The sequence below is a fragment of the Pogoniulus pusillus genome, chromosome 12 (genome assembly GCF_015220805.1).
Source record: "Pogoniulus pusillus isolate bPogPus1 chromosome 12, bPogPus1.pri, whole genome shotgun sequence".
In the NCBI taxonomy this organism is placed as follows: domain Eukaryota; kingdom Metazoa; phylum Chordata; class Aves; order Piciformes; family Lybiidae; genus Pogoniulus; species Pogoniulus pusillus.
Genome location: NC_087275.1, coordinates 15113962 through 15369091, shown reverse-complemented (window position 1 = coordinate 15369091; position 255130 = coordinate 15113962). Strand labels below are relative to the sequence as shown.

The 255130-nt window shown below is 40.8% G+C and overlaps 1 protein-coding gene across 4 annotated transcripts; it reads left to right on the top strand.

Moving 5' to 3' along the window:
• The first annotated feature begins 68161 nt into the window (after positions 1-68161).
• On the top strand, positions 68162-230834 carry GRIK1 (glutamate ionotropic receptor kainate type subunit 1). 4 transcript variants are annotated; one of them, XM_064152391.1, is made up of 18 exons: positions 68162-68350; positions 153275-153442; positions 155793-156050; positions 165098-165279; positions 177028-177081; positions 178784-178957; positions 182131-182274; positions 194679-194786; positions 195522-195566; positions 198538-198651; positions 199814-200017; positions 200626-200849; positions 205958-206076; positions 210153-210370; positions 215554-215779; positions 220803-221053; positions 223083-223248; positions 230335-230423. In XM_064152391.1, the coding sequence occupies exons 1-17, from the start codon at positions 68209-68211 to the stop codon at positions 223230-223232; spliced, it is 2781 nt and encodes a 926-aa protein (XP_064008461.1). In that variant the 5' UTR covers positions 68162-68208; the 3' UTR covers positions 223233-223248; positions 230335-230423. The 4 variants fall into 4 exon arrangements, with proteins under 4 accessions (XP_064008461.1, XP_064008464.1, XP_064008460.1 ...); XM_064152394.1 differs by lacking the exon at positions 195522-195566 and having other exon boundaries at positions 68163-68350; XM_064152390.1 differs by lacking the exon at positions 223083-223248 and having other exon boundaries at positions 68166-68350; positions 230335-230834.
• Positions 230835-255130: the final 24296 nt, after the last annotated feature.

Sequence of the window (255130 nt, the reverse complement as noted above, 5' to 3'; positions counted from 1 at the left end):
TGATATGCAGAGACAAAGCTCTCTGTCAGGGACATTAAGATTAAATGAATTCACGTTAAAAATGTTACAATTCTCCTGAAAATCAGCATGAGGACTCACAAAGTCAGAAGTGGGAGTTTGACTGTGTCCTTCTGATTGGCTGTAAGCATCCTTTTGGATAAGGCACAAGAGGCCTCTTCAGGGAAGTCCTCTGTCATCTTTGAAATCTGGGACTGAGCTGACCCACCAAATAAACAATTCCTTTCTTTTGTATCTGATATAGAAATACCCTCTGACTTACACACTTTGCTTTCTTGATTTAAGTCTGGGTAAGACTACCTTGACACTTTATAACTACTTTAAGAAGCAAAGATCAAAAGAAAACAAGAAATACCCTGATAAGGTTAGGATGTTTTCAACTGAAAAGGTCTCTGTCAGTGTTTCTTGCATTCAGTTGACACTTGCAGAAAATCTTCCAGCTGTCAACGAGGATGAACAAAAAATATGCAAAAGCACAAAGACTTCATTTTTAGAAACATCAAGGAACAGAGCTGGTTAGGGAAAGGGTTGTGACAGCAGCATTAACAAGCCATGTATACCTGCAGAGTCAGCATCAGAAAGTTTGTTCAGTCCCAGAGACCAGAATGGATTGAAGCTGGTGTGTCCTCAGTGACAGTATAACCAGTTGCATATTTTTTTAAAACAATTAAATGAATAAAGAGAAAATACTATATTGAACTCATCTGTTTGTACTAGGAAAAAGCAGAAGACAAAAGACTACCTGAGATTCTCATCCCTGCACTTCCCTCCCTTTACAAATGAAAGACTAAGCTAATTTTACCATTAGGCTTTTTATTCTCTTGTGTAGTCATTTCTGAGGCCCCTCAAAAATACTTCTCACTTCCTCACTTCTTGCCTGAACCCTGTGAAATCTTGAGGCGTTATAGAAAAGTAAACTGTGCTGTGCTTTCACTTTATGTTAGCAGCCTGTGCAAGCAGCAAGGCTACCAGCATACAAGTGCTGAAAGCAGAGACTCTATCAAAGCCATACTGCTCTTTAAAGTGCCTCATTCATATGGGCCCTGCAGACTAGAACAAATCCTGCTCTAAGATGCATTTTAAGAAGCGTCATTTTAATCAAGGATTTTGGATATGTCTTTTATCTGTGAGTGCTCACTGCTTGAGCTATAATGGTTGCTGCAGTGACAAGAGGAGCAAAGCCAGAGCATCTGGATGCAGCACTCTGCTCTGAGGAGGAAACCGATAGTATTGCCCCAAGATGTCTGAACCAGTTATCATTCATCTTAACACACCTATGCTTCCCTTGCCCCAGTACTTTCCAAGCAAACACTGCCTGTGTATCAATCACTAGAGATGACTTTCTTGGGTGTTCCTTTTGGTTTTCTCTTTAAACATTGCTATTAATTTTAAAAAAAGAGCTCACAGCAATGTAACTGGCAAATCCAACACTTTTGTGCAAAAGATGCTTCAGAAATAGAAACCACAAACCAATCAAGTCCTGTTCCCTGCATCAGCATCAATCAAAATGAATAATATATTATGCTTGCCAAATCTCTGTTGCCTACTTCTGCTATGGACCTTAATCTGTGGTCTTTGTCTCAGTTACTGTGAAGTTGTCCCTGATTTCTAAATGACAAAGATGATGAGTGCATTAGTGTTTCATCTTCTGTCCAGTGGATGAGTGACTGACAGAATGATAAGCAATGTTTATTCATTCAGAGTTTCCACTGTAATGCCAGATGGTGCTGGGAGATAGAAAATAATCTCTAGACCTCAACAAACACTGCCTCTCACACTGCCACATTCATTGTGAATTCAGCAAAAATTTGCAACATAAACTCCATGTGTTGAAGAGGAGTATACTGTTAAGTAAGTATTTCTTGTGAGGTCGAGTTTCACGTGTTAGTCTGTGTCCTGGTGTCTCACTGGCACATACAAAATGCTGACTCCCGGTTCTTACACCAACCTGGTGGCTGCCTCAGCCACACAAGGACGTGCTAGAGCTCCTGCCTGAAGTCCCAGGACAGAGGACAAACAACGGCAGACAGATATTGCAGGGGTCTGAAGGAAGGCATGCTACTTCCCTCATCTGAATGTGCCCTTGTGGTGGGTTGACCTTGAATGGCTGCCTCATGACTACCCAAATGCTCCTTTTCCTCACACTTTTCCCTTGCTCCAGTGTGGTCTCTCCAAGGGCTGCAGAGATCCCTACCAGGACACCTGAAGCACCTTCTCCCCCTTGTGCCCCTCTCACCTTGGAGTTCACAGAGGGGTTAATCACTCTTCCTGTCCCACCCAACTGGCAGCATTTTGTCCTTCCTTACACCCTGAGGCATCATCACCAAGGCTGTGGAGCTCAGCTGTGCCCTGCAGTGGGTCATCTGGAATGTGGGTCTGGCTGTCTAAAACAGGACAGCCCCAGCTCTGCAATCTCCCTTCACCAGCATTTGTCACCTGTAGTCAGTACAGCTCCACTGAATGTTTCCTCCTAGGATGCAGCAGTAGGGGGTGGCAGAGGGACCATCAGGGCAGTACAGTGCCCTCCATCTCCATGAGACCTCATCTCCCAGACCCCGGCAAGATAAGCTGGTCCAGGACAGTGGTGATGACTAGGCCTGGACACAGCCCAGTCATCACCATGTGCCACTGTGAGCCCCAGCCCTGCCTGGGACAGCAGCAAGGGAAGCATTGAAGGGTGGAAGGCTCCATCTAGGTTGTATACCAGGATTATGTCAGAGCTGGCATTGGGCACTGGCAGCCAGATCCTGGGGGGAAATGGAAGAGGTTGCAGAGCCTCTTAGTGGACTGTCCTGATGTTTCCCATCTGTGGTTATCTAATCCAGGTGCTCATGTTTGGGTCTCCAGGGAAGATCTCCTGGGGTCCTTCTGCTCTCTGGATCAGCCACAGCTGGCCAGGATGAGAGCAGTAAATGCAGTCAGGAGGAGTGCTGCTCCACACAATGCCAAGTGCAAGCTCTGATGAGATCACCAGGCTCACTCCATGGATGCACACAGCTGCCTCATGCAGTCTATCCCCTCTGTCTGCAACAGAGAGACTGAACTGATTTCCAAGTGTTCATGCTGCTGCACTGGGATGTGCCTCCTCTCCTACAGTGTTTGCCCCACTTACCAAGTCTACTTTTATGTGTGTTTCTTCATCAGGAAAAGGCTGTGATTATCAAAGTAATTATCAAGAAATTAACTTTGTGGAGTAAGCAACTCAGTTTGCCTGGGGATGTGTACAAGGAGATGAAGTGTTGACTAACACAGGCAACAAAAAGCGCTGACCTGTCTCTGAGCAGAGCAGCAGTAACTTCCTTTCCCTGGGCTCACTGCACCCATTCTCTCGTTTAGGTGTCACCTGAAAAGCTGTTTGACACCCTGTAGTTTGGAAGCACTCCATTGTTAAGAGGCAATTAGATGCTAATCTTTCTTTGAGTGGTGCCTGTGACAAATTACCTTTCAAGAGAGACTGAGCATTGCTATGTGATGCACCGCTCACAAACCCGTGGTTCGCCTGGCTTTGTGGCATCAGCGTGTCATTTCAGACCAATCCCATCTCACACGGAAAGCCAAAACTCCTTTAAACCTTTGTGGTGGTTTGAGTCAGGATTGGTTAGGAAGACCATAGAGACAAAGTCCTGCAGAAAAAGAGAGAGTCCCAAGGGACCGACTTGGCCATCCCAGGATATTGTAACAGTGTTACTCTATTCTGCTTCCCAGTTTCGCAGTTCATAAAGCAGTGCCCAGCTGATACCTCCCTGCTTCTCCCCTCCCCGAGAAGAGCACACGTCTCTGCTTACCTCATGGCTTGTGCCAGCTTCTAGCTGGCAGGGAACGACACATAGATGTGTCATGGGGCCTGAGGTGAGGAGGGCAGTGTTGGCCTGCTCTCAGGCCTGCTGAGGTTGGAGGGGTAGAGGATTCTAGAACATTTTGACCTGGTAAGCTTGGCCGTAGTGTGTGAATGCATTCATTCTACCTGAATGCCTTCTGTACACAGGTACTTGTAAATAGAACCTCCCTTTAAGCTTCCAATCAGTGTGCCGCGTTCTTATTTTTACTCCCCAGAAGGTGTTGGTATCATTTCTGCTCTCTGGTCATGGGTGGCTCACGGCCCTAAACCAGCACAGCCTTCCAGGGTGAAAGAAAGGTATAGGAATGCAAGACTTTGGAAGGAGATGCTCAATTTTTAAGTATACTTATTAGTTAGGAGTGAGGGTAAAGTTCAAAGTTAACTGAAGCCAATGGACAGGTTCTTGTCGCAATAAACATATCATTTAAGCATCAGATATGTCAGCATCAGTTCTAGTTACTCAGGATCAGCTGGAGTTGCCCAGAGTTTCATATAACTTATAGTCAGTGTAACTGATGGCTGAAATTCAGTGTTGAGTGTTTTTTCTCCATTGATATTTATGAAGCAGCATTTCTGGAACAACTCTCCCAGTTCCTAGTATCACAGTATCACAGTATCACCAAGGTTGGAAGAGACCTCACAGATCATCAAGTCCAACACTTTACCACAGAGCTCAAGGCCAGACCATGGCACCAAGTGCCACGTCCAACCTTGCCTTGAACAGCTCCAGGGACGGCGACTCCACCACCTCCCCGGGCAGCCCATTCCAGTGTCCAATGACTCTCTCAGTGAAGAACTTTCTCCTCACCTCCAGCCTAAATTTCCCCTGGCATAGCTTGAGGCTGTGTCCTCTCGTTCTGGTGCTGGCCACCTGAGAGAAGAGAGCAACCTCCTCCTGGCCACAACCACCCCTCAGGTAGTTGTAGACAGCAATAAGGTCACCCCTGAGCCTCCTCTTCTCCAGGCTAACTAATCCCAGCTCCCTCAGTCTCTCCTCGTAGGGCTGTGCTCAAGGCCTCTCACCAGCCTCATCGCCCTTCTCTGGACACGCTCAAGCATCTCAATGTCCCTTCTAAACTGGGGGGCCCAGAACTGAACACAGTACTGAAGGTGAGGTCTAACCAGTGCAGAGTGCAGGGGCAGAATGACCTCCCTGCTCCTGCTGACCACACCATTCCTGATGCAGGCCAGGATGCCACTGGCTCTCTTGGCCACCTGGGCACACTGCTGGCTCATGTATTGACATGTGACACATTGACACATGAGCTCTCACACACAGGGTGACAGAGATATGATGGCCATGTACACTGAAGTTATTTTCTGTAATTCAAAAGGCATTTCCAGATTCCACAACCTGCTATGTCATTGGTAAACTAAATGTTGCTAAACATGGAGATTTCCCAAAGATTAGAAAGACACAGTCACATATAGCTTACTCACTGTGTCTTTACTTCCCTAATTAGCAGCTGAAAAAACACACCACTCCCACCCCCTTTTAGGTACATTTTTGGGATTTTTAAAAGACTGTGTTGTTTTGTCAGCATGGGAGTTAGTCAATACAGGTTTCATACAAGTTGGCTTACTATTCCTCTTGGGGCAGCTTATGCTGTAGGGCAGCTGGGCACAAGTAGAGCAAACTAGAATAGGAGATAGGGATATAGGATTGGGCCCAGCAGCCCCCCCCCCCCCATGCCCCTATTCTCCCCCAAGATATATTGCCCAGGCCACTTGTCTATCCCTACACACACACACACATATATATATATGTGTGTGTGTGATGGTTTGGGTGTTCCCCCCCCCACTTTAGAAATACCCAGACTAGACTCAGCCAGCTCTGGGAATATAAATGAAGCTATTTATTTACAGCTAGCACAATATACAAGCAGATATTTACAGTATATACAGTTATAGACAGAAATATACAAGGTAAAAGGTAATACAGAAGCACAACTCCCCTCCCAGAAACCTGAGTCCCCAGGAGGGGCTCTCAACCACCCCTGCACCTTCCCCCTGCCCCTCTCAACCTTACCCCAGTCCCAAGGAAGAATAAAGGTTCAGCCAAGAGGTTAAGAAGCAAAGGTGAGTGGAAGGTGAGGTTAGGGAGCTGCAGCTCAGAGCCCAAGGCAGAGAGTGGGACAAAATGGTGAGAGTGTTATCTAATGTTTTCCTTTCTTCTTCAGCAAGACTCTGAGGGGAGTAGACATCACCACTGTTTTCCTTTCACAGCCTATGATCTAGTTCTTCTCACCAAAACATTCTACTCTGCTTCAAACTAGCACAGTATATATATAAAATGCTGTCTTTAAACATTTCCCCTGAAATCTGTAGCATTTAATTTATCTTTGAGGCTTTGATTCTTGTGTCAAATAGAATTGAAACTGGCTGACAGGTTACTGGGGGAGTTGGATAGACAGACAGAATAACTAGTTTTCATGAGAAGAGAGCTGAAAATGTATTTTTAAAGAGTTTTGACACTAACATGTTTTCCTATGATATTTAGGTGGTAGAAACAAAGAAGATTTCACCTCAACATGAGGAGAAACTTCTTTACGGTGAGGGTGACAGAACACTGGAACAGGTTGCCCAGAGAGGTGGTGGAGTCTCCTTCTCTGGAGACTTAAAAAACCTGCCTGGAGGCATCCTGTGTGGACTACCCTTGGTGATCCTGCTTTGGCAGGGGCATTGGACTCGATGATCTCTGGAGGTCCCTTCCAACCTCTAATATTCTGTGATTCTGTATTAGGTAGTTCCTAGCACTTCTGTGAGAATAGTCTCATTCAGTTAACTTCAGCCATCTAACCATCAGACAAAACAAAACAACCTTTTTCACAGGACCTAGATTAGTAATGGTTATTGGTGTGGTCTTCTCCATTTTAAATGATTTAACAAGAACAGATTATTTTTCAGTGCCAAAGTGTTGTAGAAATCTTTCCAATACCATGACTTGAAACTCTCATAGCTAGAATTTTCTTTTTATCTTTCCATCATGTTTAAAACAGCATGTCAGTGTGTTTATTATTGAACTGCCAATTTATATTATACACCTTTGAGTGTCTGCATTTGGTTGAGTAAAAATTTATCAGTTGGCATCAACAGAGTAAAACAGTGGCATTGAAATGCTGGAATAATATGATGCAGCTGTCACTGTGCTTTATTAGCAGAGCATTGCTGCTCAGAAAACCAGTGCAATAACACTTTAAAATGTATTACTAAAATTCTGCATTAAAAGAAGGAAGTACAGAAATAGAAATGACCAAGGTGGTTTTTTTTTTTTAAACTGAGCATGAACTCTTCAAAGTGACGAAAAAAATCATGCTTTGATGAAAGCCATGAAGCAAATGATTTAAGTAGGACTCGAACTAATAGTACCATCAAAGAAGAAAGAAAATTGAAATATCAAATTATTAGCTGGATTAATAAATAAAACTTCAGTAGGACTAAAGATTAATTAGAAAAATTATTCTAGAGCAGCTGAAATACTGAGTTTGTACTGCTCTGAATTGTTTACTTTTTTTCCCCCAACTCTGTACAAAATTATTAACTGACCTTTAATTAAGTGAAAAAGAAGGAAGGATGGCCCAGGAGAAGGGCAGGAAAGCCAATCTCCTTTAAATATTCATAGCATTCTACATAATAGTCAGATTATGAAAAGCTCTTACCCTTTATAGCAGATAACTATGAGATTTTACTAGGACATAGTTGCTTTATTTTTCAAACTAATGACAAGAACAGGGACTGTGTGTGTAGTTGAATGAATTCAAATTGCTATTTATTTTTCTGGAAGCATGTTTAGGAGTAGCAATAATGCAATTGCTAGCCACATGAAGGGCATTGAGGTCTAAATTAATCAATCAATCTTACTAATGATTGAAAGCAAAATTCAGCTTTCAATATAGTGGAGTTATTATTTTGAAAATTATTAATTTCCTGTCATTTTTATATCTAAAAAGGTACTGATAGATAGTAGGCTGAAGATGAGCCAGCAGTGTGCCCAGGTGGCTGAGAGAGCCAATGGCATCCTGGCCTGCACCAGGAACAGTGTGGCCAGTAGGACAAGGGAGGTTATTCTTCCCATGTACTCAGCACTGGTCAGGCCACACCTTGAGTCCTGTGTCCAGTTCTGGGCCCCTCAATTCAAGAGAAATGTTGAGGTGCTGGAATGTGTCCAGAGAAGGGCAACAAAGCTGGTGAGAGGCCTGGAACATAAACCCTATGAGGAGAGGCTGAGGGAGCTGGGGGTGTGCAGCCTGGAGAAGAGGAGGCTCAGGGGTGACCTCATTGCTGTCTACAACTACCTGAAGGGAGGCTGTAGCCAGGTGGGGGTTGGTCTCTTCTCCCAGGCAACCAGCAACAGAACAAGGGGACACAGTCTCAAGTTGTGCTGGGGGAAGTATAGACTGGATGTTAGGAGGAAGTTCTTGCCAGAGAGAGTGATTTGCCATTGGAATGGGCTGCCCAGGGAGGTGGTGGAGGCACCGTCCCTGGAGGTGTTCAAGAGGAGACTGGATGAGGCACTCAGTGCCATGGTCTAGTTGACTGGCTAGGGCTGGGTGCTAGGTTGGACTGGATGCTCTTGGAGGTCTCTTCCAACCTGGTTGATTCTATGATTCTATTTATACAGTGGAATATTTATTTTTATATTTATTATTAGCATTAAAGTTTAATACATTTTTGTCTGTTGTAAAATCATAAATCTTTGGTCCCTTAAATTCCCAGTGCAACTGTTTATTCAGAAAATCAATAATTCCTTGAGTACTCTGCACATTTATTTGGTGATAGACTAATGATCAGATTAGTTGCACGGAACAGTTGCTTCTAACAGAAGTATTAGAGGGTGCTTTAGGCTTTACTGATATATGTACATCAAAATAAAAGAAGTTTGAAGGTAGGAAATGTGATACAGAAGCAATAACTATGAGTGACTAAGGGCAGAGACAAAAACCTAATTTGAAAAGATAATGGCTATGCAGAAGGAAACTGGAAAGTTTTTAGACTGCAGAAAAACAACACTAGTTGCATTAGGAACACTGTAAGAAGAATGACAGCACTTGCAGTAGAAATGTCAGCATATACATGGTATTTTCTAGCAAACAACAGCAAGACATCAAAAACATTGCAAGAGTCTAAATGAGAAGTCTAAATGAGAAGGCTGGAGCTCCTCTCCTATGAGGACAGGCTGAGAGAGTTGGGGTTGTTCAGTTTGGAGAAGAGAAGGCTCCAAGGAGACCTGATTGTGACCTTCCAGTATCTGAATGGAGCCTACAAGAAAACTGGTGAGGGACTTTTTAGGGTGCCCAGTAGTGATGGGTAGTGGGGGAATGGGTCCAAGCTAGAGGAGGGCAGATTTAGATTGGACATTAGGAAGAAATTCTTCACCATAAGGGTGGTGAGACACTGGCAGAGGTTTCTCAGGGAGGTGGTGGAAACCCCATCACTGGATGTTTTTAAGGGCAGGCTGGATATGACTCTGGGTAACCTGAGCTGGTCAAAGGTGTCCCTGTCCATGGCAGGGGAGCTGAAACTAAATGATCCTTGAGGTCACTTCCAACCCTGACAATTCTGTGATTCCGCAAAAAGAGTCAGTGATGGAAAACATAACCAGCCAGATCATACCAGAAGTACAGGGTGAGACTACTAGCAAATAGTGCTTAGTCACTGATTTGTGTCTTTAAATCTGTCTGTGTATTACAGTTCGAGGTTCACGACTTAGGCAGACACCTGATTGGTATCGCAGCTCAGAAACGACTGAGACACATGCCCTCCTCCTAAACCTAGCAGTTAGGAAGTGTTACAGCTGCACCAGATCACACTGGGATCTGCTTCTTGCACCATATGCAGCATATTCTGATCCATAGCTCAGAGAAGATTTCTTAGCTGCTGCTGTTTATAAACACTAACAAAAAGCAACCACAAAAACAAAGGCTCAGAGTTGGAAACAGTTCTCAGCAGTGCAGCAAAATCCCTTTCTTTTATTCCATAGAGAGGTGCTGCAGTGACCTCAGGGGTTTTTAAGTCAAAAGCTGCTTGTTAGAATCATAGAATCAGTCAGGGTCAGAAGGGACCACAAGGACCTAGTTCCAGAGACACTTCACACTAGCCCGAGCCAAAATTAGAACTGTAGGAAAAAAGACAAACCACAAAACATATTACTGCCTTAACTGTCCTACATTGTAACTAGCAGCACCAAGTCCAAATTGCTCAAGTCCAAATAAATTCAGAGCCTTGGCACTGTTTATCCTTGAAGATTTTAACCCTGGACACAAAGGAGTTCTGCTCTCAGTCATGGGATTACAATAAAAGTGACTCAAATGACTAAACAAGGTAACACAAATGCCTTTTACTGACCAATCTCTCTACATGTTCCTATGATGCTCCACTAACTCCCTCCTTCAGAGTGGGTAACAGTCTCCAACAGACATTGCACCAGAAGCTACCTTGAAGATCTGTAACAATCTGAGTGAAGGGCTGTAAAACAAATTCACCTCCTTCAGAAAGCATCTCATCAGTTACACAGAGGAGTCAGAGCCTGCTTCCATTCACATCTTTCTTTATCAGGTTCTACCGTGGATTCAGAAAACTTAAAGTTCACTTAGTCACAGGTTAAGTTGACTCTGCTGTTGGTATTCAACCCCATGCTGCTGGCTGAAGCAAAGTATTCCAGGGCTTGAAGTTGAGACTGAACCACGAGAGACCTCCTGTGCCAAGTGCTGCTTTGGGTTTCTGGGTTTGGGGTCAGGAGGGGATGGGTGGGAGGTGGCTGACTTCTGCTTTCTGCAAACAGAAACAGGCTAAGGTAATTGTGCACTGCATGATCTCATTTTGTATTTAACTCTTGATCTCAACCCAGAGGGTTTTTTCTTGGGTGTGTTACTTTTGCCTCACTTCTGTGTTGGAGGGAAACAGGAGGTTAACCCATTACAGCACTGCAAGTTGTTCAGGCACTGGGAAAACAATTCAACAGGCCACTGTGTTCCAGGAGGTTTATCAAGTAGCCTGCCAACATTTTCAGGTGCTAAAGAACTAATGAACATTTCATTTAGGAAACAGCTCCCTCATCTCATATCAAGCAAATATTCCCAACTGTCACTAATCATATTAGCTGATAAAAGACTTCATTGAATGGTTTAGGTTGGAAGGGACCTCAAGGATCATCCAGTCCCAACCCTCTGCTATAGGCAGGGATACCTCCCACTACAACAGGCTGCTCAAGGCCTCATCCAACCTCAATTCATATTCATTTACACCAAAGTTGAGAAAATAGTAAGGTCTGGGGGAGTTGTTTGGCTTTGGCATCAAACCAATGCACAACAGGTAGAATGTGACTTCTTGGGGAAACTAAACTGTCTTTAGCTATGAGGCTGAGAAAGACTTTTCCCATCTCTTCAGCCTTAATTTCACGTGACTCTGTGTTCAGCTGGGCTGTGTTAGGAGCAGTTCACCACATGCAGCAAGGCCAAGGGGCACTACCTTGATCTCGCTGGCAATGACCAATTCAAAACTCTCCAAACAGTGTTACAGAATTGTTACCTGCAAAGTTCTTTCAGTGGCACTTGCTCTTTGTTTATCTATTAAAGACAACCAAGAGAACATCCATGGGTTGGGGTTTTTCCCCCTCTGTTAATTTCTGAGAGGCCTGGAGTTACAGGCAAGCCCAAACCACCATAACCCAAACCAAAAGGTCCTCTCTCGTGATGACAATGACCAACAAATGACTCCCGTCAATAAATAAGTGATTTGGGAAATTCTAGAGAGTACTTTTGCTAAAAAAGTTAGTCTCTTTTCTTTTCCATCAGGTCTTTCTGTTGAAGCTCAGCATCTGAAAGTTCTGTACCTCTTCCCTGCCGCCCTGCCACTGCCCTCCACCTTTCCCCGGGCAGCCCCTGCCGTCCTGCCCCCACTCTCTGCCTTCCCCTGGGCAGTCTCTGCTGCTTTCCTCCTCCTCTCCACTCTACGTTACCAGCTCCTGCTCCATTACCAGCTCCAGTTCGTGTTCCTGCTCCATCTTTGCCTCCATCGCAGAACACAGAGCAAAACCTTCAAGGATCCAACCTCCTAGAGAAACCTCAGCCTCAATAACAACACAGACTTAGCACCCGTGAGCTAAGGTGGATGTTGCAGTGGGTCAGTAGCCTAGCCCTAGCTAGCCGGGGGGCCAGCCAGGCCCCCCGGCCTTTGAAACCCTCCACCACGCACCCGGTGCTCACCCGTGCGCACTCACCTGGGACGCCGGCGGAGGATCCCCTGGCCCACAATGGGCCCAGCTTAGGGCTGGGCTCCTCCTGCACTGCTTATAAAGGGCAGTGAGGGCAAAGTGGCTACAGCTGGGGTGGGAGGAGACTTCAATTGACCTCCCCTTTTTAAGCTGCCCCAGAAGAGACAGAAGCTTCTGGCTGATCTCCTTTGCGGTGGTAGGTTGGCTGTGTCCTTTGTGGGGTGGTGTTTTGGCTGTGTCCTTTGTGGGGTGGTGTTTTGGCTGTGTCCTTTGTGGGGTGGTGTTTTGGCTGTGTCCTTTGTGGGGTGGTTTTGCTTTTCTCTAAGCCACTCTTCCTCTTTCCTCTGCTTGGGATTTCTCTTCCTTCTTGGTATCACAGTATCATCAGGGTTGGAAGAGACCTCACAGATCATCAAGTCCAACCCTTTACCACAGAGCTCAAGGCTAGACCATGGCACCAAGTGCCACGTCCAACCTTGCCTTGAACTGCCCCAGGGACGGCGACTCCACCACCTCCCCAGGCAGCCCATTCCAGTGTCCAATGACTCTCTCAGTGAAGAACTTTCTCCTCACCTCGAGCCTAAATTTCCCCTGGCGCAGCCTGAGGCTGTGTCCTCTCGTTCTGGCACTGGCCACCTGAGAGAAGAGAGCAACCTCCTCTTGGCCACAACCACCCCTCAGGTAGTTGTAGACAGCAATAAGGTCTCCCCTGAGCCTCCTCTTCTCCAGGCTAAACAATCCCAGCTCCCTCAGCCTCTCCTCGTAGGGCTGTGCTCAAGGCCTCTCACCAGCCTCGTCGCCCTTCTCTGGACACGCTCAAGCATCTCAATGTCCTTCCTAAACTGGGGGGCCCAGAACTGAACACAGTACTGAAGGTGAGGTCTAACCAGTGCAGAGTACAGGGGCAGAATGACCTCCCTGCTCCTGCTGACCACACCATTCCTGATGCAGGCCAGGATGCCACTGGCTCTCTTGGCCACCTGGGCACACTGCTGGCTCATGTTCAGGCGGGTATCAATCAGCACCCCCAGATCCCTCTTTGTCTGGCTGCTCTCCAGCCACTCTGACCCCAGCCTGTATCTCTGCATGGGGTTGTTGTGGCCAAAGTGCAGCACCTTGCACTTGGAGCTATTGAACCCCATCCCATTGGCCTCTGCCCATCTGTCCAGGCGGTCAAGGTCCTGCTGCAGAGCCCTTCTGCCCTCCAACTCAGTCACATCTGCCCCCAGCTTGGTGTCATCTGCAAACTTGCTGATGACTGACTCCATGCCCTCATCCAGATCATCTATGAAGATGTTAAAGAGGATGGGGCCCAGCACTGATCCCTGAGGGACACCACTAGTGACTGGCCGCCAGCTGGATGTGCCACCATTCACCACCACTCTCTGGGTCCGGCCCTCCAGCCAGTTCCTAACCCAGCACAGAGTGTTGCCATCCAAGCCATGGGCTGACAGCTTAGCCAGCAGTTTGCTGTGGGGGACAGTGTCAAAGGCCTTGCTGAAGTCCAGATAGACCACATCCACAGGCCTCCCCACATCCACCAAGCGGGTCACCTGATCATAGATGGAGATCAGGTTAGAAAGGCAGGATCTGCCCTTCCTAAACCCATGCTGGCTGGACCTGAGCCCTTTGCCATCCCTCAGGTGCGCTCTTATCACCCCCAAGATAACCTGCTCCATCAGTTTCCCTGGCACTGAGGTCAGGCTGACAGATGTCACTGAATACCTATCTCACCTCCATGAGTAAAGCCTGCTGTTCCCTTAATTCTCTGCTCAGCCTGATTTATGGTGGGGGTAAAGCTGTGTTTATAGCTTAGCCTTTTCCATTTCCTGACTTCCTAAATCTCTAAATTTGTCCATAACATCCTTTGAAGAATTCCTGATTGAATTAGAATCTGTAAATAAGCCTAAACTAGTTTTGTATATAGTTTGGGGGCAGGGTTTTCAGGAACACAAACTAATTCTATTTCTATAATCCCTGACTCAGCCACATTAGTTCCCTGCCTCCACGACAATTTCTGATCATAGAATGGTTTAAGTTGGAAAGGACCTCAAAGATTATCTAGTGCAAATCCCCTGCCTATGGCAGGGACACCTCCTACTAGAACAGATCACTCAAGGCCTCATCCAACCTGGCCTTGAACACCTCCAGGGAGGGAGCATCCACCACCTCCCTGGGCAACCTTTTACAGTGTCTCACCACCGTCACTGTAAAGAACCCGTTCCTAATGCCAACTGGCTTGCAATTTTCTGGATAAAGGAGCACCAACTAATCTCCAGTCTTTGAGACTAGTATCTTGTTTTTGCAGTAGATTAAGTACTTCCCTTATTATTTCTACTCCATTCTTATTTTGCTGCAGAGCACTCATGAAGAATGTGGCCCTGGTGACTTGTTGCAGTGTAGATGATTACTTCTGCTTCATGTGTTTTCCAAGAGACCTTTGTCTCTGGCAGTGCTTTATCCAGACAACAGTAGCTCTGAGGCAAATATCCTACCTATTTGTTCTTCAATAAATCATCCAACTTTTGGAGATCTCTGGTTCTCCTTGTACTGTGCTGCTCATTTGCTGATACTGAGCACTTTTACAGATTTTGACCTTCAGAGGTGGATAAAGAACTCAAAATCATAGATTTAGTGGCCTTCTGCATATCAGTTTTATCTTTTCTATCTGCCCTGGTACAGTGTCTCAAATGGACAACACATACTTAAATGTCTACCCAGTCTCTCTTTCTTTAATGCCCTGCAACAGACACGGACCAATTCATTCTTCCTGTAGTATTCTGTACCCTGAAACTTGACTGCCAATAATATTATTTCCAAATATTCAGAACTTGCTTTGCATATTCCAAAGGATCCTTTCTCTTGCTGTAATTAATTCTCTGCATTTGGCCAAAGATTGCATTTGTTATCTTCTTGAGCATAAAAGGTCTATTAATATGTAAATTAGCAGGTTTTCGTTTTCCTGGAGAACTTTTTAACATTTTAATGATAAATCTACAATAGTGGTCCCTTTCTATGCTTCAAAAGTATAAGTTTTGCTTATATTTCACTACAGAATGCCAAAGTAAAAATCAGATTTTGTTACAGCAGAGAAGATTAACACTGGACAGCCTAGTTCTCTTCCAGTGGTTGTGGAGAGTTGTCAGCAGAAGCAGACATTAATGCGCTAGGGATTAATGAATTTAGGGAGTTAAATCCTGCAATCTGTTAAAAAAAAGAAAGGCAGCATGAGCAGTAGGTCAGCAGGATTCAAGAAGACAGAGCCACCTTTGGTGACAGAACTTTTTACATTCACAGTTTTATCTGTTGCGGTTACCTCGTGCACACCACACACGCATCACCTCCTGCCCCAAACTGCTGGCAGTATGGGTACAACTAACAGACTGAAACAGAAAAACACAGGCTCTATCCATGCTGGCCGTGTAGAGGATGTCTGTTGTTACCAGGAACACAAGTCAGTGCAACTTTATGGAAGTTAGTGGAACTGAGCACATACCAGCCAAATATCTGGTCCTTGGAGAGAACATTTTCATGAGCTGTGAAATGATGCTTTATGGATGAAAAAAGATCCTTTCCTTTGACTGCTCTCAATATAATGGGAACATTCAGACTGATTATATATGGGGGGAAAAAAAAAGTTGAAAATTCAAACAGATAGAAATGCTGAGCCTTGGAAAGCTTAATGGTTTCTAAAAGGATGTATTTGACTCTGCTGCATGGGCATCTAAAAAATGTGTCTGTATCTGGTGTGTCTGAGCTGGAGTTAATTCTCTACAGAGCATCTTTTTAATACTGTGTTTTGCAGTGCTATAGCTGGGTGTTGATAACACAGCAGTGTTTTGGGTGCTGCTGAGCACCTAGGCTGTGCTTTTTCAGCATTTTCCCTGCAACAGTATGGTGAGGAATGGGCAAGATCTTAGGAGGGGACACAGTGAGGCTAGCTGATCCCAACTGACCAAAGGGGTATTCCATGCTATGTGACATCAGCTCAGATACTAACACTAAGTCAAAGAAAGAAGTGAGGGGACATTTTTTGATGGCATCTGTCCTCTGGAGGTACTGCTACTTGTACTGAAGCCCTGCTTCCTGGGAGGTGACCAAACATCATCTGCTGATGGGAAGTAGAGAATAACATCTTTGTTCTTGCTCCTGCTTGCAGCCTTTGTTTTGCTTTGCATCCCATTAAATTGATTCTATATTGACCCACAGGCCTTTTGTTATGTTTTCCCTCTTCCCTGTCCATCTAAGAAAGCGAGTGACAGAACGATTTTGGTGGGCATCTGATGCCAGCCCAGGTCAAACCAACAGTTTTTCAGCCCTTCCTCAGATTTTGTTTTCCCATGTTTGGAACTGGTGTGTCCCCCTACGACACTACCAGAGAAAGCCTGCTTTCTGAGAGGGGAGGAATCCTAAAATATCTTCAACAGGATTCACTCTGCTATGTCTTGAGTGCTGGGCAGTCTATGATGGAAAGCTGTAGAAATTAAGTTTTTGCCTGTTTCCTAGGATGAAAAAGGTTTGTGTGGGTTTTTTTTTTTTAATCCAGTTGTCTTAAAAGAAATCATAACTCAAGCAGGGTAGAGTGAGTGTAATAAAACCATACAAATAAATAAATACATTTAAAAATTATTTATGATATGCACTAGATAACAGTTTACTATGTGCTTGAGGTGTGTTGTGATAACAGATAGTTGCGCAGCATTGTGCCTTCAAAAGCTCTTGCCTGGCTTCTGGAGCCATTTTGGGAAGGGCATTGATCTGAATTAATCCAGCAAATAAAAGAAGTTTTGGATTTCAGCCAGATCAGCTGTCTGAAATGGCTCACCCTGTGGTTAAATTGACATGAATGTTGGCATAAAAGAAGGGGGGAGGGTTGGGAGAGACTGAGCAACCCAGGCTTCATCATCCTAAACCACTGAGAACTGCACCTGCAATGCTCATGTCACTGCAAAACACCTCCATCATTTATACAAGTTTGTTCAGGTCGTGTAGCTAAATAAACATCAAAGTGGAGTAAAAATATGTAGCTTATCACTGCCTTTTCACTGGGATAGGACATAGAAGTCATCTGCTCAACTTGCCAACATCAAAATCTGGAGAATGATTTGCCGTTCCCATGATATTTTTCAAACTGGCTTAAAATTATATTTTAAAACAAAACAACTGACTAAAGTATTTTGTGCCTTCTGGATTTCAAAGTCCTTAGGTTCTTCTGCATGAGCTCTCCATTGAAATCATAAAAGCTGTTCTAAGTTAGGGTGAACTTCAAAAGTTGGAATTCTTTCATAATCAACTGACTCTAGGGATTTCAAGAACATCAAACAGGCTAGACTTTTAACTAAATCCTAATAGCTGGCATATTAAATTCTTATACATATATGCATATGTATTTGCATATAGGCACATAACTATAATAAAAAGACCTATTTCTTTCCTTGAAGGAATTTACAGTTCTTAGGAGTTTTAATTCCTGTAGGCCATGAATGTAATCTCTGGCATAAACAGTCCATGAATATTTGAAACAAGGTCCTTTGATTAGTTCTTGATCGTTTTGTTATTTCCCCCGGGGTTTATTTATGGTTTTCTTTGTTGTTGTTTTGTCTGGCATTACTCCTGTCAAACAAGAAAACAGCAACTTTACTGTTAGTTAGTTGTGAAATGGCTTTGGAGCTGAACAAGACTTCATGGAAGAGTAGATCTACAGCTGCTCTGGTGCTTGGAGAGTGAGACAGGAAAAGTTATTTCCCATGTGGTTGCTCTTTGGATCTGCTTGGGTATGACAGGAAAAGTTTCCCCTGCTGTTAATTCAGATGAAATGCCATAAGTCCTGAACCACCTCAGGAAGGCAGGCAAGAAACAGCTGTCTGGTGCATGTGCAGGTTGTGCAGCCATGTCAGTCATTGCTGAGTTTTAGGACTGGAAATTCTTAGTCAGAGACCTATTTAAAACTTATTTCAGTGGGAACTTAAAATTTTCAAGTTCTCCTATTGAAAAGTGAAATACTTGAAAAGCATTTAGAAGGCAGAAGGACATGTACCTCAGGAGAAGTGATAGCTGCACTTGCTGATTTTTCATGTTCCAGTACTTGATAATAACATGACTTATCCAGATGATAATTCCTGTTAATAACACTATTTTTACAGCTGAGAAGACATCCCTGTTCTAAAGTTCTCATATTTCCTCAGCTTGCAAGTATTTTCCTGTATTCTGCATGTGTACAGCAGAACAGTCAGTTGCTGGTTTCTAGCTGAGTTTAATGCTCCATGAAAGTGCTGCCTAAAACTTGTGGCTAGGGACATGTTAACAATGCAATGAAAAGAAAAACCAGTTTTGTCATTCAAAGTGACCTCCAAAACCCACTTGGTTCCTGCAAAATAGAAGGCTCTGCTTTCTCTATGTGCTCCTTCACATGCACAAAGGACGTGAATGGTGGTATGAAACAAATCTTCAGTCAAATCAGATCAGATTACTTAAGCTCATTTGGAAAGTGGAATGTCATCTGCAGTTTGGCACTGCTTACTTCATTAAAAGCTTGCTTTCCTTTTTAGTACATTAACATAAAAATACCTCAGCAGTATGAAATCTTGAGGAAAGTTTTCAGTCATGCCAAAGTGATGCGCAGAGCTAAACAGAGTAAGAAAAAGTATTTAGTAAATATTTTTCCGAGTTAGAAAAGACACTCAGGAGCTACTTCTCAAACAGATGAGACCTAGGTTTGCCCAGGTCCTCTGCTACAAGGCCATTCCTTTGGGTCCAAGTCTGCAGATGGCAATGTGCATGTCTGTCTGATACCTTAACTGATCTGGCACCTTTGCTGAAAACACCGGAACTGGATTGATTAGGCCACTGAGGATCTGCTGTGCTTTGGAGTGATAATCTGCAAGAGAAGAGTGAAGTAACCAGTTGGAAGGAGATGACATTGCACACTGCCGTGGAGTCTGCTGAGGTAGTAATGGGAGTCAGAGGCAGCTTCTCTCTTAAAGTAAGTAAATGGGAATTTCTTTTTAAGTAAGAATCTAAGAGTTTGAACCATCACTGATCCCTGGCTCTGTGATGATGTCAGACTGAGCTAAGCATCTGGTGGACAAGTGATGGCAGGGTAGAAGTGATGTTAAACTACAGCTAAGACTGATTCCTAGACCAAGATTGTGGCTCTGTGGGACTCTGCATACATTTTCTCCAGGAAAGATGAACTGAGGTGTTGCTTTGGTGCCTCTGCTTTGCTTGAGTCCATCTGCCACCCTGCCTTGGCACCTAAACATTTCAGCACTGATACAATTAAGCAACAGGATATCACCAACTGAATAATTGCTTCCCATTGTCTTTTAATAATTTCTGCAAGTAAATATAAGGGCTGAATACAGATAGAATGACAGTCACACACAAGAAAATAAAGCAAAATCGTTGTCTTAATTAGCAGTTCTGCAACCAAATACAGCCACTGGGAATGAAGAGAGAAAGCGACTGCTAAGCTAAAGTTTCATTTTGAGGCTGTCAAGAGAGGGTCATTTGATACATCCTGTCAACCTAATAGCAATTTGTCAGACATGTTACAACCTGTACTACTGTCTTTTTTTGAGATGAGATGTCCTACTTTCTTGATTAAAAAGAACTCCTGATTTGCAATTCTGAACCAAGATAATTGCTTTAGCAGCATTCCAAACTGGGCTACAATTATGGAGTGGGCATGCATTAACAGTGGTAATTTAATTTGTGTGTCTATTTGTTACACGAGTAAAGAGTCTTTGGAGCGTTACTTTTAGTGATGTTTTTGCTTCTAATACATATTGGAGGCCACATTCACAAGATATACTTTCATGAATAAAACATCAGTAAACCAATTCCTCTGTCTACTGAAACAAAACAAACGTTGCCTTTGGGAAACTGCATACAGAGAAGCATTCAGGCTTGCACAGAACCGGCTTACCTAAGAAGGACAGCAGAGCTGCCTGAGACAAGTATTTCACGTCACTAGAATTGCCAGAATTCTGATAGAAAGTGGTCTTGAACGTCATCTGATGGAAGTACGTGCTAACCAGCTCACAAGAGTAGCTTATAATTAGCATCATAATGAAACTTGCACACTAGCCTTTTCACTTCCTCTCTCCCTCTGCCTCCTGTGCTCAAAGGAAAAAGCAAATGCCTCCAGTAGTCAATGACATCTTTTTTTTTCTTTAAACAGATAGGGATTTTCAAAGGTACTTCTACAAAAAATTACAGTGATGGATGGAAATATGTCTTCTAGGAACAAAGGTAATGCCTGTCTCCTACAGACTACAACTTAAAACTCTTGCTCAGTTTCTTCAGACTACTCCAGTTTAAGTTGACTGGACTTTTTATGGCTCCTTAGTTATATGTCTTTTTTTTTTTCTTTGCCCCAAGACATATTCTGACATAGCGTTATGTGAAGTGTTCCACAGATTTTAAATTACTTGTTCAGTGGTCTCATTTGATGCTTTCTAGCCAGCTAATGGTATCCCAAACAGGCTGTGAGTTCAGCACATTGATGTTAATCTGTTATAATTCCCTTAAGTGTTAATTATCTATTTTGCTAAACACCTAATCCAGTATCTTCTGAATTCAGTGGTAGTTTTGCATAAGTAAAGGTCTTTAACTGGATCTTCTACCTTCACATGAGTCTGATGAAGGTAACCAATTTGGAGTCCAGGTTTTGGATGGAAACTTCCTCTCAGAGGCAATAAAATAGCCAATGTGTTAATGACTGACTAAGTTACCCACTCAAGGGCCTGAAGCAATGAGTCATTAATCCAACCATGTAATTAACTTGGACAAGGGACACATTGCATTTAAACTGATTATGGGGAAAAAACCCAACCAACATATGCCAAGTAATAAAAAACTTTCAAGGATCTAGGCAAGGACATAATATGAAATAAAGCTGAATGCAGTACATTTTACCCTGAAGGATATCTAAGTGCTTTGCAAGTAATATACAGGCAATACTGATGAAATAAATTCACCTTGAGGTGAGATGCAGTATTCACCTAGCAAAGCCCATGCTCTACAATATGGAGAAAAGACAGAAATAGTTATTTGAACTGTAGGATGCAGGGGAAAATCTGCCTTCTAAAAGGACCCTTGGATCTTCAGACTAGATGGGATCTCTGTTTTTATATGTCTTTCAGAACAGCCCAATTAGAACAAAGTATATAATATCCCATACTAAGGGATAGGACTAGTGTTATTACAGACAATAGGGTCAATGAATGTGCCTATGCAGCAATACCAGAGAGGAAATTAGTTGCTGCTAACAGGAAGAGCACCAGATGCCTTTCATTGCTTCTTTTTGTTTCCAGCTCCACAACTATAATTAGGGAAACTTATAATGCAATGAAGTATTTCCTAGAGTGGAATGCATTTACCTTTGTCAGATCATATTTCCACGGAAAGTACAGAGGGATAATGTCTTCCCTCAGATGAGAGGCTTAGTTATGCATTTGCAATGAGAGTAAGACAACATGTCAGCCCCTCATTACCTACCTGACTGTCATAAAGAAACTGCCTTTCGTATTCTGATTGGCCTTTGTGGACATGCAGACTGACCTGAATTTATCATTTCCTACTTTTCCAACATTTCTCTCACACCACAGAACTGCACGATCTTCAGAGGACCTCTGCCCAAGTCTGTCATGGATGAGAAGCAGCTGGGACTGTAGCATGTCTCAGTCCAGAGTCTTGCAAGCAGCAGACTAGTTTAACAAAACCGAGCACATACTACCCATCAGGCACAAAAATGCCTTTAATCAAGTCATGTGAGCTCATAGGTTGAGCAGACACCTCTAATAGCTCCTGGAGCTCCATGGTCTAGTATGCTACATATGTGTCTGGTGGCAGCTCACACTCTCATGGTGCTGAGCTCCATGTCCAGAGGCCAGGTCCTTCCCTGTCTCCTTTGAGCACCCAGGAAAGGGATGCTTCTTCCCACCTGATTATTATGCAAGTCTTTGGGTGAGCTGTGTAAGAGGAGACAGTGGATTCTGATGTAACTGTGTTGAACATCTCCTTCCAGACTAGGGAATATGAACAATTTGGTCAAGATTCCACTGCACTAAGCTTCTGGTAAAGTGAGGGGTGCAGCCATCATTTCATTTTTCCTGACTATAATGCATGATTTTTTTTGACTGCTGGGAAGATAACATGTCTCAATGAAGTGCAATTTCTCTGTTCCTGTTTCTAAAACTTACTGTACTATAGCTTTTCCCAGTGGTGGATATAACTGGCTCCATTTCCCTTGTTGGGATATGCTATAAGCAGATCTTTGAAAGTGAGTTACGGTAAGTATTAGCACTTCAGAGAAGTACTAAAAATAGCAGTGGTCTTTATCAAAATGAACCCATTGGTTAACTGGAACACTCTTTCCAGTGCTTTCAAAATTAACCAAAATAAACAAAAAGAGGCTCAGTGGAATCCTGAGTCTTCTTCAAGAGTGAATTTGTCATTATTCCAATGAATATATAAAGCAGATTATGGAAAACTTGGAAAAAGCAACTTTTAGGTAACTACCAAAACATGAAGCAAGGTAAGAGTGAGGTTTGTGGACAAGAGTATACAATTTATTAAGGTGTTTATGTATATGTGTGCACGTGCTGCATACAAGAGGAACTGGATATAACAACTACAGATTAAAAACTATACACATGGCTTGGAAATGCAGTCTGTTTTTAAAAGGAAGTCAGACTATTTTCTCTGTACTTGTGTTAGGTGGCCACTTGAAAATCCACCTTAAGCACGGTGCTTTCAGTTTGATGCTAGATATATACCACTGTATTCTAGAATTTGTGTTCTGAACAAGCTTGGGCAAGAGGGAAAGGGGACGGGGCAAAGCCTCCACTAAAAGCAAATTTCTGCCATAGGAATTGTATTTATTTGCATTGTATCCATTTAAAACTGGTCACTCATTTCTACATTTCTCCTTGGAAATAGGTGAGAAGGCAAAATGGTTTCTTTCAGAAGTACTGTCTCCAAATACCTACATACTACTCACCTTTCTTCACTGATGCATAACTGCTAGCACTTATCTTTTTAGCCAAGGTTGGAAAAAAGAAACCCCAAACCTGTAATCTGTCTGTCAGCATCCAAGGCTTTAGACTAAGTACACACAGCTAAAATTACATCATACAAGATGTGCCATTAACTTCTGCTGTTTGGAGCTATGGAGCAGGGCTGGGGTAAAAAAGTAAAGTAGAAGTTATTGAGTGTTATTATATATATATATATACACACACATATATAATTCTCTCTATATAGAATTACATATATAGAATATGTATGTGTATATATAATTACTGTTACTCAGTTTTTTTATAGTCATATTATGAACAAAACAAATGAATGAGAAATGAAGAAGAGTTGAGTCTGGTACTCAGATAACTGTTGCATATATGAAATAACAGACTGTGGCCAAAAAGATGTTTTTATTTGCAATAGATAGACAACAATTCTTACAGAAGGGTACTATATACCACAGCCCTGTGCTTAGGTCATCAAAGCAACAGTTTTCTAAACCCTAAGAACTAACAAATGTTGCAGAAAATGATGTCTTTACTGTTGCTTACTGTTGTGTAAGTTATATTTGCCTTATTAGCACAGGAGAAACCAAAGAGTGTTGTGTATGGCTATGGACAAACTCTGATTGGGGCATGTCAATACACCAGAAACACACAGGTCATGAAGACCAGGAGAAACTTTATGGCAGATGAGATGGACTGGTCTCGCTCTACCTGAAGGAATTTCCAAAGGAAGAGAGGTTGACTATCTTTAAGCAATGCTGTGCACTTCTTATTTTCTCTTGTAAATATAACAAACCAAGAACCTTCTGTTCTACCAAGAGAACTACCACCAAACTAAATCAAACACTCTCCAGAAACAAAGAACAATGATCAATTATTTGTCTATATGAGAATGAAAATAGAAAACAATTAGCTCTCTCAATTTACCCCAAAGCGAGCTTTTACCCCGGAACCAAGAAGACCTGGAGACTCGGGCTCATAAATTTATTAATAACTGAATCATTACTCTTGATTTCACATAGGAGGTTCTTGAATTCAATGGTATTTGGTTTAAAAATGACACAAATGATGAAGGAAATGCTGTCACAGGAAGTATGTCTGATAAAAATCTTCCCCAGCTACAGACATCTCAAATAAAACAAAAACAAAAACAAAAAAAAAAAAGAAGAAAGTAAAACTTCTGGGATGAGAAGGCAATGATCACATTGACAGATTTATATTTCAGAATGAACTTGACTCACTGCCATTTCCCTGTCAGAAGAAAAATCCAAATTACTATTCCAAAAGCACACAGTTATTGAGAGCTCAAAAAAAGTCGTTCTTGCAAGCAATAAAAGACATGCTACAAGTACTCTAAGAAGTGCAACATTTCTGAAAGCTTAGGATGTGTAGTCAGCATTTATTGGCTTCGGTGAGTGTGCAGTAACCAGAATACATTAGCAGTGAAAACTGGATGAATGTACACTAAGCCAAACATTGTAACTTCTAAAAACAAATGTTTGATACTCATTTTCTAAAGGCTCATGTTAATCTGCTCTGCAGGGACATATAAGAGAATTGAGGCTAACAGTCCTAATAGTCATCAAAATCAGTGTATTTTCACTGGTCCCTGTAAGAGATGCAGTTCAGAGGCTGGTATAAGATGTGGAATTCTGCACTGACTGAAATGGTAGCCAGTGTTATGTGAATTACCTGCCGAAGTCTTAATTCTAGCCAAGGAGTGGTAACCAGGATTTGTGTGCTGAGTTTGTACAACATTGGAACAAATCCTGTTCTGACACAGGAGACCTTCCATTATGAACATTTAACTCCTAATTCTCCCAGACTACACTTTCCTGTCTTTCTAGAGGCATATGAAAAGATGATGGTAAATTAAAGGTTTCTGTTGTCTTTCTCTAAAAAGAAAATACTCTCTTGGTTTTTGTTTAAAAATAAAAGGGAGATGGCAATATTTGCTGATGGTATTAGCCATGTATGCTACTAATACAAATAATTGCTAAATCACATTGGACATCCTTCAGTGTCCCAGAAAACAGAAGCCAAACGAAGGCTTCTTAGGTACAGTACTTGATCTTTTCTCCAAGGCACAGCACATTCTTATTCAGAGAATAGGGATCATATAATAGGAGCTATAGAAGAATAATAAGTAGAGACCTAATGCTTCAGGGTTTAGAGAAGAAGAAATACTGATTTTCAGTATGTGAGAATATTTGAAATTCTAACATATTGAGGAGATAGCTTTCAAATAATAGAATTTTATGAAGCAAAGGTTAGAAGAATCCACCAGAGGTCATCTAATCTGGATTCCTGCTCAACACTAGATCAGGTCAGATGGCTCTCTCTCACAATACCTAGAAAGAAGGCTGTTTTAAAACGTCTCTTTTTCAGTGCTGTGCCACTTCTGTTGAAGAAAAAACAAAAAAGAAAAAAAGGAAAGATGCCTGTATCAGGTTACTTCTACCCACATTTGGATTCTGTTCCTTGAAGCATCTCATATTAAAGCATTTATTTGCAATGCGGAAGGCTAGAACCAGAATTCTTCTTCACAAAAAAGGTGCAGCCATCCCTGCAGAGAGGTGACTTCAAAAGCTGAGCCTTTGAGAAACACACTTGTGGCTACAAGACTTGTGAAAAATTGGAAGACTTTGCAACCCCACTTTTATCAAATATTGGGCTTATTTGTTTTTATCTGAACCTACACAAGCCTGGCAGGAACCTCTGCTGTTCTGCTAGAGTCTGAACTAGAATTTCAGCTGTACAACCTAAGCCAGATAATTAATGACTTACAGATACTTCATATCACAAATAACACAGTGTTGGCATTGTATTATAATATGAATTTTAAAAAGCCTTTCCTAAGCATCAGGACAGTGGTTTTCAGCTAAAAATACATCAATATCAATACAAATTAAATATTTGAATGACAAGGGTGACTTTAATTTAAATCACATTCATGAAAACAGTCATTGAGGAATGAGATGTCTTACAGCAATTGACTCTTACAGGTGAATGTAATTGGAAGGGAATGTCTAGGGCATCACTCACTGCAGTGATTTTATACTGCCATAGAAAAGCTGTTTGTAAGATTCTTTTAGTAAACAGCAAATTAGCTAAGCCAAAACTGAAAAATAATACATTTATGTTTGCTAAAAATAGTAATAATTTTTGAATATATATATATATATATATATATATATATATATATATATATATGGTCCAGATGTATTTTTTTCACATCAGATAAAAAACCTTCAATTGCAATGGAAGTCAACATGTTCCTAGGAATATTCTGAGATGTTGAGGAACTTGGCTGGATGAAACTGATGAATATTCACAAGTTCCCTTTTCTTCAGTCACACACCCCAAGTAAAAAGAATTTAAACACTCTACATGTCCTAACTGGCTCTTTCAGTGTTACTGCATTTATAGGTGACATGGTAATGTCTTGATGGGTGCACATAATATTTCCTTCTTAGAACTAATCAAGGTTTGTCAGACCTATTTGTGAATGTGGGCAGTGACAATGATCCTAGATCACATTCAGGGGCTGACCTACACTTCACCATAATTGTGTTTTATAGCTACCAAATACCCTCCAGCGAGATAATATACATTTGCCTTTACATGTGGGGGTAAAGACTTGCTTTTTAAAGCTCATTTTCTTTAGCATAATCCGCCACCAACATCTGCAAAACCTCTGCAGTGAATGTGCATGGAATCGAGTAATGCAGAGCTGGTGTTGTTAAAATCATTACACACACAGTTGTAGAATGCATTAAAGGTCTGAAAGGCCATGCTCAAGCTCAGTGTGTCTTGAGAATAAATTTAATGACTATCTTTTCTCAATCAGTAATGAAAAGAATGCTATTTACCCTTTCCTCCTAGCTAACAAACTGCTGAATACTCCCTGGGAGAAGCAGGCTGTAGGAACCTGGAACATGTACCATCACAACACAGCAGTGGTTTCTGTTCATCTTCCTTTGTCTGCTGTGGCCACAGCATTATCTTCCCATCTCTGGCCTCCCGCAGCCTGATAGTCTAAAGTCTTCAGCTAGGCATAATAGCTCAGAAAGAGCTAGCCATTCAGAAAGACTGCATTTCTTCTCAGTAAAAGCCATCACTTAAAGAGCAGTACAAATTCATATGCCAATTATGCAGCATTTCTGACCCATGTTACCATAGAATATCATAGAATCAACCAGGTTGGAAGAGAACTCCAAGATCATCCAGACCAACCTATCACCCAGCCCTATCCAGTCAACTAGATCATGGCACTAAGTGCCTCATCCAGGCTTTTCTTGAACACCACATGTCCAGAGAAGGGCGACCAAGCTGGTGAGAGGCCTGGAACACAAACCCTGTGAGGAGAGGCTGAGGGAGCTGGGAGTGTTTAGTCTGGAGAAGAGGAGGCTCAGAGGAGACTTCATTGCTGTCTACAACTACCTGAAGGGAGGCTGTAGCCAGGTGGGGGTTGGTCTCTTCTCCCAGGCAACCAGCAACAGAACAAGGGGGCACAGTCTCAAGTTGTGCCAGGGGAGGTATAGGCTGGATGTTAGGAGGAAGTTCCTGCCAGAGAGAGTGATTTGCTAGTGGAATGGGCTGCCCAGAGAGGCGATGGAGTCTGGATTTGCTGACCCAGATGCCCACTTATTTTAGTGACATCCAATGATTTTGCAATTTTTCCCTCTTTCCTGCTATCTATTTATATTTGTGTGTGTGTGTGTTAGATGGAAGCAATTACTAGACTCAAGCTAATATGTGATGCAAGAAATAAAAACATTTCTGTTGCTTGATTAGTCTTATTTTCTCCTTGCATGTGCATAGGTGTGCTACAATTCTTCAATCTTGTTTATGTAGGAAAGTAAATTGCTGTTTATTAATGGAAAAATGTTGCTAATTTCAGAATTACCTTAGTAATAAACTACCTCAAACTAATAACAAGAAAGACTTTTCAGACCCAAGTGTTTCGTTCATGGTTGGCAATTCTCCCTTGCACTGGATTCGTGCAGCTCAACACTGACATCCGGTGGCTGCTCCTAAAGCCCCCAACTGCTGCCGCTTCCTAGAGGAACGGTGACATGAGGCTTCCAAATCACTGAACTGCACTCAAATGTGAGCACACTCGACTCTTTTTTTTTCTGTATGGAGTACTATGGAGTAACTTTTATGTTCTGGTTGCTGTTTCAAAAGGCCAGACTTGCTGCGGGGTCCATGGTTGCCTTAGGCTAGAGAGTTATGACACTATACACTTCACCCACACTTGAAGCAAGCAGGCTCTGACTGAGATCAAGACGACATTCTCCTTTCTACATTTCCACTTTGGTTCTGCCCAGAGGTCAACTGACAATCAGTTTCTGTCAGCATGGCCCAGATCTCTTGGGTGAGAGATCTGAAACATTGGTTCAGGGATGTAAGGCCTGCAGAATGGGTACATTTGTGAATACTTTGACAGTCGTCATGTGGATAATTTCATGAAGGTAATGCTTTTAAATGCCACATGTAGGAACGTAAGCAACACAGACTATATCCTGTACATCAGAGTGGGCTAACCCAAGCCTGATCAGCTTAGTGCAGCTTTGAGAAAAAGTAATATCCTATTATGTTGGGGTCCCTTCTAACCCTGACAATTCTATGATTCTGTGTTCCTCATGTCTGATTATGGCACATTAAAGGGTAAATTTAATTGAAATGGAGTGAGGCATTGTTCATATTTTGCTTCTTTTTTAATGCAATCAATTGCTCCCTCATTTGCCTAAGGAGTACCATAAAGGCAGAGAAAAATGGTAAGTAGGCAATTTAAAAAAGAACACAGATGCAGCTGTGAAAAAAATAATTAAAACATTTCATAGACTACCTCAGAGTTTTAGGGAAAATAAAAAGCCTGCCTTTCTTTTTTGATAAATTATTTTTTACTAGTATGTAACATTTGGAAAAGAATTAGGAAAGCAAAAGGATCTAACAATAGTCTGGAGATCCTAATCAGCTATTAAGACAGACTAACTCAATTTCCTGTGCTGTTAAATGTCTACAATTTCCTGTGCTAGGACAAAATATTAACCTAAGAATTAAGGATGTCCTCTAAAGCAGACTCAATAAAATGGGGATGTCAGTCCCAAAAGAATACATTCATATCCTAAAGAGACATTCAGACATGGGATCATCTTCAGCTGACTTCAGGAATTAAATCTACAACATTTACTCTAATTTACTGAGGTAATATTTAAGCAGATTTAACACAAGTACTACTAAGAATTGCTGGGCAGTGAAGCCCCTGGGTCTTCAGTTTTGATGCATATTGATATCTGCAGAATTTCAAGCAACACGGCAAATGCACATTTGGGGGATTCCGGTGAGAAGAGTGTCCTGGGTTAACACAGCCTGCAATCACAAACTCCCTTCTCTACACACAGACAAGAGGGAAAGTAACAAAAAAACCCCAAACAAACTCTGGCTTGAGATAAAAAGAGTTCAATGAGACAATAAGATGCACAATTACCTTAGCCTATTTGCAGAAAAGTGCATCAAAATGCAGCAGCAGCTGCCGAAGCCAGCAGCCTCCCTCACCCCTGCAATCCACAGCCCACCCAGCAGAACGACCAACACCTCAAGCCCAGAACAGTTGAGCCTCTCATGTTATGATCTGAACTTCAAGCCTTGTAATGCTTTGCTCCAGCCAGCACTGCCATTTTGAAGCTGCCATGCCAGTAGCATGGTGTTGAATACCAGCAGCAGATTCAACTCAACCCATGATAATGTGATAACCAGATATTATTTGATATCCACTAATGGAACAGCTACAGTAGACCTAGATCTCTCTCCGAATTGTACTCTGGTAATTTTCTTATCCAGGCCAGACTGCAAGTAACATTTTCTGCTTACAAGTCTTGAGCTGCAGTCACAAATATACTGTCTGGAAAATCAGTTCTTTTCTGTTATTTTAGAAAAGAAGTCATATTATCCCAACAGAGCAAGCAGCTCTTTTCACCATACAGAGATTACTTATATATCATATCTTGGAATGAATAAGTACAGCAGGTCCTGCTGCTGACAATTTTAGTGAGGAGATATTACAACTAGTGGGACAAACACAAAAATGTATGTTTCCCTCTTCTCTGTACCTTTTCAGATATGAAAATCCAAGTATTCTGGTAATTTTTCCCAAAGCTCCAATTAATTCTGTGGATTTTTGTAATCTCTGAGAGGCATCTACTGTCAGGAAACTGGAAACATAAACCTGAGGTACCCTTTTCAGAGGCTGTGTTGGATTATACAGGCCCTAATAGGCTTCTGATTTCAGTACTTTCCATATCATATTTCTTTTATGGATTGATGGGAGACTTGTCATTAGAAATTTTTAGCTGAACAGAGTCAACAAGATATGGACACTCACTCCTCTCCTCCTTCATGAATTACCAATTAAAAAAATAATCTACTTTATATCTGTTAGCACTGATATAGCAGAGAGGGTTGAGGAAAACAGACATGCATCACCCAAAATACAGTCTGGAACCCTACTGTTTTTTTTTCTGATAACAGCTCAAATAAAGGCTCTAAACGCATCCATAAAACAAACAAACAAACAAACAAAAAACCCCAACCAAACCTAACCACAAAAACCAAGACAGGAGGCAATGATATTTTTGCTTTACCTAAGAGAAAAACGATGGGAAAATCTAGAGGAGTTTGGCTATACCCTGAGTAAGAAATGCTTGAAAAAGAAATCTGAGCTGCCTAAATGACTTTCAAAGCTGCCAATAAAGAATTCATTGTCTTAGCCACTTTGAAGAAATAAATTGATTCCTTTGCAGTTTTGCTTTGGACTGGGCAGGAACATGCAAGGTCACCTCCTGCAGTGAGCTCTTCCCATTAGACATGCTCTTGTAAGGGGAATAGTACTGAAATTACTGATCTGAAGTTGTCTCACACCTATTTCCAGAGCTTCAACCTTTGCTAATGTTGCCTTTTGATAAGAGACTCTGTCTATCATACATCTCCTGGGCATGAATGTGGAAAATTGCAATGGTTTACTTCTAAGAGGCATCAAAACTTTCAGGATCAGGCTGCTCCTGTCCTTCAAAGAATCACAGGATTACAGAATGTTAGGGATTGGAAGGGATCTCTGAAGGTCAACTAGTACCAGCCCTTTGCTAAAGCAGGATCACCTAGAGCAGGTTGCATAGAAATGAATCCAGGTGAGTTATGATAGAACTTCCTGTGTTCCAGTTTCCTGTTGCCCCTTGTTCTGCTGCTGGGCACTGATGAAAAGAGCCTGGCTCTTTCTTTGCAAGCCCACTCCAGGTGTTCATATGCACTGAAGAGATCCTCCAAAGTCTCCTCTTCTACAAAACAAACAGCCTCATGTCTCTCAGCTTTTCCATGCCTGAGAGATGCTTCAGTCCCCTTATCATCTTTATAGCCCTCTATTGGACCCATTCCAGTACCTCCTTGTCTCTCTTGAACTGGGAACACCAGGGCTGGACACAATACTCCAGATGTGGCAGGAACAGAAGAGAGCAGAGGAAGAGGAGTCCCTCCCTCAACCTGCTGACCACACTGTTCTTAACCATCTCAAGATACCATTGGCCTTTTTGGCCACGAGGGCACCCTACTAGCTCATAGTTAACTTGTTCACCAGGACTCCCAGGGCCTCCTCTACAGAATTGCTTTCCAGCAGTACAATATCTACCCTCTACTGGTGCATGGACTATTGATGCACTGATTCATTGTTAGCTTGAATAAGACTCTTGAACTGTATTACTGAGCACAAGACCAGTGAAATGAATCTTCTGGAGTGTTTTTCATTTTGTTGTTTTAAGGTTGTATATTTTTTTAAAATGTGCTTAGCACTTTGTGCTTCATGCCACAGAAGATTATCTATTCTGCCTGAGTAAAAAGCAATTGAGAGAGTTTAAAACCCAACTTTAAATCAAAATAAACACATAAAAATGCTGGGGTAATTAAGAAATTGTTTGCTTAAACACATTGAATTTTGCAGCACATTAGGATCGAGAGTTGTTGTAGTCACCACGGAAAAAACAAGCTCCATTTGTCGACCTTTATATTTATGTACAAATATATTGGAAAGGGACCAAAACATTCTCTGCCTGTAATTCAGGGTTTTTTTTCTTATTTAGAACAATATAATATTTTGGCACCTTTTGTACTTACTGTGGTAAAGAGCTCTGCACATTTATTATGCAGTCATAAATGTAGGATGCAAAAGCCAAAGGTAAATGGGTTTCAGACAACTAGTGCTTAGGCTCCTCAGATACAAAACACACTAATATCTGTGCACAAGTGAACATGCTTATGCTGAGGTCATATATACTGATATCATTACCCTGCTTTGGGGGCTTCTGTTCAATAAAGACACTTTCTGGTTTTGGTGGATCTTTGTAACAGACTTATCTGACAAAAGATATGCTCCAGCAACCATAAAAACATTTGCTCCCTCAGAAACATGGGAGGTTTGGCAACATGGGAGGTTTGGCAAGCTCATCATGCACACACAGAAGGACAACCTCATTTTGTACTGCATAATATCTTTACTAGCACAACTGCCACAAGGAAACTTGGGCTGGTATCACACTTTAAATCATTCCATCATCCTGACCAGGGATTTTTAAATTTACATTTTTTTCCCTCCACCCTTCTCCCTGTTCTTTTAATTTTTTTCTGTATTGGTACATGTATGACTCATATCAAAGCTACTATGGAGCAGTTCCTAAGGCAGGGCCTGAGGCTATTCCTTTACAATCTGAAAAATGTTGTCTGCATATACACATCAGTCTACTTACAGGTACAGACTGCATATTTCATAACTTTATCCATCATAGCCCTAAAATAAGTGGACAATCCTCTAGGGAAACAGAAAGACAGTACTCGGTGGGGTTTTCTTCTGTGTTTTTTTAGCGTGGTTCGGTTTTAAAAGATCTTTTTGCACAGCTGGTGATGGCACTGTGATGTAGGGTAGGTGCAGATACAGCTGCATAGGTAGGTGAAGATACAGAGCTGAGAATTATTACAATAACCTCTTCCTTGGCACAGGGTCTGTCCTTACCTATATGTGGGTATCTAGCAACTAACACAAAAGAGCTTTCTTTTTATAAATGCTATTGTGTATTGTTTGATTTCCTAAATCTGCAGCTGAATGGTGAACTAGAGATCTGAGAGATGAATGAAGTTATGTGCAGCCGCTGAGATCTTGTTTGTAATTCTTTCTGTCTCTATTCAGCATCTGTTATGTCTGAATTTTTCCTCCTGAAACTAGCAAACAAACAACCCCCCCAAAACCTCAAATTCAAATCTCCAGACATCCAAGTACAGAATCACTGGAAAAGAACACTGAAAGAGTTGGGCTGAAGCTTTCAGGAGGCTCAAAGAAGTAAAATCAACCAGTCAATCACTAGCTATAAGTGAAACAATCACAGCAAAAGCAGACAACTTCTTCCAGGTGTGTCACTGAAAAGCAACTAACAGTCTTTCACCAATGGTTAACATAAATTCAAAGTGTTGAACACACTGATTTTTTTGCTTTTCCCACAATTGCCACTATAAAAATGATTAAAAGCCACCATGAGGTTGTTTAGGTTGACACCAAAAAGGCACATAGTTGTTCCTGACACAAGTTACAAGACGGTGCTTTGGGAGAACCTCCCATTCAGAACTCTGCAACAAAAACCATTAGCACTGTTTGTAGCACTAATTGCAAACAAAGAGCTGTATCTGGCAGAAATAGTGAGGTTATTAATAAGACAGTTGTGCTAGTTTGAAGCAAGCTAGAATGTTTTGGTAAAAGAACTAGATAACAGGCAGTGAAATGAAAACAATTGATGTCAACTTCTCTCACAGTCTCGCTGAGAGCTCTGGGAAGAAGAAGTAAACATTCTCCATTTTGTCTTTTTCTTCTGCCTTTGCCTTCAGACCTAGTCACATCTCATTAACCTTGCTCCTACTAACCTTGCTCCCTAACCTCTTGGCCGCACCTCTCTTCTTCCTGAGAACTGGGGTAAGGTTGAGAGGGCCGGGGGAGGTGTTGGGGTGGTTTGAGAGCCCCTCCTGGGGACTCAGGTTTCTGGGAGGGGAGTTGTGCTTTTGTATTGTTTATCCTTTGTATATTTCTGTATATAATTGTATATAACTGTATATATTGTAAATAGCTGCTTGTAAATTCTGCTAGCTGTAAATAAATTGCTTCATCTATATTCCCAGGGTCCGTCTGAGTTAGCTGGGGCAAATTCAAAAGTGTGGGGGGGCAGGTAAGAGCCCAAACCATCACAACAGTTTAAATCTCTTTCAGAATACATGCTTTGCTACCTGCTAGCCTTAAAGAATTTGGACATTGTGCAGGAGAATACTTGAGTCAATGTTTTTTTATTAATTTTTGTATGAGCATTTAGCACATTAAAATAATTACCCTTGGTGAAGCAGCATTTAGCATACCTTTCACTACGTTTCTGTGCTAGAAAAAGTCATCTAGTTCACTGACAGCAGGTAGTCAGATCTCTTCATAGCACTATTTCCCTAAAAGCATGCAGAATAGTGGATGAAAGTATTTTTAGAAGAGTAATTAGAGAAGGAAACTATACCCACCTTTCGTGCTTTGAGGCCCACTTCAGCAAACATTTAACCAGAGTCTTAACTTCAAGTACATGCTTAGTTTCATTATTGAGCAGGCACAGATTGCTTTTCCAGTGTGAAATGGAGCAGCCAGGCTCTCAGTTGGTCTACATCAGTGCACTGCCACTGTATGCAGTCAAGCTAAGAGCTCACCACAAGGTAGCTCTCAGCACAGAACACTGTCAGTAAACTCTGCCTGTAGCCATTTAACAGTATGATTCTCACTCACTTCAACAGAGCAAGAATTTTACCAGAGGAGCTAAACTCCTGAAAGCACCTTTTTGGTCTTGGGGAAAGCTCCTACTAAAAAATAACAACCAACCCAAATACCAACCAAGGAAGCAAACAAACAAACAAACAAACAAAAAAAAAAACCCACCAAAACACAAACAAAAATGTTTTGTCTGAGTCAAGTCTCATGGTTGTGACATAGTCATGCCAATAAATATCTCATTAAACTACACGTGTGGGACACAGATCTAACTGCACAGATGAGAAAAAGGAATAATTAAGTTTGCTGTGAGGCATTAAACCAAGTCAAAGGCGGCACCAAATGACATCTGAATGGAAAAAAAACCCCAAAACCACAAAATAAGTGTTCACAGAAGGCTGCCAAGAAATTTGTCAGCTGCTTGATCAGCTGGGAATTTCAAATCTTAATTTTAAACTCCAGACTAGGAAGAAATAAGCTTTAGGGGGTTCATATTTAATGAAGGCAGTTTCGTTCACCAACAAACAAACAAACAAACAAACAAAAAGTCAGCATAAACAAAACTCTGCATATTGACATCTGGGATTACACACACAGATTGTTTTTCTTCCCAGGGTTATTATTTTCAGGTTGCCTTTTTTTTTTCCTTTGCTGAACTAAGAACTAACATTGCAATTAATTTGAGCTTCATTGCTAGTGAGCGATGCAGAGCCCTAGTGGCTTTCCTGCTTTACTGCCAAGAAACAAATTGTGCTGGCAGCTGCAGTGCAGACTTTGGCCTGTAAATGGACAACTTGCCCCTTAGAGACCACTATCTGGGCAGGGGAGAGGGAGTTGATACACACTGCCTCTCTAAACTTAAGGTCCTGTCTTATTTGCAGTTCTTCACTACTCATACTATGCTGGTTATATTAACTAACATCTTTTTCAGTGGTAACTGATTTGAGGCAATGAAATCCCCTCAGGCAAAGCAAGCCCTAAGAATATTCTTGGTGATGTAACTACTCATTGGAGACGTAGCATGAAGGCCACAGGTGTAATACTAAAGTGCTTCTAAGGTTTCTCCAAAGTACGTTTATAAGCAGGTCTATCTAACTGTGTGTAGATCCCAATGGGCATCACTACTCTAGAATTTTATGACTATTTTAATAGGTTGTCTTAGCCTTATGTCACTGATTCCAAACATCCTAGGTGAGGTTTATGCCTCTCCGGCTGCACAGAGGCATTGTCTGCTCTGCTTGTGTAGCTCTTTCATTTGTAACAGTTGCTCATTTAAGTTCACAGTTGGCTTCAGTGGTATCTGTCCAGGAAAAATTAACAGCTGCATTTGGGATCTAGTATAATGGAAAAGCAGGTCCATTAATCCTTTACAACCCAATTTCCTTACTGTGATGCAGGTAACAGAAAAAAGATAGATAGATAGATAGATAGATAGATACATATACACACATACATACATTATGCACAAAATATATAGATGGATTATTTTACAACTATAAAGGACCTAATAGTGGAGATGAATGACAACCAGAAGAGCAGCATTAGTAACAACATGCTTACTGTAGCTGTGAATCCAAGCAACTGGCAAGCTCCTTTCAGCTCACAGGTGGCAAAAATGTTTTACTAATTAGATTTACTAGAAAAGCTAAGAAGACTACAACTTTGTTAGCACCTCAGAGGCCAGTGTTAGGGAGGTGTTTGTATAAACTCACCTAAACGAGTTACTGAGGCAGTTTTGAGTATCCATAGAAAGTTAAAGTCAGCAACACAGTTGAAGTCTCAGATGTGTTGAATTCAAATGGAGTGTTGACTCCTATCAATGGAAGGTACTGCTCAGGGTATTCTTTTTAGAACCATAGAATGGTCTATGTTGGAAGGGACCTTCAAAGGTCATCTAGTCCAACGCTCTCTGCAGTAAGCAGGGGCATCCTCCACTAGATCACCTTGCCCACCACCCTGTGCAACCTGTTCCAGTGTTCTACCACTCTCATGATTAAGAACTTGTTCCTAACATTAAATCTAAATCTCGTCTTTAGTTTGAAATCATTGGCCCTCATCCTACCTATACAGGCCTTTGTAAGCAGTTTCTCTCCATCCTTCTTGTAGGCCCCTTTCAGGTACTGAGAGGCTGCTATTAGGTCTACCTGGAGCCTTCTCTTCTCCAAGCTGAACAACTCCAGCTCCCTCAACCTGTCTTCATAGCAGAGACGTGAACCCACTGATCATTTTTGTGGCTCTCCTCTGGACCTGCTCCATCAGGTCCATGTCCTTCTTACACTGAGAGCTTCAGACTTGGATGCAGCACTGCAGGTGATGTCTCACCAGAGTAAAGTGGCAGAATCACTTCTCTCTATTTACTGGTCCCATTTCTTTTGATGCAGCCCAGGATGCAATTGGGCTACAAGGCTGCAAGCGCACACTGTCTGATCATGTCCAGCTGCTCGTCTTTCTAGCTTGAGTACAGCTGTGATTTCTCAAAGAATCTGATTTCAGAGAAGAGCCAAATTAAGATCTTTTAAAAAAAAAATTCTTTTCCCCCTTTCAAAAGAATCATGTTCACATTTCTTCATCCTCTCACATTTCTCTAAAGACAGCTGTAAAGCTAGTCTTAATTTTTAAACTACCATGGCTTTTTGGGTTTTGTTTCTTTTTTTTTTTCCAATGAATCAGTTTCCTTAGGGTGTATCATGTTGATTCTATTTCACTAACTTCTAACTAAGTGCAGATAAGTAGAAAAAAACACATTTTGAATATATGACAGGATAGGTCTTCACCTCTGAAATATTCAGGTGTGCTTGTTTTCTAAATGACAGAACTTCAGAATTATTCTCTGAGGCATGCACAACAGGTGCTAAGATATGCTGCTCTAACAGAGAAGTAAATAGCATCTAATATTGGTTGATAGCATTTGCCTCTAACAGAGAAGTAAATAGCATCTAATATTGGTTGATAGCATTTGCATTGATGGGGAGATGTCCGTCTCCAAAGAGCAACTCCACAGTAGTAATGACTGGAAATTGTCACTCTCACATTATGCCCAAGGATAGGAGCATTCATTCATTCAATTAATGTCCACAGACTCTGCCATCATGTATAATCATGTAATATTCCAACCCAGAAGCCATAGCTGATATGAGCAACTGTTAGCATGATCAAAGCCTCCAAAATAATAAATAAAGTTGTGATTTTGGACTTTGTAAGCCAAACACAAAGAGAGATGGAAAGTGAAATAATGCCAGCAAGTGAATGGCCACAGAGACCAAAGTACTCTCTTACTCGTAGGCGTAATTGCAGTGGCAGTTGCTAAAAGGGGATATAGTGACACCTCCTAAAGGACCTTTCATATGGACACTACTTCCTGCTCTATGAGTATTCTCAACTCTTTTTTTACTGTTTACATTACATTTTTGTGTTAATTTCTTAGCTAACAGCAATTTCATTATATGATCCTTTGCCCTGAAAGTCTCAAGAAGTGTCCTTATGTCTCTTCTTTTCTGTTCACAGACGATGGTTTTGTTCTTAATTCCAGACTTTATGATGCCATGTGATATTTCTATGCTGCCCTTCCAATCTAAGATCAGACATCATTCTAGTGCACTTCAACCTTATTCTGCTTCAGCCTTGAGGACACAAAGAATCACAGACTGCATGATGTTGGAAGACACCTCTGGAGGTTATCTTGTCCAACTCCTCTGCTCAGCAGGGTCACCTAGAGCTGGTTGCTCTGGACTGTGAGGATTCTAGGGTAAGAGACTCCACAGCTTCTCTGGGCAGCCTGAGCTTGCTCACCCAAGCCAGTGCTTGATCACCCTCACAGTAAAAAAAGTAGTTCTTGATGCTCAGATGGAGCCTCTATGTTTCAGTTTGTTCCATTGTCTTGTTCCTGTTACTGGACACCACTGAAAAGAGTCTGGCTGCATCCTCTTTGCACATTTATACATTGATGAGATCCTCCTGAGCATTCTCTTTTGCAGCATAAACAGCCTCATCTCTCTCAGCCTTTCCTCACAGGACAAATATTGGAGCCACTTCAATTATCTTCCTAGCCTTTTGCTGGACTCTCTCGAGTATGTCTATATCTCTCTTGAACTGGGGGAGCTCAGAATTGTATTCAGAATTCCAAGTGTGGCCTCACCAGTGCTGAACAAAGTGGGAGCAACACCTCTCCACCTGCTCACAGCACTTAGTCTAATGCAGCCCAGGGTACCATAAGCCTTCTTTCACACAAAGGCACATCACTGATTCATGTTTGGTTTTGTGGTCACTAGGACCCCTGGGGCCTTCTCTGCAAAGCTAAAATGTTCCTGAGCTGTTGAACTTCAGTATTCCCTTCCTATTACTGTCAAACTAGAATGTAACATAATTCCTCCTTGTTAAATCTAGGGATCCCTTCTTGCACTACTCTTGCAATAGACAGTATTCTGTAACACATTTTCAGTGTGCACTGTAACTGATGCTTAGCATACAGCTTCTCAGAATTCTCCCCACACCTGCATGTATAATAAATACATATCTATTATTTGTGTAGCTGCAACAAGTTATTAATCACTAGTATATAAAACTCAGTTTCAGGTCAGTGCTGAAGGATTTCAGGAACACACTTTTGCTTTAGTTATTGCAAACAAGTTCACAAAATACTACACAGCCTTTCAAGTCTCATATTATGCCTTTTTTTGGTAATTTATGGCTAGATGCAGCTAGAACACATCATATTCCTCTTTGTTTCAACTGCATGTCTGACAAATACATTTGGTAGCTGACTGAAAGCATGGCATAATCTTAAATCATTTGGTTCAATCATGTCTATAGCAGTGGCATCTACAAGGGAAATATTTACACGCAGGGCATTTCTTCTACCTAGAATATTAAACTGCATTTCCAGAGAGAAAATATTTTTGTCATAAAAGCTATAATCCATACGAACAATTTGAAGCTCGTTTATTAGTTGTATTTTCACAGAATAATACTGTAGCATACAGAAATCAGTAAAAGGAAAACAATAAAACCCTAGCAAGCGCATTTGGCCATCAGCATAATAGAAATATGTCAAGATCTGAATTCTCATTTCCAATGTTCATTATTCTGAATAGGTACAGTTTTAAAGGATCTGAAAAGACTATTTATTTTGCATCAGGTCAGAAATCACCCTGCCCCTTCTGTTTCTGATTAAACCAGAAGTGTATACTCAAGGAAAGAATATCATAACAGGTGTAGAGTACTGTATCCTGCAGTTTGTTCTCCCCATGTTCAGTAATTCGCATTTTAAGGATTTCTTTAGCTAGAGCTTGCAATAAGAGCTTTCTATTTGCTTCCCAGAGAGGAGCTGCTGCTTTCTCTTGGAATTTGCCTAGTCACAACCTGTGAATGAGCTCCACCGTTTAGGTGCTTTGTGAAAAAATGCTTCTTTGTGCTAGTTCTATCATGCCGCCTGATTATTTCCTTTGGTGAATGTTAGTTTCTTTGTTTACCGAAGTAAGGAACGTTTATCCCTTATTTACCTTCTTCCTGTTAATCATTATTTCTGATCCCTTTGCTACTAAATTGTCCTTCTCCATTCAATCTCTTTCTTGGAAAGTCCTTCTCTGCTCCACCTTATTTCCTTACATCTAAGCTGGTCTAGTCCTGCAACATACTCCCGAGGTGGCAAGGTTGACAGGAATGACACACAATATTCAAGGCATCAGGTGAGATACTCTTTTTTGCAGTCATCTGTTTTCTTCACCTATTTAAACAGTTCCTAAAGACCACAGCTGAACAGTAAATTCCCTTTTTTCCAGTACATTTCATGCAGAGATTCCAAGAAAATTTTCCAAAGTGACAACTCTGTGCACTTGTGTGTGCAGCCATACAGGCACACAGGAGAACACATGGAAAGAGGTGTGTCTGTTAAAGCTGCTCTCATTCTGCATTTCCCTTGTTGCTACTGTCATACAGCTTTTCAGCACTTGGTCAATAACATAAAGGGTTGCAATTATCTGAGATCTAAATAACTAGCTTTATGATCACTATAATGGCTCTCAGATGAAGAGATGACCTGCTCTGGTCTGTCAAGTATGAGAGTGACAGATCTCATGAAACACATAAATTATCTCTTAAAAAATGATGAGGATAAATGTCAACAACAATAAGATAAATGTCAACAATGCTGTGACATGTTGTGGAAATGAAATCAATGCACAGACTAGAAGAGAGGCTCAGACTTACCAGACCTATCCATGGCAGCAGGTGGAGAAGCTGGGGCTCAGTGCCTCACTGAAAACACAGCGCAGGGAAGGATAGGTGAGATTTATTACTACCTGTGGAAAAGAAAAAAAAAATAAGGGTGAATTTTTGAGCTAAGACTGGGAGAAAGTCAAAGTACACATAAAAGCACAGCCCACAGGATGGTGCATTGAGTAGGGATAAAGTGAAAAAATGCTCTATCCTCAAATAAATGGTAAAGTGGAACCAAAGAATGCAGCAAAGCAAATCATAGAATCATAGAATCAACCAGGTTGGAAGAGACCTCCAAGATCATCCAGTCCAACCTATCTCCCAGCCCTATCCAATCAACTAGACCATGGCACTGAGTGCCTCATCCAGTCTCCTCTTGAACACCTCCAGGGATGGTGCCTCCACCACCTCCCTGGGCAGCCCATTCCAATGGGAAATCACTCTCTCTGTGAAGAACTTCTTCCTAATATCCAGCCTATACCTACCCTGGCACAACTTGAGACTGTGTCCCCTTGTTCTGTTGCTGGTTGCCTGGGAGAAGAGACCAACCCCCACCTGGCTACAACCTCCCTTCAGGTAGTTGTAGACAGTAATAAGATCACCCCTGAGCCTCCTCTTCTCCAGGCTAAACAGGCCCAGCTCCCTCAACCTCTCCTCATAGGATTTGTGCTCCAGGCCCCTCACCAGCTTTGTTGCCCTTCTCTGGACATGTTCCAGCACCTCAACATCTTTCTTGAATTGAGGGGCCCAGAACTGGACACAGCACTCAAGGTGTGGCCTGACCAGTGCTGAGTACAGGGGAAGAATAACCTCCCTTGTCCTACTGGCCACACTGCTCCTGATGCAGGCCAGGATGCCATTGGCTCTCTTGGCCACCTGGGCACACTCCTGGCTCATCTTCAGCTTACTATCTATCAGTACCCCCAGGTCCCTTTCCTCCTGGCTGCTCTCCAGCCACTCAGTCCCCAGCCTATAGCACTGCTTTGGGTTGTTGTGGCCGAAGTGCAGAACCCTGCACTTGGCCTTGTTAAATCTCATCCCATTGGCCTCTGCCCACCCATCCAGCCTGGCCTGGGGGGACGCAGCTTGGCCTGCTCTTGGGCCTGTTGAGGTCGAGTGTGCAGGGGAGAAGGTAGAGCTCTGGAAGGTTTTTGGCCTGGTGGGCCCAGGTGGAGAGCTGGGCCTCATTTGTGTATGTATTCCTTTCACTTGACTACCACGTGTCTATAGCTGTAAACAGAATCTCCACTTAAACTTCCAATCCAGTGTGGAGCACTTTTATTTTATCCCTTTGGGAGGATAAAATTCATTTTCTGTCCTTTTCACCCAGGGCAGCTCATGGCTCAAAACAGGACATGGATCCACACAATTTCCGTGGAGGCAAGAAATGCCTTGTGAAGGTTTCCCATTCATTTCACATTAGCAACAAGACTAACATCCAATAATAAAAGACAGATTAGTTTCTTTCAGGTTTGGAGTTTGGTTGTTCCTTTGTTTGGTTGTTTTTCCGAGTGTGGCTGTCAGAGAAGTTGAATATCTGTATTTTTCCCGATTTAATTTGGAACCATCTCTAAAACAGCTCAGCATTTTCAAACTGCCTGAGAGTACATCGAGTTGGCAACAAAACCCTGGCACATCAGAAGCAAACATATGTGTTCTCTGAAAACCTGTGCCTAGGTACAGCCTCCATCTCCTGAAATGCAGCACTGGAGTCGTGTTGATGCCTTTTGGGAAACAGAAACAATAAATAAACATACTCCAGTGCTTTTACTTGTTGAACACTTTTTAGTGGTAAACTTAGGCTTCATCACCAATTTCAATCTCTTTTTTTTCACCCACTACACTATCTAATTGTTTATTTTATCCTGTATACTTTTTTTTCCTCTTAATGTGTGTCTTCTGGGCTTTGCTTAGACCAGGACATTGGAAAATTTCCATCACTGATGAACTTTCCTGAAGCATTTTTTTTTTTTCATTTTCTCAAGACCATGTCACTGTTTATTTTAATTTCAAGTTCTTGTAGTTCCAGAGCAAACCTAACTTGACTATTTCACCGGAGAAAAACAAGAACATTACTCAAAAAGTGGAAAAAAAAATGGTCAAAGCAACAAGTTGTTTCATAAGGGGCTTTGAATGCTTATTCCAATGTATGCTGATTGTGCCTGAGTAGGAAAAAGTAAATTAAATTAGTGCTTAAGGTTATCATCAGGAAACAAGCCTTTTTTTTTTTTCTTTAATTAAGAAATCTCCCTAAATTAAGCCCACTGTGGGCTAGGCCCACCCATTACATAAACCACTAATCCATATCAAAACCCTTTTAGTACCATATGGGCCCTAATTTCCGGTGCCCTTTACTCCTTAACAAGCTGTTAATCGAGAGGGACTTATGTTTGCCTTGGTAGCTACCACAGAGAGCAAAACTGGAGTTTTCCCACAGGGATCATTAGAGCCTATTAAAAAGGCTGAGATTCATAGTTAATGATATTAGTAGCAAAGAGTAGTGTTAAGGCATCAGGAATAACAATCCAAATCACAGTCCCTGGTGGGAATGCAATGGCAGAGGTACAGTTTGTGCTCGGGATGTTTTGAAGGCTCTTGAAAAATACATGCAGGCTGTCTGCATTGCATTAGTACTTTCCTGAGGAGTACAGTTGTATACTTTCTTCCCATTATTTTGACAATAAGAACACATTACATGAGAATACTAATGAGTTTAGATTTATTTTCTTTAGAATTCAACATTTTTATTAGAAACAATACTTGATGATAGAATATCCAATTAATTGCTAGCTTTATATTCCTACAGCATATAATGAATTTACATGAGCGTAGAAAAACAAGGCAATATTCATCCTTAGTGTAATCCCACTAATTATGGATGCATGTTTCAGTTCTCATCTGTTCTGTTATTCAGAGCACCTACTCTCCTTCCAGTCATTCTTTTCCATCTCTCAAACCTTCCTCTGTGGCCATGCCACTCCTTTAAAATAGCCTCTCATTAAAGCATAACTAATCTTGCAGGCCATATGTATGAATTAAACACTATTCATCATGAATGCTCAGGATTAATTCTATGATTTACTTTAGATTTTAAGACACTTGCAAGTACAGTTTGAACAAGTCACCTTTTTTCTCAAGCTGTTCAGAGAAATACAGGGACGTCAGTGAAACATATAATATATCTCTGCAGGAAAGAGTTCACAGTTGCCTCTTTGCTCTGTATAGAACAATACAGGTCTGAAAATACAGAATTGAAGCTTTAAACCTAAATATTAAGCTCAGCAGAGAAGAAGGTGGTCTTTTTATTTGCCCACAAAGGGCCATTCCCACCTACAGGGCTGCAGAAACCAGAATAATAGTCATGCTTCACAAAAGTAGATGTAGGCCAAAAACGGGCATTAACTAAACTCTAATAGCTGCTGCACTGTCTGCATTCAAGACAAAAGAGATGAAAAGTAGCCACCCTAGTGAAGACAGGGAGAGAATCTCCAAGTATGAAGGTGATATGTTCACTCTTTATTGCTGTTTAGCTCATTTGAAGGTAACTTGAAGATTTAAACACTGATTTTTTTAACTGAAAGGGGTACTTTTTAACTTTTTTTTTCCTTCCCCAACAGTATGTTCTAATCTCATTCACTTTACTTGAAGACAGTAAAAAACTGGGAGCAACTGTGTGGCAATGACTTTCCTGAATTGAAAGGAAATGTCAAACAAGATTGCTGTGTGCACACAGTGAGATGGTGGATCAGAATCCACTCTCTTCTAGCAGAAAGAGGAAGAAATTCCTGACAGCTTTGGTCACATCTTCCCAGAACCTTCTGGGTTGCTCTAGCATCGCCTTGAGCAGGGAGCTTCTCTTCCTTCTTTCCATATTATAAGAAAACCCCAGCCTCAACTGATTTATAATTCTGGGTAGAGGATCTTCTTTATTTATAGGATAGGACTAACACACACAAAAAGGGCCTTATTTACTCTATAATTCACCTGTAATTTGGAGTACCCAGTATTCATCTTACCTTCCTCTGTCACCTTAGGACTCTCACATCAGCACAGTACAGTATGACACTCAGAAAGAAAAAGCTTATGTGCAGTCAGAAAGAACACCCACTTTAGAACTTTGTTTAGCCAGGTGCTGCCATTAATTTTTACTGCCTATGAATTCCTTCATGACTCCTGTACTCTCTTCTCAGGCAGTGCTTTTTCCTGAGGAAAGTTAATCAAACATTAAAGACCCTTCTTGAAGTAATTTTCAGAGCAGGCAGCATCCTTTTCTAGTCAGAACGCGTGCAGATTGATGCCTGGGCTGAACTAGCTCCTGGGGAGCTAATGGGTAGGGTCTCCATGGTCCTTTCACTGACCCTGTCATTGGCATGAACCAATGCATATTTTATGCAAATAGAGTCATCTGAGGGAGAGAGAAAGAACTGCTTGTTCTGCGGAAACCAAAATCAATAGTGGTGAAACTATCTGTTTTAATGTACAGGACTTATAGGCCAGTAATTAAACTTTAGTTTCATAGAATGAGCTTTGCCCACTAGGAGCATGACACTCCTTTCTAGGACTGGGATTACTTAAATGTAACAATCCACCAAACCTGAGGAGAATGGACACTTTGCGGATAGAAATTGAGCCAGCATCTACTTATGGGAGGCTAGGTAATTGGTATGTTATTTGGAAATTTAGGAAGAGCATCATCTCTTCAGACTTTGCACAAATCTGAGACAACTTCTCCTTAGAGATCTAACAGAGATGCTGCCAGCCTTCTTGTGGCTTCCTGCACCAGATACCACTCAGCAGTTGTATATTCTGTAAAAAAAAAAACCACCTATTCTGAGTTTCCTTCCATTTCTACTGGTCTCTGAAAGAAACTCTGAGAAGGCAACAAAGTTTTACCACCACATGGCCAAGTGGTGATCAGGTGCTATGAAAATAAGATATTTGATTACAAGTTGGATAAATAACCATAGAGTCTTAAGCATGAAAACTGTTTTAGGGGGATTAGAGAAGTTTTGTCTTGGATCCACAGTGGTTTATGAGAGTGACCTTTCCATGTGTAAGCTAAAAAACAGACAAAGTATCTAGGGAGTACTTAATTCTAAGAAAAACTAATAAAGTCCCCAACAAATTTAGTCTCTCTAGAGAAAGAAATTCCAAGCAACCAGTTAGCCTCCCAGCTATTGGAAGCTATTAATTGAGAACATGCTAAGTCTTCCTCTTATGTATATGTTCTCTCAGCATATGAAGAAAATAAGCTAGATAGAGCAAAGCAACATTATTTATTCCCTGAATACACACAGCCAAGGAAGCAAGAACTCTAGGCTCATGCACCTTACTGTCCAGTTCAGGACAGTAGTCACACACAAGGCTTTTGAGCCTGAAAGATTCACAGGAAGATATGAATGTCAAGAACCATGTTCTTAGCTCAGTTATATAGTAATCTGCAGTCAGGGCTTTGTCCAAACAGATGCATTATCATTATTTAGGGAATACTGCTGCTCTCTGCAATGTGTCTTAAGAAATTAACACCTGCCAAGTGCTTTGAAAGGACTGTCTTATGCATGACAAGGACTGTCTTGCTGTTTCTTGCTACTGGCGCATACCTTATGTCCAATCTCAGGAAAAAATGGAGAGAAGCATTGTCACATTCCCTTTGTGACCTTACTTCTCAGCTCCATGGTCCCATTTTTGTGACCCAGGAATGCTGCAGGACAGAAGGTTGGATGGCACAAGTCCAGCTTGTGCAGGGGCTGCTACCATGCTGGTCAGAGGGTTAACTCTCTCTCTCTCTGCAATATATGTTCCCAAACCACTTGCCTGCAGCTACCAACGTATTATCTTGACCTATATACCCTCTTCTCAAATTGCTTTGGAGTGAAAGAAGAAAACAGCAGGCTGGAAGAGCCCATGGTACCCTGGAAGCCACATGTGGGTAAGGGATTTTTCTCTCTTACGTGCTTAAATCACAGCATACATTGGTTTGTGTTCCTGGCCTAAAAATGCATATCTATTAAACCAAACTGACTTAATTCACTGCAGACTCCTGCATAATTCACAGTCTGACTGACATATTAAGCAGAAAGTTTTAATTTTCTCCTGCTAGCTATTTAAATATTATATATTGATGCTCTCTAGGTATACTGATGATATCATCTTCATTTTCATTTGGAAGAGCGACTGCGTCAGCGAACAGTTAACACAACTTAATCACACATCCAAAATTATTAATTTAGCAAGTACCCAATCACATTCCAGCAGATGTGTGAGGACCATATGGACCTACAAGAAGTCAACAGAGCCAGTTTCCTTACAAGTGTGTTTGGATTTCAAAGTCACAAATTTAATGCTGCACAGAGCACAACTACCATTTTAATACATGAAAAGGACATAATTGAAATGAAAGCAAGTAATTATGACATGCAGATAAAATGCATTTTAATGCATGCAAATCTACTAAAGTTCACTTTTAATGTACATCACTGACTGAAACAAATGCTGGTAATATCTATCTGTAACGTTACTCACTTCTGCCCTTTCCTCTTGTTCATCTTCCTTTCTATCGTATCCTTCAAATGGAGAGAACTATAATGAGTAAAATGCACCAAACCATTATGATAACATGGTTCATCAGGAATAGGATATGCCTTTGATTTTTCTGCTTACACTGTAACAACCACTATGTTCAAGAATTCAGAGGAGCAGAAAACTAAAGGACATATAATGATAATTTTGTGTACTTTAGTCATTTAGTGCATTTGCATCCTCATAATAAAACTAAATGACTCTGCTTACCTCACTTTTATTTCTCAGCAAAGTGTTTAGCATTTTCTCAATCTTTGCAAAGATGTCTGGTTTATTTCTTAGTGCTAAATATGTCAAAGTTACAGCAGTGATGCTGGTCAAAATTTACACTTTTTTCCAGATATGCTGTTCATTTAAGTTTTGTTTTTAATTTTATTTTGGTTTAAGTTTTGACTTGGAAAAGCCAACTACTGTAAATCGTACATTTTGAGAACAGAGACTTATGATTGATATGACAACAAAGAGTGCTGAGGCCAGAAGTATTTGCCACCCCAAATAAAATAAGAAGATGCAGTGCTTAAGAAGTGTCATTGACATGATGTCAGCTAATCAAGTGCAAGAGAGAGTTAAAACATCAATGTGAATTCAAGAGATTTTTGGTTGGAGTTTTGGCTTTGCTGGTGGGTTCCTTCCAATCCAATGGTAGACAAACACACTTAATCCTTTTATGCTTTGTATTCTGCTATATAAAACTAAAATAATAGTACTTCCTGTCACATTATGTCTTGTTCTGCTCTGCAAGCTCTTTTGAACAGGTACAGTCTCTTACTCTGTATCTGTGTGGTGCCTAAGCATTGGGGCTCTGGATGTGACTGATCCATCTCAGTAATAACAAAATAACACCTTCTATCAATTCTACTCTGTTAGAAGGTGTTTCTGATGGTAAGATCGGAGGCCTTACTTCATCCTAATTTAGTTTATTTTCTAAGGTATTAGCATAATGTCTTGCAGTGAGTGACTTTAAACAAACACATTCAGAGGTATGACAATGCACGTATTACCTTCAACAGAGACTGCCACAAGGACTATTGAGGAAGTAGGGAATTAATATGGCCAAGTTGGGAATTATAAAAACAGAATCAGTTTATTTTCCTGAAAACCCTGCCCCTAAACTATATACAAAACCAGTTTAGGTTTATTTACAGATTCTAATTTGATAGGGAGTTCTTCAAAGGATGTTATGGACAAATTCAGACATTTAGGAAATCAGGAAATGGAAAAGACTAAGCTATAAACACAGCTTTACCCCACTATCAATCAGGCTGAGCAGAGAATTAAGGGAACAGCAGGCTTTACTCACACAGGTGAGACAGGTATTCAGCAATGATCCCTTGCTGGGTTTCTCTGCGGCTTAGCTGCCTTCTGCCGCTACAAACAATATCCAGTAGTCTGGATCCATGCAGCAGAAGCCCAAGGTGAGTGGCAAAGCCACCAAACTCAGAAACGTCCCTGGACGTGTCTTCCGCAAGACAGGGCTTCGTGGAAGCGATGCTGCCTCTGCAGCAGCAGAGGAGAGCCAAACTGCTAGGGTCTCCCCAGTTTGGAATAGCAGCCAGCAAATCAGCTGTGACATGCTCTGAGCGCAGGTACCGCTGGCAGCTCTCTCAAATGGACCCCAGAACTTGCCAAGCTTGCAAGTTTGCACAGAATGGTGCAAAAGTGGGGAGAACCACCCAAAGGCAGGGACAGTTGAAAAGGGGAATTCTGTTGCAGCAGAGCTGTGGGGAGCTATGTCAAGGTGGGAACTCTTTCAAGGTGGGAACCACCTTGAGCTTTCTCCCTTGACTCTATTTCTCTTTTTCTAGACAAAGTGTCTATTTGCCATTTTATACTGGGTGCAAAACCCCAGCCAACCACCAGCCTGATTCCAGCACAGGCTTCCACACATGTGGAAAGGTGCATTTTGCTGTTCCCTCTTCAAGCCTGCAGGGCAGGAGAGGGAAAATGTGTTTGCACCTTCTTCTCCTCCCCATTCAAACCCGCAGGGGTGGGGGAGAAGAAAAGGATTTGCTGTGCTCTGGAAAAGGACAGATGAACATCATGTTCACATGCTAAAGTGGATCAGGCAAATTGCAACTCTGGTTCTTTCACACAAACCGGAACTTAAGGCTGACAAAGATATGCTGGACCATGAACATGTGGCTGTGCCTTGTGTAGCTTTTGCTTCTTCTGGATGTCATTTTGATGATATGATAAAGTAAAATTAATAGCCTAACTTAAATCAGTGGGCACGATTTGTGACTGCTTGTTGACCAACTTTAGGTGTCTAATTTCTAAACTACTCTCCTAGGGCCCTTTTGTGGTGAGAAAGGGGCATCTCAAAGCACCTGTGAAACAGGCTCCTGCTTTGAACTGTCTCATGGAAGAACATGTTTCTGTTGACCAACTACAGAAGGGATCTATCTCCTATTTTAGGCATTTGATGTTCATTTTCACAAATTGCTCAGCATGAAAGACTGCCTCAGATCCATGCTTGCAGGGCAATTTTTTTTGTTTTGTGCTCTCTTCTGCCATGAGCCTTCAGCCAAACTCAGTGTTGACAGGTACCATTCATTAGACTTGAACTCTAAAAGTTACCATAAATATGTAGCTGGTACTGTGGCTGCTAGTCTGTCATTACTCTAGCTTTCTCAGTGGGGCCACTAACACCATTATTCCTGTAGGTAACTACATTCAGCCAGGGTGGTTTTCTGGCCATTTTGTGCATAAAACGCTCTGTGGCACAGGCATGACTATTGATGTCTGCACCTCTTCTTCCAACAGCCTTCTCATAGTTTATATTTTTCAAGACTATTATTAATTTCAGTAAATGTCAACATAGATTCTGTATCATTTTGTAAACACTGCTAGAAAGGCCTAACTCTATTTGAGCACAATTAGTTATTATAAATGACTCCATTATAAATCAACAAGTTCTTTGCATAAAGAAACTGCAGAACAAACCATTTTACTGAGGATATATGGTAAATGGGTACATTTCTTCTCTGTCTTAATTTCTAGCAATTCCAGCTGCCACTGACATAAAAGTATACTTAAAAAAACTGTCTAACATAGTATTTTGAATCTTTTTGCCCTCAGTGGGAATTTAAATTGGCTGACAAAGCATGAATTTTTATGTCTCATACTACCATGATATTTAGCTAGTAACCACTCTTGAGAAAGAAAATCCTTCTTTTGACATTTTAGATGAAAGTAAGGAAAATTCTTCTGGTTTACAGGTAATCTTACACAGTACTATTAGAGTACTGTTATATACAGTATACAGGGCTATTATAGTACAGTGTTATATACAGTATATATACAGTGCTGTACTGTGTATATATAGTACTATATAGTACTGTTATAGCCACAAAGCCAAGAGTTTCATGGGGGTTTACAAGTACCCTCTATATCTGTGAAGACAACTACTTTATTGCAATAGCATCCAGATACAGAGAGAACAATCTTTCTGTCATAAGCAAGACTTAGTTTATTTTTGTGTCAGCAGAAATCTTTGCTTTCTTACATAGTTTAGGACTGAAACAGGATTATATTTTCAAAATGTTACAGGTTATTTTTGTTGGCAGGTTATTCAGGTAAAAACACTAAGTGTCCTGTAGATTCTTCATTGGGAAAGGGAAAGGATGAGATTTTGAAGCAAGATAATTGAGTTACCACTCTAAACTTGCCTTAAAATAGAAGAAGGATGTGAAGTTTACAAATGAATCAAAGGAGGAGCTTCTTGCTGCAGTGTCAATAACAGTAGCTCTCAAGTAGCTATATGTGAGTATAGTGGACACAGCACAAGCTAAACTAAAACTTCAGACATGCTTAGCTTCATTGCATTAAAAAATCAGGCTGCAAATAATGTTTGACTAGTCATAATACCATGTCAAACCCAGTATCTGCCCTGGGGGCAAATGTGAAAACGTTGTGTGGGTGATGCTTCAAAAAACTGATAGCAAAAAATATGGATTCTGGGGACGCATTCTACCACTCAGCTCTACAAAACTGTCACCAAACTGTGAAATTAGGAGTAGATGAGGATAGCAGAAGAGTCAGAATCTGAGGAAGGAGATTAAGAAGTAATGCTTTCTCTTTAGAAAATGACACACCCTTAGTAGCCAGATGTAAACGCTCCTAGCAAACAGCTGTAGAAACGGCAGGATAATCACACACATTGCAACAGTGATAGGAATAGGAATCAGGGTGTTCCAACAGCATGATAGGCAGAGAATGGAATAGTCTGTTAGTATGTTTACTTGAACTCTGCATTCAGGCAGGCTGACATATAACTAGGCATTGATAAATAGCTATGTAACTTTACAACTGTAAATGCCTCACAGGGTAATATTGAATGATTACTGTCTGTGACCAATAAATAGCAGAACAGGGGAAACAAACACAGGAAACTGGCTTATTAGCTAAGCAGACAGCAGATACTTAACACACTGTTTTTGCACATACTTCTGTGTCAGACACTGTGTGCACAGCTTGTGAGGCAGAAAAAACTACTTCATACTGTCCTCAAGGGCTGTGGTTGTACAAGACTGACTGACCTGGGAAAGTTGGAATAAGATTTAAAACAGAACAGCAGCAAATCTAATTAATCTTTTGGACATAGTGTGCTTTGTCCTGAATGTGATATAGAAGAAAGCTTCCTGAACAGCCCTGACAAGAGCTCTCATCCTTAGATAGAAACAAGAGTCAAAACAACTCACATCTTCAGCTAGCATCATGTCTGATATGTGATTAACTGAAATAGAGCAGACTACAGGACTGATACCTAGTTTAGATTTTCTCTTTCCCTTATCAGATGAAAAAAACCCATACATTTAAGTCTGTGGTCCATATATGGACAAACACAGAAGTTTTTCATATGAAAAAGAGATTCCAACTGCCCAATAATTTTTGAGATCTGTTTCTCTACTGCTGCTCACCTTAGAGTGTCCTGCTATTTTTAAAAATTCTCTTATTTTTTTCACCTATAACTTATATTATTGTGCCAGTTATTTGCAACTTGTATGCAAAACAGTGGACATTCATATATCTAAGGCTTGATGTAAGGTATTTCCTTGAGAGGTAATGGCCATTACGTGTATATGTGCAAAATTAGTGCCTTCCCTCTTTCATAGAATCAACCAGGTTGGAAGAGACCTCCAACATCATCCAGTCCAACCTAGCACCCAGCCTTATCCAATCAACTAGACCATGGCACTAAGTGCCTCCTGCAGTCTTTTCTTTCCATCACCTCCCTGGGCAGCCCATGCCAATGCCAATCACTCTCTCTGTGAAGAACTTCCTCCTAACATCCAGCCTATACCTCCCCCGGCACAACTTGAGACTGTGTCCCCTTGTTCTGTTGCTGGTTGCCTGGGAGAAGAGACCAACCCTAACCTGGCAAAGCCTCCCTTCAGGTAGTTGTAGACAGCAATGAGGTCACCCCTGAGCCTCTTCTTTCTCCGGAAAGCCAGCGTGGGAAGACAGATGAGACCAATTTTTAATTTCAGTGCTGCAAAATCTGTGCTCTGAAACATGAACAAGCTCTTCAAATAATGTTCGTGGGGTTTCTTTGTTGTTTTATAACCTTAGAAAAATACATACTTTTTCTCCTGGAAATGACCAAGGCACAATTAAAAGGGACCTGGGGGTCCTGGTGGATAGAAGGATGTCCAGGAGCCAGCAACGAGTTCTTCTCACCAAGAAGATCAGTGGTACCCTGGAGCATATTAGAAGGACTGTGGTTATTAGGTTGAGAGAGGTTCTCCTCCCTCTCTACTTCACTCTGGTGAGGCCACATCTCAAGTACTGTGCCCAGTTCTGGGTCTCTCAGTTCAAGAAGAACACAGCAGTGCTTGAAAGAGTCCAGCATAGAGCCAGGAAAATGATAAAAAGAGTGGAACACCTTCCTTAAGAGGGCAGACTGAAGGAGATGGGTGTGTTTAGTTTGGAGAGGAGGAGATTAAGGGGTGACCTCATTAAAGTTTATCAATATATGAAGGGTGAGTGCCAAGAGGATGGGGTCGGGCTCCTCTCAGTGATGCCCAGTGACAGGACAAGGGCCAATGGGAGCACAGGAGGCTCCACATGAACATAAGAAAAAAGTTTTTCACTGTGAGAGTGAGAACACACTGGAACGGACTACCCAGAGAGGTTGTGGACTCTCCTCTGGAGACAACCAAAACCTCCCTGGACACATTCCTGTGTGACCTACTTTAGGTGATCCTGCTCTGACAAGTGAGTTGGACTAGATGGTCTTTCAAGGTCCCTTCCAACCCTTAATGTTCTGTGATCCTCCGATTCTTGTTCGTTTTTTAAGACGGGTGAAGGTAAAAAGCAAATTTAGTTCAGTGCTAAGAAACTTTATTTGGGATTTCATCAGTAACACTACCAGACCATCAATAGTGCCAAAAGAGATTTTCAGCGTTTGCTGAGTTCCTGCTAAATGTATGGAAATCTAAAATATAAAGGCTCAGACATGTAAAGGTACTTGTATATTTGAAAAGGGATATGCAAATTCAGGAACCTAAGCAATAATTTTAATAATTTCCTTAATTTAAGGTACAGAATCACCACACTTCAATGAGTTTTATACATCACACCTCAGCCTGGAAATCTATTTAATTGTAATTACAATAATCAGAAAATATTACAGGATACAAATATTTTCCACTTAATTTCTTCATTCTACTCAACTGCACACAGTGGATTTCTTTGTTATACATGTTAACTGGTTGGGATTTTATCCATTTCCTTGTCAACAAGTCTGTTTTTCCTTTCCATGTGTTTGTAAGGACAGGAGGCAAGCCTTATGCACCACGGGAAGAACTCTCCACTCTCAAATTGTTGCACTGAGATCAGTTGTTCCCATCATCTACAACAAATCAATAAAACCCAAGATTTCCTTTAAATGCAGTGTATTCATTTGGTATCCCCAACAGTTTTTCTTGACCTGAGCGGTTAAAATGTTTTAGAACTATGTACAACATTCTGCCAGTTTAACCTCCCAAGACAGAAGGACGCTTTTCACACCTATGTTTTTTCCTTAGAAAATGTAGTAACTCTTCAAGCTGACTTGTTTCTGTAGCTGCACTGTGGAATGTGTGACATATCTATGTGTAGCATATATATGCTTATGGACTATGTCAGACAGTGGCCTTCACACTGGATTAAGTCATATGAACTCCACTGAATTTGGCACTGACGCTCAGAGAAGTGCCTGTGCCACAGATGGGAAGAGATAGGATGGGAGGTGGGGGAAATCATCAGATGACATCTTCCTTCCTCACACATCTTCCCACTTGTCTGCTGTGGACCTGCTGCTGGTCTTGCTGCAGATAGGATAGAGGATTCAGGAGTGATGCTTTAGTCTGACCCCTGGCACATACTCCCACAACTGTTTCCCTAGTATGACTTCAAAAGCATGTCAGACTCTTTTGTGTTCACATTCAAAATCTCTGAATTAATCTCAGAATACCTTTGAGATGGGGAATTGCAATTCCAGATGATTTCAAGATATGTCTACCAGCTTCAGCCATTCTGTTATTCAGACAAAGATGCTGCTTGATTTTGAACGTGGAACTCACATTCTATAATTTATGGCAGTTTAAAATTAATTATGCAATTTATAAATAATAATTTTTAGAAGTCAGAGGGACGCACAAATATGGAAGTACAGAAGTAAGATTACATGTTCTTCAAGTATTTTGTTTTCAGTTGATGATACTACCTAACATTTCTCTATAGGGAAGTTTTCAGTTAAAAGCTCTAAAAACTCCACATTTAGAAAACACTGATCTGCTATTTATGTGGTAATAGGGTACTTAGGACACAAGCAGTCTTAATGATAAAGATCCAACGACATCTTTAGAGATTTGTTTATGTCCTTGGAACACTGGAGAACTTGCAAGTGCTTTCTTGGAGAGAAAATGACTCAGGGACTAAACAGTTTCCAGCACTTTCAGGTACTAAGCATGTTCTGCGCTATGGCTCCTAGGATAACCACAAGACTTGTTCTATCATACCGGCCCAGCCTTTCTAGAGCCATTTCTTCTCCATCAAGAAATTCAAGGTGATCTTCAGGAAGTGGACACCAGAAGGACATACTAGGTTGAATATTTTAACAATTTTTGTTAATGTATTCAATCAGTACTTTTCCATAAAACGTTTACACATGAAGATGGTCCACCAAGGTTATCGGTAAATAAATAAACAAAAAAGTCTCACGCTGGAGCTAATGCAATCATAGCATTATCAGGGTACATGTGCACATTAATCAGCAACTCTCAGAATAAAACCATCCCCACTGAAGCTGAAAACTACTTTAGTGAATACCTTCTGAGGATTCTGATCATAATAATAGCAGGAGTGTAAGTGAAGATTTGTGGCCTCTGCATGTTTTCTGTACTACATCTGATCTAAGAAGAAAATGAGATTTAAAAAAATCTAGTGTCAGCAATTTAATTCCAAATCCATGAAGGCAAATACCTCATTTGTGTTGGTGTAAGATGTGTCTACTTAGGCTGTTTTATTGCTTCACGAATACTTCAGCTAAACTTTAGTACTATAATAAGGAGCCTAAAAATATCATTCACTGCAACAAGAGGTAAAACCAGCCTGGTATTTTTAATGGCACTCCTCCAGTGAGAGAGGATGGACTTTTGGGTCCCTGGATTGCATTGCAGTTCAGGATAAGAATCTGATTGATTTCACATCATTATATCTGGATGTCAAGCTGTCTTGGCTCGCAACACTGAAGTCTTAAATCAAATGGGAACACTACATCAATTATGAAGATTTAATATTCCCTTGCTGCTGTTAATACAGATATAGGCACACCTCATTTTAGAATGTGTTATGATTACAGCCCAAAGCGGCTGGGCCCTTGGCAGCATAAACTGACATAGGTCCAAGACAAATGGAGATATACTCAAGATAACTCTTCTGAATTATCTTGCCGTGAAGTTCCAGGTACAATTTTAATACTGTCAATATGGATAAATAAGGAATCTTGCAAGTGTCAGACCTGGCTATCTTGTCATAACCCTGGTCAGCAAAGCGTGTGGAGGGTTGTGCTAAGGTTCAAATCATTCTCTTTGAGTAAATAAAGACTGAATGACACCAAACAGCTGCTGAACTGGGTTTCTTACATTGGACCAGAGCAGAAGGAAAATGGGAAGGAAAAGCTGCGGGACAAAAATGTATCAAAGAGAACCGATATCGCCGTTTCTCTGGCTTGAAAACTGTGGCACGGTCGCAGAAGCGGTTCCACGTTTCTGGAAGGCGCAGGAGCAGGTCCTTGCCACGCCGCCTCCTCCAGGTCGCAAGCGGCGCGAAGCGCGGCCGGTGATGTGTGGCTTTTCTTTGGGACGCAGGCAGCGCTGGGAACGGGGCAGTGCGCGGCTGGCGGTACAGGGCTGCCTACTACGAAACCCTCTAAGCACGCAGGCAGCGCTGGGAACGGAGCAGTGAGCGGCTGACGGTACAGGGCTGCCTGCCACGAAAACCTCTAAGCACGCAGGCAGCGCTGGGGACGGAGCAGTGAGCGGCTGACGGTACAGGGCTGCCTGCCACGAAAACCTCTAAGCACGCAGGCAGCGCTGGGGACGGAGCAGTGAGCGGCTGGCGGTACAGGGCTGCCTGCTACGAAACCCTCTAAGCACGCAGGCAGCGCTGGGAACGGAGCAGTGAGCGGCTGACGGTACAGGGCTGCCTGCCACGAAAACCTCTAAGCACGCAGGCAGCGCTGGGGACGGAGCAGTGAGCGGCTGGCGGTACAGGGCTGCCTGCTACGAAACCCTCTAAGCACGCAGGCAGCGCTGGGGACGGAGCAGTGAGCGGCTGGCGGTACAGGGCTGCCTGCTACGAAACCCTCTAAGCACGCAGGCAGCGCTGGGGACGGAGCAGTGAGCGGCTGGCGGTACAGGGCTGCCTGCTACGAAAACCTCTAAGCACGCAGGCAGCGCTGGGAACAGAGGGGAACGGGGGCCGCACAGAGTAGGCAGAGCAGAGGGGAGCCATGGAGGGAGCAGAGCAGAGCAGCGCGGCTTCCTCCAGCCCCCTGCTCCCCGCTACTTCCCCCGGTCCCTCGTACTCCCCAAACTCTCCACACGGCAGGCTCAAGAGGTGGGCATAGTCCCCAGAGGTAAGCATAGCACCCTCTGCACACTACAACCAAAACAGTCGAGGCCTTGCAGCAAAGTATATCCTCTTACAAGCACAGAATAAATAAGTTTTCTCTGGGATGGTTGTTGTTGTGTTTTGTTTTTCTCAGTAATTTGTTTATAGTGGCGAAACATTTTCCCATTATTTGTGCCTCCTTGAGCAAATACATACATGAAAAGTAACTGAAAAATATATGTCATGGTGAAAAAAAAAATCAGTATTGCATAGATTACATAAAGAGAAAAGAATCAGGAATTAGTGTTGTGAAGAAAGACTTGAGTAATCCAAAACAGTGAAAATAACTTGCAAAAGCATTTTATTCATCATAAAAGACACTGCACTGTCATAGTCACAGCTATAAAAGTTTCCCTGCATCAATCAGATTCAGTTGACATCAATCAGATTCAGTTGACTTGTTCTTCAAGCTAATTAAGAACAACAAGTTGAAAGAGATCTAAGAAAGCTAATACTGAATTTCTCAATTACAACATGCTGTCTCAGACACGATCAATTTCTCTTGACCCCATCTTTGATTTACATAGAAAGCTATCAATGTCATGGCTACAGAGGAAAAAGCTACACTTAGTGCCAGCTTGAGTCTTGTTATACACAGTGCTTTCTCCAAAAGGGCATTTTAGCAGTTAGTGATGTCACCCCTAATTTTTTTGACACAACACAGAAAAATTAGGAGTTTGTGCTGGGATGTATCCACCTCTTCTGTTTCCTATAGAAAAGGCATACAAGTGTATCGAGTGGGTCAAATGATGGGACAGTCATCAGCGAGTTGCAGAGAGCACTCATGCTACAACACGATAGAACAGGCAGAATGTGAATTAGTCAGCAGTCAGGACAAAACAGAAACTGGAGCTGGAATGGAGAATATGGAGCGTGTGACCACTTTCAACTCATAATGTAATGCTAATACCAAGGTTCTGAACATCATTCACTATGTTAGAGGCAAAAATCAGAACATGCAAGAAACTAGTTTACAGATGCAACAGAACGTTTTAAGTTTAATTTGAAAACTGCAGAGAAGAGCTGCTTAAAAATACATGTATGTGATGCTTACAGAAAGGCAGTTTGTGTGGGCCCTGGTTTTAAAAACAATCATAAAAAATATCAAGGGGTAAGTTTTAGGGTAACACAATTTGTTTGTACATAGGAATTTCAGGATAACTCTAAAAGAATATTCTCCTTAACTTGAGTGCGTTTAATATGAGAATTGCTTTGTAATTATAGGAAGCATATTAGATGAGAAGCTTACTTCAGACATCAGAATATTAAAGGACTTGATCCAAACCCTGGTCAATAGAATGGGCAGCCCCTTATGGAGCCAAACACATCTGGAAACAAAATGTTCAATCTGAATTCTAGAAAGATCAGTATCATGTGAACTGCAAGGGTAGCACCATCTAAGAGCAAGCTCCAGACACTGTTCAGCTTGTTAGTTAGTGTAAATATCTGCACTGCGCAGTCTGCTGACATTTAGACACATGGCAGGAGCAGGAGCTCATGCACCTATTATCAGATATGTGAATAGCAGGTATTAGACATACTGTGCTGACCCAGAGTTTATGCATTACTGAAAAATACAGTAAATTAGCCTGAGCATGGTACTGTTAGTGATGCTAGACATTATTAGAGTGACACACAGATGTGTTTGCATGGCATCGCCTTGCTAACAGAGGAACCAGAGCGGTGTATTCTCCTTTTCCCATTCACTTACCCTGGATTTGTGTCCTCCCTATTGGGCTCTGCACCTGAATCATTTCATGGGGCAGATTTTTGTAATGCCAAGGGTTAAGAGGTAGGAAATCTATGCAGAACTGGCTCATATGGACCAGAGAGAGTCCAGCTTGGCTGAATGATGTTGACTTTGTACTTCGTTGTGTATGTAAAGGTGTACATACACACGTGCATACTGATGATCTTCGTCTGAAAATGGAGGAGTCCAAAATAAAGAAAATTTCTCCCAACTCCACCAGAGATCAGTGATGTTGCAACACTGCTGTCTTGCCTATAAGCACGACTACCTGAAGGGAGGTTGTAGCCAGGTGGGGTTGGTCTCTTCTCCCAGGCAACCAGCAATAGAACAAGGGGACACAGTCTCAAGTTGTGCTGGGGGAAGTATAGGCTGGATGTTAGGAGGAAGTTCTTGCCAGCAAGAGTAATTTGCCATTGGAATGGGCTGCCCAGGGAGGTGGTGGAGTCACCATCCCTGGAGGTGTTCAAGAAAAGACTGGATGAGGCACTTAGTGCCATGGTCTAGTTGACTGAATAGGGCTGGGTGATAGGCTGGACTGGATGATTCTACGATCTCAATGTTGAGATTTAGCCTTGCTCAAAACCCAGCATTGACCCTGGGTTGTATATCAATATATTGGCATTGTTAAGGAAATGGGATTGTTAAGAAAACAATCTTCTACCTCCAATGAAAAAAATCCTTCCCATTCTTCTCTGCCACACGCCACCCTCTCTGCACCAAATTCAGGGACTATTTGATCCTTGATTTGTACCCACAAGAACACACTGCTTCTGCAATATATGAACTCCAAATAGTTTCTGGCTCCTCTTAATGCCTCTACTTGCCTGTCTTCTTTCTTATTCAAACTCCCATTGCCCCCCTCCATCTTTCATTAATAGACTTCCTTCTTTCATTTTCTTGACACCTTTATTCTAATTTACTTCTCCACTGCTCATTATAGTTCTTAATAAAAATTGAACATAATCGACACCAAGAGAAAAATGGAAGGCACAATCTGCATTTCCAGGCTCTCCTTGACTGTGCAAGTGAAGTATGGTGCCTGCTTTGCTGCTCATCTGTCTACTTTTTCTAATATAAGCTTTTCATAGGAGAGAGAGGATTTCCCTGTAGTTGGTGATTGAAGAGGGGAAGGAGAACAAGAAATCGTGCATTCAACCAATTCCTCTCACACGTAGAGAGAGGAGATGAAAATATGCTAATAGATGATTGTGGAATTCTAAGCAGGGTTGGCATGGCACAGCAATGCACACTGCTTCATTTCCAGCACTACCTGCCTGTGTGCCTGTGACAATGGAACCCCTCGCTGGGCTGGAAGTGGTTTGCATTGCCACAAAAAAAACCCAATGCATATATAAATAAACCAAATAACTCAGACGATTAAAACTACAATATTATATTAATGGAAGTATGCAATACTCAGGTGTTAGAATCTTCTAAGTAGCTTTTAAAAAACTATGTGGTGATAGATACATATTTAAAATTCTTTATCTACACACATAGTCAAAATTCCATTTTTACTTAAATCACAGATAGCATATCTGTTTTATTATTTGTGGATATATGTAAAACAGATCATGCAAATCCCAAGTGAAAGAACAAACATTCACAGGGCAAACACAGCCTCTACGATCCTTAGAATGCAGAGCTTTGGAATAAAAAACTATGGTGCTCTGTGAATTTAATTTTGCCAGGTGTTATGTAAATGATGATGCAAGCTATCAAAATATAAATCATACATGTTTAAAATGAAACTTTCATTGTTATGAAGAAATTTACAGTCTTTCTCAAGCAGTGGGAATTTTTTTTCCAAAATCCTGATTCTTGTCTGTGGATCAGTGGAAAAAGACCTAAAAATGCCAGAACCCTTCTTGTCACTCCTTGCTGCTAGTCCAGCTGGAGTGTTTCAGTTTGGGATGGACTGAGCTGCACAACACAGAAGAGCTGTGGAAAGGAGCAAGGCATTTCTGAAGGACCTCAAAGTTTGCACTAACTCCTAGAATGAGCTGAAGCAGGGAGGTACCTAAAACCCCAGAGCTGCTACAGCTGGTAGTAAGAGGTGAATTATCTGCTGGAGTCCTTGAGAGAGCAAGTAGAAGCTTTTCCATCTCCTCCTATGCTGATGACTGATTAGAGCAGGAAAAAATAAATTTCTGAAGAATCAAGGGAACTAATTCCCCTGCTCTTGTCAATCCAAGATGAAAAGGGCAGGAAATAGCAGGTTCTTAATATTCTTTATCCCTCAGGTCCCTCTCAATTTCATCAATGCTGGGGTACTACAATAATAAAGTGAAATAAGGTCTTTTTGACATTTAAGTTGCGCTAAGAATGAAAGGAGAAAAATGAGTTAGGACACATTTAAATAATACTGGGTAGAGCCTTGGAACAGTCATTAATTTACCCCACCAGCTTACTCATAATTAATAATAGTAACTCAGTGGCAGAAAAAAAGAAATATACAGTGGAAAAAACAGTGCCGTTTAATAAAAAGCAGTATTAATTCTTTTCCTCTCCACATTGTCTGCTTTTTTATTATTATTATTATTTGATTTTTTTTCCCTGTAAAAATGAAATATGACCAGAGCTTCTCAGAGCAGAGCATTGCCCTTGGTCAAATGTTGAAAGCTCACATTGATTCCACTCATTGTAGTGGAACTTTCTAGATTTCTGTTAATGTAAATAAGCAGAAATTGATGAAAGTCCTTTTTTCAGTGGAAGAAGTGCCAGCATCTTCTATGTATATACAGTAGTTTCCTTTTTTCAAAAAGTCTCTAGTGTATCATATATTGGAGAAGAAAATGAGCTAAGAAAGGTTTTCAGTGGGTTGTATTTGAGCTTCAGGTTATTTATGTCTTTTAGTTAAATGGTATGGTGGATAAAAGTATCTACTGCTCAAGGAAAAAGCAGTTTTGCAGATTAATGTTAGACCAGCTCAATGGAGTGGATCAATGTTAGTTTGTTAAGAGATTCGCTGAGGCGTTTTTAGTGAAAAGAGTTGGAAAAGGGGAGAACTGCATTTATGGCCTTGGAACCATAAATAAAGGGAGTACTTGAAGCAAATCCAGCTTTTAAAAATGTGGTGTTTAAGCTTGCTGTAATCATGGTGCTATTTTCATTCGAAAAATAATTCATATTTATTTCCCATGTGTTACAATGCTTCAGAAAAAATACTTGTGTTTTAACATTTAAAAATTAATTTGACCACTTACAAGAAATTCAGTGGTAAAAAGCTGTTAGAGAGAGAAAAAATATATGAAAAATAACCTTTGACATCAACTAAAGCAAAACTGAAGGCATGTGTGGAGAATCTAGAATAATTTCCCTCAAACAACTCTCTCCTCTCCCCTGCCAGCATGGCACTCCATCAGTCACGTACACCATCTCTGCTCTACAGATTTCTCAAGCCGTCATGTTGCCTTCCACAGATCTTTGTAGAGGCTTTCCCAGGACAGCTGTTCTTCATGGACAACGGCACCCTCAGATGCATAAAAGTTATTTGTGTTCCCAGTGGTTGCAGGGATGCTTGCTCCTTCTGTGTTCCTAGTCAGTGGAGGACAAATTCCTTTCTCTTCTCTCCTCACTCCCTTTTCCCCTCCTCTCCTCTCCTCTCCTCTCCTCTCCTCTCCTCTCCTCTCCTCTCCTCTCCTCTCCTCTCCTCTCCTCTCCTCTCCTCTCCTCTCCTCTCCTCTCCTCTCCTCTCGTCTCCTCTCGTCTCCTCTCCTCTCCTCTCCTCTCCTCTCCTCTCCTCTCCTCTCCTCTCCTCTCCTCTCCTCTCCTCTCCTCTCCTCTCCTCTCCTCTCCTCTCCTCTCCTCTCCTCTCCTCTCCTCTCCTCTCCTCTCCTCTCCTCTCCTCTCCTCTCCTCTCCTCTCCTCTCCTCTCCTCTCCTCTCCTCTCCTCTCCTCTCCTCTCCTCTCCTCTCCTCTCCTCTCCTCTCCTCTCCTCTCCTCTCCTCTCCTCTCCTCTCCTCTCCTCTCCTCTCCCTCCCCCCCCTTCCCTCACTTCCCCTCCTCTCCCTTCTGGGGTGGGAGGAAGGTGAAAGGGTGGTTGAGAGCCCCTCCTGGAGACTCTGGTTTCTGGGAGGGCTGTTGTGTTTCTGTATTACTTTTTAACTTGTATAATTCTGTATATAGCTGTATATATTGTAAATATCTGTTTGTATATTGTGCTAAGCTGTAAGTAGAAAGCTTCACTCAATTTCCATCTGACTGAGTCTAGTCTCAGTGATGTTTTTCTTGAGTAGAGGAGGGCAGATAACACCCAAATGATCACAGCGACTCCACCACCTCCCTGGGCAGCCCATTCCAATGCCAATCACTCTCTCTGGCAAAAACTTCCTCCTAACATCCAGCCTATACTTCCCCCGACACAGCTTGAGACTGTGTCCCCTTGTCCTGTTGCTGGTTGTCTGTTCTGTTGCTGGTTGTCTGGGAGAAGAGACTGACCCCCACCTGGCTACAACCTACCTTCAGGTAGTTATAGACAGCAATTAAGTCACCCTGAGCCTTCTCTTCTCCATGCTAAACACCCCCAGCTCCCTCAGCCTCTCCTCACAGGGCTGCATTCTAGACCTCTCACCAGCTTCATCACCCTTCTCTTGACACATTCCAGTATCTCAACATTTCTCTTGAATTGGGGAGACCAGAACTGGACACAATACTCAAGGACCAGTGCTGAGTACAGGGGAAGAATAACCTCCCTTGTCCTACTGATCACACTGTTCCTGATACAGGCCAGGATGCCATTGGCTCTCCTGGCCACCTGAGCACACTGCTACTATCATTTTCAGCTACTATCTACCAGTACCCTCAGGTCCCTTTCTTTCTGGCTGCTCTCCAGCCACTCTGTCCCCAGCCTGTAGCACTACTTGGGGGTTATTGTGGCCAAAGTGTAGAACCCTGCACAATGAGGTGGTATCAGAAGCAGAGGAAAGAAATCTGGGGATTCAGAAATAAATTTTGCAAGGGCGTGAGTGGAGAGAGTTAACAGCAACGAAGTAAGGGAGGAACAGCAGAAAGCATTGAAGACAGATGTGGACAGAGCAGACAGAAAACGTGAGAGGTGGGTGCGAGATACATGGGCATTTGGATGGTCTGAGAAGAAGAGAGTGGTTGAGAGGGTTATCCAAGCTGGTGCACTGCTTTGAAGTTTATCTGAACAGAGCCTGTGTCTGGCAGTAGGAGAATTTTTCAGACACATAGGACAGATTCACAGTGATGAAGGTGCTGGCTGAGACAAGGCCTTTGTGGAGGAGCAGCACTATGGTTGGGCACAGGAGGTGTGAGGAAGAAGGACTACGTAGCGGGAATCTGAATGCTGATGGAGCAGCCAAACCCAAGCCAGCAAACAAAGGAACTGCAAAGGGTGCCAGGGCTCAGAGGATTAGGAATCAACAAATCACGTGGGCTTTCTGTTCCTGTGTCCTTTGGAGTAATACTTATTTTGCAATTTATCTTAAAATGTTTGAGCAAGTGGAAAGAGAAAGGTACAAGAGAGGGCAAATTTTTTGTCTCCTCTTTTACTCTTCAGTTTGTTTTTTTTTCTAAAGTACATTTTGGGGTGAAAGATTAATTTGAAGACCCCAGCTATTTGTTGGAAGAGCGGAATGCTAATATTGTGTGGTTATTTGTGGATGATGCTGTCAGTTCCTGTGTTATCAGGTATATGAAAGCCCTAAGGAAGCCTGATTTATTATGTTTCCATTTGGAGATTTTACTACTGCGATATTGTCCAATCTATTGCTGAATCTTGTACTGTGTAATGGTAGAAAGCTATTGGAAGACAAATGCAGAAACACAACCTTCCCAAATGAATGCTAACTGCAGCTTGTAATCTCAACTCAGTAAGATGGTAGCATAGACTGGAAAAGGCTTGGTTAAAGTCCTGAAGACAGCACACCACAGCTAAAATTTCTCAGAACTTGACAAAGAAATTGAGAAAATTCTAGATTTTCTGGAATCTTCTAGATTTTCCTACACATTTAGATACACTTACACCTTCTGATATTTTGACCACATACAAACTCAAAACCAGAATCCTGAAGTGGATGCAAAATGTGTAAGCAAGCCTGGTAGCCAGTGTGAGATGAACAAGAGCTCACATGTTAAAGCTCTGGGCATCCAAACCTGCTTAACTAGGAAAAAAAGAATGGCAAAGGATCTGGTGGTTTTTTTTTTTGGTTGGTTGGTTTTGGTTTGTTTGGTGTTTTTTTCCTCTTCTCTTTCTGAACAAAGCCCAAAAAGAGATTAAAGATTTGAGAGGATAATGTCAGACCAGCAAGATGAACTGTATGGAGACTTATTTTCACATATCTGCCAGAAATAAAATGATAGTCCTTCTAAACCAAGCCATGATTTTATAGGCCAGAGCTTACTGAGTGATTTGTTGTAAGCAACAACCTGGATTAGAGTTTACTGTAAAATTAGAAACTTGTAAGATAATTTCAGTAAATTTCAGTCAGTTTGAAACATTTTCTGTCTTTTTATGTTTCAAAATTGTCCCTAATTCTAAACTGTTTTGTAGAGTGGATGAGTGTGTACCTGAAGGGTACCTGTTATGAGCCATTTCTCAGAGGCTGAGATTTTTCCCAGTTAGATGTGCACCTTCTCTTCTGTACAGCCTTTGGAAAGGCAATGATAAAATTGTGTCAGAGTTACCATGTGATGCAGCCCAGCCCAGGGTGGCCTGACGAATTTCTTTTCTGCCTCCTACGCAAGAGCGAATGCTGTAGTTATTAACCACACGAGTAATGTAATTGTCACCTTTGGTGTGACATGCATGAGACAGGTGAAGGTGCAGGCATGTCCTGCCAGGAGCAAGAAGTGAGGGGCGGGCGGTCACACAGATCTGTAAAAGTGGGCACGCGTCCAGAGCAGTGGTGCTGACCTCAGCAGCTGACACACAAAGCCACGGGGCTAGGGCTGGGGTAGCCCCCGTGTAGGCGTGAGTCAAGCTACAGGATGCCGCTGTGGCAGGGAGCAGGAGACACGTCACGAAAACTAAGGGGAAACGTAGCTGTGCAACCCTGGAGGCTGGCAGGGACTTCATGCCTGCCAGTAGATTTTGCTTCATTCCCAAGGAGAGGATGTCTTTTAGGTAAACAAACAAACAAACAAACAAAAAAACCCACCGTGGGCAAAAATTCTCCAAGATGCCTATAAAATGTGATGTAGGCAGTGTAAAGTAAGACACTAATTAGTACCCTGGCTGAGAATCTCGGCAGCGAGCACTCCCCAATAGCGTGAATTGCTCCGTACGCAGCAGAGGCAGGCTTTTCAGGAAACATTTGAGACTGACTGGGAGATAACAAAGTAGACACTTACATTTCCATTGCATGTGCTGAGACTGCTCCAAGGAGTTGATTTCTGGAACAATAGTTAAACAGACTGGGGAGGAATACAAAATAAACTAATTTGAATCATTTCCATTTTGGATCTCGGCTGTGCAGTTTTAGTTCTGTTGTTAGTCGGAAGTCATTCTCCTATTGGCTTATTTTTTTAGGTCAGCTCAGGACCTTTATGTTGACTTCATAGCGAAGCATTTTGAGTTTTACTGAACCTTTAACATGGAGATTTAAAAAAATAATTTGAGAGTGTCAAGTCACATGTAAAAGGTGATCTGCTGTGCAAGTCAAGGATGGGAAGTTTTGTGGCCCCTGTGCCCAGTGGTTCAAAACAAGGCTTGAATTTTCATCACTCCAACTTCATGAATACTTGATCCCAGGCAAGCAGACCTGCAGTCCTCTTGCTGGGACTCCTGCCACCTTTGGGGAGATGCACTGTGGTGACATGTCTCCTGTCCCTCACTTGGTTGCAGAAGTCCATTGTAGAAAATGTACCGCAGAAAGTTCTTCCTTCCCTCCACCTTGTCCCCAGTGGTGACCCTCGCCTTCCAGAATGCGGGCACCATTGCCTTATGCCATGCCTGGGCCCCTCAGAAGGAAGCTGTGCAAACACAAGGGCCTGCTGCCTCTTGCCGGCATTTCAAACCCTCATACAACCAGGAGATAGCAAAACAGGGGTTGTGAGGCTGGTGGGCACGGACGGGAAAGCCTCCCCCGGGCCAAGGAGAGGCCTTCAGGCGTGCAGGGAGAGACCCAGGGGGCCAGGACCGCACATTTCATACTGCAGGGCCAGTCGGCTGGCGCGACAGGGGCAGAAAGCATTTCTGCCTCGCTGCTTGCCCTTGTCCAGCGTGGGCGACGCGGCTTCAGCCGTGCCGGGGAGCACCTGGCTAGTTTTGAGTTTACCCGTGCCTGAGTCGTACCCGCGCACTGCCGACCGTCCCGGTAAGCTCCCAGAGCTACCTCTACCCGCTTGGGGCCGCCCCGCAGGAGGAGCCGCCCCCTCCCTTACCCCTCCTTCCCTCCCTCCCCTCTGGCGGCGGTGACGGGGGGCGAAGGCAGTGGGAGTCGCGGGTGGCGGCGCAACGCAGCGCGGCAGCGGCGGGCGCGCGGGCGGCGGGCGCGAAGCCCCCGCGCCATGGGCGGGCGGCGCGCAACGGCGGCGCGCAGCCGGCCCCGCCGGGGGTAGCCGCCCGCGCTCCGCACCCGCGGAGCCCGGCATGAACTGAGGCGGGCGCGGAGGATGGCGAGCGCCCTCAGTCCGCGGTGGCCTCTCCGCCCGGCCCAGGGCGGCGGCGGTGGTCGCGGCGGCGGGGGACTCTTCTTCGTGCTGCTCTGCGCCTCGGCCGGCCTGCCCCAGAGCGGCCAGCAAGTGCTGCGGATCGGTGAGTGCCGCCCACGGGCCCTGCGCGCCCCGCGGGCACCGCTGGCTCCCGCGGCCGAAGCTGTGTAGGGGATTCTCCCTGCTACACACCTCCCCTGCCTTTTCCTCGAGCGCTGCGCGGGTGCTTTGCTTGTGCCAGCGGGAGCCGCGTAACTCCCGCGGGGCGCGGGGCTCGGCGCAGCCCGCGGGGACGTGTCGCGCCTGGGCTGGGGCTGTGGACGGCGCCGGCTGGACTGCCCTCAGCCTGAGGCGTTTCTCGAGGGGGACGTTTGCTTACGGTGTGGGGCGCCGCCTGCCCCGCTTAGTCCGCTCCTGGGCTCTTCGGCGCTCCGCTGGTGCCGCTTCTGAAAGTTTGCCCCAGTGTGCGGCGGCGGGACGCGGGGAAGTTGGGCGTGGGAGTCCCGGCGGAGCGGTGTCGGGGCGAACATCCCGGGAGCCGCTCGGGGTTGGCCGCAGACAGGAGGGTGCAAGCCAGCACTGAGGCGCTTCTCGGCCGCGGGTGCAGACTGCGGCCAGTGCCGGTCACACACCTCTCTCCTCGCCGCAGGAGTGGTTCAGTGACCTTAAAATGCATTCCGAGGAGTGTTGAGATTCCCTGGGTCGAACCAGAGAGCAAGCAGCTGTGACATGCGAAGAGCAGCCTTTTTAGGATGGGGGACGTGTTTTGCCCTTCTTTACCCTTGGCCCCTAACCCTGGGATGGGGTGAGCTGCGCGGGTCCTGTACACACTGGTAGCGCCAGAAAACGAATTTATCTTTTAAGTAGAAAACTCTGCACCATGGAAACGGGGCTCAGTTCACAGGGAGCCTTTCTCTTTACAGTGGGTTTCTTGTGTCAGTCAAGCGAGACAGTGAATACAAAGTATCGGAAGAGTTAGGGGTTGGGAAAAACGGTGAAAAAGGTGCAGGCAGAATGTGTCACACTTCTGTTTCCCTGCCTGTCCCGATTCTGCTTCACAAATACTGAACATGAAGCCGAAAGTGAAGGAGAGAAACAGCTGTTTATGCCACCCGGAGAGATGCTTTCCTAAGGCATATTCCTGTGAGTAGTAAAAAATTGATGCCTTTTGACCTGGCAAGCCTTAACTCTACTCAGCTTTCCTCGCGGAGAGGTCCTTTAAACATCAAGTGGAAGGCTCCTAATATGCTTAGAGAGCAAGGGACCCGCTGACTGAGACATTTAAATAAATTAGGAGGTGAAGTCCCTCAAAGTGCTGAGCAAAGTCAGGGGTGGTGGAAAAAGAATAGCCAAAGACACTGAGAACCTTGCAGCTTAAAATCCATAAGAAGTTCATAACTGTTCACATTCAGTGCATGCTCGGTTTTTTTCTTTCTTTGGCTTGTTTGGTTTTTTTTCTCATGGGATGCAGGTGAAGTTTGCTGTTTCTCTGCTCGCCACCACAGTGTAACTGTGTCCTGTTTGGAGCCTAGGGGAATGTTTGTGCACAGGCATAGACAGAGCGCCTGAAAACATAAAGCTTGGAGCTTTCACAGACAGGGTAAATTCAGGGCCAATGAAACTTGTGAAAGAAAGTAAACCATGTTCAAATAACTTAGCTACATGCTACACAGCAGGATGCTTTGGAAATGCACAAGCATCATCACTACTTCTAGGCAGCCTCAACGTGTTTATCTTTGATAGGCAGTGCCAGCGCTTAAAGGGAAATGTATTTGCTTGAATGTAGTCTAAGTGCTGTGTTCTCTGCAGGATGAAATCTTGGCTTCGCAGCTCGCATCAGCATTGCAGCGACCCAAACAGAGATTAGCCTGTGCATTCCTCCCTCCTTCAGCCTTCCCATTGCATAACTTGCTTTGCTGCTTCTGTTTGGTCTAGTGAGGCTCCCAGGCAATTGCCCATGGTTCTTTTCCTTCTTCGGTGGTTTGTAGACTCTCTACTGCACGATCTGTGTATGCCTCTGTTTCGGATTCACTCTCGGTTCATGCAGTGATAGTACCCTCATACTGATTTGACTTTGTTACTTCCACCACAGGATAAGCAATAAATATGACAAACTGCTCAGCTGTCAGTTACCAAATACACATTTACCAAATACACATCCAAAGTGATGCTGTTGGAGAATAAATGTTCTTTATGAGTGACATGGTTGTAAATGCATGAAATATTAAATCTATTCTTATTACTACAGTTATCCTGCCTATAAAGTAATGATTTTATAAAATATTAATCTTTCACATCCGTTAATAGTAGCAAGTTTCTCGGTGGAATCTGCCAGTCTTAGAAGTGACAAACAGAGGTAATGGCAATAACTCCTCCAACACTCTGTGGTAACATAATAAAATAATCTCAAAGCATTTCTGCCATTGAAGAAAATGCTATTAAGCCATCAGATTTTCTTCTTTATGTGTTAGTTAATTTAGGAAAGAATGCACTGACATACAATAGTGCAGCAGTTTGTGCCCAAATTAATACACTGGTAGTTTAATTACATTTTTCTCTGTTAGGAAGCTATTTTTATTTTTCTGGCTTTTTATAGGAATGGATTCTCATGTTGACATGTAATTAGTTGAGAAAGGATGTGCAAACAGTAGAAATTCCAGCTATTTCTCAGTATCTGGTTAATAGATATTTTTCTAGCCCTCTAAACAAGAAAATTATGGTAATATGACTAGTAAAACTAACTCATCTCAAAATCCATCATTTTTATCCTAAAAAGATAGAATTTTCAGTTTCAGGTGATACAGTACTTAAATTTTGGCATCTTACTGAGTATTCCTTTCACATTCGTGTTAAAAAGCTTTTCCTTTGATATATGAACTAATAGAGCTGTCCAAGGAAATACCATCTTTATCTACATGGAACCCATTAGACTAGATTATATAAAGGTATATTTAAAGTTCATGACCCTAATATTTTTTATTTAATACCGAGGAATTTCTAGATTTTACACTGCATCTGCCTTCTTATCTAGCTTGCTTGTTCCACTTATATAAAATAAAGTAACAGAAGGAAGAATATAAATTAAGAAAAACAGGTGCTAAGTGGTAGAAGCAGATAAAATCTCATAAACTGCAATTAGTTCATATTGGATGCTGAGCTTTCTTATTTCTTACAGTATGTCCTTAAGGCCATTTAAACTTCTGACTAGGTTATAGGAATATACTTCAGCAATATCATGCTGCTGCAGCCTGGATTGAAACTAGCCAGCAGCTGAGAAACCAGGCAAGTTATTAACATATCACTGGAGTTAATGAAAAAGATAATGTGGCGTTTTTCGACAAATACTTGTAGAAAGTTGTACTTGGCTGCATCTTGGAATTAATCTTTCAAATTAACAACTTCTGAAAATGAGCAAATGAGTAGTTTTTAGGTACCACAGAAATTGCTTTAGGTGAGGAAATGAGTACCTTTTCAGTTTGTACCAGAAGTAGTTCTCAGAAATTTGTTTCTGTAGTTAAAGGGAATATTTTAGCATGGCTTCAGACTCTGATTAATTCCTTACTTAAGCAAAGTTCCCAATAGTTTAGTGAATTGTGTTTTCAAAGCTGCAGGTTTAGCCCTATAATATTTCTCTCCAATTGAGAAATACAGATTTTAAAAAGACACACTCATGCCAACTTAACCTGCAAAATATTATTTTCTAATAAATTTTCAATATTGACTTCAGAATGGGTGCCTGTGTTTCCACAGACAATACTCAAGCTGTGGACTTTTTGTTTGTTTTTTTTGCTGTGTGGTACTACCATTCCTGCACTTTGAGAATGATAAAGACAAAAACCTAATTAATTTAATTTGCAACTGTTTGTCAACTCCTTTGGAGATTTTGTTTGTGGAGGGAATGATACTGTTACACATTTGAGCTTCATCAGTACGATGAACTGTATTTGTGAAGTCTTTATCATCTTTGAACATCTTTAAAAAGGTTGATTGTCAAAAGTATTTCTTACAAGGTGTCTACAAGTTATTCAATTCTGCAATATCATAGGAAGTGGGACTGCATTTTCTTTCATTAGATGTTAAGGCATTAACTATGCTTTGTTCACCAGATCCTGAATGCTTAGTGGTTTCTCATTTCACTGTAATAAAATTTGTTTAAATTTCCTCTTTCTACACTTAACAGAAGACTATTTTGCTACAAATGTTTCGAAAGGATAGCTACCAATATGTCTGAACATTAATTGTTGTGCGTCTCCTTCCTCACTGCATTTGACAGCACTGTCCAAGTGTGAGACAACGGCAGTATTTGGCTTACATGCTTTAAATGGTTAAGTTTAAAATACCCTGTAAAAGACAGATAAAAATGATGTTGCTAGCATCTTAGCAGGACACTCCAGTAAGTCTATGCTTGTGCAACCAAACATCAGTGGGGCCAAGTGACCTCAGTGCATGCAGGGAACTCAGGGAAAACTTGACCTGCATGATGATTTGCGTGGTTTCACCCTAAATTATTAAAATAAAAATCTTTCAGGTGATTTCTTTGTGTTCTGCCATTTAGGTTTGATGATGTAGAGAGGCAGACTACTTTGCATTCCGTACCATTGTATTTCCAGGCTTTTGTATTATGTAGGATGTTTGCTGTAGTGGGTTGTTCCATTGGGGAATATTAAAAATGTGTGAAGCTGCTGTAAATGGGCATCCTTCTACTGAACTCAAGGGAGCAATGCCAGTTTCAGTTCTCTGGAGAGCTGCCTGGACATAATGTATTCAGAAAGAAGAAACTTTTCTAATTCTTCTGACTAACCTACCTACTCACCACCCTTCCTTATGATGGGTAGGGCCTGACAAAATCAGAGTTTTAACTTGTTTTATGAAAGTGCACTCTACAGGGCTGAGTGGTGGTGGTCGTGAGTGCCTGAAGCTCACCAGTGTTGTGGTACCCACTACACTGTTAGCTCTTGATCATAAAGTGATAGAATTATTTTGGTTGGAAAAGACCTCTAAGAATGGGCTGCCCAAGGAGGTGGTGGAGTCACCATCCCTGGAGGTGTTCAAGAAAAGACTGGATGAGGCACTTAGTGCCATGGTCTAGTTGACTGGATAGGGCTGGGTTGGTCTGGATGATCTTGGAGATCTCTTCCAACCTGGTTGATTCTATGATTCTGTGATCATTGAGTTCAACCACTAACTTTAGACCACCATGGCCATTAAACCATGTGCCAAAATGCCATGTCCACATGTTTCTCAAATGCCTCCATGGACAGTGACTCCACCACCCCTCTGCATATCCTCTTCCAATGCCTGATCTTTCTTTCAGCAAATCATTTTTCCTAATATCCAATCTAATCATCCCCTGGCACAATTTTAGTCAGTTTCCTCTTGTTTGACCATGTAATACTAGGGAGAAGAGAGTGATGCCCACCTCATTGCACCCTCCTGATACTTCAGTAAGTGTGTGGTTGTGCTGTGGCTATAGGATCATTATTACTGGTGTGATGTAGATTGCTGCTAAGGAGTTGAAACTATAAAAGAGTACTTTGCTTTCCAGAAAATTGGTGGTTTGCATCTCTGCTGCCAAGACATACCTAGGTCTTAAATATATGCTTTGTCTTGAAATAGATGAACTCTAAAGGTGCATGACAGTCTTCAAATAGTCTATAGTACTGGGGCTTGATAATTATGCAGCAGGCAGCCAGACACTCGAGGCTGTGTTAACAAAAACACTAATCTTGAGTTGCTTCTGTCCTGGATGACTTGTCAGTAAAGGTTGGTGGAGAACAAAAAGAAAATGAAAACTAAGGAAGCAAGGTTGCATTTGCCTAACCTGAACCAGGACTAGGAGGATTGAGACAGTTCTGAGGGAATAAAAACATTTTTAAAATACACCATGAAGGTATCTTAGTCCTGTGTTTCACATCTTGGGCGAGATGTGGTTAAATATGGCAAATTTCTTGTAACTATCCTGGTAAAAGTCAAGAGACTTACAGGAAAATTAAATGGAAGGCAATCCAAGGTATTGATATAAGTGCTGTGGTATTTTACTATTTTCTCTTACCTAATGCAAGGTGTATCCTGATCTGCTCCTCTGCAAAATAGGTCCATAGTGCTGCAGAGAGCTCCAAGTGGGCAGATAAATAGGACACATCCTACTGTGATTAACCAGGGCTTCAAATGCATTTATGTAACACATGTGCATCAGTTCAGAAACTTCAGATTTTGGTAAAGTACAGAATGAAGTATTGAAAACAATGAAATTGATGAAATTTTGCCAAAGGATAAGGATTTTTCATCAAATAGTTTGTTTCTGCAAAATGAGTGATCCTTAACCAAGTTCTTTTTCAATTAACAATTCATGCCCAGTACAGTGATTGTTGCAGATGGAATAATCCTTATACATAACAATTCTCTGAATCTAATTTCTTGCCTAGTAGCCTATTTGTAGCAGCCAGGTATAATTATTACTGTTTTCTTTAATTCCTGTGTCTTTCCCATAACACCTAATTTCATTAATTCAGAGGTCATTTGCCTCAGCATCCATTCTTGCTGTAACTATAAGATCCTCCATATGGCCCTGCCTTCGCTTAACATTTTCCATTCAGATCACAAGCACAATCTCAATACTGTTTTTTTTTCATTACAGTCTGTTTTGTATATCCTGGTCTGTAATGAAGCTTAAATCCTGCTTCTCCCTGCTCCCCCCAATATCTGAAACAACTGTAATCTTCTTTTCTCAGAAAGGCTTGATTTGACCAACTAGACTATAGATTGTACTGCAGTAAAAAAAAAAAAAAGAGAGAGAAAGACAGAAAAATCCTGTCCAAGAACTGATTAGTTTTACTCCACAGCTTTGGATCTGTAACTCACAAGCCCAGCATGTCCTAGTTTTCAGTTGACTTTAGATTTTAGTTTGCAGTAATGAGTTTATGATTTTGGGAAAAGCTTTGCAGTGGGAATGTTACCACCTTTCTCTTTCTCTTTCTCTTTCTCTTTCTCTTTCTCTTTCTCTTTCTCTTTCTCTTTCTCTTTCTCTTTCTCTTTCTCTTTCTCTTTCTCTTTCTCTTTCTCTTTCTCTTTCTCTTTCTTTTCCTGTTGAAGTGATACAGTGTTATCTAGAAGATGATTAGTGTTCAAATGATGAATTTGCTTTCACTGAGAAAATTCAAAATTGAAACTGTTTCATTTTTCCAAATATGTGTCTTTTCAGCTAAAGAAGTGAGTATATGATAGGGCTGCTGAAGTTATAATTATTATTATAATTGTTATTGTTATTTTTTAAAAAATCTCTCACAGTGCAGAAGGTTCCTAACACTGCTTCACCTGTACCACATACTAGAGTGTGGTACAAACACTGGGAAATGTGAGTCAGTTATAGGACCCATCAGTGTGGACGAAAATAAGTGGTCTCAAAGCCTCAGTTTTAGTGTATTTTCTTGGGTTCATCAGGCTCTTTGCGATTACACCTTCTGGTAGGTTTTGGGCTGACTGCCTCACTAGAAATTTAGAAGAGGAGCATTATAAATTCTGTTAGCTTTGAAATGTTTCCTACATTCTCCATCAAATCTGCACATGCAAACGAAAGTCTGTTTCAAGGAAATTTTGTTTACAGCACATTGATTCTGGCTGGAGTTCAAGACCAGCCATCCTTCCATATTGTTAAATGGCATAGAGATCCTGGTGCAGTTCTCAGTAGGTGGAAGTGATAGTCAGAGTGCAGAAGTACTTCCAGAAATATGGAGCAGGACTTATTTTGAGTGAGCAAGTGCAAAACTTATTGTTCTACCTACATATGAAGGAGCAGTGAATCTTCCCACAGTTGTTATGTCCAAGCAACACTTCTGATACCAGAATTATCACAGATGCTTAGGCTATGCTTTGGCTTTCAGGTTGAGAAGGAACAGAGCCATCCCTGAATTCAGTGGTACACCACTGAGACCTTAATATCCTTTTGATTTTACATGCTCTTCTTCAGAAATTAAGACAAATAAACAAACAAAACCCAACTAAGAACACAATAAAAACCCAAACAACTGAAAACTCAATTTTTTTTTTTAATGATCAAGTATATAGTAAGACTCATTCAGTATACTGTAATTAATACAAGGCTTTGCTGTTCTAATGATCAGGGAAAGACACTAGTATATGTTGTGGATCAGAGGATTCTGGGGGAGGTGAAAGCTATTTTAAAACAACATTAGGTAGCTATAAGAAAAGAAAATAAATATTTAAAGGTACAAGTTATTCTTCCCTTCCCCTGAGACGAGCAATGGACCAGAGTTCTGCCAGGATGTTTATACTGTGCTTGCTGCTCTATGAAAGATCACTTCCCCTTCCCCTCTCACTGAGAGATGTGTCATTAATGCCCTCAGCATGAGAGCCAGATCCCCAGGTGAGTAATTAGGCTTTCCTAAACTGCCAGTGCTCTTTCGGCAGTTAATGGCAGTCTGTATGTCAGCCTAATGTATCCTGAGGTGTACTTCAGTTTCTTACTTCTTTAATGCTAAATGTCTTCTACCTGAGAGCTGGTATGGTCCATGAGTGTGCACACAGAAGCCAGTAGGTTTCTAACCCTCTGCTTTCCTATAGTAAATGGCAAGAGCAACCCACTCATCTGGGCTTACAGCTATGTCTCTACACAGGTAAATCAAACAGTGCTATGTCTCTTTATGATTCTTGTCTTGGTATAGCTTTGCATAGCTGTGGTAACACTGCTATTGTATATTGTAATGCAGTAGAAAAATTAAACAACTACTATTATGAATTATGCTACCTTTAGGGGAAGCTGGATTGTATAAATAGTGTTTAGCATGATTCTGCAAGACAGTATTGAGAAAAAAAAAGATATATGTCCTTATGACTTGAATCATATAATTAAAAGGCAAATCTATCCACCAGGAAATTGGTGCTTTTGGGGTCTATCATGCAAGGAAAATCTATATTGAATGAATTTCTGTAATACTTTGTCTCAAGTAGTATGAGCTGCATCATATTTCATCAAGAATTGTAATTATTCATTCTCAATGTTGAGATCTTCTGAAGCAGCAGACCTCAGAGTGCTTCACAAAGCACATACAATTAGTTTTGGTTTTTGACTGGAGAAGCCAGGGCTAGATAACTGAAGTGTTTTGCTGATAAACTTGTGGCAAACCTAGAAGTGACTCCAAGTCTCTCCAGTGCCATCACCCCATACCTCTGCCCACTGCATCACAACTTTCCTCATAGTTTCTATCTTGGGTGAAGATTTTCATAGATCTTTTGGGGAGCAGTAGTATGTAGTGCCACGTGTTGCTGGTGCAGAGGCCTAAGTGTGTTTAATAAACAATTTCTAGGTAGGTGCTTTGTGACTGTCACGGAGGGAGTTAGTCTGGGCTCGGGGGAATGAAATACGAGGCTGAATTCCAAAGAGTTTAAAAGATTTAATATTATAAACACTAGAAATCCCCTTCCCCAAACTTATTTGCACCCTCCACTACAGTGACCTGAATGGTTTCCACATGCTTAGAGCATAACATTGGATGTGAAGAGTGAAACAGACAGTGCTGACGATTTTTCCCTGACACTAGAGGATTCTCTGAAGTAGGAGAACATGTGCCACCTTCTTCTGATTTGGGTAGTATATCTGTTCTTAGTGAGAATCCCTCTCAAGGGATACCAACATTAATGGCCCTTGGAAATACCATTTCACTTCCCAGATTTCTTCTGAGCATCTTTTTTGACCATGCTTTGCCATGTCATCTTCATCCTCTGGCTTCACATCTGCTGAGCAGAGTGTTGTTCTGCTGAAGGTCAGTTGTGGCAAGCCTTAGCAAGGGATGGACACTTTTAGGGTACAGAATAATTTAAGAATTTCCCCCGTTTTGGCAGCCCCGTGGATTGCTTCACTGTGGTACATATGTCGTCTGTAATGATTTCTATTTTAAATACAGAAATATTTAGTTATTTATGCTCTTTCTAGGAGGATATTTTGTACATTGGCAAAGTGTTTATGTGTTTTGCTAGACTGTAACTGCCAGGTGCATACAGCATCACATGTGATCTGGTTTGACTTATTTTTTTTCATTGTGTTTGTTCCAGCATTGTTTCCCCTTTCTTCCCCCCCTAAAATGGTCTAACCAGTCAGGAAGAGGCTTTCAGAACATTCCAGCCATTTGCAGTCATGTAGAATGTACCATCAAAACTGCTGAAGTCTTTATTAAGTATTCAGGTATCCTTATACAATTCTGCAGATGCTAGCTAAGAATTAACTCTGGCTTCAGGAACTACACATCTCAGTGATTATAATCCTACTACACATCTCAGTGATTATAATCCTTTACTGAGTCTCATCCCTGATAAAGATACAGAGAATGGAAAATTAGATGCACTGAGATGTAAACATCCAGAGTCAAAAAACCCAACCAAAACAACATACCCCTCCAACATTTGCTTTCGCAAAAATAACCTTTTCCCTGCTTACATTCAAAAAAAAAAAAAAAAAAAACCCAGAAAAGCCAAAGCCATTTTAATCTTCCATTTTCCTGTGGAAATGGCTTTCTCCTAAATGTCTTAGGGGCCCTGTGCCAACCTATTCATTTCTGTAAAGGTTATGAATAGGAAGCTCAGATCTGATGGAATGTGAAGAGCAGTTTACGTGAAATACTTACTTCATTTTCGAGGAACTGCAAATTAATCTCAAATTCTTTGGAATGGTCCCAAGAGATTAATCTCAAGACATCTGAGTCTATATCAAGCTTAGAGACTTCCTATCAGTAGTCAAGGGAGGGGAGGCCAGGTTGCTGCAGTAGCAGTGTGACATATGTAAAACTGTGTTTGATTATGTCAGTATCACAGAGGAAGCTGTTTAAAAGTTAGGTCAGGCTTTTTAGCTGTGCAGTACTTTCCAGAGACTGTCAGTCCCTTAGAGATTGGCCAATGAGTCAAAATGCATGATGAATAACTTTCAGCTGTCTCTCATGGATAGCAAGTTAGCTGTCCACACAAAATAATAGAGTCATTTTCTGTGGAGAAAACTGTTACAGAAACTAGTAGTAAACCACTTAAAAGTTCTAGCTTACAATTTGAAGACTAATAAAATTACCATTTCTGATTAAAATAGGTTCATGTTTTGTTTTTAAATGCTTTTATTTCTCGTAGGATTCAGAAAGAACATTGGAAGTGATTTACAAAATCAATTGATCCTTGATAGTGTGTTAGAATAGAAGATGAAGGACTAAATATTTTGTGTAGGGCGCAAGAAGGATGTAGAGTTACTGCTGTACTATTTTCTCTTATGATTGCACTGTTGCATTTTGTATGGTAAATCATGCTCATGCTAGACAAAATGTCTTTGTTCATATAAGACTGTGTGCTAGTTTGAAGCTAGCTAGAGTGTTTCAGTGAGAAGAATTAGATTACAGGCTGTGAAAGAGAAACAATGGTAATGTCTACTTCACTCATAGGCTTGCTGAGATGTATAAGAACAAGAATGTAAATATAGATAACATAGATGCTCTCTGATTGGGCTTTGGGCTGCATCTCTCTCTCTCACCTAACCTATCCTGCTGTCTGTGTGACTAATCCACCTGCTTCCTAACCCCCTGGTTGACCCTCCATACTACCTTAAACAAAAGGCAAGATCTTGGGTAAGGTTGAGGGGTAGGGGGAAGGAGAAAGGATGGTTAAGAGCCCCTCCTGAGGACTTAGGTTTCTGTGAGGGGAGTTGTGTTTCTGTATTAACTTGGGGGGAGGGAGCAGGTAACACCCAAACTATCACAGGCTGTGTCCCAAATTCATTAATACCTACTTAAAAGTGTTAAATATTAAAGACTGTAGTAAAAGAGTGCAGTAAATGAGCTAGAAATATCCTGAAGAATAAAGTTTGCAGTTAGGTAACAAAAGATGAGTTTGAAGTAATTCAGTCAAAATGAGTTTGATATTTCTCATCTTCAGAGGTTTTACTTTTTAATCTTATATGTTTATATAAAAAGCTTTTGGTACAATTCTCTATCACTGTGTGAAAACCATCTAGGAACACCAGGAACGTTCCACTCATTCCCTACAGACACAACGAAGGATTGCTAGTGTAGTGCAGGATAGAGACCTGTGCCACCCATCACCAGTAGATGTGGCTCTTCTGCCTGTGGACCTGTTCCTAGAGAAGGATGAGATAGGCTTCTGCTGTTATTCCAGAGGTTGATGATGGAAAGCTGGCTGACAGCACAGTAAAGGCTCCTCCCTTGTACTGCTACAGGCACCAAACCAGGCAAAGAGCAGGTTTGTTTCTGCAGCTGTGGGCAAGGCATGCATCATGCAGACTAATATAGCAGGTAAAAAACTGTAGTTGACTTCATTCACAGCACTAGGCCATCAAAATTTAAGTCCTTGCTTGAAGATATTCTTAGTGAACATTCTTAGTGAAAAGAATATCAGAATATTTGTAGTTTGGGGGAAAAATGTATTTGTTATTCTCAGGAACAATTAAAACCTTCTGTATTCAGGCTGAGACAGCTGCCAGGATAGGGCAAATGTCACTTCAGATGACATTCGACAGAGTTACAAGCAGCTGAAGACAAGGTTGTGTAGCAGACAATCACTGTTCTGCTGGCGTTGCACAGTGAAATACTGCATCTTTACTGTGGAATGCTGTTTTCTTCACTGAAGTTCTTTCTGCTTAAATAACCCTGTTAAAGATGGGCTTTCTTGAATGACTTTCTATTAGTTTATCTGACAATGGCCAAGTAGTGCAGAAAGCAGTGTGATGTTTCCTGCTCCTCCTCCATTTGGAAACAGGTTGGTGAAGGTACCTCTCAAGATGCACACAGCACTCGTGCCCATGAGATGTGTTCTCAGGGATCTGGGCAGAGATGACATCACTGCAAAGAATTACTTAGTCCCCAGTGTATCACTGGGGGTGACTTGCTGGTCTGTGGTCTGCTGCTAAGCCATTGTGGTGTCAAGATGACTTCAGCGCTCACCTGCAGCTTGGTGCCACACAGCCCTACAAAGCGAAGTGGACGCTATTAAATGGAAAGTTCAACATGCACATGACTAAAGAGTTTGTCAACAAAGCCTAAGGACTTTGTGGTTATAAGGAAGGCGAATGTTGATGCAATTCAATGCACTGAATGGCTGTTTCTCTGTGCAGAAACCTTTAAGCTTCCCAACCTTGTCACCTCTGTTTCTGCTTCTGCTCTTCCTGAACGTGGAGATACTCAGCTTTTCTGGCCATGTGCTCTGGTGTACAATTTGGTCCTGCCACAAAGGCCACTTTCAGAATTTTTATGTAAAAATTATGTCTTTCTTCCTGGTATCTCTGGTCCAACATTTATACACAAAAAGCTTTTTATTCTTCCAAAGCTGCTTCCTTTCAGCTATGCCAAATCACCCCAAAACCTTATCAGTGGGGCATTGCAGCAGAAGTCTAGTATGAGCTGATGCTTTTCCAGTTGTATCTATCTTGAAAATTTTCATTTCACATCCAAATTGTTTACTTATCTGCTAGAAACATATGTTAAAAGAAGTTAGGGCTGTGATGCCCAAGGTGCATTTTAATACAGGGGAAGAACTGCTTCAGGTATTTCACATTACATCTTCTAGCTGTATCTGGTGCTGTAAATTATACAGCTGCTCCACTGATCTGAATGAAGATTGAATTTTTGAACACTGTTTTCTGAAGAATGCAGATTTTTCTCTTTGAGATGAAGCAGCGGTCCTACATCAGTGTGGCTCACTGCATACTTTGTTGCCCAAGCCTTTCTTTTTTCTATTAGGGTGTGCCAGGCTGTTTCCTAGGGACCATGTCCTGTCACTGATCCACGTACTGACATTAAAAAGCATCTGCAGATGGATTGAGTGTGGTATGTGCCCTGAACAGCAAGCAGTCTGCAAAACTGTAATCTTTTTGCTGTCATCTTGATATCAGAACTGTCATGGAGGAAAACTAGCAAGAAACATTTGTCTTTCCATCTGCATAGACCTTCTTCCATGTATGGATGCCCAATGTACCTATGATAGGTACAAGGATGTGTTTATTAAAAACAGCTGCTTGTGCACTACTATTTTACTCAGATGCATTCCTCCCTCAGGCTGAATTCCTTGCTTCTAGCCATCTTCTCTTTACCAATGTGGGAAGATCTCATCTGTGTTGCCTTCTGTGCCCAGCACAAGCCTCTGGGGGGAAGCTATAGGTTCTTTCTTTAAAGCAACATGGTACCACCAGGATCAAGTTTTGTTGCTTGTGTATAAAAGGATGAATTTAGTCCCATTTTGTCTGATGAATTGTCTCCTATATATGCACACTTGCACACAACAGCCAGACACTGCAGCTGCCCAAAGGCTGCTTGCTCAAAATTGCAGCGTGACTATCTGGTACAGGCACTTCACATGGCTGGAAGATGTTAACCGTAATGTGGGAAAAGCACCAGGTACTTCTCCATGGCTGCTTTTCTGTGTTCTCACCAGGTTTACAGGCATAGCAGAGGGGGAGACATGACAGCATGGCACCTTGTTTCTTGTCACTGTGGTAGCTGTCCTCTCCTTATTTTAGGAGTACCACTTGGAGGAGCAGCAGCATCTCCTTTCCACTGGAAAAAAAAAAGTAGTGGTAAGCATGCCTGGGAGTGCTGCAGGCAGTGTTTTTCTGGATGAGTGAGTTGAGGCCACATCCACCTTGTCAAATTCTCCATCAGCAAAGACACTTGGGGAGTGCAGCATATGTCTCAACCTTTCAGCAGTGCTGGGGTTAGCACAGAATCAAAGGAAGAGAAAGAAAATGTCTTCTACTAATTAGATGACTACATGCTTTATGCCCTCTGGTTCTTTGCTTTAAATGAGAATGGTTCTGTGTGTAAGCAGATTACTTCTGTGTTAATCAGGGTGTTTCATAGCCTGTTTTATATTGGCAAAAAGTTAGTCCAGTTTTCCATGATGTATTCAAATACTTTGTGAGAAAGGTTGATGAGGAAAAAGAGATTTTTCTCTTTATAAATGCAGAATACTTAATATTACAACTACTGTTTTAAGATGACTTGTGCACTGATTTATTTCTGCACGTCTGTAAGCAAACGGGTGATGAGATCCCACCATTTCTTCCATTTTGTAAAGGTTATTTCATGAAGATGTTCTATGAATCTTTGTTCTGAGTATCCCTGTGAATGCTAAATTGTCATCATGCATCATCAGTAAATGAGTGAATCATGTTTCTGGCCAGTGGTATGTACCTGTAGCACTTTCCCTCTGTCCTGTGAGAAACTTCATCAGTCAGTCTTGATCTGTTTTCTTGCAAGATTGCATCTTGCTTTACATGTATCATATTCAAGAGAAAAAAATAGCATTTCAGAAATATTGCCTATGGTCTATTGAAACTGCACTCAGAAGCAAGCACAAAATGCTGCCTGGCAGTGAGGAGTGTGGAGAAAAGTATGAGAAAAAGCCCTGTGAGCGCTGAGATGAAGGGAGAAGGTATCTCAGGAATCTCCAGACCCATGGAAGAGGAGATATCCACACTGCAGCTGGGGACAACTTCTCACTGGAGCAGGTGGGCATGCCCTGAAGGATCTGCGTCTCCTGGAGAGCCCATGCGGGAACAGATTTGTCCTGGAAGACTGCAGCTCATGGACAAGACTCACACTGGAGCAGGGCAAAAATGTGTGGAGGAAAGAGTGGCAGAGAGGAGCTGCCGTAGACTGGCTGCAACCCCCTATTTCCTATCACCCTTCTGCTGCTCAGGGGATAGAAGACAGAGAAATTGGGAATGGAGTGAAGATGAGCTTGAGGTAAGGGGGAAAGTGTTTTAATTTCTCTTTGTTCTCACTATCCAAGTCTATTTTCATTGGCAATAAATTAAATTGATTTTCCCCAAGCTGAGACTGTTTTGCACATGGCAGTAACAGCCAAGCAGTGTTGCTGTCTTTACCTTCAACAACAAGCTTTTTAATCTCAGTTTTCTCTCTGTCCTCTTGAGGAGGAGGTGTAAGAGAGCATCTAGCAGCCAGCCAAAGTCAACCCATCACAGCTAAGGTGTGAAAAAACTGAGGATTATTTCCATGGCATTTATATTGGAATTGCTCATTTTCACAAACTTCTAGTGAAAACAGTGAAAAGCTACTTCTGTCTGCTGGCTTTTACCTGCTGTTGTGAAGGCTGGAGTTTCTCCGGTGGACAACAGAGCTGCTCAGTGATACCAGCTAAATATGCATTCTCACAGTGAGAAATGGGACTTAAAAACATTTAAAATAAGATAGTTTAGAAGATGACAGGCAAAACTTTGCTGGAGACCTTTAATCCTAGACTCTCAGGCTTTATTATTTACAACTCAGCTGTCTGCCATACCGAGAGCATATTTTAGTACAATTCTTAGAATGATGCAGTGATTCATGGTATTTTATAATGAAGTAATAGGCTTTTAACTGCCTATCTTTACCAGATTTAACTAAAAGTTCTCTGAAAACCAAGCCCTTGCTCTTATCTGTGCGTTCCTACAAAAAAAAAAAAAAATGGCAGAAAAGAGGTACAAAATAGCATTTTCTGATTCTTTATCCTTTGTTTAAAGTGACAGACCACTTTTTCTCAGGAAAAAAAGTGACCCAAAGGCTACTTTAGCTCTGTCCCTCCCAGAATCAGTGGAGCTGTAGCATTTTATAGTGATGAGGTTTGGCAAGTGTATTATTCTGACAGAAAAGAACAGTTGGGCAATTTACTGCAGCTCATTCAAACTGCAAATGAAGGTTCTGGATTCCAGTGGTTTGAGGTAATCAATGGTAAAAGGCCTCCTCCTGATTCTTTTTTCTCCTTGATTTTGTCAAGGTCTCCCACTTCTGCAAAGGTTTCCTTCACTGCTCTGCTTGTTCTCACCAAAGCAGAGGCATGGAAAGAATGCCAAAATTCACTAGTTTATAGTGAGAACAAGCTATCAGGTGCAAACTATTCCAGCTACTGATGGTGTGCAAACAGATTTGGATAAGGGAGCTAGAAAGCCTTCTATCTATGATTTCTAGAAATAGCATTATTATTTACATACAATCACATGGTTGGATCTAACACAGCAAACACGGAAGGCACAAACCTCTGTTTATACAGAAGAATATCTCGTCCAGAAAGAATATTCCCTTGCTTTGTGCAGCTTAGCATGGAGCTTCTGACTCAGTACACGAATATATCAAATAAGGTCAAGTATGATACAATTTTGGTGTCATGCTGAATTCATGGTAGAGCTAATATTGTTACAGTCCTGTTGTGACTGGCATAAACTTGTCACATTTTCAATAGCATGATTCATGAAAGATACAGAAGAATCAATGGAGATAAAAATAGGTAATGCAATTGCATTTTCCTTGTGTTGTACTGAATAACCTGATTGAAAGGGTCATATTTGAATGTAATCTGGAAGAACTGTTTATGAAAATGAGAGTGAGAGAGAAGCAACCCAAAATGGCAAGCTTTTCAGGTAATTCAAGGGGGTAATATATCAGTCTCCACAGGGTACATAGCCCCCATTGCCAGAATCAGGCTCCTTGTATGAAAGGATGCATCAGACAGCCCCCACCATCTGTGAAACCTGCTCTCAACTGGAGAACTTCAGGCAGCCTGGAACATTCATACTCAATAACAGCCAAATTGAAATAAAGAGACCTTGGATGGTGTGCTACAAAGCAAAATCTCTCCTTTGTATTTACAGCTAGAATGATACATCTTTAGGTGCCTGTGGCCTGTGATTCTTTCTGAATGTTTTGAGCTCATTCAGTCACTCCTAGACCTATCAGGGATGGTGCATTCTGTATTTCAGGATGAATTAGCTTCTGCCATTCTTCACGGTATACTTGATGGACTGAGGAGCGTGTTACTCAAAGAAAAGAAGGACTATTCTGAACATATAAACCACAGCACTTCCCCCCCCCCCCTTATATTCTTGATCTCAAAACACGCAGGAATACTTCGGGTGAGGTCTGGTATAAAGAGTTGCCTGCCCTCCGAAGAGCCACAGGAGTTTACATCATTCAAGGATCGAGATGCTGTTCAGTTTGTTTGTATTGTATACTGAGAAATAAAACACTGGGGCTAAATCCCTTTTGCTGGATAATGATGCTGTATGTGTTCCAACACACACTAATGCTTATACTGTAAGTGAAAGAAATGGAAAGAAAGAAAGAAGGAGAGAAAGAGCGAAAGAAGGCGAGAAAGAGAGAAGGAAGGAGAGGAAGAGTGAAGGGACCATGAAACAAACCTTTTGCCAAAGAGCTGACATAACGAAGCCCAGACTTGTCTTCTCTCCATTTACTGTAACCTGAGATGCCTTTGTTGTTCCCTCTTGATCTCTCTGCGGCAGCACCTGCGGCTCTCCTCTTCAGAGCCCTCTTGCATGTTCTGCAATGACAAGTGGCAAGAGGCAGTATTGCTATTTCCAAAAGATGCACAACCAGCAGACCAAACCTGCAGATAACCTGAACTTTTGCTTCAGTGAGGCCATTTACTGCATTCTTCAAAATGGTTTTCACAAAAGTTGCTTTGAGACTTGCAACGTTTGTCAAACTTGGCTAAAGGCGGCCAGTGCTTAAATTATCAGTGCTGACGGGACTGAGCTGATCAGATAGTGTGATTTGGCAAACATTGTTTCCTTAGAAACAAGGCTGAAATAGGGACTTAAGAGTTTTTGGCTTAATAAATCAGATGCATCTGTTACCTGCAAACTAGATTACACCTGGGATAGTAAATATACAAGTCTCCCCATTCTATACTCTGTGAAGATGTATAATCAAAATCAAAGTGTCACTGCTCTTGCCATGAAGCTTTTGCTTCTGTGAATGATTAGATTTGGGGAGATATGTGTTCCTTGTGAGGCAAGAGTGGATTAAGATATGATGCTACACTAATTCAAACTACACATCATTACGCCAAGACTGTCTTTCCTTCCCCTCCAGCCTGGGAGACAATGCAATCAGAACGCAGACAGACATCAAAGGGAAAAGCTTTGATAGCAATTTCTGGAATATCAGACCCATCAGTGTAGCTCAGCTTTGTCTTCCTTAAAGGGAAACATGTTTCAAGAAATCGAGAAGCATAAAAACTTCAGAAGAACACTGGTGTTTCTTATGCAAAAGCTGTGATTTACATCCTTCACACATCTCAAAACCTGTATCACTTGGTTTAGTTTTGGATGATAAGTAAAGCACAAAATCAAAGAAGGATTTTTTCATCTTCCTGGAAAAGCTCTTTACAACACAAAGTAATTATCATAAATATATATGTTTGGGTTAGAAAGAATTAACCCTCTCCAAGGTGGCAGACAGCAATTGAGAGTCACGATGTCCTCTGCTACCTGCAGTGGTAGAAGAGGAGCTGCAACATGACTGTCATTTTATCAGTGACTTAGACTGTTGCAATATGAGGAAAGGATATGGAGACAATAGGAAAGCACATTATATATTTGTACAGTGATACCTGCATGGTGATAGACCACCCACATACGGACCACATATGGTAACAGGAATGGCAGTCCTGAAGCAGTGCTGTTTGGCTCTAGTCTTTTGCTGGCATATTCAGGTAGGTTATAGTCCTCCAAATTCCTGCCTATCACCATTTCTCGATCTATGCTTCTCTCCTTGCCCTCTTATCCCTAAAAAATTGAACTGGAGACTGCTTCTGAAGCCTGCACGCTTACCTTAATAAAGGTGATAATTTTTATGAGATTCAGTAGTTGGGAGTTCTGCTACAATAGCTCCTTACTGCAGTCTCGCTATCTGGTGTCATCATGAGCTCAAGCACTGGTACACAAGGAGGATAAAGAAAAGGAAATGTAATGAAAAAAAATCTTAGATAAGAGTGAATTGGCAGGCTGTAGATAATCTTAAGTATGTGGGACTGTGTTTATGCACGTTTTCAAGTTATACTCAAGTGCTTCTTAGCATGCTGCATGCTTCAGAGATCACAAAGTCTGAGATTTATTGCAAAAACTGTCATCAAGTTCTCAAATACACTTCTCTTATCCTGGCTTGAAAGAACACTGTAGTGTGAACTCAGACATCCAGCAAGTCACTAAAGTGTGCTTATAAAATATGAAGATAGTATAACAATGTATTTGTGGCTAAGGGGGAATAAATGATTTTATTAATTTCCCTTTCAATAGGGATGCCTGTGTAATAATTAAGTTAAGGCTCAAAGATGTTCAGTGTTTCTGCCAGGATAGGAAAAAAAGAAAGAGAAAATTGTAAGAAAGGCAGCAAGTTTCTTGGCTTTTTAACTCTTAAAAATTCGAATATTTGGCAGTGACAAAACAGCAACAACTCTCACTAGTACTGACAGTCTGTTATTTTTACAGTCACCTTCCAGAGTTTTATTGCTTATCACCAGATAGAACAGTTGGCCCCAATGGAAAAGACAGGTTGCTAGAAATGACAGGATCTTTACAACAGGCAATCATGATGGCATTAGTGCTCATCCACTGTAGTAAGCATGTAAATCACAGCAAATGGGCTTCCCCTTGGAGTCAGAATCTGTTGTTATTTTTGCCCAGCCACAAATATTTATCCACCAAATGGTGAAATTTGCAGACACACTTTATGCCTAGTCCAGCGAGCAGGCAGAGATTATTGTCCACAGATCACAAATTTGATGTTAGAATGCTTCTTGGAGTCACAGATGTTAAATTAAAGGCAGATTGTATATTTATTAGAGAATTCTCCCTGCTTTCTGTGAGCTAGAGGTGTGTTGTAATCTGTCAGTATAAATTAATACAAGGTTTAAGTGGGTGCCCTTCCTCTTGTGGGATCTGTAGTGGGAGAGTGAGGTATTACGGACATGGGGCTACATACTGTCCCCAGTTCACATATGAAACTCACTGTTGCCGGCAGCTTAGATGCACAAGGTTCATGTTACCTAGTTAAATCCTGATATGCAGCTTTAATACTTGCAGAGGTTTTTTTTTATAGAATGGGTGCTTCCCAGAAAATATTACATAAATCAGAAGAATCACAGTATAAGCATCCTCTGGAGTTTTTTCATTCCAGCCGTCAGTATCAGACACTGCCTAGCATCAGAGGTTTGAAAGGAAGAAATTGGCACCTCTGTAATGGATTGTTATGGAAAGATATCCCTCAAGAAAGCACTTTCTCGTTTTCTTATTCTCTGGTGTTTTGCTTATTACTAACATGCATGAATTCTGCATTTCATCTTATCTGATGAAGTCATAGCTTTTCTCATTCTCCCTGTGTCTCATGTTTTCTTGAGACCCACTGAACTCTCACTCCTCCCTATCCACTAGTAGCAACACATTCCCCAAGTTAATTATTCTTTGTATCAAACAGCATTTTCTTTCATCTGTTTCAGATTTGGTGCTTTCCTATTTCACTGAGTGTCTGCATGCATCCATACAAATGACAAGGATAAACTGGAGAGGATAATCTTCTGCCTATATCCCTTTTGCTATTTTCTGTCTCTGCATCACATTTTCTCTTCTCGGTTCCAGCTGTTGACTGTTCCATCCCCAAAGGCAGCGCCCAAGTTGTGAGCTAGCCTTTATTCCCCTTAGTGCAATCCAGATTTTGGTTGTGGTTAAACAACCTGCTGTGTTGTTGAGCATAATGGAAAGAAACAGCTAAGAGAATAGAGGGAAATTACTTTTCCCTCTGGAGACATCAAAATGGCAATTTTTGGTCCAGAGAGGAAAGTTTCAAGATTAAACAATAGTAGAAGACATTTCATAGCTTGCAGCGTACACCTCTGTGTTCACTTCTGCTCTCTCTCTTTCCAGTGCCAGAAAGGGATACCCTGAGAGGAGCAGCATCTTCTAATTTCCAAAAAAAGCCCTTCCATTTCCCTGACTGCTCTGCAGAGGTGAGCAGTACACTCTGCTATACACCCTGCTGTGGCATTGTAGTTTTTTTGACATGGCACTCTGAGGTCACCCAAATGTGCTTTTTATAGCATTCTTCCCTCTGCATCTGGGAGACACTTTCTTGTACAGAGCAAAGCTTCACTTGTCTCATACAAAAAGCCTGTAATGTTAACCTCTGAAGATACAGCTATAGATAGATATTGACTCCTGTGTAGGCACCAATATAAAAGGAAAGGCCAATTTTCCATATGTAAATTATAACTTCAGCTATACCACGAGGCCTTCCATCCTGCATAAACTTAACTTTTCTGAAAGTAGGCTGTCCTCTTCACTAGGCAAGACTTCTTTTGAACACAATCTCCCACCTTTTATTCACCACCCTCTTTTCTGAGCTGTCTCAGATGTCCTATTCTGTAGAGTTTTTGTCACTTTATGATAAAGAAAAGTTAGAATCTTGCTACCCGAGTTTGTCCTTGGATAATGCTCTAATACGTGTTTTATGCAAGAGCAGGATAAGCACCCATATGAAAAAGTGCTCTTTGATCTTGTCTGAAAAGGCTAGTGGCCAAGGTATGTTCTGGAGGTAAAACATGCAAGGGTCTAAATGGTCTTGTGGAGTTTTAATGGAGATATGGGTTATTGCACAGAGAATGCAAATGCTCATTTTCTCCAAGTTCAGCAGTCGTGTGTGTGTGTACAAGTCAGAGGCAGGCATGAGCAACCACAAAGGGCTGTCTGTTGTGTCATTTAAAAAGGCAAGAGCTATCTGTGACATCAAGAGAGCGAAGGGTATAGTCCTGGCATCTAATTTTAGCACCATGAAAACCAAAGGTCTAGTTATTAGTGTCCACATCACTGTCACCCTTTTGTGTCTCCCTTTGTGCTAAGTATCTCATCCCTGTGAGATGGGCTCCTCCTTGAAGCATCAACTGTTCTCAGCTTTTTTCTTTAGAACAAGTGTTATTCCTTGTTTTATTACAACCCAGGGAGGCACTCTGGAAAGCATGGCTGTTAGCATATACTTGTATTTTCAGTGTGGGATTTACAAAAGTGTCATTTGTCTTGTTTGCACCAAATGTTTTGGGGTTTTTTGATTATTTTTTTTTTTACATTGAAGGCTCAGACTTCTCTCTGTGTGTCAGATCTGACACCAACCAGCAACAGAGCAAGGGGACATAGACTCAAGTTGTGCTGGGGGAGGTCTAGGCTGGATGTTAGGAGGAAGTTGTTGGCAGAGAGAGTGATTGGCATTGGAATGGGCTGCCCAGGGAGGTGGTGGAGTCCCCATCCCTAGAGGTGTTCAAGAAAAGATTGGATGAGGCATTTAGTGCCATGGTCTAGTTGACTGGATAGGGCTGGGTGATAGGTTGGACTGGATACTCTTGGAGGTCTCTTCCAACCTGGTTGATTCTGTGATTCACTGGAGTAGAGACTGTTCAATATCATGGACTTCGAGATATTGCTGATAGTTTTCTGTTCTCAGTATATTGACATATGCTAAACAAGACTCTGCACTGATAAACTAAGTGCTTGGAAATGTTCCAGAAGTTTGCTTTTTGTGGTTGTCCAGCCCTAACAGTGTATACAGCAATATTAATGTTTGCTAATCCCACTGCTTTTGCTTCCCCTGCAGGAATTCTGGCAACTGAAGAATTGCCAAGGATCCTATTTTGATAAAAGATAAATATACTTTATTTAAATAGATAAATCTACTGAAAACCATGTCAGAAAAGCCACTTGAATTTGAGTTGTTGTTTGGTTGTTGTTTTTTTTTTTGAGAGAGTGGAATGTACACTGAAGTGCTGCTGAGGTCATAACAATAGATTATACACCTGCTTCCAGAGGAGAACCACCCCTGTAGTGATGGAGTGTCTTTTAAAAATGTACTTTGTAGCCACAATGAACCTGACAGTACTCCTGTCTTTTATTTTTAAGAAAATGAGAAACAAAGGAACTAGTCATGGTTAGACACTGAGTAACTGGTAAGCTGAGTAAGTTCCCTTTTATCCCCAGGATGACAGTTACATATTCCACCAAGGAGCAACTCTGAGCAATACAAACATACCACAGAAATTTGCAGTTGTATGTCATAGAACCAAAGAATTATGGAATCACCTTGTCTGGAAAAGGCCTTTAAGATAGAGTTCAGCTGTAAGCCTAGCACTGCTATGTCCACCACTAAACCATGTCTGATTGCTTGTATAAAATCTCTTTCACTCTTCCTGCTTTTCATTTTCCTGAAAATCTAGTTTTGCTGAACTTATGAGAAATATGAAGTACACAATTACTTGCCTGTGTAAGTCTCCAGAGTTTTGTTAGGACATTCTTGCTTGGATGTGTACAGGCAGATTCAGTCAGCTCAGTCCAAAGGAGCTATCAATGAATCAACACTGAACACAGACCAGGCTGGCATGCTGTGTCAAGGAGACACTAGTGTGACTCTTGAGTTCTGACTCTAGTCCTTGCTTTTGTTCACCTGCCTTGGGATGCTGATAGAGATGATGAATGTCTGGGGAGACATGGCCCAACAGAATGTCTATTGCATAAGGTACTTTACAAGCATGCATTTTGCAAAAAAATCAACTGTGAAATGCAATAGGAGTGAAATACTACAGCATCAAGTTTATATCCACTTAATAGTCTAAAAATTGCAAATCAGTAGACATGGATGGGTGGGTAGAGGCCAGTGGGATGAGATTTAACAAGGCCACGTGCAGGCCTTTGTCCACACTTTGTCCACAACAACCCCAAACAGTGCTACAGGCTGGGGACAGAGTGGCTGGAGAGCAGACAGAAAGAAAGGGACCTGTGGGTACTGGTAGATAGTAGCTGAACATGAGCCAGCAGTGTGCTCAGGTGGCCAGGAGAGCCAATGGCATCCTGGCCTGTATCAGGAACAGTGTGGTCAGTAGGACAAGGGAGGTTATTCTGCCCCTGTACACAGCACTGGTCAGACCACACCGTGAGCACTGTGTCCTGTTTTGGGCTCCTCAATTCAAGAGAGATGTTGAGATACTGGAAAGTGTCCACAGGAGGGCGACAAAGCTGGTGAGAGGTCTCCCTGTAAGGAGAGGCTGAGGGAGCTGAGGGTGTGCAGCCTGCAGAAGAGGAGGCTCAGGGCAGACCTCGTTGCTGTCTACAGCTACTTGGAAGGAGGTTGCAGCCAGGTGGGAGTTGGTCTCTTCTCCCAGGCAACCAGCAACAGAACAAGGGGACACAGTCTCAAGTTGTGCCAGAGGAGGTCTAGACTGGATGTTAAGAGAAAGTTCTTGCCAGAGAGAGTGATTTGTCATTGGAATGGACTGCCCGTGGAGGTGGTGGAGTCTCCGTCCCTGGAGGTGTTCAAGAAAAGACTGGATGAGGCACTTAGTGCCATGGTCTAGTTGACTGGCTAGGGCTGGGTGCTAGGTTGGACTGCATGATTTTGGAGGTCTTTTCCAACGTGGTTGATTCTATGATTCTGTGGTTCTGTGATTCTATGAAATAGGGTGGTCTTGAACCATGGTATTACATAATAATGTTTTTATAGATAGAACACTGTGAGGTTGCTTGATTTATACCCACGATAAATAGAAAAAACCCTGTACTGCCTAGGTCATACAGTTAATTTTCTGTGGAAACCCTCTATATCCTCAAACTGTTTCTGTGATCATCTTGTCATCCCAATAGGTGAAAATAATACAGGCCTGAGAACATCCTCTGAGAGGCTACTCTCTTTTCAGCTGTGGTGTTTTCAGACATGCTTGGGCACAAGGTTCTTCCCACATTAGGAGACGGTGCTGTAGACCCATACATCAAAACAGGTGACAACCACACTTCACAGTATCACAGTATCACCAAGGTTGGAAGAGACCTCACAGATCATCAAGTCCAACCCTTTACCACAGTGCCCAAGGCTAGACCATGGCACCAAGTGCCACATCCAACCTTGCCTTGAACTGCCCCAGGGACGACGACTCCACCACCTCCCCAGGCAGCCCATTCCAGTGCCCAATGACTCTCTCAGTGAAGAACTTTCTCCTCACCTCGAGCCGAAATTTCCCCTGGCGCAGCCTGAGGCTGTGTCCTCTTGTTCTGGAGCTGGCCACCTGAGAGAAGAGAGCAACCTCCTCCTGGCCACAACCACCCTTCAGGTAGTTGTAGACAGCAATAAGGTCACCCCTGAGCCTCCTCTTCTCCAGGCTAAACAACCCCAGCTCCCTAAGCCTCTCCTCGTAGGGCTGTGCTCAAGGCCTCTCACCAGCCTCGTCGCCCTTCTCTGGACACGCTCAAGCATCTCAGTGTCCTTCCTAAAGTGGGGGGCCCAGAACTGAACACAGTACTGAAGGTGAGGTCTAACCAGTGCAGAGTACAGGGGCAGAATGACCTCCCTGCTCCTGCTGACCACACCATTCCTGATGCAGGCCAGGATGCCACTGGCTCTCTTGGCCACCTGGGCACACTGCTGGCTCATGTTCAGGGGGGTATCAATCAGTACCCCCAGATCCCTCTCTGTCTGGCTGCTCTCCAGCCACTCCGACCCCAGCCTGTATCTCTGCATGGGGTTGTTGTGGCCAAAGTGCAGCACCCTGCACTTTGAGCTATTGAACCCCATCCCATTGGCCTCTGCCCATCTGTCCAGGCGGTCAAGGTCCCGCTGCAGAGCCCTTCTGCCCTCCAGCTCAGTCACATCTGCCCCCAGCTTAGTGTCATCTGCAAACTTGCTGATGACTGACTCGATGCCCTCACTTGAGTGGCTGCAGGCATTTATGGTGGCTGAGCTCTTCTATGCGCTCACATGATGTCCACTGGTCCTAGGCTTGAGTTAGATTATGCTTCTGCAGTGCATCTTCTTGCTTAGCTCCATCCAGATGTGAAGACTGGTCCACAAGGCAAATAAAAATCTATAACTGGGAGTGATCAGCAGATTAACTTCAAAACTGCACTCCGAGCTTTGGCTGAGCTAAAATGTTACACATATATGCTCCATAAGGAGCTTTTCACTCAACACCTGACAGCCACAGCAGTGCCATCACTACTGAGCAAATTGTATACACAATGTGTGCCCTGTTTCTTAAATAGGATATGATATAGGCTTGTGTGCTCCAAATGTTTATTCTGTCATTCACAAGCTTGTGTACCAAACATATTATTTGGCAGCTATCCTTCTTTGGTAATCCAAAAAGCCCTGGTTCTGCTAATAACAGCACAAAACCATTGCCAATTGTGACCATTTAAAACTGCGTCTTTTAATGAAAGCATGGATAAACCCTTAAGGACTACAAACATCATCAGCAGCATCCTAGCAGCCAGTCCTGCTGAGGAGGATAGGTGACTTTAAATGTGGGCCACTGACAAAAGTGTTGGGAAGAGCAGTCACAGGATGTGTGAAAAACTGCACGGTGACTGTGATAAAGATAGATAAGGAAACTAGTAAATGAAAAAGCAAATACACTGCCAGGAAAGTCATGTTGTGCACAATGAAAAACTATAGCTACCATAAAGGGGTAGGCTGGAGCCCCAGAGAAAAAATCCCTGGGGGACTGTGGGTGAATTTAGTACACAGGATTTAAATTTAGTTCAGCATTGTCTGTTACAATGTGAACCAGTAACAATAAGCTGTAATTTCTTAGAAGTTTCTGTCCAGTTTGGGAGGAGGGAAGTGGAGGCTGAAAGAGAAAGCAGACACATTTTCTATTTTTATTTTTGATTCTTTGAGTCAATTACGATACTACATAGCAGAAGAATAGTGAGCCAGGAACCAGACTCTGAATCCAGTATTGCTCTCCTTTCTTTGAAATAAGTACAGATTTATCAGAAATGAGTCAAAAAAGACAGAAATGTGTAATTTAGCTTCAGAACCAATCTGGTTCTTATGATGGTTGCTTAATCATCAGACTGTGAATATGAGCTCTGTCACTAACAATGATATGTTTGGATATGGACAGGGAGCACAAATCAAAAATAATTCCTGTGCAGAATGCATATCCCTAGAATGACACTGAAAACTCTGGATTCGCTCTCTGGGCTCGCTTGCTAAAGCAAGTCCAATGCCAGGCTGCCCAGAGTGGGTGCATTTGTCACGCTCGGCCCCTCTGAAATAGCACATTTCTTGGGAATTTGCAACTGAACATGAGGAGACTGGAGGCTGACATGCACTGTGGTTCAGACACCGTGTGGCAGTTGACCACATGCCAGGGCAATTGCAGCAGAGTATATTAGAGGATCCATACCGCCATACAACTTCACATTAATTTCTCCTCCAGCCTGTTCCTACAGGGAATGCTTGGCAGGAGGGAAAATATGAACTGGTCTGTTTGGCTTCGTTCACACAGCTGGCCTGACAAGCTTTTGATAGGTTTTCAGGTTCAGAGGATTGTGAAAAAAAATCCTCTCTTTTATTTTTATTTTTTCCCCTTGTCACAATGTAAGATGCTGGTTTGGACACTTTGTGCCTCCTTATTTTATATATTTGCTAAAATAAGTTCAGAAACAGCTGAAAACACTCACATATTGGAAATGTAGTAAAATGTCAGTACTGGTACAGTTTTCCCCAGGTGATGTGATCATATCTGTCCCAGGAAGCCTACTTTAAGTGTCATCTGCTGACACACATTTGCTGCTCCTTATCTGTTTGCTTTAGTTTAGCCCTACAGAAGCTGAAGAAATTATCCACTAGGAAGTTTTATTCATGCCTAGAAGATTAATCTCCTATTTATGTATTTCAGTCCTGTGAAGGATAAAGCTCTTTTGGAATTGCTCTCCCCCGTTTTTTCTTATTATTATCTTTCTTTTTATTCTATGTTGTGGTGACAAGCGCAAAGGGTTTTATAAAGTGTTGCTCATCCAGATTCGGTAAGAGAGGCAGGAGTTGTTTGGTGTACAAACAAAACCATAATAGGTGAACTGTGAGACGAAAAACCTCAGACAGAAATGCACTTCCAGCGTTGCAATGTGTGAGCACATTTTCCCTCCAAACCTGTCTGTATAAAACCCGCCTGTGTGCCACTCTTAGCTGTCTATTTTTCAGTAGTTCCTCTAGGAGCCGTGGGTGACTGCTTGTGCTTGGTTTGTCAGGAACAACAGTGGGACATGGTGATTTTTCCTGAGAAATGGCAACAGAGGTGGGTCAATAACTGAGATGTGGAGGTTTTTATTTTCTCTTGTTGTGTGTATGTTTAGAGATTAAGCCAAGTTTTCTGCCCTTCTGTTAAAACTTTCCATAAATGCAAATATTCTACCATGGGCTTATTTAACTGCTAGAGTTTGTTACATGTTTTATTTATGCTTAAATAAATAGTATATATGAATTTTGGTTTTCATTTGACCTGCTGGTTCATATTTTTGATTCCTGAATCAAAAAATTTGAAGGATAAGCTACACTTTTATCTGATGGGGATAACTGTGATCTGATGAGGTATTTTCCTACAGACTGGGTCAGCCTTGAGAGCTAAACTGATCACAGAGGAAGTTTATGAGAAAAACGGCCAATTTGACAGGATTCATTTGTCAAGATCAATGGTGTGCAACTCTGATGAAAGAGTGGTAACTGCATATTGTCCATGTGGAATTGCAGTAATTTTTTCTACTGCTTTCCTAAGAAATACGGAGAGTGCCACCAGTACTTGTCCAGACTGAGAGTTAAGTAGCAAGTAAAACTTGCTTCTCTGAAGAGGTTTTTGTTATGAGTATATATTTTACTTAACAGCTCAAACATTAGAAAATCACTTCAAATTTCATTTTGTTTGGGTTTTTCTAAACAGATGTGGCATTCAAGCAAAAATTAGGCTGTTTACTCTTTACTATGTTTTCTTTTTGTTGCTGTTGTTGCCTTTTGGATTCACAGACTGTTACACAGAACTGGCAGTTTGAACGTGGATTTGACTTCTTTTCAGATACACAGCAGGTTAGATACTTCACTGCAAGCAAATCTCAGAGTAGACTCAGCAGGGGGAAAAAGCCTGTGGCACAAGAATCGTTTTACTTCTCTTTTTGGCTGAGCTGAATGTCATACGAAAGAGAGTCTGGTAACATTGTTGTTTCCAGAGTTCACATTTGGAAGAGCAAAATCTCATCAGATATAAGCCGTGTTAACCATATCGGGCCCTCCAGGGTCATAAGCCCTTCAGAGGTGCTGGTTTTTAACCAGTCTCCTCTGCAAGCGGCACTAGCAGTTTCTCTGGAGAGGATGTGTTTCATACATGGAAGGAGTGAGTCCCTTGGAAATGTTGTATGAGTAAACACAATGAAGTAGTCTTGTGGAGTGCTGGCACAACACTTTTTAGGCACGTTGTATGTATAGTGGCTGTTTGTGGCATGCTCAAGCACATGGCAGTGTAGGACAAAAACATTAATTTCTTTATTAATCAGGAATAATAAATTTTGTGGCTACATTTGGAGCTGCCAAACTTGATGCTGTGGAAGGTAATTTTTTTTGTCTAATTTGTGATTTAGATGGACTTGGCAACATGATGGAATTTCTAAGGGATGCATGGTTTAGCTTGGAGTTATGATGTTCCATCCTCCTTCTGCTTGCAGCCCTCCAGCTGATCCAGAGACACATTCTCACAAATTGGTTAATTTCCTTTATATGAGTCTCCATTTCAGATTATGAAAGCTTCAGGCTTCCCTTTGTAGGCAGCAAACCCAAATAGAATATTCTGCAACATAATATCTCTGCATAAATAAGACACAAAAGAAGTTATCAATGCTACATGAAGCTACCAGTTATCTTCAGCAGGAAAGCTGCTCTGTAGGACTATGGAAGGAGCCTGGACAGTTTGGGAAATTGGGTAGCAGTGAGTTGGGTAACTTCCTAGCTACATCAAAGCTACCTCAGTAGTGTGCTCTGCTTTTTCCTTGCATCAGTATTCCTGAACACTGTAGTATTTTATATAATATTTAATATATTCATACTTTTAATTTTGATTTTGTCTCAGAGAACTGTATAATAAATGTGGCTGTATTTTCCTAATTGTTCCTTTTCCTCAGACACAAAGTCTATGTACAACTGACAGCTTAACTAACAGTGAGGGTAATGGCATTGTTGATGTATTCTGTGATGTGTGTCCAGTTATTTCCAAAGGTGCAATCAATTCTAAGGAGTTTGTTTTCCTGGGATAGAGTCAATAGATTTTTATTGTTATTTAATTACATCCACTTGCTTTTTAGACAGTGCTTTCTGATCTCCATAGCACTGTCCATTGCATGAGAATTAGGTGTTCTGCGTAGAGAAAGAATTTAATATCCTTTTCCCAAAGTCACTTCTGTATTTGCCTCTTCCTTGCTTTTGTTTCTTCACTTTCATTGTACTTCCTCTACTTTGCTGTTGCAGACATTTGGTCATTTCCCTATTTTTACTGAAATTTGCTTCCTCTGGTACAATTGTACTGCTCTCCCTTTCTCCCTATTACAAATCCATTTCTCCTTGTTCAGTTTGTTGACTTCCAAGTGCTATTTAATAAAGTTCTGACCACAGCACTAAGTTTTTGAGATAATAAATTTCATTTACCTGCCGAAACGGTCCTTGCAGAGCAGAGCAGTAGAGGTGAAAGTGACGCACTAAGCGTTACAGCTGTGGGCCTCCTGCCCTACACCACCTCTGCGGAGCTCAGATCCAAACTGCCCATCATGCAAATAACCCCTCGGGTATAACACAGAGGAGAAGGGATCTACAGGAGAGGCTGTGTTACCCCCCATCCTTTGCCAGTGTATAAATACAGCAGTTAGTGGGCTGATGTCCCTTTCATTATGGAGAAAAACATTTTAGCTAAGATATTTTCCATCATTTAGTAGTTATCAGTACGGAACTGGTGAACAACTGGGGAAAAGGTTGAATCCAGAATATAATTATATAGATGAATATCTAACATAAAATAAGAGCCCTTCTGGGAGATCAGACTTCTCTTTGAATACTAATGTGAATGCTTACAAAAACATGGAAATTAGTGTCTTAAAATACCTGACGACACATAAAACACCTCTTAGTTATTTTCTCAGTGATGTAATAATATTTACTAAAGGGAAATTGGAATAACAGCATAGCTAAGAAATAATTATGCAGTGCTAAGATCCCTGCTCATTCTGTCCTTCTATGTTGTACAAACTTCTTTCAAACTGTCCTCTTCTACCTGTTGCTGAATCTCTTCTGAATCCAAATTCAGGGAAGTGTGCTTAATTCTATAATATGACCCTCCTTTAGGGTGACCTCATGTGCTTCTGCATGATTGCTTTGGGCATCGTGGTCTAGTAGGAGCAAAGATGCAGGACATAGTGCTTAGGTCTTCCCTGAACAGGGCCACAGTGTTATCATTACTGGCAAGACAAGGTGCATATATCTAAACTGCCCACAATATTAGGCTGCTAACTTAAACACCTTTATTGGAGTTTTGCAATGCAATGCTGTGATTTTCCACTTGCTTGATATGACCCTATTTCTGCATTTATCAGTTTGGAGGACAGTTTGATCTTCTGATCTGATATAGTCAAGCCTAGAGGAAGAAATGTAAAGTCACAGGGAAACTGCTCTGTAAATTTTTGAAGGAAAATGAAAATAGTGACCAAAAGATTATTTTTCTCACATACTCTTATCTGATTTTATTCCTTTCTCTAAGGAACATGAAAAAATGAATAAGCCACAAATTCATTCTCTTCCTTATGTTCTTATCATAGAAATCTGGAGTGTTTTTTCTCACTTTGTATTTACTATAAAGCTGGAAAGTTGGAAGGTAAAAGTATCAGATCACTCTATACTAAAACTTTCTGTTGCCTAAAAAATACAGATTGAACATAAAATATTGATTATTTGCTGTTGTGGCAAGATAAGGAAACTTTGAGTTATTAAATCTGTGATTTTTACATCAAATGTATTGTAATAAGACAAAATAAAGACCAGGTTCCAAATTAGCAGAATCAATTAAAATGTGATTATGCATGAATTGCTCTGATCTAGTGTTCCTGATGAGCTTGAGCTCATCCTGTGCTGCTTTCAACCTGAATGGAATTGAATTGTCAAAACTCTAGGAAGATAGGTACTTGGAGAATTATGAGTAGATGCAAACACTGAAATGATGAAATATTTCCTAGAATGCTATGGATCTAACAAATCTTTACACCGTATAACTCTAATATAGGTTTTTGGACACTTAAAAATGTAAATGATTTTTGTTCTGAAGCTAAGTGTGACTTTGTTAGGTGATGTACTTCAGAAGAGCTTGAGTTATTGCTGTGTTTCCATAGGCATTTTTCTGAGGGATAGGAGTTGGTAATCACTCTTTGCATCCTTTCTTGGTGTCTGCAAGAGTCTCTGTGGGCAGAGTATACACAGAATATAAATTCTGTTTCCAGGGTCAGTTCGTTTTTCCTCACAATCCTGGAATGAATGAGAGAGGTAAATGTCAGAGTTCAGACCAAGGTAATTAATGATATCCTTAAACAATGATGGACTGATATCCTAATACAGGAGGAGCTGGATCTTTTTCCCCCTCTCTGTAAGAAGTCCCTTGTAAAGCATTGTGTTGCTTTATCCACATTGTCAGACAGGTCTGCTTTTAGGTGTATTGATAGAAGAAAATTGATCGTTAATCCTGGCTTAACATCTCACTCAGGTGTTTGTGCCAGCATGCCTGATACGTATTTTAGATCCTCTCTTGAGTGTGGAGGCGAAGACAGGCTGAAAGATGTAACATCCTGAGGCAAAAGAAAATGTGGGCAAATTATTTTTCAGTGTCTGTTATTTTCTGAAAAACAATGCACTGTGTTACAGGCACATAATGACACTGCTGATATGCAACATTTCTGTTCTGATTAATTTACTGCATGGATGAGATCAGTCTGTATTGCAAGATGTCTTAAATGATGGTTCCCAATGTTTGGCAGGGCTGTTATAAAACATTGTTCTGGAAAGCAGTATATTCAGAATTCACAACATGTATTTTTTTCACTCTTGCTAGACCATATGCAAGTAGACAGTTTCTATTGGGCCCCTGGTGCCTACTTCTGAATTACTGCCTAAATAGGGAATATTTTCATAAAAGCAAAAAGCTTTCTGATGGCATTTCATGCCCCATTAGAAACTCGAGGACCAATCACTAATAAGGTTATACCAAATGTGTACTTATTCATGTTCTTTTTTCTCACTGTGCAAACGTTTGCAGCCTTCACCCATTAAGAACGTTAAAGTGTACGATGTGCAAAATCAATCCTATCTGTGCAGACACAGCAGAATGAAAGGTATAATGATGTGGGAGTGAAGTGTCAATGCATAATTCATATCCGACAGCACACTCTGTGGAGTGCTATCCAGCAGTCTTCCATGGCAGTGTGGTCCTCATGCACTCAGGAAATTCATCTGCATCAGCTCATTGTGTTTCTGCTTGGGTGGCAAGCTCATCATTTAGGGTGAGTCAAATACCATTCAGAAGTGCTTCTGTATTGTAGAATAAGGGCAGCCTAGTTCTGCACTATCCTGTTGAGATGTGGTGGAGAGCTTCTTTAGGTCAAAAAGACCCACCTCCAGCAAAGATCCAATGCCCTTTGACACAGTAATTTAGTGTTACCAAATTACAGAGTAGAATAGAATAGTTCAGTTGGAAGGGACCTACAATGATTATCTAGTCAACTGCTTGAACAATTCAGGGCTCCCCAAAAGTTAAAGCATGATATTAAGGGCATTGTCCAAATGCCTCGTTTACACTGCCAGCTATGAGGCATTGACTGCCTCACTAGGAGACCTGTTCCAGGGTTTTAGCACATGCTCGATTAAGAAATGCTTCCTAATGTCAAGCCCAAAAGCTTATTAGAAGCTGCTAAACACCCTTACAGCTCCATTCCACAGATGCTGGTTACCTGACCTACTGGAGCCAAAGGAGCTACCACAGTGAGGACATGCAGTTGGCTCTGCTGATGGTTGCTGTCTGCAGCTTGCAGCAAAGCAAAGAACTCATGAGCAAAATTTCCTTCCTCAGTTCACCTGAACATGTGTGTATATATATTTTAAAACCTAGGACCATTATAAAACTTAGGACCATCACATTGTCAGCATTTAAATCAACACCATGCACTGAAAGCTGGTGGAGCTGTGCCAGTTTACACCTTAGTGGTGATCTGAAGCAGTCACTGCATATTGGCATAAGATAAGGACCCAGTGCTTGGTCTCATGCTAGGAGGTAGTGGGAACAGATCCTGATTTTGACCCAAAAGATTTAGTTGCAGATGAAATTTAATTTCATTAAACAACATCACTTTTCTGAATGAATGCCTTTGTGTAGTGTGCTGTGTGATTCGTTGCTGTCTCCACAATCATCATAACAAGGTTTATTGTGCTCTAACCCAGCGTGTTCTGACAATATCACAAAATTATTGTTTTGTTTCTCCTAACCTCAAGACTTTTTTTTGTGACAGTAATGGTAATAGTAATAAAAGGCATGCAAGCTGATTAATTATCTACTGTATCAGACTGCAGCACAATGGAATCTGAGGTAGCTGAGAGAGTAAGACTGAACAATATCTAAATTTACAAGTGAAACAGTAACACACACTTAACTTTTGCTGCGGTGTTCTCATCTGACTTTTAGCTTTGTCTTTGCAAGCAGACAATACTTATGCTGCTCAGGTGATGAATTTTAAGCAGATTATAGGGATATTCAGTGCAGGCCTTCTCTGGAATGCATAAATTGTGTTCTTCGTGCAGGTTCAGAGTCAGAGAAAAGCAGTGCTTCTCGGTCCAGTAAGATGTGTGTTTTCAGGTGAATAAATAATCACTCTAGGTGCACTGCTAGATTGCAGCTAACTTCTATAATGTATTGGGTAGAATAATTTGAAATGAAATTGCTACTTCTGACTACATGCAGTCAACATTTTTCAGTATGTAATTCCTGCAAGTTTTACAACTTCAGTCATAGGAGCTGGGGCAGCTATAATTTGTTAGCATTTACACTAGTGGGTAGCTGTATCATCTGATGGCGTAGCAAGTAAGGTACTGCCTTACTTTGCCTAATCTTGTCTCATCCTGAAATTGTAGGAACAAGGAATAGAAACAGTGGTATAGCAAAGTGAGGTGCAGTGCTCCACGCCTCAACTTGCTCTAGTTTTCATAGTGTGGATACTGTAATATATTGTACTGTGGCTTCTTCTGAGAGGGATTCTTCACCTACAGTACTTCCTGGCCAGGAACCGCAGCTGTTCTGGGATTTTTGTAAGCAGACGTTGTCAACTGTGCACTTTTGAGGACTGGCTAGTCTTAAACCATTGATATTATATACAGGTTACCCTGGGTTGTGGTGGAGACCCCATCCCTGGAGACATTCAAGGACAGGCTAGATGAGGTTCTGAGAAATTAAAGATGTCCCTGCTTACTGCAGGGGGGTTGGATTAGATGACCTTTAAAGGTCTCTTCCAACCCAACACGTTCTATGATAACTTTCCTACTAGTGAAAGGATTTCAAGTCTCCATCTTATCCCCATGTAGTGCATCAACCACTGTCCCTTTATAAAGTTAAATTCTCATGAATATGAGTAGCATGTATAGCCAACAGTTATTTAAAGAAATTCTTATGTAGAGGTAATCATACGAGTTTTCTGTCACTGTAGCAGATATCTGTGTCTAACAAATGATTGTACCCATCCTGGGATGTAGGGCATGCTATTTAACATCTGTTAAGCTTACTGGACTACTTTGTATTAAACTCCACACATACCTTTTCAATTTCACTGGCTCTAGGCCATTTTAAAGAAATGATCTTTACCTACTCTGGATTTGGAGGCAGTTGGCACATTTGGGCATTCTGTGCTATTTGAAATCACATTCACAACAAAACATGAAGACTCAAGACCCTGATGGAGCTTTAAGTGCATGTATGTCCCTTGCTGGCCCTCTGTGTGGAGAGGACCTGCAAGAAAAGCCCAAGCTGGGTGGCTACTTACCTTTCAGTTCCTTACAATCCAATGTGCCAATGCAGCAGGCTTCTAATACGAGACTCTGATTTCCATTTCAGCAAACAAGTATAAAAAGAATAGCATTAAGTTCATTGCAAGTGAAAAAGAAGTTTTGTGGCTCTTTTTTTCAGAGAAAGTGTTACACTGCTAAAGATTTAAGATGTTCCGTATGAGGATGGTGAGACTTTGGAATAAGTTGCCCAGGGAGATTGTGGATGCCTCTTATTTGGGGGTGTTCAAGGCCAGGTTAGATGAGGCTTTGAGCAGCTGAGTCTAGTTGTGAGGCATCCCTGCCCGTGGTGGGGAGTTTGGAGTAGATGATCTTTAAGGCTCCTTCTGACCTAGTCCATTCTGTCATTCTGTGTTCTGTAAAGGCTCCTTATTTAGTTTGGTTATTCACCTTTGTCTAGCCAGGCTACATTTTTTGGGAGCAGAAACATTTCTCTGTGTGCACTTACACAGCGTAAATACTGATTTTTCCTGTGCTTCTGACTGACCTTCAGAACTTCCCAAATTACTTGATTGGTTTAAGTAAAAAAAAATAAAATTAACTGGGAACTAGTGCAAAAGGGACTGGGTGAGGCTGAGAGTGCTTCAGGTGTCAGACTATGTGTAACGGTTTAGCGCAAGGGCTAACTTGCCTTCTCCCCCAACACAGAAGTGAGGGGAAGAGTAAGACACAACTCAGTGTCAAGATAAAGAGGTAAGAGTTTAATATAACATGAGATATCACCAGCACAATGCATAATTACTTTAGCTAATAATCTACTTAATCTAATGATACAATGCATTATTACCTTAGCTTAGTCTATTTGCAAAAGAAGCAGACTGAAATACAGGAAAAAAAAACAGCATAAATCAGAAAGCCAAACCCAGCAGCTCCCTGACTCCCATCCCTTCTGCTGCCATGCCTGCAGAAAAGAGCTGACACCCGAGCACCCAGAAGCCAGAAGCAGCAGCTAGAACAGGAAGCCTCTCATGTTGCAGTCTGAATGTCAAGCTCCATAATACTTTGCTCCAGATAGCACATTCATTTTTGACGCTGACATGACTGCAGCATGGCATGAATAACAGCAGCAGGTTCAACTCAATCCATGACACTATAGTACAAGACCTCTGAGCTATACAATAGTTTTTGAGCTACTGGTGCTAGATGATTAAAGTTCTTTGTAGCATCTCAGACTGTCTCTTGAAGAATGACACAGATCACCAGATTGTGCCATCCATGGACACTGGAAATTTTATAAGGGGAGGGGTGGGGAGAGCAGTGCTGCATACCTGCAAGAGCAGGTTCTGCAGAATAAACCTCTTAAGAGTGACCTCTAGGCATCTCGGTGGCAGTCACTGCTAGATGGCAACCCATAAAATTATAAAACCCTATTTTCAAAGCAGTTAATATGTACATTGTTGTATATAGTCCTCACCTAGTATGCTTTTTGAGGGGTACGCACCTGGAGATACTGAGCAACTCAGATATGCTAGTCCTTCTGGAATGGCTGCCACTAATTTGCACCAGGAAAAGTAAAGAAAGAAAGAAAGAGTAACATCAAAGAGGAAAGGAAAATAATCAGCAGAATTGGTCACGGGACATTTAAAGAACAAGCCCCACACCCCTGCCCATAAATAAATAATTTACTCAAATCTGTTTGCCATATGCTCTGTATCCTCACTGGATTCTTTCCATGCCTTCCTGTGTGCAGACTTAACATGAATCTTCACTTTGTTCTGAAAAAACTGTGAAGATAATCTGGCTTTGATTAATTCTAGTTGTGAGTGAATGCGAAACATGCATGAGGGACAGCTACCCTTTAATCTCTGTTAAGTCCTGAAGTTCCTAGTACAAAAATATCAATCATTATCTTCCCAATTGCATATGATAAAATGCAGCACTCACTTATTAGAGGGGAAATGAGTTTATCAGTTGTGACTGGGAAAGTAGTGCTTAATGTTATTGTGCTGAGGATGTCTCGAGTGAAAAGGTACCTTTCTCTGAAAATACCCTTTAGGGATGTAAGAGGAAATGGCCAGGAAAACCTACAAGATTTTTCTTCCATTTACCTCTTGCTCTTTCCAGCTCATCTGGTGTCACAGAAGGCCATGGAGAGGTGGTATCTTTGATTATGGTACTCCTGGAAAAAGCATTACAAAGATGTGGAGTCCCTTCCATGTGATTTCATAGTTTCAACACCTCTGCTGTGCCTCCTTGCACATCCTTCTAAGTTTGAGCAGTAATGTACTCTGCCAACACATTTCTTTCCTTAATAAAGATTATTGCAGTGAATTTCATGATGAATTAAAATGTCATTAATTCTCTGATAATGTAGATAGACTAAAAATGAAGCCTTGCCCAAAGAAGTTGTGATGAAGAGTCATTGCAAGAATCCATACTTACTGGGCCTCTCTGATTCTGTATCAGATTTACGCAGAGTAACAATTTACTGTCCTAACCTCCAAGTTCTTGCTGGATTCTGAGACTCAAGGGGCGTTCTTTCCTTTCACTCATCATCATTATAAGTAGCCAAATTATGCCCTCAAGTCACTTTGTGCAACCCTATTACCTTCAAAGTGAATCCAGTGATGTACAGCCTCATTAGATTGAGGGAGTTTGCATAGGTTTCTCCAAAGGCACAGGCTGAATGTAATAGAGTTATAGAATATTGCATTAAGGGCAGAATATCCTGATGCTAGGAAGGACTGTACTACTGGCAAAGCCTTAGTTGAATTTTCAAGGGGCAAGAAAATATTTGGAATAAAAATATAATAGGCAGTGGGACACAGTAATTACCTGGGTTTGGTCTGTGTTTACAGTCCATTTGAAGCTCATTCACATTTTCTTACCAATATTTCTATTAAGCTAAGGTTTCAATGAAATAAAGATTTCAGTTACTAGAGCTTCTGGTGATTTACATTTGCGTGGTGCATGTTTTATGTGCCTCTACTAAAGGCATTCTGAAGCACAGCATCCCAAATGATTCAGGCATGAGATTAAAGAGCTATTCAGAAGTGCTAAGCAAAAGTAAACATCAGAAATCACATGTCACAGTCAGAGGAAAATGAAGGATATATTAAAGGCAGCTTATTGCTTCATAAGAGTTCTAATTACTTTTTCTTACATTATGTCAACATTACCAGAGGAAGATGAATGCCTCATCACCTTGTATGTCCTTTTTTAAAAGTGCACTTTTTTGCTTTGTCCTTTCAAACATTTTTGTCAAGGTAAATGCTCAGTAAGTTCTTCAAGCTGCTGGCAGTGCTGCCATGTCACTTGTCCTTCATGCTGGTAATGCTGATGTCACTTTACATGATGTAATTTTAAACATCTGTTTTGAGGAGCCACAGTTAGAACTTCATGGTCATGAGATCCATTGGATTCAGCCATTGGCCAGTGTCTCAGGAGAGTAAAATCCATACCAAGCCATTGATGCATCAATGATTTTATTTCAGTAATGCCTTTGGTCTTTGAGTTTTCATTCTGTGCCATACATTCTACATTTTCTCTTAGAGAACTTTTTTTTGTTTCTCTCACATGGATTGTGCAGTGCTGGTGCAGGGAGCCTTCAGGCTTGCTGGAGTATTAAGGTAATAGTCATCTTCAGAGGCAAACACTGGTGAAGTGTTGGCTCAACCACCGTTTTGCCAATTTAAAATTGTAGTAAACACTTAAACAGCTTTAAATTTTAGTAAACACTCATGTTTATTCAACTTCATCTCATTTTAAAGTAGAATTTTTACATGCACATTAGTTTTTTTTTGGTCAATTTCTAAAATCAAGAAAATGCAACATACTGCCTCAAGAAAAGTCAGTGATAGCCTGACAGCTGTGTCTCAGATTCAGGCCATGTGCAATTTAAAAAGAGCATCCTGCTTCTCTTCAGTGCAGTGGAGCAAATACTGATGAAGTTCAGTAAAACTTGTCTCAAATCAGACTGAAATAATTTCTCCAAATGACTCTATAAATTAAAATATTTGCTCTGTCTTGGGCAGCAGGGGAAGACGGATTGTAGCACATTCACCACAAAAGGTCAGCAGACCCAAATGAAAATGCAGAAACATCAATTGTTTCCATTCGCTAATCATATGTAATTGGTCTGGCTCACCTGAACTAGAACACATTTGTTATTATAATGCACAATTAAAGCTCTTTTCATTTTGCTGCTTTCCAGTTGCAATTATCTTTCTTCTGACAAATGTATGAAAAGGAAGCTTCTTGTAAAAATGAAGATACATTTGACAAATGAGTGTAATTAAGAAAATGTCCCTGAAAGAGAGAAAAAACCTGCAACTATGAACTTTTTCAATTCCAAATTACTTATTGACTGTCTTCTGTGAATTCCATGAGGCAGGAGAAAATCTGATTTTGTCTCCTATGAATGCACTCACTTTTCTATTTAATTTTAACATGCAGTCAGAAATAATGTGGGACCAAATTCCTGAATAAAGTCATTAAAGGACAGGGCTAATTTTGATTTTGACTGAGAAGTTTAACATTAAAATGACACAGAAAGGCAGCAATAAACAGTGTAATGAGGTAACCTGAGGAGATACCAAAAAACAACTGCGCAGTAAATGTTTTTGTGTTCAACAGCATTGAGGAGGTAATGTTACATAATGTGCTGTGAATAGGATGTTCTGCTTATTAATCTTGAACCAAATTGTCCCTCAAACAGACAGCATCCCCTGCTCCTCCTGAACTTTCCCAGTCCCACATCCTTCTTTCCAGTTCCTTGACTGAGCAGCATACACAGTGTCAGAGGCTCTCTACTTATACATTGTACCCAGACAAAATGGATCAAAGTAAAACATGAGGTTATGCACTTTGGTGAAACCAGAATGTTGGATAAAACAGATTTAATAATCTGTTAAATATATAACTTTGAGCTCAGGAGTGCAGATGAGCCAGAACAAGCCACTGATCCTCTATTACTACAGTGCTTCTCTAGCAAGATATAGTGAGATCTGGAATGAAAGTCTGAAAATAAGGTCTTCCTCCAAAAGGTACTTGTTTATCAAAGGTAGATGGACGTTTGAATGTATCCATGTGAAAGCACGTGTCTGAGTGGAATAGGAATACGGATACTTGCCTCCAAATTCTCACCATAAAGTGAAAACCAAAGGTGAAGATCTCTGAATTACTCAGGCTTTGCTAGTCTCAGTCTGGGAAAACCAGCTAATAAGGTACTCCTCCAAGCAGTGTCCTGTACTCCTTGTGCTGTTCCATCCCTGTGTTTTTCTGGGTGTAAATGAAGAAATCTCACCCTCAAAATGATGACCGTGCCATCACTGGAGAAAAGTTTCTACCTGATGTCCTATTCCACCTATTTTGTTTGTTACCACTGCAAGCTTTTCTTCAAGGCAGGGTTTTCTGCAAATGTGAGACAATGACATGGCACTACCTGCTGTCTGAGTCTGCCAAGCTCATCTCCAGAGGAGAATAAGTTAGATTTGAACAAAGCATTCTCTTTTAAGCTAAATCAAAGAAAGAAACCACTGCAGCTGCTCCCTGTTAGCCACAAATGCAGCACAGGCTCTCTTAACACAAATGTTTAAGTTAAATCTCATTCTCGATAGTCTATATTTTGTCTTTTCTGATATATTGCTTCTTCTTGTAACTAAAAGCTAAATAGAAATGTTAGAAGTTGCCATAAGTTTAAATGATGATGTTAAAGTCAGTGATGGGTTAGTATCTTCAGTGATCTAAGACTAAAGATTATAATACTAAGAATATGTATGCAGTCATTAATGTAATTTGAAGTGTAAAGCTTGTCCAATCTAATTTACTGTATTATGGCATGATATATAATTTTGACTAATTAGATGTCTTTAATATTTTTGCAAGCTTAATCTTCAATTAACCAGTATTTACTTTATTGGAATAAGATTAAATACCTCCCTTTCCAAGAAAAATATTTTAGAAGTCTATCATCTCAGTTTCAGTTGGGACAATACAGTGCAAGAATACCAAGAGCCATTCCAGAGAATAAAAATCTGTTTCATGTTCCATGGTTTGATATAAATACAGCATTTACATAAGGAGGACTATTAGCACAGTAAAATGAATTTACAGAAAGTTATAAGCATTTTTATTGATGATTTAGGATGTAGAAAGAGAAAATTATTCTTGTCTGCGCAGCATACAACGAAAGGCGGGTCTAAGCTTGTTAGCAAGATGCTTTAAAGTTCACCTTCTATAGGTTTTCATGGCAAAACAGAATGGGTGATAACTATTGCTGTGTGCAGAAGAGCAGGCACTGCAGAAAGAGAATGCAGCATGACGGGAGGCAATATATTAAAATCCTCAACACTGTTAACTGTAGAATGAAAGTTGCATTTACAAACCATGGAATGCATTAGGTAAGACAAGATACGATAATGATAAACAGACTAGAAAGCAGGAACCACCTTAGTAGAAACAAGCGGAGGCATCACAGCAGAAATGTTTTAAAATGTGTCTGCTATCAGATATTTCATGCAGCACAGCAGCAATTCATAGTTAAGGCTTGTCAAATATATCTATTTTCTGTATAATAAAATATCCCCAAACCAACACAAACAATTTCTAAATAGTCAACAAAAGGAGAGGCAAGCGGCTGGAAATCATTGCCTGCCATTTCTACCTGAATGATGACACCATATAAAAGCAGATTCTCTTTCCTTGAAGAGTTGCCAGAAATCCTGACCAGTAGTTCCCTTCTGCTCCCTCTCTCCTTCACCCCAATCCTAACTAGCACCTTTTTTTTTTTTTCTTTAGAAAGGGAAGGAGATGAATGGGGAGAGAAAGTTGTTGTTTTTTGGTGTTTTTTTTTTTTTCCAACTCCCCTCTATAAACTTACCTTTTAACTTATGAGCAAGAGAAAGCCTGTTTGGATGGAAAACTGCTCCAGAATCTTGTTACCATCTTTGATTTAAAGATCACATTTCTATGTGCTGATTCTATCTCTCCCTTTATCAGATGCCTCCATGCCACCAAAATTTGTTTTACAAAGAGATACCCTGTTCTCTTGCAGCCTTTATTTTGCACCATGATCAAACCTTTTCTGTCTGTTTCCCACTCAGACAATGGACTTTGCACCTCCCGAGCATCCTATCAGGCCTTCTCTGCACACTCTTTTGGAGTTGTGTACTGTCCTTCTAGAGAGTTCTCACCAATACCTAGAGCAGTCACACCAGTATTTTCCTATCTTTAACAGAGGCATCCATGTGAAATAAATCCCTACATCAACACCAGTCTACTGCAATTTTACCATTTTATTGTGAGCCCCAGAAACTGCTCTTCTTTCAGAAAGGAACACTCCCTTTCAGTAGCAGCTGTGGAAGTTCTGTATCACTCCAAGGTAAATCAGGCTGCTTCTTGTCCAGTCACCATCTGGCTACTGATTGCATAAAACAAAATCGAAGGTTCATTTTGTATGAGCTGCAGACAAGACAAGCTCATCAGGAAGAACGGAAGGGAGGATGAATCACTTATTCATTGAAAAACAAGATTTCAGAGAAGACAAAATTGTTAGTACATTCAGGTCCATGATTTTGAAGAATGTTCCAATTAGTGTTTTCAAAATGGGGCTAGATTAATAAATTATGTCCCCATTGACAAAAGAGGAAGGCAGGTGCTCTTTGTGACTGGCAGGTAGGGCAGGGTCTTTGGTTGTGTCCCAGCTCTGCCCTCTAGGGCAGGGTCTCAGCTTGCTTCTCCTCCATGCCCCCCAGAGCATCTCCACCGAATCTGCTCAGGAGCATCCCTGAATATTTCCATTTGATTCTTGCACAGCTCCTGTAAAAGAAAACAAACTCTCACTTCTAGTCTATCAATCAAATCATAGGTTTCCAAAGATGCTTTGCTTTTATTTAAAGCAGTACTTGAATATGCTTCAGACTGTTTTGGGTTTTTTGTGTGCTTGTTTGTTTATAAGGTGTTTGGTTTCAAATCTGCCCTGGCAGTATTTATTTTGTTTTGGTGTTCTTTGCATACAGTCCTGACACCAAAAGAGAAATGCTGAGAAGCATTTAAAACCAAGTTGTATTAATAAACAAACTCTCTTTTAAAACCTATTATCAATTCACACTTTATTTTTAAAGCTTACTAATGCTATGCATTTGTTCCAATTTTGACTTAACAACCAAAGTCAGGCTGGAAAGTGCAGAACAAGTAGAAACAAAACACAAGGGACTTTTTTTACTTGAAAATAATGCAGTTTAAAAGCATTTTCTTAACAATTTTCAGTGTAAAATGTACCATTTCATCTGTATTTACAGTAATCGCTTTTATTTGAATGTGTATTTTGTTAAGGTGTAACAAATGGGAACAAGAAGTAGTAAACAGCCTGTTGTGATCACTGCAGTGGAACACAAATGAAGGAATTAGATGGATAGGATTGCATTAAATATTACTGTGGTGGAAATAGGAATTAGAGGAGTTATTTTTAAAATGAAATGAAACTAGGAATAGAATAATTTCTGTAGCACAATACAAAAAGAAATCTCATAGGGTAGCTCAGATCTTGCACAGTACTTGTGCATCACTTGTGGTGGTTCTGCCTTACTTTAAAAATGTGGTTTTTTTAGCTCCAAAGTGCTTTGTAAGAAGAAACATCTCTCTCTGTTGCTGAATTAAGGCAATATTTGCCACGATATACAAGAATTTTAAACAGTGGCCTGGGCTGGGGAGAAAGAAAAGATGCTGTATCTAACAGAATGACACAGGAAGTTGTGGATGGAGGAAAAAGCTCTCTCCCATGAGCTGGAGCTGGTCATGGCTTTGGGTGTAATACTCTTTTGCTGAAAAGAAGTGACAAATGGCCTTTATTTTCCTTGAACAGTCACAAGTACTGTTATTTTCTGTTTTATCCAAGAACTAGCAGGACAGAAAATTGGCTCAGCACTGAGCGAGAACAATGTCAGTTCCTGAGTCATGACCACCTTCTGGGTTTACTCTGCAAATCTGTCAGTCAAGAAGTGGCCAGAACTGAACCGTCTCAACCTGTATGGAAGTGAGAAAATCATCAGTCCTTTCATAGGAACTTTCAGACGTTGCCTAGACCAAAAGCTTCCTGTGGGTTAGAATTTTACATAAAATACACTATTACTGACAAAGCATGCATTTGGGGGAATTCCTAATAACAATGCATGAAGAAATAGGTTTGTGTGTCATAATGTTACAGGTATTTAGAAATACATTTTAAAAGCAGGAGGGGAAATAGCAGGCAATTTTGCTTCCAGAGCATAAGTCAAGAGTGTATTATTAAGACTAAGTGGACTGGATTAATCAAATGTCATACTGGTACTTCTAATAACAATTTTACACTGCAAATTCCCTTACCTAGCTTTACCAGTCAGGAGAAAAGTTACATAAGATCAATTAAACAAACAGGAAATTACCTTTTTTCTTTATAGTCCATGACTTCCAGCGATTACAATGGTGCCAAGATCCCTGAAAACTAAACAAGCATTTGCGTAAGATTAATAACTCATTTACTTTCTACCTAAGATGATGTAGGTTATTTAGGACCCTAGAGTTATCTAATGTCTACTAGAGAGGCTGGAGATGATGAGAGCAAATTAAAAATGGCTTAATATGTCAAAAAGGATCACAGCATTTTAACATGGGACTCTTACATTAATAAATGCTGCACCTGCAGCAACCCAGAGATTAATGAGTAAGATCTCAGTAGAATTAATTTAAGTAGGACACTGCCTACACGTGTTCACTGATACACTTTCCTGCCCTGAAGCAGGTGCTGGAAGTCTTGTGAATGTGTGGAAATGACATTTTTAGAGGCACTCAACCTGGAAGGAAGAAGCTTTACATTTGCTCCCAGGGGTCATATCCAATTTAAGGAGGAACCTGAGACTTGGTGATTTTGCCCTGTCAGCAGGGAGCTCTTGTTTGAAGCCCAGGTAGCCAAGATGGGTTAGCTGGTACATACTAAAGTAGCATTCCTTTTCCTCGTTAAGTTATGAGTCTGTTTTAAAGCATGCTGTTTGGAAAGATTTCTTCTCTCTCACAGAATGAAGTGAGGAGTAGATTTTCCTTGTTTCCCCTCACGGCGCTGAGGGCAGGCTGGGGTCTCTTGCCACGAGTCATGGGAGGTGGCACCAAGGATCAGTACGTCTGTGCTCACATAGCTCAGAGTTTGGACAATGATGGGTGGGAAGCATTTTTAAAGATCCCAGATGGTCTTGTTTCATCACCACATCTGTCCAGCGATAAGCTCCATTAATCTGCGTGGCTTAAAAATCTTGCTCTTGGGGAGAGAAAGTGTCAAGTGGCAGGAGACTGGTGCTGTTGTGGGCACAGGGTCTCTTCAGTGCTATCTGGGCTCGTGAACACTAACTAATGGTGATCGCTATAGGGAAAAAGGAAAGCGTTGCTTGACAGTTGGACAGGGGATGAATAAAGATTTCTTACTGCTTATTTGATAGCCTTGGCTGCACGTCTCCATGCCCCAGATGGGGCCAGGGGATCTTGCTGGACCCAGGTTCGCACAGACCGAATAAATGATGTGGTTGTTACTACTTGAGCTGCTTAGCAACGGTTTGGGGAACGAAAGTACTTCCTCCTCCTTTCAGCGGCTGGCTCCTAACAGGATGTTTAGCCAGATGGTGTACATAAGATTACTGGAAAATGATTTTCAGATAAACCATGAGCCTGAACAAACTAAATTAGTTCCAGGTGCATTATCTGGTAAGCCACAGCAGAAGATAATTTCAGAGGAAAGCACTACTGATTCTGTCCCTGAAAAACCTGCAAGTTTCTTTGTGCATATCTATCTGTCTGTACAAAGACCCCAAAAGCAATCTTACATCTTTGTGCAATTAGTATGGCAGGGGCTGGAAGGAGGCAAAAGTTTCCTTTAGTAGCAGTTCTTTGAAAATAGACACAGAATGTGGGAAGACAGGATACGTGAGGACGAGAGGATGAGGGCAGCGATCCTCTATCCGATATGAATGAGAATTAAGTTTCAGTTAGGGTGAAGAATTGTGGGTAACTTCCTCAAAAAAAGAAAAAAAAAGTCATTTCTCACATCAGTCCATGAAATGAATATACTTTAAAATAAAAATTGAACAAGCAAGCAAACAAACAAACAAACTCCAAACAGGATTTGGCAGTTAATTCCTCTATGATGAAAGGATGCAGAAACATATGAGGCAAAACCCAGTATTTGAAGGTGATTGCGTGTTGAAATGAATCCAAAGACATTTGAGACATTTGATAACTGCAGAAGCAGTTTACTGAGAATGTTCCTCTTATTTTAAACACTAGCCATGGTCTTCACTGAAGGAAAACAGATTCAAGAAAACACAAATCACAGGCTATATATACACAAATATAGTACTTAAAAAATAGACGTTTAGAAGTTATCATTTCTGTTGGTGGTTGGTTTTGGTTTGTTTGTATTCTCTGTGTTTGCCACACTGAGCTCACACTCAGATATCTGAGTATTTATTTGGCTAGAGTTCACTAAATGGATAGCCCTTGAGACCAGGATTAAAGTGCCAAATACCATTCAGGGAGTGATGTTGCAAGTGTGCAAGCAACTGTATGGGCAAGCTGCATTTACAAAGGTCATTTGATCCCAGCATGTGCAGAATGTATGCACATACTAATTGAGAGGCATATCTGAAAATTTGACAGCCTGTTATTTGTGAGAGCGTTGCTTGTATTTTCAGGAATAGGGGAGGTTTAGATGAGGGCAATAAAAATAGCTTGAAGCATGACAAGAAAAGTACATGGCATACAAAGATGGCAACAGTAAGAGGGCTGTGAAATCACCGAGGCAGTGGAGAAAGTGAATTTGCAATAAGATTTCTTTGCCTTTCTGAATACAGGAACTAAGAGACATGATTGTAAATCATCAAAGGCCAAACTTGAAGCAGCAACATAAAATAGTTCCTTATACAACTTGAAGTTAAACTGTGAAACTCCTTGCCACAGACCACCAAGGAAGCTAAGAGCCTTGCATGGATTCACAAAGGCATTGGGGAAATCCTGGTGAAGGAACCCAATGAAGCCAGATATCCAGATATCACCTCTGGCTCGGGAGCTAAGATTGCTACAGACACCTAAAGAAAAAGCTGTTGTGATACTCATGCTGGTTCCTAAACGCCCATGCTTTTCCACTCTTGGAGACAAAACCTTGCCCTTTGATCTGAGCCAGCACAAATGCCCAGTGGTTCTCTTTGCTAGATTGCTCTTAGCAATGGCCTAGCCACCACAAGAGTATTGGTAGGATATCGACATAACAATGCAACAAAAGCAGATCTCATCCCTGATCAGAATGGGGCCCTTTCATGCTCCCCAGTCACAAGACAGGAGAGCTGGAGGAGTCTCAGTTGTGCTGCTGTCAGCATCCATTGAAACATCCAGATCTAATCAGCATGGACCCAGGGAAAGGAAAGGCAGAAGAAGATGAAGATGAAAGGATTAATCAGAAATATTTCTAGGAAGGGACCAATGGTGTTGTCATTGGAAATAAGACTGTCCTCTTTTTACTGAAGTTGGGGATAAGCTCAGTGGTGGCAGGGATGCCTATGTCTTCTAGAAGACTGCTACTCCCCACTGGATAATGAACTGAACATCAAGTGAATGACACCTAAAGATACCTGAAGCAACTTAGCAGCAAAGAATGATCAGGCAGGGCAAGAAGTTATCTCAAATAATTAATAGGAGGACGACCAGTCTAGAGTCCCCATTCATCCTGCTGCTTAAAATTCCTGTTAATTTATCATGCCATTGGCTGGATCCCATAGTTATGTCACAAAATAAAGACGCTGCAGGGTCTGACAGCATGGTATAATAAACACAGTGAGAAAGCGGGGTCAGGAGCACGCTATGCTTCACCAGTAGCTTTCTTAGGGCTAGATTCTGTCCTCACATTAGTTGTTCTATGTTTTTGAACTATACTGGAGTATATATAGGATAATAATACATTATACATTTGTACAAGAGCCATGTTTTTCATAGTCAATTAGAAAAGCAGCTAAGCTGGTGAAGGGCCTGGTACACAAGTCTTAATGAGACGTGTCTGAGTGAACTGGGCTTGTTTAGTCTTCAGAAGAGGATGCTGAGGGGAGACCTCATTTCCACCTACAACTGTCTCAAAGGATACTGGAGCAAGGTGAAGGGTTGGTCTCTTCTCACACACAACAAATCACAGGACAAGAAGAAATGGCCTCAAGTTATGACAAGAGGGATTGAGACTGAAAATTAGGAATAATCACTTCACAGAAAGGGTTATCAAGCATTGGAATGTGCTACCCAGGAAGGTGGTGAAATCACCATCCCTGGAGGTATTTAAAAGACATGTGTATGTGGTTTAGAGATAGTAGCTTAGCACTAGTGGTGGGCTTGCGAGTAGTAGGTGGGCAGTTGGACTTGATGATCTCAGAGATCAATTCCAGCCTCAACAGTTCTATGAGTCACATTTTAAAACTCTCCAACTTTTCTCTGAACCATTGACATTGGTTCATCTTTGCAAAGGGTTTCAGTGCAGGCTAACTGCTCATCTTGTTTGAAATGCGTTATTACTAACAGAACCAGGCCTTCTCTCTCCAAAACATTTCATGCTTATATTTGGGCATCTCTTTTCCACAGAATGTGCATACTCAAACAGAAATAATTTAGGTTGCTACTGATTTTATAAAAGAAAACTTTAAATAAGCAGATTTTATTTTGCAATACCAACTGCAGGAGCAGAACAGTTTAGTTCAGTGTTGCTACTTGTGAAACCCATGACACTTCTGCTCATGTTAGCAAAGCAAAGTGTCAACTGCAGGTAGTTCTATATTACACAGTCTATCTATGACCCACCAGCACACTTTATGTAAACCTTTGAAAAGCTGCTCTAGGCAGAGCCTCTAATAATGTGATCTGAATTTCAATAGTTACTTCACCCAAACTTGGAATGACTTTATTGTATCTTTCCCAATGTATTTCATTTCCTTCTGCAGGTCTGGGTGAATAAGAAGTATTTCACCATATACATTGTGAATATGCTTTCAATGTCAGGATTGTTACTTTGCTTGGAAAAAAATGTGTTAATTTTGATCTATGCTAGAATCAATAAGCAAAAAAATCCTAAAGATGTTTATGATGTAGTATTTAACCAAAAAGCCTCATTGAGCTATAGTTACCTTGAATAATATCTGCTTATGGGACTCCTGACTGCTGGTAGACCAGAACAGATTGTTCATGTAGTAGGCACAGTGTGCGTATACTCTTCACACTCTCAAAGCAATCCAGGAGAATATTGACTACTACACTGGTAAATTAACTAATAAAATGGCAATATGCACACAGGTACTCAAGAGCTTAAGGGAAAATCTTAGTTTGATTGTTCACAGGAGGAGAGTGCTTTCTTTTAACAGATGTATCTAGGATATGTTGTTGAAGGGTAAATCCACTTGGAAATTAAAGAAATCAGGTTCCAATTACTCATGTGTACCTCATAGCTCTAATGACTGTTTGCAAATTCTGTAAAGTGGTAGTTTATATTTAGATAGGAATCAAATGGGAAGTATGTCTCATAATAGTTTCCTTCTTTGGTAGAATAAGAACAAAAAGAAAGCAAAGCAAAAAACCCAAACCTCCTCACTAAACACCAAACTCCAAAACCCAAGCCTACCAAGACTGAAAAATGTCCTTTGATCTTCATTTTGCTAAGGTATCTAAACACTGAACTTATGCATAAACTTGTTTCCTTCAGCTCACCCTGCATCACCTACTGAAAGGGTTAGATTACATTGCATACAATCACCAAAGAAAGTTACAAAGAAAGTGGATCTCATGTGTCAGTACCACTAGCACACAAACCTGAGTATTGTGCAACATATAAGGACAGCAAATATATATGTAGCCCTAACGGTAGTTTATAAGAACAACTTTACAAGGGTCCTAACTTCCATTGGTACTAACTATTTGAAAATGCATTCCAAATGAATCTAAAAATGTGAATATTTGGAAATATTCAATTAAGTCACTAATTAATACCTAGTCTGTCTTTAAATCAATGACATGTATGCATAATTTTTATGCCATCTTAATATACTTTCATCCTAGCATCTCCTAGGTTTTATTAAAAATTTAATAACTTCTAAAGCAAGAGAATTATGTCTGATACTGACTGAATTATGCCTAAATTAGAAACTAGTGGTCTACATCAACAGCTGAAATGATGCCCTCTTGAAATCTGACAGTTTAATTCAGTTCCAGACAGCATTTTTTTTTAGGTTAGACTATATATCTGTAATTTGTTTTAAAAATAATCTTAAATAAGGATGCTGCCTGATTCTAGTTGTGGTTCTATTTTCAAGACCTAACATAAACCCCTAGAAACAGGATCTAAACCTACTGATGAACCTGCAAGTGTAGCATGGGAATAGTGGTGCTGCAGTCATTTTAGAGGTAAATGTTTAAAGTAAGCCAAATAATGTATTGGTGATAATGATTGGTACCTGTGAAGTCTCTCACTGCTGTCAATGTGGACATTATATTCTTTTTCTATAACCTTTACAACTTCATGTGAAAGCCTGAGGCAATTAGTGATTAAAAAAAACAGTGGTTGAGGGCAGCAGTGATAGTGATGTAGTCATTTGACTTCTGACAACCAGTCAGAACCAATGTTAGTCCAGCATTCGAAGGAACACTGTGATGGAAGCAGACATTTAGCCGCAGTGCTCTTTGTGTTCCAGTTCCCTTCCTAGGTATCTTCCTAAGAGATTTCTTAGTCGGGCAGCAGTAATTTAGTTTTAATCTGAGACCAAATCAATGCATCTGCTTCCTTGTCACCGAGCGAAATCAAACAAGCTTCTCTTCGAGAGACAATTACTGGTGAATGTAGAGAACAAAACAAGTGATTGCTGTGGTTTTGTTTTCCGCATTGAGCTGCGGTTTCACACATGCTGGTAGATATTGCTGAAGGCAGCCTAAACCGCGGAGTGCCCTCTTCACCTGCAAACAATGCTCCTGACCCCAGGCTAGCCCTTCATTTCTCCAACTGTTCTTGTGGCTCCGTGCCAAACCAGGTAGGGAACTGATTTGTCCAAGAGGCTATCAGTTTGAAAAAAGGCTTTTCAGCTGGATCTGTTCCCTTGCCTAATTCACTATGCGGTGGCACACACCACTATGCTGGAAACACGGCAGTCTGCAAGTGGGAGTAAGCAGCAAAGGGTAGACCTTGGAAGGCACTGAGGCTTGCACAGTGAGGGACTCGAGCACAGTGTCTTGGACAAATAACGTTGTGTTTTGAATCGTCGTTTCGCAGAGAGTTCAGAATTTCCAGAAATAATTGTTCATCTTAATTTGAAGCAGTCCATTTTCAGCTGTCTGTGCAGAGGTCATTTAGAGAGGAGGTCATAAGAGATAGAGGAGGAAAAGTCTGGAAGATGAGATAAATGCTGAAAGAGATCAGGAGTCTCTATGGTATCATTCAGTTTTGAGCATCTACTGCTTTTGGATATTGTGATATGGATATCCTTACCCACAACAAAGCCTGACTGTACTGGGAAAGAAAGAGCTAGCAGAGGAAAACAAATTAATGGATTTTCATTTAAAAAAATGAGAGGGATAGAAGTGGGACTGCAACAGACACTGACTTAGTTAGAAAATAAAAAATTGGTTACGTAGCTGAGCAGCAGAAACTTAAGAGAAAATGTAGTTCACAGGGAAAAGTGAAGGTGAGGAGGTGAAAGTGAAATAGGCGAGAGGGAAAGGATGATAGTGAAAGGATGATGTGAGTTAGAAACCAAGATGAGGAACAAAGTAGTTGAAAGAGGGCTTGAGAGGAAAGATCGTGGCAGTTATAACCACCTTTGGGAAAATAGGCTTTTTAGCAGAGAAAAAACATCTTTATGAAAGAATAAAAAAATAAAATGTAAGACTCAATGTGCTGATTGGTTGAGATGTGCTGGAAAAGGGAGTAAAGTGGAAGGAAAATATTGTCAGGGAAAGTAAATACTGGCACACTGTAGGAGAACAGAAGCGAGAGTTCTTTTTATAGAGAATGAACAAAAGTAGAGATGAGAAACAAGCTGTTGCACAGAAGGAAACAAAATGGATTGCCTTGAAAACAGGAATGATGACACTGCCATAAAGGAATGAAAGCACTAAGGGAAAGGTGCTTTCAGGCATTATTTTGGTGGATGCTGGAAGAGAAGTGACAAGAGGGAAGGAAGACCACAGGAGAAAAAGATCAAGTGAGAAGTCTGAAAGGAACCTGTTTTCAGCTTCTTCACCAGTCTTGCTGATGTTTAGGGCAGTGGAGAGGTGCCTGTGATATTGCATAAAGACAGGTACTAAATTCCTGAAGTACTTGGTTTCCTTCTTCCCCCTGCCTCTTTCCTGAGGACTTAATTCTGAAACTTCTGAACTGGAAAGGGATTGGCTATGCAAGGATAGGAGGCTCAGAGAGGGAAAACCTCAAGGTTGACAGAGCATGAGAGAGGAGTGTTCATATATGCACAAGAGAGAGCCTGAGACCCATGAAAACCCATGAAAAAGTATTATCTCACAATATATTGTGTAGGAGCCACTGCTAAGGCTCAAGTGAAAGGATCACACTTGTGATTTCTCAGGAAAGGTTCTGTAGTTCCTTACCTATGTGAGCGCTTACATTATACCTTTGGGACTAGGGATTCTTCTCCAGAGAGATAAGACTGTTAAATCAACTTCTGACCTCTTAGAGCTTTTCACAGACAAGATTATCTACTGCCTGGAAGCAGACACATAGAGAAAATCCTAATCTGCCACATCTAGTAGAAGAGACAAGTCTCATTAAATACAAGCAGCACAGTAGCCTTAAACAGCACATTTTGGGCTGTGCATGAGTTCACAGAAGTGCTTTTAGAAATGTGGCATCCACACTCTTGCAAGATTTTGTCCTTTCTCTTTATTTGTAACACTGCAAGTTGTATGTGAAACTTTAATATCAGAATCTATCTCAGACTCATAAGGCAAGCTTTCTTCCATGTACATTATATGGGTGAACTGAAGGAAGTGTGCCTTGGTCCATTGCAAGCAGCATCCAGGAAAGCTGGATGGAGCATGTTTATTCCAAAATCTGTCCATAGGCTACAACATCTTTCTTACTTTCCTCTTCTGTCTATGAAAGCAGGATACGTGCAGTCAAATAAACAAGCACTAATTTGATCCCTCTCTCTAAAAAAACATGAGCCTCTTTCACTTACACTCAGAATAAGATGTTAATGTGACCATTCGTACTGTGTGCCATAGTCCCTGCAGTGGCGCAGTTTCATTCTGTTCAGGTGGCTTAAACAAGCTTGGCATTGGCCTTACATACTGTAAAAGCTCATGAGACTTTACCCTCATATGTTTCATCTGTTCTCTCAGGTCTGCCTGATGTGATCTTTTCACCATTTTAGAACATGTCTGTACTCAGGTGGGGAGACTCCTCCATGCAAAGGTTGCTCGTTGTTGCACATTGCACTTGTCACTGCTGTTACGTATCTGTAAGTATTAAGCAAGGATGAAACTGGTTTAAGGAATGGATTTATTTATAATTTTGTCATTTGTATAGGAACTGTGATGACAATCTGGTGGTTTTAAGTGTTGTTTTCTGAATTGCTGTCTCTTTGGGACAAGGATGTCTGTGTTTGAAGAACATCTGGAAAATGGAAGAGGGTATCAGACTGAAAAAAACCCAGCAGCTAACCAGAGCACTGTTAGTTTGCTTGGGTTTAGCATAGGAACCCCTCTCTGATAGAGTCAAAGCAATGTTTATGAGAAAATAATCAGCATAACCCATTACAGTGGAAAATGCTCAGCAGAAAGCCATTACAGTTGTGCATTTAGACATTGATATAAAACAGCGTTACTCAGTTTCACTGTAATTATATAACACAGAATCAGCACTAGTGGCTAGAACAAAAAATAGGTTCAATTTCCTTCAGTATTTGTTACTAGAATTTTGCTGTTTGTTAGCACTCTCCAGTTTTCTTCATGTACTTTCCCTATAACTACAAAGGCTGTTCTGTCATGGGGTGAGAAGCAGGCAATGATTACGTGACAGCTTCAGGGTATTTGCAGAGATAACATTTTTTATGGGTACATTTATGACCTTTGCAGGGAAGGGCTGAAGTCACAAGAATAAAACCTGCTGTTAAAAGCCTTACTCTTTTCCTACCTCGCAGCACAAAGCTAGCACCACTACTCAGCGTGATATGGCTAAGCAAAAAAGTCAAGCAGCAGCCTCATTGCAGAAAGATATATGTGTGCCACAAGGATATTATGGCCATAATCACAATCAGACAGAGTTAAAGTGTGTAAGCCTTCACTTAGAAACCTGAAGAATTTTATTACCAAGATAATTCCAAACAGCTGTTTTGCCTTGTATTGACTCCACCAGGGACAATGCTGGGGGCAGGGAGGAGGGAGTTTATTTCCAGCTGTTCTCAACCACCTTCTTGTTCTTCATGTATCTGGGAAAGGCTTCCACATAGATGTGCTCCATTACCTTCCCAGGGATTAAGGTGAGGCTGAAGAGCTTGTAGTTATCCAGATCCTCTTTCTTGCCTTTCTCAGAGACTGGTATGACATTTTCCCCCTTCTCGTCCCCTGAAATTGCCCTAGTCACACATTGTGTCAATTTGCTTTGCAATAGCATCATCCAGCTTGCCTAGCATCCTCAAACACAGGCTTATGGGCTTACACATGCCTCATTAGCCTAAGTCATACCTAACCCCACCTTACACTCCTGTGCATACTCCACAAAGGCACAGGAAACTGCATGATGAGCTGACTGATCTTACCAATGAAAACCAAGGCAAAGCAAATAATCAGGTATCTCAATTTTTTCCTTGTCCTTTTTTTACAAAGTACATCTACCAGGATGCCAGATAATAAGTACCTCTGAAATTTCCATATATGCAACTGAGGGTGCCAGCAGGGCACCCTTGTATCCCCAAATCTTGGCAGAGCTAATTTTAACATCAAGGTAGCAAAAAGTTCTATGTCCTGGCTACATCTTCTATCTCCTCTCTGCTCCAAGTCTTGCGGTGCTCTTTTCCAAGGTTTGGTGCAGGAGCCAGGCTGCACCCCACTGGCAATTAGATTGCACATGAGCTCAAAGGAGAGAAGCTACTGTCAGAAAGACATGTCAGAGAGATCATACGGGAAGAGGGTGGCTACAAATTTCACAGGGATTATATGCCACATTGTTACCTTGGCCTTGGCTGCTCTTGTGATGCTCTGAACACACCTGCTTCAGGAAGAATCAGGGCATATGTCTGATTCCTTTTTCTCCCACCACCTCCAAAGTCGATCACATGCAGATGTACTCTCATCACCTTTAGAAATAAGATTCGGTGTTCTGGCACTACGTGGGGCGATAGGACGTGACCAAGTGAACAGTTTGTAAGTTGCCTCTGTGAGACATGCTGCTTCTTATGGTGCTTCATCTCACTACGGTACCAAGAGGCAGATCCTTGCTTTCTTTGGGCACGCAAACCTCAGCCTGCCTTTGGGGGAGGTTTGGGTGAAAGCACACAGATAAGATCCTACATGAATTTGTGGAAAATTGAATTTCAAAGCAAGGCTTCACATACGCCTAGAAGAATGCTTCTTTTTCTCATCCTCTGTCCAGCCTAAATCCAGAATAGCTAAAAGAAGAGAAATTATTTCTACTTGACAAGATGACTTTGTGACACTCTGACATAAAAGCTACATTCTCCCACTTCAGAAGCTTGTATGACCATAGCACCTCTTTGGGATTGTCAGTTTCTAACCTTCAGTTAGCAAAAGAGACAGAGTTCATAGCCATCAAAACGCTTAAAGGCATTATCTGTCAGTCACCTTCTACTAAAATCGTATTTTCTTGATCTTTTCAAGAGATGGCTGTGGTGCTTCTGGACCACAGTGGTGCATTATCATCATGCTTACAGGAGTAGGCAGCATTTTAGAGGGAACTGTAGCCTTCACTATAACTGCCTATTTCCAGGTATCCTTTCTATTTACAGTCTCAGTCAATGTGAGCTTTCTGGAACTATAATTTTGGAAAAAAAATTAGTCTATGTTTTAGAATTAATTTTTCTTTAAAGTTTGAATAAGATATTAATTCTCATTCCCCTTTTTTTAATTGGAATTCTTATTTCATACTTTTTAAAACTGATTTCAGAACTGTTTTCCAGAAGTTTCTTCTGTCTGGCATTCTCTAGAAGTACCAAATGGAAACACGGTGGAAAATGTTAGGAAAAGCTCACTCCAAATATTTCAGTTAAGGTTACAGTTAGAATCCATCCACTAAATCTTACCCTGTGATGGCTTGTCCTAGAAAATTCATGGTGTATGTATGATGTGCCATTGTGCAAAGTTGTGTATATGTATATCACATGATATTTGCATTACATTTCATGGTAGCTACAAGCTTCTCTGGAAAAATCAAAAGTCATCCAACATGAAAGCAGAGGCAGGGCCAAGTTTCAAAGCTCAGAAAGAAAAAAAAAATCTTATTTTCATAAATTACTGAGTCCATAAATCTGGGACCTGGTTGTTACAAATAGTAACAAATAGTTACAAAATATATTGTTCAAGAAAAGACTGGGTGAGGCACTTGGTGCCATGGTCTAGTTGAGTGGATAGGGCTGGGTGATAGGTTGGCCTGGAAAAGACTGGACGAGGCACTTAGTGCCATGGTCTAGTTGAGTGGATAGGGCTGGGTGATAGGTTGGACTGGATGATCTTGGAGGTCTCTTCCAATCTGGTTGATTCTATGCTTCTATATCAGTAAAGGGGATCTGTTGGAAAATACAAGGGGATTTTAACTGGAGAACTTTGCCCTACCTCTGAATGAATGCTGCATCAGTCCCCTGCACATCAGTGTTTGCTAGGAGGCATCCTCATGCTACCTTAGTAACTTGCTGACTGCATACTTACTCACCTGAATGATTAAGAATGTAATACTTTATATTCTAAAGAATCACCTTTTATTTTTTCTCCAAGAGAATTGACAGCCCTGACTAGTCTTTCAAACTACATGGTGGCTCCATAGTGCAAGAGAATAAAAAACAGAAGCTCCATGTTTCATTTTCCAGACTCCTTTGCATATTACACATTGATGGTTTGAAGGAGTTGCAGACTGTATCTGCTCCTTTACAGAAAGCAGACACAGGCATTTCCAGGTGAGCAACATCGTCACAACTGCAGGCACTAAATCTAGTTGGACAATAAAAGAGGATGAGAGAGCTGGGTGCCATAAGAGCTTACCTGTAATTATCTAAGGCTACAAGTGAAGTATCTTTTGCCCGCTGCCAGACCCAACCAAACAAAAGGGACATATCAACAAGTAGCAGAGCAGGAAATAACCCTAATCCAGCAAGTCATGACTTAAAAATATGAACCTTATAATTTCTTTAATCACCAGCTGGTCATAATTTTGAGGGCAATTTTAAACATTCTGTGTCAGATTTTCTCAGCAAAATATTTCCTTGTGAAATTTATGACAAACTGGCATCAGTAGGAGCACTTATTAAGAAAAGAGAAGAGAAAAGACCCAGGCTTGAAGTCCTATTCCATCTGCCTAAAAGGCTGAAGCCTCATTCTCCTGATGAATGAGAGTTTCTGGGCTACTGGACACACTAAGTTTTTTTTCTACCCCTGACTCTCCCCAGTGCTATCATCCATTAAATTCTATGTCAAACTGATGCTTTTTTCATTGGAACTGAGGAACATTTTTTACTAAGACTGGCTTTAGATGGCATGTCAGAGGAATACATCAGGTTCACAGGCTTTGTGCTGCCTAGGTACGTGTGTGGCTGCCAGGGTAGAATTAAGCACTCTTTCTTGCAGCAGTTATTTAGCTTCCAGTTCTAGATGGAAAAAAATCCTCACAGAAATAATTGGAAATCTGAGCAGAACTTAACAATTGCAGCCATGGGCTTCTGTAACAAAGATCAAGAAACCATGCACTTTTTCTAAGCAAATGGAGGGAGAGATAGCACACCAAGATAGAAATTATTTGCAGATTTTAATATACACAACTCTCGGGTTTGTTCTTTGATCAAGTGTTCCACAACATACCAAAATCAGACTGCAGCACCTCAGTTCAGCAGCTCACACTGGCATCCAGAGTGATGCTCTGTTGCTCTGTCTCCTTCACTGTTCTTTTCTTTTTTCTTTTTTTTTTTTCCACTTAATGGTAGCCCTATTTACTTTTTGTAAGTCTACTACTTTGAAAGAAATGATACACTATATATACACTATACTTCATAAATCCAAATGCTGGAACATGAAAATAGTTTTTACAACAGCACTAAGCAAGATCTATCTTTCTTATGTGTACCAAAGGCATCACACTGACATTTTTAGGAGATGCCACATAAGTTTGCCAGTGCAGCAGACCCCAGGGAAATGATGATAACAATAAAACATCTATTTAAAGGATTTTTAAGGTAGTTTGTTTTTTAAGCTGTGTTCCACAGAGACATACAGCAATTGTGTAATCACTTTTTAATTTCTTTTTTTTTTTTGAGAGGACTTTGTCTCAGACTCAAATTTTCAGGGAAGCACTTTGCCAGAGACAGATTACTCTGAGAACATTTTACAGCACATAACTATCTTTTTGTGGGATAATCAGGTAGGCAAAGTTATGGAAACAAGCCCTTGCACCTATTTGCTGTAAATTGTACCTGGAGTTACTTGTAGGCACAGAATTGTAGGCTAATTCTGAAAATTTGGGCCTTAATATAATGAATAATTTATAGCGAATGTGTTTGGGTCATTTTCAAGTTGTAAAGCATGATAAATCTACGGCATGCCCTAAATCCATCTGGCATATTGGTCAATAAGGGCCAACTTAGGATGTAAAAAGAATTTCAGCACTAAAGAGGGCAAGGGGCTTCTCCCTATTTGTAACAAAGCCACATCAAGTGCCTTAAGCCTGCTTTTCTGTGGCACTGGATACCCATAGCATTTAACTACCCATAGCATTTAACTGTAATAATGGATGATGTGCATAAACATTCTGTTTTGTGCCTAAACCCTTGAGAGCACATAGGACTTCAGTTTCAGCATTACTCTTGTCAGTCAGACATGTATGATGAGATTTCAGGTACTGTGGCTTATTAATAAGAGAAACTATTCTGTATATATGTAGGCTGTGTCAGAGCAGGCAGCTACCCTGAGCTTTTAAGTAGTCTAATGAATGAGTTTTAATCATCAATATTTACATGTAACTGTAGGTCTTTTGGTGCAACACAAACCAGTGTCTGTTGACAATGCTTTAACTACATAATGGGGAAGGCTTCTGCTGGAAATTATTTCCTCAGGCCATTTAGTGACTTTTCCTTTGGGTGGGAAGCCTAAACATGAGCATAGAATTATAGAATTGTTTTGGCTGGAAAAAACTTCAAAGATTATTGAGTACAGCCGTCGACCTAAGACGACAGTGCCCATGAAACTGTGTCCCAAAGTCCCATGACCACACATTTTATGCTCTGCTTAAGAAGAGCACACTGTGCAGGATGCATCAACCACCCTCTGAGCTGAGCAGATGTGCACGCACAGGGAGGGGACAGCACAAGGGAAGAGAAAAGGAGGGTAGGAAAGACATTTTAATTAAAAAGTCAAAACAAGGACTTAAGGAAACTCACTTACATGACTTTGGATTATCACATAAAGACATATTTGTGCTTCATGATGCAGTTCAGTTCAGTCTGCAAAGCCTGGGCTAGTGCTACTAAGTCAGGCCTGGGACTGAGTGCTGCGCAGCTGTGTCAGTGGGGTGCCGCCAAGCTGGCATGCATGCTCCTATGTTGAGGGTGAGAGCCGGAGAGCCAGAGCTCAGTTTCATTCCTCCATAAAATGGAATTAATCCAGACCTATCTGCACATGCTCTCTTTGTTTTGCTGTGGTTCGTTTTGTTTTGTTTTTGTTTTCTAGGGCTGATAATATAATTTAATGTGTTAAGGGGAGGAAACAGTCTCACTAACAGGACATCAAAGCAAGCCCAGACCATGCTTTGTTTTAAATAAAAAGGCATTTCTCCATGCTGGTTTCCTCCTTACTGTGAGTCTTCATCAGCAGTATTTAAAAAGTGAGAAACCTGGAAGATGCTTTTTTGGCAAATAACCATCATAGTCTGTAATGTGAAATTATGCACATGGGAAATAGCAGACCCTCGAGGAGGCTGAGCCTGCCTGCATTCTCAGTGGCGTCACCCAGCAGTAACAGCAAGACGTGCAGCAAATTCTCTCTGCCATGCACCTTAAAAGCCCCCTCTGGTGTAGCTTGGTGTAAACCTAATTTCTTAGTGGTCTACTTGGGTTTTCATTTTAAAGATCTTAATAGTTACTTCAAATCTCTGTCAAAGCAGTTGCCTTCTTCAGTGAAATGAGTCCCTGTTTTCTGTACAGGCTCTTTGATCGCTGAGACATCAAGAGAATATACAGTCAAAAATTAAAAGAAAAAGAGATATTAAAAAATTGCTTGTAATACTAAAAGCTTCATTATCATTTAAACACAGAAAAGAACAACCAAGCAAATGTCCAGTCTCTTAGTGTTTACTTCTGGATGGCAGTGACCCAAAACTGAGACTCTGGGCAAAGAGTAGTGAGTAAATTTGATTTTGCATGCATGTCAGAGAGGACTGTCTTCAGTCAAACCTTTCACCATGTCTTCAGATGTATTTGCAAACCTTTTTGCTCAATTATCATCTTTATTTGAGATAGCTGTAGTACATTTCTTGTCTCTTTCTGGTTTTCTTTCTCTGTCTAAAACGGAGTAATTATTTTCTCTATAAATTTCCTGCTTAAACTCAAGTCTACAGTTAGTGCTCTGAAAAGTGTTGTCTCCTGCAGTGAGACTGTAGTTAGGTCTAACTTTCTGAGTGCTTAAGTTTTCCTCCCAACTAGGAGCCTCATCATACTCCTGTAATAGATCTTTATGAAGATTTTCTAAGGCACGGACGTGAAAAAAGAGAAAATTTTCTTCTATCTAGGAAAAAAAGGTGGCTGATTTTGCACACATACATAACTTCTAAGGCTTAGAAACCCACGCTGTGCATCCATCTGCATAAAATCTCTTCTACCAAGATGAGAATATTTTAGCTCTGTAACACCTACCATGCAAGGAAGTATCTATTGCCTTAGTTTTAACTAACAGGAGCAGTCCTGTGCATAAGTTTAGATGTACTTAGCACGTTGAAAGACAAAATATTTCTTCAGAAACCATGTATGACATTTTTACACATTTGGATGTCAGTAACAGAACTTCCATTACCCAGGACTTCAACCATGACTGCGGTGTAAAGTGTGATTCAGGCTTAATCGGCAAGTAATTTACAAGTATGTTGTCTGACTTGTCTTACTAAGGATTAGATCTGGTAACATAAAAACATAGTATTTTGCTCTTTTTCAGGTAGTTCTCACATATCTCATTTTCAGTGAAGAAAAAAAAGACAAAAAGATGACTGAAATTGTTTGCCTCACTCTTCTGTAAAAAAGTGATTTTTAATTTTGAACTTAATGAATGTCATAGAGAAATTTGGGCAAAATTCCTGTCACCATTGCCTAGCATATGGCAAGATTCTTTCCTAGACAAAACCATAATGAAATAAAATTTTACATGCTTTTGTACAAAATTCACAGCCCCCTCCCACTAAAATATCTGCAAGCTTTCAGTGAAAGATATATTTTTTTCTTTAATTGCCAGAAAATGCCTTAAACAAGGAAGCTGTTCATTCATAGGACACACACAGAAGGTTGAAAGATATCACTGCTGAAGTGTTTGCCACATTAGGCAAGGAGAAATAGTTTTTTTCCGCAGTCTGATGAGATGGACACAATTAAATACGATGGACTGTACACACAGCTTTCAAGAGCATACATTTCTGGTAATAAAAAGAACTTTTAGGCAGCACAAGTGTGATCCATTTACACCTAGAAATGGGAAAAAGGGATCATGCAGTTCTGTCTTCTTCAGGAGAAGACACCTTGTCCCCTGGCATGCTGCCTTCTTCTTGCTCGTTGCTTTAGAGAGAAACCCAAAGGAAGTATCTCAGCTGGCAGTCCAACTGGCCTAGAGTTGATGCAATGACTTTCAGTGCACCTGATTTACTGTTTGCTTTTTATCCTTTTTTGTTTATTTGAGATTTTGTTTGTTTGTTTGTTTCCTCTCTTTTTTTTTTTTTTTTTCCCCTCTCATAAAATGAGAGAATGGCTCAGATTGGAAGGGACATTTAAAGGTGATCTAGGCCAACATCCCTGCAACAAGCAAGGGTATCTTCACATAGATCAGTTTGCTTAAAGCCCTGTCCAACTCAGCCTTGACTGTTTCCAAGCATGAGCACATACAACTTCTCTGGGCAACATGTTCCAGTATTTCATCACCCTCATTGTGAACCCTTTTACCAACCCTTTCCCCTTTCTATTTTCTTTTCCCTTTTTCTTCTTCCTCTCCTTCCATTTACTACTTTTTTCTTTTTCATCTTTCCTAGAGCCTTTAGCAGAAGGCATGGTGGTAGGAGATGCTGCTGCAGCACCTCTGCAGCTGTCATACAACCTGCCTCTGGCTGTCAACAGCTGGCAGAAGTTATCACAGCCTCCTGAGGCTTGCCGCATGACACAGAACGGGACTAGCATCATATCCAGGCACAGCCACATGCTCTTCTCTAATTCCCCCCCACCTACATCTTCCTCCAGTGGCAGGGATGCGGGTCAGAATAAAAACAATCTCCAGCATAGTGAGATCCCAATTTTCAAAGGTTTTATTGTCAATTTCCAGGTCTGCTCAACAAATGTGGGGAGGGACTCTCTGCCAAATAAAGAGAAACTTGCATATGGGAGTATTGGTGGATGAAAAATTGAATATGAACTGGAAATGTGTGCTCACAACCCAGAAAGCAAATAGCCTCTTTTTTATGATTCTGATTTCTTACTGCTCAGAGGAGGGATTGTGGTGTGTCAGCCAAGCATGCAGTGCACCTCTGGCCATGGCAAGGCACATGCATTAGCAGGCACAGTGGTACCAGATATTTTGTGTGTCTTCTGCACATAGATGACAAGAAAACTGTTACGATGGAGCTGTTGTCCTGAAATAGAAGGCTACAAAACTCCCTGCTAATGGAAGCAAGCATCCCTGCCCTAGAGCAGCTGCTGGTCTTGTTCTCGGTTTGCTCCAGGTGGCTGGACTGGGCATGCTATGGAAGGGCAGGACATTGTGCCAGGCAGGCTGTAGCCTGCAGGATGGCCTCTGCTGGTCCAAGTAAAATGGGGCTGCTCTGTGGGAATGAGCCACAGAGCCACAAAGCTGGGCTTTAGATACCACAGCAGCCAGGATGATCGGTTGTTGTTTTTCTTGATCAAAAAAAGACAGGGACTGTGGTCTGAATTTGTGCCCCATTAGGAGAGTATTGTCTGGTTTGGTTTGTACTACTTCTCTAAAACTCTCAGTGCTCTTTGCCTAGTTGATTTCTGACACATCCTGCAGCAATATTTTTAAGACAGCATTCACAGTAGCTTTGAATTGTCTTTTCTGAATAATGAGAGTTTATGTAATTAGTTTAATTTTAAAATAAATGAGTAAATTTTTATAACTTCCTCAGTCATTTTATAACCTGCATATTGTAATCTCTTCATCCTGCAGGTAGTGACTTCGCTAGTAGTTTGCAGCATCACAGTATCACAGTATCATCAGGGTTGGAAGAGACCTCACAGATCATCAAGTCCAACCCTTTACCACAGAGCTCAAGGCTAGACCATGGCACCAAGTGCCACGTCCAGTCTTGCCTTGAACAGCTCCAGGGACGGCGACTCCACCACCTCCCCAGGCAGCCCATTCCAGTGTCCAATGACTCTCTCAGTGAAGAACTTTCTCCTCACCTCGAGCCTAAATTTCAATCCCAAGTGTCCTTTTCCAAAAGCTAGTACAATGTTTCCTACCTCTGAGTCCTGTGGTAAATGATCCCCACACTAATGAGAAACTGAATATTTTGTTAGCAGCTCAGCTATTTTGCTTTCTTACTTGTTTTTTCCCCATAGACTTCTTGCATACATGCCCTGTGGGCTTATTTGCTCTTTAAAAAAATGTCTAGTTACGAGAGTAAAATGTTAAAGATATAGACATCTTTGAAAAGATCCCTTCCACCTTCTCCCACCACTCTCAACCTTACCCCAGTCTCAAGGAAGAATGGAGGTTCAGCCAGGGGGTTAGGAAACAAAGTGAATTAATCAGAGAGACAGCAGAGAGTCTAGAGAGAGAAATGCAGCTCGGAGCTCCCAAGCAGAAGTGCAACTCCCTTATCTCTGTTTGGATTCTTCTTCTTATACCTCTCAGCAAGCCTATGAGTGAAGTAGACATCACCATTGTTTTCCTTTCACAGCCTGTAATCCAGTTCTTCTCACCAAAACATTCTAGCTAGCTTCAAACTAGCACAGTTAGATAGGACTAGTGATAAATGTTGTAAAGTGGTAATTTCTGCCAGCTCTGTCATTATCCTTGGGTGGATCTCATCTGATCCCATAGACTTTTGCATGTGTCAGAGTGTTTTATGTAATAAGTCATTAATAATTTACTCTTGGATTATCACAGAAGCACAAAAACATTCTGGTTGGAAAAGACCCTCAGGATCATCAAGTCTAACTGTTATCCCTACTCTACAAAGTTTACCCTTAAACCATATCCTCAAGCACCACATCCAAACAACTTTTAAACACATGGAGGGCTGGTGACAGCACCACCTCCCTGAACAGCCTATTCTAATGCCTGACCACTTTTTCTATGAAAAAAAAATGTTATTATGGGGGTTTCAGTCTGCTCCCTATCCATGTCTTCCAGCTGAGGGAGCTGGGTACTTGGAGAACAACTGGTGTTGTCATTAAAGACTGAGAGGAAAAGCATTTTCCTCCTCTTTGTCACTGTTTACTGTAGACTTCAATAAGTGATGGAGTTTCTCTGTAGCCTTCCTTCCATTGTTAGTGTGTTTACAGAAACACTCGTTATTGTCTTTATGACAGATTAAGTTTTACTTGGCTTTTGGCCCGTCTAATTTTTTCCCTTCATAACCTCATTGCATGCTTGTAGCCCTCCTGAGCTGCCTGCCACTTCTTTCAAAGTTTAAGAAATAATTTCTTGGCGTGCTAAAACCACATGTTTAAATCCTGTCAAGATTAACTGATAGAATTTTTGGCAGGATTAACTGCATGAAGGCAGAGATTCAAAGTTTACCCTATCCCACGATTATGGGCAATGCATGTGCTGCCATCTGAAAGAACAAGCAATGTGACTGAATCCTTGCCATGGTAGTTTTATGCACTGCATTCTTCATATAGCAAACAATCTGAAGAAGAGAAATTATTTCCAAAACAGTGTTTTGTTTTTTTTTTTTAAAAAGAAGACATATAGCCATGGGATTATAGGATTGTATCTTCTTTTCAGGCCAAATCAGATCATGATTTGTAGTCGAACTCCACTTCTAGGCAAGTCAGAACTGCAGTATAAGTGGGAACAGTAAGATTCAGATTTTCATACTTTGTTTCCAGCCCAAGTCTCTTGTCTATAGCTGGAGTTTTGTTGATTTTAAAGAGATTTTGCATTCAGTATTTCTGATGTGCATAGATTTTGAGCAATATTTTGTAGGCTCATGTGATTGTGGTTTATGTATTCAGAAAAATTATTTGATAAGGATGTGTTTTTATTTTAATAGGATAATTTTAATAGAATAATTTGTCATACACTCCCTATTTATATGCAATTGACACCTCAGTTACACCAATACTTGGTATTATTTCTTGAGACTCCTGTTTTCTTGATGTGCACTGAAAGTCAGTAGCTATCCTCAGATAACTTTTCCAGAACCACTACTGAGCAGAGGGTAATAAAGAGGTGTGTTCAGACTCCCCAGAAGGATTGCTTCCACCAGTGACTGTCCAGGAAGTGCCAGGATATAATAACTTTAATTTCTTTTAGTTGATAATAAATACCATAAAACTGTAGGCTGTTGTTTAACCCTCTGACACAGTTTAATTTTTTGAAGGTTGTAGTTGCTAGAGTGAATGTACAGTCAAAGAGGTGTCCCAGAAAGTGCTCCGTATTTTGTGAGAGGAAAATGTAATAATCGTTAGGAAGCAACGAAAAATCAAACTGCAGCTTTACAAGATATCCACAGACTGAAAAGCAAGAAATGTCACATGGAAAGTGTGCAAAATATTCTAACTTTTTTTCCCTACAAGTGCCTAGTCTTTGCTCTCCTCTCAAACTCATTTCACTGATTACTATTTAATACTCTTTCACAGCACAGATGACTTTTGCTTAGGGTTTTATTGGCTATTCAAGGTATATTTTACCTCTGCTTTGGCTGGGCATACCTGTACCTCCTACAAGAATATAATACACAGAAGACAATGTGTAATTCGCTTCAAGTTGGCAGAGGGGGGGACATCGTAGTTCTGAGTCAAGAGAATTTATTGATGCATGGACTCAGACTGCAGCAGCACCTCCAGCAATCGGAATGGCTTCACTGCAGTGGGCTAGTGCTACTTGTAACATGGATAGGGAGCAGACTGAAACCCCCATAATAACCATTGGTTCACTTTCCTTCAGCCTTTGCCAAGCCAGCTGGCTCTGTGCTACAGGGAAATTACACATTTATTTTGATTATTTACTCTCATCTGCACTTTGTATTCCCCACCCTCACCCTGGATTTAGCAGTCATAACTTCGTAAGTGCTGAGGGGCCAATCCAAAGGTCATAAAAGTTAATGGAAGACTTACATGTTGGATCAAAATTACACTTCTGCAGTCAAACAACTTCAGTGAAAGCTCTGCATTCAGCTGTGCATCTACATGTGCACATGACTGCAAAATACTATTTAATGGAGTTTATCAACACAAGGAGATACCTCAGATTAAGTTTACATTGCTACCAAATTTGATGGTGACACTTCTGAATCCACAGGTCCTGAAAATCAGCAGTTAATTGATGAGCAATGATAGAGAGAGAAAATTGGAGAGTCTAAAATGTTTGTAAGGGGCTGGATGACCTGGCCTTGCTAACTTTAATGGAAATAGCTATCTAAAACCTGTTGTCAAGGGAAATAGATAAAGAAGTCTTAAAAACTTCAGACCTAACACTTAGGTTAAAAAAAAAATAAAAATTCAAGACAACATTTTGTTCTCACATCTGATTTTACAAAGGCTGATTGTGCTGGAAACAGGTTAAACAGTATATAGGGAGAGAGAAAACTGTGGCAAAAGCCCACAGTTTAGATCCTGCAAGAGATAACTGAAATGTACTCAGAGGATGATCCTTAGCTGAACACAAGCTGCAGAGTAAAACATAAGCTTCAATCAACTCTTGCAAATAATTTGAGCCCAATGCCATAAGTGCCTTAAATTAAATCCCTCTCAACAGGAGCCAATCTAAATCATTAAACATATGTCATGTAGAGAGCTATAATCACTAGAAGTGTCATCTACACAGCATTTAATTTACATAGAAAATGTATTGTGTGTGTTAATTTGACCATTTTTCAATGTTCAGTCTCACAGAAAACATACACAGTTAGAAGCAATGCTTGTTGTGTAACCAGCAAAAGTCACACGTGCACATAATTCTGTTATCCAGTTTGTTGTGACATATATAACTGTGAAAGAAAGCTTTGCTGCCACATAGGAGCATCCTCTGACTTGCCTGATATCTCCAGTGTGATTTGTTATTGTCTTTGGAATTCCATAATGTTTTTGGGCAGGCAGAATCATTAGAGGACCCACATCTCTCTTCCATAATAAACAAGAAGCAGAATTTTGTCCCTTTACCTTGGAATTAAGACCCATAACTTCTATGTGACTGCGGCATATCTTTCAGAAGGGCACTCCTGGTTGATTTGGATAAATGATGAGTTGCCAAAGAGTAGCATTCTGGCTTTTGATCTTTAAAATTGTCTCTATTTCTTAAAATCATACAGTGCTCTGTCAAGTCCCTGGGAAAAAAAAAAAGCCAAACCAAACCTCCCTCTGTCTCTGTGATACACATAATATGAAATTTTGCTAGTCTACCTGGGTCTTTGGAGGCTTGTCTATCCCCAGGTTGCATGTGCATTGGCATTGCTCCAGATCTACATGCTATAATAACTAGAGAAATCTCTATGTTTACTCTGCTCCTTGCCCCAAGTGCATCTTTTGATACAAGCCTGGTTTAGTAGTTGTCTTTAATATATGTTGGAAGTTAGCCTTCTGGGATGGTGAGTAGAGGTAGTCCGATACTGAGATTAAAGTCATGCCCAGCAGGTACCAGCATTTTCTAGAGCACATAATAACTATGCAAAACATAAAGAAATGAAAAGTTACGTTAACACAATTAACCCAAGCAGCCACTTTGTCAGGTCTGCATGACTCAGAAAGTGTTTAAATATCAGGGTTTCATTGTAACAGCTTATTTATTGACTTTCTGAAACCAGTATAATACTACTAAAGAATGTGCATATGGGATGAAATGATAGTTTTATTGAATAAAGTGGGGAAAGTTGAATTCACATCAAGGGAAACAAGAATCACAAGCTCTGAGAGAAATAGTCTGTTTCTTCTTACAAGTGCCTGCCTGAACCTGAAGTTTGTATGATCATCTGCAAGACAACAATGCTCCACTCAGAAGACTTTTTAGTCACCCACTGTCTCATACTGTGCTTTCATCTAGCTGCATTCTCCTCAGAAGACCTTGTTTAAGTGACCTTGAGCGTGTGAAAACCTTAGGTCAGTATCTGTCTTAGCACTGTAATTTGTGCTTGGCACGAACTGTGCAAGTTGCTCCAGCTGTTCTCTTTCTGCAGTTTCCACAGCTGCAAAGCACAACAGTCTTCATCCTCTTGTTCTGGTACACCAAGCTAATGTGTAGACATGAAGAGGTCAGTTCAAGCACTGTTTGATTTTCAGGAAACGAGCCTTGGTTTCACTTTGAAACACACTGAGCAGTTGTGCACAGATGATAATGTGCTCATTGCATGTAGCAAGCAATTCTTACCCAGAGTGTAAAATTTGCAGACATATGATCTCTTTGCACAGGAAACTGATAATGAGCTGCACCTTGCACATCTCAGTGTTGTTTTGGTCAAATCACTGCTACTGGAAACTTTTCTGTTGCAAGAGCACACTACCTAGGCTTTGCAGTAAAATTCCAAGGATCATTTCCATTCATGCTGTCATCATATTTTTTGCAACCAAATGTAAACTTGGGCGCATTTTGAGTTTTCACCTAAGATTTGCTGATAAGCAGGGATGTATGCACATTTGAGAAGTTTTGTTTGTTTTTAGGAATTTTAGGAGACTTTCGCAGACCTCATTTACACAAGTCACATCTGTGGCTTGCTATTCTTGGAACACCTGAACAAATACTATCTGAAAAGACACTGGAGATGAAACAAACAAACAAACCCCACTAAAAACAACAACCAAAAGATCACCACAAAAGGCTTTTCTAGTCAGTTATGTGCTGAAATTGTCCCTGAGAATCTGGTAGTAAGTGCAGCACTGAAATATCTTAATCCAAATATGGCTTCTGGTGAATGATAGTTCTATGTATGCATCAAATGTGAATGTAAACATCTTGTGTCTGAGTTTTATCTGGTTAAAACATTGCTGCCTCAGGTATATTGAAATTTGCTTGAAGGTGACTTACCTAAAAGATACTGCTTCTGCAGGTTTCAAGAGTGATATGAGTAGATTCATATACAAATGCAAAGTTTGGTTCAAAAGAACCTCTAGGAATATTCAGCATTAAGAAAAGTGATGATACGGCCTGGAAAGTTCCCTCGAAGAGGGAGTTAAAGTTCTTGCATCCCCTCTAATGTAGCCCCTCATTATGCACAGGAATTTCAATACCATATATTTCTCCATGTCTCTCAGATGGTTTAACATTTCTGGGAAGTCTTGGCTTCCTCTACACATTCTAAACATTTTCAAATCAATCTTGCTAGAATATGCTTTTTTTTAAAAGAATATATATATATATTTAATTTATTTTTAAGAGTGTGGAAGCATTACATAAAATCAGTACTTTGATAGTTGTTTAGATTCTCATTCCACATTCCTATTAAAGTTGTATAATTTCACACTTCATGTAAAGTGATTAGGTGCAGATGCATTCTGTTTACACTTGTTACTTCAACATTTGCAATTGTAGATGTGCATAAGATATTTTTCAGACTCAAATAGGCCTCAGTAGGTTGAGGAATAGAAATGTTCCAGAATGGTAATTACCAAGAAAGCTTTAAATCTCAACTAAGTGTCTTATCAAGAGCCAACTACCATTATTATAAAGAAATATGACAACTCAAAGAGTGAATTCTGATTAAACATTAAACATTAAACATTACTTGTGAGAGTAGATTGGTTGCAAAATCTCCAACCCTACCCTTGAAACTCTAATTCTAGATAAGCCTATTTAGACATTATACTTTCCAAGACTGGAAATGTTTCCTGATATTTTCTTTAAAGCACCTGTTATGCTGAGGCTATAGTATAAATTATAACTCGTTTGGGAAAATGTCACCTCATTTTCTGTGTGTTCCTCCAGAAACTTTAGCTTTTAAGGATGAAACTATGTTAATGCTAGTATGAGAGAAAAATCTTCCGCTAGGTTAGATGCCACATGAACATATTTTGTTCACAGAGGGACTATGCAGGGTGCTGGTCCTTAGGATTCTGGTTGTTCTGTGTTGTTTAGGTTTTTGTGTGTGTGTTTTGGGTGGGTTTTTTGGTGTGTGTGGTTTGTTCTTTTTTTTTTGACAAAGCTCAAAGGCTTCTTCCACAGAATAAACTTTTCCTAATAGTCATGTTATGTAATTCTCCTGTAAGTCAAGACAAGCTCATCAAGCAATATATCAAGCTGGCTATGTTTTATTAATGCATGTCTGCTGTGTTTTGAGCATCCACCTTTATCCTATGGCTACTAAACACAGCTGAGATGTTACAAGAAATGCCATCATCATCTGATGAGGACTAAGGTGCATTTGGCCCAGTATTCTATTTCAGTAATAGCCATATTTAAATGGCTGTTGGGCTAAACCAAATTTGGGAAGCTCAGCAGACTTGAGGAGAAAAAATGCTGCAAGGCTTGGGCAGCATGTTGAGAAGGTGCAAGTGAGATGGTACTGAGAGAGGAGGACCAGGGAATAGCAGTTTCCCTACACTGATCACCTTCCACCAAGGGTCTGCATCTCACAGAGTTAGAGGTCTGGACAGCAGGGGAGGGTGCCAAGAAGTTCCCAAGTTTTGTCTCTGGTGTACTTTTGAAGCTGAATCAAGAAGATGTCTGATTCGGTTGCTCAGTGTTCAAGAGTACAGGACATATTGAGTCATGAAGGAGAGAGGCACTGGAAGACCACAGAGGTCCTGGGCTCAATTTTGTTAGAAAAGACTTGTTATGCTTTTCAGAAAAGCAGGTCCATTCTGTCACCATTTTGTTGGTTGTATTTTGGGGTATAGGCTGTGATTTCCCAGTGAAGCTGGAGAGTGGGAGCACATATCTCAGGCCACTGTTCCATCCCCTGGTTTATTGTCTACTCAAGTCTTTTGTATTGCCATAATAAACAAAGGTATGACAGGTCACATTTTCCCCTTTGGTAAGAGGGGTAAGGACATGAGAATTGAAGCAGGTTTCTTGTTTTCTGGCTAGTCCTACCTAGCTGACTGTATTTGCTGCCTGTACTAGTAGAGCAGAGGCTCCTGCTGTGAGCTGAGACTTTATCAGTTAGCAAAGAGCCCTAGGCGTGCTCCCATCATTCTAGGAGAAGGAAGGATAATGACAGTCACACATGAAGTCCTCTGTATTTTAGCTGAGTGATTTTAAGTCTCTTCTCTAGAGTGAGAGGACCAACTTCAGACCCAGAGAAATCCTCCATAAACAATTGTTGCGTATTAGGAGAAAAGCAAAGTAAAAATTCATTATTGCTTGATGCACAGCATGTGACAGTAAAAGCTAATGCAATGCTTGTATCTGTAATGTTTAAACTCATAAACTCAATAATAGGATACTCTTTCTTGCATGCTTATGAATGGAAAGTGTTCATAGTAATTTATAAATTAAGATCTCTGCTGCTGCTAGCTGTAGGCTTCTTAATATCCCTTGTGTCAATGAATGTTTGGACTAATAGATAGTGCTGCCTTTAGAGGAATTGCTGAATCTCAGAAAAGGAGAAACAACAACAGAAAAAGGGAGCAGTTGAGTGAAGTTAGAGTTTAAAATATGTGTGTGTCCTCCCTCCAACTTTAACTTTAACCTCCATCCACTGCCTCCTTTCTGGAAGGGATGTACTTTTGCATAGTCTGTGATCTGAGTTTATCCATGCTTTTTCAGGATAAGCTCAGATTTCTTCAGCTTTAATAAAGACCATATGTTCCTAAGCATCTTACAGATAATAATGCTTAATGGGCACTCACAAAAAGGAAGAATATATATATATTTAATAGATAGAACTCTGATGTTTATCCATAAAAGTGCTGTTTACTGAATAGTGCACATTGCAAAGTACAGTGTAGGATTTTGAAATGTCTTTCTGTTTCTGTCTAATGTCTTGAGAAAAATGGCTAATCTTGAAGTAGTTTCATGCCTCAGGACTTCTTTCCAGAGTAACCTTTTCAGGACTTCAGTTGAAGTCTGTGGGTCATCTGCTGTCAGAAAAGAAATGCAGGGTTGGGGGGGGGGGGGGGGGGGGGGGAAAGTAAAACAGCTGCACATATGATATTGATTGCTACTTTCTGGGAAGTGTAATATTTTGTAACCACTGCAAAGGAAGGTGGTAAAGCATTGTCTTACCCAGATGCTTACATAAAGGCATCATCTGAATTAAAACCCCATTTGAATTAAATTTTCCTTTCTATTATTTTAGATAGAGTCTCTATTGCTCTGTTTGGTTCATTTTGTATCTCTAAACCAGATCTTACTGTACTTTTAAAGCAAACTACTACTTTTGAGGTGGAACCAGATAAAATTAGTAAATATTGGAAGGGTTTTGTGATCTTCCCTTCCTCTACTTTCATGTTGCCTTTCTATCCTTTTGCATTTTCAGAAATATAGTCCAGCACATGATCAGCAATTAGTATGATGAAGTGTCTGGATGTCTCAGAAGGAAATCCTTTGACTCAGGCAGATATGTAGGAAAAGCTTATCTGGGAAGTAGTGCTCTGACAGATTTAAAAAGACACCAGAAAGTATGTTTCTCTTCCACAGGGACTATTTAAGTTGTTACACATGGTGGGAGAGATGCTTGGTTGTGAGAGAATTTGATTAAAACCTATTGAAATCAGTAGAAATATTTATCTCCTTCAATAAAGTCTTATTTCTTCCAAACAAAATTGGAGGGGTGGGGAGGATGCTTAAAAGCCTGTTCCTTTGTTGCTGGGAGCCTTAAGAACAAAGTGATGATGCCACTGTTTTGCCATACAATCTACAAGGCAGGAGAACTGCAGCAAGAAGTGCAGGACTGTGCATGGATCTAGCCACACGGCTGCAGCCAGTGCATGATTAACAAACACAGTGACCCAGATAATCTCATTAACACAGTGCCTGTATTACCTTATACTCCTGATTGTCACACTGAGGCAAGACGTTCAACTGAAGTGTTTACCACGGGAGCTGCCTTGGGCAAGGGCTTCTTCACAGTGCTGCAGAGTGCCAAAGCAACAGTGCAACACCACTAGACTGGTTACTGGGGAGCTCTGAAATGCCATACATCTTGATTAAAAAGTGGGTCTGTTGATCTGCCATGTACTTTTGCAAAGAGCAGCTTGCAAGCCATGTCCTATAAAGCAAGCCAGATTGTGCATGCACACAGAGGGAGAATGAGGTGCTGAAACCCTGTATGCTGCTTCATACAGCATGGTACTCCTGGGGAAAACATCCTACACAAAATCTAGTCCTGGTCTCTGCAAGGCTTCAAGAAGAGAAGCAAAACAATTCTTATTCACTCCTCTTCGCTGTATGAACAGAAACAGCATCTGATGAAAACCAGTGTTGTATGTGTAACTGAGTATTTAGAACTAATTTTCTCCCTCTACTTAGAATCATAGAATGGTTTAGGTTGGAAGCGACCTCAAAGCTCATCCAGGTCCAACCCCCCGCCGTAGGCAGGGACACCTCCCGCTAGAACAGGCTGCTCAAGGCCTCATCCAGCCTGGCCTTGAACATCTACAGGTAGGGAGCAGCCACAACCTCCCTGGGCAGCCTGTGCCAGTGTCTCACCACTCTCACCGTCAAGAACATCTTCCTAACACCTAGTTTGAATCTGCCCTCTTCCAGTTTAAGCCCCTTACTCCGCATCCTGTTGTTACAAGGCCTTGTACATAGTCCTTCCCAAGCCTTCCTGTAGGCCCCTTCAGATACCGGAAGGCAACCACAAGGTGTCTTTGAAGCCTTCTCTTCTCCAGGCTGAAGAGCCCCAACTCTCCTAGCCTGTCCTCACAGCAGAGGTGCTCCAGCCCTCTGAGCATCTTCTTGGACTCATTCCAACAGTCCTTCTCGTGCTGGGGGCTCCAGAACTGTACACAATATTCTAGGTGGGGTCTGAGGAGAGCAGGGTGAGGAGGGACAGTCACCGCCCTCGGCCTGCTCTCTTGCCTTGTTTGGAATCCATGCAGGAGCACAGCTGGCTGGTCCAAGCAGGCATGCTTGTGTGGGGGGAAGAACAGCAAGAACAATACAAGTGACACATATACTGGCCTGCATTTTCAGTACCTCCTGACACAATAAAATAAAGCCATCAGGGAAATATGTTTTTAAATTTCATTAAATAGGGAGTTTGCCCCTCTAAAATGATCCCTTGATTGGTAGGCAGTACTGCCGTGGCTTTGCAAGAGATATCTAAATCTGCTTAAACTTTTTCTTTCCCCTGTTAAAAAAAGAAAAAGTTCATTACTTAGAAATTCTGCAACATGAATCATGCCAATTGGGCCTTTGGGAAATATCTCAAGACTCACACGCTGAACTCAAATAAATCCCATAGGGAAAAGTAGAGTTTTGTATCTTAATAAGCTCAGTTTTTTAATATATGTATGTACATATTTTTATCCCTCTGCTTTCCACAGGATAAAGGCATTGCTGAGTGCAGTACCTTGCTACAGTGCACAATATTATAAAACCCCCCATCCCTCACTCTCACAGAGAAGGTTTTGGACAGAGAAATGCTTTAACTTTTTATATTTGAGATGGTTTCCTCCTTTGGTGCTCTTCCTCTCAGTCTTTAGCTAGGCCTTATTTGCTCTGAGGTGTGTGTTCAGATCTGGTATAAGGAGTTGCAGCTCTTTGGCAATTAAAGAACCCTCACCTGCCCGTTTGAGGGCTGAGACCAAAGTGTGATTTCTGCCAATTTCATTGATGGCTAATTAAGCCCTGGCCATGTTTCATGGAAAGAACAGAAAAGCTGACCCTCTGTGAGAGTTCAGTCTAAATGATAGAAATTCTGAGTCAGACTGCAAAGTCTGACAAACTGCATCTCACCTCTTGTCAAAGCTGAAAGTAAAATCTTCACAGAACTGACTGGGGTACAGTCACATCCAAAAGACATGTCCAGAGGTGTTTTTCAGATGTGTAGTTTTGAACCTAGAAAATACTGCATTTGTTAAATATTAAGTGACCTTTCTAGAAATGATTATAATATGAAAAACATGCACAAAAACAACCAACCAACCAACCAAAAAAAAAAAACAATCCAAGAAGTAAAAACAAAACAATCCTCACATTTGCTGAATTTGACATTTGAGTTACATCTCCTTTCAGATCATGAACCTGTCCCATGTTTCAGTTTCCTAGTCCTACTATGCAGTCATGGAAAGGAAAATGTAACCATCACCCCAGTCCCCTGAAGACAACCTTGCTTCAAATTATCCTATTTGGTTGCAAATACCTTTCAATCTGGATAATCATGTGATCTACAGAAACAGCAGAGCAAATAAATGCAGAAGTGAGAGTAAGGGAGGCAGGAAATCCAGGTGATCACCAGAGAAAGATATTTGCCTCTCTCTGCTTGCTATCTCATCTTTTATTTGTTTAGATGAGTGAAAACAATGAAGATTGAGTGCAGAAAGAGAAAGGGTATGGGCTTGAAGTTTTGTTTGTTGTGCATCCTAAAAGAAGGAGCTCACAGACAGATGATGAGTTACAGAGGGAGAATGATCCACGCCCAGGATCTGGCACAGGCAATGAAATGACAGTGACATTTGGCAGAGTACAGCAATGAGGAATAAAATCAAAAGGCATGCTGGACAGGAACCAGACTGGGTGGATGTGAAAATGGTGAATGCTGAGGTAAGAACAGGGGCTTGAAAAAGGTGGGAATAGGCTGAAACAGAGCACAATGTATGGAAGGTTTCCAAACCAGTTTCTGAACAGATTGAGAAGGGAGTCATGGTAGGAAAGCTGCTCAGGCTTTCAGTTTCACTGTCTGTAAAATGAGGATGATAATAGCTGCCTAACTCAGAGGTCCCTGTTGCAAGGCTAAATTCACTCGTGCAAAGAATGCTAATGTGTTCAGTTGTGTTCTGTGAGCCAGTGCAAAACCCATGCATTTAATTCCACAGAAACCTAGGGGAGCAAACACATTTTGGTCTGGATTTGAAAATGTAAACCACAATTACCGTTATAGGGTTATGATTGCTAATGATTCTTCCTGAGAAACATTTTATTTTGAATACACATAAACCCATAACAGAGCTGATTTTAGGTCATGTGTAAATCAGAGGTAATGGTGAATTTCTGGATCAATCTTAAACAGTTAGTGAGCTAACTTTAAATATAAATACACTGTTAAACTCTGCTGAAGGTAAGTCTCTAAGTAACAACTCATTTGATTATCCTTTTCTGGTAAGATGAATGCCTAGATTTAGCCCTGTAATAAGCATGCTTGCACTGGCTCTGTCATACTCCTTGTGGCACACGAGAAGATGTCCTCTGCTCAGAGGCAATAATGGAAAAAAGGGCTTGGGGGGACTTCCAGTAGCGAGTGCTTTAACTTCAAGTGTCACACTCTAACTCTGAAAGTGGAGATTATCTGCAGAAAATTACATTCATAAGCATTGTTTTGCTCTACTCTATTTCTGTTTTGACCAACAGGTCTACCCCAGCTCAGCCCAGCTGAGCTTCAGGAGTATATCTGAGTCTAGAAGCATCCCAGCAGTAGAGCAGTGTGGGTCTGTATTTATACCAACAGAGGGCAATAGCAAACTGCATGCTAATTTAGGTTTATGAATCTCCTCCATTAAGTTGATATCAGCAGTAGCTTCCCTTTTGGGAAACCAGTGACACATAGCTGCACACTCATTAGGACTTTTACTCTCATTTCTCTTCAGTGACTGACAGGTCTGTTTTAATGAGGTCTCATGGAACTGCTGGTGTTCAAATGATGCTGTGGAAAGAAGGGAAGGCTTCCTAAAGCATAATTCCCTCTGGGAAATAGCAGTATACCATTTAAGTCTGATTTTGCCTGGTGAGTTGTCTTACGGCCCTTGTATCTAGTATTCAATAAGAATTTTGTCTGTTTTAACAGTACAAGCAAATGACTTCCCTACATTCAGGCATTTTCCACTGGTCAAAAAGGAGAGAGAATTTAGTAAGTGATAGTAAATATTATTAAAAAAAAACAACAAACATCTGGAGGACAGTTCAATGGCTTATACATCCTGGAATCTCTGTGAAAGGGAACTTGTCTGTTGGTCCAGTGTGTAACAGATCTGTTGTAGAGCTGCCTCATATAGCCACCAGTGAGCTGGAGAGACTTTTAACACATTTTATTTTGAAACATGCCATTTATCCACCAAGATAACGAACATGAGAATGTCCCTGAGTAAGAACTACATCTGAAAAAGAACCACTTTTTTTAGGTATGTCTGTGGTGACCACTTGTTCTCAATCTGCCTTTAAAACAGTCAACAAAAACATCTTTTAGGTGTCAGAAGGAAATATGGGCCACTCTTAAAAAGCACAGCACTTTCACATCTCTGTTTTGCAGGCTATCAGTAGTGTCTTTTTCTCTGGGCCTACCTCCATTTCATGTGGTAAGAGGAAGCAATAAATAACAAAAGAAACTCCTGATGCAGTAAGATGTTGTTCTTATGCTTGCTATGGAGTAAGTAAGGAAAATGTCTCAGCAAGTGGGGTATATATTGGTATTTTGAGAGACCTGTCAGGCAATTCTATGCATATGTGGCCAAAAACTACATTGCATCTGCTGTTTTGAGACTGAAATCTAATAGCAAGATATTTTGCATTGAGGAAATTTGATCCAAGAATCCCGGGCAGACAGGTTGGTAACTACAATCAGAAAGGTCAACAACTTTTAGCTGTTGCTATTTGTGCCTAATTTTCAAATAACAAGCTTTTGTGCTCTGCCTTGTCTTCAAGTGAAACGTTGAGACCCATTGCTTGAGCCAGGATCTTTTCTAAATCTCTTAGTCTGTGGGGACCTCTTTTAGTGGAAATACTTGCTTTCTGAGAAAGACTGGAGCTGCTTTTTCAGGTATGCCTACTGAGGTGTGCTTTTCCTTCTGACGTTTTACTTGCAGTAGAATCATTTTTATCTTCAGAGCATGAGTGGGGCCAATACTTTGTTACAGCTGACAGTTTGACTCGCATCCCTCACATCCCTGACTCCTCTCTGTAGAGTAGTTGTTAATGTGACTCAGCCTTCATCTCTGGCAGAGCCATATTATCCAAGCAGTCTTTTTTTCCTCTACCTTTCCACAGCTGATTTCAAATTAGGTGCAAATACAGTGTTTTCCTTCATCTTTGTAGACATCACTTTATAAAGTAACTGCTGAAAGTGAATGATTTCCTCACAAACATGCCTTGAAGAGAAATTATCAGTTAAATTGATATGAATTCTGGATTCTCCAAAAGATGTGCTCACTTGTGGCTGGTGGAAAGTTACTTGCTGAGTGCAATAGGATCAAGTAACCTACATCTGGCACTGATCCTCGGTTGTACCTGCTGAGGCACCCTCTGGGAGGCATTGACATCTGTGTGAAGCAGAGCAATCCCTATAGCTCCTGCATTCACCCGGTTTTGAGTAGGCAGCTTCCTGCTGACTCAGGAAGCCAGTCCTGATTATCATGAGGGCAGACACCACCTGTGCAGAAGAAAGATCAGGTCTACCACTGACTAAGCAGCCTTTGGTCAGCCAAATGTGCTACAGCATACTCACTATCTGCCTAATTGAGGAGGAGGGGAGTGAGATGACAAAGCTCAAAAATTTAAGCTTCATTCCGTGTATATGCTAACAGTTACCTTGAAAGTCAGTGCTTGCTTTTGTGCTTATCAATAGTAGCCTCAGTTCTGGAGCATCATTTATATCTTTGAACTAACAATGATTTTCTTCTCTGCCTTTCCCTTATATAACCTTGTGGTTAATTTTATTTTTTAATGTTGTATAGTAATTACTTTATTTAAATGAATCATCTGACAAAACACTTCTTCATAGAACTTGTCATTTACTCTCCTATTTCTCTTTTAACGTGGACCTTACAATGAATTCTAAGCTTGAATGCAAGTCATCATCAGAAGACAAGAGAAACAGTTTACTGAATTGCCAGTTTTCACTAAGGACACATGGATAAAAACACAACAGCACAGAACACCCAGATTTTATCTGATCTGTGATACAATTGTATAGATTGATTCAACCCTTTTACACACACATATGTCCCAACAGAAAAATTAAGCTTCTAGGCAGCAGTTCAAGATTTTCACAATTCAACTATCCCAGATTTCACTCACAGAAAGGAACAATTTCACAGAATCACAGAATTAACCAGGTTGGATCCTAGGCAGGTCTAGGATCATTAAGGCAAACCTATCACCTAACCCTTCTAATTAAATAAACCATGGCACCAAGTGCCTCATCCAGCCTCCTCTTAAACACCTCCAGGGATGGTGACTCCACCACCTCCCTGGGCAACCCGTTCCAATGCCAATCACTCTTTCTGTGTAGAACTTCTTCCTAACATCCAGTGTAAACCTGCCCTGGTGCAGTTTGAGACTGTGTCCTCTTGTTCTGTCACTGGGTGCATGGGTGAAGAGACCAACCCCCACCTGTCTGCAACTTCCTTTCAGATAGTTGTAGACACAGTTTCCTCCATAAACTGTCTTGTGAACTTTGCCCATGGACAGCAGGGCACTGCTTTTTGTGCTTACTTTAGGATTTAATCAGGAGATCATTCAGTCAAGTAAAGATTTGCTGACTTGGAAGAATGTAGTTTCAAACCTTTCCTGTTGTAGTGGGGACAGTAGTTTAAATGAAGGTTGCAGAGACTCTAACTGGCATCCTCTTCCGTATCTCCATTTCACTAAGTTTCCTATGTAAAATTATGAACCTCTTGCCTTTTTGTGTTGTTCTTGCACAAGACCTGTCTCGTCAAGAAATCTGAGTTCTCTCTAAGTGCTTTACTGCTGTGTTAACATGTGCAAAACGAACCTAGAAAATATGTTGAAAGGTTACCAGTGTACTGAGCATACAGTTTATTTTCAGAGAGATGTATCTGAATATATTAGATATGTATGTGATCCTGCATAAACAGTTGTGACTGGTTTGCTTAGGAAACACATTCATGCAGCAGTTTCCCTCTTCCCCTTACTCCTGCTTTCTCTCCACTCCTCCTCTCTGCCCAGTGAGTTTCTACTCTTTTTTAAAAGGGACTGGGCAAAAAGTATGCAAAATTCTGCTAATGAAGTATAAATAGTTCATGGATATTAGTCAATTAAAATTAATCTCCATTTAATTGGCAACTGATTAGAGGTCTGGAAAAAGTTCTAGTCCTGAAATTAGAAAGTGCTTCTGTATGTATAGGTATGAAGGTTACCTCAAGGGCAGCTGAAAGAAGTTGTTTTAATTTACCAGAGAAGGAAAAAATACCCCAACAAAACCAACCAGCAAAAACCCAAAAAACTAACTGAACCAAATCAAACCAAACCCAACAAAACAACCCCCCGAAAAAAGACAACAAAAAACAAACAGAAAAACAACAACAAAAAAACAAAAGCAAGAACAAAACCAATGCCAAATCAAACAAACAAAAAACAAACACCCCAGCTCAGCACAATAGTAGTTTCCAAGATGGAGAAGAATTTTTTCCAAGCTCAGATGGTAGCAGATCCATTCTACTGGAGGTGGGGACAGGTGATGGTCACCCTCTATTAGAAAGTTATCTCAGGCTACCCATTATACTAAAAATTCACCTTGTCTAACAGAACAGTGCTCTGCTACTTCTAGTAGAGGCCCAAGCAAAACACAGTGGTTGTATCTTGTTGGCCCAAACCCAAGCTGGAATTACAAGTAGTTGAAAATACTTGTCTTCCCCAGGTGAAAGGAGAGAATACAAATTTTATTTAACTAGAGAAATAGTAAACTTGTTGAGATCATAATTGGGATGAGAAATTCTAAGACCCAAAAGAACAAACATCTAAAAGACCAGAAGGTATTTTCCTTCTGGTGTTTCTAGTTTGTAAACCTAGAAAATTCTGCTGCCTGTCAGCATTCCAGATGAGGTTTTACATTTGGTTCCAAACCTAGCATTTACTTCATTTTTTTTCCCCCAGCTATTTCTGTTTGTTACAGTCTCCTGTAATCACTTCCATGTTTATGATGGAGGGGAAAAGAAAATAAATCAGAAAGTCATTAAGGTTTTGTTACATGCATATAGCAAATGAGAAATACATATTGTCAACAAGAATGTAGGTTGAGTTAGCGAAATTGCTTAAGTCATGTTAAGGTATTGTTACATATGAGGTAGAAAGATAACATAATATTGTGTACTCAAGAGTAGCTAGAGATTGCATTGCCATCTTGGGATTGATAGCCCTCAGTGTTTTCATTGCTAAGTTAAAATTCGAAACAGGTTTTAATTCCACTGCGTTCCCATTTTCTGATTGTCTGCTAATGACTGCATGCTAAACTGGTGACATCAAAATTGAAAGACATTGCAGTGCATTAGCTGAATATATTCTGATCTTCAGAAAATATAAAGCAATATCTAGGGCTCAAATTTCAGATGGGGAAATGTGAAAATATGTAACTGAGAAATCCAAAGTATTCCCTAGTGACTTGCACTAAATGAGAAAATTATACTTGCAAAATCAAGTACTGAAGCTGGAGATTACTGTTTAAAGGAGCTATTTTTTTTCAAATTAGCTGTGTTTGTTATGCATTCATCAAATCCCAGTGCTCCTTGGCAGCCTGAATATGTTGTTGGTGCAATAAGGTCTTAGAGGCTAGAGGGAGTAGATATTCCAGTTTAAGTGGGGCAGCCTGTTGACTTGAGACATAGCCACCTTCTCCTTCTCATAGTAAATGCCAAAATGTACAGAACGCTTCCAGAGTTTGGACTGGTTCGCTACAGATTGTCTCCTGGAAAACCTACGTCCAGGTCAATGAAAAGCTCAGATTTACCTTGTTTGTTATAAAAAGCAGCAAGAAGTACATACATTCTCAGTGTGGAAGATAGAAAGTAAGTTCTTACAAACCGAGCAGTGCTCAAAGAGCAGTTGCCCATCTGGAATTGCACAGAGCGGGCTGGGTCGTATCTTTATTCAAATAGTTCAAAACAGATGCTGGAAAAAGAGTCTAGAGATACTACAGGAAGTGGAGAGCAATTGTGCTAGAACCTGCTCTATCCTTGAAAGAAGACTTTTAAGCTAGTGTCATCATGGTCCTGGTAGACAGTACACCATTGGAAAGATTACTTGACTCTGGCACAGAGGTGAAATCTTCTGCGGGAGCAGTGTGTGACTTGGTTGTGTTCTGTATCATTCAGAAAGGAGTTCTGAAAAAGTCACCTCTCCTGAGCAAACAGAAATGGCCAGCAATGTTGCCTAAGATTTGCAAAAAAACAAAGCCTTACTAAGACAAAACTTGAATGGGAAACATTAAATCCATTTTGACTCATGCTCCTGAATCTCTTCTGGTTGTGGACCTGGTACTGCCAAGATTTGAAGAAACACTTCACAAAATATCTCCAACACATCCAAGTTTCACCTCTAAATATAGATTCTATTGGAGGAGTGGGAGCAAGACCAATATCACTACTTCCATTAGCTGGGTACTCGACAGGAGTTTTTACAAGCACTGAAACATTTTCTCTTGAAAAAGCTGAATAATAAACATGCATAATCTTTCACAGATGTTTGTCTCAGCAACATTCATAATATTGAATTAACCTGCAGTGACATTGTAGATAAAAATAATGATCCAATGTGATTTAGCAGTAGTGCTTTTAACAGCAATTTTAACTGTTTTCCTTTACGAACACTCTGATTATTATTGCTCATAATTTATTTTTTCTCTTTTTATGTACAGTGCTGAAGAGGTGAATAATACTTCTCATTTATCTCTGTTGCAACAGGAGGGATATTCGAAACTGTGGAAAATGAACCCGTTAATGTTGAAGAATTGGCTTTCAAGTTTGCAGTCACCAACATTAATAGAAACAGAACACTGATGCCTAACACCACATTAACCTATGACATCCAGAGAATTAACCTTTTTGATAGTTTTGAAGCCTCAAGGAGAGGTAATTATCTCAATTACTGTGTCAGTAACTTACATATTCTATACTACCTTTTCCCAGCCCGATCTCCTTTTTGTTCCAACTGTAACATATGTGCATGAATTGTAATATAAAATTCATCTTTCAAAATCATTTTAACTAAGAATGAAGCTGGACTTGGACTTGTCATCAAGTTTCTGATAGAACACCTACATACTGTCTAGATGCTAAGATCCCCAGATGGAAAGTGGCAAGTCCAACCCATTTTTCTTTCCAAAAAATAGGTTTGCCACCTGGTATTCTGCAGAATATAATCACAGACTAACAGGAATCACAGTGGGATGTCACAACCCATAATTAGCACACACACACAGATATCCATTATTCATAACAAATTATTTTTGTTGTACTTTAAAAAACAGAGGCCATTACTCTTCCCGTCTTGAATATTAATGCTTCAGAGGATTAGACACAGAAGTAAATTTCTCCTTTATAAACAACTACAAGAATTGAAGTGGACAAGTTTGGTTTTTTTTTGCCTGTTCTTTTTCTCAAAAGGAAAATTATGGTCCTATTTACTTGTGACTAATTTACTTGCAGGTGAAAACAGAAAGAGTGAAAAAGTCACAGCTCTCCCTAAGCACAGTGTGTTTTTTCACCTCTAGGAGGCAACTTTGAAGTTCACTAAAATTTTGCATCGAGTAGTTTAGTTCCTGGAATTATATGGTGTGGACACAATCACATGCACACAAGTCTGCAGAAAGACTAGAAAGTCACTAAGAGTTTGCAGATATGCTACTAGAACGTCTATTACTATAAATGATACAAGATATGCCTGCTATATGGCATAAGATGTGCCTGCTGTAATGAATATTGGAAAATAAACATGCTTCATATTGTGAATTATGCTAGCATGCCGGTGAGATGTCACCTTCCAAACATCTAAATTACTAAATGTGCCTCATGGTACTCTGGTTTCTTACTAAAGAAAAAAGGAGAACACTTTCAAGAGCATAGAAAATAGCTTTAAATTAGCTTTATTACATTTTTCAAGTATCAGATACATGCTGTAACTATATATGATATAAAAAAATCACATATGATGGATTTATAATCCACATAATCCAAATACACGGGATTTTAGATTCCTTGTAGAGTGAGAATCTCTTCTGTTTCTATTGTCGGTCTGCTTTCACTATTTAATCTGTAGGAATGAGTCTGTCATAAGTATTTGTATAAGTCTACAAACAAAGAATCCATTCAAACAGTAGTAATTTCTTCTAACAATGAATTATTTATATTATTTATGTAATTTACAAATTAAAGCCTGTGATCCTTTAAGAAGTCTTCTGAATTAAACCTTGAAGGCCTGTGCATTATAATACTGTCTGTAAGACACTGGTTTGTAAACTGAAAACTGAAAATAGTTGATTTTCTGTTATATTCTATTACTATCAAAGAGCTAAATACTGATTTAAAAGATGTCAGCAAATTGTGGATGTTTGTGTACTTATTATTTCATCCAGTCACTGCAGCTTCTAAATTTCCCACAAAGTATACAGCAACTCTGTGCAGGGCTTTGTTCAGTTGGTAAGACCTAATTAGAAACACTTGTAGTAAATTTTACTAATGGACAGGACTAATTAATATTACTGTCTGTTAGCTGGAATATACATGAGAGGGAAAGAAAAACAAAACAGCACACAGAGGTTTCTTTTGGTGGAGATGTAGGCGCAAGGAGAAATAAACCTTTGTTTGTACTAGTCTTTGACTGCAAGATATTAAAAGGTCAGTCTGTGCTGGTTCTTTATTTCTCTGTGTCATTACTGAGGGCTTTAGGCTTTACTACCTGTTTTATAAACACAGATTATAAAGCACCATGAATCACAGTGCCCTTCACTGTTTATATTCCTTCAGCAGCTTGAAATTAAAGCTTCACATCGGTGGAAGCTTCCCAGTCAGGGAGGGAATCCTTATAGTGTCTGTTATGACTCCATGAACATTATTTCCTGACATGTTGCCATAAAAGTTAATGCATGTGGTGTCCTTTTGGCAGGCCCGTAGTCAGAAAGCTGGTTTCTCTAGCATAATGCCATTCTGAGAAAGGCAGTTTAAGAATCAATGTGATCTGAAGCTAATGAGCAAAGAAGCTGTTTTGATTTTTATTTGTAGTAAGCAGGTTCTAGAATATAACAACTAATCAGTTAAGCTCTGTTCAGGAACCGTTCACAAATCTCTATTTGGGAGCAGAATGTTTACTCAATCTCATTTTGAAAGGATGGGATGGATGGAGAATAAATTATCTCAGTAAACATCACACAGGTGACTTACTTTTGTGAACTAACAGCTTTTTCCTCTCCTTTCCTCTCCTCAGCATGTGACCAGCTTGCTCTTGGTGTAGCTGCTCTGTTCGGACCTTCCCACAGCTCCTCCGTCAGTGCAGTGCAGTCCATTTGCAATGCACTTGAAGTCCCACATATTCAGACCCGATGGAAGCACCCTACAGTGGATAACAAAGATGCATTTTATATCAACCTCTATCCAGACTATTCAGCCATCAGCAAAGCAGTTTTGGATCTTGTACTCTACTACAACTGGAAAATAGTAACAGTAGTATATGAAGACAGCACAGGTAAGCAGTAGTGATGCACTGCAGATCACGTATTTCTATTAATGTCCATCCATGAATAAATTCTGTGAGAGAGATTCTCTGTGATAGTTCTGTTTGGCATGCTAAACAACAGAATATAGAAGAGAAAGGTCTCTTAAGGCTCAGCTGTACTTCTCTTGGTTTCAGAAAGCAGTTCATTTTATCAGACCTTAAGAAGTCACCAGGAGGCAGCTCATGAGTTCTGAATACTTGATCATGTTTTGCTTCCTGTTTGTGGAACAAATAACACAGCTTCAAAATAATGGATATTATAGTATGGGGCCAGCCAGGGATTCCCTTTCTCTGTGAGTTGCTGATCTTGAAAAGGATGCATCTGCAAGGCGAAAGTTTAAATTGAGCATTTTTAACATAGACACTGCCTTGTTCCTTGAAACTGTCTCAGGAAGAGTCAGCCCACTTGTCAGCTGGGTACTGAAGGCTGAATCTGAAAGATGCGATTCATGTCAATATTTTCAGCCTGGGATTCTTGACTCTCAGAGGTCATTTGGTTTTTGTGACAAGAACCTCCCCCACGGGGCACACAGTAGTCATAGCTGTCCAACAGTATCAGTATCAGTAACATGTCCGTTTCTATTCACAGGGGAAAAAAGGGGAAAAAAAGGAGAGAGAATTGTGGTTCTGGGAGTTTCCCACCCCCTCCATGAATTCACTAGACTAGACTCAGTCAGCTGGAAGTTAAGGAAGCTATATTTACATCTTAGCACAATTTACAACCACATATATACACAGTATACACAGATATTTACAGATATATACAAGTTAAAAGTAATACAGAAACACAAAATCCTTCCCAAAACAGTCAGACTGCCCAGGAGTCTCCCAACCAACCTCCTCCCCACTTCCCCCTCTTTCCCTCCTCTCAGAATTAACCAGATCAATCCCTGTGTATCTCATGGAACAAATCTGCAGAGATCAGAGGTGAGATGTCAAAAAGACGTCAAGGAGGTTAAGGGAAAAAGGTCAGATTGATTTAAAGAGTTAAGGCAGATGCAACCACACAGACTGCCAGAGAGAAGAACAAGTGTGAACCAAGTGAGAAGTGTGTGAGAAGTGAGTGCCTTATCTATATTTTGACTAGATGTGTTTCTCAGCAGAAGCATGAGTGATATAGGTTATTGCTTTTTTTTTCTTTTCTTTCTTCTCACAGCTAAGGATTGAATTTCTCTCAGTAAAATATTCCAATTAGCATCAAACCAGCATAAGAATAACAAACTCATTCCTTAAAACAAGTAATTTAAAAGCTTATCAGAGACTAGGACTTCTGTGTTTTTAATACACAGAGAGTGTGGAAGTGTATCGACGTTATAAGAAAGCCTGAGCCTCTGTTGCATGTCTTTGCCGTAGAGTATATTGTACTTGTTTTGGAGAAGTATATTGTCTGCTTTGGTCATTAAACCTAAACTGCTCTCAGAAGGAGTCATGTCCAGCAGGATTACACAAGAAAATTAATTCCAAGAATTACTGCAGAGAACATCATCTCTCTTACATTGTAGACACAGTTATGGATTAAGGGGTCATAACTCAGCTTTACAAGAGAAGGTTTGCATGTAAACAAACCATTAAAAGCTCAGAGAAGTCTGTAGTTCTGTCAAAACACAGGAAACACTAAGCAAGACGTGCAACTGATTGGGTTTTTTTTGCAAGGCACTAAGTTTTAAGTATTAAGTATATTCTACGCAGCAGAAAAGGTTTTCTTGGAGACATTGTATCTGTAGAGATGAAGAGAATAGAGACAACTATTCCACTGTAAAACCTCACCACAATCTTTAAACACTATCTTTGAATGGCAAAAGTGTGTCTGAATCATATGCATTTCTGAAAAAAAAAACCTTGTGCATTAGCAGCCATTGGTGCAAATTAAGCACATCACTGTCAGCCCTCCTCTGAGACTTGCTTCCCCTTTCTCTTCCCATTGCCCACAGAAATATCGCACCTACTGGAGCTCTAAAGGTGTGGAGGCAGCATTTAAACTGATTATTTGACAATGGCATAAACCAAACCTGGGTGAGCCCTGAGCTTGAGCATCTGCCTAAGTCTTTATATGGAGTATGAGAAATAAAAATAAAAATCATGCCTGATGGAATAGTGTAAAAACATGTCTGAAAGGCAGATTTCTGCAAAAAAAACTCCCAAAACTCAAGTTGAGGATGAAAATGTTGTATTATTTCTGCATTATTGATAGCACAAAAGAAGAATGTTTCCTCCTGGATCCAAGAGGCAAGTCTCAGTGCCAATGTTCTTGCTCCCCTTTGACTGAGGAAGTACACTGGAGGGCTGAAGGTGAAAGAGAAAGAACAAGTCAGGCTTATTGCAGTGGTCTTTTTGCATTTCCATTATGATGGTGTAGCTTAGCAGGATTTCTGTTGGACTCCTAGTACTGCATGCTGGAATATACTCATGGATAAGCAAGTGCCCTTCTTTTTAAACCTACTCTATTACCAAATTAGAATTCGAAAACACTAAGTGCTGTGTACATATTCAGTTACAAGATTGACTGATATTAAAGAGACTTAATTTGCAGAGATATTTAAAAAGTAAATTAATCATCAATCATCTTATTAACTTTGAGTCAGGAAAGTAAACAGGTCAACTTCTATCAGCATAAATAGTCTTTGGATTTGGAGTTTGAGTGACACTATTTAGCTCAAGCTCTTTTTATTTCTCATCTCTTACGTTTAACATTGTAACATCACAAGATAAAACATTAACCTATTTTTTTCTTACAGACTAATGGTCTGTGAAGATCAGCTTCATTCCTAAACAAACAATGAACTCATAGCTGTAACAATGAACTGTGAATGATCCATACCTAGATTACTTAGGTTGAGATTAACCCTGCTCCAGGTTAAGAGTTAATTTTGTATTTCAGTTGTGGAAAACCCTTCTTTTATCCTTTACACTACAACACTGCTCCAAGCTCATGTGCCATCATGGCCAGGTCCAGCACAAATGCCACGTACTCTACCAGTTCAAGCTGTAGTGGCTCACCTCCTGTAGTTAGAGTTTTCAGTGCTTCATGGACATGTCCATTTACAGAAAAGCAGTTACAAGTCTGGACTAAAGGAGTGTTAAAAACCCTAGTTCACCTAAGTTTCCAAATCACTTATGCCCACCCTCTTTATCTCAAACACTATTTGCCATGCTGCCAGTTTGTGGCATCCAAACGTAACTTTTCAGATGTAACTTTTTTCCAGTCAATGATTTTGGAGTGCATACAGAGACAAGAGTACTACAAATTTCTGAGTGGTTTAGCACCAGTCTTCACAGACCTCTGCTGTTTAATGAGGCTTTCTCCTTGCCGTCTGCTTTTCAGGATCAGGCAAATTATTATTGGTGGTCAGCAGCAATAAGACAAGGAGCAGTGGCTACAAATTGGAACATTGATGGTTTCACTTCAACATGAGGAGAAACTTCTTTACAGTGAGTGTGGCAGAGCCTGAAACAGGCTGCCCAGAGAGGCTGTGGAGTCTCCTTCTCTGGTGAATTAGAAAACCCACCTGGATGTGTTCCTATGTCAACTACCCTAGGTGACCCTGCCTTGACAGGGGCTTGGACTCAATGATCTCTGGAGTAATTCTGTGATTCTGTGATTATTTTACAATGCCACATTATTTATAAGTGGGTTGTATGAGATATGAAAATGGACATCTCCCAAGGGCAAGTGCTTTACATCTAGGAAGTTACCTATGTCGACAGAACTTGTAACAACAAAGGCAATTGAGTTGATAGAGAGCTCTCTTCTCTTGACAGTTTAACATCTCTCTTACTGTCCCAAGTTTTTATTCTTCAGCATTTTACCACCACATCAACTTTATTCATCACTTGTCCAATGCTTACACAGTGTTTAGTCGCTCTGTGTTATCTCACATACACTTACATTGAGGAAATATTAGCACTTTTTCCCACTCTTTTAGAATTCATCCAAGGTTCCAATGTTTATCACATTAGTTGTTGAGTGTTAGTAATCTACCAAGTGTAGCCTCTAGGACAGTATATTAGTAGGTCTACAAGACTTGCAACCAATTGTGCTAAAAACAACATTTGGAATAAGAAGTGCTTATTCATCCTGCTTCTTATCAAGTATCATCTTAAATGGTACCAAATGCACCATGTTAAAAACTTTACTGTCTCCTCCAAAGGGACCTGCAGCAGTATTTTGTTCCTGAAATACATTTGAAATTTTTATTTGTGTTTCCTGAGTTGAGCTTATCAAATTTTCATTCTGTTGTCTCTTAGACTTCAATATAAATAAGTATAATAAAGCATACTACAGATGATTTTTATTTCTGATTGCTGTTCTTACTGTTCCATTGAAAGATAGGCTTCCAACCAGTCATCATCTTTCTCAATAGTAAATTAATGTTTTGGGACTGTACAGCAGATATTTATTTAAACCTCTCATAGTTTTCCTGAAATTCTCAAGCTGCTCATTAATGCCTATAGTTTTCCAGCACTAGGAAAAAATAAGACTTCTGATCAAATATGTTTAGTTTGTCAGATTTGGATTGTGTTGCTTTTTTTCCACATTAAACATAATCCCCACCACGGTCAGTCTCCAAGCCATAATTAACCTTCATTCTAATTAATAATTCCTCTGCAGCTATTTATCAAGGTAGATTATATCATGTGCATTGGTTTTGTGTAAGGCAAAATTTGTCTCCTGGAATTTAAAGACAATCTAATGAAGCCTTGCAATAGACTGCATGATACATTGAACATGTATTACTCAAACTTGGATATCAAAAATTATGGTATACGTTTCCATCTGCTAGAACTAGGTAGACTTACTGTTCTCTGGTTTAATTTAGTGATGTGTAATAGATCACTTCCAATATCCCACTATTGCACTGTTTTATTTGGCACAGTGATCTGTAACAGGCACATGACTTTTCTCTCAGTTATCAAGAGCTCAAACAAAAGCAATAGCACTGCCTTCAGTGCAGCTTTGGCTCTGCTTTTGATCTATCTTCCCAGACTTCAATAATTTAACCTACCAGGTGCTGTGAAAGCCAAATACATCAAAATCTTCATCTTCTGTAAGAATCGCTGATTTTCCCCACTTGTTGGGCTGCTCTCCCAGTATTTGTTGAAGGCCCAGAGGGACCAGATCTTTTCACTGAATCAGTTCAATTAGCTTGCACATGTCAGAATATGAGTTCCTACTGAATTTTCTTTCTTCGAACTTGTGGTGACAAGAGACATCTAACTTTGCTAACCTTTACACAGTTTGTAATAAAAAGGAGTACTTTCTCACAAAGCAGTGAAAGTATTTCTTCAGTTTTATGATTTACATATAGAGGATTTTTATTTACAAAAATGGGGAGGGGTGGAAATGGAGAAGTGAACACTTTTTACCAACACACACTACCTTGCACACCTGTCAGTGTGTATGATCAGTTGCCTGTTGTAATGCTGTGTTTTTGTTAGACAGTTTTGAACTCCTAAATATGTTACATAAAACTTGCAGTGGTTCTAGACATCATGAAATGATATGAAATATTCAAAGACATTCTCATATTTTATCATCTAACTCAAGTGCTGGAGCAAACAATTTCTCTTTGTCAATCCAATGGCTGAAGCTAGAAATCCAGTCCCAAATCTTACTGCCTCAATCACGGTTAAAGACCACAAGATCATTGAAAATACAGCAAATTTCCAACTCTGTTTACGAAGGAAAAGAAGACAATATTTAGATGCCTGAGTAAGAGGCAGCAGAATACATACAACAGGCCAAGAAATTTAGTGAAAGAAGTCTGGTTTCCATCCTTAGAGATTTTGTTATGAATTCCTAAATTAAATCTTTCCTCTCAGTTGTACTGTTTAGCACTCCTTCTGGGCTCTTCACAGCTTGTACTCAGGCATCACAGCTTTCCTGCTCCAGCATAGTTTTGTGTTGATGCTTAGGTCACATCACTGACTTTGCAGAAATAGGGCTGATGCCCAGGATATGTTTCTTTTGAGCCTGTCCCAGCTTGACCACTACTTCCTTGCCAACTTCATGGGCAGTCCATGATGTCTCCTGCCTGTTGCAGGCTGAGCTCCAGATGGTCTCACCCAGCAAGAGAAATGTGACTGCTCAAATTACTGCGCTTGCCCAGGCAACGCCCACTTCCCCCAGGAGTCTGATTAAGTGCTTCAAATTCAAGATTTGTCACAAATCACAACTTGATATTATCATGTCCAGGGCTTTGGATTTGTTGAGGAGGAGGAAGAGGAGGAAGAGCACTGGTTATTCCCCTGCTCTGTTAATCATACTGACAGTCAGTTGATCCAGGTTTTTTCTTGATCATCCAGAAAAATACCTGCAGTCTTTTCATTGCTTCTTTGATTTATTCAGTACGCTGTAGCTGGGCTTTACCTTCCTTTCATGTAGCAGTAGGAAGTGGTGGGAGGTACAAGGTTCAAATCTCATGTGGCTGAAGTAGGTATTTTAAGGCAAAAAGATGATGGAGGTGGGTGGGTGACTGCTTTTTTTCCTGCTCTTCACCACACTTGCAGTTAAGTACTTTTTCTTGACACGACGAGAAACAATACTCAGTCTGAGGTTGTAAATAAGGTTCAAGCTTCCCTGCATGCTTGACTTCCTCTCAAATCTCAGTTTTCTCTCTTAGAGTAGCCGATTGTTATAGTGGCCAAGGCACTATGGTGAGGGGCTGAACATGCGAGTACATGGTACAAGCAAGCTACAGCTTTACAGCCAGATTCTATAAACTGTCATACTTGTTAGTGTTGGAAGCATGTGCCCATTCTCATAATAATGAGCTCAAATTGCTTCATATTTACACAGACTGGCTTCCAGCCAGGCTCTGGTCTCACACTGCATACAGTAATTTACATCTGAATACTCATGATGCTTAATATTTTATATTGAATGTTTATACTTGAAAACCTGCAAAGAACAGACTCAGCATTGCAGGAGGGGAGAAAGATTAGTTGTTTGGGTTTTTTTTTTTCCAAATGCATTGCCAGGACTTGAGCAAAAGCCAGCAATCCTCAGCATGGCAGTCACTTGTGAGCATGGTAAGAAATAGCGAGGCTTCGTCTTGCGTTGTATATACTATTCAACCAAAGATGTTCATGCACAAGATAAATATATACCCACTTCCAGCAGGGGAATGATGATTTTTTTTTAAGATTTATAATTTGGTTTGATTTTCGTTCAAAAAATGCTTTTTGCCCATATTCTCTCTCTCTCTAGGCATACTTTTAAGACCTTTTACTCAGCAGGAGATCATGACTTTCTTGTGGGCAAATTACATTCATGGATAATGAGAAAGAGACTGTAATCACACACCTCAAAGAACTGTTAACTATCTAGGTTTTGGAGGCAATACAAATTACATAGGAGTGCTGATTTAGCCACTCTATTTAAATATTCAGATAAATTGTCAACTGGTTGAGCTCCACTGATTTGAAATTAGACATATAGATTTGTACCACCTGAAGATATAGTCTTAGAAATCATATTCTTGTGTTTACAGGCATGGAGCTAGATAGCAAGATTTTTTTTTAGATCTCAGACTTTCTGAGTGACCTTATGCAAATCACTGTACCTTCAGGGTTGTTTTTTTCTCCAAACAGATGATAAGAAAAAATTAACAGACCTCTTCCAAGGTATTGCAATGTATGCTGAAATGAGGACAGTGAGAGCCATATGTGTAGCTATTAAGAATAATTATTGGTAAGTGCCACTCAGTCTAACCACTGGCTTCTGTGTGAGCCAAAACAGAGCTGCTGGCCATAGAACATTTTTCTCTATCACCCCTTGTCTGCCCATGCTTGATATTGGGCAGGAAAGTTAGTAATGAGGTTTTTTAAATTCTGTGTTCTTGTTGTTTGGTATCAGAATAATAATTAGCTGCCAGGCAAGAAGCACTATATCCTTTTTTGCAATAAAATGCAGCATGACAAACATTTCCCATATAGAATGAATATGATTCAGAACATTTAGATGTTGAGGCCAAGTATAACCATGGAAAGGAAAAGCTGTAATTCTTATCATAGAGTCTTGTAATACTTTATGTTGGAAGGGACCTTAAAGATCGTCTAGTTCCCAGCCCCTGCCATGGGCAAGTACACCTTCCACTAGATCAGATTGCTTAAAGCCCCATCCAGCCTGTCCTTGAATGCTTCCGGTGAGCAGGTATCCACAGTGTCTCTGGGCAGTCTGTTTCATTGCCTCACCACTCTCATAGTACAGAATTTCTTCCTAATATCTAATATAAATATATGCTCTTTTCAGTTTTAAACCATTACCCCATGCCAAAGAGACCACTGCTTGATAAAGATTCCAATCTCATCTTTCCTGCAGGCTCCTTATAAGTACTGGTAGATTGCTATAAGATCTCGTAGATTGCTATAAGACTTCAATTCTGCCAGCCTATCCTTACAGGGCATATGCTCCAGCTCCCTGAATATCTTTGTGGCCCTCCTCTGGGCTTAATCTAAGAGGTCTGTGCCTCTTTTATTCTGGGGGCCCCACAACTGAACATAGTACTCCAGGTGGGGTGTCAGGAGAGTAAAGTGGGAGAAACATTTCTTAACTACATCTCTCTAGATGCAGCACAGGATGTGATTTGCTTTCTTGGCTGCAAGTGCACAGTGCTGGGTCATGTTCAGTTTTTTATCCACCAATATCCCCAAGTTCTTCTCTGCAGGGCTTCTTTTGATCCACTTGCCACTCAGCCTGTATTGGTGCTTTAGACTGTCCTGATCCAGGTGCAAGACCTTGCACTTAGCCTTGTTGAACTTTGAAGCCCCACCTCTCAAGCCTGCCAAGGTCCTTCTGGATGGCTTCTTTTCTCTCCAGTGTGTCAGCTGCACCACACAGCTTGGTGTCAGCAAAGTTGCTGAGGATGTAGTCATCTAGGAGACTAGTAAACACCAAACTAGCAGCCACCCTTTGAGTGTGTGACCTATGTTGGAATTGATAAGAGACACATGCTCATGTGACAATAAATACTCATTGCAAAGAATGGTTAGTTGTGTAATTGTGTATCATTTTTCAGGTCTAATTCGTCTGCAAGAGCTCATCAAAGCCCCTTCTAGATACAACATTAAAATCAAAATCCGCCAGCTGCCCTCTGGGAATAAAGACGCCAGACCTTTACTCAAGGAGATGAAGAAGGGCAAAGAATTCTACGTGATATTTGATTGCTCACATGAAACAGCTGCAGATATTCTTAAGCAGGTAAGAGAGAGATATTCTTAAGCAGGTAAGAAAGAGAGGATGAAAAGGCATGACATTAATTTTGCATCTTGAAGCTCGTCAGCCTCACTAGTTTTCATTTTCAGGGAAACACTAAATCTGAATGCATTTACCAATTAGGACATAGGCTCAGTAATACCAGAGGCAGGAGCTGTTACAGAATGTGCAGCAGCATCTGAGCACCCCACAAGACTTCAGACCTTCAAAGAACCATAAATGCCAACAGCAGTATTAATGTCTGAAGGGAAAACCATAAGTATCCCAGAGAAGGAAATAAGCATTTCTTGTTAATAGTTCTGGTTCTGCTCAACTAGTAAGATTGTTGAATTTATTTCACTTTGCCTTGTTTTAATCAGTACAGTTTCTCTGTCTCCTCCTGCCAAAAAAAAAAAATAAGAAAGAAAAAGAAAAGAGCTTAGGGAGTGACTCATGTTGAGCTATTGCCTCAACAGAGGTTGCTGCAAATCAGGTTCAATGCTGCCTACAGCAACAATGGGGCATTAATCCACTGCAGACGAGGGCATAACTCAGCATTCATTTCCCTGTACCAAAGCAAGATCTGGGCTGCTGGCACTACCTCATTACATGTTAAACTTCGCTACAAGAAGATCTAACAGAGAAAGTATTAGAGGAAAAAGCTATAAGGTAAAATAGGAAGAGAGGCTACCATGCAAGGTTTGACACAGCCCTGACCTAATAGTGACAGCTGGACAACCACACTAGGCGAGCACAAATGCCACAAAGTCTGATGTTAGTGTACTGGGACTTTACCAGGAGTGCACAGCGTGCTGTAAATTTGAATTTACTGTTGTCACTTTATATATTTCAGACAGTCAAAGTCTAAAGCATTGGCTCCTGCGATTCATTGTCCTATAGACAGTAATGCCAAGCAAGTACTACCTTCTGAGTGGCATTTTCCTTTTATGTTACAATAGACAGAAGAAGTTGCTTGGTTTAGTGTCAGTTGGGAAACACTAATGCCAGATGGCCATCAGTGAAATTCCACTATCTAAATGTATGTGTATGGGCTGTCTAATAAAGGATAAAATTTATTCTTCCAATCCAGAATATTTTGCAGAAATACTTCTATTATTTATATGAGCATTCTGTATCAAAGTAAGAAACACAGATTACTGGTTGCTTTAGTCTCAAGGAGCCTGAAATCATCCTCTCCAGACTGGAGATTCTTGGTCCTGTCAATATTGATGTGCAGGATGGGATCCTGAATCAGATACAACACAACTGGGCTGCCCAGGGAGGTGGTGGAGTCACTGTTCCTGGAGGTGTTCAAGAAAAGCCTGGATGAGGCACTTAGTGCCATGGTCTAGATGACTGGATAGGGCTGGGTGATAGGTTGGCCTGGATGATCTTGGAGGTCTCTTCCAACCTGCTTGATTCTATGATTCTGAGAAGAGCACAGAAATTCCCATGAGCTGTTAAAGGTAGATTTATTGCTGTCAGGAAAGTTGGCCTCTAATGCATTTTATGGTTTTCTCAGTCCAAGTTACATATTTAAGCTACAGCAGGATCAGATGTGGGCATGATGTTGGGAGTTTGAGGGAAGAGCAAGAGAGTGCACAATCATGCAGCTGCTCCCTCATGTGATGGAGAGCTCACTGTAGCAAGTGGTGGAGAGCAGAATGGACAGAGGTGCTGCTGTCCCATCATTCTGCTCCCCATAAAACTGTCCAAAAATATTAAAACATGGCAGCAGGAACAAGCTCCTCCAAAATGAGATCTGTGGGGGAAGAGTTAAACTGATAACATAAATTTTCAAGGATCTGCAAGAACAAAGTGCAGATGTCTGGCACACTGCAGGAGGCACAAAGCTTCAAAAATACCAGGCTGAGTGTGGGAAAAAAAAAAAAAAAGAAACAGCCTTGTTGTCAAAAGAAGAGAAAAGAAGAGGAAGTGCTAAAAGATGCACTAAGACAGGGCAAAGTGACAGAACAGTTTGTGTGCAGAATGGATCAAGGAGACAACTGACAGGCTGCAGACACAAATAGTGGTCTCTGGTGCCTTAAGAACTTAAGAGAAGAGTGGTGAATGGCAGCATGGAAGGAAATAGGAGAATTATGGGAGGCATTGTTATGGAGGGGTAATTAATTGATGTGAGATTATATTTTTCCAAAATTAATATTGTTTATTAATTTTGATATTCAGGACTCTTGCCCCCCCCCCCCAGCCACTAATTTTCATAATAATCAGTTCTTTGCACAGTCATGGAAACATACAGAGAAATAACTTGACCTAGAAATAACTTTCAAAAATATATAAACTTTAATTGAACTCAGCTGAACTGGAAGAGAAGGTTCTTGCAGTCAGTATACTGCTTGCGGTCAATATGCCACTTGTCCACTAGATGGACGCAGGAAGCTCCTTTCTGCTGATGGCAAATGGCAGTGGTGAATTACAAGAGGCTTTAAGTATTAATCACAAAATATTATTACCTGACTCATGGGGCTAGCTACAGCCTCAGACAGTACCCAGACACTTTCAGGGAGTTCTGTTACTGTCTTATCAACCACTGAGACTTCTCGTTCTTCCCAGGCTTCTGGGGAAAGAAGGCAGACAATCTCTGACCTTATCCTGGCTTCTCTGGATGATCTGTGTATCTCCAGGACTTCCCATCTTGGCAGGAGACTTTCAGGTGCAGGCAGGGTGTCTTGCGATGTGCGGTCTTAGCACGATGTCATGCTGGCTATGCAGGCCTATTGCGTGGAGGCATTTAGAGCCTGTTCCTGGTAAACTCGAGGCAGTGCAGTTTCCAGACAGTTCAGGAGAGCTAGCTTATAGCTTAGCATAATGCTGTAGAAGGCAATGGCAGAGTCACTGCCAGATGTAGAGAGCAATAGCAGCAGGCAGCAGCAGGCAGGAATACAATGGCAGAGCACATTGCGTTACCTACTCAACTCTTCTTGTCAATACAGCCTGAGACTAACAGGCCTTTGGACATAGAATAGCTAATCAAAATGGCAGTTAGCCAAAGCTGACCATATTCAGTGAAGACATAGGTTTGCTTTACCCAAATTTGGGAAAGCATAGGCGTTGCACAAGGCAGGCACAAGCTAAGCATGTGCACCTTGTTTACCACAGGAGCTAAACAAGTCTGGGCAGGCCAGAGTCCTTAGGCTGAGTGGCTCCAGGTTCTTTATCCTCTTTCCCGCAGTTGCTTCTGCCCAGAACAGAAGGAGGGAGAGCTGGAGAACATGCCTGAGCAAGCCAGTACATGTATAAACCCATTTTGGCCTGCTTAGGTACACCTGTGGGTCAGAGCTGTGGGAATGGAAGTGACATAAATGTAGGCTAGAAGGAAAGGGAAAATTACTTTTATATGAGATTGTTCTGTTGCTGAAGCTAGATGCTGGCAGCAGTAACTCGTGTTGAAGTTGCTTACTCCTAAAGGCAGCTGTGATACAGGAAGATGTGGAGGGCTCTGAGTTCACGTGTGACTCATCTGATTAGGGGTTAGCTACAACATGTACTGTGGTTCATATTCTCATCACTACACAGAGGAGCTCCTATCTAATTTTACCCTGAATGAAAACAAGATATTAAAAAGAATTATATAGAAATCATTTTTTAAAACCTCTGCAATGTTAGCAGACAATTTTTGTGACTTTGTAAATGATCCAGCAATTATTATGGCAAAATACATATCATTGTTAAATTGCATAGGATTCCTGATATGAGTAGGAATTAGAGCAAACAGTCACCTAAACCTGCCCTCAGAGCAACAATTTCTTGTCTGTCTTCTGTATCTACAGTAATGTAGCTGACATTTAGTAGCCCATGCGGGAGAACATAAATACAGGAAATAGAGGTTTTTAGTGGGTTGGCTGGTGGGGGATATTTTACAGGTTAAAACTGTGGCAAGGTCACATGGGCACACAGCCACCACTGCTCCTGTGTCTTTCTCAACCTGCCTGGGCAGATTTCTCCTCAAAAGCTTTGCTCAAGAGCCTGAATATTGCCCCTTCCAAGCTCAAGGGTGCCCCCTTTGCACCAGGCTCTGCTCCATCTTTGGACTATCCCCAACCCAGGTGGGCAGCATCCTTCTCCTCCTCCAAGACTCTGAGAAAGAGACAAGAAATCACCTCTCATCTCTTTTAGTCTCATGTCCCTTCTGTGGGACAGTGAGGAATACCTCCAGCAGCATTTCTGCCCGTTGCCAGCCCTCCTCCTAGCTGAAGACACAGGCAGTGTAGTAAGGCTGCTGCCCTTCTTCCAGCACCACCTGTGCTGCTGGAGTTGGTGGTGGCACCAATGGCTCTGCAAGCAGGAGCTGTTTGCACCAGCACTCAAAGAGGGCTCTGCTGCGGCATGGCTTATCGCTCAGGCTTACTTTCAGGCAAGGGCTACCTGAAAGCTCTTCTGAGGAACAAAGGATAAGTATATCTGAAGTTATGTCTTGGAAGAGTCAGTATATAGAGCTGTTTTGGGAGTGTGGAGCTACTTGACCCAGCCACATTATTGGGCTGTAGAATGTGCAGAGGTGACATCTTCACTTGCCTCCTTCAATCTATTGTTTACAAAACAGAATGAAAGACTAATTTCTTCTCATAAATGAGACTATTTTTCTTATTTATAGCTTCAACTAAAATACCATTGAGCCATGCTTCTTCCTTGTGCTCAAGAAGAACAGGCAAATCAATAACCTAATTTAAACAAAATACAAAGCCTGCGCTCAGCTGAATTCCCTATTCCCCAAGCTTGCACATTGCCCTTTTACTCTGAAATGCTGCAGAGATCACAAGATTTCACAGTCTTCAGCCAGCTTAATGAGGCCTGGCCCCATCATCACCCAGATCTGGAAGGAGCAAGAGTAGAGTGTGATTATTAATTGCTGCCTTTTCCCATAGTCACTTTGAATTTTCTCTCCATATTCCCTCACAAGAATTGGTAACCTTGTGCAGCTGGTGCATGGTGAATAAAGGTGCTTTCAGCTCTGTTGCTTATATCAGGTAACCACCCAAACTAGCATCTCTGATCCTTGAAGTGCCTGGCTCCACAAAAGATCAGGATATTTTGAAATTACTTGAACTAGAAGGTTATGCCAGCAGGGTTTTCAATCAAGATGTACTACACCATTTGAGCTGATCGAAAAAGTTGCAGCTGGTCTGATGTTCCCATGGTCTACTTGGAAATCTTGTATGCTGGAGCTTTAAAGTGCATGAATATTGGATAAATCATCATACAATATCTAATATAGTATCTAGTAGAGAATTAGATTCCAAAAGCAGGAGCTAAGCGCAGTTATAATGAATATTGGATAAATCATCATACAATATCTAATATAGTATCTAGTAGAGAATTAGATTCCAAAAGCAGGAGCTAAGTGCAGTTACAGCTTCTTAGGATAAAATTGTGATCTCCAGAGTCCTGCCCAGGATCTGTTTAGGCTCTGTAGGAGCCTCCTTCTTTGACTTCAGCAGCGTCCATTCTGCTCTGCTCCAAGGGTGCATAGTATCTCTTTCATTTCTAAAACTCAAATAGATATTCCTGGAGAGTGTTAGGTAAGGCACTCTTTTTTTTTTCCAGCAAGGAAACTGGAAATGCTTTCTTAGGGAGAAAGGAAGGAAGGAAGAAAAGACAGAAAGACAGAAAGAAAGAAAAAGAAAGAAAGAAAGACAGACAGACAAAAAAGGTGGTTATGACATTAACCTAAAATATTTTGTAGACAGAGACTTGGTGTTCTGTCTAGATTGGGTAAGCAATCCCACTTGTCAGTTAAATGACTGATCACAAATTGCAATCTGTTTTATGCACAAATCTTCCAATGTATCTTACATATTTATTTGGTCTGTTTAGTCTATGCACTGTGTTTAGTCTGATACTAGGTTTTTGGATTATGAACTTAGTTCAAGGGGTTTAATTGTTATGCTTAACCTTCAATTTATTCTTCTAACACACCAATAGTTGACATAGGCAAAACTCATCTCTCACAGATTATGTTGCTACTAGACTTATGTTATGTGCTCATACATCTATGTCTCTAAAATAAGTTTTATGGAATGTACTGTATATTTAATAAGATTTAGGATACCTATAAAGCAATTTATAGAGACTTCTCTGCTCAATCTGTATGACAGACAAAGAGCAAAATAATTAATTCAGTTCCTATAAAAATGTGAAAACTGAGTGTCATCATAGTATACATTTCAGGTACAATAATAAATATAAGAATATAAAATGTCTTTTCTTGAGTACGCTCCTTCTAGTAACTTGACAAATAGACTGAAGCCCTCTCTCTGCTAAGATAGAATTAGCTCTCTTCTCACTGCCACTGGAGAAACACCAGCAACAGATCTTCCCAGATTCCTCAAGCCCCAGGGTGAGAAGCAGATAGATACTCAGCTCACTTATTCTTCTCCCTTGTAGTCATTTTATGAGGGTTTTTTTGCTGGACTCATGTTCATTCTGGCCACCTGGTTTCTGATGAATGGCATCAGATAGTAAGAGATGTAGATGAAGACATCAGTGAAAACCAAGGACACAGAAATTATGTGGTAGAGTAATTCAGCCTGACATCTGTCAGTGCACTTTAGTTCCCAAATCTAACTGTAGGTCTCCGTAGAAGTAAATGTGACCATTGCCTCAGAAAATTTCTTCTGAACTTGGAAGATATAACAGCACAGGCTATTAGAGTACAGTCTTTTGGGGTCCTGGCTGTGCTATGCTGAGACCTCTGCTTCTCTATTCTTGTTAGCTGTGCTGTCTAGATGAAAGCTGAACTAGTTACATAGACTAGCTTTTGTAATTGTTCTTTCCTTCCCTGGAAAATTCACTGAGTGGTGCAGATTCATGTAGACTTCCAAACTAAGAGAGTGCTTTCGACCAGAAGGTCTATGAGTCTGTCCATGCTGGAGTTTGAAAGGCAATGCTGCTACCCTAGCTCCCTGGGATCTCTTCAGGAAGCAGAAGGAGCCAACAACAGCTGGCCAGGGCTCTTGGACAACACATTTGAACTGTCCAATTGCTATTGCCCCTGTTTCCAGCTGGACTCTAATAATAGTGAAGTATTTACAGTACAGTATTATGGCTGATGTCCATTTTGGAGGAACTCTATACCACTCTAGTTGGACCACTGCTGTGACTGAGTAGGACCCATATTTCCAGTGAGTTAAGTCCAGGTTGTCTGTATGGAGCACAGGGAAATGCTGTAAACAAAATATAAACTTTTTATATCAAACACATGAGAGGCATGGAGGCAGAGGGGTGGTTATACATTATGGTGTATCTTGCTGATCTTAAAAAGCAGTGATGGTACTAATTAATTAGATAATGAAATGCTTTCACTCAATGGCTATGAAATTAAATAATGAGTGAGGAAAATGTGAAATGAAAAGAAGCAAAGTATTTGATGCAGTTCCTGCTAATATGCTTTGCTATCATTCTGATTTTGGATCGTGTTGAAGGAAGACTGACACTAGCTCTAAATGAGCTGCTGATATTTCACACAATGAACAAATGTAGATTAGAGCTGGGATATGACGCAAGCTAGGAATAGAGCACCCAAAGACTTTTACAGACATAACAGAGAATATTTTTATCCAGTCTTGACCCACTTGCCATACATATTTTGACCAGTGACCATATTCACGTTGCAGTTCATGACCCACAGCTAAAAGTACAGATCTGCAAAAGACAAGGACCAAATATCTCATCTGAAATGGATAGTTAGAGATGGAAGTCTCTTTTTCTTGTTTGCCAGGAGAACCGATAATCAATCCATACCCAGTTTGGGGTGAAGAACATGTTTTATACAGGCCAGCAAGGGTAGGAGATTTGCAAGGAGAATGCAGAATGTTTAAGCCTGGTTTTGCTAGTTTACATTCATCTAAGTTCCACAGTAAGTAAAAGCTATTATTATTTAAATAGGACATTTATATCAGATGCATAATTATTTCAATAATTGCATGCAAAGTTATTTAAATAGGAATGTGTAATGGAATTTTATTCTAGTTTCTTACAAACAGCTGTACAGACACAAATCAGTCTTGTTGCCTTCCCTTCTCTGTTCTGGGCTGCTTTCCTCATTTTCTGTAATGAGGAGAACACTTGCTCTGTGGGAAAGGCTTGTGCATCTCCTTTGCAAAGGTGATATGTCCCAGAGTAAAAGAAATCTTCACTCCCACCATGCTGTGACTATGTTTTCTGTTCTGGTAGTCCCAAGGAGCTGTGTGCCTGTATCTATTCCCTGTGTTGCAAAACACCAGTTCTTGCTGCTGAGAACACAAAAATGTAACTCTTCTATTTACACAGATAAGAGTATCTGAGTCATTAAGGCTTGGGAGTCATTAATGGTTCGGAGTCTTCAGAGTTCTTCTTGCTCTTGCTTCAACGTGTTTTCACCTCTTGTTTTCCTGATTCCATCCTCCTGAGTGGGCATTTGCTAGCGTCATCAATCTTCCTTCACTGAAATTTTATTTAGTGACATGCTACCCTAAAGCTTAAACAGATTATCATGAAGTCATTACAATTCATCAATAATAATTACCCCGCCCCCCCCCCCCCAAAAAAAAAAAAAGGCAATCTACAAACCTAACATGTCCCAGCAATGTAACCAATTGTCTTAATGATTGTTAGAAGGAAGGACAACCATTTATGTCTGGCCTTGTGACGGACGCTAAGTGGGAGGGTGGAGCTCAGTGGCAGGGCTCAGTGATAGATCAGGGCTCACCCTGGAACAGATCCAGCACCAGCTCTTACTCTTTAGAACACAAAGACATTGGTAATGTGTGCGTGACACTTAGAAGCTCTCTTACAGCTGCTTGTAGCTTTGTCTCTTAATTGAGTCATTGTCAGAAGAGAAAATACAAGAGCAATAAGCTGATGATTTTTTCCTGTGCTACTGCAATACTTTCTTCGGAAAAACATCAGTAAGCATCTCTCATGGAGCCCTCAGGTGCAGAGTGCTTGGCAAATTCATGGCACCCTTCCAGCACTACCATTGTAAACCTGTGTGTTGGTTATGGCAGATGACATTGCTGACTGAACCTTGCTTTTTGCATGCAGCTGCCTGTGGTTATCAGAAGGTTTGGTTCTGCTTTGTTTTCAAAGCTAATCCTATAGCACAGTTTTTTTAATCCTTATTATTCACACACACATGTGTGTGTCCTCCTAGCTCTGTTGGGAATAAATACTCTCATAAAAAGTTTTAATCAAAAATGTGTCGAGGAGGCAAACACTCCTCTCATGCCTTTGGATTTGTGAGGAAAGTGATAACAGTTACCTTGGATTTAACTAGCTGGATACCCAGTAGCAGTATAGCTGCAGCAGCACAGCTAGGTAATGCTTCCCAGACATCCAGGCTACACACTTCATAATCGTTCTACTTAATGTATCTGTCTGGTTACTGAGAAATTGTATTAAAACTGTAATGAATCAATAATTTAAGTCTGTGTCTTTGAACCCTCCTATTTACATTTATTAGTATGATCACGTGTTCATACCAATGTTGCAGCCAAGAACTTCCTGTGGAGGACCAAATAAATTATGGCATACAGTGGTTTACCTGGGCTAAAACTACACTAGTATAACCTCATGGGTGTTCTGTGCACCATATGAAGTGATTGGGTTGTTTCAATAGTTTCAACCTGAAAGAGGCCTGCACCATGTAGATCTTGCACCATAAAGATGGCCAGTGCCATTCTGGGGTGTATTAGAAGTGCTGCGGTTAGTAGGTCGGGAGAGGTTCTCCTCCCCCTCTACTCTGCCCTGGCGAGGCCACATTTGGAATATTGTGTCCAGTTCTGGGCCCAAAGTTCAAGAACAACAAGGAACTCCTTGGAGAAGTCCAGCACAGAGTAATGGAAATTATTAAGGGAGTGGAATATCTTCCTTACGAGGAGAGGCTGAGGGAGCTGGAGCTCTGTAGTCTGGAGAAGTGGAAATTGAGGGGTGACCTCATTAATGTTTATAAATATATAAAGGGTGAGTGCCAAGAGGATGGAGTCAGGCTCTTCTTGGTGATGCCCAAAGACAGGACAAGAGCAATAAGTGGAAGCTGAGGCATAGGAAGTTTTATGGAAACATGAGAAGAAGTTTTTTCACTGTGAGGGTGATGGAACACTGGATCAGGCTGCCCAGGAGGGAGTCTCCCTCTTTGGAGATATTCAAGATCCACCTGGATGTGTTCTTGTGTGATCTGGTATAGGTGGTCCTTCTCTGGCAGGAGGGATGGACTAGATGATTTTTCAAGATCCCTTCCAGCCCCTAACCTTCCATGATTCTGTGATTCTGTGATATCTCCTTCCCATAGCAGGAACCTTAGACACAGAAATCCAACAGCTCCAGGGAGTGGATCTGAGCCCAGCTGTGTCAGCTGGGAAATTCATCATGAAAAAGTTTCCTTTGAAGTTACTGTATGTAACTCTCTGTGTTTAAATAGGGGAGGAACATCAGTCTCCAGGGTTACTAGATTATTCATTTCTACAGGTACTAAAGTCTAAAATATGGAATAGAAGAAGATTAATAAAATAAGAAATAAAAATGGCAATTTTGTCATGCAAATTCAGTGAAGCATTTAAATAAAATACTTGCCTTCTGCCTTGACTTTTAGTGGCTGGAAATATATTGGTTGATTGTGATTAATAACATCTGATTGTCTACTGCATCTTATAAATTTCAGGTTCTTTCCCTTTGTGTAAGTAATAGCTGTACATTCACAAAGCTATTTTTCAGAGGCTTTTGTCAGGAATGAGAATTTTGGAGAGCCAAATCACAGTATTTCCCCTCTATTTCAAACAGCAATCCAGATACTCCTGTTACTGTCCTAAAATACTTTTAATGGCAGATGCTTACATTACTGTGATCAAGACTGAATAACATTTAACCATTGTCTTTGTTACTGTCACGATAATGAATTCTTCAGTAATTTTCTAGCTTATAATTCCTCCTCCTCTTCACAAGGGCAGGGAGGGCAAAATGTTTGCATCCTGGTAATAGCATACAGTGACAAGTGTTGGTGATGCTGGGTTGGAACTGTAGAGCGAACATCATCACAGTGTTTTATGTAGGCATTCTAAATTATTTTTGGAGGGAGGCTGAGGAGAAAAACACATCCCTGTAGAAGTTTCCTGCAATACAAGGGCTGAGGAGAACTTCATTCCTTTCCACCTGAGGTGGTCAGTCAGTCTGCATATGAATGACATCCTTAGCTAGCACATCACCAGAAGGTCTGATTCTGGAAAACTAATCCAGACCCGAAGTCCTTTCATACCAATTGTTCCAACAACCTCCTGCAGACCTTCATGCCCCAGGTGGAAAAACAGACATTCGTAGAAGGTTTCTTCTTTTCGTTCTTACCTCAGTGAGCACCAAGTGTGTCTTGTCCTCACACGGTAATGCAGAAGACAAAACTCTGCAACTAAGCATTTTCCCCCTATGAGTTATGTTGTCTGCTAAAATTTCTTTTTTGACACTTCTAAACTGCAGACTAAAGATTTTCTCTTTTTAAAAAGTCAACTTCTTGTTATCACTGGTAATTTTTCTTGTCCTGGAAGATTTGTAATCTTTAATCTCTTCTGGAGCAGAGGTGATAAAAACATAATTTAAATACAATAGGGTATCTTTTGCTCCTGAAGAAAAAATGTTGGGGTTATTGTAATCGAGTTTTCATGACCTGTAATATATTGTTCCAGATTAACTCATGCTTTTCAGAAGACACTGAAGTGTATTGAAAGCACTCAGAGTAAAGTACTTTCACCTTTCAATCTTTTTCCACAGATTCTTTCCATGGGAATGATGACTGAATACTACCACTACTTTTTTACAACATTGGTAAGGAGCACTAAAGATCTGGGAGTGAATACTCATTGTTGTGGAAAAGACAAGTACAAATTTCTACTTTTTCTAGCAGATATTTGTTGCCATTATTCAGGGAAAACCTTGAGGAATGAATACTAACACTCTTCAGTAATGTCAGGACTCACAATTTTGTAAGGAAGCTGTTCTTCAGTATGCGTGGGTCAGCCTAATACTTTAATAAAATGAGAATTTACTGCAGTATTGTGTTAAAGGGGGAACCATTGATACAGCTGGATGCCAGTGAAACAGAATAATGCAATGGAGCCAAGATTAAGCACAACAGGCCGTGCAGGTTCATCACTAAAATGCTTCATTTACTTATTAAAACACCAAATCTCATATAAAATCAGTTGGGAAATTTTATAGTGGTATTGTTTTTATGGTAGAAATACTTATTTCAGCACATTGCCCCCCCTATATTTTAGTTTACATGCTCTATGGAAATATAACCCAATGCATGGTCGAAGTCCATTTGTGTTATAGACTAGAAAGACAGCAAATTACCAACACTGCGAGGAAGTCCCAGAGGGCTGAGTTCTATCATGTGCATCAGCTTATTCTTTATTTCCTTTCCACATAAAATACTATGTGCAAGTGAAATAAAATTTTGAATCTAACAGTCAGTAGTCTAAAAAGACTCTCTAGCTGTTTGGAGCTTGAAGCAGTAGCTCGAAATAGCTCTCTGAGGTTATTTTAACTTCAAGAAAAAATGATGAAAAGAAAAATTCTACTTTAGGGTTTAATGTGAAACTTGCAGATAGGATTTAGGTTTTACTGTAGAGCTTACTGTTTTATATAAGAAACAGTGCAATAAACAATCAACATAAAATGGTAACCATCATCGTGGATACGCATGAGATATTGTGGAGCAGATACTAGAAAAAGGAGTAAGCAGTGCTGGTGATATCTTGGCATTGTGTTATTGTAAATATTGATATTTTGATGGTTACTGTGGTATTAAACCATGACTAATACATTTGTCATTTTATGACCCTGCTGGGATCAGCAAAAAGTTGTTTTAAAAAGCAGCCTTCAGGCTATGAGAAGCAGTCATCTTATTTCCACTGCCTGATAAATATCGCTCTGGTGTGTGCCACACAACTATAATCACTTAGAATACCCAGTATATTCCTGCTCTGTAAACACTAAGTCCTGAAGCACATGGATGTACTATGCACTAGCTTGACAAGCCCATTACACTTCTTAGTAGCAAGTTACCTGAAGGAGACGTGGCAGGAGAAAAATGGGATTCGTAGGTAAATTCTCTTGGAACTTTCCATCTTCAAATTGAGAAATACGCTTGACATTGGCCAGCTCATTCCTCATGTTGGCTTGTCAGAGCTGTAGCACTTTTAGAGGATTGCTATAAATTAAAATTAGACACTGCTGTGCAGGTCGTTTGCAAAATAATGGTGTTGTGGGGAACAGATTTTTATGTTCCAAAAAGCAGGTATATGGTTTGTCATAAATTTCACACAGCTTTGCATTATTCAGATTTGTAATGGAAGCAGTTATGACCAGACTTTGAGGGCAAGCAGAGCATTCACGGAAAAAAACCCAAGACTTGAGTTTGGGATTGAAAATTAAGTACAATTCTGGCCTAATTTTACCTTCTGAACATTTTACTTTAAAAATGCTAATTGTGGTTTTGTTTGCTTTCTTAACGATGATTTAGGATCTATTTGCATTAGACCTGGAGCCCTACAGATACAGCGGAGTAAATATGACAGGGTTCCGCCTGCTCAACATCGAAAACCCACACGTTTCTTCGGTCATTGAGAAATGGTCCATGGAGCGTCTGCAGGCACCACCAAAACCAGAGACTGGCCTCCTCGATGGCATGATGACAGTAAGTGAACTGGGTTACAAGGGTGATACAGGGCTCCCTGTTGTGCACTTCACAAGGCCGTTTGTGCAGCTATGAACCGATTCCATTATGGCTTTATGTCACAATGCAAATGCTGAAGCAACCTCTCTGAAACAGACTTCCTTTTACCTGCTTCTACACAGGAGTGCATTTGCCCTGAGAACCATTGTTTATACTCATCTGTGTGACAAACCGTTCCTGGGCAGCTCTAGAGATGAGTGACAATGCTTTGTTGGAGTGCCGTCCAGCTAACGTCATTCATCTTATTGTTGTCAAATGTAGATACTGCTGCCTCATTTCTCTCATAATGTTCTACACAGAGTGAAGAACATAACAGGAACTTTCAGAGCAAGTATGCAATTTATAACCTGCAGGGAAAGATATTGTATATGTGGACAGGTAATAGCATTTTTAAATTGGAAAAGTGCCCTTTCTCTTCGTTTCCATCATCTACAGCATCCCTGGCTTTTAAGATATAATCTAAAGATAAATGAAAGGTATCATCAAGCCAGGAAATTAGTATTTCCTCCCTATCACTCTCCCAAGAAGTAAAAGAAGGGATAGGAGCAATTGCATGGATGGTGTGACTACATTCAGTTTCATGGAGTGAAGGGTTGCCATCTTTTTTCAATATAAGGTAAAGTATCTTATGTACTGAGTGGAGTTCTAAGTGATATGAAATAGACTTTATTGCAGATGATTGCAGGAAAAAATGTGAAACAACCTAACACCTTGGAGAGGAATGCATTGTGTGTTATTTCAGGCATTTCCAAAAGACGTTGCTTGTTTGGGCAATGCCACTGTGCTCACTCACAGAAAAGCAGGGGAGAAATCTGTCCCTGTGAACTTCTAATGTGAATGCACAAGACCTGCAAGAGTCTTGTGTTCACACGCAGCTATTCACGTGCATACACCTAAGAGTAAAACTAAAAAAGGACAAAGTTCTTACCAGACTCTTATCCTCTCCTTCACATCTCTGTAATCATTTAGTACCCTTGATGCTCTGAAACAGCATGAGCACCAAAGAAAATATCTTCATATTGGCTATGGTCATTTAAATATTCAGAGCAAGTTCTACTTATTCAATTCGAAAGAGAGTTGCAATACTGCTGTATTTCATTAAGTAATAAGACTATGACAAGCCACACAGTGTGAGGAGATCAGGATTGCATGTCCTATTGTTAACTCAGGATTTCTCCCTTCTTGTTCACACTGTATTGTTTGTCCTGATGTCAGCTCGTGGGAACACAGCGGGACATGACCAGGATAGTTTGCAGCTCATGTTCCACTTTATGCCCAAATTGCACACAGAGGGGTGATCGTTCCAACCAGATCCTTGGGTTCCTATGCAGTAATTTCAGCAGAATGTGAAAATTAGAAAAATGAGTTCCAGAAATAACTCTTGGTCCCTTTCTTCTTATGCATGAATACAGAGATCAATGTAAGGTGGTTTGCTTCAGAAAATGAGGTGGCATTTTGTTCCTTCATGCAACCTCAAGCACTAAACCAGAACAACAGTGAGGGGAGAAATAAAAGGCTAAGGCAGATAATATGACCTTTAAACTATTGCATAGTGGATTGGGTAATTAACAAGTTACACAAGCACGAGACTGAAATAGCCAAGTCTGGCAAAGCTGCCAATGTGCAAACACTGTGAGATGCACCATGTTATCAAGTAAAAGCACCGATAGTCTGAGGAAGGTATCCTCTTTGGTACATAGGCAGACTGATATTCTACTGCTCAAGTGAAATTCAGTCCTGAACACACCTGTATAATGTAAAAACTGATCTGAAGTCTGCTCACGTTGATAGAAATATTTCCATTGATTTTGAGACATTTTGGGTATGACCTTTAGCCTCTGGGTCTGCTTGGAATGAGTATCTGGTTTAAGTCACTCGACACTGCTTACAGTTCATATTGTTTCCTCGTGCTTGCCTCACCATTTATAATGTTTTTAGATTGCTCTGATTGTGGGAGCATTGTTTTGGGCAGATCCTGAGTAATGTGTCAGGAGTGACTCCTTATCTGTGGTGTATTAGGATTACTTGATAAATTCAGATCACGTTTAATTGCCAGCAAAAGCCTCCAATGTTGATAAGGCTGATGCTGCTGTAATTTACTTAGGTAAATGAAACAGACAAAGAATCAAATCTATTAATTTCCCAAAGGAATTGCATGGGGAAAGAATAAAAAATGGATTAGTTTTGCAGTTCACATAGATGAGTTCAATTTCTCATCTGCAGAGTTAGTACTTCTTTTTAAACCTCTTTCTTAATTATTCAATAACTTTAGAAGAAAGGTAAGAGCTTCATTTTTACAGCATCCTATGCATTAATTGACTGTTCCCACCTCATACATGAGAGCACTAAATAACAGTGAAGGTGAAGGAAAGCCTTTTCTGAAACATTTCTATGATAAAGGGTAATCAGGTGTGCAATCTCAGTTCGTGGCTTACTGGGCAGGTTTTTCCAGTGAGGTCATGTCACATATTTATGCCACAAGGCAAGATCCTTGAGGGCAGTAGACACTTAGAGGCAGTAGGTACCTGGTCTGCTAGGATACCTGCCAGGTACACAGTGGGATTGATTTCCCTGGCAAGTAGGTCTTGCCTATGAGAAGAGTGGCAATGGGGAGCCAGTGTAACTGCATTCATGCAGCCATCCACCATGCCATGCCACTATGCCATCCTGGGCAGACACCAGCTTGGGCACCTGCATGGTGGTTTTGAACGACATGGCTTGAGGTGCTGAGATTCTTTGGCAAACCCCATGAGGAAACTACAGGAAACAGGGTACTGAAAAGTGCTTGGCTGTTAGGGCTACCTAAAAGGTGATACTTAGGCTGCTGTATCACCCAAGGGTACTTAGAATTTCTCTCTGTGCCACAGAACTACCTGTGTGCTTCCTGCACTGGACTTGGCCCTCTCTTTCTGTAGCTACCCAATGTGGTTTTATTCCTAATGCTACCCTGCAAGTACTCAGAAATTAATAAAAGCTGCAAAAAACTTGTTTTTTTCTCTGCACCTCAGGTATCCATGGAGAGCAGAGTAGTGGCCTTTTCCATACTAGCAGCTTAAGGAAGTGGTTCTTGATAGAGAAAAGCAGATACTGGGCATCAAGTATCTGAAAAAAAACCTTTCTGTTTTTTTATGCAGACCGAAGCAGCTCTGATGTATGATGCTGTTTACATGGTAGCAGTGGCCTCCCAGCGTGCCTCCCAACTGACTGTCAGCTCCCTGCAGTGCCACAGACACAAGCCGTGGCGTTTTGGACCCAGATTCATGAATCTGATAAAAGAGGCAAGTGTAGACCGTCTGCTTATGGTCATCATAGTCCCTCCTTTTTTCTTTACCACACTGGCTCATGTTGCTCCCTGCTTTTTGTCATATGCTATGCCTTGATGTCTGGCACTCAGATGCCCAATGCTTGTTCAACTTCCTAACAGAGAAATGTTGATTTACAGACACAAGGCTGTGTCCTGAGTTTTGGCAGAGATTTTATATGGCCTTTGAAAAAAAAGAAACTGCTGAACTGTAGGTGTGATATAATCTCAGTCTAACACACCATAAGGCTGTCCATATTTTTTCCTCAGTTAATGTTATGATTATATTATTATGTGTGCATATCATCTCTAAAAACATGCAATAACTGAAAACAGCCATTGTAGAAATGGAAAGAAAAGCATTTGTATCTCTATTTTTGTTTTTCCACTGAACTCCAATTGTTTCACAGATTGCTTGAGCATTAATCAATATCCAGAAAATATTTCAGCCAGTATTTATAAAGAAGTAAATTGCTTCATGAAGTCATCCACTGTCTCATAGGAATACACCACTGAGCTAACCTGATCCACAGCCTTTCTAAGAAACACACATTTTATCTGAAATGCCTTCACTTTTCCAGAAGTTCAGATTTTATTTAGAATTTCAGAACTTTTCCTTTAGGGAATCACACAAAAATGAAAATTGGAAATTATGTGGAATTTCCATGTATATTTCATCTTTTCCCTCAGTTCTTGTCCATGATAGTGTGATTCCTATCAAAGCCACATTCACTAGCACTTGAGTAGGTGGAAAAAGACCCTGTAGGATGAAGGATAAGGTAAGTGGTTGCAGCACGTTGTGCCATACACCTGAATCCTGAAATATAGTAGGAGCAAACTGAAAGACAGGACATGTGGTGATTACAGAACGTGTGGAAGAGCTGTCATCACCTTCTTCAGTCCTAGGTAACTTTTTTAGAGTTGCCATAGGCAATATACAACATGGTGATTCACCTACACACAAGCTACCAGAACAGTGCTCTCCACATTCATGTTTTATGAATTTTAAGGTTTCCTTGAAAGGAATTAAAAAAGAAAAGATAAGAGTTACCAGAGTGCTCCTGGTTCTGACTAAAGAAATAAGAAAGCTTTGAGATACCTTCCTTACTGCTACACAGTCATAGGAGCACTCCGAGATCAGGGAAAGGGCACTGGAAATTGTTCCACACTGACATGAACCATGCAGCATCCTGCTCACCCTCTGGGGAGGAAGTGGGAAGACTGTAGCAGAAACAGCAGAAGACAGGAGAAACTTGTCTCAGAAGTGTATGTAATAAAGATGAACTTCTCACTTCCTCCCTTCTGGTTCGATCTGAGTGGGGACCTTTGTTCTTCTGCTTTTCAACCTCAAACTAAATGAGGTAGCATTGCTTCTGATACAATTTCTGGTGCAGGTGGTTACAATGAAATTGAAAGTTTAACAAAGATTTTTTTTTTTTTTAATCTGTGAATGTATTTGCATTATTCTGCAGTGATGACCTACTTATTCTACAGTGATGACCTATTCATTTGGGGTTTTGCTAAGTATACAGCATAAGGGTCCTGAACTGTAAGCCAGAAGAAGTACCTTGACCAAGAGAGCCAGGCATACCTCAGCAGACACAATTCAAAGGTCTAACAGCTCTACCATTCACATTTATCATGTAGAGCTAGCTTCTCTTGCATGGAGTGAGCTATGTGAGCTAATTACTGATCATTTTGCAGATAGTTTCTTTTGTGGTCAGTAAAATATTTATTTAAATACTTCTAGAGTCTTATCATAGAATCATAGAATCAACCAGGTTGGAAGAGACCTCCAAGAGCATCCAGTCCAATCTAGCACCCAGCCCCATCCAGTCAAGTAGACCATGGCACTAAGTGCCTCATCCAGTCTTTTCTTGAACACCTCCAGGGATGGGGACTCCACCACCTCCCTGGGCAGTCCATTCCAATGGCAAGTCACTCTCTCTGGCAAGAACTTCCTCTTAACATCCAGCCTATACCTCCCTGAGCACAACTTGAGACTGTGTCCCCTTGTTCTGTTGGTGGTTGCCTGGGAGAAGAGACCTGGTACAGCCTCCCTTAAGGTAGTTGTAGACAGCAATGAGGTCCCCCCTGAGCCTCCACTTCTCCAGGCTGCACACCCCCAGCTCCCTCAGCCTCTCCTCATAGGGTTTATGTTCCAGGCCTTTCACCAGCTTCGTTGCCCTTCTCTGGACACGTTCCAGCACCTGAACATCTCTCTTAAATTGAGTGGCCCAGAAATGGACACAGTACTCAAGGTGTGGCCTCACCAGTGTTGAGTCCAGGGGAAGAAGAACCTCTCTTGTCCTACTGGCCACACTGTTCCTGATACGGGCCAGGATGCCACTGGCTCTCTTGGCCACCTGAGCACACTGCTGACTCATCTTCCTGTTTCTGTTGTAGCTAAAAAAAAAAAAAATCCCAGTGGCAGTTAAAAGCAGAGGTTAAGATTTAATAAGACAATCCTGTATTTCCCATAAAGGCTATAACAGGTATTGGAAACTGAACAGCAAATAGATATGGACCTGCCTGTTTGGATCAAATCACTATTAGGATCTGGTTTGCTCAGCGAGGACAGATGAACTTTATAAATTAGTAATCAAGGGAATAGGCACAGTCAGGAAAAGACAGGCAGAATGGTAGTTTGGGCTCACATAAATGCAATTAAATTTTACTACTTTGTGATATGCTGCTGATGATCTGTGAAGGCATCTTACAGATGGTCTGAAGACAGGTATTCTGCAGCCTTTCAAATAAAGAAGTTTGGTGCAATGAGTTTTGCAGGTGCCAGAGCTTATCAAGCGCTTTAATGGCTCCATGGTGGGGTTTTGCATTTTGTTATAATGGTGATAAGAACTGCAGTTGTCTCATTTGCTTTTTGGACTAATTCTATAAAATACCAGGCTGATGGTAACAGAAAGGTCCTCAGAATCTGCCTGTACATGAGCAGTGGTTAAGGTGGAAAGCCTCTTACTTGCATAGCTGTTCATAGTCTGCTGCTCTATTGACTCAGCGTATGTCAAAGTAATTTATTCAGCCTGTGAATATGCTGTTGGGAAGTCAACTTGCAAGACATGTCTGATCCTCAGGTACACATGAGTTAGCTTCTTCCTGAAAGCACTGAGGAAGTGCATGCTGGTCTGAATGTATCTGCATTAGAGTCAGTTCCTGAGACAGCTAGTTTAGTCTGAGAATAGTCTTCTCTTGACCTTAGAACTTCAGGTAACAACAGTAGCAGATCCACTGTTTTTCTTAGCTACCAAGACTTGTGATGTCAGCAAAATTATAAGAGAAAAGGACTAGCAAAAATGTCTGAGGCTACATAATAATCAGAGTAACAAAAAGGAGTAATCTTCTATGCTCTAAAGATTTCATGAGCTAATGCTGATTGTAGGAGGCATTTGGAAATTTGCAGAGAAATGCAGGCCTGAACAAAGGCTCTGGCCCTGAAGATGGTTTGGAGGTCAGAGAGGTCATTGCTAGTTTCTGAGAAGGAGGATATTGCATAAAGTACACTATCTGAGATCAAGACTATTCTACAGCAGTTTATTAAGATCTTTTTAATGAAAAGTAAATCCTTGTCAGAAGCTTTTGTCTTGCAATGACCTAATGTCATTCATATCTAAATGATATTTTAATCTTTAAGCCCTTATGGAAACATTTGCAGGGAGTACATCTTACCCATGCCTGGAAAGAAAAAGGAGGTTGTTGCTTCTCTTCAGAGAGGGAATAGAGGCAGAAAGGATGATCCCAGTTTCCTAAAAGGAAAATGTGTGTGATGTTTATAACTGAATGATCAAATTCCCTGGTCCTGTCCCCTTTAAAGCATAAGTCACAAAATACTGATTGTCTGATATTAAACTATCACCTAAACTAATGTGAGCTCTCCTGACTCAAATCCAGTAACAATTAAAAGAATGAACTGCAAAGAGAAGTATTTCAAAAAATACACCAATTTTATAATGAGTGACCTTATGAAATCCCTCAAACAGAATCATACACACGAATTTCAAAGATTCAAAGAAATCTGAAACATTTACATTCACATTTCAGTTTGTGTTGGTTTTTTTACAAGATATGTTTCAAACACATCTAGTTAGTAGAGACCAGGAGTGAGAGCAATTCTTCTAGATTCGTCATCAAATAATTGAATACAGATTTCCTTTCATGGTGTGACATTAAAAGCTCTCAAGAATCCTCTGACCTGAACCAATTTTATGTGTACGCTAGTGCAATGGCTAGGAAAAGCAACAGGATAAATGGACATGGTCATTCACATAATACCATGTTTGTAAAACTGTCATACCTCTGTCTCTTACTTGTAATAATTCTTCTAAGTGAATATGTCCAAATTAGACTGTCTACAACTACCTGAAGGGAGGCTGTAGCCAGCTGGGGGGTGGTCTCTTCTCCCAGGCAACCAGCAATAGAACAAGGGGACACAGTCTCAAGTTGTGCTGGGGGAAGTATAGGCTGGATGTTAGGAGGAAGTTCTTCACAGAGAGAGTGATTTGCCATTGGAATGGGCTGGGGCTCCAGGGAGGTGGTGGAGTCCCCATCCCTGGAGGTGTTCAAGAAAAGACTGAACGAGGCACTTGGTGCCATGGTCTAGTTGACTGGACAGGGCTGGGTGCTAGGTTGGACTGGATGCTCTTGGAGGTCTCTCCCAATCTGATTGATTCTATGATTCTATGATTCATTTTGATTCACTAATGCAGTCATGAGATCCTGACTGTTTCTGTCTTGGCATGGAGGAAGCAAGCAATCATCCTCAGGACTCTTGCATTTCCTTTTAAGCTCTGTTATGAGGAAGAGAAGACAGAACTAAAAAGTTGACAATGACATAACCACATTCAGACTGGTTCTGTCCAAATGTGGTGAGTTGACTAACATTTTGAACAAGAGACAGTGTTGTGAGAAGTTGTGATTAACTGGTGTCATCCTGTGATTACAGGATGTAATTTTCAGGAGCTACTTGATAATAGAACATCATTGGAAGAAGAAGGAACTGAAGTATTTTCATTACAAGAATATTATGGATTTAAACTAAGGGAAAGCTTTAGTACTACCAAAGCTATCATGTAAGAGTATTTTCATGAGGCTAAAAAGTTACCATGTGGAACAAAAAAAGAAAGGAGCAGTACAAGACTCTGTATGTCATAAGACCTCAAAATGCGCCATGTCTCCAGTTGTCTGAGGAAGGATTTGTGTGTTGGTCACCCAGTCTTTCTGCCACAGAGAAATGTCTGTGCACGTAACTGTGGAAAGGTGACAATATTTCAGCTCCAAAACATAAAACAGTGTCTCTTCTGATGCATCTTGTCTTTGTATTCCAGTGGTGATTCAATCAGAGCATCTGTAGATACCCACTGCAGTTATTTTCTGGGCTGTGGTACTACAATATTTAGTTATTTCTAAGAAAAGCAGAGTGGAAGATCTCCTTTACTAGGAAAGGCAGAGGGAACTGGGTCTCCTTAGCTTGGAGAAGAGGAGACTGAGGGGTGACCTCATACATGTTTATCAATATGTAAAAGGAGAGTGTCAGGGGGATAGAGTCAGGCTCTTATCGATATCTGATGATAGGACATGGGGCAATGTGTCCAAGCTGGAGCAGGATCCACTTAAACATAAGGAAGAACTTTTTCACTGTGAGGGTGACAGAATGGTCACCCCAGAGAGATTGTGGAGTCTCCTTCACTGGAGACATTCAAAAACACCCTGGATGTGCTCCTGTGTGAACTATTCTAGGCGATCCTGCTCTGGCAGAGGGGTTGGACTAGGTGACCTTTTGAGGTCCCTTCCAACCCCTAAAATGAAAAAGAACTACTACAAAGTGATTTTCCCTGAATATGTGGAGTATTTTGGTACTTGCTACATGAATTTTTTTCCAGAATATATTTTATATGTTGTGGCCTACTTTACATGCTCATTATTTACTCCACACTTGATATTTTGATTTAAGTATAGTGCATTGCCTAAACTGGATGATACTTGATTATACTAGAAAATCTCCCATGAGCTCTAGTCACATAGCTATTGAGCCATTCACTGTGTGCAGTCTTGCCTCCAAAGAGTTTACAAAACAACTGTTAAATGCAGATGATTTGGGTTTTGGAGCAGTGTAGTCTCTTTGAAACAGCCTGTTCCTCAACCACACAACCTCCTACTCACTCATTCACAGATTTTCCAGCACTTGGGTCCCATTACCTCAAGTAGAAATGACATAGTGCTTTGCACCACATGAAACCCCTGCAGGCTCCTTGCCATCCCTGTTGTTCAGTGGGCTGATGTCTCTTTAATAGGACAACAGCTCAGCTGGGGAGAAAATTTCTGACTCAAAATGATCGGGTGGGGTGTGGGGCATGCCAGAGTTTTGGCTACAGCTATGGCTCTTGTTTCTGCCATGGACTCTGTGCAGCCATGAGTAAATCACTTCAGGACAGTTCCAAAACCTGTGCTGTGGTTACTTGATAAGGCAAAGCTTGTCATTGTTTGATAGGCACCTGCAACGTGCTGATATGATCAGGCTCTTCACCATCTATGCTTGTAGCTACCACATCCCTCTAAACCAAAAGCAACAGAACCTAAAATCTAGGTAAAGATGTCCTGCTGCTGGAAATACTGTGATTCTTCTCTGGAAAAGATGGGTTATGGCTTTTGTCTGGTTAGTGTACTTAGTCTGTTAGCTGTGTGGAAGAGAATTTCTTTCCTTACTGTCTTGTGTCTACAAGCATTATGTATTACAATGAAATCTCAGTCCCCTTAACACAGTAAAGTTACAGTTTCCAAGTTCATAGTTAACAACAATCTCACTCAGACACTTCAGGGACGGTCGTGTTTGTAAGTGGTGAGATAGACTCTGCTCTTACTAGGAAGAATAATTGACCTTCCTTTTTGATTCTTCACACCTGCTCTCATCTCTGGTACTGATATGAAGCAATTTGGTAGGTGTCGGTTTTAAAGGAACTGAAAGGCTTTTCAAACACATGCTCTGAAGTGAATCCACCGAAGCCATCATCCTTAAGTATTCAGCACTCATTTGTCAAAATTGTCACACCAAAAACCTTTCATATGACTACCCCTGAACATCATTAATCTCAACCACTCTGCTCTAGAAATGAGTAGCCTTGAGCTGCTCACACAATGATCTGTGGCTTACTAAGAAATTCCCCTTCTCTGTTTAGCCACTATTTCTCTCTCTTATTTCAAGGCAGGCATGTGCTAGCTCTTATGGCAGTTGATTAACCCTCTAATGAACCTTCCCCACATGACTCTTGTCTGTTCAAGTGCTGCTTAATAAAAGCCCAGGACTGTTCCAGTACTGGACCCCTTCTGAGTAAAGCATCATGATTATCAGTGGGGTAGATAAAATCTTGTAATGGTGAATGCTGAAAGCTGAATTTCTTTTTATTACATCTGCTATGCAAGATTTAGATCTGGATAATGGAAAAGTCATACTCTAAATCATTTTATTCCATAATCCTTGAGGATCTCTTTTAATAAGAGCATTAATTGTAAGAGCCGGTAAGTTCATGTGTGGTTCAGAGCCTAGCTCCTCTGTAACTAGAGGCAGTATCATTATCACTTAGATTTATCAAATGCCTCTACACCATGGAGTATCCACAAAAGTAGCTATATTCCATTGAGGCCACACCAAAAAGCTGAATATTGACTCAATGCATTCTATATGCTGTGCATTATGATTTCTTGATTTATGTACATCTTGCTAATACAAGTTTGGAAATGTAAGTGAATTTCTGGTAAAGCCAAAAGGAAAAAAATATATTAAATTAAATAATATATTTAATACAATATATTAAATTAAAGGAAAAAAAATATTACATTCTCCCAGACAACCAGCAACAGAACAAGGGGACACAGTCTCAAGTTGTGCTGGAGGAGGTATAGGCTGGATGTTAGGAGGAAGTTCTTACCAGAGAGAGTGGTTTGCCATTAGAATGGGCTGCCCAGGGAGGTGGTGGAGTCCCCATCCCTGGAGGTGTTCAAGAAAAGACTGGATGAGGCACTTAGTGCCATGGTCTGGTTGGCCTGGATGCTCTTGGAGGTCTCTTCCAACCTGGTTGATTCTATGGTTCTAAATATACATATTGATTTACTTTAGTAAGTCTGGTAGCAGCTGAGCTAATTGATCCCGTGACAGAACTGTTGATTGGCTTTGGCTAAAACTAAGATTGTTAGAGTAATTGATTTAAGATGATGAAGTGTAAATTGATCTAAGGACCGTATGTTGGTGGTGTGAATTGATACCAGTCCTCTGGAGTGTTTGCTCTTAGAAGCTGAGTCGCCCTCATTTTCCAGGTAGAATTTTCCATCAATATATTTATTATTTATTATATATTTATATATTGTAACTGAAATATTTAAATCCAGATTTCAGTCTGTGGTTTACTTACTTTTTGGTTTTTTTTTTAAAGTAGCAACAATAGTAAGTTTCACAGTTCTAATCAGACTGGTTTGGATATTTTGCCATCAGGTACATGCCAGCCTTCAGATACAGCTGAAGACTTACCTGTAAAGTGTTCTATGTACTACCTTTTTGATGTTCAGTAAAAAAAAAGCTGCAACTAGCTGCTTGTATTTCCTTCTTGGCTGCATGTCAAACCCAACACAATAGGCTAATTCTTCCATTTCTTTCATAAACAGAAGAAAGTCATCAAGTGTTTACAACTTGGAAACAGGAATTATAATTATCTGATCAAACACAATATTGAGGAATGTAAGGTTCAAAATGCTATTTTGAACCTCAGATGAACACTGCATTGCCCTGCAGATGCAAACCAAAATCCCTGAAGAACAGCAGTTCCTCATGGTTCTGTTGTCAGAGGCAGTCTACATAAATGAGTTCCAAAACAAGCAAAGGATATTACAAACAGAAGTCACTGAAAAATCACATTTTTTTAATTAAGCTGCAAGCTCTGCTTAAGATTGTACAAACAAAATAAAGATTACATCCTCTTCCTAAGAGTGCCCTCAGTTCCTTTAATATTAAAGCAAGGACAGAGGGCAACGAAAAGCAATTTCTTTTGATGAATTACATGGTTAGGTTCCGATTCAACTTTTTATTATATCCTGTAATATTTAACATGAGTGTCACTAGAAGCTTTAAAATTGCCACAAATCTTGTGCATAAAAGCATGAAATCTCATTGCTGTGTTGAACAGCCATGTTGTTTCTGACTGCTCAGAAAGTTCTGTTTCACTTCTGCTTGTTAATTGCATTTGAGAACTGTGCAACTGATGCCCATTCTGTTTGCCTGATTGTGGTGCCTAATAGGCACTTCCCTCTTGATTTGCCTGGCAGACTTCTAGAAGTAGTGGTATGCAGCTATGGTTTCAGAGCAGTGAGAAATTTCACTGTCTTTGCACACATCAGTCGGTTGTGCATTAGGACTCAAATCGTATTGAAAGCTTGAAAGAGTCACCAGAGACTTCAGAAGGCCTGGGATTGACAGTGAGTTCCTAGCTTATGAGTCCCTTCATTTCATAAGAAAACCTTTTGTCTCTGACCAGGAAAGAAATATCACCTGTCTGTCTAGATGTGCTGCATACAGAAGCACCATAACTATCTTGAAGTCAGAAATCAAATGATGCTCACTGAACTCAAAAACAAATGTTTTATTTTTATAGAGAATACATAAATAAAAAGTCAGAAATTAAATTTAGAATTCAACTAGTATTTGAAGCAGGTGCCTCACAAGCAGGGTGTGAAAAAATCTTTCAGCAATTTACATCCCCTTCTTCTGAGAAACTGTCCCTGGTTCCTGTTTATAACTTAAGCCATATTTGGATCACTGTTTGGTGGTCTAAGGCCCCCTCTCTGCTACCTTCAAATTTAAGCATACACTTCAGCAGCTTTTCCTTCTGGTTTTTTTCAAATATGGGAGTAGAAGCACCAGTGCCTGTTTTCAAAGGTGAGATAGCATTTTGACATATAAATCTTTTTTACAAGAATGGAGATGTAGGCTCCTGGTGCATTTCCAAAAATAACATTTGTTTCCTTTATTCAAGATCACATCACGTTAGCAGAGAAGCTGAGCATCTGATGTGTAATCAATAAATGTGAGCATTTCGCACAGGCAAATTGCCCTCTGAGGAGGAATTGATCTCTAAAGATGATATTTCAAAAAATGTTTCATCTTTATGAATAAGTAATGGGAGTCATGTCAGAGTAATAAAATGAGAGACTGGAGAAGAGATGAAATACATTCATATATGTCTCCTCCTGCTATCTTAACCATATCAGCATAAAACCCGCAAGTGTTTAAGTGTTTACAGCTGAAATTTTTCTGAGATCATATGCTTCATCCTCAAGATGGAAAATCTCACAGCAAGTTTGTTGCATTTGTGATTTTCCATTCTTACTTAAGCATGCTTCAAAATCCTGCTGTATTGACACAAAATTATAGTTGTGCCAGATTTGTCTGAACTACACAGTCATAACACCCCAGAAACTGAGTTCAACTCATGCAGATTCAAAGACAGAATTTAGATTTACCAGGAAAGGAGTTTACCATTATGTAAGTCTGCTAATTTTTAATGCAGCTTTCCTTATGTCGTCTACCTACAACCAATTAAATGAAGCAAATAACAGTGTGCAGTAGAAAAGCTTATAATTTAAGAATCATGTGGCATAAAAAAAACCCCTATGGCATCATTTATCATCTGCTTTTTGTGTATCTTTGATGACTTTTATGTGAGATCTCTCAAAAATAGAATACAAAAATCATCTGCAGTTTGAAATCCATCAGATACATTCCTTTGTAGATAAGCTTCAGCTTTGGGGATAAAATGGGGCATGTAAGAGAGACTGATAGATCTCATTTGGAAGAAAGTGAGCTTGCTGGGAAGCTTACAAGATATAGAAGTCTTAAATTGTGGAGAAGTTAGTTCTGGACATTGATCCTGCTGAATTGAAGACTCATTCCCCAGCACAGGAAATCTTCACGGCTATATAGACTGATGTACGAAGTCCAGCCCTTTAACTTCCTCCTGAGATTAGTGTTTAAAACAAGGAAAATGAGATTTCACTTCATTAGGATAGAACGGTAAAATGCTGTCAGGACCAAAACTGGTCCTATGCAGCTTGTATACTGTCCTTCAAATGTGTGTGTGACCTGCATGTACATTGTAAAGTTTTTATTAGATCTCTGTGGCAGGGTGAATTTTTCCTGAAGGCTGTTTTCAGAGCTATCATGATCATGCTGTCAACACAGGCAGTGGTAGTGCTCTTATTAGGAGCAATACATCCCATTTGCTTGCTTATGAACTTGTGTCTACTTCCTTAGGGACACAAACTGAGTAGGGATTTGTGAAACCACTCAGCAAATTCCAGGTCATTAACAGTCCAAAACCGGTGGGCAGCATTTAACCACAACCTGTCCAAGAAATAAAGTGAGAAAGACAAAAATCTTTCTTCCATTTACATCTTCCTAGAAAAATCTGGATTTCTAGGCTCTGAGTAGCAGAGGCAGTAGCTATTACATGGCACTAGGGAATGCACAACTGAAATGTTTAGGATGCTTTGGTGATTTAGAGGGTTAGCTAACTTCTGTCATTAAGGACATTCTGGGGACCCCTGTTCAGCACCAATTGCCATTTTTTAATCATTCATCTTGGAGAACTTAAAGGGTCCTGAGTTAGGGTAAAGAGGATCACACCAGTGAAGCTATTACAGAATTGTATAATATTAGAGGTTGGAAGCGACCTCCAGAGATCATCGTGTCCAGACCCCTGCTAAAGCAGGGTAGTTTGCACAGGAAAGCATCCAGATGGGTCTTGAAAGTCTCCAGAGAAGGAGATTCCACAACCTCTGTGGGCAGCCTGTTCCAGTGCTCCATCACCCTCGCTGTAGTTTCTCCTCATGTGGAAAGTTTGCACCCATTGCTCCTTGTCTTACTGCTGCAGACTGCATTAGATTTAGGTTATCAGACTCTAAGGTTCAGGCCCCAAGCTTGGACAAAGCAGACTCTTTTTTTACTTTCTTAGTGAGTTCTTATGCAGTGCAAAACTTTGGGTATATGCAACACGTATTTTATTCTCTCTTTTTTGTTTTGTGGTTGTTTGGGGTTTTTTTTCAGTGTATCACTTTTTATACAGTGCTAGACATATGCAAATGAATATACATAAACTGTCACTAACTTGTGCCTGATTGCAAAATACAAAACATACTGAAGGGAAAATAAATAACATAAAATAGTTGAGAGGATTTGATTTTTTTATCAAAGTGAAAAAGACATATATGATTTAAAAACTATTTGGAGGTGTGTTAATGCTATGACTAATTTAAAATCAATTATTTGCTGTGGCTTCAGAGTAGTTCCTACTGATTACAGGAAGGAGTGTTTTTGTGTTCACACAGGCACGGTGGGATGGCCTGACAGGACGCATAACCTTCAACAAAACAGATGGCTTACGGAAGGATTTTGATTTGGACATTATTAGCCTCAAGGAGGAAGGAACAGAAAAGGTAACCAGATCTTCTGTAACACAATAATGAAAAGCTAATTTGACAGGAGTGTAGGAAAGTCCAATTTCTTCAGCTTGAATCTCCTGTACTTGGGGTAAAAAGCAACATTCAGAAGATTAAGCCAAAGTTTATGCAGAACTACTAAGGTTGTTTCTTTATTTCACAATGTGTACCTTGCATTTTGTGGTATGGAATAGGAATTTGGGACTGAAAATAATAATCTGAATGGAAATAATTATTTTAGTTGCACATTATCTTCAGATCTTGCATCTGTAATTTGGTGTGGGAATTTCTTATACATAAATAAAGCCTAGACTTAATATGTACTGCTTTTAATAAATGCGACACAAGGGAGAGAGGAAGCAAAATGCTTGAGTAGTAACTTTAACATAGTTGAGAAGTTAAACATTCCCTGAAGTTTTTGAGATTAGATTGGTTCTTTCTCCCTTCCTGCAACCCTCAGTCAGCAAACATAGTCTCTTGATGGGCATCACAGGGCACCCTTCACTACGACCTGAAAGGTGCCTGCCAAAAATCCTTACCACAGGTAACCCCACCAGGTCATGCCAGCTGGAGACATCATTGTCCCTTGCTCTGCATATGCTGGACTGACGCTGAATGATAATTGCTGATGAGTTAATAGAGATTTCAAATGTAATTGCTCCCACACAGCTCTCCAGATTGGTTCTGTTTAATTTTTAATGAAGCACTCTGTTTATTTTTCTCTGTACCAAGGCTGCTGGCGAGGTTTCTAATCATTTATATAAAGTATGGAAGAAGGTTTGTACACAGACAGGTGAAGCAAAAAACCTTTGGGCTGGGTCTTCAGACTCATCCTTTGGGTTTTGATAGTGACTCTCATATTGCAGTTTAGAGACAATAGTTTATCCAAGAATATGATTTCTTTCTGGCAAAGTAAGTTTCTTCTCAACTTGAGACACTGTCATTCCAAGTAGTAAAAAGATCTTGTCAGGATTCAGCTTCTTCACCAAGATATCTTTTTAAATTCCTCTTTTCTTTCATGGGAGTTGTACTTTTCCCTTTTTTGACTCCTGGCTGAAGCAAAAGCAGTCCTGTCCTCAGCTGTTATCCCTCTTGATTCACCTAAGATTCATCATGGTAATTTTATATTCCAAATGTATGTTAGCATCAGCAGCAAGGACTGTTTTAATGGGTGGATTTGGGTGTGGGTTTTTTTGCCTCCCACAAAATGTGTACGGCACAGGCAATGTTTGAGTGTTGTTGACTCAAAATTTTGCTAAGTGTGTTATTAGCTCCTTACAGAGAATAATACAGGTGATTAAATGAGAGTAGTCATTCAATAACATACAGAAACTGGAACTAAGCTTGTTTATGAAGGATCTGAATTACCCCAGGTGCCTCTGCCTGATGGGAAAAGCCCCAAAGTGGGAGTCAAAAACAAACTCTATGTGCTGTACCCAACTGGAGGTACAACTCATGGCTGCTGTTTTATAAGAAGATAAGAACTGTGTTCACCAGGTTTAAAGGGTTCTGGAGTCAAAAGATAGAAATGTTTCTTAACACTTAGAACTGCATTTTTTGTATGTTTCACACAGATCTTGCTTCTCACCCTCCCACATACACAGTTTAAAAAGTATTTTGGTTTTGTGTTGTTTCAGGAGGGATTTTAATTCTACAGAGCAGACCAGTGTGAAGCATCCCACGGCACTCTTTTCACTTTCTCATAAAGCATATACTTAATAACCTTGCTTTAATCTTCAGTGAATCAGGCTAAGGCACAAAGGCCCTCATTTCCCTCATTACTGGAGAATAGATCATCCTACCTGACATGTAGGACACTATTCAACCAATCTCACTTTTGACTCCAGGCATTTTGTGTTACACTGAATTGATTTAAACCAAATTACAACCGGTTCAGAGCACAGGCTTGCTGAGAAGGGCATATGACACCTTTCAGACTTGTCACTAAACTGCAATAAATCCCCAAGATTCACCATAGTGATGTACTACCTTGACCTCATTCTTCCAGTGCTCTTTTGACCTCCTCCATCGCTCTAATCAGGGTTGACCTGCAGTGTCGTTCTTTTATCCAGATGTAGAGTGGGCTCCTAGTGTATTTTGTATGCACTGTGACTGTGTCGCTCCATGTTCTTCATGGTTGTTTTCCTCTTCCCTGCTGCCAGCCAATACAGGCGTAGCGAGTCAGTAGCAACAAGCAGAATGGCTTCTGATTAACTTAGCCACCCTAGTGCAAATTCAAAGATGCTGCTTATTTGCTATGTTCCTCGCACAGGCTATCATAATATCCAACATTTTATTTCCTGTGTACTTTCCAACCTGATCTACTTTTAGAAACTAGAAAGGGAATGACTGAAAATGCTTGCAAAAGTTATTTTTAAAATGGCATGACTGTCTCCATTAAGCATATTTAACAAAAAAAAGGTTGTGAAAAGCAAAAGCAGTGACACCCAGGGCCACAAACACAGAGGTTGTTTCAACTGACACAGTTATTACTTCAAATCTACATGCAGCAGGCACAAACCAATCTGCTGGGTTTATATAAAGCCGACACCATCTCTGCCTCAGTTAACAACCAAAGAATATCCTGCAACAACCAAAGAAAGCCCATCCTGGGTTAAAGACACTGGATATCTGATGACAGAAATCTTCAGTACGGAGGACATGTCAGGGGGGTTTACTTAGACTTACTTGGAAGCTTTGCTGCCAACCTCAGCAGGGAGGATCTGAAAGCAGATCTCTCCTGGGTAGAGCTGAAACACACTGTCAGAGCAGCACAGTGATGTGAAAGGCTCTGTGGATGGCCAATGTCAGTCCTCCAAGCCATCCCTTTGGTGCTCACAACAAATGTCCAATACAAATCAAAATGTCTGAGCCAGTTCCTTCCTGGAAGTTTTCTCACATCAGCCCTCAGCCTTAGCTGTCTATGTGAATGCAAAGGCAAAAGCACCTGAAGATGGTTTCAGGCTGCATTTATGCTAAGTAAATATTTATTTGAACAAATCAAACTGGTTATAGTTTCTGCCCTCACAAGGTGTGGGTCCAAATCCTTTGATATCACAAAGATCTTTCCCTTGAGGCTTTAGGTATTAAATATGGGCATTCTTCACTACCTCTGGGGCTAAAAAGGATTATATTATTATATATTTATATTTACTGAACAAATACTGATCAGTGTGTTAAATGGTACAACCTTGCTAGATCTGTCATCTGTAGTCAAGAAATGACAGAATAATCTTTGCTAAACCTTCTGGAGGCATAGCAGAAGCAAAAGGCCATTGCACCCATCTATCTGCTTCAACATATTTATTCAAGCTTTTAATCTGTTATTTTGGAGGAGAGAAGTCTTGCCATTTTGCCATATGTTTCAACTTTACCATTTACAGCATTTAAAAGTAATCATGAAAATAGACATTTGACATATTTTAACAGGAAACAAAGTCAACACATTCCACTTCTGTGGCAAATTGGCTATTACATCACCGTATTGACATGCCTTCGACTCCTACAGCACATTCGTTTCCACTGGCACTGGAAAGGGTGATATGTTCCCTGTATTTTCTAAGTCAGCCATTTGGTGTTGCTGCCTTCCTCAGACCTACAGCCATTTCCCCTTCTCTAGCATTTTGTTCTGCTGGTGTCTCTTTCTGTGGTGACTAGAACCAGAGACTCTTCCTAGGCAATGAATGTTTTGGGAAATGTTTCATCTCACTGTGGCCAGACAGCTGCTCACCTGCTCTCTTTTGTATAGATTGGGGTTTGGAACTCATACAGTGGCCTTAACATGACAGACAGCAACAAGGACCGATCAACCAACATCACAGATTCCTTGGCTAATCGGACGCTTATCGTCACTACCATCTTGGTAAGTCTTGCTGCACAGAGGTGGCACCATTGGCTGCACTGTAGGATGCAGGCACTGCTGCTGGTGAGTCATGAGGCTCTCTGTGGCCACCTTTGCCATCTCCACCCTGCACTTCATGGTTGTTTTCCTCCACACTAAACAATGTTTTATTAAATTATCCTGGTTTCAAGCAATTACTTGAACTTAAACTCAGAATTGACATACACATTAACCTATAAACAAGATTGATTAAAAATTACCCCACTGCCAATGAAAGACCCTTGGGAACCTCTGCCTCACTTCAGTATTTCAGAGGTGAACCCTGCATACTTTTCTTCCCAGGAGAATTAATATGCACAAATAGCCTTGTAGTCAGTGTTTGTACATCTTTACTTTTTCCTGAAAATAAGATGAAGAGGATGGAGAGAAAATAGCAAACAATGGATAGAGAGATTGAGGTAGAATAAATGGAAAGTATGCAACTTAATATTCACAAGTTGTTCTATCTCATGCTTTCTGCCTGGCCAGTAATGTCACCTTCTGCAATTATTCTGCCTAATTCCTCACTCGGAGGGAAAAAGCTCAAAGGCTCCCCCTGTGCTCCTTAGAGGTCTTTTGCCACATTAACCTGCAGAAACCTGATAGCCAAGATCTTCCACCCAAAATCCTTCTCAAAGGAAAGCAGCAAGGTTGCAATCTACTTGTGCTGTTTTCCATTCTCTTGTTATACCTACTTAACTCACAGCTGTCTTATACATGTGAAGACTTGTTTTCAGTAAAGGTTTGTTTCTCACAGATTATGAAATTTCAGGTTCCCCTTGTGATTCTTTTTATGTTATTTAGGCCTTGCTCTCCTTCAGTATCCTTTCCCGTCCCTTAGGGTGGAACAATGTATGGTACAGATCTTGGGGCTGATTTTGCAGTTGCTAAGCACTACTTCAATTAAAGCTCCTGGGAGCTATGAATGGTCTGTTCCATGGAAAATTAGGGCCCTTATGCTTATCACTATTTGGTTCAGTCAATTTGTAAGCATGCCTAAACCAGATTTTAATGGACATGGTAAATTACTGAATTCCATCTAATTACAATCCATTTATTAAAAAATAATGTAATTTAGAGAATTGATACAATGTGAAACAAATTTCATTTCTATTGGCATATGTCTGCTGTTTTGTTTCTATAGGAAGATCCTTATGTTATGTACAAGAAGTCTGACAAGCCATTGTATGGAAATGACAGATTCGAGGGGTATTGCCTGGACTTGCTGAAGGAGCTGTCAAATATTTTAGGCTTCATCTATGAGGTCAAACTAGTTTCTGATGGTAAATACGGAGCCCAGAATGACAAGGGAGAGTGGAATGGGATGGTCAAAGAGCTCATAGATCATGTAAGGTTGAATCCTTCTCTCTTTACTCTCTTTTCACCTGTGGTATTTCATATGAGGCCAGCCCAAATGAAATGTGTGCTTTAGTTTTATTTTTTTTAGAGCCACTGGTCTGTCTTTGTTGCAGCTTTTCAGAATAGAAAGTCACATCCAAACCAACAGTTCATGGGTGTAGGGGGCAACTTCGTCTGCAGTATGGAGGGAGTGGGCATTTATAGCTAGCACTGATCCTACCCACCTCTTGGCTACAAAATCCAATGGCAGAAGCTGAGCTTCCAGCTCGCCTCTGCCCCTTGTCACACTGATCTGTGGACACAGTCACTGCCCAGATTCTCTAGAAGTCCTCGCTCACAGTTCAATCTGTTGCACACAATGGAGCCCTATGTCCGTGGTCATACTTCTCATATTTATATGAAAGACACAAATGTCCCTCTACCTGCAAAATAAAAAACATAGAGCATCATGTACCCAGTAATATCCTAGCAGAGTGAAATCTTGTCACATGCTTCAGATTTATAGTCTAATTGTGTTTAGTTTTTAATATGTGAGGGGGAAAAAATGGACTTGCTGAACATGATAAAGAATCTGTACTTTCCCTTTTGTGTTTTCAGAAAGCTGATCTGGCTGTTGCTCCTCTCACTATTACCTATGTAAGAGAGAAAGTAATTGATTTTTCCAAGCCTTTCATGACGCTGGGAATCAGCATCTTATACCGGAAGCCCAATGGGACAAACCCTGGTGTTTTCTCCTTTTTAAACCCTCTCTCTCCTGATATTTGGATGTATGTTCTCCTAGCCTGCCTTGGAGTCAGTTGCGTCCTTTTTGTCATTGCAAGGTAAGTCAAAGATGTAGTTTCAGATACATCTGCATTGACTGCCTCTCCTCCTAGAGGTGTTGCACGGGCTCTGTGAAGCGGACCTAGTGTAATAATGTCCTAAGGGCTTTATCCAGTCCTAAAACATAACATTCTAGAAAGTCTCTTAGTCTTGTCACATCAGTATTGCTATCACTTTTATATATTGCAGTGTGAGGTTTTACCTTCCTTGAGGACTGAACAAATAGAAATAGCTGATGAAATGTGTCAGCTTTTCTTGGTCAGTACACAACACCTCAGCAGACTGCATGTTTTAGAAGCAGTTCACATGACTTGAATGTAAGCACTGTCTTTTCTAGCAGTTAAGAGGATGTGAATGTATTTTTTTTTCTGAAGGATGTTAATTAGCTGTGCCAATTTCCCCTTGAAAATGCAAAATAATGTTACTGGGAATCTGAGGGGGTGGTCTGCAATGTGATGTATGCTCAAGGCTCCCTTCCAGTGCTGTCCTGAGGTACACTTTCCCTGTCAGTGGCAGGGTCCCAGTGATGTCTCTGTCGAAAACCAGCAGGAAACAAGCACGTACACAATGCTTTTCCAAATGAAACCAAAGATCATACAATTCTCAAATGCAGGTGTGCCATAGTGCTTCTGGACCAGTGCACCACAGTCACATCCCTAGAGGGCCAGCAAAGCACTCTGTACTCTCATCATTGAATTTTACCTTAAAAACTCTAAACAGCTGATACAGCTTCACAAACCAGATACAAGCTACTTAGCATGGCCTCAGAAACCACAGTCTGAGTCAATTGCTGTAGAACTCTGAACAAGAGCAAGTCAGGTGTCAAAGAAAGCGAAACTAGAATCTTGTCAGAAGAAACTGGCATACTTTTTCGATACCACTGAGTAAATCTGGACTCTGAACTGGTATAGTTATTGTCTTTGTTTTGTTTTGTTGTTTTTGTTTGGGTTTTTTTGTGGTTTGTTTTGTTTTTCAGATAGTGCCCTTGGAATTTAATTTCCAGCTCTGTTTATTTGATATCATCCTGATCTTCATTTTCTCCTTTTTATAATTCAAACATAAACATTTTGTCAGTGCTTTGCATAATTGTTTGGTTCTTTACACAGAGGATCCCTAATGAAGCCTTTTCCCACTTCCATTATATATTGTTTCCCATATACAATTATATGTTCCACATTAATAAATTATATGGAAAATAGCCCAAGAAACCCTTCATGCTACAAAATATGACTGAAGTGATGTATCATTGAAAGTTCACACATTCACTTAATAGAAAAGTAACAAAAATCCATTCCATTTTTAAAAGTCAGCAGTAATGCTATGTATCCCAGTGTATACATACCCGTATTTCATTCAAAGGTCATAAAATAATTGTAATCAGAATCATTACTTCTGATAATATAGCACCTTGTGCCTGACTTACATTTCTGTGTGAGCCAGGTCAAATTAAGCTCTTGCTGCTTTTCCCCTAATTCATTTTTCTTTTAACCAAAAGATGCTGCCCGGCTAAATCTTTACTCCCACAAGCTGTTCTGCTGAGGGGGTGATTGGCCACAGACATACATTTCTCTCACTTGTTCAAGGTGGACAACCTATGTGAATGCTTTGCTTGTTTGCATGTTTCTATACCAGTAGCACAGTACAGCAGTCAGTAGGTTCTGATATTTCCTTTAAATTGCTGATAATGTGAAGAAAGAGGAGGGAAGTGGAGAAGGAGAGGTTGTGAGCTAGCTTATTAGCCTTTGCCCTAGGTAAAAGAAGCAAGAGTTTTTCCGTCCCTAGCAGCTATGGCACTGTATATAATTAGTCATGACTTCCCACAGGTTCTTGCAGTGGTTCACTGTACCATAAATAATAACTCCTACTGTATGCAAATCATGATCTCATTCATGACTAATATTAAATCTGTTCTGCTGTGGCAGACTGACTTTTCTGCAGCTGTGTGCCAAGACTGAAACATCCCACAGTCCTCTCCTCCTCAGAACAAGCGGAAGGGAAAACAAAGCCCAAGTTATCCTCAGTGCTTCTATCTTTTAAAATAACAACATCAAGTTTGCAAGAACAGATAAGCATCAGCATCCTCTCTCTGCTCGCAGAGCTGCCTACACACAGACACAGGCTGGAGGAAACCAAAAGGGAATGCACAGTGCTCGCAAATCATCCTTTGTGAAACCTGTTTGGTTTTCTTTCTCGACTGTTAAATATTGCTCCAAATCACAGTGTAGCCTTTGGGTAGATTCGTAGGTTCACCCTGTGTGAATGTGCTGTTTTGTTTCTGAAAATCTGAAAGCAGTAGTTCCAGGAGCAGTATAACTAATGAAGCTTGATTTCCCTACAGATTTGTGTCTCGTGGTAGATTGTGGTCGCCAGATGAAGTTTGTTTGCTTTCCCTGCAGCTGAAGGATTTATAGGCAATCTTTCCCATGTGGATTAACTGATATGTAACAACTTCTGAGCTCATCCTCCAGCTTCTCTCCTAGTGAGGCAGCTACTACAATGTTCCACAGCACTTGCAGGAGCATAATAATCTCCAAGACCTCTACCTCTAGCTATTTGTCAAATATGTGACTAAAGTTCATTAAGACCATTCATGTTATTATTAGAGGTATAGATGCCACACATGCCTTCATAACACACAGTACAAAATCTGACTTGTACTTTTATTCTGACACAGTGGTTGTGGGGTTTGGTTTTTTTTTTTTGTTTCTGTTTGAGGGTTTAGTGTTTGTTTTGGTTGTTTTTTTTTTTTTGGTAACAGATGCCTAAAAGCAGGTCCTAATAAAATCAGAGGTACATAGGTCGAAGTACCCAGAATTGTGTTCATATAATTTATTTGAGACTTTATAAATTTTAATTCACTCCAAGAAGCTAAGGTATTCTTACAGCTCACATTGAGCATATCCACATCATCAAATGCATCAAAATTTCTGTAAGATTTGTCATGTTCCAGCAAATATTGGCTAGGTTGGTTTTAAGAACCTCAGGAAGGATCAACTTTTTAATATTGCCAGAGTAAATTAAATGTTTAACAGTATTTTGACATCAGTTCATGGAAGACAAATACTTAGGAATAATATTAATGGACTGAGATTATCTTCCTGTTATGTTTTCAGACTTTTCATCAGCTGTATAATTTTTCATTTGCCTTTGAACTTTATGTTGCCCTGTTATATTAATTTTAAAATTCAAACACAGAAGTTTTTATCACTCTGAAGGGTTACAAACTGACAGAGCTCTTTCCCTAAGTACACTGCTAGTGAATGGACAAGGTGTTCTCTTCCAAATCTTCCCTTTCCTTTTAATGCTATATTAGCTTTGCTCTTGGTGTCAGTAGCTGAATTAACCAGGTAAAAATGTCACACAGCCCATATAAAAAGATGCTTTGATAACAGTGAGCATCCTCTCTTTAACAGAAACCTCAGCATAGCTACTGCTGCAGGTCCAAAGAGGGTGAAGACTAAGGGAATGTGGCTAGACAAACAGAAGGACTGAGCAACCAAATAGAGCTGAATTTCAAGTCAGCTCCTTCTTAGAGCTCAGCACAGCTGTAGAAACACCAGAGGAAAACCAGCTTTTGTTTCAAGGTGAAAAATAAATACATACACTAATATAATTAAAAAATGCATAGTTTGAGCTGTAAAAAGCTTTCCAGTTTGGCAGTTTTGCTGCCAGTGTTTCATTGCTGCCAGTGTTCCATTGCTGCTTTCTAGCAATGGCTGTCTTGCCTTTTCAGTGGTAGAGACAACTGTATCTAAACTACTGAAAGTGATTGTTGTCTATATGATGAAAGACTCCAACCTTGGGCTTCCCAATCAGATCAAGCAGAGTTGTTTGTACATCCTACTGCCCTGTGTTAACACTCTGGGACCCTGTGGGTGAATGTTCACCGTGGGACCTCTTAACTTCTATGTCATTGACAGATCAGGCAACATACAGGTCTAAATTCTGGATCTCTTGTTAAGGATGTGTTTCCTCACATGCACCAAGTGAGTTGTGAACCGTTTGTTACTACATAGGAGTTAGTTCCATTATTGTAGTACAAATCCAAAACTTATAACTTAGTAATTGCTTTTCTTTTAACTGGTGTATGTGGCACTCTTGTATCTTAAACCTGAAAACTATGTCTCTTGTTAAGATTTTTAGTACCCCTGCACTAGTAATGGCAGTATTGTACAACTAATGCCATCCTAAGCTTTATGCTGTTTCAATTAGTGGGTTCATTATTATAAGAGTTTGTTGCTTCAACTTGCAACCATGCATAAATTCAATGCTTAATTATATTGTTGAAACAGTAATTAAAATGTATAGGCATGACATTGTCAATTAAAGCTAAATTCATAAACTTCGTGAGAAAGTGTGCAGGAAACCATGCAGCGGCGGAAAGGAGCAGCAGGCAAGGTGCCTTGGGGAGAAATGGCTCTTAATGTAGCTCAGCCAAGTGTTATGCAGAGCAGAAGTGACACGGTTTTGCTGTTGCAGGACAGTGCATGGGGAATAGAGCAGAGTTTTTCCATTAAAAGCAATTCTCTGTGTAATTCTCTCCCAGCAATGACAACAACATGGACCTATGGCTTTTAGGCACTGCAATTGCTCCCAGATGCCTTCAAACGATCAACAGTCTTTTTTTTCCACTGCCACAGAATCCTTGTGCAGGGAAAGCACATTCAACATCCAGCATCTCAACTACAGACAGCTGATAGTTATTGTTTTTAAAGGGCTACTACTCAGTTATTATTTTCTAAACACTTTATCCAGGAGCAGCTACATGGCTTCCAGTTGTCCCCCAGCAAACATCTGTCTGTCAGTAGTACAGGCAGGGATGTTGGGCACTATAGCAGCCTCACCCTTGAGGGCTCTTACTCCATAGTAGGAAGAGAAATGGAGTACCCTTATGCTCAATCTAGGACTGTGAAAGCGTCTTCTGGCATTGCAGTGGTGCTCCACAGCTTGCACGAAGCAACTGCAAGATGTCCCACAGGTAGTCTTTCAGCTGAATTTTTCTTGTTTCCTTCATTAACCACCTCGCTTTGTGCATTGTTCAGCAGGTTTTCTGCCACCGTGTGTACTCTATTTGATGTTTACAGATTGTTTCTGTTAACTGCCACAGGTTTACACCATATGAGTGGTATAACCCCCATCCGTGCAACCCAGACTCAGATGTGGTGGAAAACAATTTTACTTTACTAAATAGTTTCTGGTTTGGAGTTGGAGCTCTCATGCAGCAAGGTACATCGGTTACACTTCGTTATTGCACACATCCCACAGTCTGCTCAAGGGCTTCAGTGCTGGTAAACTCCACCCTGTGTAAATACAACATATACTGTAAAACCTGATGTCAGGAACTAAGCAATAGGAGAAAGGAAGAAAATTATGTGCCATGGCAACTGGGAGCAGGCAGATGAGGGGAACCTGTGAAACTCAGAAAAGGACTTCAGCAGCAGGAAGGAGAAGCATCTGAGAGAAAGGGAGGTGGACAGGGCCACACAGGAGTTTCTGGAGCTGAAACACAAAATGATCACAAGAGGGATATGAAGTGCTTCATGCTGAAGTTCATTGAGTTTGTTGGTGTAAGAGGTTTGGCAACAGGAAAATGTTGGGCTCCATCCCAACAGAAACAGTAACAGCCTTAGCTATCCTAGAACAGTTACTGTAACTACCAAACAAGAGAACAAAACAGATGCTCTTTCTCCAGAAAGGTTGTTAAGTTTGTTGGCACTTGTCAAACACTTTGTTTAAAACCAAAACCAAAACTTTGTTTTTTTTAATGGCTTTTCTGCAGGTATGAGTCTGTAAATGCATCCAACCCTAGAAGCATTACCTTAACCCAGTCACAAGTCCCTGTTGCTGATGATTATGGAAACAGCTGACATTTTACTCAGGTGACAAGGAAGGGCAGTGAAGCTTACTCCAAAATGGAAGCAAAACAATTAAATACATTTGTTTATGGCATGTATGTTCTAAGGTTTCCAATTAAATTACTATTCACCAGGACTGGGTTCCACTGAAAAGAAGGAAAAGTTATTCTCACAAGCATTTCAAGTTGAATCAAAGCCGAGCTAAAACAAACCCACCCCTCGACAACAACCAAAAAGGCAATCCAGAGGAAAGCCCAGCAGTACCTTGGTATTAAATTCCTAAACATTTAAGTAAGGAGTATAAAACCATCTCTGCATTCATCCAGGTACAGTTTATTCTTCCCTCTCTAACAGGCCTGAAACACAAAAAAGAAAACACAAGAAGGAGTTTTCCTTAGATACAGAAGAGAATAAGTTTGCATTGTATCTAAGATGCACTTGCTTCTATTGGTGCACAGGACACAGAGCTTCCTCACAGAAATTACTTTGAAGGAAGATGAATTAAGGAAGAGCTGTTCAGTTTAGCTGGTTTGTTTTGTTTTGTTTCTTCCACTTTATCAGTCAAACACAGGCTGAGGTTTTACAGTATCAGGCAGGTGTGTGTATATAACTGTGATTACCCTGTGTGTGAAAGTGCCCCAGGATTTTGTGTTTCACTGTACTGCCTTTTTTGGAGTTTACCATCATCCACAGCAAACTGTGGGATGCAGTGTCTGCCTGTTACCACTACCTTGGGTACATGACAGTCAGCCCCAACCAGACTCTGCTTGTCTTTCAAGAAGATTAAAAAAAACCAAAACAAAAAGAAAGAAAGAAAAACATTTGTAAGGCAACGCAAATGTTTCCATGTACGGACTTGTGGTGCGTGTGATTGTAAGTTCATCATTGTTAATGTGAAGCATTTGAACATGATGTGAATGGTTGTGAAACTCTGCATCTGGTGTTACACTCTTTCTTGTTGGCAGCAGCTTCTTGTTATGCTTGATTGGAAGCCACTTGTTATTAAATTTTAAAATGTGATGATCAGACTTTCTCTTTTCTACAGAGCGTGAGCAAAGTCTGGATCAGGATTGGCTGTCATGTTTGCCATAAAAAGGCACTAGAGAGACTTCAGCAAGTATTGTGTATGACCCCAAGTCTTGCTAGCAAAGTTTTTATTTAGATGTCTTTTTCCCCTGAAATTCTTAGCTGTGGTATGCATACTCTGAAAGCATCCAAACAGGACACATTTCATCCAATTCGTTTGCAGCATCTCATTTTCAGAAAGCGTAGCAATCCATCAGAGCTCAAATTAATCCAGGCAGTGGGTCAGATCAGAAGTATTTGGTTAGGAAGAGTGTGTAGAATGAAGCTAGAGAGCATGGATGATATATTACATGCCTTTTGCTGGAAACAAGACCCTTCAAAAAGGTGAACATTGAAATAATCATGGGAGTAATCAAAAAAGATGCTGGGCCAACTTGGTTCAGTTTGGAGCGTGCTCAGCACCTCACAAAAGCAGAACTGTAGCTCACTGCATAATTCATAGACTGGGGCATTTTTGAGATTAATTGAACTGAATGTATTCTGCTGCTTTTTCACAAACAGTTTTTGGCTACAGGAAGTCACAGGAGGTTTGGCATCTCACCCCACAAATTGAGCACAGAGGGCTTCTCCGCCTACTCTCTTGTGCCACTGTAAGGCTGTGCTGGAAAATTTCCTGGTCTCTTGTTAAGATAGTTGCAAGTTATCTGGCTATTATGCTCTACTGGGATGCATATGTCAGTGTGTATGGCATTGCAGTAGGATCCAAGTGTAGAAATTATATTGCTGTCTAAACTTAAAAAAAAGAAAAAGTACCTTTGGGATGACCTGAATCAGCACTAGCAGAAGCCAGCTTTTGCAGGTCAATCCCAGCTTAGAAGTAAACACACACTTGTCCTAAGACCAACAACAAAGATAAAATAAAATAAAAATAAAAATTCATTTTATTAAAAAAAAGTCTAATCTGAAAAGCAAGTACAAGAGACTGCAAACATAAACCCAAATAGAGCTACAGCTCTTGATATGAGCATGTTTGGACTCAGAAATTTCAAGTAAGAGCTTTTGCTTTTAGGCTGCTGGCTTAATTTGAAATCCATGCAGCACCAGGGCTAAACAGGGCTGCAAAGGTAGAGCATCTGTGCTTGTAGTTTGGCAGTTCTGTCAACCTACTCAAACCCTTGGGCTATGCTTAGCTTTGACCTTTAAGAGACATGTCTATATGTTTACAAAGTTAAGTTAAATGTGTTTGCCATTTGCTTGGAAAGTTTCTGCTCTTTTCAGTCTTTGCCCAAAAAGTCACATTCAGAATTTTTGCAAAGTCTGGATGTATTCTCAGTAACATATTTAAGTTTCCTCTAGAAATGGTTAAGTAGGGAGAGATAGTGAGATAGTATGTCAACATATTTGTCCAGTAAATTGAAATATGTTTGTTACCTCAAAAACTTTATGTGCTGAGATCTCCATTCACAGGCACTACAGTACTTTCTTAAGTCCACCCTTCATCAACAGAGTAATTATGCAAAGGCTTAACTTCAATAGCAAAAATATTCAAGTGGCTCTCTAAGTGCTTTGCTGAACCAGATCCCTGAATCCTACCTAATGAATTAAGTTCAGTGAGGATGCCTCTAGGGGAAAAAAAAAAAGGCACAAAACTTGAATTGGAATGCTTAGAAATATAAGCATCTGTGGGCTTAAATACAGTTTATCTGAGCTACTTACAAGGCATTTCAATGCACTTAACATGCTGTTCTGTGGGTTTTATGACTATGGCAGATCACTTTGTGTGACACACAGGCAGATCTGCTAAGATCTTTTCAGCAATAATGAGTGTTAAGTACACTGTCCTGTAAATGCAACCAGTATGTCCATTCACCCTCTGAATTTTCAAATGCAAACCAAATGTGTTCTGGGCTTTGAGCCCAGGTTCACATATGCTAATGAATTCATTTGAACCATATTGATCACCCTATTTCTGCTTAGGTATATCAATAGGATGCACAGGGCACGTTTCTCTTGTAGGGTATTTCTGCCAGATAGCTTGTAAGCAGAATAGCATTCTGCTAAAGATCTCTGGTTATAAAATGGATTACAGTATACTGGCAAAAATCAATTAGAGAAATGGACAAAACCACTAGTATATCTTGCTGGAGAGGGAAGAGGTAAATAGCACAGTGAGCATTAGCTCTGAGATGCAACGGGGCTTAGACCCAAGGATAATTCCGTTTGTCATGGATCATGGCATATTTCCCCTTCACAGTCTGTTACCATTTGAATGTTCACTGTGCATCTGTGAGATTATTGTTTAAACCATTTTATCATACTACAGTTCATAAAAGCATTTTGTACCTAAAACCAGCCTGTGGTATCAGGAAAAGCATCTTTCAGCATCATTATAATGTGATTGTTTTGATGGTATTGTAACAGGATCAGAGTTGATGCCCAAAGCTCTTTCTACCAGAATAGTTGGAGGAATATGGTGGTTTTTCACCTTAATCATAATCTCATCCTATACTGCCAACCTGGCTGCCTTCCTGACCGTGGAGAGGATGGAATCCCCCATTGATTCAGCAGATGATTTGGCAAAGCAAACCAAGATAGAGTATGGGGCTGTTAGAGATGGATCCACAATGACCTTCTTCAAGGTAAGATGACATGAGCCAGCTCCATGCAGTCGGACCGACCCACAGCTCTCCAGAAATGAATGGTGAGGCAGAATCATGACATTTGAAGGGATTAGCCTGAAAGGTAAATACATCATTTGCCCAAATCCTTCAGCAATATTGCTCTAAAAGATGGGAGATTTCTCCCAAGACATATGGATAAACAATCAGATTCTGCTGCGAAGGGAAAATCCATGCCTTTGATGAAGTGGTCTGAAATGAAACAGGACATGGATCTGGGGGACATTCTTTTCCAGGTTACTTGTCCAGACAATTCTGAAGGTCACATTTGTACCTCAATAATACTACGGGCAGTCAAAATGGAAGTTTGTCCCTTTTTTGTACATAGTTCATGGGCAGTATTACAGAGACTGTTAATATGTGGGCCATACACACACAGAGGAGCACATCTGTAAGTAAAATATTTTCTGTGGCTAATTGCTTTGTAGATAATGGCAGATTTTCTCTTTTTTTTTTGTTGGTTTTTTTTTTGTTGGTTTGGTTTTCTTATTACTATTGATTACATACAGAATGGGTTAATGTCATAAAATGTCAGTGTAAAAGCCAACAGGGTATAAATACAGGATGTATGCACAAAACTCCTGTGACAGTTAGAACTAATTAGCAGCTTCATTGGTAGCCTCAGCAGGGATGTTAAGCACTGAATGAACCAGTATCATGCTTTTCACCATAGCATCTAAGAATGATGTTGATAGATAGCCAAGTATGCAGTGCCTGTGAAGAGGAGGAGACACTGTGGGGAAGGAACAGGTGGGGCAAAATATCATTCATGCCGCAAATGAACCCTCTCTCCTCCTGCTCCAGTCAAATTCCCTACTTCAACCACAAGCCCTTATATTGCCACGTGAGGCAAAATGTTTACACACAAAAAGGATCTTGGCTAAAGTATTTGGGTCATCTCTCAAAACAAGTAATGCTCATGAAGGATGTGTCAGTGGTGTAACAGGTCTGATGGTAAGGCTACTCCTAATGGAGATGTTAAGGGTGAACTGCAGTTGTAATGGCTTTCCTGTAACTGAATAGAAATGTTTCCATGCTGAAAGGAACGTACAAAATACAGTATTTTTCAGAGCCTCATTATAGTCAAATGGTGAGCTGACATTTCTATTTAGATAAGCTGGGAAACCAATCTGGAGATATTCCTGGAAACTGGATAAGGCAAGTACCAAACTCTCATCAGGAATATAAGGCAGGAGGAAGCCGCTATGCAGCCTTCTGAAGGACTCTAGAAAACTCCCTTGGTCTAAAAGATCTCTGCCCAAAGACAGCCACTGCCATTCTTACTCTGAAGTCAAATTTAGCACCAGAGAGAAAATATCAAACCCAGTTGCTTCCACGTGTTTGTTTTGTATTAAAGGAGGCAGCTTCTGAATTTCAACGTGGGAAGTTCAGAACAAATTTCTAGAGCTGTTTCCAGTTCTTTTTCTTTCACTGCTAATCCCCAGTGTTAAAATTTGCAGGCTTTAAAACAAGTCAGGCAAAGCTATTCAATATTTATATGCTATACATGCTATATTACTTGTGCCTGGAATATGCGTGTACAAAAGCACAAGTGAAAGACAGGAGCTTTCATACAGAATAGAGACAGATTTGCTGGCAGAATGAAGGTGACATAGTGAGAGATGCATGAAAAAATAGGATTTATCGTGTTTACAAACCAGTGAGACACACACTGTGTTATATAGGAGATGTTACTTTTATTACAGATGCCCATCAAGATTTTCACAAGATTAGAATTTCTTTATGCTGTTTGAAACTTAAGAAATCACAGAGCAGGTCTGTGTACACTAAATATAATACATACTTGTGTATGCAAAAGGAAGGCTGTGCCGTGTAAGGGCATGACTTTGCCTCTCTTGGACTGTGAAATATTGCACATACTACTTAAGTAAGTACACACACACCACAGTGAGAGACCTGGGAATTAGAAGGCAGAAGCAGGGATTTCTGGACAGAGTTCCTCCTGTTCCTGTACTGCATGTGCATCACAGTATAGCTTAAGAAGAAGTGAGTTTGCTGCAGTGATTCTAGAGAAGATGCCAGAAATAACTCTGCCTCTTTTGGGGGAATTGTGAAGTCCTGCCCTGGCCTGGATGGTTTCCCTCAGGCTGATCCATGATGTGACGGGCTCTGGTAGCACCCCAATGCCCAGGAATACTCCCTGACCACCATGTCCTTGCAATGTGCAGGCTGGAGGAGCTGAACTGAGGTGAAAGGTGCTTTTCGTGATGGGCAGCCTGTGCTGCAGAGACAATCCTGACACCTGAGAGTGCTGAACTGATAGCAGCAGGGGAAGAGAAATGGAAAGAGGGAATTAGGAAGAGCAGGTGCAACAGCAGTAAAAATGCCCTGCAGGAGTGTAGTGCAGGGCTGGATTGCAGAAGGAAAGAGGCCAATAGTCCAAGTGCTCCTTGTTTTGCAGTGTTTGATTTATCTATAGGCTATACCCAGTATTTAAACCAAGAGAAACAGTAGGCTTCTTCAGAACAATGTGTTTTTAAAGCAAAACCATGACACTCCAGATATTCCTCGCTATGAAAGACAGGAACAAGAGAGTGACTGTCATGTAGGACACAAGAGGCAAAGACTATAGAAGAGTCTTATTTTCAGAACAGTAGGACACACCACATGGCAAAAGGATTTCTGAAGACATCAAGTGCAGAAAAAAAACTCCTATCATGAAGTAGATTTTTAAAAGTTTTGGTTTTGGACTTGGTGCTCTAAAGTAGCAGCAGGAAACCCCTGAAAGATATTACACATTATATCCACTGGGTGGGATGCAGGATGGGAATAATACAAGAACAGCAAGGTACTTCCACTGCTTTGCTGAGAACTCTGTTTGACTTTATTCAAACTTAGGTAATATTTTAGTCTTGTGTATAACTCATATGCTAACAGTTGTGATTTTCCACTAATTTTGACTGATGCACACTGGTATCCCTGGTGTAATAGTGTTCTCAGAAAAAACACTGCTAAAGAGACAGTATTTTCAAGAAAGTTTCTGCAGAAACTGTGCCTTCTGGCTAAGTAGCAAGGGGATTGGGGAAAAAAAAAGGCAATTGACATTGTTTAGGGGAAAAATATAGTTCTAACTGAAGTAACCTACAGAACCAGTCTCCTGCTTTACAGAGACCTCAGATCTGGCTATACTAGGTGAAAGTAACCAGAAAACAGGGCCTGTACAATTAAAGAGTAAGGGTATGGGATTCTAGGTAGGCAAGCCAGAAGTACCTTAGGCAGCATTCACTATTTTTGTACATATCCAAATTTAGGAAAATTCCAACTGAAGGCAAGGTGTTTCATATCCACAAATTGTGTCAGGCACATACTTCTCCATTCTACTGAGTTTCAAATACCTCTCTAAATCTTCCATTGCTTTCTTGACCCTCCGTGATAGTAGTTTTTTTCCTTGTGACGCAGCTCTTGCCACCTCTTTTTGATGTCCAGACATTTTTCCACTTAAAACAATGAGAATTCAAAGCCTAGAATTTGTCATATGATCTATCCTGAAAGAAAAAAAAAAGAGGGAGTTGACAAGTTGAGAGGCTAGGATCTTTTTTTCAGACTTGTCTGAATAAAGAATATATCCATGCAGACTCAATCTACTGCATAAATCTATCAGTGGTTTCAAAATGTATTCTCAACTGAGTAGTAAAAATGGTTTCTATTAGTAAAGAGCCACTTAATCTTCTTCAGAGTTTTGTGTTATCCTGTGACTCACCAAACCTAGGTGGAATTCAGGCAAAATTGACAGGTATTGAATTTGCAGGTGATGTATATTAGCATTTAAATTTAAAAGAATCAAAATCAGCTTCACACAAGAATCCCTCATGCACTGGTGTTTAATATGCATATATGATTTGCACATGGTGAGTTTAAAATCAGCCATGATAGCTGTAAACCAAAGATAAGGCCCATGAGGGAAGTGAGAATATAATGGCCCAAAACATAAGTGCATGAAGCTGGAGTTGTTTAGCCTGGAGAAGAGGAGGCTCAGGGGAGACCTTATTGTTCTCTACAACTACCTGAAAGGAGGTTGTAGCCAGGTGGGGGTTGGTCTCTTCTCCCGGGCAACCAGTGACAGAACAAGAAGACACAGCTTCAAACTGCACCAGGACAGGTTTAGGCTGGATGTTAGAAAAAAATCTGCACAAAAAGAGTGATTGGCCATTGGAATGGGCCGCCCAGGGAGGTGGTGGAGTCACTGTCACTGGAAGTGTTTAAAAAAAGACTGGCTGAGGCACTTAGTTCCATGGTTTAGTTGATTAGATGGTGTTAGGTAATAGGTTGGACTTGGTCTTGAAGGTCTTTTCCGACCTGGCTAATTCTGTCTATGTGGAGGACATTCAACTCATGTTTACATAAAAGAGTTGATTTGTGTGTGTCTGGCTCATGCTAGGCTGCAGTACAGAGCAGTTCCTCATCATCGGTTGGCTTTGCCACCTTGGGACAAAATTACTTCTGTTGTTGGTTTCTAACGGTCCAGCTATCTGTAGATCTACCTTGATATTTAATCCAAAATCAACATTGTGCCCTTAATGATGCTTGAGACCATGAAAGAAGAGAGACATTTGGTTGTGTTAGTACCATGCAAGTGCTTGAAGGTCTTTTGGTTTATGCATATCACTTCTTGCAGGTAGCAGGCACAGGGCTCCAACATGTCCCTGGGCAGGGTCAGAAGCTGCTTTGGGTTTGTTTCTCAAGCTTTATCCTTAAAGTATATGACTTCTAGCCAGCGATATTGATACCAAAGAGACAGTGCTCTCTTCATCATCAGGTTTTTGTAATAGAGTATTTGTCTTCACAGGCAGAAGCACAGCTTCTGAGTACAGCAGTGTCCAGATGCACTGATTTATCTAGGTTATGTACAGTAATCTATGTAAAAAATCCATGTCTGAAAAATTTCTAAACATTCACAGTCATGCTAGTGAAGAAGTTCATGGCACTGTAAAGCAAGTGAAAAAAGAGATTCCTCAGCATAAAATGCAGTAAGAGAGAAAGACTGTGGGAAGGAAAATCCTGCTACCAATTGTCTTTTATTTGAAATCTGCTGTTTGCATCAGTCACAACATAAGGCTGAGGAATATTTTACAAACATACTTTGGGTGCTGGTGTGATTCTGTGCCCCTGTTTTCCCTCCTTAGAAATCCAAAATATCAACATATGAGAAGATGTGGGCGTTCATGAGCAGCAGGCAGCAGACAGCGCTGGTGAAGAACAATGATGAAGGAATTCAGCGTGTGCTTACGACGGACTATGCACTGTTAATGGAGTCAACCAGCATAGAGTATGTGACTCAGAGAAACTGCAATCTCACCCAGATTGGGGGGCTAATTGATTCGAAAGGGTACGGCGTGGGAACCCCTATCGGTAAGATGCTTTCCAGCACGGGTGTTGTGAAGCACACTCAGCGTTGTCTCCCTCAGAAGTTTAGATGATAGCCATTTGAATCACATCCTAGTCTTTTAGAAACCCTTCTGTGTGGAACAGAGCATAGGCAAAACATCTACTCTTGCCCTGCTCATCTGCACACAGTTTCTGCAAGCAAGGGGAAATAGAGCAGTGCTGGCTACATCTGCAGAAAAAGGTCGAGTGACCAGCTTTCCTTCAGGAGCATCCATTCATACCAAACTGGGTATGCTGTGTACTAATCACTCTGAAATGAAGTTTGTGCTGAATTTTGTACTGAAATCCATACTGAAATTTTTACTGAAATTCAGCTAAGTTTGAGAAATCAGGCAGTGTCTCTGGGAAGATGGAAGTGGGCAGGATAAATGTTATGTCCAGCATATGCATCCCAAAGAAAGATGCATGGAAGGAGATAAATTTATCATTTATAGAATGTCCTCAGAGCAACACGTAAGAATAGTGAGAAGCAATTGCAAGGGTTTGCATATGTACAAGTGATTTCAGTGTGTTGAGCTAAGCAGAGTCTTAAGACTCCCAGTCTCTGTGAACTCTTTCTAGCAGACCCTTTCCTTTTTTAGCATATCCAGTGCACTTTTCAAGAGTTTTCAGAGGAACAGAAAGTGCCTGAGTTTTCTGTGCTGCGTTCTTGTGAATAATTGGTAACTGGGCAGCCAGATCTTTTTCCTGCATAAAGTACTTCTTCACACTGCTCATACATGCATTTGCAACACCACACTCAGTTAGTAGCTATGCAGTTTTACTGTCTTCAGGGGAGTTATTCAAGGCAATATCAGTTTACACAGATTTGGTCCATCAGTTGCTTGGTAGACCAGACATAAATAAGGGAGAAACAGCACTGCACTTTGAACTGTGATTCTTTATGCTACTGAGTACCACAGACAGATTGTCATATAGATAACTCTTTAACTATATTTTTCTGCTGGCTGGGTGAGAACAGTCTTCTTACCCTGAGGAAAATAATACAAAAGCTAAAATCCCAAATAAAGACAATTGTATGGCTAGAGATTCATTGCTGTTATAAAGCTGCCACACTTTAAACCAAGAACAAAGAAGGAATAATTGGAACAGATGGTAAGCCTCAGAAAGACTGCATCCATTGGAAATACAGCTGTGAAATATATTTATGACATGTTTCTTATAGGATAAATTTGTCTTGGTTTTGTTTTTTTTCTTAAGGACAACCAGCAAAATTCAGGGGAATAGATATCTCTAAGCACTATCAGACATCTTAAATTCTTAAATGACTGATTTCATTTGAAAAAAGATACACCATGAAGATTCTTCCACTATTCAGATGGGTTGATCTCTTCTCCCAGGCAACCAGCAATAGAACAAGGGGACACAGTCTCAAGTTGTGCTGGGGAAGTTCTTCCCAGAGAGAGTGATTGGCATTGGAATGGGCTGCCCAGGGAGGTGGTGGAGGCACTGCTCCTGGAGGTGTTCAAGAAAAGACTGGATGAGGGATTTAGTGCCATGGTCTAGATGACTGGATAGGGCTGGGAGATAGGTTGGACTGGATGATCTTGGAGGTCTCTTCCAACCTGGCTGATTCTATGATTCTATGACTCCATTGTTTTTTGTATAGCATTCAAGACTATTAAGTGCAGAAGCTATATGGAGAAAGAAAGTACAGCTGCAACCCTTAATATCAAAGTTTGTTCAAGTCTTAACTGGTCTGCATTAACTCCTTCAGGAGGTGCACAAGCAGGGTTTACAGCAGCAGAAGTACACCTTTCACTCCAAAATTTCCAGTGAATAGGCAGATTATCTTCACTAGTTCCCAAAGAGACAGGAAGGAGAATTTACAGAAGATCTGCGAATCCAGGAAAAGTAGTCTTTTACCAGAGCATCTTCTGCAAATAAACCCCAGCAGATACAGGCTGTCTTCCTACTTTGTGCTGAGTTAGGATAAAGATTAAGTGCATCAACAAACATCTCCATTTATGTTTGTTATGGAGCTGATGGATCAGAGAGAGTAGAGCTTTCACCGAATTCTTGGCAAAGACCATTACTAATGAAAAATCTGCAGCAACAGTTGGTGCTGATTTTAATGCATGCTGGAAGTACTGCTGCAGCAAAGGCACCTCTAGGCAAAACCTGTGCAAAATGTTGTGCTGGAAGGAAGCCAGTTGAGGAAAGCAACATTATTATAGATGTCAGGGCAGGTATTAATTTGAGTATCAGCACCAGTGCTGACGTGAGTGATTTTAACACTAAAGCTATTACCAGTTACTTGGGAGTCTGCTAAGAAAGTGGATAGCTGCATTTCTTGGCCTAAGAGGTAGGTTGTTAATAGCTCAGAGGCCATAAAGTGTATGCTGAATATTCAAAGAGGTGTTGAGATGGATTTGTGTGCAGTTTTAGTGCTCCCCAATAAAACGTCATGAATCCAGCACTCCAAGTGCACTTGATAAACTTTAAAAGAATGCATAGAAATATAGATGGACCTGTTACCCTCCAGATGAATTGTGATAATCCTGCTGGCAGCATAAACATCACATGAAAGAATAAACATCCCCACAGATCCTGCATTGTGACTCAGGCTGCTGCACTTTACCTAACAGCTATGTCTTTTCAGATAAGGCAAAATAGATTAGTCCTAAAAGACTCCAGCTATCAGGATGACAAACCTCTCCTAAGGCAGAAACAATTCTGCTCTTTCTTCTGAGAGTGGCACTGCTGTTTTCAGCAGTAATAATTCACTTCTCTGTGCAAAGACAATGTTTCTATTTTGTTTTCTATTGTGCTTATTTTGGGTTCTTTAACAGCATGCATAGAAACCATCTATTCTTACAGCAAGTGTACTCTCCTTTCAAAGCTGGCTACCTCGAGTAGTGCTGCTGATTGCTGGCTTCCCAGATGGACTTTGTATAAGCTGACACATGTCTCTTGGCAGCTGTGGTCACAGCATGTCTTAGTGCTGGCAGTAAGATACACTGAAAAATAGCTAAGTGTTGGCACAACAAATGAAAAACTGGAATGTTTGTTCACATTGATTCTCTTCAGACAATGCTGTGGGCTAAAGAAAATGGAAAGCAGAGAGGGACCTTGCATTCAAGGTGCAATTATTTTTAATAATGTCCTGCATGACAATACAAGATACAAAACTGAAGCTGTGAGGCCAGATTTCCAAGACACATGAAGGCACAAAAGTGGTACCTAGTGAGATTTTTCTGGGGTGTCCACATCTACATGTGCCACACCAACACTGAAATTCTGATACACATTCTGCCTTACAAGTTTGTTTATCGTGATCAGATTGAGAATTGTGAGTCCTTTAATTTGCAGCAAAATGTGACTTTTGGTGAAATTGCTTCTGAAGAAAATAGTCTTACTAATAACCTACAGGAGATGAGAGGACAGATGGTAGTTAGCTACGTGGAAAAAGTACTAGTGGTGTTATTTCAGCCCAGACACTCAATGCTTCCAACTGTGGGAAGCCCAACACGGCAGGATTTGAGGATGGATATATAGTTTTAGATCCAAAGAGCACTTCTTGCAACCCTCTCTGGTGTGCTATTATAAAATCCTTGCCCTATAAAGAAAAACCTCTCTCATAATGCCAAAACTAACTTCCGCTTGCCTGTTGTAATTAATAACAGGATTTCTGTTAATGTAGTTGAGAACTTCTAGTAACACAGGTGAAGATAATTGCTAGCAATTGTCTTTAACTAGGCAGCACAGTGCTCCAGAAGCAGGTCCTGTAGGGCTACAGAGTTTTGTTTCTGCAACAGCATAAGTTAACTGGAAGTACTTACAGGCAGCACAGATTTTGGAAGATTGAAAGGCAGAGCAGAGTGCATGAGAGGAAAATCTAAACAGATTGAAGCACCCAACATGACTCCACTATTTATCAGGTACTGTACACACCCATTAATGCTGCTAAGCCTGAAGACACATCATTTAGCAAGCTGTTGGCTGGCAAATAAAAAACAAGGAATTGTTCCTATCTTCAGCTTGCAGTGCCAAAATTGTGGCAAGTCATGGTGAAAAAGACTTGGCTGCCTTGTGTTCTTATAAGCTGTAAGGTAACTGAAGTGGAGTTGTGGTCTCACTCAGATGTAATTGAGACAAGAAGGTATCTGACTGGCTGTGGGCTTTTCTTAGCTACTTATTTTACATGCAGTAGGGAAAATAGACAGATGTGGAAGTAAATAGAAGAGATGCAAAGCAGGAAGTCTCAAAGGATGCTCAAAGCAATATTCAAACATGATATGGAGGAATTACTTAGCAAGAAAACCCACAGACAAGGCTTAAATAAACCTCAGTAGTAGATCCTAGAAATTATAATGAGTTATCAAACAAATAATTGCACCAAAGGAGCCTTGTGCTTTTCAGTCCCCAGGCCAGACACCAACAGACCCACAAAGATGATTAAGGTAATGTAACATCCCTCTTACGAGGAGAGACAGAGGAGCTGGGGGTCTTTAACTCGGAGAAGAGGAGACTGAGAGGTGACCTCATTAATGTTTATAAATATGTAAAAGGTGAGTGCCAGGAGGATGGAGCCAGGCTCTTCCTGGTGATGCCTAATGACAGGACAAGGGGCAGTGGGTGGAATTTGAGGCATAGGAAGTTCCATATTAACATGAGGAAGAATTTTTTTTGCTGTGAGGGTGACAGAACACTGGAACAGGCTGCCCAGTGGAGTTCTGGTGTCTCCCTCTCTGGAGGTGTTCAAAACCCACCTGGATGTGTTCCTGTGTGATGTGGTATAGGTTATCCTGCTCTGGCAGGAGGGTTGGACTAGATCATCTTTTGAGGTCCCTTCCAGCCCCTGATATTCTGTGATTCTGTGATATAGTCCTCTTCCCCACTGCAGTCAAAGAGAAGCCATGCCTTTCTAGCTGGAATAATCAATCTTGATTAATCAATCTTTTACTTCAGGCAGCAGCAGCTTGTTCCCTACCTTCCTTCACTTTGCACTTCATCAGCTCTGATGGATCTTGCTCTTACTTTGCAGGGTCTCCTTACAGAGACAAGATCACCATCGCCATTCTCCAGCTCCAGGAGGAGGGAAAGCTACACATGATGAAGGAAAAGTGGTGGCGAGGAAACGGCTGCCCCGAGGAGGACAGCAAAGAAGCCAGCGCTCTTGGGGTGGAGAATATTGGGGGCATCTTCATAGTGCTCGCTGCAGGGCTTGTTCTTTCCGTCTTTGTAGCCATTGGTGAATTTATATATAAATCTAGGAAAAACAGTGATATTGAGCAGGTGAGTCATCCATTTCCAGCTTGCCTGTGCTTCTGGAAGGCTGAGGTTTGTGGATGTGGCGGTGGCTGCATTATACATGTCTTTGCTGGAGTGCAGATTTTGTATTGCAGAACTCTCACAATGCATTTCTGGCACTAAAGACAAATCATTTATTAATAAGGACAGGGAAGTACCTCACCCATGGTCCAATTAGCGTAAAACAAGAGCAATTAATTTCTCGAAGACTTTCTGATTGATCTTTAAGATTTTAAGTATAAATTACACTGAAAGGAATAAAACACGACTGGATTTTTTTTTCTTACATGGCATTAGCATCAGCCCTTTGAATAACAACAGGAATGTTCTTTCAAATCCTGAAGTGTATTTTTCTCTTGCTCTAGAAAGCATTTATTTCACAGCCAAGGGTTGGCACACTGCACTGAAACATACACTTCAAAACAGGGAGATCTACTGAAAGGTGATGGATGCCTCAGTAAAGAATATGGAGCTAAAGAAATTCTGGTTAAAGCTCCACTGGAGTGTAATGAGCAATTTAAAAGGGCAGTTGGAAAACAAAATAAATGCTACATATAAATCATGCCTTGAGTATTACAGCAGTTTGTGCAATAGAATCAATCCTTAAAACAGAGTGTAAACAGCCATTTCCCAAACCAACAGCCACTGCAAAAGAAACAAGGCATGAGCAGCAACTTGGAGTCCATTCTTGAAGTTGTCTGCCAACTCTTTTTGTCTGGCTGCCTTCCCTGGTACAGGTTTGGTTCTGGCTATGTCCTAGACCCTGGGTGGCTCAACAGCTGTAGTTGTCCTGATCCTCTTCACTTAAACAGGACTTAGTGTAGGGATGGCCACATTGTACTACAGCATCTCTATGCAATCATCAAGACATAGGCTCATGTCACCTAACTTCAGGTTTCTAGACTTAAACTATCTAGTTCCAAGTGAGTAGTTTAAACTTACTTTGCACTTTTAGATAGGAAAGGCAGGAGCTTTTCCATGGGCAGTTCAGCTTCTTCATTCAAGGTGTAATCCTGCAAGAAGGATGGCAGAAATGCCAGAAATTATGATTGAGGAAAATAGCACTAATGAAGGCAGCAGGATTGAGTGTGACGAGAAAGAACATTTTGAACCCAAGTTCAGAGGCACATTTCCACATGTGCCTGAGCAAGTCTGCTTTAAAGGCAACAGTGATGTCTCCATGCAACAGATGCAGTTGATGTGGAGCAAGGCATATTAATGCAAGGCATATTAGTCAAAGTGTCCCTGTTTTTTAATATATCTGAGTTAAAGGATGAATGTATTTTGCACCTATGGGATCTTTTTGATTAGTACTTAAATCCCATAGAATGGTTTTAGTGTAAAATGCATGAAGAATGCAACAATATCTTTGGTTCATTCAAGTCTTAGGAGGTCTCTCTTTCAAATATGTTTGGGAGAACAACTTCATGTAATTAAAATGTTTAGTATAAATGCTAATATGGTACAGAATACCCTCTAAACTCAGAGTCAGGGGAAGGCAATGCATTCCTGAAGTCATAGTTAAAGTAGATCTAAAACTTTACATCATAAGAAAGTCTTAATTTACTTAGCAATGTGCTGGATGAATAGCATAATATTCAGAGATGCAGGCACCATTTCTAAACGTAGTATGGTTCCACAGCAATATGTTCCTTGCTATGGGCAGTCTCTTCATAATTACGATCTTTAAGTGAGTTCATGTAGCCTCCTACTTCTTTTCCAAAAGTAATGTTACAGAAAGTGGAATATCAGCTATTCCAGTGTGACTTTCTCATTTCTCTCTGTTGTATTTCTATTCTGGTGCAATAAGATGCTTAGTTGGAAAGTGCTGTGTTGTGCATATTATCGCTTAGCTAATTGAAAGCATGAGTCAAATGCAATCTATGACTTTTCTTTTTCCTTAAATAGGATCTCTTTTGCTTTATATAGCTTTTGAGTCTCATTCTCATATTTGCTTTTAATTTTGCTTCTTTCATTTATTTATTTTCTCCATTTTTCTTTTCTTGCATGCAAGGCCTTTTGTTTCTTTTATGGACTACAATGTAAGCAAACTCATCCTTCCAACTCCACCTCTGGCACCACCTTATCTACGGAGTTAGACTGTGGCAAGTTAATCCGGGAGGAGCGAGGGATTCGAACACAGCCCTCAATTCACACTGTATAGTCAGGAAAGCAAAAAGGTGTGTTCAATGGAAAGCATTAAGCACTGCACATAATGGCAAAGCTTGCACTCACCAACACATAGTTAATGACTTCAAAGCACCTCTTGCTTCAGCAGGAGGTAAGCTTATCAAACACAAGTTGTCCAAGTCCTGGGAATGTGAGCAGTTTAAATGCATATCACAGAAAATAATTATACCTACAGTGAAGAGTGAGTGCAACAGCCTGTAGCAGGTTGTAAAAATTACCACAGTCTTTATGTACAATTGTCATCTTATCATTTCATGGAGTAATTCACCTTCTTCAGGTAAGAAAAAGTATTTACCTCTTTTTCATCTCCCACTGCATCTGAATAAATTAATGGAAAATATTATACTTGGTCTCTGCCAAAGCATTCAGCAAGTGGGCCAGGCAGTTCTTTATAAACCTCAGAAAATAACCTGCAGGATTCTATTAACTTTCTGAACCCCTATTATAAATGGGCAGAGACTTTTAGCTGGCATTTGTTACTCCCACTGTCAATGTCTGATGAATTTAAAATCCATTTAAAATGCATTAACTAAAGACTCCAAGTAACTATCATAGCACAAACTCATAGCTATCGGTTACATTTGTGCCATGTAATCATTAACACTTGAGAACATCTTTAACAAAAGCACTCTAAGGCATCCCAGTATATACCATTCACAAGATAATTCCTTTGGCTGGCTTGAACAATTTATGACGTTCACTATTTTCAGGCTTTGCAACATGGAACACTCCTTTATGGCAAGATCAGGATATCAACTTAAACCAGACAGTAAAGTCTTGGCAATGCTTCGCATACTGAAATGCACAAGGAAACTTTTGTGTATTAGATTGATACTTGGATTGTTTCATGCCCTGGATGGATAACAGTTTGATTTCTTGTAGTCCTCAACTAGTCTGGGGACTGACAGGGCAGGAAACAATGGACTGTAGCTGTTGTTGCCACCAAAAACATACGACAGCAATTTGAGACACACAAAAATTACAGAAATGCTAGCTCCTAAGATGTCATGGGCCGTGACAAACAACCACATTTTCAAAATCTGATTAACTTCTATCTGGTTTTCCTTATATTCCATCTTACCACCAATTTCACCAATTCATTTCCCACCCCTTGCACCTACTTGACGTTTTTTTGCCTGCTGCAGTTCCTCCTCGTCAGACGAGTTAATGATCTGTTCTATTGAGGGGCCATTTGTGGACTCTGCTGCAATTAGAAAACTTGTTCAAGTGGATGCCTTCACACTCAGTTGCTGAAGTGCTGCAGTGAATCTCTGCTCTTTTCTTGAATTGGTTCTCTCATACGTGGTTCCTGAGAAAAGTCAGAGCATACAGTGACTTGGGTTTTCTTTCTATTTGTGGTACAATTCTTGGTCAGCATTATTTATGCTGGCAGTAAGCTTAAGTACTTTCTGTGCTTATAGCTCAGTTATACCAACCCTCTGCCATGTACATGAATATTTGTGCTTCATTCCAGACACTGCAAGAGATTGTCTTGCTCAAAATGGCATTTTAACTTGTTTGAATAGGGCTTTGAAAGCTTTGGGTTTTCATAAAATGAACCTTCTTACCAGAAAAAGCCTGAATTACATCTTCTGTATTCCCAACTTAAGAAAACACTTTTGTTTGCAGTTTCCCAGTAGAAGAGGCTTAAAACTAATTAAATTCAGATTCTTTCAACTATCAGAGGAGAAAGAAAATTCCTAATATGATTATCTCCATCTTTGCTCTGCACAAGACATGCTCTGGGTTGCAGCTGCAACCAATTTTCTGATAGTTTTTTTAGATGAATTGAATAATTCAGAAATGCTCTGTTACTTTTGGGGTAAACGTTTTCATACCTGTCAATGAAAGAGTTGCATTGTTAATAACAGTCATCATGTCCCTGTGTCTAGCAGTCCCACAAACAAGAAAAGACTGGATGAGGCACTTAGTGCCAGGGTCTAGTTGACTGAATAGGGCTGAGTGCTAGGCTGGACTGGATGATCTTGGAGGTCTCTTCCAACCTAGCTGATTCTATGATTCTCACACGTTTCAGCTTGCTTCTGGGAATCACAAAGCAGCTCCTTTTCCTAACAGAGCTTAATACCTAGCTACAAAAAGGGTTGTTAAAAAAGCCTTACTTGCTCCTTAGCATCTATGCCAGCAGCTGGGGCAGTAAAGAGGTGGCATGCCACTTGAGTACTAATGAAACTATGTTTTCAAAGGCATTTTTCGCAAGCTTTTTGTGGCACCAGAAAGAGGCAGGTACCTTCAAGTTAGCAGTGGGGCTTGGAGAGGGTACAGCCCATAGCATCTCTCATGGAGTGCATGACACCTGGGAGGAATCCTGCATAGACATAACAAGCTTCAAAAAGAGTTAAAGCATTCAAAGATTTTCCATTTATCAGCACTCTAAGCTTCTATGACTGTTTGCTTTGAAATCCAGCCACAGAAAAAAGAATACTCTGTTCACAGTTACAGATCACCATTGTATCTTCCTTACTTGTAGCCTTGCAACTGCATCCACAACCCAAGAAGCAACCTGGATACTTTCTAAAGTGTGCGTCAGCACAGGCACCTTGCTGTGCAATCAGCACAGAGCCAGCAACTCTGCCTGTGATGGATGAGCTGCAACAGACTCCATCACTTCTGGCACTGCAGTACCAATAGAGCATAGCCAGAGCTATCTGGGAAGAAAAATAACTATGAGCATAACCTTGTGTCATTTTATATTAATTTTTGGTTTTCTATTGCCCAATATATTGAAATTAATAAATGTTTGCAAAAAAAAGGAGCCACCTACCAACGAGAGCAAAGGGGCTGTAAATAAACTAGTCCCAGGCCAAACCTGGTGGTTTATTTAACTGGGGTCATATTTTAGTTAGAGGCAGTTTCTCCCTTCATCAAACAATCTGCAAATCAATTAGGCCAAGAGGATGGCAAAAGGAAAAAACAAAAGAAGAGTGAGAGCAACAAAAGCAGTGCAGTCACCATTGCAGAGAGTAAGGAGGAGAGTGGATTAATAACACACCTGCACAGCAAAACCACCTTCTCCAACCGGATTGGTATTTCCTCAAAGTATGTACTGCCACACTGTCTGGTGCTCGTGCCATCTTCCTAGGATCAAAGCCTTGGAGCTTCATATCTCTATCTCTTTGTAAACAAAGGGGGAAGAGAAGCTGCAGCAGGAAAAAAAATCTATCTCAGTAAGGTTCTTGCAAATGGGAAGTTTTTGTGAAATTATCAGGTCAGAAAATTCACCATCTTTTATGAGCATCAGCTTGAGTCCCTCTCTTTTCAGCCCACAACCCCTCCACCCAGTGTAACCGTGGCCATCTGTACCTTTGTAGAGCAGTCCTATTTGTGTTTAGATAGCCAAACTATCAAGTCGTTTTTCTGGGTGTGGGTTTTCTTTTTTTTTTCTTGTAAATAGATAACTAAGGAGCAGTTTATGTAATCGAGGAAGAGTTAAAATAATCCATATATTATTTGTCATACTGTTTTGACAATCAATTTCCATAGACTCTGACAGTTTAAAAGACTTAATTTAGTCATCTCCTCATGCAATTATCCATCAGTGACAGAATATTCAAACAGATTCTTAAATGTGCATCAACAGAAGCTTTCTCACTAGGAGAGACCAGTTTGAATATTCTTCCTTTGGTGCACCAGGCACAAACCACTTTTCTTTCAGCAGAAGACATATGCCAGTGTCCCAGATATGGATCCTTCACAGCCACAAGGGCACTACAGATGTCTGTACTTTTCCTCTGTGCCTGACTTGATCAGGTGTTCTTCCAGAAAAAATCTGGCCCACATCCTTAGTTCTCAGTTCTCCAACATGATGGTCTCAGTTTGGGTTTTGATTGGGTTTTTTTGTTTGTTCTGGTTTTGTTTGTTTTTACAATCTGTTAGTAAAATGCTATTGAAAAATGTTGGCCCCAGTGGCAGCCCAGCATAATGAACAGCAGATCAATAAATCCTGATTACAGATTCTTTCATTTTAGTCTTGTTTCTACTTTACATGACTTTAAAAATTCTGAATCTGTAATTACCCTAAAGCTTTACACAGTCTTCTATATGGGAGTGTAAGGAAGGATTTTCGAGCTTCACGACTAAGCTTTAATAGCCTGCTAAAATGATCAAAGGGCAAAGAGAAAGAGTCTCACATCACAATGAGAGCGAAATCTGTTCTGTATTTAAAGGATGGCATTTCCTTTTAGCCTCACATGCCAAGCCCTACAGCATTTTGACACCACTGGAATGAGAAAGTTAAGCTGAAAAAAAAAAAAAAGTGAAATGTTAAACTTATTACTCTGTTGTTAAATGTATTGCTTTGTGCCTACTCTGCGCTCTTCCTGGACAAGACCTCAAAAGTGGACTTAACAGCATGTAAAAAAATAGCTTTTTAAAGAAACTCTTTCAGTCTGGCTGTCCAAAAATGAGACTAAAAGATCAGTATATTAACCTTTTAAATGGAATTTTAATGCCACCATCCCCTTTTTAAAGGCTACTGTAATTATGCTGAAGCTATGGTGCTGTTCAGAGGACTGACCTGGGAGTCCTTGCTGAATATGTTCCCTGTCTGTGATTTTCCTGTAAATCCTACAGCACTTTGGCTCAGTTTGTACTCGCTCTGTACCACTGCTTTCTGCTGCTTGAAAAGTTCAGGGCAATTCCAGTTTTCAGACATCTGTTCGGTTTCCTAATTGCTTGGAGATAAACAGGATTTTGAGCTGTGCTTCCTGGGGCTCAAAAGAAAGTTCACATGTAGGTGTCCTTCTGAATGATTAAACAAACCTCTGAAAGTTCAAAGTATCAGCTGAGATTGCTCTTTCAGACTATCTGAAGCTCTGTGTGAAGGCAGAAGGGCAGAGAAAGTTCTGTCTCTCACAGGTTTTTAGTGCTCTTTGTCATCTCCAACTGTTTTTCTCAAATGCACTAAGATCTAAGACACAGGAATATGCACAAAATTTGTGAGAGTCATAGTCACCTCTATAATCATTGGAATGTCTTTGAAGGATAAGTCTTAAATCTACATTTAATTCATTGCTTCATGTTAACAAAACTCATGTCAATGGTTGTAACTAAGCATGACTGTAAAAGTGAAACTGCTTTTACAAAGCCAGGCGCTGGACCTGCCACATGTAAGCCAGAGGAAACTGCCACTGTAAGCCCTTCTCTCATCCCTTGCTCAAGGCCCTGTCTCTGTAGGGTGGCCATGTCCATTCTCGGGTGTGCTGAGTGAGTGAGTGTGTGTGTGCACAGGATGAGATGTGCAGGATGATACACATTTAAAATACAGGTACACACTGATGTCTGGAGCTCCTCGGCAGATCTAGAGTTACACACATAGGAGCATTTATAGTGGAGAGGTGGAAGCTCAGTGTGTAGGAGTCACTTCTCTGGGATCTCTTAGTAAACAATTTGCTCTGGATCCATCTCACCTCATACTGCCTTTTGCATTTGAAAATATTCTTCTATGAGGAAAGCTTGAAGTTTCTCCTTCTCAAATAATATATCTGGTTTTACTTTTTTTCAGCTCTATATGACTGAGTTCAGTGTTGGATTAGTACTGGTTGAGAGCTGAACATTGCTTACCTTGCATTGGTGGTGTGATGGTTTGGGTGCTCCCCACCACCCCACACTTTGGAAATCACCCAGGCTAGACTCAGCTGGCTCTGGAAATTTGAATGAAGCTTATTAGTTACATCTTAGCTCAATATACAAGCAGATATTTACAGTATATACAGTTATAGACAGAAATAGACAAGGTAAAAGGTAGTACAGAAACACGACACCCCTCCCAGAAACCTGAGTGCCCAGGAGGGGCTCCCAACTGCCCCTCCACCTTCTCCCCACCCCTCTCAACCTTGCCCCAGTCCCAAGGAAGAATGGAGGTTCAGCCAAGGGGTTAGGAAGCAAAGTGGATTAATCAGAGAGACGGCAGGCTAGAGAGAAGTGCAGCTCAGGCAATGCCTCAAGAAGAAGTGCCTTATCTGTGTTTGGATTCTTGTTCTTGTACCTTTCAGCAAGCCTATGAGTGAAGTAGACATCAGCACTGTTTCACAGCCTGTGATCTAATCCTTCTCACCAAAACATACTAGCTAGCTTCAAACTAGCACAGGTGTCACTATAGAAGGGACTTTATATTGTGTGCTGTTGCTGTCATTTCACAAGAACTGTAGTTTTAACCTGGTCAGTTCTGCAGTTCTTGAAAGGTTTTGGTAGGAAGGATTTATTCAAGTTGATGAGAGTTAGGGTGGTTAAAGCTTCATTTCACACTGCTACCATCACTTCAGTTTTATATAAAGAATCAATTCATGTACATCTGCATGGATTTCCCTCTCCCCCCCTTTTTCATTGCCAGATACTTCCACTTAAAGCCTCTTTGTGTTTTTTGTTTGGTTGGTTTGGTTTTGTTTAACATGCAATTATTTCAGCTGTAGATTTTAAAGGATGCTTCCACTTACCCAAAAGGTCTTTGCTAATGTCGTATTGTGGGAAGAAAAAAGCTTTCTGCTTTCTTTCTAAACTGTTCAGTTACGATTTTCTTGTGGTAATTTTCTCTTTTCTTTAAGACACAATATTTGAAAAAGATTCTTTCCAAAGAAACAAGAGGACTGAGTACTGTGTTGTATTTCAGAAGGGCCTGCTAATTTTGTAAGGGGAAAACAACTAAACCACAAAGGAATCTTCAAAAAGAGTGTTCTTTGTTTTCTCTAGTATACCTATTTATGTGGACAAGTTCCATGTTTGTTTTAAGGTCTTTTAAATCTAGCTATGGAAAAAAAGTTTTATAATATGAAAAGGGTAAAGTTTTGTGATCTGAATCCACGAAAACATCACAAGCATGTCTGTGTAGAATTTCAGAGACATTCATAATCAGCTTTAGTTAAGCTGAAGTTAAATTAAGTTTATGATTTATACAGACTCTCCTATTATACCTTGGAGGCTTATTCAAAGCTGGCAGAACTCAGAAAAGAAGCTTTTTTGAGCTCGCCAGTAACAGTCCTTGCTTCTAAATTTGTGCAAAGGGCATGGTTGAACTCTGCTGTCGGTAAGAAGTGTTTAATGTCATTTCCATCTTCCACCAGTGTCTTTCTTTCAATGCGATAATGGAGGAGCTTGGAATTTCACTCAAACATCAGAAGAAGTTAAAGAAAAGGTCGAGAACTAAGGGGAAATCCTCCTTCACAAGTATCCTTACTTGTCACCAGAGGCGGACACTGAGGAAAGAAACCATAGCATGAGCAAGAGAGATCCCTGTAGAGGAAATATCAGGAAGAGATGAAAACCAGAACAAAACAGAAACATCGATGCCTACAAGTTGATTGTGGTGGGATTTCTGAAATATAAACACCTACCTTGTTCTTCAGAAATACTCTGTGGTTTCTTTTTTTTTTAATCTAGTACAACAGTTGAAATGCTCACATAGACTGATGTACTACTAATCATCTGGGGAGTGTCTCACTCTTTCTTTGGAGATGGATTTGTATGCTCACCTGTTTTGCATCTCTCTTCCCCTTCCCACGCATTGCTGTATGTGCTTTCTAAATAAATAAACAAACAAGAGACTGGGTTCTTTTTTCCAGGAGTCTGGGAGTGATATTTTTTTTTGTCCTGTTGAAGAAAAGATTGCACATGTTTATAAACCAGGATCCAGATAACTAGAGGGGAAAAAAATCATACCATTAACTCATAAACAGTTACTACAAAAATATATTAAATGCAAAGGTATCCAACAATGAGTTATTTGTGTTTTCTCTGATATGGTAAGGAACACTTTTCAGGTCCTTTCCTATGAGAAACTTCTCTTTCTTTCTCTTTTCTCTTTTTATTTTCTTTTGAAGTACAGTTATTAAGTAATGGCATGGCTGTAGGTGTTCAAAAAGAAAAGCAAAACACAAGGAATGTAACAGTCAGTAAACAGAGGAAAGCAGCACTGATGTTATCAAACTGCCATATTCTACAGCTCCTGATACCAATAAAACAATTCCTGACTTCAAAATTACAATATCTCAGAAATTAGAGCCAAGATTATCCAATTTATAATAGATCTTTACCACAAAGTTAACAGCATCTGACAGAAACACAGCCAATGATTAGGAACTGAAATTTTTTCTTGCAACTACTGGGGGCACTAGCAAAATGTTTTAACAATGAAGTCTTTTTTGTGAAGAGCCTCTGATTGGAGAACAGTGATGCATTATAGTAGCAGATCTCCCTCCTGTCCCCTGAAGCTGCACCTTTATATTGCAGTAAGGTGGAGCACATTTATATTTTTTGCTATGATGTTTCTGTGATTAATTCAGTTGTTCCTGGGGCTTCTGTTGGTGCCAGATGGTTAGCTCTGAGCATAGCTGGAAGGAAGCAAGTGAAATGTGGGCACACCCACACTTCAAGGGACAAGGACAGGGGTAGGAAATGGATGCCTCATCACACCCAGTGGCTGGAAGCTGTAGCATTGCTTTGCTACACACCCAATTAGATATGTAGACCTAGTCTGTTCAGGGCTATCCCACCACTATGACTACCTCTAATGCTAAAGTAGGGATGAAAAAATGGAACCAGAAAACTGGAGCCACTGATTGCTTTTCTGCACAGTACTGGGTGAGCCTGAGTTGCATCTGAGAAGCAGTATTTGCTTCACCTGTGACAATGTTCTTCACCAAGGTGCTTCAGTGAAGTGTTGAGTTTTATTGTCCTTCATGTATTCCCTCAGGGAACTTAGTGCTTACAAATGATCACTTTCCCCTTGTTTCCATGGCCATTTCCTTTGCAAAAGGAGGAAGTAAGGTGAAAGCCTTTGAGTGAAGAAATCTGTCTTCCACCCTCACCTCACTCCATTGGTCTGAACTTTTACATTACTCTGCATGACAAGGTCAATCTGCAATGAACACTATTCCTTACAAAAGTTATACTTCAAAAGCTGTATATTTTGATACTGTTATAGACTGGAAGACCCCTCTGCTTATTTAGCCTTTCCACAGGCAGCCAGGTTTTCTAAAGCTCTTGCTCTTACCACTGCTTCCTGCAAGGGTCTCTGTAATTACTCTATATCCTACTGAAAACCTAGTGCCAAAACCTCAGTCTGCTTTTCCACCTGTACTGAATTATTTTCTTGAGTCTTGAAGGTTGTGCTGCTGCTCACACACCTTGTGGGGACATCTCTTTGCCTGAACTGGGTAAGATGGGTGAGCCCTCCATGATACAGGCAATGGCAATTTCAGCCTGAGACGAGGGCCATTGCCATGTATAATTGCACATTTTTATGGAGGAGATATTTTGACCAAACTGGGTATCCAGTTTGCCAAGGTTGGTTTGTCCTCAGCCACACTGATTGCCTGAACCAGCTTGGTAGCACCTGAAAGTTAACAGAGGTACTCACAAATAGCCATTCATAATGGAGACCCAGATGCTGGACACACCCCTGTAGAAGTTCCTTGTTTTTACAGTGAGGTTCTGAGAGTTAACAGGACCATTAACAGTGCTTTTGGCTACTATATAGTGTATGTCATTTAGCCTGCTGCCCTACTGCTTGTGAAAATGGCATGAGGACAGGATCAATGACTTATTAAAGACTCCTTTCCTTACCCACAGTGTTTATTCAGATGTTAAGGAAGAAAATTAATCAAATTAATAATCTGATCTGAATCTAGTTTTGACAGATTCATATAGACTCTTGCTCATTTTCTAACGATCACTTGCCAAATCGTTATTTCATGCAAGTGTTTGCCAGGCAGATGAAGTTTATCTGTCCAGCCCCAAACTGCCTGTATTCTTCTTTTCCTTTGAAGACAGAGATTATCATTGCTGTTTTCCAGCATTCCTTTTGGACTGTGTCTATCTTCCAGGAGTTTCTCTGAGGCGGTTTGGAGCTGTCAGCCTCTTTGAAAAGATGAATGGAAAGAAGGGCTGCAGCAGGAGCTCCTACACTGGTGCTCACTTTTGCAAAGTTTAGTTTGCAATATAGTGCAATGATATGTAACAATTAACAAAGCTAGCCCCTGGCTGTGAGAACTCATAGAGGATGTTATGATAAGGTGCTGTCATACTCCTAGAAGGCAATCATCAGGGTACAAACGGCTGTTCAGATTACCAACACCACTCTAATATCATAAGTGAAAAGCAAGTTACTATTTTAGTCCCTGTAACTCTATTGCTCTTCCATCCACAGCCTTCAGCTAAGAAATCTTTAAATAAGTGTTGGAAGATTTATGATCAACCTTTTTTTGCCCCCTTTTTTGTTCTTTAACACTTTTGTGTGGTTTTGACTTTGAAGTTACAGCATTTTTTTTCTCTTTTTTTTAATCTAGTAATATTTTCCTGAAACTAAGAGTCAGTAATTTTTTTAGGGTTATTTTTTACATTTAGAATTTCTTACTGGTATTAGTGGTCTACCACTTGTGAAGAGATGCTGGGAGAGAAAATTCAGCTCTCTTTGCTTTCTGAAAATATCTGACAGTAGGAAAACAATAAATAAAGCATATTTGGTTCTTCTTTTTGCCCCTTTTTGTTGTTGTGGTGGTGGATTTTGGTTTGGTTTTCTTTCTGGGTTATTTTGTTGGGTTTTTTTTAGGGTGCTTTGGGGGGGTCGGGTTTTTTGTGGGTTTTGGAGGGTTTTTTGGTAGCTTAAAAGAGTCACAGCATATCAGGAAGTTTCTATGTTAAACTTGGATGGAAGCTTAACAAGCTATACATGCTTCACAGGATCACAGGGTGTCAGGGGTCATAAGGGATCATTGAGTCCAACCCCCCCTGTCAGAGCAGGACCATAATCTAGTGCAGATTGCACAGGAACACATCCAGATGAGTCTTGACAGTCTCCAGAGAAGAAGGCTTCACAATCTCTCTGGAGAGCCTGTTCAGATGCCCTGTGACCCTTACAGTAAAGAAGTTCCTCATGTTGAGGTGGAACTTCCTGTGCTGTAGTTTATATCCATTGCCCCTTGTCCTGTCACAAGGTATAATTGAGAAGAGTTTATCCCCCCCCTCTTGACACCCAGCCCTCAAGCATTTATAAACATTGATTAGAGCTCCTCTAAGTCTTCTCTTTGCCAGACCGAAAAGCCCCAGGCCCTTCAGCCTCTCCTCATAGGGTAGTGCTCCAACCCCTTAATCATCTTCGTAGTCCTCCATTGGACTCTTGCAAGTAGATCTCTGTCCCTCCTGAACTGGGGACCCCAGAACTCAAGCAGTACATGATGATATGTGGCTTTGACCTTTCCTCCTAGCTGCAAGAATGCAGTGTGGTGACTGGTTATAAAATGCCTCTGCCCCCCTACACATTACCCCTAAAGATTGGGTGGATTTGAGGTGTGAGCTCTCTGATGAAACATGGGTTCCCTAAAAACTCCAAAGAGCCACAGACCACAAGCCAAACCCACTGTTCTGCTTTATCCCTTGACATTTTCAGTGACCCAGAAACAAGTTACTCTAGCAGTTTGACCTGTCTTATCTGCACAAGATTTCCTTAGCTACGATATATATGTATATGAGTGTGTGTATGTGTATATATATATATATATATATATATATATGTTGAAAAGCAGCAGTAGAGCACCACTTTGGTGGCCTCTGACTCTCATGTTAACTGGCTTGTTTTTAAGAAACTGTGGAAAAGATTAAGATGAGATTATAAAGAAATTCAAAGAACACATGCTCCCAGTGCTCGCTCCTGCCTCAAGCCTGTGGTCACCTACTGCACCATGGGCTCCACTTCCCAGGTTCACAGGCTGTCCCCATGTTCCTCAGTGCTGGCCATGAGCATGGTACAGACCTGCAGGGAGCTTAAGACCACTTTGTCTCTCACCTTGACTGAACAGAGTATTTTATATTTTGGCTAGCTAAAGCTGTAGCCAAGGAAAACACTTAGAGATGCAGTTAAGTCTCACTGGTGTTTTAGGATTCATCCAAGTGCTGTTCTGTTTCAAAGATGTGACCTCTTCTACCCTTCTTCATATGTGTTCAGGTCACCAGCTGGGCAGCTTGTATGCTGCTCAGGTAGGTCTCAGCTCCACACATCTATGCATACCCAGTCCACTGTGTCTGCAGTATTCACAGGCCTGCTACTCTTTGCATTTTCATATGTAGGTGTGTTTAGGGCAAGACTAAATCATTTTCTGAAGTGCCTTCCCTCCTGCAAACCAAGCTACATCACCAGAAACTTTTTTCCTTAGCTTCAGATGCTACTTGTAAATTTACTCCATGTCTGAGAAAATAATTTTGTCTCAAGGAGGGAGGGATAAGCACATGGCAATCTTAACATATTGATGTAGTAGCAGATCTGATTACTGTGACCTTCTCACTGCATCCCAATGAATATTATTTCCCTGCCTTTTTTCTTGTTTGGCAGCATGTGGTAGCAGAGAAACCTGATTAGAGATTACCTATTAGGAAAATCAATGCCCTCATTAGGTCTCTATCTTGACAGTAGCAAGCATGCATCCTCATTGTTTATTAAAGAGAAACATGGTACTGATGGATGTGTTGAATGGCTTCAATAAGTTTCTTTTCAGAAATGGCCTTGTTTCAGTGTCCAATGCCACCACCAGTCTGGGGGCTGAGTAAGGATTATTTACCATCTCTTAACTTTCCTGAGAAAGTGGCAAGACAGGCCCAGTGGAAAAGAAGAACTATTGGAAATATATAAGCAACAGTTTATGCTGCGTTCTCAGGGGCCAGCCCAATCACAGTATCACAGTATAACATGATTGATGAGCTACTGCAGAACAAATGAGGATCAGTTTACTAGCATTTGGGGCCTTTGTCAGAGGACTGCATCTTGTGGGTCTGCTGTGAATCTGTAATCCCATGGGGCATTTATTGACTGCTGAACTTGTCCCTTAATTACTTTCTGTCAAGCTTGCAGGAGTCAGGATTTCTCAGTGATCAGAACTGCCACTATTTAGAGATACATCACTTAGAGCTGTCAGATGGCCTCAGTTTTATTTTAGCTCCATCGATTGATAAAGATGCATACGTTTTTGCCTGCTGATGGATTCTGACTCAAACAACACTCCTGTTCACATCTTAGCTCATCCCTCAAATCCACACTCAGTTCTCAATGCAAATCTTCTACAGCTGTCATTATTAAGATGTGAAGCCCAGGAGATGAGACCCACAGCTTGGCAAGATGCTTATGTGTACATATGGCTCAGACTCATGTGCAAGCTCAGAGCCAGTGGTACAGAGCAGCCTGCTGCAAGCCAGGGGAGGCCAGATTTGCAGCCTGACTCTGTGTAATACAAAACCCACAGATATCCTCAGTAAGGATTTAGACACCCTTGGTCCTCCCTCTGTCTCTCAGTGGAGGAGAAATGGTTCCTTGGTTAAAAGAGCCCACAGCTGTGTGGGTTCCTCTGGCAACATGTGGATAATCCTGCTGTAGAAGATAGTTAAAACCGCACTGATCTTGCCCCTGGGTCATTTAAAGGCTGCTTAAAGCATCTTCAGTGATACAGAGGCCAATAATAAACTGCAAAGAGACTGCAAAAGGAGGAAAAATCTGGAACCAGTCAGTACCTCTCTGCATTTCCTATCACAAGTGGCAGCACCAACACCAGCCCAGCAGGAGCACACAGGTATTAACCACGTAACACTGTGCTTATCCTAGTGAATCACAATTGCAGAAACACCTGGACCAGATAATACTGCATCCATCTGCTCTGAAATGTATAAAGTCATGCAACAGCCCATAACACATCTCAGCCTCCAGGTGATTTCACATCAGGTACTGTTTGGAAGGTGCTTGGGTTTTTTGCTTATGACATACCTTTAGCCAAAGCTTGGAAAAGCAGATGGGAGCTTGGAAACATTTCTCAGATGCTGGACTCATGAAGTCTGGAGATCTCTCTCCCTTACCACAGCTCAGGACTGGGATCCTGCAAGGGAATGGCACCCAGAAACCTTCCTCACTTTGGGGAAAATGCAATCAACAAACCAACTTTATACAAATTGTCTCTGGAAAGCAAATGGCTGCTGGTGTCCTTTCTGATTCCCCCTTCCTGACCCCCCTGAGAGGGAAACATCAGTCATGCATGACCTGCTGCCAAGTTCCCCATTCCTACCCTGGATGGCCAAGCTGTTGGGATTTTGGGATCATGTTCATGATCCACTTTTTCTTTCCTAAGCAAGCTCCCAACTCCTTCCTTCCTAGGAGAAAGAACAGGGCTAGCCTTGTCCACGAGGACTTCCCCAGCCTACAACTGTCCTGCTTCAGTATAAACTCTGTCTTCCACTACCACTACCAAAAGGCAGAATGGACAGGGTTTGGGGTTTCTAGAAGTGCAGGTACTCCCTTGGGTGTCCTACTGAGCAGGCCATCAAGAAGTAGATGTCACCCTTGGAAAAGGTCTGAGTAGCAACTGTTCCTGGGATGCTCTCAGGGACCCCAGGAAAAGATACAGCCCATGGGCATGGGGGAAGCACTGCTGGGAAACACCAGAGATCTCTCAATCCTTGCTTTGCCTCCCTGCCATATCAGAGCAGCTGTCCTCTCTCCATGCAAGATTGTAAGTCCTCAGTGGACAACCTGGACTGATGGATGGATGCAAAACTCAGCAGAGAGGGACACAGGTAGGTCTGACTGGGGCAGTCTCTTGTATTTCAGAGCAATGCAGTGTCAGAAACTGCAGGCACAAAACACCTGGGCAACCAAACTTGTGGGGCGAGGCTGCTGTGGTAATCGTGCATCTGTAGCACTTCCACCCACAAGTGCACTTGAGCATCTGTTACAGAAATGGGAGTTTTGTTATTAATAGATTCTAGGACATTTATAGCAGGGAAGACTCTTCACCTTGAAAGTTACAAGGAGAATTACAGAGATGGATAAAGTGCTAAAAGTCAAGATGCTACAGAGCTTTGTAGATGGTTAGGGTAAGGGACACTCACAAGATTACATCGTCAGACAAGTAATAGGTTCAAGTAACCTAATTACCCATCGGCTGACCCATTTTATCTCCTTTGCATCTGCCCACAGCTGATATCAGACTCTGTCAGTTAGAAAAGCTATGCTAAAGGAGGCCTTGTAAGAAGTCTGGAATTTTTTATTTTATTTTTTTCTCTACCAGCACTGGGTATTTTACAAAGCATGGAAAGCTTCTATGGCTGGGTTACTGGGCTGGGTTTTTTTCATGTGTGTGGTTTTGGTGCTTAGTTTTCTGCTGAAAAACACATTCTTGCAGCAAAAAAAGATATTCTGAGAAAACACAAGTGAAACTCCAAGTTAGTTCTCAAGCAATTTCTAAGGATATTCTGAGAAACAAATATGGATTTCTACCCTAAAGCTGCCTACCATCTCTTCTTGGAAAGGATCTTGGAAAGGACACTAGAGAAATATTTGCATCTCAGAAACTAGTGAGGCACGGCCAGATGAGAGGAATGTGGATGATGTTTCAATCATGTAAAGGGGTGTAGCAAACTAGTGCAACTACAGGGAAAAGTTCCTGTTTGCTAGACTGGATGTTGGGGGGAAGTTCTTCACAGAGAGAGTGATTTCCCATTGGAATGGGCTGCCCAGGGAGGTGGTGGAGGCACCGTCCGTGGCGGTGTTCAAGAAAAGACTGGATGAGGCACTTAGTGCCATGGTCTAGTTGACTGGCTAGGGCTGGGTGTTAGGTTGGACTGGATGCTCTTGGAGGTCTCTGCCAACCTGGTTGATTCTATGATTCTATGACAATAGAGATGATAAAGATTTGTAAAACTTGGCTCTGAGAAGCAGGTCATGAGGTCCTTAGTTCCCAAGCATAAACAGTGGAAAAGATTTAATCAATTATCCAGAGATGAAGTTGAAACTTCACCCCACTGGGTTTTACTTATGCACACCACACCATGCTGCTGAAAATACTGAGTAGAGAAGATGCATTGAGTGATGTCCAGAGTCCTTCAGCCATGTGAGCCATTAACTCTTGCTGTCTATGTAAGGCATATGTCTTGGTTTCAATGGAAGTGAGGCACAGAAGGCCTGTTTGTTACATCAAGTATGACCTGTGTTATTCAAAGAATTTAGACATCCAAGGATACAGTTAGGTAGTCTCTGCAGAATATTCAAAGGCAGTTGCTTGAATCAAGGTTCATGATGGGGGTTATTCTGAAATGAAATTGCTGTGATTTAACTTTATTCTAGTGACTCACCTATCATTTCTCTGGAGAAGAAGAGACTTTAGAAATCACATTTGATGCTGCCTGTTAAAGATATCTCTAGTACATCCCCTGTGAAGGTTTTTTCCTTGTTCTGCATTCCCAGTTTTCATTTTTTAATTGATTGTTATTCTGCAGGAAAAGGGAACTGGGTACAAACACAGGTATGCTCCCAAACCCTTGTGTTCAGGGTTCTACAAAATTTTGCCTTTCCCCTTTCATTTAGTAGCTACCATGTTCTTGGATTTCATGCATAGGTGCTTAGGGCAGTGGGTGCTGAACTCTCACCTCAGACTTGGAAAGAGGTGCAGCAATGTTTGTAAAAATATTTATAGTATATTTTCTAGAGTTTCTGCTCGCCATCTCAACCCAAGAACCACTTATCACGTCCATACTGACTTAAGCCAGCCTTAATGGTGCCTATTAAAGCCTGTATCAGATTTCAGCAATCATTTTTTAAATTGTAGCTTTAGTAAGTTCCATTAGAGGAAAGTACTATAACCTTTAACATCCAGTTTCCAGCAGGTAGAGTTCCAGCAGGCAGCTCAGAAAGCTGTGGGGAACTCTTTGATTTTTACAACCACATCCTTCCTTATAAGCTCTTGTCTCATAGTTTGCAGACGATACTAAATTGAGCAGGAGTGTTAATCTGATTGAGGGAAGGAAGGCACTGCAGAGAGATCTGGACAGGTTAGCTCTATGGGCTGAGGCCAGTGGGATGAGGTTTAAGAAGACCAAGCGCCTGGTTCTACACTTTGGTCACAACAACCCCAAGCAAAGGAACCCCAAGAAAAGAAATTGGCAGTGCCGGCGGTCAGCCAGCTGAACCTGAGCCAGAAGTCTGCCCAGGTGAACAAGAAGGCAAAAACCATCCTGGCCTGTATCAAAACCAGTGTGTCCAGCAGGAGGAGAGAAGTACCCCTGTACTCATCTCTGGTGAGGACACGACTTGAACACTGTGTTCAATTCTGGGTGCTACAGTACAGGAAAGATATTCAGGTCCTGGAGGGTATCCAGAGAAGGGCAGTGTAGCTGGTGAGGGAGTTGGAGGGCATGCATATGAGGAGCGACTGAGAGAGCTGGGGTTGTTTAGTATGGTAAAGGGAAGGCTAAGGAGACATCTTACTGGTCTCTACAACTACCTGAAAGGAGGTTCTAGTAAGGCTGATGTTAGTCTCCTCCCAAGTAACTAGTGATAGGATGATAAGAAATGGGCTTAAGTTGTGCCAGGGAGGTTTAGACTGGATATTAGGAAAAATTGCTTTACTGAAACAGTGGTGAGGCATTGGAACAAACTGCCCAGGGAGGGTGGTGGAGTTGCTATCCCTGGAGGTGTTCAGGAAGCATGTAGATGCAGCACTTCAGGCTATAGTTAAGTGGTCATAGTAGCTGGGTTACAGTTGGACTTGATGGTCTTAAAGGTCTTTACCAATCTTTATGATTCTATGATTATTTATAAAGTCAAAGACAGAGAATTTTGCACCTTGTAGCGAGCACCAAATTCCCTTTTCTTCAAAGAAAAGAGGGGGCATTGCCCAGAGAAAGAAAAATGGGTTACCTAACAAGCCAACAGCAAGAAATGCTGTTACCCAAGTTATCTTAAGCTCCAATCACCCTTCTGCAGGTCAGCACGTTTACAGTTCCCTAATTGCTAGAGCAGTAGTTTTTCACGGACTACCAGCTCTAAATGAAAATGGAGGCTTTACATCTGAAAGATTGATGTCTTTAGCAGTTAATCTCTCTAATCACAAGGTTTCCTAACTGCTAATCTAGCATTTTGTTATCCAACAGGGATTTACCCAGATTCATTCAATCAGATTGTGTGGCAGGCTAATGGCCTGCTCAGAAAGCAGAGGCTGAGTATCAGTCCCCCACAGACCAGGGCAGAGGGGTGTGGGGAGTATCTGCAGTCTATAAATCCTCCCGGAGGACTTCACACTAAGAAGTGTTGTGCAGGCACAATGTGCACACCCATGAATCTGCATCTTCAGAAGAATGAGAAAGTTAAAAAGTTCTACTTCATTTTAAAGGGGAAGGACAAAGACCAAGTTTTATATGCATCTGACAGATATTTCCCTCATCAAAAAGATGTCACCAGATTAAGTCAGACACTTGCTTCCCCAGCTTCCCTTTCAAAATAAATAGAAAATTACTTATCTTACAACTCAGGTTCATGATAGATTAAATAATCTATCTGTGATGATTAAATAATCTATCTGTGATGATTAAATCAGTCTGAGTATCTCTAGAGGATACTCTGAAGCTTGAGTAAAGCTTTTCTAGCACGTCATAACTGTCTCTACATTTCCCAAATTATTACCTACCTTTCAAGGGGCAATGGGTGGAAGCTGAGGAATAGGAGGTTCCATGGAAACACAAGGAACAATTTTTCACTGTGAGGGTGGCAGAGCACTGGAACAGGCAGCTCAGGGAGTTATGGAGTCTCCCTCTCTGGAGACATTCAAAACCCGCCTGGGTGAGTTCCTGTGTGATCTGGTCTAGGTGATCCTGCTCTGGCAGGGGGGGTTGGGCTAGATGATCTTCTGAGTCCCTTCCAACCCCTAATGTTCTGTGGATCTGTGATTCTGTGATTCATACAATGTTACCCTAGTCAGACACTGAACCTCAACACAAGGGGAAACTTCTTTGGTGTGAAGGTGACAGAGCCCTGGAGCAGGCTGCCCAGAGAAGCTGTGGAGTCTCCTTCTCTGGAGACTTTCAAAACCTGCCTGGATGCACTCCTGTGTGGACTACCCCAGGTTATCCTACCTTGGCAAGGGGGTTGGACTCGATGATCTCTGAAGGTCCTTTCCAACCTCTAAATTTCTGTGATTCTGTAGTGGGGCTGGAGGGGCTTTTGCTATTCCGCTTTCCTGTGGAAAAAGGCAAGCTTACAGTCTTCAGCAGGGACACAGGACAAGCATGTCCATGACAACTGGAGAATGTATTAGCACAGCAACTGAAGGCAATTCTTAATCTAATATATCTAAGCTATTCTGCATTATGCAGAGGCACCAGCTGGTTTGTTTCAGCTTTCAACTCCATTTTGCAGGATAGACTCACACCCAGATGCAATTTTTATCAGCACTTAAAGAACTTCAATTACTTAGAATTCACCCATAGGATCTAAATATAGTAGATTTCAGACACGTGGACATTAAGCTTTGATAAGTGAAATATAAACTGTGCAGGATGTCTGGATGGGACACATTCAGCTGTTCTATGAAAAAGTTCAGAGGTGAAGTAGATGATAACAGATCCAAAATTTCCTATAATGACAAGCAGTGCCTATAAGAAAGATGGTAAGATCACATCAAGAAATAAATTTTCAAGTTCTTCAGCAGCTCTTCAGCAATTTATTTATAAGCTCTATCGTAGCAGGATGACAGGCATTACTGAACTGCTCTTTTCATGCCGCAGGGGAAGAGCAGGCAAAAACCTTATGGACAAAATATTTTTGGCTATTGAAGATCAATCTCAGTCATACACCTAATGGTTTATATTTCTAATACTGTTTGCATCACCTTTACCATCTGAAGGATCTAGTTCAGTGGAAATGTAGCACACTGAACGAAATGGCAGAATAGACATTCAGTGCTTCAGTGTCAATTCACTATTTCTGCAAACACTTTGAAAGATGGGAAGCAAAAAATGTATTTGAAGAACATCCCAACTTTTGCTTACCCATCAAAAGCCCTGGAAGGCAGGATGATAAGGCAAAGTGATCTTGCCAGAACAGAAAGCTCTTGACATGGGTAGGGTGCAAATCATGAAGGACAGATGTAAAGCACCACCATAGAATACGAATAACCATCTGTCTGCATGAGAGACAGAGAGCAAATGAGTGTGCAGCAGCCCCTCGAAGAGGATCAAGGGATTATAAATTACTGTTCATACTGCTAAGAAAGCAAACTTGCCAGGTTGGATGTATGACAGTCCATGAGCAAAAAAAACACCTCTTGAGTACTGTGCTCTGTCTTGGCAAGAGACCAGCTGGAATGCCATGCCCAGGTCTGGGTGCTGTACTTGAGATTGAAAGGGGATAGAAGTTATAGGAGATGACAGCCAGACATCCAAAAGCATCACCTGTGTATGCAAACACCTGAGGTTAGTTAGTCCAGCAGCGCCTGCATGTGAAAGGAACAAGCTGTGAAGAAAACCAACTTTGAGTGAAAAGCAAGGTGATGTGGTGGGAAAAATGAAGGAGAAAGGAGCTGACACAGCACAAGAAAGGGAAGAAGAAAAAGAGGACAGTCCATAAACCCCCTTAATTTCAGTGCAAATAAGAGGAGAGCTGATCTTGTTAAGATCTCAAGGGCTACAGTTTGACAGATCCAGAGAACCAACACATCCTCTCACAAACCATACATATTCCATCCTACAAAAAATGGCAGGGGAGGATATTAGGATTATAGTAATTACACAAATATTGTATTTTTCCAGGTTTGGCTCAATGTATTCTCCAAACTAGTGACACAGATTTAGAGAGTCTGATTTTTACACATCAAGGAAATATTGGCCAGAGCTATAAAGAATACAGTTATGCTAATAAGATCAAACTTGACTTTTCTGTATAATCCACATTTCTGAAATGATTTATTGGAGCTTTGCTGAGTCTAAATCAGCCAAGGCAAGTGACTTTCCCTGAAAAATATTATCTATGTTTAGCTGAGGTTAACAATTTCTTCAAAATTTACATGAGAATTTGCATGCCATTTACAATTGATTAACTATTATTTGACAGACTATTTGTGCAATGAATTGCTGACATTCTGAAAAGAGCTGTTTGATGATTTAAAGTAGGCTTTAAATGTGACCTTTGATTTATATAAAATGCATATAAAGTGCAAGAAGCAGTAAAATAAGTTGTTGAACTTACCAGAAGTCTTATCTGATAGCTGTGTACACTTTCTGTTTCTGTTTTCCTCAGCTCTGAAGTTCTCTGCAGGAAGATTTTGCTGGGTTCTTCAGGTACAGGTTTGAGCACCATCCATTCTCCAGGGCTACTTTAAAATGTCACCAAATGATACTGATCCAGAGTCAAAGCAGCAGTGAGTGCCATTTCCAGTATTGAGTCAATCAATATTTATTCAACTTAACCAGAGTGGTTTATCGGTTTTGGTTGGTTGGGGTTTTTTGTTTGTTTGTTTGTTTGTTTGTTTTTCCAATAAGTAAGTGGACTCCTACATTTAAGTATCAACTTACCTTAGTAGTTAATAGAAAATACTATTTTCCACTTGGAACTGGAAAAAGAGGCATTAGCATTTCTGAGGTTAGCTGCAGGCCCTGAGATGAAAAAGCAAATGGGAACAGCCTATTCTGAAGCACCTGCCAAACTGTCTCCCAGCAATACCATCTGAAGAAGTATTATAACATAGGAAAGTGATGGAAAGAAGAAAAACTTTAGCTTTGTGTGCATAAAAGAATCCACATGCATTTGTTCTTCTGCTTGTTTGACTTTATGACTATTGACCCAAGCCTGTTATCCCTACTCCAGTGATTCCAGGTACTTCCAGGTGATCACAAGCAGAACTACACATTACCTACCTGTGTAGCATTTCTGCACAGTAAGACTCCTTTTCTCTTTGCTGTGCAAGAGCTCAGATGTCTGGTCCTGGTACAACACCTGAGAGTCCCCATGCAACTGCTGTATACCTGCTTTTAGTCTGCTGCATTTTGCTTTGTGGTGATCTTTAAAAATATATAGAAGGTTAATATATCAACAGCAACATGGTAGTTAAAGGTTGAGTGGGGATTGTCCCTTCAAATCTGACCTTTCCAGTGTTATTGGAAAAAGAGCACAATAATAGGATACATATATGTATGTATGTGTATGTATATGTACACAGGATCTGTTCTGCTCTTTCTAGACATATTGCAATGCTACATAGGGAGGCCAAAAAAAAATTAACTAGAAGGAGTCTTGAGAGGTCATTTAGTTCCCCTGCACCAAAGCAGAATTACAGATATCCAAATATTCCTGACAGAAGTTGATCTCTAATTCCTCCAATCAAAGAGAATCCTGAATGTCTCAGGGTAGTCTCCTTCTAGGGGTGAGGTGGCTTACTAAGGCTTTTCCTGAAATACAAAAACAAGAAAGAAATTGTGACTTTTTTTTTTGTTGCTGTTGGTTAGATCAATAACAGATGAAGGAGAAGAAAAAGGGTGCCTGGGTCAGAAATCTAATTTTACAAACTAAGGAAGGTTGACAGAAACTAAGAAAGGTAACATCAACCTCAATCTGCTTATGGAAAGCAATAGATGGAGGAAATTATTTCCCCTTTCCCAAAGAAAGCATTTCGGCCTTGGGCTTGATTGCAAAAGTATATTGCAACTTCATGGCCAGACAGTTTTTTAACTGTTGAAAGCCAGGAATTCTTCACATTTCATCAAATTCTGCCTGTCCCATCTCTAACTCCAGGTAACAAATTGATCTTTGAGCTACAGAGCAGCTAGGAAGTCAAAGAAATCTGCAATACAGTGCAACACAATTGAAGGTTTCAGAGAAGTTTTTTTCACTAATATAAACAGATGAGATAAAATCTGATTTTGCAACTCAACAAGGGCCCTAAAATAGCCAATGAGGTAGTGTGGTTCCCTATAAACTCTCAGCAAACTCTCTGAAAAACTGGTCTACAAATGTCATGGAAGAGAGATTCCTTCTAAGATTTTTCTAGTCTTGTTTTGAATAGCTCAGAAAGGCTCTGATTGCTAACAGCCTATTATAAATTTGGCACTTCGAACCTGAGGATTGATCCAGCTTAGGTAGAAACATGAATTTATAACTTTTTATTAAGATAGCTATGCATTAAAAGCAAACAGTTTCTCTGGTGGAGTTAAAATGTGATTGCCACTCATATCCAGTTTTCAAACCTTTATCACTCTCTAAATAATTTCAAATAAGCTACTCATTCACTGATATTAGTAGCAAGATGAGTAAGACTACCAAAAACTTCAGCTGAAGTTGGGTCACGTTACTTTTAAGTGTTGCTCCTAAGTAAAATTTAGAACTAAAGTAAGTAGATGACACTTCCCATCCACTTAAAATAGAAACCTTCTCTCAAGGCAGAGAGAAGTCTGTTACCACTAATTTACACAGAATAACTCATTTCAGAGACATTAAGAACTTTGATCAGGGTCACACAAGAAATCTGTAGCAGAGACAAGAATAGAGAATTCTCACAGGTATTTCCAAATTAATTTGTCTTCTTCTCTTTTAGATCTTTAAATACTTAGGACAAAAGCATACCTAACATTCCCAAACATGATAGATACATGCTAAGGTCTGTATTGTAAAGACTTTATATCATACAGAGAGGCATGGGTTTGCTGCACTCACCAATGAAGTCTTCTAGTTTAGCCTGATGCCTTTTTGAACAAGACAAGCAGCACAAGTCTGAAAATAGGTACATTGTCACTCATTGACACTAAACACTACTCCCTGCTTCAAGAGAGTGCTGCTCTCTTGAATGTTACACGTGAATGCCACCTAAAGAGCAGCGAGGAAGTTAGCAAACCTCCTTACTTGAAATTATAAGCTACCCATTTAACAAGACAGACTATACGCACAAAACCAAAGTGAGGATGGTTGCAGAGTGATGAGACTGATACATAAATCCACTTCCCCTTCCAAGAAGGAATATGATCAATGGCAGCATGTGTGTGTGCATGTGAGTACACAGCATTAAGATGTGTCCCTCCAGTGCTGCTGTCACACTAGCTCAGGGCTATGCTCCATGGCCGGGGTTGCCTGAGGTTCCCATCTGCCGAGGTCAGCTCAGCAGCAGTGAGGGACGAGGGGGGATTACTGATACTTGAACAGACTAACTAGTTTGAGGGAGATATTTCATGTGTGCTTTATCTAATAAAATTGTTGTTTCACTTACTAATCAAAGAGCAGTCCTCAGGAGAAAGATGAGTTAAGACACCACTTCCAGATGTGTGTGACCTATGCTAGACCATGGCAAGGAGTCAAGTGTGAGCTGCACGGTCATTACGTGTATGCATGGCTCCTAACATGCGTCTGCTTCTCTTTCACCCCCTACTCTCTACTATTGTAGCCGTTTTCTTAGCTTTTAAACACAGATTTTTCAACTGAATATTATTCCAGTTGTTAAAAAATAATTTCAGACATTTGATTTTAAATTATTCTTCCTTCCTCCATTCTGAATTCCTTCCTTCCAAATTCTTTCTGAATTCCTTCAGAATTCCTTCCTTTCTTCCTTCCAAATTATTTCCTTCCTTCCTCCCTTCAGAACTTCTTCATTCATTCATCCTTCCTGCCTTCAAATTCCTTCCTTTCTTTCAAATTCCTTATTTCCTTCTGAATAAAGAACTGCCCAGACATGTTAGAGAAGGCTAGTGTCTGCTGCCTTAGCTTGCTCTGCAAAGCTGTCTTTTTCAAAGAAAATCTCCCCTTCACTGCTGCTTGTCCCTCAACTCTGACACACAGAGCAGTGGTTTTGTGGTGTTCCCTGTGGGTGACAAAGCCCAGGTTCACACCACATGGATCCATGCCTTGGCAAGCTCTAACCAACCATATCTGTAAAAAACAGGAAAATCCCAGATAATAATCTTTACAGTTGATTTGTTGGGTTTTTTTTTGCAGGGATCTCAGGACCACAGAAAGCTGTTTACTTTCACTGAACTGGTTTTCCTACATGTTTGCAGCACACCTCCTCTTCCTCATCTTCCATGTGGATTTATGTCTGTGAACAATAGCAAGGATTAGAGTAGCATTTCATCTCATAAAATGGAAGGAGTTCTTTTTGCAAGAAAATTGCACATACAGTATGTATCTCCTAAAGATCCATTAGCCTTTGCTCTGCTAGTAGCTGACAAAAGAAAAGCCTTTCTAAACCCAGTAAAACTGGTAGGGAGGTCACAATTTGGACTCAGGAGAAAAATAGGAGGAAATGACTTTTAACGTGCTTGCTAACTTTTGGTATCCGACCATGAATTTTAAGAAGCTGTGTCTTAGAGTGAGAAAAAAGCACTAAAAAACAGTGGAGACAAGAGAGCTTGTAGAAGCCAAGTACAGAGCTGCCACATTAAATGTCATACCACTATATATTACCTGGGGAAATTAAAATGCATTGTCCTACTACTCTGTCATCAAGAAAAGCACCCAGAGGTCATGCTGAGAACAAAGCTTCCAGCAACACCTGCAGCTTCTGAGCCCTGGGGCGGCGCTAGCAGTAGGAGGGATCTGCTGGTACTGGCACTACTCAGTTGCTTACACACTTCCCATCCTCCACCCTCTCTGCAGAAATGACTGCAGGGGTACATCCAGGACATGTATTTCTGAGGGGCTTGTGTATTTGCTTATGAAAACAGGTATCCCCTGTTTCTGGAGAGGGAATTCTTGAATAAAGATGCACCATGCACAAATGCATGCTAGACATGATAATCACACACCACTCCCAGATGTGTGTGACCTCAGAGACACACCTCAGGATTTCCCACTCCTGAAAGGTGTGTACACAAGGTGTGAACAACAGTACAGTTATGTAGCAGTGTGCCAATGCTGGTCCTTCCCAGGCGTACTGGATGTGTGATGTGCACAATTAGAGTTGCCTTGTTCAGACAAATTGATTTTGGTGCCTGTATTCCTCAGTTCTTCAGCTCTGCTGGGTCAGATAGAGAAAGACAACAGTGAAACAGACTGCCAGTTTACAAGCAGATGTACAGCAACTGCCTTCACTCCTGAAGAGGAGCAAATCCATGCTTGAAAATGTGGGTTTTTAAGAAGTTAACAAAAAGGTAGTATTGTAAAGCTCTGCTCTGGGAACTGCTTCATCTATGACTTGTCCTACCAGTCCTGCCAAGACACCTCTGTCCTGGTCATGTTCTCAGTTGCACACTTGTATTAGAGAGAAGCCCTACTGCAAGGCTCAGCAGGGACCTCTGTGGGGCCATGTTCTACTGGAGCCAGCTTCCCTTCACCAGTGCTCACACTGGGACAGTTATCAGCTGCTACCATGCATGATCTGATGCAGCTTTAGATTTACACTGACAAATGCACTTTGTTTGGAGATGCTCTTCAGCACTTCCAGCCCAGCATTCAGCCCAGCCATGAGCAGTCTTTGGGGCCCACAGAAGGCAGACATGGTGCGTAGGGAGTATGTGTGCATTAAGACAAGACTGCTAGCAGCACTTTGGGCAGTCTGGAAGGAAAGTCTATTGATTTACTTTAGGTTAAAACAGAGTACAGTGTCCTAGACCATTATATTCCCATTTTATCTTTGCCAAGGTTTTCAACCTTCCTCTTTGTCTTTCACTTTTTATTTTACTTTTTTTTTTCTTTTGTCTGTTTGGTTTTTTTTAATTATTTTGCTTTGCTTTGTTTTTTCCTTTAAGCAATATGTCTATATGAGCTCTACTCCCACTGTTTGTCTGCACATTTAAGGGAGGGAAGGAAATTGCAAACCTAGTTCATTGTACTTCTATTGACCAAGCAAGGGAAGATACTAGGATATTATGTATCTCAAATATCTGTAACTGCCCACTACATTGCATACATACAAAGTGAAATCAGGGACTTCTTCTATGAAATTATATTAAAATAAAGTGACTTTTCAGAAATTATTACAAAGCAGCTAAGGACCTGCTTTTAGAAATGCTCCAGCAGCATTTTTCGCAAAGTAAATTCTTTGTTATTCAAGCTACTAAACATACCTTGGAGGAATTGAACACAGGCATCAAAAATCAGTGATGACTCTACATCTGTGTTCCTTGTGTTTTACTGATTATGAACTTATTTTACTTATACTTTCTCAGGGGCTTAAGAAGAAAGGAAAAGAAGGAAAACAAAAAGCTGAGAGATGCAGCTGTGATCTGAATTTCCAAAGTCCTAAATCTCCTGATAAAATATTATAAGAAATCCACATAATCTTCTTTTGCCATCACATATGGTTTCAGTTTGGGATTAATGTTTCACTTCCAATTTGAGCCACATGTTTCTTTTCAAACAATAATTAAAATATTAAGAAAAGTCATCAGAAAAAAAAACAGATTTTAAGGCAGCTTTTCTTATTTACAAACATAGTTGTAGTAGTTCGAAGAGCCTGGATATTCAGTTAAAAGGCTTTACACCACAGTATATTACTGACATTTATCTGTCTATAAACAAACACCCACTGAAGAGCAGCACGTTATGGTTAATTAAACAACAGTTGGGTGGGGGAGGTGGGGGAGGAGGCGGAAATAATAGTCATTTAGTTTAACTGGAAAAACGTGACCAGACTTGTAATGCAGCCTCAAATTCCCTGAGTCAAAAATGCAAGCCTCTAAAGCTGGTGTTTGAAGTACTACAAATGGCAAACCACGTCATCAGCATCTCAGGGCAGGGTCTCAGCTAATTGAGCAGTTGTCTTTCATTAGTGGAACCAAACGGATTTGTAGCACCTGTAATTTTAAAAGATGGTAAATGTTTCATACCTAATCAATACTGGTCTTTGCACTGAAGCTCTCTTTGCCTCTTTTTCTGCAAAATGCTGCAGGGTAGGGCTCCTGATCCATCATGGCATTTTTGCTTGCAAAGGAAGATGTGACCCTACTGCAAAGTCACCAGATGCCCAGGAGGGGAGAGTTCAGAAGCACCTGGGGACAGGCAATTTAAATTCATGTTCAAACTGCTTCTCAGGTATTGGTAGGAAGATGGTGCTGCCCAAGACTCCCACTCACTCTCCAGCTCTCCTGTTACACAATCAGGCTTCATTTCGGCGCAGGCCTGGGGTGTTCAGTGCCCATCTATGAATGATCTGTTGCCTGTGCTCCTGAACTTGTGGGGTATACAAGTGCCGTAATCCCATGACCTGTGTGCACTTAGCCAGGTGCCCTTGGCTTTGAGCTTCCTGCAGTGCCTCCTTCCTGGCAGAATTGGAGATGACACCACCAGAGATGGCAAGCCCCAGGCTCAAGGGATGCTGAGGCTGGTGGACCTCATGTTAGCAAAGCTCTCTGAGAACCATAGATGATTCAGGTGACAGGGCAACATAGCAGGTCTCTGGTCCTACCTCCCATCCAAAGCAGGGACAGCTCTGGATCAGACCAGGTTGCTCACAGCTTTATTCATTTAAGCCTTTGGCCACCCCTTCCAAAGGATGAAGGCTGCATTCTTGGGCTGGACTGGGCTGTTGCAGGGCACTACACTTAACAGGTTTTCAACACAGATGCCTGGTCAATCAGTCCAAGCTTTAGAAAAAAAATAGCATTAACTGGAAATCAGGGATTGTAGCTGTGGGAGACAAGAAGCCCAGTTCATAATCCTACCCTTGCCAAGAGTTCCCTGCATGGGAGCAGGGGTTATGGACTTTCAGTGCCTCAGATGAAAAGTCACTTTGAAGTGACCATTTAAACTTCTCTGCTTCAGTCATTAACATTTGTAAGAAGATTTCATAATGGAAAGTGCCACAGATGAGATGCAAGAATTTAATTCTGTGACAATCAAGGAAGATATTTCATCTGAGCATTTCTATCTTCAGAGTCCCTCTGTTAAACTATAGCCAGCACACATTTCATTTGTAGGTTCATGAAAAAATGCATATTTCAGCACTTTCCCAAAACTCATTAACTCAATCAATTTTAATAGATTTTTCTATTATCCCCCAGGTTGGGGATAGAGGAGGAGATAAAGGGAAGAAATACAAGCAGTATCAGCAGATGACATCTTCCAGTATCTGATAACTTCTTACTAGCAGTCATTCCTCTGGTTAAGGTTGTAACAAACTATTGCTGGGCAGAAGGAAAATGTCAAGTACATCATAAAAGTCACAGCAAGTGGATGCCTCAAAATGCTAGGTGATCCGTTCCAAATGTGCATTTCTTTTTTATATTGCCTTATTTTGAACCCCTTAGATCTTTCATAACCAAAACAAAATGGAAATATATTTATAAGACAAAATATATACTTTTATGTACAACTTCTTCAATTATCCTTTTGCTATCAATGTCCTAGGAAGAAGAATCTGTCCAGGCTTAAATGTGTTGTTCTACCAGCTAAGGAAGAGAACTTTTGACTCCTGGTGCCAAAGGCATATTAAACAACAAAAAACTGCTTTGTTCTGTATCTTTTTTTCCTTTTCTTTAAATAAAAGGGGAGAGAAAAGTATTGTTATTCTTTGCTAGTGAAGCTACTTGTATAGGAAAGAGCAATATTCAGTAACAAGGATTTTAATGTGAGCTTATATTTTTTGGTCTATGGTACATGATATATCTCTAATGATAAAGTAGCAAGCAAGTGCAATGTGGTGGGTGCTGCACTCAGAATACAAATGAACTGTTAGTCTTCTGAAAAAAGAGTAAATAGGAGACCTCTAGTGCCCAAAAAGATTGAGGGCTCTGACACACTTGAATAAACCAGCACATTGCAGCAGCTGAATTGTTGTATCATGAAATTATTAGGATCGTTCGCTATAACTAAAAGCTGAATTCTAATATGGTTTTCTAACGTTTAAAGTATACTAATCAGAACTACAACTGTAAGCTACCTTTTGAAAAAGTACTCAAAAAACTCAAGGCTCTTTCTTTCATCACTCAACTAGCCCATTATGACTGACCTCACAGCAGAAGATTGCTCAGAAGAGAAAGTTAAAAGTGCCAAACCAGCCAAACAACAAACAAAAAAACCCCACAGCAAATATCTCAGAAGATAATGCAACATCAAGAATGCTAAACTTATCTCAACACCAGGGAGACTGTAGCGAAGCCTGCGTCTGTGGCCAACAGGTTCCCTGAGACAACAAAGAGCACCAGCCAGTCCAGAACAGGGCAGAGAATGCATGTGTGGTTCAGCCCAACATAAAGTATAAAAATCAGACAACTGATAAAGCAAATTTTGAAGAGAATGATGATTGAGCTGGCTTCAACCCATTCACTCAGTGTGGTGACGGTGAGTAAATAGACACTGGCAATGGAAAACATGTTTGTATTATGATTCAACTGTATATTGAAACTGCAATATTATAGAACCATAGCATGATTAATGTTGGTAAAGACCTCATCAAGTCTAGCCTGTGACTTCAGTACACTGCTGTGTCACTCTGCAAAACTAAAATCCCACAGAATATCAAGTAAACCAAATAAGTAATTTGACATTATTAAATTTAGTAATAAATAAAACTGATAATAAGTAGATTTGACATAAAAGCCACTTTACATTGAATATCCAAAAGAACTGGAGTAGAGAGCATTTGATTCTGATGTCCACTAAGTTTATTCTGCAGAAATGTAAGCTGTAATTTCTGTGTCTTCAAAGTCCATATTGTAGATGAAGCTTTATGACAACCTAGCGTAGCAAACAGTGCTTGCGCATGCAGATTTCAAAGCAATGCACCAATTGCTACCAGAAGCAGAAAGATGTATGAATTAAGAGAGCTGTATGAATCGAGAGAGCTAAGTGAGTTATAGTAATTTCTGAATAGACATGATAATTACGATCCTACTTGTTTTATTTTTGATGCAAATGAATTAATTTGCTTTGTTTACTAAGACTTTAGCCTTAGCAACATTTCCTCTTTGAAATAATCAGACAAAGCAGCATTGTTAATTGTAAGAAAGTAATGTGACTATAAACTTCCTACACACAAAGTGGCATGTCTATATCAGAAATGGTCAGAACATAGAAGCAGCTACACTGATCAGACCACAGTATACTGTCTCCAACAGCAGCCATAAGGTGAAGCCAGCTGATGTACATGATGCTTCTTCTAATATTTCCTAAATAGATTCTCTCTCAAGAGTTGAAGCTAGGAAACTTCCTAATTTAGATACACAGTAGACAGTAGAATAGACTTCCATAGAGAGATACTTCTTGAAGCACTTGCCCATGGTCTTTCTCAGCCTGTCTGATATTTTAACACCTGTAGATACTTGAGCAAGAGACCAAACCATTCATTAAATTAAGACCCATCTCTCATTTGTTTTGAATTTGGTCCTTGCAAGCTTCATTTAATGACCCACAAAAAAAATCCCAGATGTTGAATGGTTTCTCAGCTCCTTGTGCTACTCATGATCCTGTAGGACCTTTGTAGTATCATAATGGAGCCTTCTCATCCACTACTCATGCAGTAGCCATTCCTACTTCTGATCCTCACAAGGGGGGCACAGGGAAGACCAGTCAATCTGTGCTATTCTTTCTCAATTATCTTTTAATTGTAGCTTGTTTCCTTTGGCACCCCTCATTGATTTGCCTCAATTGTCAGAAAATAAAATGAATAATCTTGTCACAGGGATGCGAAAAGAACATTTGTGGAATGAGCCAGAGGTGGTCTTGGATCTACCCTGAGCCAGAAAGGAGGGTTGCAGTTAGGACTAGAATTAGAGTCGGGGCTGAGCCAGAGATCCTAGACATGCAGTTGGAGTGGGGCTCAAATTGGGCAGGCCAAATTACAGCAGTGTTCAAGGATAACCAGAACAGCTAAACAGAGACATTCAGTCAACTCGCTCTCTGAGGAAACCACTGTATTCCTTAGTCTCTAACCATTGTTACAGTAAAGATTTTATACCAGAAACACAGAGATCATCTCAGAAAGTTTTGCTTGTTCTGAGTTGTGACTCCTCAGCTGAGTAAGGATGGAGAGCAAGGTATAGTCAGATCGCTTTCCCTGACTTACTACACTTCTTTTCATTACTAACCACTAAATCCTCCATGCATATCATATATATATATATATATATGAATTTATATATATATATATGACAAGGGTGCAGCCAGTGTCCTGCACCCCTTTGAAGAAACCTTAGCAAATT

Bases quoted from the DNA above. Each gene is read 5' to 3' on its own strand.
- GRIK1 (XM_064152390.1), top strand. From the start codon at position 68,209: ATGGCGAGCGCCCTCAGTCCGCGGTGGCCTCTCCGCCCGGCCCAGGGC. The intron at 177,082-178,783 runs GTAAGGAGCACT...ACGATGATTTAG, and splicing joins ACTACTTTTTTACAACATTG to GATCTATTTGCATTAGACCT. The intron at 215,780-220,802 runs GTAAGATGCTTT...CTTACTTTGCAG, and splicing joins CGGCGTGGGAACCCCTATCG to GGTCTCCTTACAGAGACAAG.